Raw genomic sequence first — 203,567 nt, 5'->3', positions numbered from 1 at the left:
CAAAGATTAAGAGGAAACCCTTATTTACCTTTTCTGTAATTGCCATTATATGTTGTTTCTTTTCTTTTTGGAATTCATCAGTAGATTGGATTAAGGACAAAACTAAGATTCAGCTTGTAATGGACAATCAACTATTACTCTTCGGTGTTACTGACACTAGACTTAGATGCCTTAATTTTAGTCTCTTAGTTTCTAGATTTCAAATGAAAATGAACGGTAAACGCCCCTCAGTAAATGTTTTGAAGAAAGATATTCAGAGGCATTATACGTGTGAAAAATACTTGAATGTTGTCAATGGTACTTTTTGGAAATGTTAGTTGTAATAGGAAAATTACTCCGCACTTTGTCCAGTTTAACTCATACTGGCAATAACTACTGGCAATTTGGCACAAAAAGAAGGTGTTGTTAGACATTAGTATATCTTTGTTATTGACTTTGAGTTCATATGAGAGAAACAAAAGATATCTCTGGAAAAAATACTTTATCCTAAAAATACTTAAGAGGACTTGAAGGGTTTGGCTTCATTCATGAAAGGAAAACGTTATTTTTGCTGTTGTCTGGAAACGTTTTATATTCTTTGCATTCAATTTTTAGTTTGATCGAGTTCACACAACCCCCCCCCAAATATCAACATACAACATCATATTTTCCACAGGCCAGACTCAAAAGCGGATAATCTTTTCTGTTCAAGTGGATAATTTTCAGACCATTAAAATGAGTTGCCGACATACACCAACGAATTGCGAAGATTCTTTCAAGGTTACGCCGTACTGCACCACCAGTGACCGGCAGCATACCTTGCCTTTATATGACAGAGAGGCGGAATAACTTTGATCATGGTGTTGTTGACTTTTTTCTCACCTCTCTTAGTGTGCCAGTGGTACATAAAGCGCATTTCTTTCTGCATATTCCCACTAAATGGCGCCTTGTTTCCCCAGCCGTGAAAATTACATCCACTGTATGAACAGAGGCGTCTGTACTGGGCAGGGCCGTTGTTACTGTAACACTGTGACAGTCCATTTCAGTGTTCGGTATTTGGCGCTTTTAAAAGCACGACAGATTCAGTTATGACTGTTTAGAGGGGTTGAAATTTCTTAGTCGTTACTCAGCGATGTAACACTGAGTTAAATAGAGGGCACTATCGGGGTTGCAAAATAAAAGACTTGATAAGCTCACTCTTTCAACGATCTTGGGTCTGGTATCTTTGTCACAGATGAGTCCTGTTTACCTTCATCGTCAATCCTCGAATAAGAAGGTCAGAAAACTCACATCTGTCTAATCTGATTTGCCTTGGACGTTATAAATTTGAGTACTGTTCCACATTAACCGCAGCATCACTGCTCTTTTGGCTGCAACGCGTGATACGCTCTCCGTCATTGAGCGCGGCTCTGCATCGATCGTAGTTTCCCTACTCCACGTTCCCTGGTTGGTACTTTTTTGATGGCTGACTGGCAGGTGCTTATTTCCTAACCCTGGGTGTTCCCGCTGGCTAGACGTAAGCATAACAGTAACACTCTTCATTCACCGCTGGCCTCCTCTCTCAGCAGCACCACCCAGACAGCACACTATACGGTACGGCTTACAGCCGACTGCGAGGCATCTAACTGCTCACTTGCACAATAATGTTTTTTTCAAAAGAGTCTTTTTTGGAGAACTCGCCTCAATGTAAAGCCTCTGTGCAGATGTTCTGAGGTATACTGCATGGGTATTGCTACTAGCAGGAGTGTCCATGTGCATCTACACAGCCTTCATCAGCTGGAATTGCTAACATTATGCGAAGTCACAAAACACAAACCGTTTCATAAGCGGATCAAGCGAATGCTCAGTTTGCGCTATTGATTTTACTGTCTAATATTCACACCAAGTAATGTACTGGGACGGTTTCAGACTGTGCCGAAGTGGCAGGTATGCCCCCTCGGTATGGTCACGTCAGTATTTTTCCCGTGATGTCGTGCCTGGTGCTCCCGTTTGATGTCTGTGTCTGACGCAAGTCCATTGTGTCCTGGTCTAATACAAGACATTACTACTGTCCCTTTTGCCAGTTTTCTCGTGCGATATGTGCACTGTCCTTGTTTCTTATGCTAAATTTCTGTTCTGGACATTACGGGAAACCGTCGAAACAAATCCTTAAATTGCGGGTAATTAAATTTGTTAAAATTAAATCTGGCCTTTGTTTCTTCACACCATAACCGAGATAGAGGCGTTGGTGCTGGGAAAAGTTCAACTTGAGGGTGCTTTAAAATGATGTCATCGTTACATTTTCTAAACCAGTTTAATTCGATAAGACAATACGTGTCCACTCAAAATGCAGACAGAAATCAGAGTTTGTTTCAATCAAGGGAAATATGGGGGGGGGGAGAAGCAACTGTCTGACTCTTGAAGGCAAAACAAAGAGGGTGTTCCGTCCCCTCCAACCCACTACAGTGATTTACCAGCCTCTCTCGCAGTCCCTGTTCCCATGGGTGATTAATCCCCTTCAAATATGGCCAATTCTTTCTTCAGAAAGAGGCAGGCCAGAGGCTTTGACGGATACGCCCTATTACATTTCTGTATATGTCGAACCCCGGTTCTATAATATCTGCAACATGGCCGGCTTGCTGTGAATATTGGAAATGTGGCCGGTGATCCAAAAACCCTAGTTGACAGTAGCGGAACTAAGCATAGACTGCCGTATGATGTGTGCGCACTGCGCGGGCCAGCCCCAAGCTATGAGTTGAGCTGTCGGAAATGGAGTCATTCCTCTTAAGACCGCCCGAAGACAATTTTTATGTGGATTTTCATCGCCTTTAAAGTTTTCTTTAAGAAGTGAGGTGCACATGCAATGCTTGACTTCACAACAAAAGACAGAAAAGTGGAAGTGTCCAGATCTACTAGTCTCCTGAACCTGAGCACCAATGTGCTCTTTATGTCTAAAAACTGCACACTTTTTACTTGCCCAGGCCGAAGACAGCACCACACCTGTGATTGGTGCAGGAGATAGGAATCAAAAGTACTACAGTTAAGTGTTTTAGCATAAGTACTCTAAAACCTGAACTTCAGCACAAGTGCCGTGAATTCTCCTAGATACAAAACCACGAGTTAGAGGTTACATTAATGAGCATGATGGGAAGTCGTCCTTTTGCAATTGAACCTAGCGAACATTTACATATGTAAAAAGTATGAATTTTGCACATACATGTATATGGATACACTTGCAGGCACTGGTGTCACCATAGGGGGCCTATGTCCAATTATCGAAACGTTGTTATACAAGTATTAGGTTATATAGAATATTTCTTTAACATGCTGTCTTTTCAGAACACAACAACACTTATCTCATGGTCTTCGAGAATTTGAGGCTGTCGGGCACATGCATGTACATGCATCGCCTGTCCCCTATTTGTAACAGAAAAAAATCGCCAGGAGGAATCGAGACACAGTCTGGCCATTTCGCAAGAAAGATCTAGCCCTAACAATCGAGAAATCTGACGCTAATGGAATAATTGGCCAATATCTCTAATGTCAGGGACATTCTTGGCTCCCTGGGAGACAAGTCGCATTCGGTTTGCAAGTCGGTTCCGTGAAGACTTCGACAAGCGCCATCATGTCATCGGACTTGCTACAGAAGGGGGCAGAACTTTCATTGCCACTTTTTTTTCGTATTTTCCCAAAGTTTCACTCCTGCCGTGCGTTTGAAAAAACACACAAGAGTTCGTCGCTCAAAGTCTTCTTGGAAGGCCTGGTAAAGTCTCTGGAAAGAAGGCGAAAGTGACTCATTTTGTACTGTAATCTGTCGAGGAACACGGTTTTGCTATGGAAGAGATTGGTCAGGTATACATCTATACGTGAGATCTTTTAAGTCTACATCTAATCCCCCATTTTACCGTGGACATCGCGTAATAGATATGTCTCCACATTACCAATGCTTCAGAAGTGGTGCAGGTTATCGTCAGGATCGCCTTTAGACAGAGGGCGAGCAACCTCTTTCTAGGAGCGCCCACTTTGTCGCACTGAACCAATGCACTTGCCACCTCAACCAAAACCGGATATCTGAAAGGCAAAGGCTTTACATCTAATAAACATTTTAGTAGGAAACAAGAGGAGAAAAAAGGCAGGATTCTCGTGAATTTACATGCAAACTATGTATGAAAATATTTTGTTGCATCCATTGTCAAATTATCTTCATTTACAACCACTTTCAATCAACTTTGTTCTATAATTGCAAAATCAAATATTTTTTTGACTTACGGTTTTGCAAGTCATCTCCTGAAAAATGAAAGTGTGAAACAAAAAAGAAAAATACACAGCTGTATGATGTCTGGTAAATGAATGCAGACACTGGTGTCTAGATTTCTGGGTCGCCGAGCGCTACCAGCGCGGCTGGGTACCGTCGGTCGATCCTGAAAGTTCATTTGCAATGCCTGGCTTTCTTCTTGGACTTGAAGAAAAGTTCAAGAGAAGCAGAGCAAGAAACAGCCAGCTATGATTTTGTAAAAAGAAGAATATGCATGAAAAAAATCTTAAACCTATTAAGGGAAATATTGTTCTTAGTCTACACACTGCAGTATGTAATACGTACCCGGTAGTACTTTGAGTGATGTGACACCGGGGAAGTTTCGAGGCGACCCCCTGCAAGGCTTTTTTTTAAATAACAAAATTAAGATGTGTCGGAATAGAGGCAAGCATTAAATTTAGACTTCCCTCAATATCCTGCAATAACTGTTTGTAATTTCCTGCTTTTTGCAAAAATGTCAAAAGAAAGTGTAAATCATGAATTAAATGTTGACTCTGGTTCATGTCAATGGATATTCAAAACGAATCAGATATTTTACAGAATCTAACGTTGAAAACACAAATGAGGGCGTCTTTATCTCACTGTCCTGTGTATCTTTATTTCAGTAACACGGTTTTCCCTTTGTAGAATAATTCCACTCATGCTTTTGACCTACTGAAGCCATAGAGACCAGACAATTTAGTATAAAGTTTTTTCAAATGTCAGGATGAAAGAGTTTTGCAAAAGAAAAACCACTAGAGTGGAAAACGGCTCTCTGCACGACTTTCGCTCTGTAAAGTCTTGTCTCTCGTTTCCAAGGATGGAGAGCATTTCCACTCTGGAAATAAAATAATCTAAACTCATTTGTTTCATCTTATGCTGATAACAAGTTATGTTCTCTTAATGAAATTGGTATATTAAATCAAGAGTTGTTCATGGAGAAAGCTTCTCGTTTTGAAGGAGAACTCACAGACAGCCACTGCTGGCTGGATTGCGATGGGCAAGAAAACCCTGAATGTATTCCGACCGTACAAAGACTGTGAATACTAATAGGCACAAACATATTTACATCCGAACACTGATACGACGCTAACTAGATAAGACGTTAGGATAACGATTGCATAACGATGATTTGTCCGTTTTTGTCACTTGTGGTTTGGGGCCTCTCATTGGAATGAACTTTTTGCGAATGGTATACTCATAGATATCGGTCCTACTTTGAACTTCTTAGTGGGTCTTCTAAACGGACAGTCACTTGTGTTGTTCATGAAGCGGAAGGTTAAAAAGTTCGGTAGCCTTTAAATTTGAAGTTTAAATCGAAGATCAACATGCCCTAGCTCCGCAGTTCTCGTTGTTTTCAATATTGCGGAACATCTTAGTTTTTCATTTGGAATTCTAAATTTTAGCAATCTATCATTTGATGCAACTGCTTCCTTATTTTGTGAGGGGTATGTATATATCTTCAGTGACATGACCGGGCCTGAGGGGTCACAACCCAGCCCCAGGTCATAACTGGCCGGAGGCCAGCCTGTCTTTACCGCCACGACCTCAGCTATGTACCCCAGGCCAACTCACCGTTTGTAGTCGCCACTCGATACAAATTACCGCGCCAACACAAGACACAGGTGGTAACGAGAGGTGTTACGTTGTGGCCGCGCACCCGCGAGGGCAACTGCTTCCGAACGACCCTCTACCGAGTCAGAACATGATCCATCATAGAATTCAGCACCTATTTGAGGAGTCTAGTCGGGAAAAAAGTTGACCGTATCTGGTTACTTGAGGGGCCCTCTGCGTGTGTCACGAGCTTTTAACTTCGAGTTGTTTCGGATGTTCAGCAAATTGCAGCAAAAAGGACACCGATTCTCCTTGCTCTGGCGCATGATTCAGCGCCCAGCCTGGGCGGCGGTAAATTTGCAGGTGGGGCTGTTTGTCGGGAACTGCTTCATGGAATACATCCCCGCTGGGAATTTGTTCGAAAATTGCCAAACGCCCATTCTTCGTGGATGCAAAGCATGACATCATGACAAACATTCGGGTTCAGGCAGGGTTGATGGCCTGAGAACAAATCGGTATCGCAACTTTAGTTCACGATGGACACGCAAAAGGCTGCCTAGTCCAGCTTTTGCGAGTTAAATTTGAAAAAAATCTGGTACACTGAGTTCTTTAAATCACATGACCACAACAATGTGAATCCTCCATACTAAAGACAATGTTTCTATACGTCGAGATTCGGGGCAAGCTTTTGCCTAACCATATAAGAGATGCCTTCCACCAATACACTGTTTACAATGGATAAAACAGGGCACAAAGGAACCAGTCCATTCCAGGGATGGTGATCGCTATGCAAAAGCTTGCCTGGAATCACGACGTATAGCAACAGTGTCTTTATAGTCTGGAGAATATTTCCAAACAGGTCACTTGGGAGACATTTCAATGTCTCTCTAATGCTCCAAATACCAAAAGGAGGAAAAATTTTTGTCCACATTTTAAGAGATGATAGATTAGGGTCTGAAAGGAAAATATGCAAAGTTTGGTTAAGATCGGATCAGGGAATATTGAATTATGGGAGGGTAAAGTTTGAAAAATTTTGTGCACGTTCCTATGGGAATGTCTCCCAAGTGACCCATTTTCGGTAATAAGAATTCAAATTAATATGTTTATATGATATCAGATAACTCATTGTATACCAGATTTTATTCAAATTTACCTCACGAAAGGTTCAGTCCTCCGTTTTGTCCTTGAACGACTTCGCATCGTGTTGTGAGACGTTTATCTTCAAGTTTGCATTCAAAACAAAATCTCTCGTTGGTAATTTTTGCAGAACCACCTGTTTCTGCTCAGGTTTGAAAGTCAACAGGCCTGTACTAAGACCTTTCATTTGCAGAAAAGAGGAGAGACTGAAATTGGCTGCAATTCGTTGATCGGTACGTTTCGTTAGGGAACTTATTCTCAAGCGCAGCATTAACCGATAAAAGCTCACCATACCGGCCACAGTTTATCTCCGGTTTATTTAAAATCAGAAAAACGTTGTCTTTTTCCCAAATTCTCTTTTGCAAGCATGCGCTCTACAGCTGCTGCCGGTACTCCTTTTTGAATGGGATGAAACAAAAAAGGGAAAGTGGCGTACTTAAAGACATGACATTATTAACAGAGTACCAAAATTGGGTTGCACCGATTGGCTTCACAGTGAAGCAGGCCGCAGCACTCAACTAGAAACAAAACAGACAGCTGACACACGCTTATTTCGGAAGTCACATTCCAGATGTCGGCAGCAATTCGGAACAGCGATTTGTCTTACTTTCAAACCCTGACTGTTTATTCCCGCAAAAGAAGTTTGTTCTTATGACACACCACAATCAATCATGCGTGACTATAATTACTTCAAAACATTTCCAATTTAAAACAATGGTGTCTACAGCCTTTGAGTGCCTCTATGAATCATGGCCTGCCGGTTCCATGTACCATTCTCAGCAGCCGAACCAGCTAGGACGGCTTTGGGTGACATCCCGCCATTTTTTACACTAATCGGTCATGTACAGCTCTCGGCGTCAATTTGTTCATTTCCTGCATAATGTGAAACACGGTGCCGAGCTAGCCCGGGGTCTTTTTATTTGGGGCTGGCTGCTTGCTCTTGGCGCGGATCATTGTGGAACAAAGGTTGGATATGGGCAAACGTGAAGCCTAAACTTTAAAGGGAAAAGAACCCCCCTCCTATTTTTTACCACACTTCCCCCTGAGCCTGCTTCCATTTTTGGCCTCACCTGATAAGAAAAAGGCCACTGAGAAACACAAAAGAGACGACGCTTCAGTAATGTTAAAGGCTGCGGCGACTGATGATACAGTTACGACACACTGCCCCGAATGGCTGTTTGCCCAGTTTAGGAGTGGTTTTGTGGATTCAACAGCGAACTAAACCCGATGATTATTAACGACTGCGTTAAGGGTGCAGACAACTAATTCAAGGGAGAATTTCTGACCAGCTCATTAGCATTAAAAGTGTCCCCCACAGTATCTTTTGAAAAAGGAGATTGTTTGGCTCCCAAAATGGTGAGATTGTGTAAATCGTTGCCAGGATCAACTCCCTGGGTCTTCATATGAGAGCAGAAGGGCTAAAAAGTACGGTTGAAAAATGGTCCTAAGTGCCCGAGAAAGTTGAGGGTTGCCACTTGAAAAATGGCTGCAATCAGACTTCGGAAAAATCACGTTTTGGGGGGTGATTTTATTTTGTGCGAAAAATTAAAAATGTAAGTGGTTAACCCACAAAAAATTGAAAAGAAATTGAAAGATAAGTGACCAGATAAGAATTTCATTTGTGTTTCAGAAATCTCAGGGATGTTGGCGTGCATGCTATAGGGCCCTGAACGGTACTGATTTTACACTGTTTTCAGTGGGACTTGAATTAGTGGACTGTACCCTTAACATCAAGGTAAATCCTAGATTCCGTGCAGTGCTGGATAAGAGGCCACCATACGCTTGTTGGCCTAAGTGGAAAACATACTCACGAAAGCGAAACGAACCCTGTATCATGGAAATAGTCTTGCTTCTGGCATCACGGGGAATATTTATTTTACGTTATGAAAGATGACCTAGTTAAGGTGCTTGCTTAGTCGTATGAATTGAGGAGAACAAAAACCCGCTACTTCAGGAAGATCTGGTTTTCAAAGAAATAATACCTTACGAAATTATAAATAGAAATTCTGATTTCCGAGAGTCCAATCTGTTCAACTGTGAGCAGTTCCGAGGGGTGCACCCCTAAGAATACATTCCCGTATACACAAATGATAAATCCTTATACTTCAAACTTATTTTGAAAATACTCACAACTCTCACAATTGTTCAGGCTGGACAGAAAAATGATGTTTGACATGTCCTCTTTCATTTTACTTTCAATTTTTAGTGGGTTGGCCGATAAATTTTTGAGAAATTTTCACCCAATGCAGACCATCCCTAAAATGAAGGAAATATACTGACCAGAAAAGTAGCCATTTTGAAAATGCATCCCTCTGCAAAAACGGCTAAATATCGCCATTTTCGGACCTGATTGCATCCAAATTACTCAGTATTGGAAGCCAGGGGTTCAGTGCCATATTTCTTCAATTCCCCAATTCCATGGCTCTCAGGATTCTCTAACATAAAATATTTTGAGTGTATAAATTTATTAATGAGCTTGGCAGACATATTTCTAGCCCATTTACGTGGGTGTACTCCGAGCGTTGAATCTTCAGCACAGTGTTACCAACATCGGATGAAACACACACCCGCCATTACACCCAAGTGAACAGAACACACAAAAGCGCATCCCGAGTACAGTCCGTGAAACGTTTCCGAGGTGAGCGAACCACATAGGTGTCAAAAGACGGTCCAGATTTAATTAAGGATTACCCCATCGCGCCGGCAGCTTGAAAGGGCCGCGGTCGGGCCCTGTTTTGTTGCGCCTAATTGAGAAATTCTTGCCGGTTTAGCTGGCTTATTCAGTTCCCCCTTTTGGGACGTATTATACCCAGAGTAAACTTGTTATTGCTGTCTGTGCAAAAAGCAGAACCATAACGGGAGCAACAGGTCGGCAAGTTGATCGGCGTATAGATCGTCACTGTTCCATTCACAGAGCTGGGAAAGTTAAGCCCGCCAATTTCGTAAAACCGGAACTGATGTCGTCTTGTTTGATAATCTCAATCTTAGGCGAGGAATGCCCTGAAGGTTGATGACTTGCGGTACAAGGGAGGAAAGAGATGGAAGGGGTCATGTTCGTCCATGGAACTTTCTTTCAAGAAACGTGCGACAAAATCAGCGATTGGGTCTACGTTATCGCGATTCAAAAATAATTGGTAAATGAAAACACAAACTGTCGAACGCATGAGTCTGTGAATACAGTGGCTCTAATATGACATTACAATTAAATATAAGGCCTACGTATACGTAACGATGATTACCAATGATAAAATAAATAAAACATAGAAACAAAGAAAAAATTCTGACACAACTTAATTTCATTACAACTCAGTTTTGCTTGTGTGTAGTTGGCCATTGCAGGGTTTCCCAGACGTTTATCATTTTCGAAAAAGAAAATCTAAATTTTCCCACATTTCCACTTACACATGTAATTAAGAGGCAATGCAGTTGTGCATCTGTTGGCAAAAAGTAGGAAAGTTCTCTAACTCTAAAGTCCTGCGGACCAAGTATAATGAGCTTTCTTCACATATTTTAACAGAAATAAAAAAGACACCCTGCTCTTGTCTTACACAATAGTCAGCAAATTAGACTACTAAATAAAAACGTCCACTGAAAATAACTATACATTTTTATTATTTACTGAGTACTGAGTGCTCGGATATAACAGAGCCTAGATTCTACCTCGATACGCTGTTGTCAGTAGGCCTACTTCATTGATCAGATATTCGATTTATCCTCAAGTTTCTTCCATTGAAGCGATTCTTGGTGTTGATACTTGTGCCACGAGGCCTCATACTTGCATTCTTTAGCGGTAACCGATTATTCAGACCACTCAGGGTAAAGTCTTCCAAAAATACCGTTAACTGATTTTTGTTTGGGGCCCTATATGAATTTTCTTTGACAGATCGGTAATAATTAAGCAGGCGTCATTCTGCACCCCCAGCGAAGATTTCGGAAATATATTTGTTATGACGTCGATTGCAAGAAAATATGAATGATAGCTGTCTACAACCTCGTAACCAACTAGAATCTTGGTTCCCTTGAAGTTACATCAATTCACAAACGCACTTTAACGATTTGTTGGTAAAACAACGGCAGCTAATCTTTATTTGTTCTTGTCACATACACTGCACCTTTACAAATGGCGAAACACAAATTGTTTATAAGTACCGTTTCCAGTCCAGACGACATAAACCGGCCAAAGGACATATAAATGGCCCTATAGAACTAATTATCCTGGGGATGCCCAGCGCCTCTTGAAACAATATCCCCGTAGGTCATACAGTTTGGACAGGTAAACCAATAATAATTATGCAAACAAAAGCTTTCAGGTTGCGCTGTCGGCACCTCAGAGCGGCCGAACAAAGCCCGGTGAATTCCGACATTACCCGGCCAAACACGGGGTGAAAAATAGGGGGAGTATTACAAAGGAGGCCCAGCACGAGGGCAAACGGTGATCGCGCCTCGGAGCAAACGGCGCGCCGAGTCGGGATACCTTTTTGAAGAGGCATGCCGGGGTTTAGGGAAACCGCACACAACCAGCCAATCACGGGGAGTGTTTGGACAACTCACTGCCTGCTGAGATAGCCCCAGCTTTTCTAATCACTAGGCGGACAAGACCAACAAAAAAATCTCAGTGCTCGTAAATTAGCCACCGGCATTCGATCAAGCAACGTTGCGCTGGAAAGCCAGTCGCCAGTTACAGTGTCAAAGGCAAGCATACACCGCCGGTAGTCTCCAAGCAACTTTGCCCTCAGAAGTCAACCGAATGGAACTATAAACCTACGGGTAGCCATGAAATATTTTACAGCGATAGTTGTTCTCTTTCTCACGCAGTCGGTGCTACTCAGAGGCCCAAACGTCATGTGAGTAGTGAATATGTTCTGTTTAGTAAAAATGGTTAACGATAACTCGAGACACTCGATTTTGAATTCGACAATTAGGTGTTGAAAACTAAGGTATATGCGTAGCCTGATGAACGCAAAATGAAGGCAATTTATCACGTGGAAAATGCATACCCTGACTCTTTCTTTGCACGAACTGGTCGAATACTATAAACCGACAATAAACGTACACAAAAAGTTCTAAAAACTAACTAATGCGGTTTCGCAAGCAGCTCACAAGCACAGTAGAAGCTGGTTTAGGCCAAGGTTAATCCCTTGGACTTTACAGTCAAATCTGTGAAGTGTAGCTGGCGGTGAATTGAGCATGCGGCTTCAGCTTTGACTGTTTGTTTGACTTGTTACTGAAACATTCGCTCTAAAACCAGTGATTGTACGAGCAGCATCGTTTCTTATGCAACATACCGTAATCCTCCATGATCGTATCTAACGAATTTGCTTTACAAGCGGCCTCTCACAGCTGCGGTGTCCAGCTTCAAATGCATGTGTCCAAATGGATGAGATTTCACCGATCATTTTTAAGCATCGATAGATCGCTTAATTTAATTTCGTGCCGAGTTAAAACGTACGATTTCATAGGATCTAGTTTACCAGACAAAGATTAGCATACAGAAAATGGCTTCCGTTTATCAGTGCAGAGAAGTTTAATGAACAAACAAATTTAAGGCAGGTGTGACAGGAGATTATCGATAATTGATTGTGGTTCCCCGTTAAATCGTTGTGATCGAGCATTGATTCAGCTCCAATTGTTTTAAGAGCAGAGGTGGATTGTCTACCGAGCTTCAACTGTTTCTTCAAGAGTTTCTGAATTGCATCAGAAGAAGTAGACGTTGGTTCCGGATATCTTCTCCCCCCCCCCGTTCGAAGGGAAACACTGTTGAGAAGTATTCACTGGTAATCTTTATGTCCTTCCCACCCTAAATCCTTTTACAGGGCCTTGTCCTCCGTGGTCGCCCTGGGAGCCAACGTCATCTGCAGTAAGATCCCGGGCCTGAGCCCCCGCCAGCGCTCCATTTGCCAGAACCGGCCCGATGCTATCGTGGCCATCGCCGAGGGAGCCCACATGGGACTCTGCGAGTGCCGCCACCAGTTCAGGTACCGGCGGTGGAACTGCACCTCGGACGGCAGCGGGGAGACGTTGTTCGGCCAGCCCATGCCGTCAGGTAAATATGCCTAATTCTAGGCCCAATAATTGTTGCACAATGTGAACTACGATCGGGTGTTCGAGAAACGAAACCAAAGTTGGCAGGATTAACGGACATCTAAAAGGACAGCACCTCGTCGGTCATTCTGACAAGATGACATTTTCTTCCTTCTTGTCAGAACGAGTGAATCCCTGCTTTTATAACGTTGTACAAATCTTTTTCGGCAGACCCAGGTACTGGGGCTGACAGTCTTAAGTCAAGGCTTAGTAAATATGTTGGGTGTAACATCTAAGGAGGGGGGTCTTAGGAAGGAATCCCAATTTTCAATCAAGGGAAATGTCGAGAAAATGACTCCCAAAATCGCGTCTAGACAAATCACTGTGAAACTCTGCCCCCGACAGTCCTACCCAAATGTCTGTTACTCTTAGAAGTTTTTTTTAAAGGAAATCGAATCGGAGGCATTGTACCAATAAAATGTTCATTTGGAAATGTGCACTCAAGTATCTTGGAGTCTGTAGGGGTTGGGGTAAGCCGAGGCCTGCAGGTACTGCTATCAAAAAAACATCATCAATTGAAAGTATATGCTTGCGAAAGCATGGAATGGAGGAATTTCACTTCGAGGTTTTTTTCTTCAATGGTTCCTTTGCCATGTTAAAGGAACTACATGTATTACCAAGTACCAACTGCAAAAAAAAGAACTGATAACAGCTCTGAATTTTCCATATAACTACCTTAGAATCACTCACACAAAGCTTGGTAACAAACCGGCGAAGTTACATGACTCCCAGCTTGAGGGCTCAGCGCAATCTGTGCTCAAGGTGGACGGTTGAGCCATCCACTGCTCTGTGGTCAACGTTAAGTGCATTGACCCCCCCCCAAAAAAAAAAAACAACTCCACACACACACATACACTGGCGGCTCATGGGCAGATATAGGGAAGCAGGCAGCGCTAGAGAGGAATATCAAAATAACATGGATGGAGGCCGGATGGCGTTAATCGGTTGGGGACGGGGAGGGGGATAATATAAGAATTGGTCCTTCACCTTTTTTAAAAACTGAAATGAAAATGTATACCTTGCAAAGGCATTGGTTAAAAAACTGGCTAAAGTAGCCAGAAATTGTCTCAGATAACACGACAGAGCATCTATACTCCAAAATTCCCCGGGGCCCTTGAGCGGGCCCCGGACCCCACACTGCTCAGGGCTTTGCGCTTCGGGCTCGCATTTGTTCTGATCAGGGCTGTGTCCCCCCCACACTTTTCAAAATGGATTGACACCCTTGACGTGGGGCCTAAGTTGGGAAAGTAAAAATGCCGTGCATATTGCTGAATAGTTACGTGCTTACTTTGAAAAAGATAAGTAAACAGCGAATTGATAATTAACTTTGCCCAAACAATACAGCAAACAGAAACAGCGAGCCTTCGTTGCCAAACGGTACAACAGAAAAATAAAGACTAACAAGATCACCAGATGTTTAGAACAGAAGGATAGGCCTACATTTTGAAGTCTGAAATGCGAACTGAACCGCACTAGCGTACCTTGCATGTCGCCTTAAAAAAGATTGCATTTCTCGACGATCTGCACGCCGCCGCTTTCCCCTAGAAATACACACCAGTATCAAGGAGGCTTATACCGAGCCGACACATACTTCTCGGGCATGCAAAGACCGATCAGTTTTCAAAGTCACTCTGAAAACACTTGTTGGTTTCTCTACGTCCATATTTAAAATCATTCTATATTCTCCACAGACCTACGTTTCCCCTACCCCCGTAAACAATTGCTGACATTGTTTCGCAGGGCAATCAAGTGGCGGGGACAGGTGACTCGATCGGCCCGTGTCGGTTACCAGTGTGTTTTCCCCTGAGCTCATAGCGCAGGGTTGTCGGTGTTGAACCGGTGCTTGGCAACCCTTGCAGTCTTGTCGTCAAAAATAACTGAAGGTAGTCTTTAAAGCAAACTCTTGTTGGTGTGAGTAATACAAACCATCGGTTTCCAATTCTCTTCTAAAAGGGGAACATGCAAATTCTACGCTACGTCTTTGAAAATTGCAAAATAAGAGACCATAGCTATAAAGGCCTAGATCTACAAAGTGTTCAAAAATTTCCATAATAGTTGTTTTATTTTATGATAACATAAACTCATTTGGGGCAAATTTTCAACATAAGCGAGGATACATCCAAAAACCACTGGCAGAGAAATTGGTTTATATGCGACAGTAAGGTGGGGAAACGGTTTTTAACAACATTGTAAGCTTTGGACAATAGTAAACGGCAAAGTTCAACTTCGACGTGTAAGTAAGTCAAATCAGTCAAGGAATACAATTTTCCATTCAAACCCCGGGAACTGCTTCCCGAGTTCAGTTGACGTTTAAGCCCGGCACGAACTTCTTGCGCGCGCACAATCTGGAAGCCCGCGGGTGAGGAGCTTGGGAGTATATAATGGAGCGGGCTGAGGGCTCGTCAAGAGCATACAAGATGAAGGCTGACAGGTACGATTGATTGGGTTCAGAGGGGAGGTGTGTGAGTCTGATGGACAGGGGAAAAGGCGCGCCCCCAAGTCAAGCTTTTCCACCTCTTTTCTTATGTGACGATCCCACTGAAGCGTATAAAGGCTACTGAACAGTGGAGAAAATAACCAGGAACGTCAGCAGTTGCAAAGAATCAAGCTGTTTCTGAGCCCAGAAATAATCGATAAGAACATTTTTTCAACTTTACACCCGTGCTTACCAAATTTGGTCTTAGACAATATCTAGATTAGCTTTTAATCCATCCCCCGGGGAAAATTCAGGTCGGTGTTTCTAGAAGTAATATCTATGTTACGAGTATGCTTGCTGTTGGCTGACTTCTTTCCCTGTAAACGTTTGTTTGCTCAACGAAAAAGGGCACAAGTCTGGAAAGAAATTAAAAATGTTTGAAATGCATTATGAATAATGCCTGGTTTGCACTAGAAATAAATTTGCACGGAAATGTCAAGAAAAAGATTGCCTTGCCGTACAGGCATCAGTTCAAAGAAAGCAATAAATGTGGCCACGTCTGAGCAGTTTGACATCCGTAATACCACCATTTTGGGGGTTATAAAACACCTGACCTGCGTTTAAATGGTTCAGCACTCCTTAACGAACAGAAACTTTTTTTATGAGCCGGGATGACACTCGACCCATAGCACACCATAAAGTCGGGAAGCCGATTTGGGCTCGTTCACTTCAACTGCATGGGTTCAAACAGAGACTGATTATTAACTCGCACAAAGATGGTAAAATCTTCTGGTTAATTCTCCATAGTACTTCAAACGGACCGATCGAAATCTAATGCAATATAAATGTGCCATTTATGGGATATTCTTGTCGAATTAACTACGTTTACGAGTGCAAAAACCGGAGTGGGAGTTGCTCAGATACGAATAAGTGTGCAAGCACCATATACATGTACATGGAAGTAGGCCATAAGAAGTTTCTGAACGAGTGTAAATCTGAAACAAGTAAGGCAGTGCGATATATCTTTGTGAAAATTATTTTCGCGAAAAACAAGTATGACTGCATAGGCTTTTTTTTGGGGGGGGGAGAAAGCGGATGTAAGGGATCACCTTTCTTCGAGATATATTCAATCAGACAATTCTGCAAAATAAACTTCTTAAAATGTACATTAATTCATTGTGAGCCACAGCGCAACTGTTGTAAATAATTCATATTGCAACTTCAACTACTGCGTACGGAGCGAGCTTCGTCGCAGATGCAACGCCGTCCATCATGGAAATGGCGTAAACGGAAAGTACCACATACCATACGTACATGTACTAACGTATTTTGCTGCCACATTCTGCTGCATTGCAGTTTTCACTGATTCGATTCTCACTTAGACCACGCAGGAAGGAAAACACCGACTCTCAAGGTGATATTCTTCAAGCCATGTCCTGTCCGGCATCAGGCCACAGCCCACCGAAGGGGAAAAAACCCAAAAAGAAAAGCCCTGTCCGTGTGTAACCGGTGTTTACCTTTTGCCGAAAGGCAACTCGGTAATAGGCACTTCACACCTCCGATTGTAACCTCTTTCCCCCCACAATGAATGCCAACATATAATAAGTCTATATACTCCATCCCGGTAATGAATACATGACACGTTTTTTCGCCCTTCTCTGTCGGCGCGGGAATGGCGGGCCGTCTGGCCGCCTGATCGCGTGAGCAAACATTGTCGCCATAACTCGAACCACTATGGCGGTCTTGGGCAAATTGAGATTAGCAAAGAGTGCGTGTTGTAAAGTGGGGGATTTCTAAAATTTGTGTCAATAAAAAAAAGAGTCTAAAACTACAGCTTGGGCCAGATAAGTATTTGTGTCGAAGGCCGATTGCTTGTTCGTTTGTGGTCGTTAACATGGTCTCAATTCGTCAAAGGTTGCTTCAATGGGTTGCACCTCGGCATCCTACATTTCATATTATACTTCAAACCCACAGATCTGTATAAAATCAATAGAAATTTACAGAAACTATATAAATATAAGAATAAAGTACAGGTCTAGACTTACACCTTTCTATAAAAGGAGAAACGTGTTGTTTTTCAAACCCAGCTTCTTTTTAAAGTTTTCTTACAATTATTAACTTGTCTGGTGTTGGGGTTGCGAAAACATGAGACTATTTTCAATATATACAGGACCTGGTCTCAATTTCGTGCATAGGTCAATTTCAACTCGAGCACAAATTATCGGGATGGTAACATATGAGTGTATTGGTTGAAAAATATCGTGTTCATGTATTTACCTTCTGTGTGTATCTATGGCGCTTTGAATCTCGTTCCCAGACAGTAACATAAAGTAGGTTACAAGACTATTTTCAATTTCTGGGTGTAGATGTTAAACCTCCTTAACACTCACAACTTTTATTTTATAACTAATGAGGGTAATCCCAACGTCATGTTAAGGCATGAATACGCAACGCTTAAATTAGGGAAACATTTTTATATCTTTTTATTCTTACTCTCCAATGTTACATTATTTCGAAATTTGTATAACCTCCGTGACGCGGATTTTACAACAAAAATTCACAACTTTTATGAGGTGTTAAGTAAGTGCACAACGCTTTCGAATATTTTAGAGTTGGCACTCTAATGAAGTAATAAATTGTATGTGAGCATTAATTGCTGATTCGCTTTTGATATACAGGCTCTGTGAGAGGTTGGGGTATCTGATGAAAGGAAGGTATAAAATCATTAGCTGATGTGAGACTGGTAACCTAGGAGGCAAGCAGAATTTTGGAACCTCGGGCCGTGTCCGAAATGGGCTTCCAGAGCTACGGCTAGGTCTATTGTCTACGCGTCTCCACTCATTTCTAACGGAGTGAAGACCTAAACCTAGCTCTAGACAAGAGATTCGGATGCAGCCTGAGTTAGCCGCTTACAAACGAAACTATCGATATGCAGAATTTCAATTACAGAATTTTTCTACTTTCACCTGCACGCTTCTAAATGCACGTGAGCAACCAGCAAGCACAACATGGATTTCCATCAACTTTTTTTGTCGATTAATGATTTTCGATACTAATAGCAACTACTGGACTGCTCCTGGTATCATCTACCTTGGTTTCTCTCTACTTATATCCTTGTAGACTTCCACGTTCCAATTCAGATATCAATCATTGCTGCTCGTGCAAGCGTCTGCTGATGACCAATACAAAGTTAGCAGTACCACCCAGGGTGATCCTTCTATTCGAATGGTAAAAAAAAAAGATTTCTGGAGTCCCGGAAAGAAGTGTTCCGCAGTCACATGGTATTCAGTTACGTGCCAACAGCAATCTAAAAAAAAAAAAGTTCGGATCTCGTGGAGTGCTTGACGATCGTTTGATGGAATTGGTGCAAGGCGGACCAAGAAGATTTAATTGCACGCCAAATCACTGGTCGGTGTTTAACATTTCAACGGTGACAGGTCGTTTAACTTTTCATAATCAGCTACAGTGAATCCAGAACCAATATAGGTTTTTACAGCAAATATCTTTGGGGATGTTGAGACATTCAACCAGCCAGTTCGATTAGATGCGGACTGTACTGCCAGAGCTCTCGTGCCCGAAACAGTCAGGTCTGTTTTTGGATTGCGCAGCCAGGTGTTGCGCGGTCGGTCTCCCAATCGCCCCCTCCCCAAATGAGATATTTGCTTATGTGAATGTTTACTGTCCATGACAATGGCGTATTCTCCCCCTCCCCTCGACCGATATTCTAAAAATTAAGAATACGTCTTCATAGATGAGAAAGTAGTTGAGTTGGTGTTTTTTTGTTTCTTTTTTCAAATATTAGCGCCAACATCCTAAGAAAATTACACCATGAAATTAACGCAATTGGCTGTTGGGACTGTAAGGCATTTTTTCTCTCCCAACATCATTGAATGAGCCCAAAGCCGCATTCGCTTTTGAATTTGCCCCCCCCCACCAAAAGCCGAATACGCTGCTGGTCCATTATCAATCTATACCGTCATATTGTCTGTGGGAGAATTTTTTTTTGGGGGGGGGGGATAACTCGTTCTTCGTGCGATCTCGATGGTCTGACCTAGGTGTGAGGGTTACATAAACATTGGGGGCGTTTTACGCACTTTGAGGAGGAAAGGAATTGACATACTCATACACTCAAAACGGCGTCATTCCCTCTTCGTATAAAAAGTTATCTCTTTTTGGGAGGGCCTAGGAGCCCAGATGCATAAATATATCTTGATCAAAATATAGTCTGAACGCTAACTGATTTCCATTTTTCTTGGGGTTATATTTTCGAGCATATTGTGCAAAAAAAAAAAAAAAAACTCGAGGGTTGTAGCACTTTTTGAACAGGTACATGAATACTCAAGAAGGGGGACCGTTTCACGACAGCTGGCCCGAGTGCCGATCAGGACAGCTCGCGTCACGACCGATCCCGAGGCTCCAGTGGTGTTGTTATTAGTACTTATTTCGCCAATTGTATTCAAAATCTGGCCAATTTAACAACCACTTATCATGCTGCTCATGAACAGCGGGAAGCTCCGACTCCCTCCGAATGTTTTGACTACAGTTTTTATACAAATACATCTAAATATTTACGTGATGGATAACAGCCACACATTTATGGTATATACCCTTGGGCAATGTTCTTTCGATTCAACCATGGACGAATAATTAGGTATTATTATGCATGCACTGCGTTTGACAGAATTAACCGAAGCTGAATGCTCAGTGCTGTTTTAGATCTTATGAATAAAGATGTTAAGCTTGCTGGTAGAAGTCTTGTGTGGTACGCAAACACCGATCCCCTGACAATAGTAATAATTCGTCTTTCCTTGCGGTATCTCCAGATAAGCTATCTTTCTCTCTCCGCTTTTCCTCTTTGGCATCTGGTAACACTCTTCGGAACTTTCACCGAGAACTGACTTGGTCCAATGATAGACGGTGGCGTGGTCTGGGATCCAAACCCAACGAGGGACCTCCACGCTTGCTTCTCAGGACATGTACATGTACATATGAAATCCCGTATTGCGGAGAAAAATCCATGTAAACAGGCAGACCAAGACCAAAACTAAAACGCTGATAAAAGACACTAGTGCCTTCATAGTGATTACCACAATTGATGCTGTTGAGGTTTGGTCTCTCCATCTCCTCTTTAATCCTCCTCACCAACTGTCTTTTTCGTTCTCTCCGACCAGGCTACCGCGAGGCCTCCTTCAAGCACGCCATCAATGCGGCCGGCACCACGCACGCCATCACCCAGGCCTGTAGCCGCGGCAACCTGACCAACTGCAGCTGCGACCGGAGTAAGGAGACGGGGCTTACGGAGGAAGGCTGGCGGTGGGGCGGCTGCAGCGCCGACATCGAGTACGGCCTCCGCTTTTCCAGGATCTTCGTGGACGCCGGGGAGACGGTCAACGACGCACGATCGCTGATGAACCTGCACAACAACGAGGTCGGAAGACAGGTGAGTTCTAGAGCTGGATGCGGTTCTCTTTGACTCCCGAACAGATCGTTATGGCTTAGAAGGCAGATGATCTATTACGAACCTTTGTCTTGTATCCATCGTCAGAAGGTTACCACGAAGAGCTGTCACTTTTCATCAGACCATTTGATATATTTTGGGTCCATATCGTCTAGGCTCCTGCCTAAATAGGTTGCATCCTGTCACAGATTTAAAACATCGAGATCTCTTCCGAAGACGAAGTCAAAGGTTAATTTTCTTTTGATATTAAAACAGTTTTATGCTCGTATGTCACGATCTTTGGTGACAAAAACGGTGTGCATCAAGCCTCGGGACAGTGGCATAAATTTATGCCTGAAATTAGGGAGAGGGGGCGGGGAAAGACTTACCCAGCTATGGACATTTGAAAAGCGGGGGGGGAGGGGGCTGACACCATAATTATGATACTATAAGAGCAATGTTCACGATACAGTTGCGAAGCTGTAATATGTATTACATACATGTAGAATCTTACATCTTTTTTTTTTAATGTTCTCCTTTTTTGAGTGATACTAAATGCATTTTGGTTGCTGGGCTGTCCTTTACTCCAACACGAAACCACGTGTGAAATCGAAAAGCCACTTTTTGACCGTGTTACTTACCATGTAATTCAACGAAACAAATTTTAATTGCTTTTGTCCCGTAACCAACACCAGTCAGATTTTCTTGCATTCAAACGCTCGATAAATTCCCGATTGCGTCTTTCAATCTCTGTTATATTTATGTGATCTATTCTTCGATGTATATCAGCTTACTCGAGGGTATAATATCTCACGAATTAAACATAGACTTATTACACAAAGGTTGTCCTTGGTCGACACGTTCACTGAGAGATATGATATACAAAATACGGCCTATGACCTTAAGACTATATAGTATATTCTTTCTCTTTCTACCGCGAATTAAGTTAAATGCGTTTTATATTCAGATATATTTGGAAAAGTCCTTTAAGACTTGACAAAAAATGTGGCTTTATTTGTGTGAAACCTCCGAATGTTCTTTGGCGTTGCACTTTGTCAAAGCAGGCTCAATATACAGCAGTCTTCTGTCTCCCCATAGTAAACTGAGAGCTTATTAAAGTAAGTGCTCGTGATTAGTTTCAGCAAGGCAACTCAAATTGCTTGTGACCTTGCTCTTCTCAGCAACTTGGAAGATACATCTTTTCAATCCAAGTCTCAGAGGAAAACTTAAAAACAAAATCTTCAGTCACTTCCGAGCATCAGCGAGCAATCCTCCAAGATACGAAAAGGACAATCTGCCCCCCTCGCCACATGACGTTATTTGTCTACCGGTATAGATTGCCTTGAATTACTTTCGCTGAAACTACGCAACCTCCAGCCCGTCCCGATACATATACTGTGTGGCTGTCACCTCTCCTCTCAGCCCCCCTCTGCATTCTCCGTCGCCGTGGCATCCGCCGACCTATTCTTTAGTGGCTAATTAAATTGAGGATGCTGCTCCTGATCATCCCCCGAAAAGGATCAAAGCCCGGTACAAATACCACCGACACCAGGCCCACAAAAGCTGCAATTATGGTCCAATTTGAGTCTCTGAGTGGGCTTCGTTTTGTTGTGCTTGCAATTTGTTGTCAGACCGCATTGGTTCCCAATAAGTTGATGTGCAGCAAACAAGACAGCCCTCCAGCGACTGACACGAACGGCCACTTGTCCCCAGACTGCAAAACGGAAACAAGAAACTCTCCCTGTCGAGAGGACTCTTCGTTTTGCATACAAATTATTTTAAACTGCCTCTGGAAAAAAGACATTGAAAGTTGACAAAAGACCTTCACTTTCCGTCAAATAATTTAATCTTATGCACTGTGACAAAATTTTGAAACAAAATTTATTCATCAATATTATATTGAATTGTTTTGGCACTCGACATATCCCTTGATGACATCATTCTAGGTGTCTCCTGGTTTCAGCCCCTATGGGGGATTGTATGACTTACCTGCATTTTCAACCAACTTGTCGAATTACAAACCGTTGGTACTTCTACTCGCTAAAAAGGAAGTGATGAATCCCAGTTACATCAGTTGGGTCAGTGACAACACTTTGAAAGTTTTTAATCCAGCATCTTAATAGCCAAGCCCAAGTACCCAACGTTAATTCAAACCTTTTCAAAATTTGTCCGTGACATGGTTGAATCTGCATTTTAAGCGTTCACTCTTAAAACAACCTAGTCAAAATTGTGACTGATTTTCCTAGTTGTTCAAAATTGATTACGGATTCATTCAAACACACACGCTTACGTTGGCAAATCATGCTTTCTGACAAGATTCCTATTCAACGCACTTTTGAAATACCAATGAACTGACTGAAAAAAATATAGTCAGGTTGACTAATTTCAAGTTGCACCCAGCTGATCCTGATGAGCTAGTCAAATTTTACCGCATTCTAGTCTAATTTGACTGATCCAATAGAGTGTTGAATGAACGACTTAAAACCTAGATTTCAAGTTTAAAATAATTGGTTTTCAGCAGCTCATTCAGCAGCTATTTCAAAATCTACATTCTGTGCAGGTGGTGCAAGACAACATGGCGATCGATTGCAAATGTCACGGCGTCTCGGGATCGTGCACGACCAGGACGTGCTGGACGACGCTGCCCCCGTTCCGTCAGGTCGGCAACATCCTCAAGGACAAGTACGAGAGGTCGGTCCAGGTAGAGCCGGTCCGGGCGCGGCGGACCCGCCGGCCGGCCTTCCTCAAGATCAAGGACGCCAAGAACTTCAAGAAGCCCCGCCGCACGGACATGGTGTACCTCCAGCGCTCGCCCAACTACTGCGACCGCGACCCCCGGGTGGGCTCACTGGGCACGGTGGGCCGGCAGTGCAACCGAACCTCGCTGGGCACGGACAGCTGCGACCTGATGTGCTGTGGCCGGGGATACAACACCCACCAGTACACCCGGATCTGGCAGTGCAACTGTAAGTTCCACTGGTGCTGTTACGTCAGGTGCAACCAGTGCAGCGAGCAGACGGAAGAGTACACATGTAAATAGGACCCTCTTTTCAAAATAGTGAAGATAAGGAACTGAAGAGAACTTGAAAGCGTCGCCCTGATGTAGCTGGCATTACCTAAGGAAAACCCAGGATTGCTGAAGAAAAGACAGCGGTAGCATCTTATACTTAAGGCTCCTCCGTGAACGGTAGGCTACGTAGACATCGCACGATGACGCAGACAGCGCGGGAGACTACATCGTAGTTGTCTGACCTTACACCGGATAAGTGGATTGGATCTTCCCAAAATAAATGAAAGAGAAGACACACCACACTTACGCGAATAGGTATACATTATGATATATACTTTGTAAAAAATCCACTGACAGTGTAATTGAGTACTTTAGTACTCGCAATCTTCGAAGTGACCCAACTTGCCGCGTATGGTGGAAGAGACTCGGCGCAAAGGCAATGCTGATTGACATTTTGTACTTGGGTGTTATTATGTGGGACGTGAGCCCAAGCTTTACAAAATGGAGCGAGACCGCGAGAAATGGAAAGGAATCAATGTTTGATTCTGTTATGAAGAACATGACATGTATCAGTCTTGTAGTCAGGACCATCACAAGACCAGACACAGGACAAGACACAAGACCAGACACAAGACAAGTCACGAGTAACAGCTAGGCCAAGGCCTTGTACATGTATTTCATTTAAATAGCTAGTGGCTTGAATTCAGACGGGAAGTCTTGTGCTGTTTTTTGTGGTCTTATGAATGCCTTAAGTGGTCTCGACTACAACTCTGACGTGTATTTTATTTATAAATCATAATTGTACAACTTTAATACGTCAACATTTCCTTTTTCCCCACAGCTACATCATGTTGGCAAGGGCTTTTTAGTACAACTTTGAGTTATAAATATTATGAATTTATGTTTTAAAATGTCTGTGTATAAATCTGACAGAAGGCCTAAACAATGCGAGTGCCCGTGTACATAAAGCTAAGAGTTTAACATAATTGGAGATGCTTATTTATTTATCTTTAGAAAGGCGCTGCGTAGTTAAATATTAATGCAGAAAATTCAGGCTGCTCTCAGCCACGTTTGCACAACGACTGCAAACGCGTGTTTACAACTTGCCGTGTATTCTCCAACAACGTGTTGAAACTACAATCGCAAACAATGGATTTGAATGATCGGCTGAAATAATGTTTGCCTTTATCAGGAACTTAAAAGGGTGTCAGATCAGATGAGAGATGTCTTTAGGTGTGCACAAGATAAGAGTTGGAGTGTTGAGATAATAATTTGGGCGGGAATGACTGATAAGGAGGAGGGCGTTTACCCGGCCAGACGCGCTTTGTGCGCCCACGAGTGTGTTTACAGATCGTGGTGGGGATGAGGCCTGTGGTCGTCTCTCTTCAAGACTAGACGGGTTCTCTCTTCTAGACTAGACGGGTCTATTGGACCAAAGAGAAATATTCTCCTTGTTCTATGACTGAACACACAACGGGCAGATTACATCCAATTTCCTGAACAGCAATCAATGAGTTGCATAGCTATATCAGAATCAAAAGAGCTTCTGGGATGTTCACTGATTTCGGTTCGTTGCAGACTCGGAGCCATTCTGTAGAGAGGATGTAATATCGTGTAGCGATGCTATGTATATAAATACATGTATTACATATGCGACTGTTTTCCTTCAAAGAAACACTTAACTGGGGTTTCGTTGATGTTTCTCAACAGATCGCAATGGTAATTGCCATAGATCCTTTTGCGCTCTGTCACATCTTCCAGAATCCCTTGCAGTCCGCCATCTTTAACATCCGGCTGTGTGCTTTAACTACATGTTGTAGCTACGGAAGATGTTTGTGAGAAATGAATGATATCGGTGGAAACGGTCGATCAGTTACCCTTGTTAATTACCGTGAGTGTAATTTGATTGATACTTAAACGGCAATTCATTGGATGTGGAAAACAGGCCCGAAATGTACCAGAGAGATTCAGTAAACGGTATACTGATATCGTTCATTTCATTCACACATATCAGTTTGTCCAAAATGGTGGAACCTGTGAGCCAACTGTGTTATTCCCTCCTTTTATAGCGTATGCCGTTGAAAAAAAAAAGGAAAAAAAGAAAAAAAAGGAAAAAGAAAGAAAAAAAAAGACCGACTTCCATTCTGAAAAGTACAGCGGTGCGACCGTGCAATACTTTGTGTGGTTGTACCAAATCGTGTAGCCGGCGGTGTTCCATTGTGACGACACGTCCGTTGTAGCTACCAGAGAAATATCGCTGGTAAAGTTTAAAAGCCACGGTGTCCATTTACCAATTATGAACGTAAGTCAATACAAGGAGAGGGTTTGGAGGGCAACGGAGTTCTGAGGTTTGAAAAGATTCAAGGGGGTACAGATTATAGCACAAACAGCGAGGTTTTGTTAAATGTATCAAAAAATTCGATAGGTTTCGCAAGAAGGCAAAAATCGTGCCTGCCACAGAAGTCTGTAACCACGTTTGCAAAAAAAAAAGAAGACATTTGCGCGTTCTAGGCTACCTTTGACAAAAGTGAAAGAATGTTCACCTTTTCACACGTTCAAATGGCGCACGCATGAAGGTTTAAGGAAAAAAGGTATCAACTTCCTAAAAACTATCCACACAACTCTATATATTTGTAGACAATTAGGAAACTTTAAAACTGGCTGCCGATCCCACAAAATCAGACTTCATATAGGCCCTATTCTTTTTTCCTTTTTTTAATATCTTATCCGATTTGATAGTGAATACAGACATCATGCAGGGGAAAACGTGGAAGTTCTTCTGATTTCTACATGGTTCACGATTTGTTCAAATGTCTGCTGTACTCAAAAGTACCTGCGGGGGTTTGTGACTCATTTGGTTGGGTACGACATGCGAGACACAAGGCACGATAGCCGTTTCGACATAATACGTGATACACGGTATCAAAGGTGTGCTCCACGCACTGTTAGATCTATAGGTAGTTTTCAATGCTGCCACTAGCTCATTTACCTATAGTCCATATTAAGTTTCTGGTTTTAGTGGGACAAATAAAACAGCCGTTGTCGGACGTCCCGTGTTTACAGAAAGCGATAGACTTCCACTTTCGTTTTCAAGTATGGCAACAAAAGCGACCGACAATAATCCCATTATGAAGGGCAAAGACCATCACCACTCATATTCTTTGAGGGGATTATTGATTCACAAGCTGAAGTACTATATTGTAGTTGCAAAATGAATTCATATTTTGTAACGCCACTAGTGAAGTGTAACCAATTGTGAATCGTGAATTTCAAAAGCGCTGCTTGTAAATAAATGTAAACATGTATAAACAATATTTTTGAAACCATGATGGCATAAGCACGTGTTTTGACTCTTTTTTTATACTTTTACGACAATAAGCATTACCATGTTAAGCCTGGTTTCCAAATCGACGTTAAGAGGCGCAAAGAGATCAGTCACCGACGATGTGCTATGATACGGACACACTTAATCCTGACTAACTAAAACATGCACGTAGACAGTCGGGAGAGTTGGATCAGGGTCAACTTTGTCGAACGTCTGCGACGAGTCGCCAGGGTAGGCTCACTAGCACACACGTTGGCATGAACAACGTCTCTCTCGCTTAGTACCTCTCATATTGCCCACTTTCTGCAGCCCCAACTTTCGACAAAATAGCTGACCATAAACAAAACACATCAAGCTGAAGTATCAGTTTTGCTTCAAGAGACAGTACTGGCACCTAAAAATGGCATTTTATGCGAATTATTTTCGAGCTTTGGATGCTACTCTATTTCATTTTTTTGGGGGGGGGGTGTGGCATGACGTCATCCATCAGCGTCTCTGTTTGTGTCTTATTAATGTCTTACGTGCTATCCGCGTTCGTTACGACCACGGAAACCAGGCTTTACTTTAACCGTTCAAAGCATCAGTAGAACGAATGACTGAAACCCGGTAGTTGCCTGGTACTTATTAATACAATACTGTATTCTGCCAAGACGAGCTATCCCATAGTACACTTGCGGTCTCCCAGTATTTGTCAAAGTCTCCGCTCAAGACACACGAGATTGGCAATTTCCCATAATCACCGCAAGTCAAAGCCTATTAGCCGCAAAAGCGTGGCCGTCAGACTTTGACAGTTCGTAGTATATCAACCAAACTCCGCTCAAAAATTTCGTAATTCGCTGTATATCGGGGGAGGGAAATAATATGTCATACTTAAAATGATACACGAGCCCTCTCTTGGGGGAAACGGCGCTTCCTGGCAGGGCTTAGCGGCCGTGACGTTGAGAGTGGAGGCCAGGTCCAAATCAGTCAATGCAGGAAAAGATGGATCATACCTGCAGGCCGGGGTTTGCGAATACGAAAGAAAAAAGGAGGAGGCTGCCCGATATCGAACAGGGGATATGGGTGTCCTGTCAATCACCCGACCGCTGGAGGGAGTGCAGTCCCACTCAGATGCAAGCATCACAATGCAAACACACTTTACAAAAATGGGGTTGCTACGAGTTAATTCTGTTCCGCGTTATTTTCATACGGCAAGTGTATCAATTGGGTTGACTTGAAGGCTTGCTGCTATACTTCGCGTGAAACACGCCCCCTTCGGAGCTGCAGAACTTGAACAAATTATGTCACTTCTGCCTTTGGAAATAATGTAGGCATCTCGAGGAGGAATTCTGTGTTTCACACAGACAGATCTACTACCATACAGACAGACAACCATACGTAGGAACGACAAGATTTTAAAAAGAAAAGAATACTAACATAACATTATTTTTTTCTGGTCTTGGAAGGTTTGTGCGAACAGCGGCTCTGCTCTATAACCATTCTGTCTGAGCCAAACTTGAAGTTTTTGCGATCTCTTGAGCTCTGAGGAAGAAAAAGAACTCGGGAAAAATAGTTTCCGCCATTAGGCACAGAATAGTTCAAAGCAATCGTTTACTTTGCGGTCACGCCCACACAAGGACCAACACACAGTGGTACTCTAACCTATTATCTAACTTGTACAAAAAAGTCATTTATGTACATGCAAGACTAGACCATGTTGCTAAACGCCACTTTAAGTATTCAACCATTGCCTAGGATAAAAAAGAAGAATTATACACAAAGGAATCTATGGACTCTGGTGAGGTGTGAAATTTGGACTCGTGAAATATAGATTCACTGATTGTACTGCACATACCTCTTTAAAGAGAAGAAAAAGGGATCGTCAGGGATATTGTCCATATAAGGCAAAAGATACAAAATTTCATTATGTACGCGACACTGGCTCCTGCCTCGCAGTATGTTACAACTCACTCTCTAGGAATTCAGCATAGTTTGGGGGCAACTCGCAACGTCCCAAAGCGGGGAATGTTGGCATATTGGGTTATTCGATGGAAATGAAGCGACTGTAACGTCACTTATCAATCAAATTTGTTGACTTCCCAAAAATGTCCCCGCAAACGGCTGGCCACACACGAACTGTCAGCGAGCGCGCGTGCTACCTACTGTCAACCTGGACCACATTCAAATCCCACATGCACCCATCATGATGTCGCAACAACAACGTACAAAATTATTAAAGTGCATGTTAAGTTCTTGCATATAGTCTCAAGGCCCTGACATGTTAGCTTCCATGAGGTAACAACCCTCGCAGTGCGTCATTCCTAGCGCAATGGTGCGGGGGACACATAATTTGATTTTTTACTGGAGCGGCATGAATCCCCCTTTTCTCACGGCCCAATTTCTCCTCTCTGGATGCACGTCGAAGTTCATTAGGCTTTCCACGGCTCACCCAGCGTCGCACCCCGAGCCTCTGACCGCGCGCGGGCTCGGGTAGCCGGGTTGAAACGGCTACAGTAACCGCCAGAGTTCTCGCCGCGGCTACGGGCGGACAAAATCTAAATGCCACGATCATGTCAAGTCGAGACGGGTGGATTCTTTCTGCAGCCTCTTAAGAGTGGGTGAGTTTCACTCAAGTTATGCTGTTTTTATTTTTTGGCTTTGATTGCGCGAGGAAATAGCCGAGGGCATCACAAACAAACCCCGCAGTGCGTAGCCGGCCTTACGTGCTTTGGCAGCGTTTAACCTTGTTGTCACATTAAAATGTCACGGGACAGTGGAAGGGATGCATGTTGCGATTCCAGGGAGGGGTGGATTACAAAACGCTGGGTAAACCGTCCAGACATTTCGGGTGAAGGTTCCCTGACTGCACTTGGCTGGAAGTTGACTCGAGATGCTCTTGGCAGTTACAGTTAAGGGCAAGGGTAGTGATAATGGTGATGGGTAGAGTTGGGGGCGGTGGTGATGGGTAGAGTTGGGGGCGGTGGTGGTGCTGGTAAAGGGGTGATGAAACGTCTGTCGCGTTGACAGTGGTGAGAGTAATGATGCCACTCTTCCTCTAATGGTTTCGATGCCCTTGTCGGGAAACTACATCCAAAGCATCGAGATGATGGAGATAACGAAGATTTCTGGAGGTGGTGACAATAATATTTGTCCGTATTTCGCATCTTCTAATGCTGACATCAACTCTCAAGAAAAAGGCAAAGTAGTTGTTAAAAAGTGTGCTGTACACTGATAAGAAAATCCGAACAAGGAATCAGGTAAATCACACTGACGCATTCAACGGCCAGGATTCGTTCTCTTTAATTATCTGATCGATGCCTGGTATTACAAGCGATGCTACCGAAATTCCAATACATAGACACAATACATTTACTGACATACATTATACATTATACATATAAATACATTTACTGAAGTCGTAAGTTCTACAAGAACACTGGAACATTGCACAGAATCATGGTGTTAACGGCTGGTGGGTTGTGCATTTGGGAAAAAAATAAGTTGATATGTCTAGGGAGAAAATGGAGTCTTGTAATGGGCAAGTGTTGAAATTAGGGCATGTGGTACATAGGAGACAGGCAGGAGGTTGGGAACTGGAGTTAGGTTGAGAACGAGGATCAACTAAGGACAGGAACTGATTTTGAGAGAATAGCGACAGGTTAGTTATACCTACAGGTTTGAGGTAGGGGAACACGGTTTGGCTTGAGCTTGGAACCAATTAAAAATGGGGAACTGGGTTTACCAAGGTTTGAAAGAGTTTGGTTTGACAAAGGGAAAGTTGTATTTGGGAATGAGGACACCTTGCTGGTAGGAACAGGGGTAAGGTCTGGACAAATTGGAAATGGAGAAGTGGGCTAACAAAAACTGGGTGGACCTTGGGAAGTAGAGTTGGAATTGGAAAGTGGTTGATAGGCGAAGCGCTGGGGTTTGGTTATGCATGATAACAGGTTCGAGACACGGGAAACTGGAGTTGGGTTTACAAACATGGGTGTATAGATTACCGAGGTGTGACGTTATTTTGAACTAGAAAGTGTGGTGCAAACAAATGGAGTACGTGTTGTGTCGGTTCATGCACCGGTTCTTGCACTAATGTGTTTACACATAATTCTGCACGTGATGTATTCACTTTGGTACTCTATTGCAAAAAACTGTTTTCTAATTTAACTTGCATTATTAACAATTTATATATAGCCATTTGTTTATCTTTTGTAAACATTGGTGCAAATTTCATGGAATGAATCCTATGGGTGCAATGATTTTCAATCAATAAACCAAATAAAAGGAAGAAGGCTGATTGGAAGTACACAATGAGGTCTTGGAAAACGTGGGGACAAGGAGGTTTCAGAAGGAGGGGGGAATCTTGGCTTTGAAACAGGTCAAGGTACTAGAGAACTTGGTCTAAGTTGGGGTGAGGTGGAAAAGTAGGAAATTACCGTGATGATAGATCAGTGCATTTTCAAACACACACAGCTGGAAAGCTACATAGCTTGGATAAGCTTTGCTGTTGAGGGTGTAATAAGGGCTACTCACTGAGGCAAGATTTAGCTGAATGATATTTTCAAAGAATGAAGCTTGCATGTTCATGCATTTATAGAGCTCACTCAAGTCTTATCATGAACTACACTGACCTGCGGGATGTCTAGGGATGCTTTTTAGACGTTGGGAGTTTTTGTTGGTGACAATCTTTTCTATTTCTATTAGTCTTCCAATGTCCTGATTTTTTTGTTACCCAATCTACACTTTTTGGAGGAACTTGTTCTGCAGTCTTTTTTCTGTTGCTCATTCCATTGGGTGTTTGGTCGTATGCTATTTGTTTAGTTGCACTGATCGTTGCTTTTGTACCAATTTTTGTGTCAATTGCTGTTTGAATTTGCTTGAATCTTTGCACATATTTGCTTTTTTTTCCATTTTTTTAAAAGATATTATCTTCTAAAGATGGAATACTCTTATCTCTTACACTTGAGTTTAGGGGCTTGAATTGACACATCTTTTGATGGCAGTTTTATACTTTTATTTATCTTTCACAAGCCCTGTTTATTGTGTATTTTATTATTTCTAAATATATACAAGAAATAAATAAATACATCAATTTGCCGTGACTCTGCTCGGCAAAGTGGGTGAGGCATGCATTGACCATCAGATAAGTGTTGACAGTTGGGAGATATCACTCACTTGACCCCTTCACTTCTTCTTCGTTGATCGATAGTACATCCTGCCCTCCCGCCATTCGGCCTGAAACCCGTACTTTTCCAGCTGCTCGTTGTTGACCACACCCTGGTTGGACATCTCAGCAATGACCGCTTGGTTCTCGAGGTTGCCGTCGCAGAGGTTTCGGAGGGCAAAGATGGCCCACTGGCTGATGACTAAGGAACCAGCGGAGAGATGAAAGTCAAGGGAAAGAATTAATTAAGGCTGTGCATTGGAACCAGGTACTCAAATCCCCATCTGCTGATGTTGTGAACCGGTTCCAAATTATGGTGCTGGGCACTTGTCACCAACTTTCCCAAAACTTTTCAGGCAGAGGGAAAGAAAAGATTCAAAAGGTTCCTGTGGTGAAATTTTTGAACAAACACTCGGCTACATGAATGCTAGAACAAATTTCGTATTCATGTTGAGAGATTGTTGATGAACATTTCGCTGATACAGAGCTGGCCATTTTAATGCAGTTTTCACACATGCGTTTTCCCCTTTCCTTTTGAATGTTGGGGTACAGTATCTTTACAGTTAGCCTGGTACCTGAGCTTTACTTCAATAGCAGTGTTGTATTTGATATTTCTTACAACCCCACAAGACCATGATACAACAAACACACGAACTCCAGTTTAGTTGGCATTGTTAACCCTGTTACTTGTGACTGTTCTTGAGCATGGCCTATTCAATAGGGTACCTGGTGGTTAAACACCACTAGACAGCATTAAGCAAGCATCCGAAGAAGTACTTAAAAAATCACTGCAATCAATCTTTTTTAGTACAAACCTTCAAAATCCAGTATATATCTCTGCCACTTTTTGAGGTGGGGGATGGGCTATTGAATCATCCCCCCTTATTTTTGTGGTGAGTAAAAAATCAAACCAGATTGTGACAAATTTTTTAGATTTTCAATGACTAAAATGCATTCAATATCACTCAAAAAAAGGCAAATAATCAAAATTCGTGAATATACAATTGTGAATGCATAATACAGATTTACATCAATACCCCCGTCACTTTTCAAATTGGGATGGTCGGGAAGTCATCCCCCTACCTTTCCCCATCCCCCATTCCCCATCCCCCCCAAAGTTCTGCACAGATTTACGCCACTGAGCAAAACCAAAGTCTAAGCCGAATCCACTTGTTGAAAACGCTCTGCTATGTCTTCCCTAGATGACATCAGAACAACAGTGCCCTCAGCTGTCCAGGAAAGCACAGATAATTTTAACTGTTTAAAAACAGTGTCCTTTTCAGTGTATTTAACCAAATGGGGTGTAAAAGAGTATTCATACATTAAAGAAGAGTACAAAGTCGCAGAGGAATTGTGTCTTAGACATATCCATTGGAGTTACCCTTTAATGAAAGTAGCAGTTTCACTCGAGAGGGAAAAACAACTTCCATTCTTTCTTGGGAGGAAGGAGACTGAGTAGCAGGCAATACTTCTCCAGTTTTTCTGGATAAATCGTATCACAGCACAGGGGTGTCAGTTGTCCAGTGTGTTATTTTGAAAAGTTGCCCAAATTGGAATCAGCTCTTTTCCAACAAATCATCTCCAGGATAGACTGTGATAACCATCTCCAAATGTTCATTATTGAGTTCCCCTCCCCTGTGACAACCGTTTGACTGCATGAAAAGAATGGCAGAGTCACTTTTCTGGAGAGTTAACAAACACTCGGTGAAGAGTAAGAATAAGTCAACTTAGTACGCTGCTTTGTCTTTCTATTCTGAGAACTGTAAGACAATGAAATCAATTTCAAGCATTGCTCTTCTGCAAAGGATACAGGGGTTGCTGTCATCAATGCTACAATGCTCCAGTAGGACTGGGATACCATGTAGTTCACGGATCTGCAACAATAAAAAGAGTATTTGATGGCTGGAATTCCTGATGAATACCCATGACCAATACTGAGTTCGTACATGTCAATGTTGTTGACTTGAATCACTGAGTAAGACTCACATGAGCTTGGAATAAATTTTTTTGTAAAGGAAACTTGTTGGGAACCCAAAAAAATTGGCTTGACTTGACATGGGAGAAAATGACTCGGGATTCAACTTGAACAAATTTGACTCGATGACATTTCTCAACTCGAGCAAATCTGACTCGATGACATTTCTCAACTTGAACAAATCTGACTCAATGACATTTCTCAACTTGAACAAATCTGACAGGAAGACACTGGTAACTTTTATTAAAATGAAAAACAAGAATAAGAAACGTATCTACAACTTTTTATGTGGAAAAGCAAGACTGTCAGTTTTCATTATGCTTATGTTTTATCATTAAAAATAACAGCACATTATAATCGGAAAAAAAGGCACATGGGTCAGATTTATGTTACAAAATATCCCAGCACATCATCAATACAGGTCACAGAGGTGTACAAGTACCATGTAAATAATTATATCACAGGCTAGAAACAAACACTTGGGATTTGACTTAGTAAAAACTGACTTATGACTTGACCTGTAGAGAAATGATTTGGTTACAACACCGCTACAAAGTCTTAGCAATTACTGCCCAAACCATAATTGTCTGTGAGCTTTCTCAGACAGGAATAATAGGTTTCTCTTGTCTGGATTACTGAAACAAACAAGGGAATTGTTCCAAGTCAGCATGGCTGATATTGGGGGACATGTTTGTGATCAGTTCCTTCCGGCAAGGCAACATTGCTCTTCCTGTTGGACGGATGCCAATCACAAGTCTTCCTCCCTCACGCTTGGCTGAAATTTCCTTTGGAATATTCCCATGACGGATTCTTAGCCAAAGGGAAAAATATCATTTCATTTTTCCAAGAATACTTGTCATAAAAAATGATAAATGATGGAAAGACTGCTATACACACGTGCATCTTGTCTTCACTCAGTCGAATTGAGACCAAGTATGCTTGGTGTCTTTAAAAATTCAGTTTCAGTCGCGTCCAAGACATTAGTCATTCTAACGACGGTAAAGAAAGTTGTGGCATGTTGAATTTTGTCCAAAAACAGCACACATGTGGCATTTACTTCAGAGCATCCGTTGGACATTTCACCACCAGAAAACAGCCCACCAGAGAGAGCTGATGGGAAATGAGACCTGATCTGTTCAGACTATTTAACTGGCAGTAAACTTGAACTTCAAAGGGAATCAAAAGAGTCCTCTTGTGATAAATCTGAGTTAAGCAATTAAACTCCGAATTCCTGGGGTGAGACTGGGACTGAGTCCAAAGAAACAAAAACAATAAGACAAAGTGAAGCTCTGAGCCTGTGACATTGATTGCAGAATTCTGCAGTGCTAAATATGGATGATGAGTCCAGACAACAGGTGCCAAATACCAGTAAATGTTCTAAACTACCACACTTCAATTACGGTACCCAGATTGCAAGCAGAAACTTATGACTCTGGTATTTTTAAGAGAACAATCCACATACTTGGGGGTCGACACAGTAAAATTGCAAACTTGAACTGCACAAAGGGTCCTGGAGATCACTTGAAAAGTCTGGTATTTGTTGGACCAAGTTTAACTACCCACCATAAATTTTTACTGTCCCTCTTGAAACAGTTTTTACTGGTGGCTCTAGATCTGTCAAGAGGTATAGCCTCAGCATCTAACCCTTCAGGCCCATTTTGTGGGTTCTGTTCTTGGTCGAGAAGTTCAAATTTGAATGGGTCCTTGAGAGTACCTATCAAAGTATCCCATGGCCGCATTCGGAAGTCACTGACAGTGGGAGGTCAGTATGCAACTGCTTCTGGGGGTGTTTACAATTTCAGAAAAGGATTTTATTACGGTGTGTATGCAAGGTAGCGCATTCTTGAAGCAGGTTTGCTGTGACAGCACCAGACCCTTCGTGGGGGGGGGGAGAAAGGGAGACATGAAAACATCTTTGGATGTTAATCAAATATCTGATCTTTCCCTCAAGTGTATCAAATACTCCAGTTGCAAGAATGATTGAGATGTACATCAATAGTAAAATAAACTTTTTCCAAGTGTAATTTGACCCCCCCCAAAATAAATAAATAAAAACTAAAAAAATAAGCATGAGTCAACAGCATATGCAAAAAAATGGTCATACTCCGTACAGTGTGAATTCACATGTAGTACACCAGCCCTAACAGTCCTCAATAGGGGGATCCCAATATGACGCTTTTAGCGTCGATCTGCACACTTCGGCATTTGAAAAAGGGGCTGTATGTGCCAGCTTCAATTCTTAATACAATCCGACGATTGAAAGTAAGGAGTCAAGACACAAAATACATAAAGGTATGTTAAATTCAGACTTTTCAGGCAGCATATTTTTGTGGAATAGTCTTTCAGGATGACAAAAGAAAAAATAATGGCAATTTACCACGAACTAATGTACCTGCGATGGTCATGTATCTGCATGTACAGTGGGCGTGCTTTAAACTTAAAAGTGGCATCACATTTACGAACCGGATACTGCATGTACTGTGTCGACTCAGAGGGCGTGTGTGACGAAGTTCAACACAGAGAGCCTAGGTTTCAATGTGGATATGCACAGATGGCGCTAATGTAAAATCCCTATATCCTCCAAGTTTAATATGATTTTAAATACACACAAATACTAATGAGAGAAAAACTTGGCTTCAGGAGTGCAGCTTCACATTTGTTCCAAATCACCAACCCTGCACATAAAAATCATGGTCGTGGCTAAATTTGAAGTTTAAAACTTGGGGTCAATCACATGGCCCCCAACTGTCAGCCAGTTTTAATTCAAAAGCATACATGAGAGTGTGGAACCAGTCAGTCAAATCTATTCTCAGGAGGGCACAAGGTGATTGGCAAGCAATGTTGTATTGTGGGTAAATTTGTCAAAATATGTGTTCGGTTACGTGGCCAAACAATGAGGGGACAAAAGGTGGCTCAAATAGGGCAGTCTAAGCTGCCTCCCAGTCAACTTGGGCCTAATTGCCTGCTACTTATCAAAGAAAACTCCAAAGACTTCTTGTCCCTTGGCCCAAGGGGGAAAAACAGAAAGTCTCCAATTCTCAGGCAACCTGTAACAGTAACAATTCAACACTAGGAATGTTAACCTAACCTTAGCTTCCAATACTCTGTTACAATTGTTAATTACCGCCAAGCAGTCTTGTTTGTGGTAGATTATTTTTCAACGAAGTGCTTAGTGGGACCACAATGTTGTCTTTGAGAGTGTAAGTACTTGCTGTTGAGACAAGCTTAATTCTCCCTCAAACAGGTCTTGGCAAAGTTTTTGTTTCTGCCATTGGCTCGTTAAAAACAGCTCAAGTTTGTGGCAAATATTTGTCTGTTTTGTTAGGTGTAAATTGAAACCAGTTTTCCGTTTTCTTGGTGGACGTAATTAGTGACTTTCTGCTTTCAGGTCTCCATGTGCAGTGAAAGATGATACCCAGCCTTATGTGTGGCCCTTCTGAAATGAAGAACTCTCCAACTGTGCTTTCTTACACAGGTCTTGTGAGTTCATGCATGTTAGTCAGCAAAGCATAATGCCGTAGTAACAAATTGATTGCTAAGTACCTGTATTGCAGTATGTGGGCCGTGGGCAATTCTTTTAGCTGCTGATTCAGAGGCAGCTCTTGCATGAATAACTGTGATCGACAAATTTCACAATTTCATATATTATGTTTTTTACAGTTTATATATTTATACACTGTATGTTATTAATATATTGGGCAGAACAAACCAGAACGGCACGTGCATAGGGTTGCTGTGAACAAGTCATGCAATGATGCTTAACTAAATACTGTACTTACAAATGATACAATGTTCGTGATTCACAGCCTATCAAAACTGCAGCATAAGAAGCCATTTGTTTCATTTCAAGACGTGAAGTGTCATTTTCACCACTGAAATCATGTTACCTCACCTTGCCTATAAATTGACTAAGGAAAACCTGAAAAAATATCAGTTAAGTATGTGTCAATTCCCAAGAAACATGAAATTGTGGCGGTACCTGAACTAGCCATCTTGAGAAGAGCTAGGACGTTCACATGCAAGAGAAAGATAATATATATAGTTCTTCTAAAGCCTGATACCACACGGGGCACCTGTTCTGTGACTTGCCATATCGGCATAATTCATTGTGACTCAGAACAGAAACAGCCATGGTCTGTATCAGTAACAACAGCACGCCCTGCTTGATTGCTGATTAAAACGAGTTAAAGTTGCAACAAAGTTCACGTACATTCTCCTGTCTCATGTACTGGCAAAATGCAGCCCCCTAAACCCAAGACAAGTCAGGAGTACATGTGATTTTTCTCAGACATCAAGCGCGGTAATTTTGCAGTAAATTTGATTTGAAATGAGGGTGACTTGTTGTTGAACCTCAGGTGTGGAAGCTATTAAGCATCGGCCCCAAAACTTGATGAGGGGGGGGGCCCATACAGGAAACCAGAGCTGAATCCTAAATTGATTGGGAAAGTGGAAATTAACTATTGGGTCCCTGGGATGAGGACAGCTGTAATGGCAGTTGACATGCAGGAATTACCGGCTGGGGCCTATGGGATGGGATCCAAAGGGGGAAAATTTGAATGGGGCAGGGATTATGCTACAATGTAAATTGAAACAAATGTCATGGGTTTTGGAGGCAAAACATCATCTATGCACGTTCTGCGGATGTTCATATTTGGTATAATGGCAGCTGACTCAATGTGAAGTTAAAGACTGTATAATAAAGAATCAATCTGACTCAATAGCAATCATGACACAAGGAAATTCAGAAAAGGTTTGGTATTTCTTTAGTAAGTAAAAGAGGGGTAAACATATCCTTCCTTACTTATTGTCATAGTAGTACATTCTGATCCAATTCTCTGAAGTAAAGATTTGCCAAACAAAATTCAGTATCCTACATGTGTAACTCAATGTTGAAAAACAAAATTTTCCAGAGAGGGTCTATCAGAAACACTACGGTTGAACATGGACACCCGCTCTGAGAACATAATGGCTGTAACTCACTAACACACAAAACAAGAATGACTGTTTTTGTAAAGTTCCCCTTGCATTTAACTCATTATTTCTACATTGCTATGTTCACTGATCACCCTTTTACCAATCCAATCAACATGAGATTAATGATGGCAATGTGCATAGCTACATATGGGTAAACTTACTCAATTTGTTTAACTCAAAAAGAGCTGGTACTGGCCCCCGAGATCTTAACCACATTCTTAAATAAGGACAATAAATGAGGAATTCATAAAGTGTAAATAAAACAAAAACATAAATATGAACGTGTTTGCCCTTGTATCAGTTTCATGACAAAAATGGACATCACTTCTTATTTTCAGTATGAAACATTTCTAGCGACTCTAAAGTATTGTTCTAGCAACTCAATCTCATTTTGTTAAGTTGAATTTATCAGTGATTTTCTACTATTCCTTATAAGAGGGAAGTGGACTGGGGGCATCCTGCCAGCTACATGCACATACACGTACATTTATGTACATCAATGAGAAACCTACTGGGTGGGCCATGAACCCTACAGGAATGTGCAGACAAGCATATAACTGTCCAAAGACAGGAACCCAACAAGTGCATGGAAAGAATTAATCCTGTCAACTCTTGCCTCCCCCTTCTTTCTTGTTCTCCTTTTGTTCTCCTTAAATCCATCATGTCATCTGGGTACAGACAATGGGATGATTTCTGGCATGGGAAGCACCAAACTGTTTGCTCATGATTTTTTCTTTCTTTTCATCTCTGTTTACCTTGTTTTTGTCAACCTTCTGGCACATACTTCCCAGCATGACAAAGCTTGTTTGCATGCACAACAGAGGGCCCACTTGAAATACTCAGGTAGGTGGATCTTAGGGTCCACGAGATGGGATAAAGACTCAAGTACCATGAAGGTGTCTTGTATTGTGTGCAAAGTCATTGTTCAACATGTTTCATTCTTTAAAGTGGGAAAGTCTTGACAGAAGAGGGTCTCTAACAGCCTAGGTTGGACCTTAGTTTTCAACTGTCAATGTGGATTTGAAGCCTTAGGGAATTTTATCATGAACCACTGTTCATTCACCCCACAGTAGTTCTTGTTAATTCTCATAAGAAAATCAAAGATATGCACCTGTTTAACAAGGTCATAGAAAGGGACCAAGGCACACTTGCCAATACACGAATAGTGAATTTGAAGGACTTACGACTGACTGCATGGCCACTTTTGCATCATTCTCCAGGATTACTAAAGAAAAGGACTTCACACACATGTGAAGTTCTTGATATGAGAGATGTACATATGTACACAAAATTTCCAGTGCATCGTCTCTCATATGAGTACATGTATATGTTGCATTTTGGTAGATTGTGTATCAAAGTTTAGAACTGCAAACAAAATTTGGCCTTCCCTTGCTTCCATATAATAGTCCACATACCAAGGTACATGTAGCCATGAGGGAAGCACTAATGTCGGATTTGTTATAAATACATGTCCACACAACATAGGCTTAGCTGGAAACAAGCACCACGGCATGTACGGCCCACAATCCATTTCACACGTTTGATATTTAAAGTGCATGTTCAACATAAACTGTTGGGAAAAAAAGACCAAAAATAAATCCTCTGATGATAATTCACTGCCACTTTGGCTTTCTTCTTGACAAGTCAGTTTGTTCCTCTCAGTGACCTATACGTACGTGCACATGCAGCTGATCCATATCAGCATGTTACCCCACACCTGCTATATATGCATAAGCCCACAAATGAATGTTCTGATGGAGTTGGAGGGTCAAGGAAGTTTGCTGCTGGTAAGAATGGTAAAGTTACAGTCTACATGGAACTTAATGAACTAGGACTATTGCAGGTACAAGGAAAATGGTGGGAATAAAAACGAGGACCACTGGGTGAGGCAAGCATTCAGAGTGGGCATTACACGCATGTTTTGGGAGAGGTCCCTAAAATGTCTATGCATTCCCTTCTCCCTGAGACTTATGAGTATTCCTTTACTGGAAAAACCTAACATTTATTTTCCTGAAATAAATTCAATTATTCATGTAGTTTACTAAACCTCAGTTCATTGCTAGAGGCTTTTGCTTCGCTTTTGTGTGTTGATTTTAACACCTTAGACAACTCATGGAAATAATCTGGACAGTAAAACCTCAGCCACCCCCTTGAGAAATCCTGGGTGTAATCCTGGGCAGTCAGGAAGTGAAAACTACCGGTAAGTGATACTCAGTTTGTGCACAGAGTTTTGGAGCTAGAAGGGAATGCCATTAAGATACATACTGAATTACTTGAATTTTTTTGGGGGGGATGGATGGGAACAGGAACATGAGAGGAGTTTTTCATTAAAGCATTCCTACGTGTATGCAGACATCCATCTGAAATAAAGTTGTACTCTGTCAAAACCATTCAATTATAAAGAATCAGTAGCACTTTAATGACTAACTATTAAAGTATAACTTTCGTTTTAAGCTTTCATAGCTACAGTTACTTCATCAAGTGCTACTGATTCTTTATATTTGTATTCTACCTGACTGGCACAGCTACCCACCACTATAACCATTCAAGTGACTGTTTCTAACAGGTCAGAGTCGCCCTGCCTATATCAGACAAAATGGACTGGCTATAATACAGCTATGCTTTGACATTAACTGATGAGCCATCTTGGTCTACCAGTGGCCTGATTTTGTCTTTTGATGCGATTGGACTGGTAACAGAACTAACCTGAATTGTGATCTGACTATTGGTGGCTAGCCTGAAGCAAGGGAAAGTGAATTGAATTCTTGACCGTCTGTGAGTGTTATATGAAGGAGGGAAAAGCGTCCCTTTACATTTAAGAAAAATGAGCTCTGAAGAACAGGCACTGTGGTATTATCAAAGGGGGTGGGGTGGGGGAGTTGATGCATATGGTGGAGGAAGTTGCATGGGTCAAGGAAGGTGGTAAAGTCATTTATTGGTCACTTTCTCTGTCCCTGCTTTAAAACCAGGAACACGTATTTGTGAGTAAAGTTCTATTTTCTGAGTTTCTAGACACATATAAAGAAACTCCCAAAGGAATCTGTTATGAATGCCTCCAATGAATCAGAACTTTTACAGCTACAATTTCCACAAGGGCAGAAAACTAACTGGGACCCAACCCGCCTTGACAGACAGCAGTCTGGCATCTTGACACCACACGAGGGCAGCGTCCTCCGGGATGTGGCCACTGTTTGTTTACACATGGTAACAGATGCCACAATAACCCTGTAAGTGTTAACACAGAGTCCGGCTTATGGATGGGGGCTAAACGTTGCTCACATGTAGGTAAGGGACACTGATGGGTGTGACAAAATACTGGCACTGGGCCCAGGTGAACTTGAGTAACCCCAATCTATAGCTTATATGTAACTTACATGTCAAAAGTGCAGAGTCCATGCAATTTCAAGAATTTGGATAGATGTGTTTACTATGAATGGTTTGCCACAAAAAATTCACGCATAAATGTGACCCACTCCATGAAAATTAGTCGCAAGTCATTGGAGCCACTTTTGAGTTTTTACTTTGTATTAGATGGAGGAAACTGAGCTCTATGTTTTGATGTATCAGTTAGTTTGGTCTGATGAAAATGGATATTGTATAGATTTAAAAATATTGACAATACCTATTGCTTAAACACTGTGCAAGATTCTTTCGAGGCCTTTAACTCAAAAGCGGCTCCGGCGAAATGCGACTCATTTCTGCAGAGTGGTTCACAATTAAACATTTCTGTGTCACCTTGATTTCCTGTAACAATCATAAATGTGCATGTATGTCATTTCCAAACTTCAGACAATCATGCCCATAAAACAGGTCTGCCCTTTATGGCCCATTGTCTAGATATGTAAATTCTGACCACCGCACAAATTATCCTCAGCACGTGATTTCTGGACATCACGAACAGTTACATGTATCTGAAACTTGCCCTTTAAGTACATCAAATCCACTTCTACAAGTTTCGCATCTGTAAGTGGAACAACAGGTCCACGTTTGATGCTTTGATTTGTTTAAAACTTGACTATAAAAAGCTGCCTCAGCACAGCGCAGCAAAATCCTAATTTCCCTTTTGTCCTACTCCTTCACATTCTGCAGATGTCTGTAACATGGCTAACCCATCATAATCTGGATTCACTTTACTGCCTTCTCAAGTCCAGCTACATGTACATACCCCTGCTGAGCACACTTTTGTCAGCAGCAAAGCTGTCAGGATTATCTCAAAAGAGTCAAGTAGTCAAATTGGCCACTGAAGCTTTCTTCATCAACAGGAAATCAAACTTCATTATGTACCTGTTTCTACTGAGTAAAACAATTCAAACTTAAAGCTTGAATTGAGCTTTTCAAACTTGAAGTGTAACTTTTAGCTCTGTTATGTCCCAACACAGTTTTCGCAAGGATAATCCATTAAATAAAACATTGTTTATGTACAATACATGTAATAAGGACAGCATTAGGTTCATGCCTATGGTTGACTCACCAGATCTCTGTGACCATTTCTGAAAATTTGGGGGGAAAAAGAGAAGAAAATAACCAGTTACCTTGTTCTGGTTCGCAGTGTAGTTGTGGCACATGTTACCGATCAAACGAACCAAGTCTCTCTTGAAACCAAAGAGTGGATTCATTTGAGCACTGGCACCCTCCAGAGTCTGTGTGGCGGTGAAGTGGTTATTGCCTTTTTTGCCTGCATTATTTGCTCGCTCAAGAAGATCTACGAATGTAAACAAGAGTGGGTAACGGTACAAATACATGGGTAATTCCAAAAATTAGGGGTTCTTTTATTTTCGCGTCCTTGTAACATCTGACCTGTGATTTTGTAAGTTCAGAACACATTTTCTAATTTCCAGGAGTGACGAATTAATGCAAATTACCTGCCAAACAAATAGTAACAGTTTGAAATGGATTCCGATGATATTTCCATGTCTAATAAGAAAGGTCAGATGCAGGCGTATTTAGTAATTTCAACACAGCATTTATGAAATTCGGGGTACAAGGCACTTTTAAGCAACATTTGAGCTGTCTTCGCCCGGTAAAAATGTGAGAAAATCCGTTGAAAAAATTTCACATTGTAGGAGGACTTTTATACCCTGGACGTCAGTTGCAATGCAATGTAGACGACGTCCAACCTAAGCTAATGTACAGTATGCTAGACTTTGCGTTTGTATCTGAGGTTTCCAACCAATGCACACTACACACACATGCTGCATGACAAAAGCATCAGATTGACTTGACAGTGAGTTTAAGTTAGCTGCAAGTTCATGTATTTAGGGACTATGCAGTGCAATGCACATGGATACAAGTTTAAGAATCTCTGGACTCCAAATTTCCACATAAAAAATGATTTTCTACATTAGTACAATAATAACAGTATCTGTCTTTTCCAGCAGAAATTAAGCTTCAGTATGCGACAAGATTCCATAACAAAACTTTGAAAATTACATGTATTGTACAGCAAGAAGAATGGTCAGTCTTCGGTTTTAATAGGCCAAAAGTGTCAAAACGTGGCGACGCTCACTCGGCCATTCCAAGAAAATTTATTCATAAATCTGGCCATAAATGGTACACATGCAAGTATCTATCACATTAACAATTCAATTCCTGCAGCGTTTTAGTTTGCTAAAGATCTGAGGTGCTGGACACAAAACATCATTTGAGTTGTCATTCCGACCAATGAAAAAGACGGTATTACAAGACCAGCAAGTACCAACTGTATAATTTCATGGCATGTTGACCGTGAGGCCTGAGATTTTCTGAATCTGTCAGCGATAATGAAGAAATAAATGAATGAAATGTGGAAGTGATGACCATTTTGAATGACTCTAGGTCGATAGTTCTTTATGGTGTCTTATAACTTTGCACGGTGTGAATGGCAAATTGGAACGATTGGCTACATTAAACAGTAGATCTACATAAGGTACATGAAAATATGTATAACCAAATTTTATTATAAATATGTGTATACCTCACTGCCTGACTGCTAATAACAAAGTGAAAAACATACTAAATCCTGAATAATTTTGTGCTTCGAATATTTGAAACAAACTTTAGATGTAGAATGCGCTGTTTTTTCTTTTATAGCATTAAAGATTGAACAGTAGAGGAAGCCTAGCTAATATTTCCTGGTCAAGCCTTAAAGTGCTTCTGACAGGTGCAATTTTCAAATCATTGGCCTGGCAATGGTCACACCCTGGAAAATTCCATCTTGCAAGCTGGGTGATGACAGACAGTTACCACATAGTAGACATCCTTGGGAAGGTGCCAAGCCAGGTTGGATAGCTAAACAATAAACTGTATTTAACTAGCTTAAGGTACCTTAGGAGGAACAAACAAAAGCAGTTTTTCCTGTTGGCAACTTCTCCTTTTTTTTAGTTTTTCATTTATTACTTGGTAACTTTAACACCATACCTACAGTTTTGTAGTCTAGACCATCACAAGACCAGACAGAAGGCGACGCACAAGACAAGACACAAGACCAGTCACAAGTAACAGTGTGAACAATGACAAAAGAGTGCTTCTGTTGCGGTTCATTTGAATAGCTTGTGACTTGAATTCAGACTGGAGGTCTTGTGTTGGTCTTGTGCTAGCCTCGCATGGTCTTGTGAAGGTCTTAAGTGGTCTCGACTATAACACTGATACTTGGACTTTAATTTGTTTCTACCAAAATGTTTACATGTAGCAACAAATGCAAGTTTCAAAACTGTCAGATGGGGAGAAAAATCCTACATGCACACTTCTGGCTGTGAGTTTGTACTGTGCATGGAAAAGAGATATTTTTGTCAAACACAATCACACTTTGATGAAAATCTATGGTACGACTTTGAAACTGCAACCGTGGAGGTAGAGTGACTCCCCGATGGTGACAACGTACACACATGCCCCATCACTGGATTCAAAACGCCAGCCTCGTGGTCAGAAGTTACTGGTACTTAACCACTTAACCTTAACCACTGTGCTACACATCACTAGTGTTCACTATTATCCACATCACACAATCCCTGCATGCATGTACAGTGCAGCAGCTACAAATTCATATCTTGGGACTCGAATACGTGAAAATTATAGACACGTACCAAGGCTACACGCCAGTAGAGACACTCTCTCCTGTAGGTTTCTTCTGGCTTCAGGATGAGCTGTTCCCTCACACAGTGCATTGAGTAGTCTCATTACAAGCTGGGGTTTCTACAAAGTATCAAATAAAATGTTCAGTCAGAGCACTGTGAAGCTGCCTTACAGTACCATTTTCTAAATGGCAACAGGCAGGGCAGACGGAAATTCTTTTGTGGACAGTCCATAAAAAGCAGGCATAATATCTAAATCTGAAGGAAAATTCCGTGCAAACACCCAAATGTATGACTACAGTATACTGTTGAAAATGAAGGACATATGAAGAAATGAATGAAGACAGATCTGAAATTTTAAGGAATTAAGAAAATATTAGGATTGAAAAAATGGGCAAATTTCCTTGCAGGCAAAGTCATAGTCCATACAAACTACAGGTACAATGTATATGCAAGTAGGCACGCTGTCGCTGATAAAAACGGACAAAGTTTGGGAATTAGAAAAAAATTTCATGCTCAAGTCACATGTACCGGTACTGAAAGCTCAGTACAACCTACACTGAATGTACATGTATCACTGGTGTCCTGCACACGGCATAAAAAACTGCCAACAGAGATTTGGTTCATCAAGGTCTGTGTAATGACCAGACCGTGCAGTAAATTGAGTGGAAGGACTGTTACCCAGCAAAGTGCTGACTCATGACACCGGCAGGGTGTTGGAGTGCCTAGTTTAAATGGCATTTGCAACCAATCCATTTCACTTAATGTGCCCATTTCCTGCAAACAGGTCATTGTTTCCTGTGGGTTCAAAAAAACCTTGATTTTTAATTTCTCTAATAACTCCCATAAAAAAGGTGATTGAAGCAAGACAATGCTGCACCTCATTTGATAAAACACTGTATCACAGGTCATATTCCAGTCATGATGTGGGAAGCATACCAATATGTGACCCATTACATTGAGAAGTGTTAAGGTTTTTTTAATATGTCTTGAGCAGAAGCACCCCCTTATCCACTAAACAGAGTGATGTTGGTGGGACTGTTCATTTTCTTGATAGCGACGTGTGCATTTCATAATTGCTTGTGAACCTGATGAGTGCAGTTCCCACCAAAGGAGCCGTCGTTACTAGGAACATTGCGCCCTCTCTTGGTCTAACTTGGGGCTCAAAGATTGAATTGATAAGTGACAGTATGTTTTCAAATGCATTGTAAATGTGGTACACATATTTATTTCCTACACAGACTACATCTATTTCCAGCCTGTTTTGGTTAAAATTCTGTAATGAATCTGTTATGCAATGTTCATGCAGGGCACTGTCCGCTGTTGCATGGTTTATGTTGTTGGGAGGTAAAACTGGAAAGATGTCAACGACCTCAAGGCTGTCTGAAATCCATGGGCAATGTCATGACAAAAGAAAGGTGTGGGAACGGTATTTTCAACTTCCAAGTTTTCTTCTTATTTTGACAAACTGTGGGGTAGCAAGTGGTAACCTTCCCCTGGTATGATCCTTGAAGTCATGTTTACTTAGAAAAATGTTTTATTCCTACTGGAAACCACACCAAAGAAACACCTTTTCTGTCATGCCATGCTATGCTGTTGGGAAAATTTCTACAGTCAGGAAAAAATTTGACCACATTGTGGGAATGTTGCATTTCCACCTCTCCGCAAAGTTTTACTGGTTCACACGATAACTGTCACGCAACAAAGATTCCGGCCTGACAACTCTGTAACAAGTATTTTGTCAATGTATGTTGGTAGTATATACTACTAAAAAATAATGCTGAAAGCAAAAACCTTGAAACTGCATTTGCAAGGTGGCATGCAGCTAGGCCTGTGCCGGGTACCCGGGTACCGGGTACCCGCCCGTCGATTTCAAAACCCGGTTCCATTTTTCCGGGCCGGGTACCCGTAAAAAAGTAAATAAATTAGGAACAAACATTCATGCACAAAATGTCTGTGAAATTTCTTACTGAAGGACAGACTTCATGGAAAACCACCGTGCCGATGAAAATCCGGTCCCGCGGTCATACATGAAACTTGAATTCGGAGATCGACAGCTAATTTTTTTACCCACTCCGCCCATTGCACCGCAAGTCGTTTTCCTAGTTCCGGAATTTCCTAGTTCACAAGAGCGAAAAAAAAAAAAAAATTCACGGGCGATAGGTCACTCGCTACGTGTGATTTTAAATATTTCTTTAAATTGAATAGTCATATAAACCTTTGCATCTAATGTCCGCTTAATCAAAATGACTTTTTTAGAGTTTCCGTTTTTGTTAATTTAGCGAAAACTGCAAGCTTTTCCCCACTCTCGGATCGCGCGGCGTTACCACGCAAAGTCGTTGCGAACTCAACTACACGGGCGCAGCAGAAATGTATGTGACGTAATGGGTTCGTCAACTGTGCGGCGCGGGGAGGATAACGTTGATAGCTCACTGTACAGTTTAAAAGTCGAGTCAAACTGTACGCAATTTCTACCTTTTTAATTCATTAGAATTCTTATTTTTCATCTAATTTTCTCAAAATTAAAAGATTTTCTATTAGAAAAGCAACTTTTTACAATGGTTTTGGCTGAAAATGGATTTTTCGTGTGGTTACTTAATATTTGTGAAGACGTTTTTGTCTCGATCCTAAACCGATCCAGAACTAGGAAGGTGTCATTACTTTCGTCGATCGATCCTGTGAATCCAAATATAAAAGCTTAGATTTCGAAAAAAAAAATGAAGTATATCCAAAACACAAAGTTGACTTCTGACCATATTTCACTCGAATTTGAGGATTTTTTAGCTGCAGTCTTACTGAATAATTTTCGCGATCCGGAACTAGGAAAATGACTGTACCAAACCTATATGAACAAGAGACCGAAGGAGTTTTGTCTTATGAGGGGGGGAGCGCTGTTGATGTACACTTGCATGACTGTATTTGTAACTATCAAACCCTGTCGGCCTAAATGACTTTTGTGCAGAATAAGTAGTGCTTACTGTTTGAATTAAGAGTATTTTTGTCAAATAAAACAATATGAATGAAAGTTACTTTATGTCGGGATTGACGACGAAGTGAGAGCGGATTGTGTAATATTCCTGCGGTACTGGGACTCCACACGGCGTGCGGTAAGTAGCGATCACGCACAAATTGTGCGGTTGATCGGCCTCTTTTATAATCAAAGCACTAAATGTGCGCTACAAACCCAAAGAGTCAGAGAACCAGTTTAGTTAAGTTTTATACCAAGAAATATTCCGTTTCAAAATTATTTTTAAATTAAAGCAACTTGAATTTCCTCAGTGATTCAGCGGAACTGTGGATGAGGAATTGACCAAAAAAGCAGGAATGATTTTTTCTGTATGTACTAAAGCATTTCAAATCCAAGTATTTTTTCATTCGAAAAAAAAGGAAATGTTGACAGGTGCAAGTCATAATACAGTCGGCCAATCAAATATCACTTGTCGAAGTACTTATGCATTAAAATCTCGACAATTTGAACCTCAGGGGAATGGAGTTATCCTGAAAAAGTATTTATAAAACTAAACCACTTCATCGTGGTACGTACCTTCGTGTGGCAAAACTTTCGTATCGCTTAGTCATTTAACAACGTGGAGCGCTGCTATTTTTTTCACTTGGGCTTCCTTATGTGTGGTCACATGACCTTTCTTTTTACGGTCACATGGCTGCTGCAGTGTCAGCGATTGGACTGCCTGAAGGGGACTACAATTGGGCCCGCGTTGCAATCAGGTTAGTTTCAGCGTCTTGAAAGCCAGGATTACACAGTTGCAGCTACGTTGATTTATGCAACGTGCTGGTCCTCGTCAGAAAAGAAATGAACTTGCGATGACTCCTGACCCTATCTAGACTTCCGATTCTTTCAACGCCGTTTGAAGCATTTTGGTGGCAGTTTTTTGAATCAGAAACTTCAAAATAAGTGGATGTAATGGTGTGGGCATTGTTCGACTTACGGTGGTATTTTTGTACATAAAACTTTGAGCCTTTTAACCCGTGACGTACATAGCACTGATCTGGTCCGCACGTGACACGACCAGCGCTCACCATTCGTGCACGCCACATGCGTTCCGCGTGTCCGTGGTCATGCAGCATCCGGGACATTTCCTTTGAGCGTTTGCAGGTGCGTATATCATGTACGTGGTTTGCAGCTCTGTTCTTTTTTCTGACGTTTCCCGTGAAGATTTGTTTTTCTGTTTCATACACCCACACAAAATTTGAAAACTGAAGGTAACAATTTCGTTTGATAAAAAGGTAGGAGAGATTATCTCCAATGTTTAGAACAATGTTCTGCTTGCTTCCTAGGTACCAAAAAGAACCGTGTTTCGGGCACATGATCCACCGGGTTGCGCGCAATGCCATTATCAGGCGATCTCTTTTCCGGGTACCCGGGTACCCGATGTTAACAAAAAACGGGTACCCGGTTCTAAAAATACCCGCAAATGCACACCCCTACATGCAACCTTGTTATCTGTTACTATTTGCCGTGAATATTTTTATATTCCAGGTCTAGAACGGCTGTTTCAAATTTTCTTTCAGTGCAAATGTGATCATCAGTTGCAGTGCGTCAAAAAATGCAACATGTGACAGGCATATATTACGTCCGGTAGTTGAATGTGCGTTTCGCCTCATGGTACGGTTTTACTGCCATGGTTTCTGGAAGGAAAGCATGACATAATCAAAGGGCACACTTCAGTTGGGCGGGGAGTCAACTCCACTAGTTAATGTACTGCTTTCATTGATACATGTAACTGTGCAGCATTACTGCACCACTTTTGGTCCAAAAGTTTTGTACCCTGCCCTGCAGTGCTCGCAATAGGGTACAGTGATTGGTGGCGGCTAGAAGTAGATGTACATGCAGGATAACAGATGAATAAGTTAACACCATAAAAACTGTCCTTTCAGCTTTTCACATGGAGCTCATACTACAAGTATATGGCCTTATGCAGTCCAGCCCAATCCTTCACAAGTCCCTGTAAGTTCTTCAACAAGTCATTCCTTCCTAAGTGAATCCTTAAGGTATTCAAATATCCCTTTGTTACTGTTCACCCTGTTACTTGCAACTGTCAGTCACCACATGGCAAATATTTACAAAGTTTGGCTACAAGACAGAGCAACTGGTAAGGAAAAAATAGTACTGAGCAATATGTACAAAAAACATTTGGCTGCAACAAGAAATCTGTGTTCTGTTCAATTTTGGGCTATCATTTAAAATTTGCCAGTTAGAACCCTGACTTGTGGTGGACTTGACAACAACACTGGCCTTATGCCACTAAATGTACTAAATTTGCTATACTTTTTTTTCACGTTACTCTAACCTTGTCTTTTTCAATGTTACTCCACTCCTCTTCCGACACCAGACCAAAGATGGAGCCAGCCTCTTGCTCAAAGACCTGTGCCACAAACTCCACAGCAGGGAGGCTTGGGGATTCCTTCTGCCCGTCTGCATTGCCAGAGGCTGCCTCAGGAGCAAAGGGCCCATCAGCATGGCCCTGGGAGAGGAAAGCTGCCACGATGTCCAGGAGGATGATCTTGGAGGGTGGGGTGAGGTGGTCGAAGATGGACGGGATGAAATCGGGGAGGACAATCAATGTCTGCAACAGCTGCAAGCTAGGGATTGGATAGGGAAAAATCACAATAAAAATACAACATCAAAGAAGGGAATCCAGATAGATCTTTAATCGCTTGCCGATGGCATTATCCTATGTTGCTCTTGTCCCAGGCGCGGTATTATTTTTTTGGCCAAAAATACCGCCTTTTACAAGCAACAAGATCCCACAAACACGGCCCTATAAAAAGTTGAACTTTAAAAACGCTGATCCTTGGTGGTCATTTGTTCAAGATTTATGCGACATTTGTGTCTGCACTGTAGCTTCTTTAAAACTCTGAGACTGTCACAAAAGGATATTTGCTAAAATGACTAGCTGTGGCAAACAATCACTAGAGGGTTCCACACAAGCTCAACCTCTGGGAACGAGTTCCAGCCTCTGTATGTGTACACACTCGGTTGGAATTACTCAAGCCTGGGGATAAATTAGATATCCCACAGTACTGTATGCAGAATTTACTGGAATGTGTTTATATGCCCAGTACTGGGATTGGGAAATCCCTGCGTGTTTAGGCATCATCGAGAATGAAGTGGTTAAACAGACTGAAAAACTGACAGACAATTTAGCCTCACCACACGCTTTCAATTGGAGATTTTTTTGGTCATACTGGAGAATACTGTGTAGCCTTAACCAAGTCATTGGGTTCTTGAACAATTCCTGTTTTGGAGGTTCGGTGCAATAATATTAACTCCTAGGTGTGCTTTTTATCTGAATCGAGGTCCATGTGGGTACACTGTAACCTTAGCCTTGGTCCTGTGCATACAGTTCAGCTGTGGCCACATAGTCTTTGTGAACTGTTCAACTGTCCTTTTTTGGCTCTTGTGGCCAGAACACAATGCACCCTCTGTGGACATGACAGTAGTAAAAGTCATGTTCCATCCACTGATAGTACTAGACTTCACATTAAGTCCCTGTTAGGTGTTGTCTGTGGCATGTTAAGCCCACTACAACACAATATACTGCTTCTTGCATTAGTAGGACTTTGATCTCAAGTCCACTGATTTACCTGAAATCTGGCTCTGACTCTGTTTCACACATAGCGATAACAGTTTCCACCAATTGGTACCCATCCTCACTGGTCCACAACTGCTGTGCACATTCTGATGGTGAAAAACTTTGGATGCACATGTTGATGAACATGCAGAGATACTGCGAAGCCTTTGGGTCAGCACACTGGAATACGGAGCTGAACAAATTCAACACATCAAAAAGGCCATACTGCAAATTCCATTAAATAGATAAGATAATAATTTTGATACCATATCACTCAAGACATATCTTAGAACTAAGAATGCTCAGAAGTTACTGTGATCACAATACTGTGATGAACCATGGCGTAGTGGCCAAGAGCTCCAACTCAACATCTGTAGGTAACACTTTAGAAAGTTGGTTAGAATCAAGCCCGTAAGCTACGAATACTTGTGTCCTTGGGCTAGATGCTTCTCCCTCCCACCCTGGAGTAAATGGGTACCTGCACTTGTGAGGACACCGATGATTACTTTTGTTGACTCAGCCATCTCTTATCAAGATGTATTTTTTTGTATCTCTGCCAAATGACAGCACTGGGCTCTCGGAACAGACAGGGAACACTACACTTGTTCCTCAGGAAAATTCCCACAAAGGACACTCTGTGAGTGAAAACATGAATGCACCAAGTTTGGGAATGTTCCCCGGACATTCAGTTTTGTCAAAAATGAAAAGCATGCACTGCATAGGAGAAGGCTAGTCACTATAAGTTGCCTCTTGTGTGTGACCAGCAGTCCAAAGCAAGTCCAACACAAGCGCCCTCCCACATGAAGTAAGGCTAGTTACATTGTTTGTTATTGATTGCAAAGCATACTGGCATGACCATGTAGAGTACAGTGCACCAGGACACCTAGACCAGGACAGAAAAGGATTTGATTTGGCAGCAGCATGCAGACACAGGGTAAGTATAGAGTCCATGTGCATATGTGTATGGCAGCGTTCAAATCTTGTGTCAAGAGCTACAGGTCTACCATTCAGGTCTGAATTGTTGGGACTCGTATCAATAGCCATACCCTTTCCAGGTCCCCCACTGCCCCGGTCAATGTAGTCATCTCGAGCTGGAGCGCAGACCGCACAGTGAAGCCCAACATTGAGGGGAGGCCTGGGGTTGGGGCCAACGAGATTTGGCTAGGACTGTAGGTCTTTGCCAGTCACTATACGCAGGTACTGGTAGATGCCAACAATGGGCCAGTTTAATCTTTCCAGGAAGGCAAAGTCATGCTAGAACAAAGCACACAAGCTCGGTCACCTTGACAGGGCTGACCATGCATGCACGTATTGAGGCTCTGCATGGTAGCCATCTTGCAAGGCAGTTCATTTGTTGCACAGGGAAACTTCCTTTGTGCATATCCTGCAAAACAAAAGCTTCGGCCTGCAAGATGGCAGCCATGCAAACCTTCTATTGCTGTTCTTGAATGAACTCCAATGCAACTCATTTTGACATGCGCTGTTGGAATAGTGAAAAGGATCATAGACACAGCTAACAGTGCTGTGCATCAGACTAGGTTGAAACATTATACATGTAGATTTAAACCGAATACGACCCGAAGCCCATCTGAAAATCTCCTAAGACCTGAAACCAAACTGACCCAGAAAAATTGAAGTTCTGGCTTGGATAAATCATCCTCTACATGTAACTTGTCTGCTGTTTGTGCCTGTAGTTATCAATGTTGCAATAGTTCTTTGGAAAAATCATTGTGAGAACTCAAAACTGTTGCAAAGTATCTTTTTTACAGTCCCGGTTGGACAACTGTGCATCTTGATCATACCAGATACTGTGATTCTGGAGCAATAATGCACTATGTGAAAGTACAGACTGTTTTGACGTTTGGGAGGGGGGGGGTTATTTTTGGGTTCTTACAAAAAGGGATTCACTGAAATGACCTTGCCCAAAAATCACAAACACAAAAACCGAACTGGCCTGAATGAAATGGTACAAAACTAGCCCTCAAGAAGTCTTTTTTAGGTCAGGTCAGTTTTGGGTAGGGTTTGCACAATATTTATTGTCACATATCTGAAAACCCATTCCCGACACAGTCTATGTTATTGTCCAAAGTTACATGCAGTTTTCAACAGTTCTGGGCCAGCAGTTGCTCCAATTACTTAACCTAAAGATGTCATCAAACTTACAGTAAAGTACGAGGGAAAACCTCTTTCCATGCCGGGGCCTGGAGTTTGACCTGACCGCTGATGAGATTACCCAGGAGCTGGACGGCACACCTCAGGCAGGCCGCTAGCTCCTCCTGCAAAGGTGGTGGTGCTGAGGAGATAAGCTGGATGAGCTGTTTCAGTGAATCTAGTGCTCCTGCATTCCTGTAACATTTGACAGCAAATGAAAACCAGCTGATAAACCGATTGGCTTACCTTTTTTTAAAATTCTGCAACCACTCAAGACAAATGTCTTGCATTATATGCAAGTGGTTGCATGGTCTGCAGTATAGAATTGACAGTGGGAACTGTGCAGAATGGCACCTCTGCTAAATATTAATCCTAACCCCCTATAGTTTTGGTGTATGTAAAATCATATTGAAATTGGAGGACTGATGACTGTTAGGCGTAGTGTCACAAACATTTTGGGTTTGCCACACTTCTTTTGGTTTCACATCAGCCACATCCTAAATTCTGCTGGCTTCTGTTTGCTTTCCAATGTCCCCGAGACAGACAGGCCGAGTTCGGGCGGCTTGTTGTGGTACATGTATGTTCACGAACAGCTCGATTTGTTGTTTGTGGGTTGGCCGCTCGAAGCTGGCAGTCAGTGGCAAACAACATGCAACATGGTGGCGGCCATGTACATTATTTGAGAGTTAATGTTTGGATGGGCTGAATTCTTTTCTATTTAAACAGGAATATTCATTTCTGTATTATGGAAAATAATTAATGTTAATTTTGCAAAACTTCCCATTGTCTGTGACTTTGGAAGCAGCTGTTCAAACAATCAAAATCTCGGGAGTTTTCCGTGTGTTCCTGTAAAACCCTGACGAGGAGGTGATGTGTGATCCTGTTATGAGAAAAGTGTTCTTGAGTCGTGTTCCAGCCATTCGAATGTGAGACCAAGAAACCCGTGCCAAGAACAGGCCGCACGAACTCAACCACAGAGGTAGATAAAGTAGAATATTTGTTATGTCCCAGCTAAAGTATTGGTCCCAACTGTAATTGAGATGACCCTCTCTACAGATGGGACAATACCAACTAGGCCTACACTGTATATGTCTAGCACTGCAGTAAGGGTATCCTCTGCAAGTACATTCACGTGGAGGGTGTAAAAATTGCACGTAGACCCAGCAAATACATGTACATGGGTAATTCCAGAAATTATGGGTCCAAACGTGTAATATTTTGGTGTCCCTGTTACATCTGTGTCCCTGTTAGATCTTTGTTATTTGACATGAAAATATCACTAGAATTGATTTCAAACTATTACTATTTGTTTGGCAGGTGATTTGCATTAATTCATCCCTCTTGGCAATTAGAAAATGTGTTCTGAACTTACAAAATCATGTGTCAGATGTGAAAGGGACTTGAAAAAAACATGAATTCCTAATTTCTGGAATTACCCGTATGTCAGTAACATCCGGTCACTGTCTATCAAGGATAAAATAGCAAATTTACATCCATGTATTTTCTAGGCAGTACATAGTTGACCATGAACAGGTACTAACTTTCATACTGGCACAGCAATTGCACATGTGCAGTGTCTTAAAGAATAGGGAATCTTTGGGCCTGTTTGTTTCAAATGAATCCGGATCGCAATTAGTGATCCGACGTTGGTTCACTGACACCAGAATCTGCCTAACGGATAGTGCGAACCGGCTTTGAGATCACAGATTGCCATTCAGATTCATACATGTATGTTACAAACAGGCCCTTTATCATGAGAATTCTACATCTGGTTTTACATGTATGCATACACTGTCATCCTGAACTTGTATTCACAAGATTGAATTATGACTTACTTGTAATTTTGTATTTTCAGACTTTTTTGCGTACTAAAAATCCTCCAGAGACAGTGATCACGAAAATGAATTCAGAGAAAAAGCCTGCAATTTGAGATACGATTTGATTTAAAACAGTTGGAGACTTTGAGAAGTGTGATGGACACAGGGAAGTGATTGAATGTGCTGTGAGTTGATGTGGACGACATCGGTTGTAGGTTACTTTCCCTGGCTAAAATGTACATGTACATGTAGCATTACAGGTGAAATCATCATTCCAATTAGAGGTGGAACCAATCATATATCATAGGTTAATTACACACAACATAATACAACACAACCCACTCCTTCATTCACCATACAAGCTGCTGGTTTGGTGGCGACTGCACACAAGCATTCCTGAGACATCTCAAGCTCCAGGTACACATTTCCAGGACCGAAGGATTGTCGATGAGCGGAGCATCGTCACCCATGTCGGTAGGAGCCACGCACCCTTGGATGATGCTGCACATCGTCCTCAGAGTTGTCGCCGGCAACTTGGATCTACAAATTGACATGGTATTTCACAGTACATTAAAACTGTTCAGTGAGAGCCCACAAGATAGGGCAAAGTGTAACACACTCCAACTTTTCCCAACGCCATATTTGAATACATTGTATGTGCAGGGAGTGTTTTGGGGGTATTTTAGCGCAGCAAATTTTCATCAGGTTCCATGCTTACACTGCCACTTTAAGTTTGTATTAGATGTAACTTGACGAGATAAATCTCAGAACCAGAGCAATATTAAAATTTTTCCCTTCACCAAAAAGAAAAGGGAAATGTCCTGCAATTGAACATGGGATTCGATTTAAGGCATGACATGAAAATATTTGCCATTTTTTTTGAGTGGGGAAGAAAAACATCTGCAATTCAATGATCTGACCTAGAGATTGAACCGCTATCGCATGCTTGATCCTGGCCACTTAATGTAACTCACTATGTCACACAGTCAACCCTTCGAAAGAAGGAATTGAACAATCATATATGTGTGGTATCAGTTCAGTATTGGTGTTTAAATAGTGAAGTGCAACCATATGACAAAACATACTTAGTACTAGGTACTTACATGTATGATGTGCATATTTTGCTGTTACCAAGTCACACATTACCTTGTTCAACAGCTAGCACTAAACCATTGCCATATGATTGCTCAACTCCCCCTTTGCATCAGGTGAACTTACAGTGTAGTTGGTCTTGAAGGCACACAATTGTGGGATCAAATCCTAGCCGGGCCACGCCGGTGAATTGCAATTGTTTTCCCTCCCTTAGAAGTCAAAATAACTTAATATTAACTTAATATTTTAAATTGAATCTCAAGTTAAATGATTCTATATTATTTCCAATTTTCTTTTGACGATTTGCAGCTCGGAAGAATTTTAGAGGCAAAAGGCCAGCATTTGCACAAGGCCCTAGGCCTGAATTCCATTTAGCCGTCACGACAAACTCACAATGACAATTTGTGAAAATTTGTCACAGTGATATGGCTACATGTAAGCCCCCAAACCACTCACTATACAGTTGCTATTTCGGCCAAAAAGCAACCTGCTAATGTGTGATGGGTGCAATTATTACTGCACGATTTATTGATAATTCTGCTATCACAATCAGCAACTTGCCTTTTTTTCTACTGGCAATTCACATATTGTTAACAAAAAGGGAAGTGAAGTTGAAGATTTCATACAACATCAATCTTGTGCGAAGAGATCAGGTGATCATGCAGATTGGGCGATCATATCCAACAAGCAAACAAGCCTTTTGGAGTTAAAATTGAATAAAATCTGGTACTTGAACATATCAATTTGAGTTCTCCATACAAACTGACAGCTACAGTACATTGTAACATTCAGGCCCTAACCAGGGTCATACTATTTAGTGCCAACAAGCGTCAATAAGCATCAACCACACAAGTAGCGTCAACAACTTGAAAATACCCTCCACTGATTTAAAAATGGTTTTATTATATTTTAGATACTAACAATTGCCACTGTATAAGAGAAACACCAAATTTGCTTCCAGATTCTCGCAGGGAAAGGAAAATTTTTTGCAATGTATGGTGGCCACCATCTTTATTTCCTCTGCTGTCCACACGAAAACAAGATGGCGGCCGGTCGGATTGCACAAACACTAACACTTTAACAGGCCCGACTTTGTCACTCAAATTTCAACACTCAAATATCAATTCAGATAGATATAATACATTGAATTTGATACGTAGGAACGTAACTAACATTTTATGTAAAAAATTTTAGCATAGGCCTAAATATGCTTGAATACCTTGTAGACGCTTTGTTGACACAGTATTAGTACAATATGTCAGGTGGCACATAATTTTGAAACAAACAAGTCGTTTCACAACCAACTGCCTGAAGATCCCAGGCTTGCCTAAACTTCACAAATAAAAATCGTAGTATAGAGGCTTAGCTGTTTAAATCACATGCATGGGAGTCAAGAGTAAGCAGGTACTACGTGTGCGCCCACCAACCTGATTACTTCACTCTGTTTTACCATGTCGGAAATTTTTTTCAAAACGATCACAATCGTAGACATTCTTTCTTCACACAGTAAATCCTGCTCTCGATCAAATCTTCCCAAAGGGTCAGTTATTTCATCCATCGTATCTTTTTGACATCCTTCTGCCATGTTTAGCCTGGATCAATGGATAGTGATTTTTTCAGAGATTTATAAAAAGAGTTTGAGATGCAATTTTTATGGCTGCATACATGTACATGTACATGTACATATGCAGATACACATGTATGTGGCGACTTTGTTGTAGTACGGTACCCCTACACGTTGATAATATCTTAGTGCCTTACGAAGTCAGGGAGTGAGACAGTCGAAGATATAGTCGGGTCACATCAAATAAATCGTTACATCATGAGAATTACACAGAAGACGTCTAGACTAGAACAATACTTATTTAGCCCCGTGGCACACACCCATACGGCTCACAAGTGGTCACTTCGGCATGTTCGCGACCAGGGCCCGGTAAAGATCTTAAGTAAAATTATGTACAGCGCTGCGTACCGGTAGCTAGCGCCCTGCATTGTAATCTGTGCATTGAAGTTCATCTAGGCCCTAGACACATTCTGCACGTGTTGTAGCTTCTTGACATAAAATCCCGCCTTCAAGTAAGTAATTAATATGATTGAAAAGTACAGGAAAGTAAGGAAAAGACAACATAGCCAGAGAGCAGACCCATGATATATAACCATGACCAAACATGCTCTATTTTGTCTGGTTTGCCAAGTCGTTTACTTAGAGTTAGAAAACACAATTTTTCCGATCAGTCTCATAGGGTTCTTGCACAGGGTGTCAAGTAGCGTCTGTATATGGGACTCTTGCCATAACGTGTCCAAAAAAATGAAATGTACATGTAGCTGAGAAAATTCTGAAGCATTTACCTCAAAAAGACTTTTTTCAGACAGGTCTCATAGGTTTGTGCACGGGGGATCAAGTGTTGTCCACATAATGGAACTCCTTCCTTAATGGCCTTGTTTAACACTTGGACATGGTCAGGGGATAGTAGAAGCTGAGAACCCTTCATAGACCTTCCCTACCATTAACCCTAACCCCTAGGCTCCTGCACTAGAAAGCATACTGAACCTCACAAAATCCAACAGCTTCATGTAATTGTCTATGTACTTGTACATGCTGGTTACTGTGCCAAACCTGATAAACTCCAACAGAATGAGCCCGTTGGAGTTTGAGTGATATGGTATGGATGGGTCTATGCAGTATGGGATGACTTGCACCGAACGGTACCAAACATGATAAAATCAAGCATAGTCCAACAATTGGTACAGCAAGCCAAACACTGCGCACAGTGACCCCTGTGTGTCCCAACTCACACAGAATCCAGCACCATCTCCCTGGGCCTTTCATCCCAAGTCTCACAAAATTCAACAAGTTCCTCGGGTACGGTACCAAACCTGCCAAAACCTCACAAAACCTGCTTTTGGAGTATGGCAGGTTTTGGGCAGTGAGGGTTAATCAGTGTTACTCAACATGGCTTTTACCCCAAAGCAAAATCCTCAGATTTCACCCCCTCCCCAAAACAGTCCTGAAACTGTCTAATATGTCCAGTTTGAGTACTGTGGTGGTCATATATACCCAGCTCCTTCCAGATCGGCAGATCATGTCGCAAGATCAAACTAAGGTACAATAATGAACCATTAGAGTAGCCATCGTTTTTTTTATTTTGGATTTATTGGCAGGAAAAACATCACAAGTATGAATGTCATCCCGAGATGTCTGCATACTGTACGAAGACTGTCCGGGTTATGTCCGGCTGTAGTCCTGTCTGCTTCAGCTCATCGTCCTGTCAGGTTTTTCCCTGCACGGTGCCACAGCTGGAAGCTTACATGTAGAAGCATCCCTAAGCCCAGGCCTACTCATCCCACTGGAGTGAGGTGTATGTCTTCCACTGTACAAATCCCATCAGATTTGCTCTTCCGACAGGTACGGAGCCTCTGCCGTGCCAGGAAATTAATCTTTGGTGACCTTTCCCCCAGAGATGTGGATGAAAGTCACCATTCGTTAGTGGCCGACCATTCCCTCAGAAGGCAATTCCTGTAATTGATTTGTTTGCAGCTCTGGCCTTTTGTGAACATTTCGAGAAGTGGCAGGTGCAAAATAAACAGGGAATTGACCCATGACACTTGTTTAAGCATTTGCGCTGATAAATATAAAAGCAACGGTGCTACTGGTTTGGAGTAAAAGGTTAAAAGCACCTAACTAAGTGCCTCTCAAACGAATGGCAGTGACACTATGTAGGTTTTGGTCATTGGTTTTTTTTTTAGTCAGAGAATCACTTTTGACGTGTAATGCGAAAACTTTCTTTCTTCGTTTCAGCTCTTTGACTACCAGTCCTACACCTACACGTACCTGCTAGCAGACCGACAAACCAAGGAGGCCATCTTAATTGATCCTGTCCTGGAGCTGGTCAACCGAGATGCTCACCTCCTAGAGGACCTGCAGCTGAGTCTCAAATTTGCAGGTAAGGAGCGATGGCGTTTAGCGCCTTGACTGAACTTATTTCAAGTGTTTGCACACCTAGCCTCAACGAAGTTTCTTGCTGCCCTCATAAGCTTTTTATTTTATTTTATTTCCAGCCAAACTGTATCCCGGACTAGGCATGTCACTTGCATAGGCTCTGTCCGAATTACTTTCTGTAGCTGAGGTAGCATGAACGTCAGTGGGGAAACATTTAAGCCACTAGCCTGAGGCTTCTGTTAGTGCACATATGTTTTGTAGTAATAGCCAAGTAGTTTGGACTTGGCAACAGTAACATGTACTAGTACTTGTAGGGGGCTGCAATTGCTATCACCAATTTTGTTCCGTGGACTCGGTGCAGGCCCCTTCATTGTAGAGGATGACATTTGTTCAGAGACTGGATGCTTAACAAGTGATTTTCTTTAAAAAAAAAGTTATGATAAAAAAAACCATCACTTCAGCTCGAAGAATAGCCCTAAATGTAAGGTTGTCCAACATACTATATGTAGAAAAGGCTTCCAGGCACGCTTTTCCCAAATCTTTACCACCTGATAAAAGTTAAGACCCTTTCAGTTTTTTTCCAACTTTTTTTTTTCTCTGTTGTAGTGAACACTCACTGCCATGCGGACCACATCACAGGCACTGGTGAGTTGAAGAAACGTTTCCCGGGTTGCAGGAGTGTCATAAGTGAGCAGAGTGGTGCCAAGGCTGATGTTTACATCACTGAAGGGGACAAGGTGGCCTTTGGCAGTAAGGTCAGTACATGTTGTATAGGGCCCACTGTAAACAAACCTCCTCCCCCTCCCCGGTAGAGGAAGACTGCATGAAGTACAAAACTTTCCTCACTGTGTTGGACTCTTCTTTTTGTGTGTTGGTTCTCAACACCCTAAATGGCATTCCACAGCCATACATGCATTTGCAACTGGCAGATTAAAACTAGATTCACACATTCCCAATTTTTAAGCCGAATTGGCACTGAAAGCAATCCTTGAGGAAAATCAGGGAGTGGTTCTCAGCTGCTTCAGGATGATTCTGGTAGTTTGGTGAAAGACCGTCAAAGATCGGGAAGAACCGCGGCAAATATTTGGACACGTTCAAAATTGTTTGGGTGGATTGACAAAAAATTGCAAGCAAGCCAAGGTTCAACTGGCAAAACTTTTCCCACCCTTGTTTGCACCCGTGGGCTCTTACATGCAAAAACACAAAGGTCTTGGAGAGGGCTTCCCTCATTGGCTGTTTATGAACAAGCACAAGATTCAACTGGCAAAACTTTTCCCACCCTTGTTTGCACCAGTGGGTTTACCAGCCCTTGTTTGTGCTAGCAGGTTCTCAAATAAAAAAAAAGAAGTCTTAGTGAAGGGTTACCTCATTGGCTGTTCATGAGCAAAGTCAATTTGCAGGGCAAACATATCAACTGATATGTTTCTGTATTAATGGGCTCACCTCTCAGTCCACTGGTGTCCTGAAGGGACTGTATAATAATGACACCTGGGTTTACCTGGTAGATAGTGGTGCTTATGGTTACACAGCTGATGTAAATAATCAGTTTAATCGAAGGCAGGTCCTGTTAGCTTAATCAGCCTTTCCACATTGATTATTCTGGAAGTTATCAACTTTCTGCTTCCCTGCTGCTTTCTGCTTCCCTAGATAGAAGATAATCGCATGGGCCTTAAAATCAGCACAGTGCTTGCAGCACAACTTATATGTAGCTAGTGCCATGTTCGTTTACTCCTGGGGATGTGGGCTTTTGCACAATGTGTGGTCGAAGAAGGGAGAAAGGATGTACACTGTGCATGTCATCTCTTCCAAACTCTGTGGTACTTAAGGACCCGGAAATTTCAAGAGTTGTTCATTACCAAGAAGTGGAAGAGGGGTTCAAAGAGACAATCCCTCCTATGCATATGACTTGCGCATCGTATCCAGATGACCTGTCTTCAAGTATTGTCAGATTGTACTGCACATGACCTGTCTTCAAGCATTGTCAATTGTACTGTACATACATGTACATGTACGTAACAATAATTTGTGATTATAATATACTGCTATTATGACCTTGGCCACAACTGTGATACAACAAACTATATTAAGTCAGTGCCATATGGCAAAATGGGACTTTTTCCACCAGTAAAAGAAGCCTCACCCCTTAACTCCCTCCCCCCCGTGGTAGTACCATTTTGAAAATGTAAGTACATTCGATTCCTTTAAAGGGCAACATGTCTCCAGGGGCAACTTGTTTGCCCCTCCCCTTCTGTCTCCTCCTCCCCTGGGATATGCCACTGCATTTTTATCTGTATAGCCACTGATCCAACTAAGATCTGGTCCCTAAGTGGTTTAGGTGCAGTCTCTTATTGTATTCAAATTTGAGAAAACCTTGTGTATGGTACATGTACATGTACATTGTATATGTGTACATGCTACTGTACTATGTGTACCTGTACTGCACATGAATGAACTGTTTGCACACCAGTCCTGAATTGAATTTCGAAGATAAACAAGCAAAGTTACCTTTAATGATATTATGCCTACAGGTACATGTACATATTTGTGAACACATGGCAAAGTGCACTCAACTTGACATGTGTGTGTTGAAGGTCACAGGTTATCTCTTTTAATACTGTAGGAGGTATTGAGATGCACATGTAGGCCTCGCCCACATTTTATGTTGACACAGCTCAGTCATACTGGAAATGCATCCTGTTGCTTGCTATGGAATCTATGTAGGTAACATTGCAATTTGTGCACATGTAACCTGGAAAAATGGAACACTAGAAGAAGACAACTCTGGGGGGAAATCGCTTGCACAAAATACTACCTAACTAGGGATCAACTAAGGACAAATCGCGAGGTCTTTCTAAAAAAAAAGACAGGACAGAAAAAGTGTTTGATCTCCAAAAAAAAGGTCAAAAGAAAAAAAACATTTTATTCAACAACCAAGAACCAATGTAGAAAAACAAAAATTTACAATCTATTAAGTAACTTCTTAGCCGACAAAAAAAAGGTAACAAAAATGAAAAGTCAAAGAAAAGCAAAAACAAAAACAAAATTAGTGAAAATACCTCATACCGTAAACTTGAGAACTGGAAATTCAATTTCTTCAGACCAGTGAACCTTAACCTTTTAGTAAAAGACTCTCAATGAATATCAGCAGTACAAAAAAAGGAACCAGGTACTAAGAAAATAACGACCCCAAAAAGACCAAACCAAACCAAACGCAAAACTCAAAACCAAACACGGTATCAAGAACAGGCACAAATCAATTACAATCATAATTCAACAACCAAGTCCACTGCAGGTCCTACACATCTTCAGAGGAGACTTTATGTACATGTGCACTCCTTGGCTGCTGACCTGCTTACTGAACATAGACCCTAAGCATGCCTCCTAAATAAACACTTTACACAGGGGTACACACAATGCAGGTTTTTGCTGGGTAAACTGGGGGTACCACTCCTATATAGCTACGTGGACTAACAAAAAAAAAGAAAGATTAAATTCACCTCTACTACACACACTTCCTTTTCATGTACTTGTACTTTGGGATTTGCGTCAAGATTTTTTTTTGGCATTGTGTGGGACAAGAAAGTTCAGGCCACATAATAAAAATAGTTGGGACCACCCACCCCTAAGAAATTCACGCGCCCCAAATTTAAAAAAAAAATTTTATTTATCTAAAAACCGGAAAAAACAGCCTTGTGGATGATCCTTTATTCAAATTTCGCAACCTTCTGTTACGCGCTTCGGAAATGATACTTCTGAAAATCGCTGATTACTCCCGAACAGCTACATGTACGAGTCAGATTCACCCAACCTCGACTCCGTGGCGTTGCAAGATCGAGCTCATGGAAACGAGGTTGAGATTCACCAAACCTTTAGCATCCGAATTATTGACTGTGGTTGCGGCCGCATACATAAACTTGTGGAAAATGAAACAGCAGGCAAGGCGGCAACCACAATACATGTAGCTTTGTATAATGCGGTCGCAGCCACAGGGTGTACTTCGGATACAGCCTCGACTTCTGCTGCATGTTGGGTCAGTATTCAATAGCGGCTGCCATTCCCAGATTCTGATTCCACTTCACAGAGCTACAGCACTGAGATCCTCTCTGAGAAAACCCTCCTGTTGTCCTAGCTGTACAATTCCGTATCCTTTTGTGATGGACCTGCCTGTGTAAAACCCTGTTGTAAAGAAGATAAATAAAACTCATTTCATTGAGGAAACTGCTCTTTATTTAATATTTTCCAATCCAGCAAAGATGTATGTGGAACTGAACAAAAAAAATGCCCTCCCACCCAAAGATTTTAAAAAAAAGGACGCTCACCAATTCTTATTTTTATGTGGTCTAACGAGAGAATGTACATGTACCTTTCAGATATTTGGTATTAAAATTCTCTGTCCCACTTGAACAAAAGTGTTGAGGTTTATGCAATACATTGTGCTCAATGATGGCACCCTGTGATGCACATGTACACATAGGCAGTGAACAAGTACTTATTTTGTGTTATACATATAACTGCAGTTTCAGCATGCTTCTCGTGCTTGCTAGAGTGATTTGTTAAAAAAATTAAATAGTAAGACTGTAAAATCATGCAAACTGTAACAACCAAACCCACCACAACGCAAGAACTCACACTGAACCCAATACAAAAAATGTACAGAAAACCACACACGATCACTAACCTCATTCATCCAAAATGAAAGATCCAAAGATACTAGCTTTGGAGAAGGGAGCTGGTTGTGGGGAATTATGCTTGGCATAACGGTGCCCTTAGTGGTATACACCATGTAGACCATCGTTATGTACATGTACATTAATTGTACATAATGATTAATTAATTAAAGTGCATCTCTTGCAGCTCTCTAAGACTCATTGAGTTTGTGCTCGTTGTACAGTGTATGTATTGTTGAAAATTTTGTCAATACAAAACGCACACCCAAACAAGTGTGCCAAATCTTCTCTTCTGGTTTGAAAGATTGCACACATCTTAATGTGCGAAAGCAACAATGGGGACCAACAATGGTCAGTAACACATCAAATGCAAATTTCCTTAAAAATAATTCCATCTTGCTCACAGTGGTCTGGGTAGGTCACACAGGGATACGTGCAGTTCTAGGGTTAGTATATACATGTACACGTACTTTGAAAGGCAGATCTTTTCAACCTTACCCATTACCTCTTCAATGTACAAGTATGACATGTTTGTGATACTTCATTTACACTTTATTCCACGCATTCCTACATGTTGACCTTGTGGTTAAAACATAATTTGCCTATAGCAATGCAATTTGTGAAGGCAGATCTTTCAGAGGCTCCAGTGTACCCCATCTACCTGATTTTCAATTTTTTGGGGCGCTATTTTGGTGCCTTCTTATTTTGAAGCTAGTTACAAATTTGCAGGTCTACAAGAAGAAGCATGTCATCCAGGGCAGAAATCTTGTGCCACAACAATTTCTGCAGTGAAATTTGCCAGAATTTGTGCAATTATGCTATTGTAGATTCTGCTTGCCTAATGATCGTCTGTTGCTTCAGCTCATGACATTACGCTAGTGAGGAGCAAAGTTTTCTCACAAATGTGTCAATGAGCAAATCTAGTTTTGAGAATTCAAACAGTGCCCCTGGTAATGATCTTGTCCACAACACCCTCGTTTGTTAGGACATTTCGACCAGAGTGTCCAAAAAAGAAAAAAAAAGTGATGCTGTCTTTATACTGTGCCTTCATGCAGTGGTACATGAAGTAATTCAAGGCCGAAATTCTAGTGCTGTTTCTTTATGGATTTTGCAAGATCATGCAAAACTCTTGCCATGGTAACAGGCTGACTCCTTTGCAGCTTCCCTATTTGGGTATAATGTTGAATAAAAACTCACTGGAATTGGCAAATAAAAAAAGCAATCATACAGGTGTATGTGAAATATACCAGATTGGGCCTTGCTATCTGTTAATGTTGGTCGTTTTCCGACATCACTGCCTTGGCAACTGTACCCCTGATAATTTTCTAAAAAACACAAAATTTGAAAACCAGGACAGCAGTTGCAAGGAATTGCCCAGAAGTGGAATAGAATTTGACAACTGTTGGTTGGTCTTGGTTCTCTGTGTTCACAGGTGCTGGAAGTTCTGTCTACTCCAGGTCACACCAATGGCTGCCTAACCTTTGTGTTACATCACAACGAGAGGCCAGTCTTGGTATTCACGGGAGATGCTCTGCTCATCAGGGGGTGTGGCAGAACTGACTTCCAAGAAGGTGGGATTCGCTGCTAAAAAAATTGTTGAGTTTCAGTCCAAGATTTACAGCTCTAGGGTTATGGTGGCTGGCCCTGTGTAGACCATATTGCCAGTTTTAAACCTACATGTAAAAGACCGTGGGGGGGCAGATTCCACCTCCTCAGTAATTTTTCTGATTTCACAGAGTTGCATATTTCATGATTCAAGCCTCAGGGATTATTTTGGAAACTCTCTGCAGTACTTTTGACACCAATTTTGTGAAACTGAACATACTGTCCCTGTGGAGCAGCTATTTTTTTCGAGACAAGTCAGCCGAAAATGTCCACTTTTCCATTACCAGTTCTGTCTATGAGGGTTGGCATGCATATGGCCTTGAACTTCAAATGACCATATCAACAAAACCATACTGTATGTCAGATTTAGTTGGAACTACACATTTGTACTGATAAGGAGTGTCTTTATATGCCTGCAAAGATTTGTAAACGTTGGGCACAGAACAGCCAAGTTCTTGGGGTGGAATCTGCACACCTGCTGGCTGTCAGATGGCCCAGAATGACTTGATTCTTTAAGGAACAATCATGATTCAGCTCTTGTAGAACTTGCCCATTTTCTCCCATTTTAGATCAAGGTAAACAAAGTGCATCAAGAGATTTTGATGAATTTTTTTTTAGCAAAGAGTATCATGTCAAGTCTACCCAGTGGAACTCAACAGGGTTTTGAAATTTTCTTTTTGAATGAAAAGCAATTCATGTAATGCAAACAGAGAAGATTTAACATTAGGCCCTACTACAAATTATAACCTGCACATAGAGCCTTGCTGACAAGAGGTCACACCAAGCAATTTAGTTAAAAATGTGTCTTGGAAGTTTTTAATTTGTACTGTGAATAATAAACAAAGCATACATTCTGGAGATTCAGGAATTAAACTTCACAGAATGGTACCAGTTCAGAACAGATTGCCATCAGGTAAATCAAGAAACATTAGCTTGGGTACCAACTTTTTTCTGTTTACAGGTAGTAGTGCTACTTTATACGAATCAGTACACAGAAAGATCCTGTCTATGCCACTAGATACACCTTTATATCCAGCACATGATTACACAGGTAAGAAGCCTTCCATGTACATGTACGTTTCTGTGGTAATTTTGTCCCATCATACAAATTTCATCATTATTATTAAGCATGTCTACTACTGAAATGAAGGAATCCTCAAAGCACCCGAGGTGTTTTACATGTTGCTTTAAAGCCTGAAGAAACCTGTAGAAAGAAGAGTATGTCACGCAGTTAAAGTTTTAGAGTTGGGAAATCCCCAGAAGATATTGTTGGAAAACCAACAGACTCAAGCTCGACAGGAAACCCAATCCATGTGGGAGCCAAACCGGGAATCGAACCCAGGCCACAGAGGCGGAAGATGAGGAGAGAACCACTAGCCAACCAGACTCCCTGAAATGGAGCTCAATATCATTTAAACCCCAAATGCAAAATCATTTCAATGTTAAGATTCCATGGGAAGGATTACATATGGTATGTGTACATGTAACTTGGAATCCTTCCTTTTAATCAGAGGTAAAGGCATTCCGAGAGCAGCCCAACTCTATAGGATGATTGCTTTCCATGACCAATTATTGTTTTATATTTTTGACAGAATACATTCTATTGTCTGTGTAATATTTAGTTAAATTCTTGCTCAGAATATTCCTTCTGTGCATATTTCATGTCCCAGTTATTTTTGTCTCCAAATTGAATCGGCAGGCCAGACATCGACGACTGTTGGTGAGGAGAAGATGTACAATGCCAGACTGACCAAAACCAAAGAGGAATTCATCGACATCATGGAGAAGCTGAATCTGCCCTACCCCAAGGCAATAGGTTTGTGACCCATTTTCTCTCTACAGCTCTCATTTGACAGTGCAAGGCTCCATGTCTTGCTTAAAATGTGTCACTGTAAATTGTATTCAGATAGATGTACGCCGTAACATTTGCTAAAATATTTTTGGGAAGGGAAATATTCTGTGCAGTGTCATCTGTACATATATTTTCCTCATAGGAATGGCTATTACTGAACGTGTGTTCTCTCTTGACAAGAAATTTCTAGTCCTTGAACCTTTTTCCAAGCATACCATTTCTATAGTTGGTAAATGAAAAACCAATTTTAATTCAAGTTGTAGGCAAGATAAACATCTGTACTTCCATCAGACAGATCCTAGAGGCAATCTAGCGTAGCTGACCTATATGTGCATGTAAAAGATACGTCACGTGAAGATACATGTAACTGCTCAAAATGTGTAGAGTCTCAAATTCCAAGACAAACCTCCCCCAGCTTCAAGTGATGTACTTGTGTCAACATTGGAAATTTGCTGAGAAAGCTTGAATGCCCCAAAAGAGAGAAAGAGAGAGAGAGAGACACTGATGAAACTCAGGTTACAATAACCCCCCCCCCTAAAAAATTGGTCTTTTTCAGCTATGTGCGACTACATGCACACAGCGTACAGGCACATGTACTCACACAGCAGTTGTTGAATTGGCTTCAGCCTAACATGACCATCTGTTAGTACATTTGCGATTGTCTCTCTTTCTCCTTTTTAGCCACTAATTCTTTAACCTTGCAATAGACCGTATTTGTGACGCCCCGAATTTCAGTCATATTCCTGAACGTACCGTATAAATTTGAAACCCGTAAATGGATGGTACCAGGTGATTTCGGAGGTTGGAATGAAATAGTAGAATATTGTTTGGTTCATTGAATGTAACGTTTATAAATAAATTTATTTTAAACTGACTGTGAATGCACATGTTTTCAGCCGTGCTTTGCAGTATTTTTGGTGAATTCAAGTAACTTGTTTTGATTTCAAACAGCATTTCAGATTCAGTGCATGCATCACACGTAAACTGATTGCTTTGGATAGAAAATTACACTCCAGTGTAATTATAGAAATAAAGAAATCTGATTTAAATTTTAAAAATCTGATTAAAATTTCTTTGCCAACCTTTTTAATGTCTCTGTTTAATTGTCGGGTTCAGAGGTCTGAGATTTTTCTGTGTCAGGGTTTCTGCACTTGGACAGCGTAAGAGTGTAACAGAGGGCATTTTGATATTTGAAGAGGGCCTTTTATTGTGGGCTGATCGATAATGCTTCATCTTAAGCATGTCAGATTTGCTGCCAAGGAACCCTGGATTGAGAATGTTCTCTGTGCACAAACACTGCACGCAGCGTGTCTTCAATTTCATTGTGTTGACTCAAGGAACATGCACAACAGGTCATGTTGCGTGGGTGATGTAGTTGAAGTCTGGCCCTTTTGTCGGGGAACCTTGGCAACTGTGGCCTCATAACCTGTCTCTGGGCTTGTACATTTATCTGTGTGTGTTCCGTAGGCAGTTGAGTCACCATTTAATTAAACTGCTTTATTGTGCTGCATGTACAGGTCCAGCTTGCTTGTGCTTGTTTTGCCTAACGGGTCTGGCGTTAATAATGTTTCATTTTTCAAACTGACTGTAATCTTTATGCACTGTCACTGCTAATCCTAGGCTAATATGCTGACCCTGAAACTTTAAATATTAGGTTTGTGAATTGGAGAACTCTAAGATGTCCAATATTTTATTTCTTCAAAATTAGATTGGCTTCACTACATGAGTACTGTGATTTGGAAGTCATTACTACACTGCTCACTTACTTTCAGAAAGTACTGTTTCTGTGTGAAATCCCTCTTTTCTAAGTCGATTGACTACCGATAGCTTTGAAGGGACACATACTTGTATTCGGAAAAAGTATATGTCCACATCTATTTACACGTAGAAAAGGGGAAAAACAATGGGGGTGAAAGGAATCACAGCCTGCAGTTTTTCCCCGTGATGTTTTGGGTTACATTGCCAGGGAAAGACAATGTTCGTAACTTTTCTTTGCTAATTGTAAACGCAATCAACTCATGATCAACCTCACTCACACTGTCCAGTCGGGTGTTCAAAGTTTCATTGAAGTTTAAAGAATTGGACCAGATCAAGACAAATTGCACTTGGCTAAGTCTGATGTCCATGTACATACCCATTGCCTTATGATTCTAAGGACCTTTGCAAGGCATGTGAGGGAGTGGTTAGGGTTTGCCACCCGTAATTGCAAAGTCAGGGGTCGAATCCAGGAACTGGTTACATGCTGTGTCCTATGGTACAGGTCACTCTTACATTCACTTGCCTCTTTCTGTTCAAGGGTATGAATTAATACCTGTGGAGGAAACGGAAGCAGCCACATGTGGATTGATGTCACCTGCCAGTTTGGTCTTGTGTCCTGATGAACGGTGGTGATAATTAGACCTGTAACATCATGATATCATACTTTGCTTACATGTGCGCTGTCCTGTGACAGTGAAATGGGATGCAATCCGTTGAGTCCCCACAGGAAAGCGCACAAATAAGAAAGCATGACGTCATTATCTTTCAAGTCTGTTGCTACTGCTTCTTGAACAGCTACACAGATAGATATGTGTGCTTTATAAATATTCATTATTGCTTTTCCAGATGTTTAGTACTTTATTGTTGTTATTCCTTTACAGAGACTAAATGCAAACTCTTAATAGTTTCCAACTTTGTGGTAAAGTGATCAGATAAGTAAGCAGTAATTTTTGCAATCGAATGAAGTTCCTTCTTTTTTTATATGCAGATAAGTCTCTGCCTGCAAATATGGTCTGTGGAGTGTTGGAGGACTTGCCCAACAAGTAAGCTATTGGATGCAGAGGGTGTGGCTAGATCTTGATGGAGGGTAGCAACAGGAGGGACAATATGGTCTGTGGAGTGTTGGAGGACTTGCCCAACAAGTAAGCCACTGGATACAAGAGGTGTGGCCAGATCTTGATGGAGGGTGGCGACCAGAGCGACAGTATTCAGGGTGAAGGCAATTGAGGAAATGTGGGCTCTGCATCCATTCAAATAGTTTCAAATTCAAGATGTATGTGAAAATCGTTGGTTTGGAGAACATTAGTCTAGCTTTAGGTTGTAAAATGTGTAGGGAGGAAAGTGGTTTGTGTAAACAAGCTACAAACTCTGCTCTGTCAAATTGAGCAGTTCCATTGTATCTCAGCCTTCAGTCCCAATCTCACTGGGAAACTACATTTAAATTGTGAGAAATCCAGTGTCCTAATTGAGAATTCACCGTCCTTTTTGCTGAGGGTGTTATACAGACCACAGGTAGTCTGATAAATGTACTGGTATATATGATCCAGCCTAACAAACGTAGACACAAGTTGGCAGAGCCACATCAGAGTACAGCATAATTTTGCATTGGGTAAATCAATATGGAACCTCAGTGATTATTTTACAGCCATATGGTGTCCATGCCCATCAGGATGTTGAAAGAACGAGCTTTTTCAGCTCTTTCTAATGCAAGCTCAAACAAAAATGGCCTTATTAGACCCATTTCATGGGACACATGATCCATTTATCATCAATTCTTAACTGGATACCATCTACACAGGACTGGAACTAAATATGTGTCATTTTTTACTGCAGGCGAGATTTCGGAAATGAGGGGAGAAGATTGTTGATGAATTTGGGAAAACCACTGATGCAGGAAAATTCATAGTTGATCCTCAAGAGTCTGTATGAGATAAATATGAGATGTGAAAGTTTTTATGCAAAGTTGTAAACATTTTTATTCACTGTGTTTACGGAGATAGGGAGATCATAATTTTTTCGTATTTTTTGGACACCTCAGTCCAAAATCATTTTAGAAACATTAATCCAGCGAAAAATGTAGAAGAACATACACAAAAACCAGTCATCAGACATCTGTGCAAGTTTTTAATTCATGAATTACATGTGTTTATTCAGCTTACTTTACCATTGAAACACTTGACTGCAAAAGTTAAGTGAGGTACACATATACCAGTAGTGTTGATCACAATCTTACACCTTATTTAACCAAGATGCTTTGCAAACAGCTTATGAAACAATGTGGAGCTTGGCAATTTTCTTTTAGGATTTTTTTTATGTAAGTGTGGACCTTTAAGATGGCATGGAGCAACATATTGTTCTGCTGTATATGTTCAAATAGACATTTTAAACCACCAGTAGTGATTCTTAGAAGGAGATCAGCGAAATGTGCTTTGAGGAAAGACCACTTGGTTTTAGAGCAAATATTGTAATGCACATGCTGTGATTCTATGCACTTCAGTTTTCATTGCCAATTTCTAGGCTCCACCGTACGTTATTTAAACACATGGCAGTCCTGTCATCCCTTGACATGGGAACAGGGAGAGGTGCTTAGTCCTTCCAAAAGAGTCATTTGTTAAAAACATTGACAGGAAACGGGGGGGGGGGTTGGGTTATTTCATGTTTTATCTCCTAAAGTGTATGAAAAAAGAACCAACGTTTTCCTCAATCCTCAGAAAGGCCATTAAGGTAACATAAAAAATATCAAATCTTCCCCCTCCCCCAGACAGCATTTGCCGCCCCCCAAAAAAGTTTGGTTCTTGGTGGTGCCTTCAAAGACAACCAAAATCGGAAATCAGTGCACTTAAAGTTTGTTATGCACATGCAATTATTTTCGAATTGCAGTGAAATGAACGTGACATAATAATAAATTATTCCTCGCGCTGAATACAGGTCCTTTTTTTTTTTTTTTTTATTGTTTGGATTGGAATTCTTCACATAAACAGCTTGAATTCAAAAATTCCTGAATTGTACAATACATTTTGTAAAATGTGATGCCTAAGTATCATTTATTTTTTATCAAGTTTTAATAGACGCAGAGATAAATCAAGTTTTTCAAATAGACAGAACAGCTATGGAGGGTATCCCTGTGTTTTATTTAAAGGGTCTATCTGCAGTGCAGTTTTTGAAAAGCAAAAAACCTCCAAAGTACATCTTAATGTTTCAGTTGGCTCGTTTTTCAAATTTTGTTACAGTTTTTGAAGGTGTTTTTTGCTGCCGTTTTGTGAGAACTTTCATGTTCATGAGAAAAACTGTGATGTTATCTCAGAAGGAAAACCTCACCGTTGTAACTTTGTGCACAGAAAAAGCTGGATCTTTTTAGATTTAGCTCGAGTGAATTTCTCTTTTTGGTTTTTCATTTTTTCAGCAAGTAAGCAACCTTTTCCTCAGAAGTACTTTCAGTAAGGAAATTCTGGGGTCACGAGTGAAACAGCTAAGCCGATGTATTGGGCCATTTCCCTGCTGGATGACGTCGCAGCAACAGCGCCCTCAGTTTCCAGGAAAGCAGGGACAATTTTGAATATTAAAAAAGTGCACTGTTCAATACATTTAAACTAAAGGGGAAGTCCAGTAGTTTAGATACATTGAAAAAGAGTCGCAACGTTCCAAAAGTGTGTGCCTATTAAAAACTGATCGCTGCTACCCTTTTGTGATGTTAAAAAAAACCCAAAACAAAAACCGCGATGGTTTTGCACATAACTCCCTCCGTTCATTGATTCACTACAATTACCGGATGCCTTCCACTGCTTGGCTACATGTACTGTAGAGTTGCAATCTACAGGCGTGGATAGTCTTGATGCAGCAGGCATCTCTCTGCTGGTGTAACTCGGCGCCGAAAGACAGCGCAATCAATCGGTTCGGGTACAAAAGCGCTGTTCTTTGTCGATGAGTTACGATCCATAATGAACAGTGGCGTCTGGCACCACGCATCACGACTATCCCTGGAGAGCCATGCGACTTAGGAGGAGCCCACACACTGTACAAGATGGTAACCGGCTTCCTCTTCGTTTAACAGGAAAGAACGGTCTCTCCATTAAAATGGCATTTCTAACGAGTATTATCTTTTTTTTTCTAAACTTTTTTTTTTACTTTTTATACTGAACTTCTCAATGCAGAGGCACTCTTCTTTTTCTGAAGCCATAGTAATCTTGACCTGTCATTTTCCACTTTTTTACTGAACGATAGAATTTATAAACGGTAATTAATATTTTACATCTTTATCTGAATTCCTTGAGAATTGTATCGTGATGAAAGCAATGTCAAACGCGCGAACTCAAAATGAGATCTTTTAGACGGCACAGTGCCAAAGACCACTTGGTTTTAATTTCATGATTTAGCTGTGTGACATTAAGCCTGGTTATTTTCATTAAAAAAATTAAAACATGAATGAAACGCTGCCAGATGTCCATAGTAGGCGTGTTTATCCGATCATGGCTCATCTCCAGTGTCGTCAACTGGAGAACTTTGATATCAAACCGCGAATTCATCACCAATTACACTAGCCTGGCCTTTCAGGTCGATCACAGAAAACAAGCCACAACTCAATTTTCCCCGAAATTGTATCTTGTCAAATTTACACGCAGCGGCACCTCTGTTATCATTGAGGTCGTCGTGGTCTTCGGCTGCAATGATTATTGGATATCGTTCCGCCCGTCTCCGAAATTGCATTCACCGTTCTCCTTCAGTAGGGCTATCGCTGATTCAATGACTCCGTAGACCGCAGCAGAGCACGCGAATAAAGGCCTGCTTAAAGAGGCGATTGCAGACGGCGTAGCAGAACGGGTTGGCTGCACTGCTCAGGTGAACCAGCCAGGACATAGTCTGGATGAAGATCAAAATAATGAAAACATAACTAGAGTTAGCCAAATTGATAATTTTTGTGAACTACACAATAAATTATTGGTGATGGGCGTCGTTGCCGCGGGTCGAAGGCGGGGCGCTTGCCCTCACCTCGGGGGAAAAAACGAAAAATAAAAAGAGCGGAGGAAGGAATAAGAGAAAGGAATGAATAAAAGAGATGAAGGGGTGTGGTTTTCCAATTTGCAAGGGAAAAAAATGATCGAAATTGCCCTTCTTAATGCCACTTTTCATGGTTTATTAGTTCGTTGTTGGTTAAGTTCTCCCTGCTCTGGGAACTCCCCCCCCCGAAAATAGTGCACTGCCCCTCCCCGAAAAAATCTCTAAACTGCCCGTTGTTGCTATATCCAGCAAGAAATGAGATCGAGGGTTACCCCCCTTGTCCAATCGCTATACACACTCTAGACTATTGTTACCTAACACATCCTCCTAGATGTCTGAAAAAAATTCCTCAGATTCTAGTGAGACAATGACGAACACAAAGCGGGGGGGGGTCTCTCCATCTCATATCTTGCTTCATAATTTGATTGTTGGAGGCAATCCGATGTCATCACAAGTCGATCACTGTGTGCAGCAAAAGAGCACAACGTGTTCGCTTCCAAACCGCTACAGTCGCTGGCTTCGGCAGCAGAATGTGGATTTCTACAAAGATGTTCGAAGTCACATCGTGGCTCCCCACGTCAGCTGAGAGCAAATCACTACAAACTCCACATACCCAAAAGGGCCATAAATATGGAATTGTACCTTTTGGCCTTACAATGAGTATGGAAGCATAAAATTCTAAGAAACTTCACATGAGGTGTCGTAACACTCTCCTCAACCATACACTAGAAGACACTAGAAGAGTTTGGGCCAAAATCACTCCTTTGCGTTCACCCTAATTACCGGGGCATAAATATGGAATTTTACCTTGTTGGCCTTAAAATGAGTATGGAGCCATAAAATTCACCGAAACCTCACGCGAAGGAGATCCTCAACCATATACCAGAAGACATAAGACCGAACAGCAGATTTCCAAATTTTATGGGCGATAATCGCTCTTTTGCGTTCACCCTCTCTTCAGAGCATTAATATGGAAGTTTACTTTCTTGACCTTAAATAGTATAGAAACGTAAAAATTCCACGGAACTTCACGTGAGATTTCGTAACACCATCCTTAACCATATACCAGAAGACGAAAGACCTAACAGCAGATTTCCAAATTTTATTGGGCCCAAATAACCATTTTGGGTTGTTTACCCTATTACCAGGGCGTAAATATGGAATTTTACCTTTCTGGCCTTAAGGTCTTAAAATGAGTATGAAAATCAGTATGTCCCATGCAAGTGCCCCCCCATAGAATGAACCTCAGGTACGCCTTTGACCACATCCACGTTATCACTGACGTCTTCCAATTTAAATGACTACCAAAGACCATTCAATCGGACACTTTAATCTAGTGAGTGTGGCTTTAAAATCAATGCTGCACAGTAGTTTTAGATTGGTTGTGCCACTCCGTATAATTGGTAATAAACCCTTTAATTAAGATCGAGGAATCCCACGGTTTGGACTGTAACGCCATTATCCATTGCACGGTCGTTAAATCCTGAGGCCATGTCTCTTTAATCGACAACAGAATCTAATTCCAGTGGTATATAACCCCTCCAGATCGTCTACAAACCAATTGTACCACTCATTTACATTGGAAAAATATATTTTTGCACATCTGCCCCTTCATGGCGATCCGTTCGTTGACGAGTTTGACGCTGTTCCGAATCTTTTATTCTCAGCTGTATTTTACTAACACTGACTAGCTTACTAACTAACTAACACGTGGGCGTGTTACTCTGGCAGATGTTGGACTTTCATTGTGACCAGCAGGGAGAACAAAGGACAATAACAAACAAAACTGTATACATTCACATTTCTCAACCTGCTGAAAGTTACACCGATTCAAAATCACAGTAGACGAGTTCAGCTAACTGACTTGACTGGGGCCATTTGTCCTGCCGTGTCCTGCGATGATGTCATGTCCTGCCCCGCCTTGCCCTGTCCTCTCTTCTCCTCGATGGCGTAACTAGGGTTAGGAAGATAGGCACCCCCCGAGGACCGAGCCCCCCTGTGCCCCTCGCTCAGAAATTAGAGTCGGAAATCTGCCGTAGTCTGCCTTCGTCAGTTTTTAACCATTATCGAGTCCAAATTAAGTGCCACATCCAGAAAATGAGGCTCCTAAGTGCTCCCTTCAAAATGTACCTCAGTTACGCCAGTGGCGTTTTTAAAAACTAAGGAGTGTCTGTATCAGTGGGCTATCACCCCAACTGTGTGTCGGAATTGAACAGTTTCAGCGACAGCAATTTCGGGGTGATGGCATAGGCCTAAACCATGGCCCCTTTCACCAGATTTTGTTGTGCAAAACTAAATTTTCGTGAACCTTTTTGGAACTTCCATGTGAAAAATGCAGACAAAACTAAATGTTTTTACAACTTCGAACCATTATCTCAATGATACATCATGATATATTTAATGTGTGCTAGTTGTTAACGTGTGGTACTGGCAACGGATCATATAATTATTAGCATGGGACAAAGCCATGAATTGTTGTATCTCTACATGAATGTGGGAGAAGGTAATGAATTTACATGCTCAAGTGTCGCTTGGATCCCAACCCAATAGCAACAGGAGCTGTCGAACGGTATAGAGTTTGCAATTTGTAACCCGAATGTTTGTTAAGTGATGATGTTACGTGCATGCAGCTGAAGTCTGTGTAGACGGGAAATGCAGCAAGGATGCAGTAATGAAGACGTCTTGCAAAATGAAGAGGTACTGGTTGGCACTTGCGGGCACATATACGGTCTCCTGAGCCGCTGGGAAGATGGTAGATGCTGTCCAAATTTCAGAATATTGTTATTTGCGCAATAGTCCACCCAGGAGACCTCCAGGATTAGGGGTGTTTAATTTTCGCTCCAATCTCCGAATCCCTTGAAGGAATGCAAGGGTATATTTTTAATTAATGTACTAGTCAACCCCGAGTAGATGTAAAATAGTACACAATTGGATCATAATAGATGCTCGCAGAAAATATACCTAGGAGTGGGTTCAACGATTACTGGAAGGTATGACACCATCTCTTTGTAACCTGAATGTTGTCACCATGCAATCCGCGCACCGTGCTTTGGGATTCGGTGAGTCGATCTGTCATTGAAAAACGCGTGTATCCACGCACAGAGCAAGTAACCAAATACTCATCAATTTAAAGATTTTGGAAGTTATTTGATCTTTCGACAACCATTTCTTCGTTGAGACTACGATGTTCGTAACGACGTATGGTCGGCCGACAGCCATTGACTAATCACAGCTGTGATATTGTACAGACGCCATCTCAGAAATGAGTTGGGCAACTTTAAGGCGACTATTTTTTCCCGTAGTCTGTTTTCCAGTGGTCGGTTCCTTCCAGCATTTTAGAGGTATTCATGTTCAGACAAGTAGGTTGCAGGATTACACACGTTGCATACAGATAAGCAGTATACACATGGCTACCATGAAAGATATTTATTGTAGACAATAAATAAAAATATTTTCGCACTAATTACTTATACCCACCGCCTGCATTAAACGTGACATTTACCATGACATTTACAAATTAAGAAAGGCTCGTTATAGGTATTTTGTTTGTTACCCAGAATTCGTAGACCTTTTTATTTCATAGATTGCATACATCTTAGGACCTTTACCGAATATAAGTCTTCAGAATTTTCTATACATGTATATAAACGGAGATTAGTTGGTTTGGTGTGACTTACTCTGAATTCACGTATATCAAGGGCGTTATCTGGATTCACACCTGCCGTGAAAGCAAAGACAGACCAAGGTAGAGCAGACACTACCATGACCACCAGGATACAGGTCAGAGTACGTGTTGCTCGGAGGTTTGCGAGATGCCTGCGATACCGTGAAGAGAAAACAGAGTTCTGGTGAGACGAAGGCGTGTCATGGTTGGCGTAGGATACTCCAGTTTCCGGGGTTTGAACGCCTCCTTGGATTCGAGTTTCATTCTCTCGCTCGTCGGGCGGATATCCTCCGTTCACGATTCCGTTAACATCGCTCGACGAGACCCTGGATGCTTCTGTACTCGTTCGTCTCTGTCTCGACGTGCCGCACGAGCCGTGCGAATCGTCGAGATCTTTCTCAGACCTGGCCTCGTTTTCCCTAACGCCGCCACTCCCCAGCCTGCTGACTACTCCCAGCGGTCTCTCTGTAGCGCAGATGACGGAAAGTTGGTGGACAGCCCGTGCCTCGCGATTGTCCTTTTGGCGACCTCGGATGACTGCTTGGAACACAAAAATGTAAAGGATGGTGGTGGTCAACATGGGGATCCAGGACAAGACGGCAATGGCAAATACGAGCAGTGGGAAATGGTAGCCGTACGACCCGAAACAGTCGGGGGGCAGGACGCGCCTCGTAACACCGCTGTACGGCAAAATGATTATCAATGGTGTCCAGATAAAGAACGGCACTACATAGCTGAAAGACATCATCAAGAGTGCGTGCTTGAGGGTTTTCTCTCTCAGGTGGACCAGTGGCCTCTTCAGAGCCCTATACCTGTCCACACATATCATCAACGTCATCAGGAAAGTCGCATGGAGGAATAGGTGGTTGAAGTATACATTGATTGTGCAAGCCGTCTCGCCAAACGGCCAAGCCTCCAGGAACCACGACACATTTTCAAGGATGGGCGTAATGCCGCCACTGACCAAGTCAGCCACGGCTAGCCCAACAAGATAGTAATTGGTGTATGTCCGAAGCTTTGGCGTCGTGGCGAAGACATAGAGAACTAGCAGGTTGCCGAGTAATGTAACGAGTAAAACGAACGTACCGACAATGGCCCTGATGTAGAATCCCGGCGTGTGCAGGGGTGGTCCGACCTTGGTCGGTCCGGTGGTGGAGTTGATGATCCATCCATCAGCAGTGAAATTGAAACCGAATGGAAAGTCGTCACCACGCTGCATGATGATGGATGTGCGAATCTCAATCAGTAATTAGGCGACCAGGTTGCATCCCCTCACCTTAGTCTCAGGATATCAAGTTCAGAATAAGTAAATACCACAACTATTATCCCGCCAACAAGCGCTCAATAGGGCTCAACCTTGCCGTGTCCTGACACCAGCTGCCCGTTTGTCAGTTTCTCTATGTGCCGACTCGAGTCTTCGAAAGGGCCTCGTCTACGAACCGTCATGTGCGTGAAATACGGCGATCCTCCTGCAAAGTGAAAGGAGGACGCACTTGGCTAACTAGTGCAGCGGCTTCAGTCACCGATATGACTGGTACGTGTCGATGTCGTTTACCCGTTCCCTCCCAAGCTTCCCGCGTCATGTGGCATCACTGACCAAATCGAGCACTCACCCCTGGTCTCATTTAGTAGTGGAGTCGTGTGTTGACACTGTGCTTAATTGCCCAAACGGCAAACATTTGAATAAGTGGAAGACACACGGATCAGCAAAGGAAAAGAAAAAATGAGGGATGTAAAGTGGATACGAAGATTGTGAACTTATCCCATTCTGTCTCCACAAATGATCACAGGCAGGAGGTGGTTTCGTCACTGAAGATCCAGAGGTATTAAGGACAACAGTTCATTTGTTACTAGCATGTGAGTTTAATTAAACTTACCAAATTATGCCCGCCCTTCCCATCGGTTAATAAAAAGGGGTCTTGAGTGAAATTCTGTTTGGCATCCGAGCCAAATGCAAATGTGTTCAAGTTTCGTTTTAATTGTGCTAGTTAAGATCCCCTGAGGTGGAACCTTTTGTTTTACATTATATGTTAGTAACATCACCACATTTTACGACGGAGGCATTGTCGACATCCTGTAAATACTAATTGTTTATGGGTCAGTAAAATCTTAATTTTAGGGGCATGGCTTTCAAGACGATCGTCGTGTTTTTCAGGCTCGTTGATTCGTTTTGTAATTTGTTTTTTATTTCCTTTCATAAAAGTAAAGGGTCATGTAGCACAATACGTGATTGGATAATAAAATTTTAATGGGGAAGGGGTGCCACCATAAAATATGGCATCCTCCATTTAAAATGGTTAAGCGACAGTCTTGGAATCCCTCTACTTAACGCTACGGGCCAGATTTCTCCTGACTGGTTTTCCGAGGGCGGTCCATCTTTTCGGGGCAGGGTATTTTGGGGATTTGAAGAAGGAAAAAGAAAAGAACCAAATCAAATCGAGCCCAACCCAACCAAACCAGCCCTAAGGCTGCTTCATACTTAGCGAGAAGGTGAAAATGAATGTGTGACGTCAGATCAATATTCGTGCTTACGAATTCGCAAAAGTTGAACACATTTCAACTCTAGCGAAATTTCGCTGCAAATTGTCGTGACGTAAAATTCGCTTCGCTTTCGCATTCGCCTGAAGTATGAACCGGCCTTAACAAAGTAAGAAAAAGGCGCCTTCAACTCATCACTTCCTACAAATTGCTCCCGTTTTTTTTTTCTGAGGGGGGATCCCCTTGCCCCCATCCACTAGTGACTTCAGGCCTTGTGAATGATTGGTCAATTAGATGTTGACTGTTCCCTGCTTTCCATGTTAACAACAATGATCCATATTGGCATGAAAACCCCGACAAAGGATAAAAACAAAATCCTAATTAATCATCGGTTAATTGTTAACTCAGTATTTTTAGTATCAGTGTCAAGGTACGAGCATACCCAGCCACTGCGCTAGTTGAACAAACACTCTTTTGGAATGATTGAGCGGTGCTTGGCTCCCTGTGTACATGGACGAGTGTGGACATAGCAAACACTCTGAATATGGAACCGCATCTTGCCATCAATCGATTGCATCAGAATAATATGTCATGATTTATCCTAAATAGGCTACCATTTTTATTATTTCTTTCAGGAAACTTTGAGTTTGAACCGTTTGATTTCCGTACCGGTATTTAGCCTTGGTCATGACATGAAACAAGTAGTCCGGTTCCATGATGCATTGACAACTCTGGCGCATGGCAACGTAAACGTCTTGTAGCTCCCTCATTTAAAACCGAGCCCGGTCTAGCTCCCTCGAGAAAAGTGCATGTTTTTATTCAGTCGCAATTACGGCCGACTTTCTGGCTGTGTTGTAAGAATTTGTTGAGTCTGGTTATCCGCTGATATTGAGGATATATATTTTAAATTTAAATCAAAAGGCGAAGGCAAAGTTTAATAAGCAAGAGAACCTCTTTAATGCAATTTTTTTCATATACGTTTAATTGTCGTGCTCTCGCGAGCTCACACGCGCCAGGTCTCTTTCATATATTGAAAAGTCGCCTTTGTCCAAGCAGGCATGTATCTATGCCTCTGCCAAGGACAAAGTATCCAACAATATTTTGCGCCTGGCACATTTATTGATTAATGTCCTAGATTAATAAAATCCGTCTCCATTTGGGAGTAAAATCCTTAGGCTTCCTACAGAAATGAAGGTCCTTCTTTTCTTAAAATAATACATACATTGGACTGATTAATTCTCGCGCAAGCAACCATGAAATACATAATGAAAAAAGTAGGTCAAAATAATAGGTTGTTAACGCACGGCGCAATCTTGACGGGCTTCTTCGAAATTCCAGTCGATATGGCTTGATTAAATTTTGAACTAGGCCAACTGTCAGTCTGCCAATAAAAAGCTCTGCATTATTTTCAAAGAGACTAATTGAAAACATTGTAAATATATCTAAAATAACGAACAATAGATCTGAAGTTGAATGACATGATCAGTCTTATCACTGGGCGTTTCGGTTTGAAACTACTGCCTCAAACTTAGACCTAAGACTCTTCTTCCTATTCTTCTGAAACTATTTTACGTAAAGCGAAATTTGCTAGTCTCCGAACGAGGGACTAGCTGCAGTCTTTCATGTAGTAGGCCAATCTGTATAACAATTATAGCACACAGTGTTCTCTTTATGGGTAATTCATAACACAGTTCCCCTCAAAAGGAACCTAGAAACAACAAACAAAATTTAACAAGAAAACAAAATACATAAATTACATATAAAATTGCAGCATACTTTATACCACAAAATTCTTTAAAAACTCTGGGAAACCTTTAAAACCCTTCCTAAAATCCAAAACTAAATATAAATCCAATCCTGCTTGAAGACGATGATAAGAACTCAATCATTTGAAGGTAATTCCACACTCATTCCCATGAAGACAGCATAAGAACTTAAAACAAAGAGATTATCTGGTGATGGCGTCATTATGAAGATTAGTTTAATAGCTCTGCTTGTGAAAAGCGAAGCACATCGATTTGTGCGTGCGACCAATGGTCTCCACGGAGCTCCGGAAGTGCCATCCTTCTTGTTAAGATTCTGACGCATGAATTCTTGGGATGACAACATCATACACCCAAGATGTCGACATCCTGAGATAAATTATCATGGGATGACGACATCGTAACATTTGGATGACGACATCTTGAGGGTAATTTATTACGTGATGACGACATCCAGCAAGGGTGGTGTCTACTTCATTTCCTTTACCAGTGTACTTTTCCCGTTGTAGGCCTACACATGGTAAGTTACGGAGGCCTACGCACCAGTAGTGTGGTCTGATGTTTCTTTTATCACACGCCAAAACGGGCGATTCACAATAGTGCATCTCCGGCTCCAAGAGTTTGCAACGCGTTGGCCAATCACAACACGCGAAATTTGTCGACCCTTTCCAAACGCGCTTTGGGTCGACAAATTTTGCACATTGTGATTGGCTAACACGTTCCAAACTCTTGGAGGCGCCCTATTGTGAAACGCCCGTATTGATAAGCAATGTCATTATTCTACTTCTCAGGATGTCGATATCTTGCCTGTATGATGTCGTCATCCCAAGAAAATATATCAGGATCTCAAAGAAGTCGGATGGCACTTCCAGAGCACCGTAAGTTTGAGTCTTCTTTGGATTATGACTGTCCATTAAACAGATGTAGAGAGGATGACCAGCATCTCTCCAGCTATCTGTAGTTTATCACACAGCTGTTGACTATAGACTGTTTCTGCTGATAGCAGACAATCGCTAACGATTTTACTAGCCCGTTCGATGGAATGGTGAGCTTAATTTTTCACTTTTTATTGGTATTTCCAACCCAGTATAACAAAAAGTAGGTCCAAAAAAAAAAAAAAAAATTAAAAAATGAAATAAGTCAAGTTAATTTTCTTCCTCACATTGATTGAATTCAATTTCCTCAGGCAGTACATTCTCGAGTTCAGTCTAACTTATCTTCAAACACAACCCCAAGATACTTACTTTTAGAACGGTCAGCTTCACATCCCATATTTATTTAGTTTACAGTATGCTGCAAGCCAGCTTCTTGGACCCAGGTAGGTAGACCCGTCATCATTCTTTAAGACCAACGAGAACTGTATCATATTTCACCAAAGGACAACTTTCGTCGGTGGACCGAAAAACACAGTAAACAATCTGTGGGGGATTTGTGGGGGATACTTGACCAGTCGTGGAAATTTCTAAAAGGGGTGGGCATTCAATAGCCCACAACCCCACAAAAGTGGGGGATGAATACCCCCCATCCCTCTGGGATTTAAGCCAATGTCAGAACGGATTGAATCACTGAGACGAACAAATTGTGAACGGAAAGTGAGATAATTCAAAATGAACAGTGCGAGGAGCAACTGAAATTTCGAGAATCTGCCTAGCCCATTATGATTTTGCATTGTATTAAAACTGTCAGAAAAAGACTAGTTTCCCTTGAAGCAGCCTATGTAAAATATCAGGAAGTCCATACTGAATGTGTTCGCTTAGCGTCACAAGTTGATAGGAAAGGCTACCAAAGTATGAACAAGACTTCGAGGAGATTGAAGAACTCACGAAGGATGCCTGTCACCACTCGCCAGTATAGTGAATTCACTGTCGGGACAAAACATGTCATCCTGATGACGGCACCTCTCTGCGTGGCACTAGCGTTACCTGTCATCGAGCAAAGGCTGCCTTTGGAAGGCCAATGCTCTATGTTAAGGCAAAACTCCTGAAACGAAAGCAGGAAAAGGAACTTGAGCAACTGAGGCAAATGATGAACAGTTGCTGAAACAGAAAGATGCCATGGAACCCCTGCAAGTGGAAAGAGAACTTGAGGTGGCACAGGCGGAGCAAGAAACTTGAGCCATATTTATGAGCCCTCCTCTACAAAAATCATGAAGCGGAGTACTGGGCGGTGACTGGTGATCATGCAGTATTTGGCTGTGGTGAAGCACAAGATCAACAGCACTCAACAATTAATGCTCCAGCAGAGCTGCCTGCCTGATAAATGTTCAACATTCCAAGCTTAACCGTAATGCGGAGGCTTGGCCCACTCCTTGAAAGGAACCCACAGGTGCCTTCTTAACCTTGCAGTGACAGATGTTAGATTTTGTGAATCTTCCAAAGACCAATCAGATGTCCTTGGACGGTGACCTTATGAGCTATTGGACATGCAAGAACTCTTTCGACAGTTGTGTTGGAAATTCCTCTATCAGTGGTGGAGCCAAATTGAACAGACTGTTCGAGTAATCTAAAGGAAAGACAGCTCATCTCTCCTTTAAGAGAGTCCTCAATGATGAAACCCTCAGAGGGTTTTGCAAAGGCATATACACTCCTGAAGGAGAGATTCGGCAGGGAGTTCCCATTCTCCAGGCCTGGAGTTTACAAGGTATGCGAGGACCAAATGCTGAATCCCGAAGATTTTGCTGACGTCCAGGGCTGTGTGGAGACATTGAAAGAATTGAACAAACTGAACGAGATTGACTTCCGTGTCAGGATGGTGAAAATCGTGGAATGGCTGCCATTCTTCTTGCATTCCAGATGGTGTATACAAGCCATGAAGATAGTTGAAGAGACTGTTCACTTCCCAAACATGAAAAGTCTTGCCAAATGCCTGCATGTGACTGCTAGAGAGGCCAATGAACCCATCGTTGGATCCTTGAACATCAAGAACAAGGACTAAAAATCATCGAGCAGATCCAGCAGTACAAAGCGATGGAGAGACGTCATTCAGTGTTCGTGGCCAAAATAGCCCCGGTGTTTCAGCTGTCAGAGTCAAATAAGGAAGTCGGGGCATCAAACAAAGATGGACAGCTAAAGCCATGGCACTTCCGCAGCGGAAATCATCGTCTTGATGCTGGTGGTGCTTTCAGGCAAATATTACCCAAGGTGAGACTGGAAGTGGTAAAAAAATAAAAGGCTCTGTTACAACTGGCTTGATGGCTAGTTACTGTGTAGCCCGATGGTGCAAAAAGACAAGTGGTTGTCGGAGAGTCATTGAATCTACCCCAATAGATGAAAGGTGAGATGAGTGCAAGAGTTGTAGCTCTGGGCAACAGATCACTTCCTGTAGAGAGAGCACTTAGTGTGCACTGGGACACACATACAGATGTTCTTGGCATCAAAATACAGCTTAAGGAAAAGAGCTGCACAAGGAGTATTCTTCTGAGTCATTTGAGTTCTGTGTATGACCCCTTTGGATAAAATGAAGTGAAACTTCGCTCGAACTGAAATGTGTTGGGTTTTTGAGATTTCGCAGCGCGAATATTGATCTGACCTTACAAATTCGCCTTTGCGTTCGCTCTCAGGTGAAGTATGCACCGGCCTCTACGCTTTTGGCCCAGGGGGAGGGGGTCTTACTAAAATGAAAAAAAAGTTTCCCTTGGATTCGAACGCACGCAAGTTCAACTACTAAACACCAACTTTTTCCTTATGATCCCGGAATGTCCTCGATTTTTGCTTGAACTTAAGCTTTAAAAAGTTATCCAAAATCACATATAAAATATGTGTTCAGGCATGTGTATTGTTGCAATCTTGCAGAAAATGAATTTGCGAGCTGCTAACTTTGAATAACATCCCATAATCCCCCTTTATTTTTTTTCTCCATGGAGCATTCTTTTCATCCGTACATGGGCTTGATCGCTTTGACTTGTCTTGACAGCTCTGTTTTATTTTGTTACATTCAGTTTCTCTTATGTCTGATGGCTAGAAGCTTGAAGTCTGTTGGTTCACTAGCTGACTCACACCAGGTTTAGATCAAGGGGTAATTGTCTAACTAGTTTCTTTGTATGGATGAGTTGGGTTATATTTTTTTCTTTCTTTTCAAGGGAGCCTTTTAGCTCTTTTGTGCAATGTCCTATGGCTTATTATCTTTTTCCTATATTTGTGATATTTGGTGTTATTATCTCAAGGGTGCACCTCCGGCGGTTTACTTGTTTAAGTACTCTGGTAGTTTAGTCTGTACTGTGATCTACTTGTGTTTACTTAGTCATGCTATAAGAAAGCTTCTCGATAAGGATTTAGTTCAATTTTCACCAATCCAGCAGGGGCATTGAGTTTATGTCCTCTTTTTGTGTCCTAAGAATAATTCCAATATCATTTTACTCATTGTAATCTTTTAATTACTTGCAAAATAATAAATAAAATGACTAGACTCATAACAAATTGATTAAAACAGCCCGGCTTAATTATTTCACTCCACAGAACCATCAAGCTCATAGCTCTTCCCCGAACCATACACTGGCACCTATCAGCTTCTGGAATCGGATTCCTTGAAAGGTAGACTCCAGGCGCCATTAAAGAGACGCACTGTAAACGTGACCAGTGCAACCACTCCACCCCCCGCAGTCACCACGCGGCCAAAGTTAAGAGTTCATAATGCACTCTGGCGACCCACCGTGAAGCACCTCCACTGATCACAACAGTGCCATTCTCAGACATTTCCACTTCTGCCGTGAGCAAGCCTTTTTTCAGCATAGGTGGAGTTTAGGTCGTTTATACACTTACTGGGCTGCGGAGGATCATACTCTGCCTGAACGCAACGGTTATGATAAAGATGTTGCCGTCACCAACACCAGTGATTCTTGGACTGGTTGTGGTATCGCATATGCTGTCGGGGATACAGTCTGCCTTTGCCTCAGAAGATTGGATCGTAGAAGCTTCAAGAAACTCCAAGCAAAAGGAGGTGTGTTACCGTTCACGACTAAGAGTAATACTGTTAGTAAACCCAAAGATCTAATTGTTTAAAATGTATTTTCGACCCCCAAGTTGGTTTCCTCTGTGTAGTTTGTCAAATGCATTAACACTTTCGGTCGTAAGAATGGGGAATCCTTCACTAATTCTCCATTTCCAATCAGTGAAGTTTCACTGAATCACGTACTCTCAATGGATACTAGGTGAAAGTTCTAAACTGTTTGTAGGCAGAGAGTTTGGAAAAGACATCACTGGGATGGAAACTCTGTCTACTCGACTGAATGAACTGCACACAAAACCGACCAAATGAAAATTCGCACAAAAATGCCAGCACATCAGTATTTACTTCCAGGGTCATAGTATGTCATGTTTTGGTTTCTGAGAACGATCATGATTTTTGTTTCTACCACTAGGAACTGGCGAAAAATATCCGTTAAAGAACATCAAACTTTATCCAAGCGTGTCTGTGATACACATCACATCAACTTGACGCGGACTTTATGGCATGAAGTAATAAATCACTGTATTTCGTGCGGCTGTTCTCCAAAAAAATATCATTGCAGGTGGTTTTAAGTAATTTCCAGCGTGACTGAGCATCGAGAAGTGACGCAATTGATTGATTTCACATCAGTTTCAACTGCCCAGCGAAGGCCAGTACATGTTGGTTAATGTTGGCTTGGAAACAGAACAGCCCCGTGCAATCAAATGATTTATTCCTTATTGGTACTGAGGCTAGACTTGTTTACACGTCAGCGATTGATAGCCACACTGATTGGCTGTACCTTTTGGTAATTTGTATTCAGAAATCACTATTAGGTCTATTATGATCAAACAAATTATGGTGAATAAACTTGTTCTCTCCTGGATATTTCAGTTTCAGATTAGCTACATTCACTCAAATTCTGAGAGTAAATAGGCCTGTTTTGTTTAACTCGATGCTTTTTCTTCTTCCAATTGTAGGCCTATTAAAATACGATTTGAAATCGTCACCAATTTCAAAGCAGCTCACTGTTATGTGTTTGTGCCGTTTGTTAATATTAAATAATTACTGGCCAGGGGATGACATGTAAAATAGTTCAATATAGCCAATTATCGCTAATAAGACACCTATGAGTCCATAAGAGCTTTGTTTTTGGATTATTGCAAGTAGATAGTGGGTCTAAAATCTTATTGGATGTATTGCTGTGATTCAAAAGACATTTCTGAAAACGTTAATTTATTTGAACACTCAAAAATTGTCCAGTTTGGTAATTTGAGTTAACAGTATTAAACTATTGCATTGTTATCAGATCGTTTTTGCCAGTGTTCCAAATGGTTTCGCAATTATTTTCTCATATGTGCTTATTTTCGAAAACGTATCAACCACTCTAAGTTCCCAGAAAGGGCATTTGGTGGCCTTCTGTCAGCGAAAGCACGCAGTGAATTCAAGGTGCTTTTGCAAAAGAAGAATTGTATATAACAGTCTCCATTTGTTTGTTTTTCGAAAGCTCCCCTGAACAACTTTGCCCTTGGACCTTCTGCAGCTAACAATGCGTGCATCAGAGTTCGTGCCAGTCAATAGATTTCGTTCAAAGCAACTCCCCATCACGCTATCTGGAGTAGCACCCACGACAATATCTTGGCTAAAGAACTGTTTAAAGTGCCACTGTTGTGTTTGTGTGTGCCTGTGTCACATAGCCAAAGTGGAAATATTTTTGTTGGCTTTCCGGGTGCCCCGTGGATACGCAAGGTTGCAGCACATTATGCGGAATAGAAGCACTTCGAAAGGGATAACTGCTTCTTTTACCAGGAAAGCAAACATGGAGGGGTTTGTATACAGAGAAAAATCATGGTTAGAATCTTTCACGATGGCTATGGCAGTCGCAATTAGGACGGAATAAAGGGCTCCTGACTTTCATGCGAAAATTATGGACGGAAAATTATGGCAAATATACGTAGCTTTTTGAAGGTCGTGAAAGGTTAAGACGAACAGTGATTTCACGCTTTTCTCCGTGCACTGGCAGCATCACCGTTGAATTTGCACTGCCGAAATTCGTGCAACATTACAAGAGACTCAAAATGCCGTAAATATGATAATATCCTCCATCTACGGGGCTTCCAGCTAATCCTGGCACACTTTATTTATTGAAAAAGTGTACCCAACAATTTAAAAAACAGGGCAATGTTATCAGTTGGGCAATCTAGACAAAAGTAGGTTTTCTCATAAGGACTCCCGAAAATAGGAACCTAGGCTCGTGTCATCCCAATCGCACTGAGCATATCTCTGTCAGAAATGTTTCTTATCACAGTAAAAAAAGGCTTGCGTTTACCCCTACACGTGAGCCAGTGTCAGCCACAGGGCGTATTAAGAGAAACGTTAATGTACCGTTAAATGTATAGACCTGCAGTAAAACGTTATTTCTGAGAAGGAGGGTTTGGTGAAGAGGCACCAAGCATTGATCCCAAAGTAGGATTCAAATTCACACACTCGTGGATTTTTCTTGAACTGAAGACTGCAGTGCACCATAACACCACTGCCTCCTTTTCCGTTTTTCTTGTACCTATTCATCGTTACAGATCTTTTTGTAGACACGCTGAGGAAACTGCTTGCCATAAAAATGAAATGTCTTTCCTTGCCATTAATCAGCGAGTGAACAAAATAACGTCACATGGCCATACACTCACTTTTTCACGACCGAAAATAAACGATACAGCGGGGGACGCACGCCGATTTCCGTGGCAAACCTTGGTAATTAAGATACCCCGAAATACGGAACTGTAGACTCAGTTCACTTCCTCCGTCAAGACGAGTCGCAAGCACGTTATGCAGGTATGCAGAAGTCCACAGATGTAAGGCTCAAGCTTCATAGTCCTGCAGCGCAATTGTCTTTGCATTTACTTAGAGTTTTCCTATCATTCAAACTTACATAAGTTCTGTAAACAAATGTCAGAAAAACAGGAGAAGAAACTTCCTAACATCCCTGAAGCCCGCTTCTCGTCGGTCAAACACTGGCTACGAACAGATTCTCAGGTCCACTTTGTGCATATTTAGTGCATAAAACATTGCAGCTAATTCCAGACCTCACTTTTTCTTATTCCGAAACACAGATGCCGAGCAATCACGCACGCGTCAAAAGGCAATCAATATTCGTGAGTATCTTGCTTTTCGCAATAATTGAGTAATGTTTCAAAGCTTTGAATAAAACTCAAACTCTAATGAATCTCAACCATGCATTGAAATTTCCTTCGACCACAAACAACAAATTTAACGAATGACATTTGTGACAGTCGTACAAACAAGGTTTACAATAAATACAGTATTATTGAGCGATCGATAATATTACGTTTCTGTAATTTCTTGTGATCGATAGAACAGGAACGAAATTGAACAATTCCAAGTGGAGAGTAAGATAGCTGTGCGGTTCGCCAGCACCACCATCACCAGCCGCATCCGAAACCGTGCGTCGTCTTACCAATCGCTCAACTTCGTCTTGCAATTGCCACTGAACGCGTTCATCGCAAACTTCTCACTGTAAGTAACCCTCTGACTTTTAAATAGTTCAGAAGGTCACGTCCGCTCTTGAAAGCTTGGTTCTAATTTAAAGTGTATCTGCAATCTGTTTGTTTTAGTATAAATCTTCAAAATGCACCATTGTGTCCAATGCAGTTAACCTTATTTTCAACTTTTGTTTTACCGTTTCAAAGGATATTTCATTGCTTTATTTGTTTTTTATGCTAATGGTATTTCAATATTTATGAACAAAACTGTGATGTCATCCCAGGAGGCCTTAGTGTTTCATTGTTTTTTTTGCACAATAAAGTGCTGTTGATTTTGCTCGACTAAAGTTTTTCTGTTTTGCCGATTCATTGTTGCTTATGTACTTTCTCGGAAATGTTTCAGTGTGTAAATTATCTGTTCACAAATTTACTAAAAAAAAAACTTTTCACAGAACTATGTCTTTTCCTGGATGACGTCACAACAACAGCGCCCTCAGTTGTCCAGAAAAGCACGGAGGATTTTTAGTGTTCAAAGATTGTCTTTTTGAATGCATTTAATCAAATCAGAGTGCAAAAGGGTTGGCATGTGTTGAAGGAGAGTACAGAACTGCAAAAAATGTGTCTTAGAAAAAAATAATTGCAGCCACACTTTAAAAACTCAAACTCAGAAATAACAAGCGAACAGCGGGGGAAAATGAAATACGGCCAATTTACGGATTTTGTAATTATGTGATTTATTCCATGACGGCTTGTCTGTCACTTAAGAAAATACTTTTTTGACAGTAAAGTTTAGTTTCACAGTATTGCTTATAAAATCCGAAACTACAGGGAAGTTAATGGGGTGACATACTATGGCAGAGTTAGGGATAAGTGCGATGGAGAAGAGAACACCTTGGATTCGTCTGGCAGCCTTTCCACCGGACGAATCACTGCTCTGTGAGTATTGTCTATATAGGCTTCTAGAGCCCCCCCGGTTTAAAGCTGTTTTAATTTTAAGAGTCGTATCAAATTCAGTCTATGAAACTGATTTTTTACAGCCTCAAATCTGCAAAATTGAGCAACATTGCTAAGATTTTAACTTATACTTTGTTTTGTGTCAAATGGAGTTCGAGTAAAAAAAGCTATAGTTTATGTAGTAATGTAGCATTTTATACCTATGTTAAAAATGTGCCCTTTGCTTTTTTACAGCGATCCAAATAGAAACACATTCATGGTGTCTGTCAGCGTGGCGCCAAGAGACACGATCAGCGTTATGTTGAACTACCAGGAGCTCCTTGAGAGGGTCCAAGGCTGGTATACGCAGAAAATAAGTCTCAATCCACAACAGGTACAAAAAGGGATATCGGAACCATATATCACAAAACAAAAGGCATATTGAGTTGAATTAAACTAGTAAAATCTCGGAAGATCATATTTCTGCTAGCACAAAGGTTCTCATCTCTTTGTCAACAAATAAACACCCCAAAAATTATCGTTTAGTTCATAAACAGCAGGTCTGACGAGACCGTGGACATTTCCATCCTTTGTTATAATGAGGACTGAGTCTGTGGCATAATGAATGCGAGGAGGTTGCCCTGACTTGATTTACTGCTAAATTCGTCCAGTTTCAATTGTGTTGTTTGAAACCTTTGAGTATATCTCGGAAAAAGTTCATTCAATGTTGGCCTCTTCGGGTTAAGAGATGTTTTATCCTTTTATTGTGTCAATTGTTTGGAAGATTGTGAGAGACTTCAGCATCAAAGCCTACATCACAGAGCCTCAAGGCATTACGAAAGTCGAGTCGGGCATCCTGCTGACTGCCGGGGGTGGATCTGGTGTCAGCGGTGGGATTTTGAGCGGAACGAGTTCCTACACTTCCTTGGATGATTACATCAGGAGGATTGGACAGACGCGTGTCATCCTAGAGTTCCTCCCCACGTCGCAGCAGCAGCAGACCATCGCTAGTGGTTCGTCATCTGGAATCAATGGGGATTTCATTATACGATACGATATTCAACACGACTTCGGTGTAGGCCAGGTTCAGGTAATTTATTATGTATTCCATGCTTGTTATAAATTGGTAACAATACAGCTTACTCGGAGGCTTTATTTGAATATTTACACCAGGAAGCAGATTTTGTTCCTTTTTTGTAAAATATATCAGTATTACCCAGTGCAGTGTAGTTCGTCACCAAGGGTTACTTCCCATATTTTACGTTTTCTGACAGACGTCCAATGATGTCTTCGTTCATCATTTCTCCCCTGGAGGTCTTGGCCCCATCCGCAAGTCAGTGGCGTTTGTTATCGACGTCAGCGCCTCAATGTTCGGCCGAAAACTGAATCAAACCAAGGAGGCCTTGCTGGTCATCCTGGATCAGATGCGATCCGACGATCGCTTCAATATCATTACCTTTTCCGATGAGGTGAGGTTAAAGGACCACTGACCACTCATGGAAGAAATCTTCCGCGATTACACAGTGGGGTATCTTAGGCAATACGTGCATGTGTGTTTTTACTAAAAGTGTCTGTGCTCCGACAGCCAACACAATGTAAGCTCTCGAAATTACATCAAAATTCGGGAGATTAACTCAAATGCAAGTACTCATGCATAAACAAGGGCGTATCTACAGATGCACAAAAAGTCATTCATGGAGAAGAGGGCTCAAGAACTTAAATATCTCTCTGGCTTAAAATCTAAAAAAATGGAGTTACTTTGGACCATGGCGCAGTGAAGGGCGGATACCACCTCTCCAAGAACTCACCTGTCCAATGCCAGATATTTTTAAAACTGGGCTTTCATATTATGACACTCATCAATGGCACAAATGTGAACTTTCAACTCAAGGCGACTAATGGCTTCATTGTTTACGGCCGGGTCAGTTGAAGTTGAAGGCCACACGCGTGCCAGCCCACACATATCAGTAAAAAAAGGTAGGCTTACTTTTTGCCGACCTGTGAGGCTCGGATGGTCACAAATGGTCACTGTGTGAGAAGTGTGTGTCCCATTTTCACCAACAATAACTGTCAGATGTGAGTGAAAAAAGTCCCGAGGGTTTGGCTCGCGAAAAAACAAAATGCTCTGCGGCAGTATCAGAAAAAAATTCGCCCCTTGCTCTTGGAGGGTTAAAAAGAAAGAAGTCACGACACCTAATTAAAAACTTATAGACATACCCTTGTCGATGAATTATTTTGCTGGCTTTAAAAGGTGAAGGATGCTCAGAATTCTTTCTCACTGAATAATGCTTGTGACCGTGTGAGTAAATGTTGAAGACGCCGGGCTAAAATCTGGCAGAGTTCTGTCCATTGCCTGAAGTGATTTGACTCTGGCAGAGTTAGTTACATGTCTATTGCCTTCAGTGATTTCAATCTGGCAGAGTTACATGTCTATTGCCTACAGTGATTTGACTCTGGCAGAGTTACATGTCTATTGCCTACAGTGATTTGATTATTTCCCAGGTTTATTATTGGCGTGAAGATCAGATGGTCTCAGCATCCGCGTGGAATATCAACCTGGCAAAAGACCACGTTCGATCCTTGACGGATTTAAAGGGTAAGAATAACCCACTGGAAACCACAAAATGACGGCTTTTACACTACCGACATAAATTTGCAAGATAGCGGATGATATTACATTACTTTTATATGATCAAGAGGAAATCTACTTCCTTGACGATGTCTTGGGCTCTTGAAAGCAGCCGCTGTGAAAGCAAAGAATGTTGAGTTGATAAAGATGCTTTAGTCGTGTGATCCAGTTGAAAAAATATGCAAACACATTTTCTGAAGGGGCTCTTGATTCGCGTTACTTCTTTGCTCGATATGATGACAACTCTGAAAGATTGATAGGCCTATGGCTTGATCCAAAATGGTTGGCATAATTCTCCGTAAGCCTCTTTAGTTGTCGAGATTCAATCTTAGTGCATAGATCGTGGTCCAAAGACGGACACGGCAATATCCACAATATCTGAATATTGAATAGTTCCCTTCACCCGACATGTATTCCAGGTACCAATTTGAACGACGCCATGATCGAGGGGCTGAACGAGCTCCGCTTGGCCGGCGCTATGGAACCGGTCTCGGCCGACAACCCAGGTGTCTGCATCCTCTTCGTGCTGACGGACGGAGTGCCGTCCAGGGGCGTGACAGACCTGCGCACCATTGAGCGGAACGTCCGGCAGAGCAACCAGGGACGATGCTCCGTGGTGACGCTGGGGTTCGGGACCGAGGTGAAGTTCGACTTTCTCGCTCGCCTGGCCCTAGAAAACAGTGGCGTGGCCCGAAAGATCTTCCAGAATTCAGCCGTGTCGCGGCAACTCATCGGTAAGTAGATTATGGTCGGAATTATGAGGCAAAGGTTACTAACTGAAAGAATTAATGTATGATAAGAATCGTCTTGTCTTGAAGTCTGAAGTCCTCGTTTTCAGATTTAATCGGCAGACTTCAATTCTGTTAATCTTCGTGGTGTTATTTTGAGAAGTGCCGTAGTGAGCTTTTGAGTGCCAGTGTCTAATCTGCTTATTTCGTAGGGGTTTACGACGAAGTTGCCACACCCTTGCTAGTAAATGTCGCCATCGAGTACCTCGGCAACATTGTCGACCGTGAGTCGCTGACGAGGACCTTCTTCCAGAACTATTTCGACGGGTCCGAGTTTGCAATCAGCGGTCGTCTGGCCGACCTCCTAGCCTCCAATCTGCCCATCAGAGTCACGGCCATCAGCTCCACGGGAGAGAGAACCATTGAGGAGTATGTGCCGATCACAAACGTAAGTTGAAAGTGCTCGAAGAAACTGGAAACTTGAAACCGGAAGTTTTCTCTTTTAAGCCAATGGAAACATAAACTAGTTAGGAAAAATACAGTTAAAGTTTGAAGTCAAGGATAATATCGTTCTGGGTGGAATGAACACAGGTAATATTCTGCACTTTATATGACCACAGCAAAGTTAAAGTCACATCTTATGCCCATTAGGTGAGAATCGAACTCGACAGATTCATAGGTTAGAAAAGATTCAATGTCTTGCGTCCCAGTACTTTATTTTGATACGGTTTTGAGAGGGATTTATTTGAATGAAGGTCTACAAACGCTATAAATGCTTCAAATTCCACTTTATATTCGAATACTACAGAAAACTTTATTTCAAATAATTGAAAAATAATAAATATAATTTAAGATTGCTTTCTCTTAAGTCCAATCCCTTTTTGTTTAGAGACAACTCTCAAGAGAACAAAAACAAAGCAATGTAACCAACGCATGGACCAGACATTGGCATTGTCTGGTGCATGATTAGTCCTTCTTGCGATTCGTTACGTCATTGTTATATCATGCAGTCGTTTTACAAGAGGGTTGATTCACCCAGAAATTTGGGCATTAAAGCTCAGTTTCATTGCATTGTTTCAATATGGTGAATTTTACAGTGCGTTGGATTTTTAAACGATCTTTCTCGTGAACATCACTCAGTTTCAGTGTGATTTGGGGTAATTTCATTGAAATAATCAACTAACTTCAATCGGGGTCTCGCTTGCTTCTAGAGGGATTATTTCGCCAACTCTGCCTACGTCCCACCAGAATCTGCCGAACGCACGGCCGCATTCATCACCCTTGCCCAGCTCTTCAACCAGTACACGGTATCTGACGATCCCGACGAGCAGCGGCGGATCATCGATAGGACGCTGGAGCTGTCGGAAAAGTACAACCTCCTGACGCCGCTGATGTCCATGACGTTCGTGGATACACCGCCCACAACGGGCGGCAACCGGCGGGGCGGCACTGCCGCGGTACCGCTGAGCCTTCAATGGGGCATTAGGGGTACTGCCTACGAAGAGCCGAGCCAGGGACGCACGTACGGTATCGGAGGCAGGATATGTACTTACGTGAGTGTGCAAATTGGCCAGTACCGTAAGTTATGAGGAGTTTATGTGTACATGCACAAGCCTGCATGTGTTGGGTCGTTGTCATTATTTTGTCAGGGAATTGAAGAGGTCTGTAGCCTGAAATGCATTGTTCATTACCGTATGGGCGGAACCTCCCCTTTCAAGATCAAATTGAGGAATGACTTTATGCACATTTTTCATTGTTTCTTGTTTACACATAAATGGCCAATCGTAAAACTCCTTCTCTGACATACGGTATGCCCTCCCTATCTCAGACCTTAACGCTCAAGTAATCTCATGCAACTACTTTTGCAGAGTGATAAAACGGGCGAAAAATCATTGGTCGTAGCTGGGCCTGTTGATCGAGTTATCTCCCATTCCCATCGGTAATTGTTTCGTTTCTTTTACTCCTCAGGAGCCTGATATTGTGTTCGATCTCAAGCGTTTGCACATCAACTCCTTCATCACTGACCGGTATGCCAGGACCACTCTGAACGGTGCGGTAACCAACCGTGCAACCGACCGGCAAGACGTGCCCTTCACGCTCCACATTCCGCCTGGGGCTTTCATCTCGGGCTTCTCCCTGTAAGTCGCAGGAAAGATCAGTTTAGGACTCCTAACAGCTTCATGCATACAGAAGATCACCGTGTGTACTTTTGGATGACTGACACGTTACTCTAGGAAAAAATCATATGGATTTGTTTATCTTCTCTCGCACAAGATGCATGACGCTGTCCTTGAAATGCTTGTTTATGAATCGAGTAAAATTTTTACCAAGGTTTTAAGGAAAATGTAAGTCAAATTGGATGGAATGATGGGGTGATACAACTTAATTGATGAGTTCACATAACTTTTCAGATTTTTCTCCATGGAATATATGGACTTATCACAGGTGTAAGATTTAGTTGAGTTGTGTGAATTGAATGTACAGGACTGTAGATGGGCGGACCTATACTGGTCGAGTTGGTGACATCCGTAGCACGGAATGGCAGCGGCTATTTCCCTCGAGTGGCCAACAAATAGCACTGGTTACTAGACGGTAAGTTATAATCCAGACTCCGATATATTTTTAGAGAGAAAAAAATGTTCCGAAGTAGGGCCTAAATCATCCTTTTGTTTTTCAGCAAAGCACCAATGCAACGACGTACCGGTCGTCCAGGCACGTCCAGTTGAATTGTTCATTAAATCAGTGTGAAACGTGAATTTGGTATTCACAACAGCTTGAACATCGTTAGCCATCGATCGAAAATGTCTACAGAGTCTCTTAGCCGTTACCTTGCGATATTAAAACATCACTTAGAGAAACCCAAGGTATAGTGTACTAACGAGAGCAAATCTATTTACAACGAATAACTTACTTTTGCCTGTATTAACCATACCCACTTGGCAGGGATTCCACCAAAGATACCTTTACCATGCAAGTCCTGGGTGTGGCCCCTCAGTCCACCGTGACCTTTGAGCTAACCTATGATGAGCTTCTGGAGAGGAGGCGTGGTCTCTTTCAACATCGTATCAATCTTTGGCCAGGCCAGGTGAGCGCAGTGTCAATTGGTCAGTCCATCTATCAATTTGACAATAACCTTTCGCAACATCATTTACCTGAAATTAAATTCATGCAACTTGCCAATACACTCTTGTCAATTTACCCTTTTGATAATGAATATCGGTGGCAAAATTGCCATTATCTTACAAATAAGAATTGACATGAAATTAAAGAGCACCTGTAAGGAAAACATGTTTTCTCTGGTTTATCTGTTCAATAAATATGGAAGCATCCAATTCGAACGCAGTGTCATTTGTCTTCAGAGCTCAAGTGTAACGAGCTAAAATGGGCTTTTTCCTGTTCATACCAAGATGTGAATTCTGAACGTAGATTGCGTCATTGAGGAGAAAACGAGGGGAACCCTCGCCCTGTGTTCGTAGTGGATAAACCTTGTGCATGCCAAACAGTGGCTACATGCATTGTTTGGCATGCACAAAGGATTAAAATAAGAGAAAATATGTTTTCCTTAGAGGTGCTCTTCAACACAACCTTCTGGTGTAATAGACATTATTGGAATCTTCAAATGATCTCAGAAAGGAGAGGACTGTGCAATGCAATTACGCACCACCTTCAAAAAAAAGTAGATTTGAAGTAGTTTATGGGGAAATAAACATCTTTCCTGCTTTGATTTTCATTAGGTTGTGGATGACTTCCAAGTTGACATCTATGTCACCGAACCTCAAGGAATCGGTGATATTTCTCTCAAATACGACCCGCGTACGTCAGAGGGTCAGGAACAGACCCTTCGGGTAAAACTACCTATTGTATCATCTCTGAATTCCTTCTCCTTCGTTATCATTAAGGAGTCATTTACATAGGGATTACATTCCGGAGTGTTCTGCAAAAGAACTTGGCGAAAAATAATCATAAAAAGGCCGATAATTGAGAAGTCTTCAGCCGTCGAACTCGGGAAACACGGGAGCCAGTCCCCTTGCACCGTGGAATTGTTGTGGGATCTCTGGGTGTTTGTTGCGGGACCACACCTCTAAATGCAAAAAAGAGAAGAACTCACTCTTTTTGAGAGTGAGTTCTTCTCTTTTTTGCTCTTTTTTCCTTTAAAAAACCACTCCTATGGAGTGAAAACCACTCTAAAAAGAGTAAAAGCTGCTCTGAGGAAGGGTGTAAACCACTCCAAAAGAGTAAGATTTCCACTTTGCCGAGGAGCCATATAAAGCACATTGGAAAAGAGTTTTCCTTTATATGGTTTCTCTTTTAGAGTGATTTTCATCCTTTCAGAGTTGTTTTTTTCCATTCTGTTGGGGTAGTTTTCACTTTTTTCGATTCTATGTATGAGGGACCCACTCTTTTAGAGAGTGAGTTTTTCATTCTTTTGTTCTTAGAGGACCTTCCCGTTTTCACAATCCTAAGTGAGTGATAGAGTGATTTTCATCTTTTTAGAGTTGTTTTTTTTATTCTGTTTGGGTAGTTTTCACTCTTTTTGATTCTATGTATGAGGGACTCACTCTTTTTGAGAGTGAGTTTTTCATTCTTTTGTTCTTAGAGGACCTTCCCGTCTTCACAATCCTAAAAAGGAGTAAAATTGTCGGCTTCAGTATCATTTCAATGAGTGCAAATTCAACTAAAAAATACGTACCAGGTGATATCTGTTCCTCTCTCAATGTAATGTTCACCTATATTGCTCCTTGTGTTTTGTGCATAAGACCTTGATAATTTAATGACGGCTGCATTAAATTCCTTTTACCTGGTTTTTGTAAAACAATATTAGGATTTTGGAAACAGGTACATTTCTTTTTGGACTGAGCCAATAGGTATTTAAGAAAATACCAAGGAAAGCCTTGAAAGGTTTAATGCCGAGTATACTGTTTTTAAATGTTTGGAAATGTTTTGAAACTTTTTTAATAAAAAAATATTATTATGAGGAAATAGAGAGATCGTCAGTTAACTATACACACATTGTGCTTTTTCTTGAGACAGGCGTTCAGTCTTTGATTATGTTAAATAATTTTGTCGCGAGTTATCACTGTTTTTGAAATTCGTGGTGATACGCAGGTTCGTCGAAGCAGTGACTACCGAGCCCACATGCGATATGCACCCTCTGCTGACGAGCAGGTGACCTACTCGCCTGATGGCCTGGCCGGTGACGTTGTGTTAGAGTACGATGTGATTCATACCAGAGACGGAAGCTACACAGAGGTGACTAGGACAGAAAGGACAGACTGACCAAAAGACTTAGGATGTATTTGGTGTAGGACTCATCAGTTTGTGCTGACACTGTTCAAAAACTAGTTTAAACTTCATGGTATCGTCATGAAACAAATGTTCTCTAGACGGACTAATGGCAGTGACAACAGTGCACTACTCCTGTGACACAACACTGGAAAATTTTATGAGTCACAACAGTAATCGAAGGAAAAACCAATATAGGGAAGCGAAACCCTAAAAAAGGTTTGGTCCATAAGTAGGCCCACAGTTCCGAAACAAGACACTCATCCGCAGCTGTATTTCCCCCGTATTAAGGCTCTGCATGGTGGCCATCTTACAAGACAGTTGGTACGCACAAAGGATGTTTCCCTGTGGGACAAAGGAACCGCCCTGCAAGATGTCTACCACGCAAAGCCTGTGCATATTTGTAGCATTTAGGTTCGGTGGTTGTTGTAGAGATAGCTTTAAGCTTCTGAAGAATCTTACATCAAAGTTAAAAATGTCTTTTGTCAGTGTTTGCCTGAATTTCCCAGACAGGTTACAATGCTCTCAGGGAGGGCGTTCCACAATCTAGTGCAAAACTCTAGACAGCCGGTCTCGATTTCACCTGCTGTATAATTGTGTAGGGATGGTTTCTGATGGAACTACATACCTGTATAACAATCACGTTGTCTGAATGAACGGTGATGTCTTCCGCAGGTGCAAGACGGCTACTTTGTCCACTTCTTTTCGCCGATTAGCTACCAGCACGCGGCCAAACATGTCGTCTTCGTCATCGACATCAGCACCTCCATGGTCGGCACCAAGCTCCGCCAGGTCAAGGAGGCCCTCAAGATCATCCTGGACGACCTGGGCCCCAGGGATCGCTTCAACATTCTGGTCTTCTCTGATGGCGTGCAGTACTGGAGGCGCAACGCGCTGGTGCCGGCTACGCGGAGGAACATCGACGCAGCCAAGAGATTTGTGGATGATTTGATCGTACAGGGAGGCAAGTTTGAAAATCAGTCAACTGATTGGTTTGTGAATAATTTCGGGATGCGTGGGTAGATATGGAGCAATCTTGGGAAATCCCCCCCCAAGAAATAAAGTCTACCGTAACTCTCTCCTATATGAAGAAGGAAGAATCCGCATAGTCATTCAAAACTGGATCGGTGGACTTACATCCTTACGAGCACCTGACAGCAGTGATGGCTACAGATCAGTTTATTTAGGTAGAGAGCTTCATATCAGAGAGCTCAGTGGTGCAGGAAAAATCGTCTATGTTGGTCTCAAATTATACACTGTTTTACCCGTGCAGTCGCCAACAATTCCATGAAATATCTTTGTTTCCATAATAGAAACCAATCTGGCTGAGGCAATCTTACAAGCCGACGCACTATTGGACCTGCAGTCTGAATTCCTAGCCGAAGACGAAAACATTCTCTCCATGATGTACGTCTTATCCGATGGCCAGCCGACCATCGGGATCACGGACCGGGAGGAGCTCATCAGCACTGTCAACGCGGCCATCAACGGGGAGCACGCCTTGTTCTGCCTGGGCTTCGGCCGCAACGTCTCATTCGACCTCCTCGTCCAGCTTGGGCTCCAGAACCGCGGCAACGCCCGGCGGATTCACGAGACAGCCGACGCCAGCGAGCAGCTGCAGAGCTTCTACTTCGAGGTGTCCCGGCCTGTCATCTTCAACGTGGAGATGGATTACGAGCCCGGGGTACTTAACCCAGAGGACTTGTCTGTACAAAGCTTCCCGTTTTACTTTGAGGGATCAGAGTTGTCCGTTGCCGGTAAATTTTTTGAGAATCCAAGCTCCAACATCCTGGAAGGTAACGTGCGTGGAACCACTGCAACGGGACAGCCGTATCGAGGAGATTCTCGGCATGATATCAGGGTAGGGCATCAACTAGAACTTTAAATACCGAGTAGCCCACGAGCTTTTGATAGACCAAAAACTTCCTAAAATTGCACAGATTTCCACAATGAAACAAAACCGAGATTGTCATTTGTGAAAACAAGGGGAAAATACCAAAACTACCGGTAGGCAATAACTCAAGGTTTGCCACAAGGTGTTAAGAGATTTAAAAGAATCTTATAGGGTGCCTCAGGCTGAAAGCTCGGGTTACATTGCAGGTTGTCAAGTTATCGTAAAAATACATTTGACCGATCAAAGCTTGCAGTACAGCCTCTCGTCATACAAGGCCTCTTATGCAAGGCCCCATTTATGTATTGAGAAAGATATTTTAATGGGCTAGTCTAGTCCTCCATTTAGAAGTTGTCTCATAGTCAACCCTAATAACAACATCTGGGGATGAAGACCACCAATAATAAGAGATGAAAACCAACTTAGAGGACTTTGAAGCTAAAATCTCATTTCAGATCACGGCACCGGAGCTTAGAAGTGAAAACACAGTACCGGACGTAGTCCAGCGAATCTGGGCCATGAAAACCTTTCAAGATCTGATTAACCAGTTTGCCATCACGAAGGATCCTGTCACCCGGCGGGCACTGGCTGACAGAATCGCGTCTCTTGCTGTCAGGTAGTGAAATAAATGATTACTTCCTTCATTATAAACATAAAGGCGTTTGTTTTCGCCAAAGCATCAGCTCATAGAAAATTTCATCTTGTGTAAGCTTGCTTGCACATTTAGAGGGAGTCTAAAATCATTTGTCCTTGATATTTGCTGCCTATTTAGTGTTTAAAAAAAAACTAAGAACAGGGCCGGTCTTTAGGATTTATAATAAAGAGTTGACAAGTAAACCTATATAAGATCATGAACCTTCGGAAGTGCATCGAAAGGTCTGTTGTTGTAAGTACCAGAGAAGTGTAGAGCAACAACAGAGGGCCAACATTTCATCATTCAAAGGTGTATTCCAGTCCATCACCAAAAGGACATACAATAGACTAAATGACCTATGATAGACTTGTCATCGACTCGTGCCCCACCCAGATCCAGTTATGCCCCCACCTCCTCACAAAAATGGTTCTAGATCTGCCCTTGCTTCCTGCAAGAAGTCATGGGTCTGTCATTGCCCCTCTAGGTTGAGACATAAATGAACAAGTCCTCGACCGTACTTATTCGAATAGCAATGTGACAGTCACCTCGCTTTGTATTAGGTACAATTTTGTCACACCACTCACCCCGATGTCTTTGTCGAGACGGGATCAGCCGACGGGCAACGTGCCGCCACCCTCCGTCATACACACAGGCACTACCATGGATATACTACGAAGCTTACTGGAAGATCTTCCAGGTGGGTGTACGGTAACAGCTAGAACGAAAATACTGAAAGAAGACAGTGACTATAACATACTAATCATGTGCAGAGTAGAATTCCTTGGTATAAAAATCTTCATTCCATTGTGGAAATTTTTGACTCAGAAGCAAACCAAACTGAAGGCCGGTTCATGCTTGGCGCACACTTAACGAACACAAACGCGAAATTGTGACGTCAGATCAAATATTCGCACTACAAATTCGCAAGAGTTCAACACATTTCGACTCGAGCGAAATTTTGCTGCAATTTTTTTGTGACATCAAATTGGCTTTGCTTTCACATTCGCCTGTAGTACGAACCGACCTTTACACCGCACCCCCAACTGGCAGATGACATTTGGTGCCACTGTCGGCCTAGCTAAGGCATATCCTCAATTTAAAATTTCTACAGTTAATGCTTATAAAATGGGTAACTGCATACCTGTTTTATTGCGCAGTGAAACCACTAGTCACCGGGGATCCATTTAATGTTGCTACGGAAAGCTCTGTAAGTAGCCACACCCATTTTGTGCGTATGATACAAGTACATTGAAAAGACTAAAGTCGTATGAAATTGTGACACCTTTTGCTATCTTTAGTGACCCACACCAGTCATCTAGGTCAAGTACTCCATGAGCTCCATCTAATTAGCAATAACTTTCAGCACAGTGATCAATAAAATATAGTGATTTACGAATTGATAACAATAAATCTAAGAGGAACCACTTACTCTAGTTTTTTGTTAACTCATATTTAATCGTTTATTGCCTTTGCTTAATTTGTCGAGGACATTGTAAGGGATGTGTTGTGTTTCTGAAGTCGATTGGAGACTGATGTTACGAAAATGTCGACAAAAACGTCCGTTCATTTTATCTTCAGGACTATATCGACACTAAGAGCTTGACTATCAACTCCCAGATCGTGCTACGATTTGCCACAACTACCGTGAGTTCCACCATGGAGAACACGGGTAGCAATGCAGGATGGGCCGTGTTCAAACAGAAGGTTCCCCTGCAGGCATTCATCACAGACTTTACCCTGTATGTATATGCAATACATAATGGTAGTGTCCAGTGTTATAAATGGTTATAGATATCATGCATAGATTGCACTACGGATAACAGGGTTTCATAAAATGGGTGGAAAAAACAAAGTCGTGGTACATGTAGTGGGGGGTCGTCTGGATATTTATTCACACGCTGTCAGAAGACGAGATTCCATGAAATTCAAGGGATGCACTTCCGTTTATAATTTACTAAAATCAACCAGAGTGTAACTATTTTGAATGGCGTTCAAATACAGGACGCAAATAGATGACGTGCAAACCCGTCGACATTTAGCGATAATTTCAAAGACGCTATGTATGATTAAACGCATGCACGTGCATGCAGTCCATAATCTATATCTATTAGGCCAGTGTGAGCCTTTGGAGAATTGAGGGATGTTTACAAAGAGAGCCCAAGAAATAGACCATCAGTTTGTTCATCTCAAGTGATCCCCACTCTATGCTTCAACAATGTCTGGTTTCCTCCACAAGGGTCGTGGACGGCAAAACGTTCCACGGCGTCACAGATCAGAAGAGCCGCAACGTCACCTTGCAAAGCGGTAACCTGGAACTGTCCCTCGGCGGGGGCTTTATCAGTGAGCTGTAAGTCATCTGATGAGTAGGATTGTCCGGCAAGGTGGGGAGTAGATAAAGTCTTCTTTGGACGGGGACTGTCTCCTCTCGTGGAACGAGCGGATCTCAGGAGTTGTCTGAAGGACTTACCAGTTTGGTTCAGAATGTAATGGTTTCCTATTCATCAAAATGGTGTCATAATTAAACCACGTGTTGATACCATTTGGGGCAGCGTATATTCTGTAGTTTCTTCAGAACTCCACGAGTGTTGAGCCCAAATATGAGAATCCAAGCGTGCAAAATCTTCCTATACGTTTGTCCTTTTCATTACATTGTGACTGTCAAATTAATTTTTGCATATACAGGTGTATCGTTTTTTTGTTCGATGTCCTAAGTCTTATATCTTTAAAATCATTTCCTTGAGTTGATTTTTCTACAAGGACTAAAGGAAAGCACCTTTGAAATGTTTGGTTTACCTGGGTGGATAAAACGTGATTAGGAAGCACTATCTGGGATGTTCTCTGTATCCATCTCAATATTTCAGGCAAATAAATAATTAAATTTCCGTTTTAAATGCCATTAAAGTCAACAGGCATTGTAACATTTTCTACAACCGTGGATTAGCATGGCGATGTTTTTTGTCAATTTACATCCTATGATTTCTCACAGGGACCCGGAGAGCAAAGTGTTTCTTGTGTCGGTGAAGGTTGAACCCGGTGCTTTGGCGGAGTTCTCACTCACCTACCAGATGCTTTTGCCCAGGCGACGGGGAATGTTCAAGCATGTTGTGGGCCTCTTCCCCGGGCAGGTGCTCCAAGCCTCTTAAATGACTACATCTTAATTCTTTTATTTCAAAGTTGTTAAGGCCGTGACAAGAATGGACACTCTATGTACAGTTGTCATGTTATTCTACTGTATATGGACCATTTGGAAAGGCAGAGGATAGTGGATGAGGAAATGTTGACCTAGAATGCATACGTTTTTAAAGTGGATTCCTCTCTGCAATGAAATTTGGCGTTTACGACATATTTACGACACTCGACATGCTAACGATTTGCATTGATAATTTGATTTGATTTCCGTTCATCACTATAATGGAAAAAAAATAAATATCATAAATGGTACACAGGGTGATGCATGGAGAATACCTGGTAGAAGCAAAACTGTACGAGGTCATTTTCCCTTCACACAAAATACTTACTCTTACCTTCTAAATAAATATAATAAATAATTTGGTCAGTGAAAAGAAGTTTCCGAAGGGAATGTCATGTAACAGGCAAAACACCGATTAATACATAAATACAGATACACTATTGGAACATTAAACAGAAATATACTCTTTCCAGAAGGTTATAACTTTTCTTAAGTATTTTAAACATTTCTGAAATTTAAACTTTTTAACTTTTGTGATGTTAAAAAGTGCACCAAAACCTCAGTCGAAAAAAGGTTAAATTCTACTAAGGGATGGTTTTCAAAACAGACCAGCAGCTGTGTATTTCATCCTCTGTCGTAGGTTGTGGACGATTTGAGGGTAGATGTCAACATCATTGAGCCTCAGGGCGTGAATATCGCTGACGCCTACGTTACGGACCGCTCCCTGGGTGACAGTCTGGCCCGCCTCCCACAGCTCATGACACGCCTTAGTAACAGCAACTGGAGGGTGAGATACCAGCCGACCAGGCAACAACAGCAGCTACTGAGTTCGGACGGCATCATGGGAGATTTCACAGTAGAGTATGATGTCATCCACAACAACGATGCTGGTGACATTCAGGTTAGCTCTTACATCCACGATGACTGTAGTGTCGGACATGGGGGTAAAACCCTTGGGGGATGGGGGTATCTATCCGCCCCACTGTTTGAGGTGGGGAGTGGGCTATTGAATGATCCCCTTCCCACTTTTTTGTAGTGAGCAAAAAGTTAAAGCGGACTGTGAAGAATTTTTCAGACTTCCAATGACTAAAATGCATTCAATATCACCCAAACAAGGAAAACGTTTTTAAATAGTCATTCTAAATACATGTACATATTACAGATGTACATCAATATCATGAACACTGACCTCTATATAGAGTCATGTGGTGTCAATAGCGCCCCTTGCTTTTCAAATTATTTTCAAGACATCCCCCCACCTTTCCCCATCCCCATTCCCCCAAATTTACGCCACTGTGTCTGGTGTTGGTTACTATTAGGTTGAACGAAACAGACCGTTAGATGGGCCCATTATTTCGAGCAATCTTCCGCGGCCAATGCTGCATTTAGTTACTGCACCCAAGGTTTCCTGCTTTAGTATTTAAGAAAACTTGAAGAGAACTTGGTGTTATCGAGTTGGCAAACCATTTTCATTTCTGCATATCATTGCAGTTTAATCATGCCCATGTTACGACTGTCATACAGTGAAGATTACAAAACATCCATGTCGTAAAATATTTGTTAGCATTTGACATTTCCGGCGTGGGAAGAAAGAGAGTATTCAGGCGTGTAACTATCCGCCTCGAGCAGAAGCACCCCTTCATCGGTCGAAAAGAACCCCGTTGGAGGTTTATAATATTCATTTTGTTGATAGCTATGCGATTGCAAAGATTGCGTTTCCAGGTCGTTCGTGAACCAGCGATGAGCGGTTAGTACGAAAGAGCCTCCGTTTCTAAGGAAAAAACGCCTTTTCCTGGTTCAGCTCGACACCCATTATAAAAGAAACATAGATTCATTTTTTAAACTGTTCTAATTAAAAGCTTAATTTGCTGCTGGCGTTTGGATCGTTGATTTCTATTTAATTGGGTATGCTTTGTTTCATCCTTGTAGGTCCTCAATGACTACTTTGTTCAGTTCTTCTCTCCGAGCGGCCTATCTGTGCTCCGCAAGCACGTAATCTTTGTCATCGACATCAGCAGCTCCATGGAGGGCGTCAAGCTGGCGCAGGTAAAGGCGGCCCTCAAGACAATCCTGGACGAGATCTCCCCGGGAGACAAGTTCAACATCCTGCCCTTCTCCAACCAGGTGGAGTTTCTGGACCGCTACCGGATGGTGGAGGCCTCCGAGGCCAACCTGGAGTACACCAAGTCGTACGTGGACAAACTTCAAGTGTTTGACGGTACAGTGCATTGATGCTGGTCATTGATTCCAATCGTTTATCGATGGGTTTAATAGTTGGAAGCGTTAAGCCTAGCTGTGTATCGTACATCCTTGGCATTTCCAAACTTTGTTGGTGAAAGCGGCATCTGTCTGTGACATCTGCTAGGGTTCAGTTATTTTGTTAATCCTGTTTCAAGTACTTTAGAGCCCGAGTTTCCTTACCTCTTCAGGTTTGAATATTTGGTCTTACCTTTCGTCAACGAACGCAGATGTGTATTTACCTGTTATGAGGGATGTCTTATATATCTTTCGTGTGGACTTGACCTTTTTTTCGACAGGTTGTCCAATCGGACACCAAACTCAATCAGGGACATATCATCCTCTATTGTCCAGTACAATGTGAATGTATTACACGATATTGAAGCTTTATTCACGAAGGCAGTTAAAGCATGGTAAAGGAGACGTTTATTTCTTTCCTATTCAGCCACGAACCTCAATGATGCAATACTTGAAGGGGTCAACATGCTCAGACGGGAGGGCGAAAAGGTGCGCGGGGAAAAAGTCATCTCTATGTTGGTGGTGTTGACGGACGGCGAGCCGACCTTCGGCGAGGTCGATAAGGGCGAGATTGAGCGCAATGTCGAAGACGCTATCAACGGCGACTACTCGCTCTTCTGCATCGCCTTTGGCGAGGACGCCGACTTTGCGTTCCTCAATCGGCTGGCTCTCAACAACTACGGCGTGGCCCGCCGGGTACCGGAGAGGGCGGACGCCAGCATCCTCCTGCAGGGCTTCTATGATGAGGTGGCCACGCCCCTGCTCTACGACCTCCAATTCTACTACTCGGAGGGCGTGGTGCCCAACACGCTGAGCAACAGGTTCTTTGCCAACTACTTCAACGGGTCGGAGATCGTGATTGTGGGGAAGTTGGACGAGAATCGGCTGGCCAATCACGTCTTGAGATCGTTCATGTACGGTAAAACAGCAGACAGCGAAGTATCGTTGGCAGCGGATAGCAACACAGTTGTAAGTATCAATTTTTAACCCTTTCCCGCTTTCGAGTTCCAAAACTGCTGTTACCACATTCCTAGCTCATTCATGACTTAGCAAATGTAAACTCATGTCACAATTCAAAACATTGTACTCGGAAACTGGTAGACAGAGGGGATAGTCTACGATGGGCCGAACAATATAGACTAAAAGATAAATCAGTTGATTTGCAATCTGGCTTTTTTCTTCTATGTTGCGGTAGGTGCCAGCTCGAGTCTTACTGGACCGGTCCATCCCACCCGATCTCATCGAGCGCATCTGGGCCTACGTCATGATCGAGTCGCTGGAGCGCAGACGGGACACCTTGAAGAGCCCCAACCCCGTCATCCAGTTCATCCAGCAAGACATCACCGACACGTCCCTCCGGTACGCCTTCCTGAACCCCTACACGAGGATGACAGTCAGTGAGCGGCGACCAGGGACGCCTGGTGGGGGCGGCACGGTCGGCCTGAGCGTCTGGGAGCGCCAGCTGCCTGTCGACGTCAGAGACAGTCTCAGTAAGGCTCTGACGGTCGTGCCAGACGTTGTTCCCATCCCCAATGGTACGTTTAGCCACACAACACTATTATTTAAATAAGCAATAAGCAATGAGCAAAGTAAACAACACGGGCGTCAAATACAAAAATATCCCCAAATTTAGAGCAAATCCAGAATCAACATAAGTTCTTTTTGTTCAGAATAAAAAACTCGTTCACGTTTAAGCCAAACATCCTCACATAGTAAGTGGCTTGGGGGATCAGAACAAAAGTATTTCACTTCTCTGGTAGAAGTTACAAAATGTCATACGATTGATTGCAGGCTATCTTGCTCACATCATGCTGCCATTCCGAAACACTCGAGATCAAATCACTGTGTTTCGATTCTGTCTCTAATTTCAATTATTTCTGATGTTTTATGCATGGTAGGTGGAACAGGGAGCTTTCGAGTTCATGTGTCTCTGTGCTTCGACATCAACGGTGGTGCTGGTGACGTCATCAGTTTAGTGAAAGATCGAGTTAAAGGTACCCCAGTCTGTTTTAACACTAAGTCACCTTGCTTTGAACTCTCTAGTTACAAGGAAACGATGAAAAAGTTCAGCCACGGCAGACTTTAATCACAAGGAAGCCATTGCTATCATGTTTCCTGATCTCTTTTATAATCTGCCAAATGGGGTGGTGCCAGACTACTTTTGGTTCCACGCCTCACTTTTTTTAATGTTGCTTTAAACATGACAATACATGTTTAATAAATTACAAATTTCAAATTATTCATTATTGTACATTAAATTAATCTGTAATGAACTTTACGTCATTGCTTTCATTCTATTCTTATGTTCCCAAACTTAAACTGTTTACCTCGCTTCAATATTTCAATATCGCCTACTTGTGAATAACGTCATTTGCTGTAAAGGCTGCGATCATAATATTATATGGTTTAGTGTTTCAAATGTCTTGTTGCAAACAGAAGTATGAACGGTTGCCTGAATCAGCGAGTAAGGACACTCTAAGCCCGAATCACGGGTACCTCTTAAAGCTTCCGTGCATTTATTGTGTTGTATGATATACAAGTTTTTGAATCTTTCTTCCTTTTCATTTGCCAGAGCCATTGTTGGCAAGAGTTGTTTATGATACTAAAACTACATTTACCCACAGAGTTCAAACTTTTCAGCCTAAATTACATGTGCCCCTTTAGCATAGTCTACATCGGATAGATCGTGATTAAACGATGTCACTGTCCCTCTTACAAGTGACGTCAGAGTGGCATCATAGTATTTTTTTCTCTTACTTGACGAAAGTGAGTGAAAAAAATCACCAAGATTTGGTTCTCTGCAGAGCTCCACATTTGGGTATCGGTCGTTATTCAGAACGGCATTCTTGTGTCGATGTATGACTATGTTTCCTTACAATTGAAGATAACTTTTTTCTTTTGCAGGTGTGTACATAAACGGCAAATTAATCACCAATCTCGTCCAGGAGAGCGGTGTGCAGAAGCAGGAAACTTACATCGGCGAGATCGGGGCTGTGTTCACCGGGCAGCGGCGCGGCAGCGCCCGGTACACTGTCAAGGTTAGGTTTACGCCCGCCCGCATTGTCGTCAACGCCAACCACACCATGCTGTGGGACGCCAAGAGCACCCTCCGCCTCGGGGAGGTCGGGGTCAAAGTGGACCGGCGAGCGGCCACTGTCTCGCTCAGGAAGGACGTGGAGTTCACGGTCGCGCGGTACACGGCCAATCGGGACAGGCCCGGCTTCCTGGGCTTCTACCTGAACGGCGGGGCGGAACTGTCGACCGGCGCAAAAGGACTCATTGGTAAATACACCGCCAATGACATTAATGTACTCTCAGTGCCATTAACTTATTACTGGTGTGGTCAGGTAAAGATCAGTAGAGTTGCTTTGCCGCTGAGTGGATGGAACTCAAACTTGGATCATCTCATTTGAGCAGGGATGTGGTTCTACAGACTTTCTTTCGGTAATAAAATCATGACTCTATCAGAGTTAAAGATATTTGATCTCGGAACTCTAAAGAGACCTGCGGATTTATGCATTTTCACAGATTGCAAGAAGCCTTAGATAGGGGAAAACTTCCAGTGCATGGACTAAATAAACCATACGGCACTCGTACCAGGCGGGACGTGAACCAGAGTGACAAATGAGGACAGCAAAATGCCCCAGAGGCCGAACTGGGTGTGACGTTGAATATCCTGACTCCCTCTGAAATAGTTACATTATTATAGTCTCAGAATCGTCACAAAACTCTCCGTATTTTCCTCCTTTATGACCCTTTGCAGTTTAATAAGTCGTTGCTTACTTTTTTATATCTCCAGGTCAGTTCCGACGAAGTGACTCGCAAATTTCCATAACCCACAACCGACCCGTCAGTGCTGACTCTCAGTCTTGCAGCGGGCAGGCAGAGCCAGCAACTGGAGGGCAGCCGGTCTTCAGTGAAGCCGGGAAGAAGAAGGTGCATTGTTGGGTAGCCGCGCAGATTGAAGCCGAGGAGGGCTTCATCGAAGGCCAGTACGGCCAGTATCTGACGTCGGATGTGTTTGGGGCGTTTTAGGCCCTCGACGCATTTGTGCACACAATAATTAATTTTCCTAAAGTTGGGCTTCTTCTCTCCAATTTTATCTCCACCAGTCTTTTGAGCAAGAATTAAAGGACTTGAATCATGACAGTATAGAGCCAGAGACGTAAGACAAAATAGTCAAGGTTTGAAGAAAAAAGTGCCAGAAACTGCAGACAATTATACGCCAGTGTAAAATATATACCTTGGCCTTTTGCCATGAAACGCAGGAAGGGTGTATGTTTTCCACTAATAGCTACATGTACATGTTTTGTCGAACAAAGCTGTCCTACATTATTAAGAGCCAACATGCAGTAGACCAGAAGTAACTTTTAAAATGCCGTTCAATCAAAATTCTGTTGACTGCAGATTGAAAGGAGAATTGCAGATCAACCACAACTATTCTTGTTTCAGTCTAGTTTGGGGATACTCAAGTGACAACAAAACTTTCGTAGCCCACATGGGATATACTGAAATAACTGGCCCTGTTTATAATGCATTTAGTGTCAACGTCACATTTCTTTTGCCAGTTTAGCCGGAATGAAACAACATAGACTAGTCTGATGACCAGAATTGGAAGCCACCAACTATGTGGAGGCTCAACGCTCATGGTCAGGTCGTACGCGCGCGTTACTTGCCTCTTCGACCAACTGGTTGCAGTGATTTGCCAAATGCGCACGCGCCACAAGTTAATCCACCGTAGTGATGGCGTCCCCTTAGATCAGTCTAGGGCATTCGGCAAAAATTGACCAGCGGTTGACAAAATAGTCTCCACTCGAACCTGCCCCTATATGTGACATAACCACGATTTGCGCCAGGCATTTTTAATGTAATACATCGTCTTGATGTGTTCCCTGTGGTGTGTTTTTATTTCCTGTCATTCCAAATTTTAGATGGTGTTTTCGTTTATACCATACATGTATTACAAGTCAGTATGTCGTTTTGTATGCCTAACTAAAGCAAGTTCTACCAGCGTTAGGTTGATATTTCGAGTTAAAGATTTTTTTGGCTTCATTTCTCTAGTGGTGAAGTGCCTTTTATTGGACTACATTCAGTTATCATTTCATGGATTTTTATCGTTCTGTGTTCAACTTTGCACAAAGTAGAGTTTCCTTAAAAATTGATGAATGGAATGCATCATGCATTTTATCACAGCGACAATAAAGCCTAGAGACCTCTGCCAGCCAGATACATGTAACAAGAATTAAAGAAGTCTCACCTTTTAGTACGGAATGAGAATACAGAAATGAATCGCTTGTTGTGAAATTATTGTTCACTGGCGTACTTTTTTATTTCCAAAACTCCAACCATTTTTTTTGGAGTTCAGCGGTGGTTCAGAGCAGTCCATGTGGAAAATAGAGTTCTTGGCAATAGAGCGTTTCTAACTATTGACACAACTCTGGGAAACTTTTCAAAGAAACCACATAGGGGAGAGTCGTCAGCTTACTTTGTTCGTTAATACGGTAACAACTTGAATACCTTGACAAAGAGAATCATTTCAGTTTTCTGAAATGATCTGTTGACACCACCGGGTCACGGTTACACTTGACTGGTGATTGATGAGATTTCACCTGCGGTCACAGCGCGGGAAAACAAAAAGCCCACCCCACATCTAAAGCCACAAAGACACTCCTCTGGGGGACCAGCGAAGGCTGAACAATGGTCTCACGGCTGAACCTGTTGTTGGCCATTCATTTTCCCTACATGGTTGGCCGACTACCGGGTATTTCAGGTGTTAGGTGGACGATCAATTAATGGCAGTTGCTCCCTCTACATTCAACTGCGCAAGCGCTCATTTCTGATTCAGAAACAATGAAGTAGTTTGAACGCTAACAGCATCAGCGGCAGAACTTTTATTGTTCTATTTTGTATCATAAAATAAAACCTGGTCGCCGATTCCATAAAAGAGTTCTTCAGCGGCAGCAGAAACTCCAGAGGGAGTGAAAACGCTTCCTGCAAAAGCCATTTTCACTTGAATTGGTCTTTGATGACACGCCGTTTCGTGCATTATGCACTTCGTGAAATGTAGCATTTTTGAGGTGTGAAATTGTCAAGACCTGTCATACCCGTGCAGAAATTGCACATTCTTTTAGCAGTAATCCATGAGGTCAGGAAGGGGACGGAATTACTTTATCGTCGCCCTCGTCGGCCGCTGTGACATATTGCGGATCCTGCCCAGCGAACGAGAAGGCGCTTATAACGCATTCAGATACTGTTTTGTTTGGCTTAAGAAGCTTAATCCCCATACGGTGAGTGGAGTCTTGCGTGTGTATAAACAGTGCACGCATGACAGGATTCAGTAACCCAGCTTAGGTTATTCTTCACTGTGAATGGACCGAGTCACAAGTACCGTAGAGCATTGACGTTTTGCTGCATCTCGATTACTGTGCCCCCCCCCATCGCTATACTGTAAAGAAACAGACAAAACGATCGTCTTCGCACACTTCCTTGGAGCGGTTTCACCTACAGTTCTTTGCCATCTTGATCGAGCCAGGACTGGGGGCCGTTAAGATGAGACGACTCGAGGATGCATCTGCCTTTGGAATAGTGGGAGTGTTCCTCCTCGTCCTAGCGCACGCAGTCCAGTTTGGTCTGTCTGCACCGTCGGGTAATAAGGAATGGACGGTCACTGCTAACCAGCACTCCAAGAAGTATCAGGTTGGTTGATGTCCATAATTCCTATACAGTCCTTGTAGCGGTAACAAATTTCAAGGTCTTTCGACAGTGGACACAATGGATACATGTTGGGGAGGGATATGGATGGGAAAGGGTAGTAAGGCAACAGTATAACGTGGCCTATTTTCTTGTGAAGATATGCAGACGCACAGAGTTAGGTTGTTCATGTAAATTTCATAATTAAGCCATACCACGGACGAACTGAGGAATAGGCCCCACCAACACCTGCCTGTCTCAAAGACACTTGTCAAGCGAACCAGTCTGTATTCTTCGAAACCGTTGTCGTCCGTTCCGTAAAATGGTAAAATTAACATACGACAATATAAATGAAAATCAAAAATCGCGTCTATGCAAGCTTTTGAAGTCTTGTTTAACCATCAAGAGTTGTTGTGTAGTGACCGAAGATCTTCACAGAAAAACAGGAAGGGTCTGTTGTCAGACCAATTTTCCTTCCATCTTTTGAAGAAGGGATCGATTGAGGTTTAATCTTCTCTCTCAAAAATCCTGCAAAAGTTTTAGAAAGTACACAGCGTGGCTATAGAAGATTTAAAATAGCAAACTGTGCATTGTTGCTTAATGATGAGCCTGTACCACATTTCAATTCGCGGCACAAGGTTCCCTTTGGCACTTTCAGACGAAGGGACAGTTGCCTTCCATCGCATAGAGTAGGCCTATATATACACAGTGGGGATTGTCATTTAGTGTCTAGCAATAACACGTTTGCATCAAGGGGACAAAATGCCCCTGGAGTTTGACCAATGGGCGAGTAATACAGTATAAAACCTCGTGTATGGAATCAGATTAAGAAAATACTTCTGGAATATATGGACATTTGTGCTCGCAACTTAGTCACAAGAAGTTTAAGTTCTTTTACACGAATATCAGACAAGGGGTTTGTACATTGTCGAGCACTTGCACCTTCGGCATTTATAAATGTGTAAAAAATGGATGTACGGTGCACTGATTCTAACAGCTTATTGTTGCCATTCATTGCCAAAATATCAGTTTTAATGTTAGGAATGAAATAAGGATGACTTCTGTGACCTTCAGAAATATCGTACTGAATTTGCAAACTGGTAGAAGAAATATATTGGAATGTAAAAAAAAACCACCCGTTTTGCTATAGACATTAGAACTCCCGTAAGATAATACGATTGAACTTCAGATTAAGTTACAAATCTCTAGAAAGACTGGTCTGCAAATCATGAGAGCATGCTCTGAGTTTGATTAACGACTTAAACGAAATCTGTAAGTCTAAGAATTTCAACAGGGCCTCATGTTGGCTTTTGTGACAACGACAACATTATCTACGGGGTTGAACACGGGGAGAAATCAGAAATGCTTTGTGGATGCGATAAAGGCCCTGAATTACATGTAAAGCGCCCCGGGATGTTTGTTCAGTTTATGTTCCCGTGAGTCACACGACAACTGCACAAAGACCATTAGTCCTTTATGGATGACTCGTGTGCAGTGTGACTGAGTGGCCATGACTAGATTTCACCCCCTACCACTCCTTCAGATTCTAAGAACTTTAAAGTTGTGGGCTAGTCTATGCATGTAATGTTCTATTATCAGAGATGGCGAATGGACTTCCGGGCGTATTTGCGGAATCGAACAGTGGTTTTTTTTGTTGTTTTTTTTGCATAAATATTGACAGAGCAAATATTTAAAAAGCAACCTTTACCGCACCAAGATTTTTTTAAACGTGTGCCCAACGGCAGTATTGCATGTATTTTCAACCCAGCTGAGTGGAGCAAGTTTCAATGCCTGATGCCGTACGGTATCAAACCTTCTTTTGTTTTGCAAATGGGAAAACCAAGCCTTATAAACTTCACGGCACATTCCACCGCGTTATTATCATCAAGATCAACGAAATACCGGGCTTTAGTAAAATCAGTGTCATGGTGACTGGTTGAATGGCCGGGGATTATGAAAGTTTGGCCTTGGTGAATAAATTACTTTGTCACTCTGTCGAACGAAAGGGGGGGTGCCATTCTTGCTGACATCTACATCAATCACAATTCATTGTCAGCTTCTGACACTTGACTGAGTGGTTTGGCGTATGTAGTGTACAATGTACATGTACATGCGGCATTATGCGTTTATGCCATTATGGGTGCCACAGTTACCATGCAAGCGGGGCAAACATTTTGTCATTTCAAGGGAATTTTGGACATAAAAACGGTTACCTCGCAGCTGACTGTGATTTCATAAAGCAATGGTGTGGTTGACGGGATGCCACACTTTCCAAAATTCTTTTAAATTTTTACCTAAAATAACCGGCCGAAAGGACATTTGGCCTTTATACATTTGTCGCAGTATTCCGAACCGCTTAATCTGAATTGTTTGCATAGCAATCAGGAAACATCAGTCCCTTTCTCAGATATGAATTCAGTAAGTAGATTTTACGTTCTTAATTTAAGCTAAGGTAAACTCTTCCAAAATAAAATCATAACATCGATTAATTGAAATCCTTTTGAAGAATGCATGTGCTGGAATCTATTGCTTGGTGAGCTGTTTGGTTCTTTCCAGAATACCGGTAGCGAACCAAATAATTCTGACACAGCACCCCGTTACGTAAATGATATGCCATTTGTTTTACCAGCTTGCTACATCGTTGTATACTCTTCCACAGAAATTAACCTTTTTAGGCCACGATAAGTCAATTTGATATTTATATGTGAATTTTCTAGTTATTGTAATTATAACCAACTTCATACAAATCGAAGGGCTGTAATGTTACTCATGTACACCTGTTGTTTTTGATAGGTGCTGCACTCGATTCGCGAGAGACGGCAGTCCGCGGTAAGATATACATAAGTGATATTGTGAAGAATAATTTTCAATTCCCAGACTCCATAATCGTCTCAATTAAGCTTCAGTTTCAAATAGCATTATGTTTAGAACTTATTGGTGAAAAAACTTTGGTAAAATGAATAAACAACACTTGCTAGTGGCTACGCCGTGATTTTGTTTAAACTTTGAAAGGTTTACATAAGAATTATGTTTCTTGGTTAAATTCTTGAGGTTTCCTTAGAATTGCAGATTTGCTCGGTAAAGTTTGGCAACAGCGTGCGAGGAGCCAATAACTTTCCAAACATGTGCCACTATCATGCCCTCACACAAATAATATTCTCTGAAAAGGGAGGAAGAGGGGTCGATGTACAGTTGTTCCAGGTGGAGACCAAGATAGCTGTCCGCTTCGCCAGCACCACCATTACCAGCCGTATCAACAACAAGGCTAGCGACTCCCAGCCGTTTGACTTCGTGATGCAGCTGCCGACCCGCGCTTACATCGCCAACTTCTCCATGTAAGATAGCGGAAAGAATGCAGTGACTCAGGGTAGTCCTAAATCTATTTTTTTGGAAGGGGGAGGGAACTCCAGTCTCAGTTTTTGTTAAGCTGGTGGGTTTATTAAAGCTGATGAAACTTTGCCAGGGGAGATGTAAATTTCAGTATCTGATTTTTATCACAGTTTGTGATACCTGGCTGCCTGGGCAATAGTGAATTCCAACCGGCCGGTTTAGTCAGGCAAGCCTGGTCGTCAAGTTAAGGTGTCGACACTAGCATGGAATTGGTCAGAAAGATATTCTTCTGAGTCACGCTTTGTTCAGGTCCCACCAGACCAAGCCTGTGATTTTCTCAAAAGCCGTGCTTTGGATAATGTTGGCGACCTGCAACAACCAAACAGCAAAAACAATTTGCTTTGACTTCGGAAATTTTGGGAGCTTCAAAATGCATGGTTGATTGACGCTTTTTGAGGTAGAAGGTTTTACTCAAATCTTTCCTTTTTAAACGGTACTTTATTTATGGTGCTACTCTGAGAAGGAACCACTTTGCTAGATTTTTTTTCCTTGTATTTTTTCTCAGGGAGGTGGACGGTGTGACATTCTACGGCAAAGTTAGAGATCAGTGTGAAGGAGAGGACGAGAACACGTTTGATGCGTCTGGCAGCCTGTCCACCGGTCGAATAACTGCGCTGTTAGTACCTCGAGTGTTACTTTCGCATATGCTTTATTATGATCTTTTTTAGACATTGATACAGGTTTTAAAAACAATAATAAGAATAATAATAATAACAACAACAAACACTTGTTAAGCGCCATCTATCTAGTAAACTATTCCAAGGTGCTGTATTATCATTATCCCTGCACACTGGGTTCACATCATCTAAACATTCCAGAAACCATCTCAGCTCCCTGGGGAGTATACAAGCCTGATGCTGCCATTTCGGCACAAACGACTAAACGTTACCGTGTCTGCCCAATTTTATCGAATTGGCAAACTTATCTTCCGAATCTATGGGACAAAGTAATTTCTAGTGTTATTTGTAAGCGATGGAGACATTTGAAAGAAAGCCAACGGTAAGTAAACAGATAAAAAGCCGACCATAAACATGAATGGAAACAATGTCAAAAGACACAGCATGACTTTGAAGACTATTTCCTTCTGATGCAGGGATCCTACCAGAAACACGTTCATAGTGACGATCAACGTGGCATCCGGGGACAGGGTGGGTGTCGTGGTGAACTACCAGGAACTACTGGAGAGGAGTCAGGGATGGTACACCCAGAAGATAAGCGTGAATCCCCAACAGGTAAGGACGGGTTAGGCATTATGAAACTCTGACCGTAGTACTAAACTAGTTGATTCGAAATCGGCGCTTTTTACCTCGTGTGTCATCCCAGGTTTGAAATGCGAAACAGGAGGAAAGTGGAATATATACAATATATGACTAATTGAAAAAAACATGCTGCAGACTAAAGGCGCATTTCCATATGAACGTTTTTGGGATGCGTTGCGAACGCGATACGTTTCACTTTCACGAACGCAAAAATCGACTCTATCAACTTAACACACATGTGCGATGTGTTCGGCCGTCAAAATTGTCCCAGGCGCGATTTTGGCGGACGCTTGGCGCAAGTGTTGATGCGCATATGGAAAGGCACCTTAATACTAGCATTTAAATGAACTGTCTTATTTTTAAAGTGACTTTTAGTCGAACGTAATCACTAGTTCAATCTCCATGCTATACATCATACATGGGAAATGAAGAATGATGGTATGAAAGTAATCCACACTGATAACTTGCACACACAAAAGAACCTCAATTTGGTTTAGGAGTTAATATAGATTAATCATTACATTACTCTTATCTCCTTTGCCTAATTGTGTAACTTAACCCAAGTGGGGAATAAATTCAATTTTACAACAGGCCAACAAAACACTCGCTATATGCACGTGACAAGTTACAACACTGTTATAAAAATATGCAAGTATATAAGTAGTTTAGTAACATTGTGAGACTACCTGCGAAGAAGACTGCATTCATATGTCGCATGATATTTCGATTACAGACGGTGAGAGATTTCAGCATCAAGGCCTACATCACCGAACCACAAGGGATCAGTAGATCAGAAGCCGGCATCATGCAGGTAACTGGAGGGGGCTCGGGCTCTGGCGGAGGACTGGGTACTCTGGCCGGCGCCGACACCACCTACCTCTCGCTGAACGAGTACCTCAGCAAGAGCGGCAAGTCGCAGGTCGGCCTGGAGTTCACGCCCAGTAGGCGGGAGCAGCAGAACTTCGCCGGCCAGCCCTCGGGACTAAACGGGGACTTCATCCTGAAATACGACGTGAGACACGAATTGGACGTTGGAGACGTGCAGGTAATTTGATTAAAAACAACAACAAAAACTAAAGTTGAACGAAAGTAAAAGACTAACGTAACAAATTATGATCACTGCATGATTATGATTTTTACGAATTTTAAGTTTTGAATTTTGAGTCATTTATGTGGAAGAAAATGACAATTTAGAGCAATGTTGACAAAATTGATATGCCATCTAAAACACATTTGGGAAGAACATTCTCAATTGTTCCTTTCTTGGTGGAGTTTCCTTAGTTCAAGAAGCCTCACGCAAATCCTTGAAAGAATGTTTTAGTCCAAGTGGCAGCAAAGGGGTGGTTCAAGAATCACATTTCTGAGAGGCACAACTTGTTGAGAGGGGGTAAAAATAATTTAAAATTTATTTAAGTACCGGAACCCTTAATGATCGTTCCGAGGGGACATATTGTAGCTTTTTATACGCTTTTGGAGTGAACGAAATAGACACCCCCATCACGTTTTCAATGTTTATTTAATCAGGCTCCTTTTGGGGGATTGCTCCGATTGGCCCCCCCAGATTCAAACTTGAGTGACAGAATTTCTCTTTGTTCTGTGCAATTTCATTCCGTTTATCTCGTAGTTTAAACTTGTAGTATAGTGTCCATTTGCTGGTTCCAATAATCATGGATACTCATGAAGAAACTGTGGAGTTATTCTTTATAGATGTGGAATGGTTCATTGTTATGACTTGGATATCGGAGGCAGCTCTTGAGAAGTACCTAATGATCTATCACACCTTCCCCTTAGACTCATTAACTGCTCCACTACATTGAAGGCATTCCCACAGAACCCGGCACAGAGCTATTTATAGAGGGAGTGGCGATATAAGTGTCTCAGTTGTTGGAACCAAAATGGTGGATTATGCACCACTGCACGTGGACGATTAGCAAACTATAGCTGTATGCTAGAGTGCACACACAATGAACAGCCAATTAGGTTCCAAAGTCTGAAAGTGGCTCTACTCTCTCTATCTACAGCTCTGACCCGGCATGTCATGGGCGATTGATCTCCAGGTGCGACCTCATTGTTTTGAATGTGATAAATTTACAAAATGAGGAAACCAATGTCACACAATTTACAGGAAGTCAAACTTCGATGACGAGACCCTGAAATATGTAACACGCTCCCCTCGATTTTCTATAATTGTAGACTTTTGGAGATGTCTTCGTCCATCACTTCTCCCCCGGCGGCCTCAGTCCCATTCGTAAGACCGTGGCATTCGTCATCGACGTCAGCGGGTCTATGTACGGTCTCAAGCTGAGACAAACCAAGGAGGGTCTGGCGACCATCATGGACCAGATGAGACCCAGCGATCGGTTCAATATTATCCCATTTTCAGATGAGGTCAGTCAAGCCAGTCCCTTTTTTGGTCTCAGTACATGTATATCGTTATGTAACCGTCATGTAAAACATTGCCTCAAGTTAACTGTTTGGTACTTAACTTTTGGCTTGTTAAATAGGGGCAGATCATTTTATACATTAGGCTTTGCATAATGGGTACGCCGATCGACTTGTAAAGAAAACGTTGATGTGTGTATGAAATAAGCGATGAGTCAGAATGGCAAATCCACATGAATAGGTTTCTCTGAAAGTTAGTTCATCAGTTTCAGGTTTATTAATTAATACATGTAGGCCCATTGCCATTTTTAAAATGCTGATTCCTGTCTACAAAAATATGACCCGATTACCTTGTAACCAAAATCTTTTCAATGTCCGCATGAAAAAAAGGCTACAAATCAACTTAAACGGGTCTGCATATCACTGAATATGTCTTTTGTTTTTTCTTCACAAAGGTTTATTTCTGGAGGGAGGACGAAATGGTTGAGGCATCGTCCACAAATATCAACAAAGCCAAGGCTTACATCAGCGGTCTCGAATCGAAAACTGGTGAGAAGATCTGCCCATCCATCTTTAATTATTCAGCACAATGAATTGCGCTGACCTTAAATAAAACCTCCGAAATTTCAAGCCTGTAGGCTTATGAGGGACCATATTTACAGACCATTGGTTTGTGATGGTCGAGCCCTGATTTCCTGAATGTTAAGGTTTTTCTTCTACAGTTGCATTTCAAAAGCATGTTTTGTCCTGTTTACATGCATGCAAGTCAAAGGGAACACCAGGGCACTGTTCAAAATCGGAACGGCAAAATGGATTATAAATGGAGAACTGTGGGATGGTTGAATATATCATAAAAACAAAATCACAAGAGTGTAAACTGGACGGTTACAGGTATTGGGTACTCGACACAACTATATTCCCAAATCGATTGTGACCTTACCGATGTTTCATATTGCTTAAGTTTGTTGGTTAGAAACTCTAAGCCATTGCATTCTACCACTCTGCACTCACGGTTACGCTACCAGTGTTAAACCCTTCCACCAAACTCGAAACTCGCAATAAATACCAAAGATCTAAACATGACAGGCCTACATGTTTTGAGAGTCAAGTCTATCAAATCCCTGCTGGCCAATCACAAGTCATTCAGTTTTAAGCCAAGTCGTCAGAAGCCATTTAATTAAACTGCAAGTGTTTCTTCGTTTTTGGTTTTGTTTTTTTTTGGTTTTTTTTCGCGGGACTTGTGACATCCTGCGAAAAAATTGTGATGAACTCGACTGCAACACTGCTGAAACTCTAATTATTCGCGTCCTCTTGGGACAAAGGTACGAACCTGAACGACGCCATGATGGACGGACTGAACCAGCTCCGTGTGGCCGGCGCCATGGACCCTATCTCGGCCAACAACCCGGGTATCTGCATCCTCTTTGTGCTGACAGACGGTGTACCGTCCAAGGGCGTGACCAACCCCCGCACCATCGAGCAGAACGTCCAGAGTAGCAACCAGGGCAAGTGCTCGGTGGTGACCCTGGGCTTCGGCGCCGATGTGGACGACAATTTCCTGGCCCGTCTGGCTCTTGGGAACTCCGGCGTAAACCGGAAAATTGTTGAAGATTCCGACGCTTCTGAGCAGCTCATTGGTAAACCATTCAAAAAATGCCGTAGCTATCCATTACAGAGCAGAATTTGGAAAAAAACATATTTATATCGTGAGTAAACTCTCCAAATAAACTCCAAATACTGCTCGATCATAATGACCCAGAATTTTGATTTGGATTTGCTTGACACTCTTTGGGATGAAAAAGAACCCATTTAATTGTAAATGAGCTGGAAATGTCATTTTTGTCCTGGAGAAGAACTCCCCTTGACCTAGAAAATGACATAGTAAGTCCGGATTCTTGATCAATCTAATCCGGCTGTTACTAAGTTTACTGGTGTAACACTTCAACCACAGCGATTGGCCTTCCTGGTGTATAACACGATTTTCCCCAGATTTGACAGTATAGTAAAGGGAATGATGAAGAGAACATCCATCGTGCCCATTTAGATGATGACACAAGTGATCACCAGAACATCTTAGCCGATCCGGGTTTTCTTGTGGTTTGCCACAGGCGTGTACGATGAGGTTGCCACGCCTCTCCTGGCCAACGTCGCCATTGAGTACATGGGCAATGTCGTCAGCGAGGAGTCGCTGACCCAGACCTTCTTCCAAAACTACTTCGAGGGCTCGGAGTTTGCCGTCAGCGGCCGCCTGGCCAACCTCCTGGCGGCAAACTTGCCCATCAGAATCACTGCTATCAGTGCCACCGGGGAGTTAACCATTGAGGAGTATGTGCCGATAGGTGACGTAAGTTTTTCATTGCTGCCTATTTATGTTTATACATGATTTGTTTGTGTATGTGGTTTCATGAGTACAATTATTTTATTAACAGTAGTTACATTTATTGAGAGCATCATACGGGTAGGCCATCAGATTTAGTGACAAGTCATCTGCGACTCTATTCATCTCGAGTCGAAAGCCATTTAAATAACCTGTAACAAGGTATTCAGTGTTCACCAAAGGTCATGTGATGTTGACATTCGATGTTCACCTGACACATAGTTTGACTGATATGATATTGACTAGTTTACAACTCTATAAAGAGGTGTATACATCGTTCAGAATGCTGTGCCACCAGATGAGCTATAGAAAGTTAACATTCATTCATTTTCTCTCGTGCAAACATTTTTAAATACAACCCAACTATTATTGCATTATTTTATCTATGGCTTCTCCTCAAAGAATGAGAACCATAAATATGCTAGTTAACATGGTTAACCAAATAGTTGTTGTCGCAGGACATCAATCAAGTTTATTAAGAAGGCCTGGCCTAGTGATGCTGATACGGCCTTCAAAGTAACTGGAGTACATATGCTGACGATGCTGTTTGCAACGTGCGGTCTGACAGCCAGTATACCTTTTATATATAAGATTATGTCATGCAAAAGCCTGCAACATTAAAACTTGTAAAAACTCCCTTCACAGGGTACATCATTAATGTGCTTGCTCTTGTAGCATGCGTAGATGTTTTGCCTGAAAAGATTAGAACTAGAAGGTCGTTGCTTTGTTTATGAAACAAATGGCTCCTATTTTGGTTTGAAATGTGCTGGTAAATATTGATAGATCGATATCAGAATTACTTTTGTTAGACATTCCAACGCAACAACGCAACATTCCAACAGCATCCCAGAAACCACATAGTAGTGTCAATGTTTCGCCATAGAGCATGCCGCACTAAAGTTGTAACATTAAGTAGACTGTGGACTGTAATTTTGATGGATGCTTACGATTCCCCTTAACTTCTTTAAAGACAAAACCAGCGGTCCTGATTAACTCTGAGAACGTACCGGAGGGCTTTGCCGAGCGCACGGCCGCCTTCATTTCCCTGGCCCAGCTCTTCAACCAGTACACGGTGTCCAACGATGCCAACGAGCAGCGAGTGATCATAGCCAAGGCGCTGGAGTTGTCCCAACGGTACAACCTGCTGACTCCGCTCATGACCATGACATTCGTGGACTCGCCCCCAGCGGCAACGGGCGAGGACAGCGGCGGCAGCGGTGGCAACACCGTGGCCGTTCCACCGGGGCTGCAGTGGGGCATCCAAGGACCTGTGTACGGGCAGCGAGGCAAGAGCGACAGCACTTTTGGGATTGGTGGCAGCGCGTGTATTGATCCAAACACAGGCACAACTCCTGAGGTAAGTTTCTGGTCTTTGCGAAATCTCTTTGATAAAATAACTGAAACAAACCGGCGCAGCATTTACTCATTTCATATTTACAAAATAGAGGCAACACCTTTTAAAGATTAACTGTGAAAGATCTGAGGTGCAGATTCCGCGGCCTCTATCTACATTCTTTTCCAACGTCCTCGCAATTGACATTTTCCCTAAGCCGAGCTTCAAGGAGTTTTTCCAGTAAAGTTTTACACTTCATCGATGCCTTCATAATAAAAAAACCTGCAGGATACAGGATAAGTTTTAAAAGTTCAGGCATGGGAATGTTAAGGTCTTGCCGTGGGATGGAATCGGCTCTGAGATGATAAAAAATTAAAACGGAAACCATTCTTTAAAAGGAAGTCTTGTTGAAGAAGTTCCTCCAACCCTCTGCTAGATCATTTTTTACTTGTCCACCCCTATGACCCTAAATAAGGGCGGAGCCTGTGACCTATAACTGGAATGACTTGAATCTTCCTCTTTTCCCAACATTTGTTTTACAAAAGATTTTAATAAACATCGGGAGACTACACATCAACTCTTTCATCACCGACCGGTATGCCAGGACCACTCTGAACGGTGCGGTAACCAACCGTGCAACCGATCGGCAAGACGTGCCCTTCACGCTCCACATTCCACCCGGTGCTTTCATTTCGGAATTCTCCCTGTAAGTAAAGTAGGGTCGATATCAATGTCCATGGAGTCTGCTGAGGAACTTTCTCTTTAGTAGTCACCTGAACCTCAGTACATGTACAATGTACTTGTCAACTACATTGTAGGGCTGCCAACTCTCACACACTAACTGCGGGACACATTTCAGGTTCATTCCCACACTGTCACTCCCATGGGGATTCTCACACTGAAAAAACTCCGAAAACAATGAAAAACAATTCTCTCGGCACTTCGATTTGCCGTACATGCCTGTAAGCTTCCCTGTGGTGATTGAACACTGGATCAACCGTTAGAGGCGATCGGATATTTGCTTTGTGCGCGTACAGGAAATGTGCGACGGTGTCTCAAACTAAGATCCCAGGCGCCGGGACTAAAAGGTAACACTTAGACTTAACTTGCACTCAGTCTTGGCAGCCCTAAAATATTGTGGGATTTTTCACCGTAAACTCTGACTCAATCAGCACCGTAAGCGCCAGTCACAGTGACCCACACACTTCAGTAACGATGAACAACAGACCAGACTTCCACACATCGTCAGAGTAATCAGTAACATTAATCTTTGTATTCACTTATTCTTTTCATTTTTAGAGAGCTGAATGGGAAGACTTACACCGGCAAAGTGGACGACATTCGGAACACAGATTGGCAATTGGCGTTTGCGTCCAACACAGACGGGCGACAGGTTGCGCTGGTGACTAAGCGGTAAATATAAAACAAACACAGTATTACACAACTCCTGAATAGATTTCCATGATATGTTGGTTGTTGAATTATTATTCATTTGTCACTGAATTATTCAGTACCACCGTATACCTTGATATAACGGAGTTTTCCATTTTCACTTTCAATTATGCGAAGTATGTTTGATTTGTTGACTGTGCATGTACAGCTTACTTGTCCAAGATGTTTTTTATGCACAAAACTTCCTGCTCAGAATCTTCAATGCAAAAATGTACCGGTAACTACTCTCTTATGAAGTAACTTTGAAACCTTTCTGTCCTACTTGCACATTTTTCGGATGGGATTTGATGTACTTGTTTTCAAAGTGATTTGTAGATTGGATTGTACGAAAATACCTTGTCCCAGCTTTAGTTTCTAAATCGTATATGAACACATCAGTTTACTTTCTGTTCGATTTTAGGCTATATTGTTTGACTGTCTCTATTTGTATTATGCGCGCAATAACATGACAACAGTAAATACCATTTTCGTGAAGTGACATTGATTCCACGGTGAATATATTATATTCCCAGAGACCCTACTAAGGACACCTTCACCATGCGTGTCTTGGGCGTGGCTCCCCAGACTACTGTGACCTTCATCCTGACTTATGACGAGCTGCTGGAGAGGAGGCGGGGCGTCTTCGAGCACCGGCTCAATCTCTGGCCGGGCCAGGCCGTGGAGGATCTCCAGTTGGACATCTACATCACCGAGCCCCAGGGAATCAGCGACATGGACCTCAAGTACGTCCCACGTGCGTCCGAAACCGACGAGGAAAATCTGCAGGTAAAACGGAGATAGTTCAGGTGAAAGGTGCTCTTCTTTAAACGTTGTAGAAAATTACGCACGAATGCAAATCATCAGTTTGGAAGATATTTTGTCATAAAAACAGGAACCATGCATTTCGCCTGACTTCGAAAAAAGGCCTCAGAACAAAGGACTTGAAAGGCAAAGTGATACCTTTCAATCTCTTAAGATTTAAGGGTGGTACTGAAATGGAAAAGAATTGAAAAGCAAAATATATCAAGGAGTCAAACGTTGGATGAAGGTACGACATACGCACTGCCGTGTTGCACTGTCCTAAAATGTGCCGGTTCCAAAATGTTAATGATGTCTGTCTGCTTCGTAAAGAATTCTGTAAATAACGGAATTTTTGTTTTAAGTGAAGAATATGCAACTTAAGTGTTCATATGCTGTTATCAGAGCTGTTAGTCCCAAATTTCCATCAATACGTTAGCACTGTTTATATTGACGCAGAGCTTGATTCGGCGTAGCAGTGACTACAGGGCCCACGCACACTTCGCCCCGTCGGTTGAGGATCAGGTAACATACACGCCTGACGGAATGGCCGGTGATGTGGTGTTGGAATATGACGTCATCCACACCAGAGAAGGAAGTTATATAGAGGTAGGCCTACGTACATCACACCCAAAGCATGCGAATTGAGTATTTTTTTATTGCAATGCCCTAGGAAAATCAGGTATTCCAAATAATCGATATTGCTTCAATTTCTGTTGATCAAATTTATATACGTCTGAGCGCCTATTAATTTTGAATAAACCAGAAAGTGAAATCCTGCAAGAACTTCACAGCAATTGTCTAACAAATTCATTTTGAGGCAACACGGACACATAATCCTTTAAATAACTACAACATGCAAATTTAAAAACAAGTTGTAGATATTTATTCTTTAAATTAAATTTCCGTTTTTAGGATGAATCAAAAATCTGTGAAATTCATCTTTACGTGTAGGCCTATGCATGTAATTTGCTTTTATGAAATACTCGTGGAAAACTCAGAAGTTATTTAAGGCCAAAATGGAATGTTATGTTGCGTGATTGGTTGCATGTAGGTCCAAGACGGCTACTTCACCCATTTCTTCTCACCGACGACCCTCCAACATGCTGCAAAGCACGTCGTCTTCGTCATCGACGTGAGCGGTTCCATGGTCGGCACCAAGCTCCGCCAGGTCAAGGAGGCCCTCAAGATCATCCTGGACGATCTCGGCCCCAGGGATCGCTTCAACATCTTGGTCTTCTCTGATGCTGTGCAGTACTGGAGGCGCAACGTGCTGGTCCAGGCCACGCGGAGGAACATCAACGATGCCAAACTGTTTGTGGATGATCTGATAGACCAAGGAGGTAATTTAACACCAATTTTTCTTTATTCCGCTTTTGTTGTTTTCAAATGTATAAAAAAATCTATACCTCCATGAAAACTGCACTAAAAATGCTACCAAAAATGAGTAAACCAGGTACCTTCAGGTTCTCTCCACTTGCATGCTTGTAAAGTATGTGAAAGGTGTAATGATGTTAGTTAGTATTACACTGTAATGGTAAAAATTGGCTTGAAAGTTACGGCACAATATTTCTGTAGTTACAATTGTGTTGCGTTGCATTTTAGTTACTCTTACAAAATAAACCTTATCCAATATTCAAGTAATTTCCTCATTAGTTTGTACTCAGTGATTTCCAAAATGTAACGTAATCCTTATAGTATTAGATTTGAATTGGCCTCAGCTAGAGAAAAGGATTTGAAAGAGTCATAGGTCTTGATGTCTCAAAATGAATACATGTACTAGGTTGTTTCAATGTGTGTATATTATGTTAAACATTTTCACCATTACCTTATAGAAACCAACCTTGGTGAGGCCATCATTCAAGCTGACAACCTCTTGGACCTGCAGTCAGGCTCCTTCGGCGAGGACCAAAATTATCTCTCCATGATGTATGTGTTGACTGATGGCCAGCCGACCATCGGTATCACGGATCCAGACAAGCTCGTCCGTGCTGTCAACGCGGCCCTGAACAGGGAGCACGCCCTGTTCTGCCTGGGCTTTGGCCGCAACGTCTCCTTCGACCTCCTGGTCCAGCTGGGGCTCCAGAACCGCGGCAACACCCGGCGGATCCACGAGACAGCCGACGCCAGCGAGCAGCTGCAGCGGTTTTATTTCGAGGTGTCCCGGCCTGTCATCTTCGACGTGGAGATGATGTACGAGTCTGGGGTGTCCAACCCGGACGACCTGACAATGTGGCGGTTCCCGTACTACTTTGACGGATCGGAGGTGTCCGTGTCTGGGAAACTCTACGAGAATCCGAGCTCAACTACACTTGAAGGCAATGTGCATGGACAGACTGCGACGGGAGAGTTGTATCGCAATACTAGAAAGGACATAAGGGTAAGATTGGATGAAAAGGTTAATAGCGACTCAGATTGACTAACACCACATGGGACTATATTCAGACCCAATTTTGTCATTTTATCGTGTCCCTTCGGTGCCCTGAATTCGGTTTCTTTATAGCATTTTTTGTGTTTCTTCAAGATGTTTAAAGTCTGAAGTCAATCACTTATGGTCTCCATATTGTTTTGTGAGCAATACTGTGAAACTATCAATAACCATTTCGCATCCAGAGTTTTCAAAACTCTGTGTTGTCCAAATAATTTGTCTCCTTTGCAGTTTAGCCTTCTTGGCCCGATTCCTGCTATTTTAATTCTCTTGTCATGCAGCTACCGAGCTTTTGCTCAACGCCCTTTTTTTGAAAACGTTCAATGCCTGGTTTTGATGGCATATTTTTTGCAGTCATTATGCTCCAATATTTATGAAAATGGCTCAGCAGAACTAAACTTTCTGGTTCTTATAACTGTAAGTAATACAGGGACTACTAATTTTTTGTTATAGATCACAGCCCCGGAACTCAGCCAGGACCATACCGTACCAAAGGTCGTGGAGCGCATCTGGGTGATGAAGACCATCCAGGACTTGATCAACCAGTACGCCATCACGGAGAACCCCGCCGCACGCCGGGCGCTGGCTGACAGAATCGCGCTTCTCGCTACAAGGTTTGAAGAAAGGCCGACAATATTTTCAACAACACTGATTTCTGTAGACGCCGCAACAATGATAGCTCTTTTAATACATGTATTGGCAAATTTCAAAATAATCCAGGCTTTACCTTACTTTTTATCTGAGTACTTTTAAAAGTTTAGGGCTAAATAAGCACAATATCTTCAAAAACGATAATGTTCAATTACCTTCACAAATTTTGTTTTAACACCACACAAGTGTGTATAGCCACATACGATTTTGTTGTCACGAGACTATACTAAAGACTAACATCGTTTGCCATAACTCTGTATATGAAAAACCACCTATTCCACAGAACATAATCATAGGCTGTAAAAAGCTTTCATTTTTACCAAAAAAGCGTTGGACTGAATTTAGCAAGGATATTTAGAAGCTCTGAACCAGCTGTGTCTGTGTGCTCTTTGTAGGTACAATTTTGTGACTCCACTCACTCCGATGTTATTGACGGACCCTGACGATGACCGGCCCATCACGGATAACAGCCTCCCCCCACCGTCCATCCTGCATACCGGCACCACAATGGATATCCTCCGCAGTCTGCTGGAAGATCTACCCGGTAGGCCGATTTTAAGAACACTAAATTTTCAAGTGGATTCATTGCACTTGCTTTGAACAACTTTCTCTTTAAAACAGACATGGATGAAAACTGATTGTGCTGTGCTTTGTGTTTAGACTTAGGCCTACTATTATTGTTTTGCCCACGGTAGTATTGCATGTCAAAGAAATGAGGCTTTTTAAAGAAGGTGTCGAGATGTTCTTCTTTTACTTGTTTTTACAGGAAAGCAAACAATTCCGGGTGTTGACCCACGACCAGATAAATTCAGCATTGCCACCGAAAGTTCTGTAAGTATAAAGATATGAATCAACAACGTATTTTGATTTTGTTGCATGACAACAATGTAGCTTTTGTAATTGAAGTAACTGAAAGCCCGTCTCCCACTCATGACATCACAGACGGACTGTCAACGTCTGACTCCTCGTTTTTGCTACAGCATTTTCATTGCTCAATAGCAACTTTGTGTGAAAACATATCACGTCTAGTATCGAATCCCTTCAAACTACTAGTGATCTCGATCATCATGACACAAGTTTTCATCGGTGGAATGGAAAAAAATGAACGGTATGATGCTACCGGTGATTGTAACATCGAATGGTCACATAAACTGAGGAAGTATGTGTGTTGTCCTGTCCCTTCTAGGATGACATTGACACCAAGAGCTTGACTGTCAACTCCCAGATCGTGCTGCGATTTGCCACAACCACCGTCAGTTCCACCATGGAGAACACGGGTAGCAAGGCAGGATGGGCCGTGTTCAAACAGAAGATTCCACATCAGGCATTCATCACCAACTTCACATTGTATGCATGTATCAACTGAAATACAGACAGAAGAGCAAATACTATACTGTGGTCTTCATTGACCAAGATGTAAAGACAGAGGTTTCCATGGTACATTATTTTCATCCATGTCATGGCTTCTTTTAATTGATGATAGACGTTCCCATCTCTATTGACACTTTGAAACAGGACTTCGAATGGTAGAAGTTATCAAGGAGTTGCTGATGAAAAGAGCCAGAATGTGACACTTCAGCAACGAGGTGATCTGGAATTTGCCCGCGGAGGTGGTTTTATTACCGAGCTGTAAGTGCAGTCAACATGATTATGAGAAAATGTTTTAACTTCCAACTTCATACACAAACAGATAACTCCACAACTAAATATTTTTACTGGGGAGATTACCAGAATTGTGATCAGTTCCTTTCTGAGTCCGACGGAAGACCGAAATAGAACATATGTCTAAAGGATTTGGAATTGCTTGCACAGCATTTGAACACAGATGTGAAAAATGCCCTAAATACTCAAGTATATGCATGTTCTAAATCCAAGACTGAATCTCCAACTACAAAGCATATAGTCCTTTTATTTGACATTTGAACTTTATTCAGATTACATAACAGAATTACAACAAAGTACGAGGCGTTGACATTTGACCCAATTTTTTTAATTTAACAATATAGTATAGTCGCCCCGGATTTCCCAAGGAGTTAGAGATACAATGTACATGCTTATAATATCCGAACCTTGTCCATTGCATATGCATGAAGACCTGGGTACCCTTTGTGGTCATAAGAGTTTCCCAGGCAACAATACATCGAAAGAAAACACCACTAAATCCTGCAATGCTCGATTGGAGGGAAAAAAAGAAAAAACGATCCATTCATTTCAGGACATTGTAAAGTCAGTGAAGCAAGAGACTTGACCCGGGCACTGTCCCCGCTTTTGTATATCCCAAACAGTAGCAACACGCTTTAACTTTGGTGTTTTCTTGTGTTTCAGAGACCCAGAGAGTAAAGTCTTCGTCACATCAGTTAACCTTCAGCCTAGCATTACGGCGGAGTTTTCACTCACTTATCAAATTCTGTTACCACGACGACGGGGCATGTACAAGCAGCAACTTGGCTTGTATCCTGGACAGGTATTTCTCGTCAGATTTCACAGAAAGTGGAAAGAAGTCTTCAGAAATGGAACTCTCTTCACAAGTTCTCTGTGATCGTTTTGTTCTCATATTGGTAGCTTTTTTACGGGTTTTATGGCTACTTCAGGAGTTTTCCAATCGTGAGATCCAGATATCCTCACTGCAGCATTTTATAGGCTTTACGAAGAGAAGTTTGGTTTCCGAAGTGAGGTTAAAGCCCCTCTACAAACGTTCTTGGGGAATAACACGGATATTAAATGCCAAAACTATCCCTCAACAGGCTTTTAGCATGCGTTTGGAAACAGGGAAGCTGGAATCTTTGGTACTGTGTTTACAATTGTACTTACAGTGTATTTACAGTTGGCAGGGTTCAAAAACAGATTGATTTGAGAATAAGAATACTTGGAAAGCCCCCAGTGACATTGCGTATTAAGCACTTTATTAGTGTTGAACAGAATCTGGTCCTTGATTTTTCTTCTGGGTAGTTGGTGACATGATACTTCTGCCATCTCTAGGAGGGGGACTCTTGTGATCTTTTGTGTCTGATTCCCCTGTGCAGGTTGTTGACAACTTACAAGTGGACGTCAGCATCACCGAGCCCCAGGGCGTGCACGCCGCCAACGCCTACCTGAAGGACCGATCATTGGCGGACGGCCGCGCTCAACATTTACTGCAGCCCATGACACGGGTCGGCGACAGCAAGCAGCGGGTTGCGTACCGGCCGTCACGGCAGGACCAGCAGAAACTGAGCGAAGATGGCATCATGGGAGATTTTGTGGTTGAGTATGATGTCAATCACTCCAACAACGCTGGGGACATTAAGGTTGGTAGATGATTAAGATAAAATCTTTCATTTCATTCACAAGGGAAGTCTTGATTTTACTGTCTTTTTACAACCACATTCATCTGTTGCAGAGCATATAAACAAAATCAATAAGTCATAACTGAACAATAGAATATAAAAGATTATGAATGTAGAATTAAATATAGAACTTCCTGTAATGCAATTTATTAATTTATAATTTTATCTCACAAAATGAACTAAGTAATATTTGGACTTGAGAAAGACATACAGCTTGTTTTAACAGATCTAAAAGCAAGAAAAGTGTTTTGTTACTTTAATATGTGAGATTGCCTTTGTATATCCCTCTTCTTGCAAAGATGTCATGTAGTTTTAAAATCATCATGGATTCCATTTCCAAATCATCTTTAGAATGAGTGAACGACACAGTTACTATAAATAATAAGTAAAACATGTAGCGACTAAGTAGTCTTCAAACTGACAGTCACACCTAGTCACGATTTTTTCCTTGCCCTAGGTCCTGAATGACTACTTTGTTCAGTTTTTCTCCCCGAGCGGCCTGTCCGTGCTCCGCAAGCACGTCATCTTCGTCATCGACACCAGCAGCTCCATGGAGGGCGTCAAGCTGGCGCAGGTCAAGGCGGCCCTCAAGACAATCCTGGACGAGATCTCCCCGGGAGACAAGTTCAACATCCTACCCTTCTCCAACCAGGTGGAGTTCCTGGACCGCTACCGGATGGTGGAGGCCTCCAAGGCCAACGTGGAGTACTCCAAGTCGTACGTCGATGACCTGCAAGAGGTGGATGGTAAGATCATCTCTTACCCTCGTAGATTTCTTGAATATCCTACAGGAGGCTGTAGAAGGTTTTGCCTAGATTGAAGTTTAAAGCATTTTGCCATCTGTGTCAGTACAGTGGAGGATATGGGAAGATTGAGAAAGATTTCCAGGAAAAAGTCTGTTTAGAATTCAGGGCGAACCGATATTCAGAAAAATCAAAATAACTTGTAACGACTGCTGGTATTGCAAATTGTTATCTCTGGACTTTTGTTGGGAGCACAGTCACATTTCATGAATTTCTAAATTGCAGTCTTCGTTGCCAGCTTCATTGTTCGCACAGTTGTGCCAGGTGAATTTAGAAGGAGTAATGAAATAGAGATAGTCAAGAGTTAATTGCTTATATTTTTATATACCGACATTAATTTAGACATTTTTACAAAGTTGTAAATGTGAGTTCAAACTGATGTAAATTTTGTGCATGCGCTCTGTCTCTACACTAAACAATTGTTTGGAAACTACGGGCCCCAGATGTTATAACAGGCTGGCTAATTCTTGTTAAAACAGCAAATATTAATGCAGGTATATGAAGACAGACCAGATATGTACTTGTGATGGAGTTTTTTTTAATTAATCGGTATTTGCTTTCGTAATCACCCGAGGTGTGAACCAGCTTTTAAAGTATTTTATGTTTTTGTGTACTCATTACATATAGCCACCAACTTGAACCGAGCCATCCTAGAAGGTGTCAACATGCTAAGACGGGAGGGTGAGAAGCTACGTGGGGAGGAGAAAGTCATCTCCATGCTGATCGTGCTGACGGACGGTGAGCCCACCTACGGCGAGACGGACACCCAGGAGATCGAACGCAACGTCCAGGACGCCATCAACGGCGACTACTCGCTATTCTGCCTGGCCTTTGGCGAGGATGCCGACTTCGCGTTCCTGAACCGGCTGGCCCTCAACAACCACGGCGTGGCCCGCCGGATACCGGAGAGGGCGGATACCAGCATCCTCCTTCAGGGCTTCTACGACGAGGTGGCCACGCCCCTCCTATATGATGTCCAGTTCTACTACTCGGAGGGTGTGGTCCCGAACACGCTTAGTGAGCGGTTCTTCCCTAACTACTTCAACGGGTCAGAGATTGTTGTGGTGGGAAAATTGGACGAAACACGGCTGTCCAGTCACGTCCTTCGGTCTTTTGTTTACGGGAAGACAGCAAGCGAGGAAATCTCTCTCGCTTCAGATACGAACACGATTGTGAGTAAAATCTAATGCCTCTGAATTGTATCCATTTCCTATAATTTAACACCTGAAAAACACCTTAAATCACTTGATCATTTTTCAGAATTACCAAATTTGTAAATAGATAAAAACAGAACGAGCAAACAACAAAAGCAACAATCGAGGGCATCTGTTTCTTCTTCAAGCTTGCAAGGGGGACGTAGTACCCAGGGCAAAACAACTGCAAATGCGAAGTCCGTAACGACGTGGGGTCCACGCTCCTTGAATCGTGATTTTTTGGGGGATGTGCTGTGGTGTAATCCGAGGCGATTTTGGACCACTTTACCCATGTTTTTAGCATTTTCAGACATCGTTTTAATGTTATAAGCATTTAATTAGCTGTTATGAGGTGTAGACTGAAATGTAAGCCTGCAGGGTCTATTTGGTAAAAAACAAGTGGGAGGGGGCTACCGATTGACGCCCAAGTCAATGATGTTAAATTTCCATGTTTTTTTTTTAAATGAGCACAGTGGTGCACGTCGGTGCATTAAAATACCGGAGTACAGAACCCTGCTTGCTCCATACTATTTCTGAATTGTAATGAATTTAGATCGCCCATTAATGAACACAGTATTTCATGGAAGAAGGTGTTGACCAATTTCGTCTTTGCAAACAAAGATTTAACACAGTAACTAACATTTGACAAAATATACAACATATGGAATATTTTGTACAGGTGGACATAGTTTGATTTAGAGCGACAAACTACTGGGCATTTTATCAGAGATTGCAAGTGGTACGATAAAAGCTGAGGGTATTTTGTTTCAACTCAATAGGTCCCCTCGCGCGTTCTGTTGGACCCATCCATCCCCAGGGATCTGATCGAGCGCATCTGGGCCTACATCATGATTCAGACCCTCCAGCGCAAGCGCGCTCTCACCGAGACCCCCAGCCCGGGCATCCAGCGCGACCTGACCGACACGTCCCTCCGCTACGCCTTTCTCAACCCGTACACACGGATGACCGTCGGGGAGGTGCAAGGAGCTGCCCGGGGCCCGCCGGCCATGCGGGTCTGGGACCGGTCGCTGCCGTCTGAGGTCCAAGACAAGCTGAGCGTGGAGCTGAGCCCGCTGCCCAAGCCCGTCGAGCCGGAGCAGCCTACCACTCCCAAGGGAACTGGCGACGGAGGAAACGGTACAACAGGTGTTGGTGCGTATTCAGTTTGATTTGTATGAGCAACAACTTTAACATTTGGACAGATACGTATTCTCTTTGTAGCCTGCTTCCTATGTTAACATCAATTAAGTCATATAGGTTTGTTTCTCCAAAGAATTAGATAAGTGAAAAATTCAGCCACCGTCCATTCACCCGCTTATTTTTAATAGTCTTAACTGTGTTTCATCGTCCAAATCATAACTACGAATGTCATACACGTACACTTATTTGCCAGTGAGTTGGGACTGTACTAGACCCACTGAGCTCCTACAGGACGCATGCAAGCAGAGTTACACGTCATTATACTGTGGGTCCATAACATTTGCTGATACAATGCCCATGCTTGAAAACATTACTACAATGGGGTCAGCGACACACTTTCAAGGAACGCCAAGCCGATCCTTTGATATACATACGATGCTCTATAGTTCACTCCACTTCGAGACCTTGCTGATAAGGTGTGGTATCCACAACAGCACTGTGTGTGTGTGGAAAGATGTATCTGGCTGATTGGTCCTAAAATGACTAATACAATTCACCTTGGAAGATGAAAAATATTAAATCAACTTGGGCTTTTACAAAGCCGCCTCTACTGTTTCATCACATTTCAATATTGGAAAGTCTGCCATTACTTTCTTCTTCCACAGATGGAGACCCCCACTTTGTTATTAACGTCCCAAAAAGCAACCTATCGTTATGCTTTGACATCAACGGTGAGGCCGGTGATGTATTCAGCTTAATCAAGGACAAAAGGAGAGGTATAAATGTAACACATTTTAACCTGTTAATTTTTTCACTGTTATATTACATAATTATTTACTGTTTTGCTAGTACACGGATATAATGATACAATTTGAATGGAGATGGAAGAAGCGACTCGTTTAGGTGAAATGCTATTTTTTAAGTACAATTATGAAATATGTCTTTGGTGAAGTTGCGTTCTTTTACGGACTTTAAATTGCTTGGCACAGGACAGAAAAAGTTTGTAGGTTAAGTGAAGCAATCATAGAAACAGTGGTCAATACTATATGAGCCCGATTCCAATTTTTGTTACAGGAATGCATTTTTAGTGTATGGGAATATTCTCACCCCGCCAAAGAGGAAAACACACTTCATACTCATCATAGTCTTTAAACCAATTTCATTTTTCCTGCGTAGGTTTGTTCATCAATGGTAGAATTATTGCTAAGCCCCCTCCAAACAAAGGAAAGCAGCAACAGCAGAAAAAACTAAAGACACGAACCTACATCGGCGAGATAGGCGGCGTCTACTCGCCACCGCAGGGAGGTAGCGAGTACGAGATGTGGTTCAACCCCACCGCTATCACCGTCAACGCAAACCACACGCTGCCGTGGGGCAGCAAGCGCACCCTGCAGCTGGGCCCGCTCCGCGTCAGGCTGAACGGCCGGCTGGCCGTCGTCGCGCTGAGGAAGGGGATCGAGTTCACCGTGGTCCGGCACAAGATGCCACCAACCAACACAGAGAAGCCCAGCTTCATGGGCTTCTTCCTGAACGACGGCCGTGGGTTGTCGGACGGAGCTCAGGGACTCATCGGTAAGGGTAAAGATTGGGTTTAGATCAAAGCAAGCAAAAGCTATCCAAAGGAAACTAAGATAAATTCCTCGAATGGATTACTGAGTCCCTTGAATGGCACATCATAATTTTATGAATATCAAATGAAACACTGCCACCTTTTCTCTTCTCAAATGATCAGTTTGATCTATTAGGCATGTACAGTAGGTTTTATATTTGTTCCTGGAAAACCCGCTTTTCACCAAAGTGCCCCTCGTATTAAATGCTGACCCTACTTACCCTCACTCAATAGAAAAAAATCAACGGAAAAATATGAGGTTGAGAAAGAAGTAAAATTTCACAAGAACACCCACAAGTGCATGTTGAGGGATAATGATTACCAGCCAACCAGTCATTACTCTCAGACCAACTATAGTCAACCAGGCAATTCCCTTAGAATCACTATCGTCAGCATTCAACTCTCGGTACTTTTTGTCTACTCAGGACAGTTTCAACACGCCAAAGTACATTTATCAGCAACCGACAGCGGCCGGGGTAGCAGCGGGAGTAGGAGGGGACAGCCGGCGGGCCGGCAGGGTGAGATCACGATCCGCGGGCGGCGCATCAGCGTTCACGCTGGGTCGCGGAACAACGACGTCCGCAAGCGGCGCGTGGACTGCTGGATGGCGGCACACGACAGTGCCGAGGGCATCATCAAAGGCCACTACACAGATTACCTCATGTCTGATCTGTTTGGGACGATGTAAGGCCACCTTTTCGTACGCACCTGTTTGGTCCGTTCCGTATCTGCATTCGTTTGCAGCATTTCACTATCCCCCCATGTAATTTCAGTGAACTTTGTCTGCAACTTGTTCACACAGACAGGAGGTACACTGAAAATGCATAAAATTGAAAATGTGCCTTAAGCTGGCAGACTTGATGCTGTTCTAAGTGGGCAGAATACAAGAGGGTTCCAGTTTCTTTGTTTTTGAAAACGAAAGATACAGAACCCCACATACACATGTACACCCAATCGCTTGTGGAGCTGGGCTTGAGTACATGTATCATGAATTATTAAGTGGGTGGGTGGGTGGATTCCGGTCCTATACCCCATGACAAAGCCTGGGTGCGCCACAGATGTCAGACGTCCTTGTGCTGTAAGCTGTACTGAACTTATTTTTAATTGAACTGTGACCAAGTAATGTAATTCTTGTTAAATATGTATACCTACATGCTTTTATTTTTATGAACTTCTTTGATCTGGATATTTACGCAATACCTTACCAATCAAGTTTAAATGTGGATCATTCTATAAATTTGGGGTGCTTTTATTTCACATATGTCCCGGTGCTTATCCCAACCCATCAGAGAGTACATCTGCGTAGAAAACCGTGTATCTTGCATGTATAATACAGTTAGCAGATCTTTCACGTCAACATCTGGTAGTTTAATGCACATGTACACTGAACATTTTTTTATACAAACAAATGTAAATTTTTATATATTTTTGTACTGGTGATGATTTTTACATTTAGAGTTTTAAGCGACCAAACTTTCTGCAACATCTTTCATTCTAACTTTTCTTATACGCTATTACTCCTGTACAGAGAACAATGTACATACGATCATAAGCCCGAGTGACATTGGTGATTGGTGACGAAAAAATCACAGAATCTCCCGAACTAACCATGTTAAATTTGAAAATTTAAAACTGCATACTTTCAAGATATACATGTAAGATGTCAAACTCCAAAGTAGTATTTGTTAAATGCAAATAGCATACTCTTGTGACCTTATACGCTCGCAGACATTAAGGACTCCATGTTACTATCAGGTTAAGGTCGGAAAAAGACCAATAAAATGTTGCACAATGGACGAAAAAATTGTCTCAGTGTTACTTTATTACTACATACACATGGGAAAATGTGTATAGTTTTAATATATTTTACTTATAAAAAAAAGATGTAGATATAAAGAATCCATTTGATAAATTCAACATTGATTCTATTTTGGAAGCAGTGCACAAACACTTGTTCTTTTACCACAATGAAATATTTGTACAGTGTACAAGTAGTCGGAATTGACATTTGAATCTCCTGATCAAGGGACAAAATGTTGTAGCTAGTCCCCGCTGGTCTTGTCCAATCTTTCGCGATATTCAAATGAAATACACAGGGAATATTTTGGTACATTTACACAGACTGCAATTTGCCTCGAGCAGAAGCACCCCTTCATCGACTGAAGAGCCATGTTGGTTGGGTGTGCGCTGCCAACAAAAAAAAGCACTCGAGTGCTCATTTGTTTGGCACTGATGCGACCGTAAGGCATGCATTTCATAATCATTTGTGAACCTGCAAAGTTCAGTTTCGACCACAGGAGCCTCCATTGCTAAGAAAATTGCGCCCTCTCTTGGTCCAGCCCCCCCAACTCACAGCTGCCAAAGACTGTATGTGGTGTGTAATAAATACATAGTGTGCTGCATTGAATCTAAACCGCAGCATGGCATTACGGTTCCGGTCAGGCAAATTTTAAATGGCCTAAAGTTCAGCTAAATGCATATTCTGGGGGGCCACAGAGGCAATGTGGCCCGGTGCTTACGGTTCATGATTCATGATGAGAGGGCACGAGGTTCAACTCCACCTGCTGGCCTTTACTGTGTGGCCATGGGCAAGCCACTTCACCCCTACTTGCCCCCCTCTACTCATTTATGCCAGAATGTATAGTCCTACGTGTGAGTGCCAAGCGCATGCAAGAGCTAAGCTGAAAAACTTCCCACCAGCTTGTTTCTCTTTTGGCTGGTAAAGGTGCATTTCAACTCGAGGCAGACAGAGAGGAAACCGGAGACATAAAGCATACGCCTGTTGAACCACAGAGGCTCAGAACTGACTGAGAGTTACTCACTAACCGACTTAGGATCATAGTCCACAATTTAAAACATATGTATTCACTATTTAGTGACAATGGCAACAGACAGCGGAAACATTGCTGTGCAATGCCAAGTCATGCATTCACAACAGTTTTTAATGAGAAAAAAACAGAAATTATACAGCATTGATAGAAACTGAATTACAAGTACTCTTGGCTCAAGTGATTAGGACTTTTGAATTGACAACAGCAGTAAATGCTCTTCTTGATTACAAGTGCAACATCCCAGTTAATGGGAGATCTAATAACCTGCTCTTGGTTTGGACTGTGTTGATTCCGTAAACTACTTATACCTTCAGATACTAACTGAAGTACTCCAGGCTGAGTTTTGCTTTTTCCATCTCATGTAGGAAGGAGTAAAACTGCGGCAAGGAAAGCTCTGGAAAGACAAAAAAGGAAACAAGAATTCATGTTTCATGACAATTTGTATGACTTTGCTGAATCTTGGCATCCGTTTATTTTCCTGGAGCTGATAAGCTAGCGCATCCACGTAATATGAAATAGGCCAGTTAGAGAGTAGTACATACCATTAACAGTTTTGAACACTTTTGTGTTTTAGTAGGAACTAAGTGAATTTGTGGTGGTCACGTAGATTTGGATTAAATTTAAAAAGTGTTTAATTACACGTTTCAAGACTTTTATATATTCCAGGCAACCATTCTGTCTCTATAACTGATCAATCAAGCCATCTACGGTGCTGTAGTGCTTTCTTCTAAGAATCTTGCATTGTAGAATTCTCAACATTTTCATCAAATAAATTGCCTGTTTTCATCAAAATAACCAACTTGATGATACATCAGAAACAGTTCATATTGTTCTTTCTAATGCCAATTTTAAACAGTGGTCGTCAGACTCGTTTTGTGGGATCCAGTCACCAGTATGTCATCTCCACTGCTCAAGACACAGACTTTAACGTTGACAGGTTGTGCTTGCTTTTCTACAAAACCTGAGATGACTTTGTGCTTACCCATATATACATTTTCTGTCTTATTTCCCTTGTTGACAACCAGCTTCATCTGGAGAGGTAAAATAATAGTACAAAGATATCAGCTTTACAGCAGGACTTGGCATCGCCGTGTAATGCTGCCTGTGCTAAAAGCAAAACATCATTTGCCAATGACTACAGGTGTTCACGTTTCACAGCTTGCAAAGTACATGTCTACATAGTTGAATTTTATACCTTTGTTTTTGTTTCTGTAATAGTCAACACAATTTGGAGTTCTGCCACTTACACTGGAACTGGAGTTTAAAAAAAAAGACTAGGAAGCGGTCCTTTGGGGCTGATGAGCATGTTCAGTATTGCAACAGAGCATGCTCAGAATGAAACCTGTCATTGGTCAATTCAAGAATATCACTGTGCGCAGGTCAGCCCCATCAACGTCCATGTACGCTGGCTCACACACATTGAACATGGCCAAACTGGCCTTGGCATCAGGTGCGTTGTTCTTTGATGACGTTGCTTGTTTGACAAATAGATTTGGCTAATTCTGTGACAGCATTTATAATGAAGTCCAAAATCATTTATCCGAAGTCCACTCCCAGTTCAATGTTCTAAAATGTGCCCAGGGAGGGGAATATTGCAGGAGAGAAGGAACGGTTCTGGACATTAAGACTGACCTGGAGGAAAGTACTGCCAACTTGCTGGAGCTCACTACTAGCTGCTGTCACTGTCAATGAATCAATACAGAAATCAACTGTAGAACCACACTTGCATTCACTACTGCAAGACACAGTCAGAAAAGAGTTCCATATACGAATGCCACTTAACATCCGTGCACAAACCCTATGAGACTGGACTTAAATATTCTAAGTGTTTTCTAAGTAAACAACTTGTTTTTTCCCCTCCTAAAGTAAACTTTTCTGGACATGGTTTTGCTTTTTAAAGGCTAATAGGTCATTGCAGGGAATAAGTACTGGCGTCCATACGTGCAACTCTTCCCCACGTTCATCAACTATCCAAACAGTGTGCAGAACTATATTTCATCAGGGTTCAACATGTTCAACCAAAAATATTGCCTTTCCTGAGTGAAGTCAGCATCACACAATCATAACATATAGGCCTATTTTTAACCCAATTTCTGTATAGACCAATTGTGTCCGCTAATGTTATGTGACCTATAGTGGGTGATACATATCAACAAACACGGCGTCCACCAAAAGGAAGTGTTTCATAAGTTTCATTTCCCAAAAATAAAGCAAACGGTAAGCACTATACTTCAAAGTGCTGGGCACTATACTTTAACCACTTCATGCCAGGGCATTTTTCAATGTTGATGATGCTGGGCAGGCATGATTATCATTTTTTCCGTTTTCAAAATCCTTCAAAAATTCATCATTAAATTTAACGGTCACTTATATCTGCACAAAGTAATCTTTAGGCACTACTCTAAGTTGACAGGTGACCTTCATTAATGCCCGAGTATTTCAGCCAGGCCTGCAGCCTTGTAAAAAGAGCCCAGATCGTGCGGTGCTAAGTAACTTTCTTTTGTTCACGAACCTGGCTCAGTGCACTGCTGACCTCTTTCAATAGGGGCCAGATTAGTGTGCAGCGGTGCTGTGTGGCTCATTGCTGCGGTGGTGGAGAGCTTTTGTCCCCAGTGGTAATCCGCTCGCTCTCAATGCCCCAAACACTGGTATACGGTTTCAAAACAAGGCTGGATTATCACCACTTTTGAGAGTGAAAAATGTTGGTAATGCCCAGCAGCCTGGTCTTTTGTTTGGAGTACGGTCTTTTGTTACAGGGCCCTGTTTCTTTGTCCGAGTTCGGAGACCCCGGCCACACATATAAATCATACGTCTCCGATTCCGGAGTCCCCGGCAGGAAGTGGTTAACTTGGCTGTATTGTTTGTAAACAACACTCAAAAACGTACATTGCAATGGGATTGATACTCACTGTAGGTCATGTTATTTAGCGGGCACAATCAGTCTATTTCAGGATATTAAGAAAAGACAGATCTCATCACTGCTACTTACATCCCATTTGGAAATAAAGGCTAAATGAAAAATTCTTCAAACATTTCAGAGTGCCATAAACTTAACTCCACGATTGAAAGTACAAAGGCATTCAGCAACAATACATGGGTATATACATGTATACATGCACAACGCACATTTTCTGATCCACGTTAGGCACTGCACGGCCCCTGCTTGCTGTAAACACTATGCTGCTTTTGTAAACTTGGCTGCCCTCCATGTGCCTGCCTCACACATTCCTCTGGCTGACATGATCCCCAAAAAGTGCGCACAGTGGAGCATTTTTTGTGAGAATTTGAGTAGTTTGATGTTCCCCGCAGGGAATGAGTGATTTACTGTTTCAAGACTTAAAAGGCCAATGATGCTGAGAAGTCACAAGCTATTGAACAGGCTGGTCAAAGAGAGAGCTCTACAAGGGCAATAAATTATAACCAATGCTAAGCCTGTGCCGGGGACAAGGGCACCCACCCGTCGAGACCAAAACTTCGTTTCTTTTTGGGGGCCCAGGTACCCGTAAACAATACCACGTATAAAATGTATGTGAACTTTAAACAGTGAAGGGCAGAATTGCTGAAAAATCATTGATCCAATGGAAAACCCAGTCCCACAGTCATAACTCCAATTCAGAGATTGACGGGGCTACTGTACTTTTGTTACAAACTGAAGCTAACAGTTTCGTTTAATAAAACAGTGGGGGAGATTCCTACCATTTAGAACTGTTACTCCCTATGCACAAAAAAAGAGCCCAGTTTCAGGCGCATGGTCCACTGGAATTGCACACATTGCCATCCGTTTAAAGTTTTCTTTACATTTTAAGGGTACATGGGTACCCGGTATTGACATAAAACGGGTACCCAGTTCCAAGATTACCCGCAAACGCACATCCCTGATCAATGCACCATATTTACCTCCAAATTTCCACTCCATGTCCACTAGCTGGTTGATCATCAGTGTCTGCCCCACTGCTGTCCTTGACAGACCAATCAGATTCGACTTCCACTGTATCAAGTAAAAAATAAATAATCATAATTAAAATATATATGTAAATAAGAATAGCTGTAATGAATAATCAGTAGAATAATACATTTAACAGATGGAATGGGTCACCACCACTATTGCTACATTATATCAAATCACATTTTCTTCATAGCTGTGTCATATATACCGATATATGTCATCCAAACCCACTCACATGTCATCAAGTTTGTGGCTGAAATTAGTGCATTAAATCACAATCATATTTATTGACAGTAACTAATGAGAGATGATGCTCAAAGAAAATTCTGCAAATTTGATCAAAACGAGATTGAATTTTCCATATTACATGTATATCAATTATGCAACCATCCTGATGTTTCTTTACGTGGCACACTATACGCAGATACAGGAGCCATCCTAAAGGGGCATGCTTCTGAAACTTGAAAATCAAGATTTCTACTACGTGTGTACATGTAGGCCACGCATACATTGTACAGGGCAAGTTTAGCTATTCCTCAAGAGGGTTTTGAACACAGATTTTCCCAGTAACTACTGTTCAAGTTCTCAGTGAAATTATCAAGGCGTTATTGTCAGTTGTGGTGAATTAGGCACAGTGCGCACACTGTGGCCTAAATATGAATGACCTATTTAGTATTTTGTACCTGATTTGCGAGATGAGTTGCTCTCTCTTCAGACAGGCCTGCACAGGTATTAAAAGAATTAACATCACCATGAGTTATGTGCCAAGACAGATACTGCTAGGAACACGATGAGTGATGAAAGAACTGGACAGAATGTGGGAATCAAAGAAGCCTATCCCACAATGCATATCAACTTCCTATTTACATAACCTGCCTGACACCAGGTCAAATGACTTGATGAATAAGACCGTCGTCTCTGTATGGCATATTTTGTGTACAGCATAAGGACACTCCAAGACGTGGTTCCATGCAACTGTTTACACTCATTACTACAATCTACAGTGAAGTACACATACAGGGCTCTCCAAAGGTCATGGAAAATCCTGGAAAAAAATCCTGGGAGAAAAAAAGATGTCCTGGAATGTCACAGAAATTTCATGAAAAAATTGGGGAAAAAATCGGGTGTTCTACAATGGTTCTGTCAGAAGAAAAATATTGACAGTGTCATTAAATCCAGATCGGGGCATTGTATTTTTGATGGGAAAATGATGAATTTATAAGCTATATCCTTGTCAGTCTAAAGTCGTGGTGGCAGTTTTCCAGTCATAATTACGAACAACTTTTCTCGGTAAAATGATGTTAAAATCTTTATTGTTACATTCAAACTTTAGTGAGGGAGGGTTGAGGATTGAGTTTAGTTTGACTTTTAAAGCTCTTCAGAGGACTTGCCTCTATGAACCATCAAGCTACAACATCAACACCTGGCCTACATATTCATAAATATTTCTTGGCCACAACACAAATCTAACAGTTCTCCACTTACCCAGACTGACTAGATCTTCTTCCAGCTGCGTTGGGGTCATGTTTCTTCTTACTGCATCTGAACAGAGATACACGACGGTTCACCTTACACGCTGATTCAAAAATGTGTCAAATAGTTAAGTTTTTGTGCTTTGAAACCTAGTGTTTTTTTTGGGGGGGGGAGACCAACGATACAAAAACATGTAGCTTGAGAGGCTCCCAAAAAAACTAGCATCCTTGACAGCACTTTCCTCTCCAGTGTATAGCATGGATGAAGTGCCAAGCATATACCAAAGCATAAAAATGAACTCCGAATTGTACAATGTAGTTGCCTAAAGCCTTCTGGGACCAACAAAAGTAATCCACTGAACAGGAAACAAATGACATATTCACTTTTGATCTTCCTGTTCAAGACACAAGGATCAAGGAATGCTACTTTGGAGATATTGTCTCAAGACTGAGTATCATGTGAGTAAGCTCTGTTCTGTTCTGTTTTGCTGCTGCTTTGCACCATGGTGATGAGTTGGGCTGGGTAGTGTTGGGTAACGTGGGTTCTGCTTTGATTGGTTTGGTTTTGTTTGTTGTTTCAGGGTACGGGGTTGTTCTGTTCAGAAAGAAAATTCCATAAGCCTTAGTTATGCCTGTTATTGCAAAGGTATGCCATATCACCAGTATTTTTTGCAAGGTGACTTTGGGTGTGATCCCCTGCTTTCAATGCATTTCTTTCCTTCTATCCGGACATCCCCAAACAAAGACAAAGATCAATTGGCAGATAGCTGAACAGCCAGTCATCAGCACGGTGCCATTCTGCTTGAATTCTAGTGGTACAAAGTGCACTTTGGTCCATTTTCCTTTTCTACGTGCCAGTCACTCTGAGTGACCTACTCACTATTGAGGATTGTGATGAGGCTTCGCACGATGTTCCTCAGTGGGGCGACGCTGACCCCCTGGTCCCTGGCAAAATCATCTAGCTGGCTGATCAACTGGTTGGACTAGAAAAATAAGATCGGACAAACAGGACAATGAATAACAGCAGCACTGGGCTCTAAAGACAACCTCCCACAGGTTGGAAGTTACATGTATAAATTAAACATGGATTGACATGAGATTCTCTGTGTCAATTTTAACTTGCACTCCATGTGAGATTTGTTCCCACTCCCACACACAAGAACACCCCAAAAGCACCAAGTAGGATATTCACATGTTGCTTTTAAAATGTTTCAAATAACAATTGAAATTATCCCCTCACAAAGTGAAAAAACCACCATTTGAAGAGATCAATCCACTATTGGCTGCATTAAGCTAGTACCAGATTCATACATCATTCAAGCATTTCAAAATAACTATCAGCAGTTTTCAACAATGACTCCAGGGTCCAGTATCTTGACTTGTCTTCTCTGAAAATTACTCTAGACCTACTAATGTATGAATCTCAACTTTCTCGGTTCCCTTACGGGTAGGCATTTAAGTCTTTACAGTTCTTTTTTGTCTTTTTATTTTTGTTTTTTTTCTAATACATGCAGTTATTCATATTTTATTGGTGTAATTTTGTAAAATGTTATATTTTTCATAACAGCAACAGTCTGGAAAATTGTTACAGCACAATTATTGTTTTCTTAAACAAGATGAGATCAACTAACTGATCCAAACTGGTCCAGTAACTGACATTAATGAACAAGTATGTGTATAGGATATATGAAAAATAACTTAAGGCCTCTTCACATGACAGCCTCTCAACCCAGGTTGAACTCAACCATGAACCAATGACCATCTAGGTTGAAAATTTGATTTTTCAACACTTGTTTTGTGCAAACTGAGATTATCAGGGTGAATTCAACCTGGAGACAAATACGGACAATTTCAAACCCTGGTTTAAAAATCTCAACCCTGCTCTGCAGCAGGGTTTAATTCAACCCGGGTTAAAGTCAATCTCAGAGTTAGCGCAAAGTTGAAAATTTTCAGGTGTGAATCATTGCCAGTTGTCAACCCTGTATCAACCCCAGGTTTGTCAAGTGTGAAAAAGCTTATGTAATACGCAAGGCAATCCTTACCTTGTCAGGTTCCAAGAGGAAGGCAATAACAATGGAAACTATCTCACTAAATTGCTGTGAATAAACAACACAACAGTAAGTGATACTGTGCAAAGCAATGTTCAGGACAAATTGCCCACAAGAAGATCACTGACACAAGTTTTTCATACAGTTGAGATTTCTTTTTTGAAAGTCTGAATTTCTCTGTTTACATCTGTGGTGAAGCATAATACCATGGGAGGGCCACATGGACAACTTAACCTACCAGGAAATTTCATTTTCTGATGACTGATACACCTCTTCAGCATGTTCAGGTAAAAATTAATGATTACAGGCCATGTGGAAGTCTTGCCTAGGCAGATATGGGTACAAGATATTCAGCAGTCATACATGTTATGAAAGTCCTCTTTGAAAACTAACTTGAGACCTCCAACTTGGCTGAATACTTCAAGTAAAACTTGAGAAGTTATTAAACTTCCGAAGTCTCTCAACACTTCAAATTTATGTTGGCTTAGGACAACTACATGCCTCCCCCAAAATAGGGTCGGTAGGTCTGAAAATGTTTCTTTGGGGGATCAATTTTTTTGTGCTGATTGAATGTCATGAATGGGGATGAAAGCTATCAAAAATTACTGAAAAAGGGATAAAAACTTGCCTAAATCTATGTAAAAATGTCTACAGTCAACAATTTTTAAGAATTACCGACAATTTACACCACTATACACAACACTTGTCAGGTAATGAGGGTGGCAAACTGGCCAATAATGTCTGTGTATCGCTCGGTATGCATCCTTGATGCATTTAGACGGGTGGGCAATAAACCTTGTGCTGCGGCAGGAAATTTTGCAGAAGTACATGTATGCTTGCTTCAAGTATGAGCAAAACAAACTCAAATTTAACTCGTCAACTTAGAAAATGCACACACACAGACAACAGACTAAGTTCTGTGAATTAATGTGCAGAAATCGTCTTGCAACATCGAAGTTTTTTGACAAACAGCTGTAGGGTTGCATGCGTGTATGGCCGGAGTAGTGTAACGACACCATTAGTATAGACTGGTTGCCACATTTCCATCCGGCATTCTTTACATGGGTGTGGTGCGGCAGGAACCAGGGCAGCATTGCTTTAATGAATTGAGCTTTGCACACGTTTTCTCACCACTGCGACAGGGAAACACGAAGGGAACTCCTGAAAGTAACAGAAGTTTCTTTTCAAAATTGCAAATGTAAGTAGGAAAACATATAAATAAAAACGTTTTAATGTGAAAAAAGGGTTATTTAGAGGTGATTTGCAATAAACAGGATTTATTTACTAATTTAATTATTATTTATCAAATTTATTTTTCCAACTTGCCAATAAAAATTTTATTTTTTTATTTATAAAATTTCTTGGGTCGCCAAGAAATTTGGGTCGGTCAGGAAACCGAAAACAGAATTTTTTTTTTGGCCTAGCCTAGGCCGAAATAGTGTGAGTAAAGTTGGCATAATTTTTTTGTCTGCACTCGCTATGTGCCTCCTTACATTATACATAAATACATGTAGGCTCGTCTTCACGTCCCATCATCATGAGCATGCCATGGTCAACCACGGACTTCTAACCTACATGATTTATAGTAATAATACTTATAGTAATAGGCTAAAGTAACGGGCCTACACACTTCCACAAATGATAGAGGCTTCCACTGACTTCAGTATATTATTATTATTAACTTAAGTAGGGTGAGTATGAGTGTCGTGAGGCTACACCGACCGCGACATGACCGATTTTGTTATTTTGACTCTCTACGCTGGTAACATTCCATCCAACCTAGAGGAGAACATTCACTAGTTTGGTACATTCCCTTTCCATCTTACCTCTTCGTTAAACTTATTCAACGTTTGGATCTCAGAAAACATAGAATCAGGAGGCGTTTCCGCCGCAAAATGAAATGTTGCTGCCATTTTGCAGAGACTGACTGGACTTAGGCCTAGGTGTCTTTTTACTAAACGACGACGGGGTACCCGTCTGTGGGTACCGGGTGCAGACCACTAATTCAAGTGAGAATTTCTGACCAACTCATTAACATTAAAAGTGCCCCCGCAGTATCTTTTGAAAAAGGAGATTGTTTGGCCCCTAAAATGGTGAGATTGTGTAAATCGTCGCCAGGATCAACTCCCTGGGTCTTTGAGCTTTCATATGAGGGCAGAAGGGCTGAAAACTACGGTTGAAAAATGGTCCTGAGTGCCCGAGAAAGTTGAGGGCTGCCACTTGAAAAATCACTTTTTGGGGGGTGATTTTGTTTTGTGGGAATAATTAAAAATGTAATTGGTTAACCCACAAAAAATTGAAAAGAAATTGAAAGATAAGTGACCAGACAAGAATTTTATTTGTGTTTCAGAAATCTCAGGGATGTTGGCGTGCATGCTATTGGGCCCTGAACGGTGCTGATTTTACACTGTTTTCAATGGGGCTTGAATTAGTGGACTGGACCCTACCGCGCAATAAAAAAGTAATTGTCTGAATAGCGCCCTCCTTTGACGAAAAGTTGTTATGAATTCCTGACTATTCTGGATATTCAACGTACAAGGCTTTTATTTAATCATGGAGGAATAAGAACACATGGTTTAATATTCATTGGAATCATTGTAGACAGGTCTGCATCTGCTGTGAAGTAAAAATAAGCTACTCTTGGTTGCATGCAGTATGTAACGTTCATTTACCCAGAGCATCCAAGTCAATGCCTAAGGGATGGGCGTACCTTTTCGTTTATTTGTTGTAATCTGTGACAATTATGGTCCTTTCAGCTAAAGGCGCCCTCACATCAAAATTGCAAAAATGAATTTAAGTATTATTAGAAAAGTACAGAATACACACAGAAATAAAAATCAAACGCTAAACATAGCAACACAGATCTTACATTGCACAACCAATAACACCACAGTGTATAAATACCCCTCAGAAGCCATGGTCCCTTAAAACTACAACCGCTGGGGATGTTAACGTTGGGCGCAAACAGTCGGCCATGTCATCCATAATTTCCTTTAGCAAGCAATTTAGCAAATTTATATTGTCTTTCCAAAATGCCACCCCATTTTTTTTCTTACAAGGGAATTTGCGGAAAAAGATGAACCCAGTTATTCCCCGGTTTTATTTTCCCCGAAGGATTCTTCCATCATTTTACTCCGACAGTATGTTCTCCTGACACCCCTATGAATAGTTTCAGTATGGGGGGGGGAAATCCTGCTCCCCTGTATAATTATAGGCATCTGTAAAATTGCACTAAACGGCATTTCCATTTGTAACCTTCGCGATGAAGAGATTATTTAAGTATTGCGCAGAAAGCACCAGAATAATCGTCAAAGAAGCACTGTTAAACAGCAACGTATCCAGCTTTTGGTGTGGGGGTGGGGTAAGCGAATGCGGCTTCGGGACCATTCACTGATGTCGGGAGATAAAAAAAAAATCAAAAGCCTCATTCGCGGTTCTGACATCCTTGATTTTTTTCAGGGTGTTGTTTTCTTTGGTGCTAATATTTGATACAGAAATATACCGATCACTTTCGTACTTATGAAGTATTCTTTGTACACTAAAAAAAAAGAAAAAAAAAGATCCGTCCGCCCTGGATACGCCACTGCTGCTAAACCCCTTTTAAGTTTTAAGGAGAAAAGTACTCGGAAAGTACTCAGCCGAGTACTTTCTCCTGAAAAGTTAATTTTAATCAAATAATGATGGTCTGAAGTCATTATGTTGCTTTGTAATCTTACCTTTATGTATGCACCATCAAATGCCAATGTACTCCAGCTTTGTTCCCTCCTAACTAGGTAAATATTTGGCACAGAACTTGGTTCTCAAAAAGTACTCGACTACATCACCGGAACAATGTAAGTGCTTTTTAAATAAGTTTGTGCTTAAATACCATTGACTGAAACGTACCAAAAGTCCAAGGAATATTGAAACTTTCGTTTACTGAAATCATTATTGCTCCCATGTCCCTAAAAAGCGGTTGTTCTGTGTCCTGAACGCGAAAGCGTGCATGTGTACGGTTTCAGTATTGTATGTTCAGGAAAAATATTATTTTACCTCTAAACTCCTTCCCCATTGAACAGAATTATTCCTTTTGTTATCCTAGATTGTCAGGCCTGGCGAGTGAAATTCTTCAGAGGATATAAATTTCACAGGCTGATGGTCGATCAGGCAGTATCGATTTTCGAATTTTTAATCAATAAACCAATTGCAGCTTGCGGCATAAACAACTCCGTCTATTCTTTTGTGTTGAGCGAATCCGATTATTTTCTTTTCCATTCATGGGGAGTTCGTACAGGTTATTTCTTCACCTGTAGCCTTTGGTGCTCCCAGCCACCAACGGTGCGTGCGGACTCTTACGAGATCGGGGACCTTCCCAAGCTAGGTTGACCCGGCACGTTTTGCCGTTGGCAACCCCTTGGTTACAAGACGCGGTGTCGGGCTGACAAAAACGGGCCATGTACCCACTCCCCTGGCGAGCGCGGCAGTTTAAGTTTGATCGCTCGGACTTCGATTTCAAGCTGGCATTGTTTGACTTGTCAAACTGAGACACAGGTATCACACAGTACACCGGTCCGATACTACAGTTCCAAGTGACAGCAGAGCGTCAATTTAAACTAGGTGCCAATCAAGCCAGAAGTGATTTTCATATATTCTTGTCATAAATCGCGCTTGAGCTCTGGAAAAATTAATGATTAATCACCATACTCTGTGTTACCAACAAGTATATGGCACAGCTCCGTGTGGTTGTTGACTTTTCCATTGCGAAGAGAGGGATACACAACTACGCGAAAAATAATGCTTCGGGTAATGTCTGATACCTGTACACCTTTTTCAAGACAAGTTATTTGCTCTGTCAGGTTTATTAATTATAAAACCAACATGTCGAACATTATAACCGGTGTAATCATTTTGCAACCAATAGGAAATAAACGATGCAAATTAGTTCATACAAAATGACTATTGAAAAAGAGTTAATAAACATTTTTATAAAGAACCACAGAATTTAAACGATTTGTTTCTTTCTGATACAAAGACCGAACGCCGAATTTCTTAGTTGACCTTTTTCCATTCCCCGGCATAACAACCACTTCTTATAAAAGAAATCTTGTCACTGATCTGTTCCGGAAAATGTCGATTCCATAAATCTTTAACGCGCTGTCTCTTGGGCAGTTCAACTCTTAACTACCGATGAATAATGCATATTTCCAATCACGCCGATTCATATAAGAAGAGCCACAATCTGGAAAACAGGAACCGGTAATTTTTTTCCAACCAAAATTCAGCCATATTAGGGGTAAGACTTCAGAGAGTAGTACAACAGGTGCAGGGGTTAATCCTCTCCCCGTTTGCCCCCCCCCTCCCCAACCCACAACACACAGACTCCGGAGATATCCTAAACGACTCTCGGCTTCTGTGCAACGAGGTCACGTGGCAAGACAACAACATACTGTGCAGATCGAAAGCAGGTATATTACGGGCAAACGGTCGATCGGATGCATTGCGGTATAGAATCAACAAACCGCTTCGGGTCAGACATCACTAACGGATCGAATTTTCAGTGGCCCCGGTGTCTGCGCGGATGGAGAACAGAAGCATTTAACTGGTTATTTGGTAAACAAGCTGATTAGCGAATATGAGTAGCGGGATAAATGCTTATGAAGGGATGGTGAATTATACAGACGCACAGGGCTTCAGTGGTTCACCTGGACTCAACCTATTTTACCACGGTAAGTTCAACTTTCTGTTCAGTCGAGGATGAACCCGATGACGCTGTTGTTCACAGGCTAAGTGACTTTAACTGAACTCGAAAACCAAGCAACAAAGACTGGGATTTACTTGTCTTTGACAGAACAAATTCAGAATTACCCTTCTCATCTTCTGAGTGACTGAAAAAGCAGGAAGGGCCACGGTGATCAGTTATCACTGGAAGTGTACAAATGCAACGCAGGGACAGTATAATCAGCATGCGTGGTTAGAGATTTTGTACTCTGAAGTTGATCGCTAGTCTTCGGCAACTTTGGGCCCATGTGAACCCTGGAGGTTTTCACTGGCGAAGCGTGTGGTCAGTGTTGGCAAGTCGGCAACCACAGTTGCCCCGCCTTCAGAATGGATTGGAGGTGTCTTATTGGAAACCGGACGACATTTTGAATTTCGAAAAGATAGAACTCAATATGATCGCAAGAAAAAAGAAATAAAACCCAGGAAAAAAAGTCATGCCGAGCAACTCGCCGACCGTCTTCCCGCCGCTACGGCGGACTTCACCCCAGCAGCGCGCCAGGACGGCCCACACCGAGTCCTCCTTGCCCCTGGCCGGGAGCGCCCGCGTCTCCACTCACCCCTTGCTGCCTCCTCACCACATGATGAGACGGCATCCCCATCACCACAGGCAACACCACATGCACCCCCATCACCACTTCTCACCACAGACGCATCGCCGTCACATCTCGGATACCTCGCGGGCCGCTTGCTCTTCGGCCACAGATCACATCGTGGAGCTCTGTGACGCCCCGGAATTGCCCGAAATCTCAGGTAGGAATTTTATTTGGCTAAGTCTTGTATTGATGTCACGATTAGGTCAATACGATAGATCGTATTTGTAAAAGTCACTCCATGTCCAGTAATTTCTGAGCCTCCAGTAATTTCTCCAACCTCCCCTTAGATCTTGGCTGTCCCGTGCCCGAATTTTGAAACTTCGGATACATGTTCTGTATAAGAACATCAGTGAAGCTTGAAGTTAATCTGAAGTAGGGTTTTGCTGTCATGGTAACTTATAGTTCGTGCCCTCACGAGCGTCGACCACGTGCATTGAGCACATCAGTGAGAAAGTTGACATCTTTGGCTGATCTGTTTCGAAAAAAAAAGACATTTTGCAAGAAAAATACACCCAGTTTCAAACAATTAATACCATAATTATGGTATGATTGAAGGTTTGGCTGGAAAAATGCACCACTCAATGTAGGAGGTAAAGTGGGGTGGATTCTACTTGCCGGGTTTGAATAAACAAAACTGTTTTATCAATTAATACAGAGCTACTAAGGCAGGGTGCTGCGAGTCGCGCAACCATCGTGCAGATGATCGAGCAAGGAATATGTCGTACATCCTTCACCGATGTACAGAGGTTTCCCGCCATCCACCCTTCCATTATGGTAAGACCATATTAATTTACCCATATTATCTACAAACTAAACAGCTTTATTTCCTATTCGTCGAAGCCAACATAATTTTGTAAACACTTTTGTCTTAACGATCTTATATAGCACTTCGGCTTGGCGAACCATTCCATGAAATAGTTTGCAAACCATTTTTTTAAAGTTCAGTTTCATGGACACTATGAAAACAATGATTTTGAAAAGGAAATACGTACCACGACACTTCAATTGGGAATAAAACAATCTTTGATGACAAAAAGAAGTTGAAAGAAAACTTTTATAAGAAAGAAAACTTGAATGAAGGATCGTATGTGCGTGAAGATTAATAGAGCATGATGCTGATAAATGGAGTAGGGTATTTTCCCAACACTTTTTAATAAGTTGAAGCGTCAGACGTAAATTCACTCCTTTTGGAAAAGTACAGCATTTCTAAAATTTCTGCAATTTGTGTGACAGAAAGTGTACATCACTGGCAACATATAACTGAATAAGAAACCATTTTAAAGTACTAATCTATCCGCCGCGTCTCACCCAAAGGAAATATTTATTGTTCGAGGAAAGGCAGGTGCTGCCTGCTGGTTTTGTAATTTTAGGTTTTCTTTAAAAAAAAAATCGGTTGCGTGTGTTGCACGGTGTTCTTCAATGGTCATATCTTTGTATCTTTTTATCTCAGATTGTAATTAATCACATATGTTTCTTTCACTAAAATTAGCACTTGACATTTTATTACCTTCATGAAAAATGAAATGATACATCGGTTTTTATGTTTTCTCCGGAGCTAATCCGAGCTCAGTCGGCCGAGTGGCAGCATGCGGTCTATTCCAGGGAGTGTTTACCGAGTCGCGCTCTCCACCGTTACCCGGGCCTACATCTCTCGGCCGCGTCAAGAACGCGGGAGGCCCGCTATAACACTTGAACTTGATACGCTATCGAACATTATGTCCGTTAAATCGTGGATCGTAAAGTTTGCTTGTTACGATGCCCACAAAAGAGCATTTAAGTTGGTTTGTTTGGCAACTGATATGGCGTTATCGCCCCGGTATTGTTGTCAGCTTCAGGTTCATTCAAACAAAGAAGTGTGTGTTGTGATACGGAACCCTTTGAAGGCATTCTTCTGGGCAGATTTCGATGGGTAAAGTAGATTTCCGTAGCAACTGTAAAGAAAAGTAAAGGGTCTAATGTTTCGGCATGGAAAAGAAATATTAAATTGTGGGCCCTTAAACTCAGACGCAGTATTGCAGAATTAAAATTCAACGATAGGAATAATTCGCACTTGAGCATTTTGATTTACCTCAGTTCAAGAGGTTGTTCAAAGTTGAAAAAATGTACAGAACAAATTAGTGGCATAGCAACACGTGCACACTTCTAACTAATGCCGCACTTGGTCCAAATCTAATGATGCTTCCTTAGGCCTTAAAAACTTTGACACAGTGTGATATTACACTTTGTTTAAGTATGCCAAAGAATCCATAGCTTCAAAGGTGAAAAGTAAAAATGAAATAAAACAAAATGTTTATTTCATATTTGTTGTTAACAAACTAATTAGAGAATTATAAAGAGAGGGAGAAATTGTCATGCAGTCTAATCCAAACAGCGGTTTTCTCTGATTCGACTGGTCTGCATGCGTCTTTGATTGTTAAAGCTTTAGCAACAGAATATTTGAGTAAACAGAAATTTAAACATTGCCACGGTCGATGCTACATTTGGCGTCACGAGTAACCATCTAAAGTATAACTTTACAGTATTGTTTTATCATAATTTCACAAACTCTGCTGACCTCACTCAACCTTCATGTTGGGACAATATTATATCTAATCCAAAGACTAACAACACTGGAAGTTAGAGAAAGAATTTGAAATATTAAAATTAAGTTAATTGTTCACAATTCAGTAAATAACATACGTGTTAACTGCTTCATATTTATATTCTCATTTACAAAATATAGAAACAAATGACTTGAGCTGAAGATTGTTTAAGTATATCAGCCTCCTGCGTATCTAGCGAATAAAGTATTTGTCTCAGGAAGGTTAGAAAATATTCTGTCTTCATCAAGCACATAATCTGGAACATTTACCCATCACAAACACATTAGTTAAAGTTATCCACTCCAAAGTCAATTCACAAGCTACCCGAAATACATTGATTTTGTCTTCATTTACTGTTACATGTGATTAGGCCTGCAGTCTGACATGCGGGTGGACTTGAAATGAATCCGATCACTAATATCGTGATTTGTTGATTTATGTGTTTGCTTTGGTTTTGTTTGCCTGATTTGAACAAATCGTTTGTTTCACCACAACCACTGAATTCCCTTGAAACCTTTCAGAGTGCCCGCATGGAAAAAATCGTTCGATATATCACCTTCGTGACAGCACCGCCAATTGAGAGGCGAGCGCCGAAAGACCGGCCGAAGTCATGGGACAGAAAGGCCTACAAGGTAACTGTACGCGTGTGTCAGTAAAGTGGTTGATTTTTTTTGTTTAACACCAAGAAACATTCTTCTTAGATGGCAATCACTGTGGTCAGCAAGCGGCATGTTGCAGTTTTTGTATCTGAAAATTTTAGTTACCTTTTTTGTTTTCTGGTAGACTGCAACAAGCCAAACGGCATTTAAAGTTCCAACCTGAACCTATTCCTTGTTCATCCAAGTGAGAAAGTATATGAATAATAAAAACCAAGAAAACAATTCCCCAAATTGAAAAACAAATAACACCAAAGGTAAATAAAGAAAGGAACACTGAAGAGCAGGGTCAAAATGTTTTCTTTGGGTGACTTTTCTTGATTAAAAAAGTTGTTAAAACAAGTTTTATAAAACGGCGTTGAAGTTATTTCATTTGCTGAGAAAACAAAGAAAGATTCACGTTAACACTCGTCTCATGTCTACCCATTATTTTTTTTGTTTTGATGCACATTTTTTGAAACGAGGAATGTTTTAGATATTTTCAGAATGAATCGGCTCCGTTTACGGTTTCTAGGGAAACGAGGTTATCATAGACACGCCATTGAATGTTTTTCTAATTTGTGATATAAGTTAGATAACGGTCCATTATCGATTCGATTATGCAAAACCCAAAGAAGCACCAACCTTGTCTGGAAAGATTTTAATAAGTTTAATTTTGTTCTCTTGCACCCAACGAGGACGTTCCTTCCATCCACAACAACGATTGACGGATGCACATTGAAATCTAACGACTTGTGTTTAACAAAGCTTTCGATCGTTCTCGGCAAGGCCGTACAAAAGCATTATCTAAAAAAAAAAAAGATTTCAAATTTTCCACAAATGAAATAACCCTGTAAATTTGTGCCTTCTTTGCACAGCCACTAGGCCCCGAGGAATGCTTTCGCTGTCAGCTTCAAACTGAACACGCCGTTTGCGAGCGAGTAAGTAGACAAATCGAAACACAATTATTGAATAAGAATTGGAAGTATTATGTCTTTTGCAAACCATATTTTGATGGTACAATAGGAAAAAGAGCAGTGTTTGGGTGTCTGCCAGCGGTCGACTGGGGGCAGTCAACCCTGGAGGGCTTTTATCGACTTGAATCGTATCTGAATAATAAAGACTTTCTTTCTCGGCCTAACACCTTCACAAAAGAAGATGTTGATTCCTGGAGTCCTTAAATTCGTGACCTTGCCGGTACTGTGAGACCCCCCCTGCGTGGATGTATCCGCGGAAAGTGGGTCTTAATGCTCAATCGAATATCGATTTAATGGGTCCATGACTGTAATGAGACATTAAAAAAGAGTGAACAATGAAAAATACATTTTCAAACTAAGCACTTTTTATTAAGCGAAAGTCCACTGTGTCAAACTCTGGAGATTTATAAAACAAAGTCCCACAATTAATAAACGTGTTATTGCATTTACTCTATAAGCCCACGTGGACACCTCTAGTCAACTACAAAAATGCATGCCCTGTCCACAGTACACATTGAAATATTGTGCGTTTCAAAATAATTCCAAAATATTCAAGGCTGTTTAAAGTTATATAAAAGAAAATTCATGCACACCGACGAACTTACCGTCCGTTCCATTTCAGCACAAATATCTTCGAGTTGGCGGCGGTTTTCGCCACAGTTACTGGTACATCAAGCAGACGATGGACATCGTTGAAGCGGTAAAAAAAAACTATCAAGGAGAATGGACCTTTCCCATGAAATATGCAAATTGGACGGGCGCACACGCGCTACTACCACTGGTTGGCAAGTGCAGCCGTCAACATTGTCGGTAGCGTAGCCAAGCTGCTAGTAGTAACCATAACCTCGAGCGTTGACGGTTAGTCAAAACTATATTACTGCCTAAGCTTGATACTTGAGCACGCTTTTCTCTAAACTAAGTGAAGTTTTCAGTGTCCTGAGGTTGGAAAGTAACAGTTCATTGTCTTGGCACTCATGTCAAACTATACTAGCACAGAAACGGCGATAGTGATGCGCGCATGGAGATTTGAATTGTTACGTCAAAGATTTAAGCAACTTTGCCAACCAGTGGTACTAATGCACCTGCGCCTGCCTTATTTGCATATTTCATGGGAAAGGTCCATTGAAACAATCAAATCGAAGAAGGGGTTGGATTAGAATTGAAGCAGTCATTAATTTCTCGTACACAGAATTGCCGCGTCCGAAAACATGAAGGCCGAACTTGCAAAAGAAAAACTTACTTCGCGCTGTTAGTTGTGTCACATAGGCCCAGAGGGATTACACTTCATTTTTTCTGTGATTCCTTGCCTTGTCAAAGGAACAGTCACCGGGTGCAAGTTGCAAGCTATGACGTAAGAATTCATGGGGCGGCAGACAGAAGTTGTCATTTTGAGCGTCATCATGCACCGGGCCAAAATATGAAAATCTTGCTTATGCTCAACACGGTACAGTTGTCAAATCATTCACGTCGGACTAGAAGTCTGGTCACCAGTGACACAAAGGAAAATAGCGGTTTGAATAGCTTGATAAATGACTGGATCATTGGATGATCACCGCCCAAATGCTGATGCAGCGTAGCATGACCTCAAACAATACCTCACCATCCAATCCCTACAGGAAAATAAGCTGCACAATTGAAAATCCATGAAAAGGATATTGGTAACGTTTTCATTCTATAATGGACGTTTTGTCTTTGCTAAACGTCAAACGGGTGCACACATATCTCTCCCTCTGGTACTTGTGAAACCCACTGGAAGATTGCAATCTGTATTTCCTTATTTGAATACTCTGTGCTTCAAAACGATGACATAGTTGAAATAATTCGTTTAATTTGTGCCAAATACATTTATTAGGAACATCGCAAGGTTGCTGAGGAGGTCCGCGAGAGGTACATGGCAGAGTTAGCATCGAAGGCGAGACAAGGTGAGGAAATAATGTCGATTATGGAAGCACGTCCCGGCTGGGACTGAGACTGTAATTGGGAAACTAACACAAAGCTTGGAACTGAGGTTAAGACTAAATATTCGAGATAACTCTTCATTAGGAGCAACCCCGAGATTGATTAAGGTTGAGTTTCAAAGGTTGACATCTTGGCCGTGGTCAAGACTGTGGTTGAGGAAGAAGTGGAATTGGTAGTTAGGTTTTTACAGGAAAACACAGATCCTTTGTTTGAGGTTAGAAATGAAATGTGCTCATGATTTAGCTTGAAAGAGAAAACTTACGGGTTGGAGTGGAGTTTGAAATGGGAGGTCTGGGTTAAGCTGGGTGAGATGGAGAAGAACATAGATAGTGAGTTGGAAATAAGTTTGGGTTTCTGAATAGGAAGGGATAGTTATGATTTTACATAGGAGTGGAAATCGCTGTCAGTGAAATGGAACGTAAAACCGAAATCCGAACACTGTGTTTCAGAAATTGAATCATGAATGATTGACGTCAGGACTGAAATAATAATGAGGATTAAATTGAAATTAAGACGGAAAGTGACATTGGGGTTGGGAGTACGAGTAAATGTTATGGCCATGGTTGTAATGGAGACTGGAAATGAGAAAGCAGATTAGACTGAGTACTACATTCATGTATAAGCTGTCGTTTTTATGCTATGCTATCCAGCTCAGACAAGGCGTAGGATCAAGACGTACGTGCGAGGGGCAGACGGCAAGGTGGTCAGCCGGTACTGCTTCGTGACAGAGGAAGAATACCAAGAGATGAAGAAGGACCTCAAGCTGGCCAAGAAGATCCTGGGCGTGGCTGAGGATGAAGAACTGGAGGACTGGGTCAGCTCCAAGCGGAAATACGTCATGGACGAAAAGGGCGAAATCGTCAAAGGTAAAGTTGGGAAACCGATTCTCATGGTGCAGGCGACTGTTTATATTTTAAGCGGCCTAAAAGGTTCGATTTTTGAAATGACAATGTGTACTGGTATCATACCACTCATACCAATCTCTTCTGACCGCCATCTCTGATGTCACACCGCGACCAAATTGAGGCATTTTATTTACTACCACGGCTAGGCTGTATTCACTTAGTCGCACAAAATGTCAGAGTCGCAGCAATCAATGACAGAAGTCACACACAATAAAATATAAAGAATTACGGAGCGCAAAGGAATGCTCTAGATGTCAAGAATGCAAAGAATACCAAAGATGAGCGAGCCCATAAAATTGAATTACAAGTTGCCAGAGCCACTTGACAGGTACAGGCTATAAAAGAATCTAGCGAAATGGAAATGGAATGCTTATTATTTCGTCAGAATACAAGGGTGGATATAAACAAAGAGCTCCGCTTGCTATTTCTATAAAGCAAACTGAAACGTAAAAACTCAAACGGTTGCATTTGGTCACATCGTAATTCCTTCTGAATAAACTTTAAGCAAAGACGGTGTCAAGGCGGGTAACAGTGTTTACTTCTTCAGGGTAGAGAAGAGATGCATCTTTGTCGTCTTCGTTTAATTGTATGGCATTAAAATGTCATCGGAAACAAATCATAACTATTCTTGTCAGCAGAAAACAATTTCTGTTAGTTATACTAAAAAATATTGAGGAAAGAGTTTCATACACCAACAACACTTATATTTTCCTTAAATTGTTATAATATCCGTGAGAAAGTTATAATATGTCCTAAAAAGTGGAATTTAGTGAAGAAAATTCCGAAGCATTTGCTTAGAAAACACTTGTTTTCAGACAAGTGTCATAGGTTTGTGCACAGGGTCCGATACAGGGAACTCTTACCTATATTGACAAGACTTTGAAGACTCAAATTTTGCTCGCATACAAGATTGTTATATACACTGAGACGGTCGATGTGTGATGGCAAAAAACTACCGTAGCTCATCTCCTGCCATATTGACAAGATGTTGGCGGAATCCCTTCAACGGCTCAGTTGTAACCAGCGATGCCCTCTGCCGTATCGATTTGAACCAACTCTACCCGGCCGGACAAGCTCGGTGGTCGAGCCTTAAGATTAGTGGTTCGCATCTCATCGGGGCGAACGTCAGATTACTTTTTCACCAGTACTGAATACTTGTCCCTTTGACATGCGAACCCTCTGTCATTCTTGACACTCGGGCGACACAAACTTTATCTGGTCAACATGACAAGCCTTTTGCTGTAGGTGTTGCATAGCAATTTAATAACGGTTCCCTTCCATTCGTTACCGTGCAGTTTCTAGGCGTAAAATTGGAGACAGTGCGTACGAGGAGAGTATTGAGAGCGCGGACGTTAACAACAACTACTACTATGGGGTGGATGGCCGAAGAAGGGGGTAAGATGAGACAAACTTCCGAATTCAGTGGTTTCTTCAAAATCAAGATGACAGATTTTCAGGTTACAGATACTTCAACGGGTGCTCTTCTCTTAAACTGACTGCGGCTCTTTCAAAGTTTTTAAACTCCTAAAACAATCGGAGAAGCATCCTCTCTGAGATTATTTTTGTCAGTACCACTGATACCCACTTTTATGTTAGTGTCGATCCAAAAAGGGATTGCTGACGTATTCTGCAAAACTCGGTATCGCGATCTTGCGAAATGTTAGAAAACAAACTTGAAATAGATTGTGCATGTAAATAATAATTACACATCTCAGGAGTAGAAGAAATCCTTTTTCTTGCTCTAAGGTCACACGTTGCGATACATGAATTGGCCATTTTCTTTTACAGTCTCATGGATAACTGAAAAACATTTTGCTAGAGCTTCATAGAGCAGGATTTTTTCCGATGTTCGCTTTTCGAATCACAGGCGGCGAGGGCGCCACCACCGTCGGTACAGCGACAGCGACAGTTTCGAGAGCGGCATGGGAAACAGCATCCTGGAGGAAGGCGAAGGAGGGCATCGGCGGAGGAGGCGGTACCACAGAGGGCGCCACGGCTCCAGCGGCCGCTACTCCTCCGTGGAATCGGTCGAGTCCTACGTCAGCGCAGGCGGCACCCGAAGAGAGCGTGTAGTGCGGCGACGCAGGCGGCGACGTAGTTCGGATTCCTACGAGAGTTCGTATTATGAAGGTGAGTAGGCCTATGTAGACTAAGCGTGCTTGACACCACAAATTCTTAGGCGCAGTTAATCCTTTAAAGCGTGTGAAATTACCCACCTTGATTTTAATTCGTTGGCCGTCTTTTGTGCCCAACTCTGCAGTGGACTGCTTAAGTTGCCCAGTGTTCACTTGCTCAAATTGGAAATGGTACAGCATCAAGCTTAATGCATTAGTTTCCCAAAATGAAAGAGAACTGCTCAAAGCAAACCGTGTAACAATCAAGAATTAAGACATGTGTTCTGTTATATTTATGCCATTTTGATTTAAATTGTCAATTTGCCGAGTTAAATGTGATGATACTAGTGAAAATAGCATATTGATAGTATTTAAAACATGAATTACTATGAGTGATTCAAACACACAAGATAATGACTTTAGCTTCTTTTGTAACCATAACCAGTATGACCGAAAAAAAGAACTTTGTATGCTTTACAAAACTCTCTTTAGACAAAGACGGTAAAATGCACAGGCGCCGGAGACGGCATCGTCGCCGCTCGTACAGCGGTAGCGACTCGGGCACCGGGCTGGATAGCGACGACAGCCGGTACCGCGATGGCAGGCGGCGGGGAGGTCGACACGGCCACCACCGCGGCCACGGACGACATCATCGTGGACGGCACCACGACGACTACAGCGACGAGTACATCAGTGGGTCGAGCTACGACAGCCGGGACGGCAGCGGGGGCAGGCGGAGAGGGAGACGGCACCGAGGAGGCAGAAGAAGGCGATACGACAGCAGCTACTCCGATGACAGCGACGAGGATTCGCATTCCAGGAGGAGGCGAGGAGGCAGGAGACATCGGCGGAGACACAGGTATAACCGTTCAGTCAGTTGCCCTGCCGGCGTTCATCATTGAGGCCCCCTTTTTGTACCAAATCATCCCACTGCTTGAAGTGATTACACCGAGAAAAAAACCCAAACAAACAAATATCTGCGCGGTAGCATTAATTACAGTGGTATCCTAGTTTCCTTTCACCTCAATCTTGATGAAATATACTGAAGAGTAAAAATCCTGTACACACCCACATCTTTGTTTTTGGAGTGGACTTTGTAGCGAGTAATTTTTATGTAGGATCAATGGCTCTGTATCATACCCATAGTATGTTTGATAACTCTTCATCCACAGATTCTGTATCTTGATTGGTCTAAAGTGTGTCATGTGACGTTTTACTAGATTTACTATACACATTACTAATATACATCCATAGCAACGAAACCATGAATAGTACCCAGGCGTGTATCTTGGCTCATAGCATAATCCTTTATCCGTCAATCTGCGAACGAAGATGCAAATAGTCATGGGCTGGCGTGTCGCGTAGTATCCCTGCACATTCTAACGTCACACACGAATTACAAAACGGTGTTCTTTGGTGTTTAATTATTGATGTTTAGCATAGATTGTGCAGTATCTGTGGGTGAGGTATATAAAACAAATCTTGACTGCTTTAGCTCTTAATAGAACAAAACTAGTTTCCCTCGGGGATCCATGAAGCATTCTTCGCCTCGAGAAAATAGAATGTTTCATGGATCACCTTGAGGGCCACTCGAAGCACTCAGTACTGTGTACTATTAACAGACCATTTTTTTGCAAACAATGTACGTATCCTGAGGGTTGTCATTTTTTAGCTCTTTAAGATTGTCATGAATACGTTTGGCTGAGCTGTGACGAAAACCGTTCAATAGTTTTCATCGAGGCGAACTTCAGAACTGGTTATATGTCTGCTTTTTTGTTCTTTACTTATCTTGACTCCAGGCAGATTTTAATTTAGGTATTGAAACAATTAGCTTAATTATGCTTTTGTGAAGCGTGGCGATATTCAAATTAAATTTTCATAATTCTAAACCTCTTTATACAGGTCATACTCAGATGAAAGCGATCTGAGTTGCGAGGATGCAGATGGCAGGAGGCGGTCTAGACGACGAAGAGGGCGCCATCACAGGTCGAGGCATCGCAGCGGACATTCTTCAGATTCGTCTGACTACACGGGTAGCAGTGATTCACGTAAGAAATCCTCAGATACCTTTCTTCAATAATGCCCTACTAATTCGTGTTTTCAAACTTCTTTCTCTCCCAGATGTTTACATTGACAGTGTTAGAGTTATATTCATACCTAATTGCTGTTAAATTTCCATCGTCGTGAGTGTCATCTCATTTTACGTGTGAAGATCTAGTTCAAATGCGATCGCTTGTGTGCCATTTTAAGTCGTTCATTACTGTGAAGTAATACGAGTGAATATCGAAGACAAAAGCACGTACAAATAATTGTCTTGGATAACAAGAGGTGAAATACAAACAAGAAATGAATACCCCGGCCAAAAAAAGAAATAACCCTCTGAAAATTAAAAATATAATCAAAAGGGTGAATTTTGAGCTGGAAGAGCCACAACTGACGTAAACCGAACTAGATCTTCTGATTGTTGCCATTTTACATTTCACATGTTCGAACTTCCAATACATAATTAACATTATTAACATGCGGCTAATTACGAACTGAATATGGACTTCGGCACCAAAATACCCTCGTCCTCACGACCGCAAACGGTGATCGTTGGCCAACTGCCAAACGGGAAAATGTGCGTTATCGGAGTGAACCACGTGACCTTTCCCCCCGCCCGATTTCCCACTCAAAGGAGTAGGGGACAGACGCCAACACCGACGGCGTCACCATCGCCGTGGCCGTGGTAGCCCCGATGACGGAAGCTGGTCGGACGAGTCCTCGGGCGGTGGCGAGGGCGGGCGGGGTCGCCGTAGGGGGCGCCGTCGCCGCCGCCGACGCGACAGCGACGACAGCGGGACATCGCTGGATGACGATGATTACGACGGGGAGGGCGGAGCCCGAGGGCGCCGGAGGCGGAGAAGGAGACACCAGCGATCCGGCAGTTATTCAGACAGTTATTCGGGTTCGGATGTAAGTGAAACTTCACGAAAGGATGAAAAAAAGGGTGTGATTTCGGCTCTTTTAGTGACTTTTTGGCCGTTGTTCCATGGACACGTTTTAGACAGATGGACAGAAAAAACCAGTTGAAATCAAATTTAATTGTTAGTCAGTTAAACGCAATTTACCATTCATTCATGAGTGCTGGAATTGGAATAAAAAATTATGTTTAGCTGCATGGTTTCATTGATTGCTTATTATACAATGATTCAACCGGGCTACAACCCCACTTTCCTAGGTTTCTCGGTGCGTGTTGCGTGCAGAGATAAGCATTATGAAATTAATTCTTTCGTAAACAGTCCTTAATTTCTCTTTTTCTTTCCCCTTCGTAACAAGGATGGGTCTGGAGATAGGAAGGGGCGTGGCCGCAGGCAGAGGCACAGAAGACACCGCTACTCAGATGACAGTGACGCAAGCTACTACAGTGATGACGACGACAGCGCCGACAGGCGAGGTCGAAGGAGGAGGGGCAGGAAGGGCGGGGGCAAAAAAAGTGGCAGAGGTGGACGTAGACGACACCGAGGTGGTGGCAGCAACAGCGGAGGCTACGACTCCAGGGACTACTCCAGCAGCGAAGGTAGCACCAACAGCGACCCTGATACCCGCGCCTCGCGCGCTAGACGTAGACACGCACGCGACTCCCAGAGCAAGAACCGGGGCTGGCCATGGCGCCGCGGCTCAGCCGGCGGCCCATCCCGCAGTGCTGGCTCCTCCTATGACACATCATCCTCCGTACGCTCCAAATCGAGACAAGGAACACGGGGCCGGAGAAAGGGGGCCTCCGGAACCAGAGACGGCAGCGGTAGGCAATGTCCCGAGAGACAACCTGCACTGCATGCCGTCCAACCCCCCTCTCCGCCACTTCCACGCCTGGTTTTCCGTACCCTATTGACAGACTCAAAAATCACACTTTGTCGATTGTCAATTCATCATTTGTCCTACACAGTCTTGTCCCATCGTTTTGTGTTTGCACATTCGCACATACACATCATCGGATCACATACCAGCGTTGCACCTCATTCGTGTAATAACAAAGATATGAAAGGGAATCCATAACATTGACACTATGATGGTGAAAGGTAAATTAAAGCATCACTTAACTCAGTTTCATTGTGTTGAAAACTGCAAATCACATCCCATTTACTTTGTTGCAGGTTGTCACCTAAAACCTCTTTCTCAAATAAAAACCTGATCTTTACATAGTCTCTACTAGTTATATTAATGTTCATTCTCTTATATACTCTGGCAAACGATGAAACAACCGATACGTGACGTGTTTACAGCAACGTTCAGCATTAGTAGTTGCACCGAACTGACCAGGAAACGCTTAATACGAAGTAACGAAACAGCAAATGATGAGCTAAAGAACTAAATCACAATGACGTTAAATGAAGCTGGCTGCTTCTACCTGAATGCCAACTTCGTCAGTGTTTTCCTTTAACCTTTCATAAAACATCTATACACAAATTAAATTCGACATATTTTACAGAGTCACAGTCTTAAGTAACAAACAGTCTTGCAGTTCTGCTCCTTATGGATGGCTAAACTTATGCTTTGTTGACTGTCCAAAAGTCCTAATTTGTATTGCTTGTGGTAAACACAAAACATTCAAAATAGTGTTGTACGTTAGATTATTTCGTAAAACATCATCAGTGCAGGTTTATCAAATGAATCTCCTTTTTATATCTTGCAGGATCATACTCATCGGGCAGTTCCTATTACAGGTGAGTTTGATATTCTTAAATGTCGATAAACGACCATCTTGCCTTTGCTAATTAAACAATAAAATTGGTATTAATTAGATAAAATTGCTTATAATTGCTATTAATTTAATGATCATGATTTGATGATCCTCATGCTTTCACTGATGTTCACCCTTTCATTAAATAATTGAGAAGAAAATAATATCTTCTGATAACGAATCAAAATAAAATTTCATAATTCCTCTCGACAATCGTTGGATTATTCCAATTACACCCGAAACAATTTGTCATTTATAGATGTGAGTGGGCAAAACAGCACTATGTGTACGTTGCCCGACTGCTCTGTTGAGTTCTTGCAGAATTCTAAAACACATAACAAACTACAAACAGGAGCAATACTTTGTTTTTAATTATTTCACCAGCTCCGACGACTTTTCCTCCTCTGAGTCGCTGCCGGTCAGCTCGGAGGTCAGCGACGCTAGCGACCCCAGCAGCGTGCACTCCAGCGACATCTCCGACATCGACAGCGCTCTGGACGAGGAAGAGCGGCAGCGCGTCAAGGCACAGAAGAAGGCGCGCAAGCTGGAGGAGAAGCGGGCGGCTAAGCAGCAGCAGAAGGTGGAAGCCCGGAAGGCCGCTCGGGAGGTCAAGAGAGAACAGATTAGGCAGGAGAAGAAGGAGCAGAGGCGGGAGAGGAGGAGAGAGAGACGGGGAGACGACGGCGAAGGTCGAAGCAGGGGAAGGGGCAGGGATAGACGGGACAAGAAAAGGTAACTTGGGGATGCCGAATATCGTGAGGTCCATTTATCGACGAGCACATTGGTTATACAAAGACATCTGAATGCCGAATATCGAAGAGTCCATCTATCGACGAACACATTGGTTGCACAAAGACATTAGAATGTCGAACATCGAACATCAAACTACATAAAGTGCATTAGGTTTATTTGACTTTTGAACTTGAAATTAACTACATCATCATTCGTTGCCAGGCGTCATCACACGCCGACCAGTCGCTCGGTGAGCGCCTGCAGTAGCGTCTCTAGTGTTCACAGTGACGAGATCTCGGATGTAGACAGCGCTCTCGTCGGCGAGGAAAGAGAACGCGCTATCGAGGCCAAGAAAACCAAGAAGAAGGCGGAGAAAAGGGCGGTTAAGCAGAAGGAGAAGGTGGAGAAGGTCCAGGAGGAACACAGACAGAAAAGGCGAGAAAAGGAACAAAAAAGGTAAACCAACGATCTTTGTCATAAAGCTTGACTTACACCAAGATCTTCTGAATTAGTTTTTTGTTTCAATTGGCATGATCAGATATGGGTTCTAAATTACATAGAATGGTGCACCGGTGCTTTTTACATACTGTCTTGTAAGGAATGCTATTTTCACCTTCACATTGGTTAACTCTCGCGCAGGATGAAACGCGAGATTGAGCGAGAGATGGAGCGGATGAGCACGCCGAGCGACATCAGCAGCGTACGAAGCAGCGAAGTGTCGAGCCTGAGCGATGCCGAAGAGCTGACGGAGGAGCAGCGGGCCCTAAAGAAGGAGGAGAAGAAGCAGAAGAAGAAGGAAGAAAAGAAGAAAGAGAGGAAGATGTTAAAGGCTGTACAAAAGGTCATGGCTAAAAGGTAAAGAAAGTGCTGCCTATTGACTGTCTCATAAACACCGTGTCTGTCGAACAAAGCTTCCTGTGTTTTTGAGGTAAACGGTGCCTTTCCCCATATACGTTTTATGGGTGCGTTGCGTACTTGATGCGCTCATGCGTTTCACTTTTACGGACACAAAAATCGACTCCATGAACATAACACACTTGTGGGTTCCGTTCGGCCGTCAAATCACCCCAGGAGCGATTTTGACAGACACGCATTGCTTGGCCCAAGTGCTGACGCGCATATGGAAAGGCCCCTTTATATGTGAAGTCTGGCTTTCTTTGTAAGGATCAGGTTTTCTCGTATTGTGTCTGAATGCATCTATTGGTCGACAGAGTTTCAAATTTTGACAAATTTCCTGTCTGTTTAAATACCAATCAGTGATACAAAAATGAACAGGCCTACAATAATAGGTCCAAGGGGTGCCAGTATTCAACGCAGTGCCTCCTCCAAAAATGTTATTGCGACATAAACCTGTATTACTGTATTTTAAAAACATTTTTGGGGCAAACGGTGATAATTCTATCAAAAATAGAGATTTTATAAATTTCAGGCACAGTTGTGCTGAAGTGATTTATTTTCCCTACACTAACAAGATTGAAATTAGCATTTATCAAGTCAACCTTCAGACAAAAATCCAACATTATGATTTCACTTTTTGTGATGAATACCGTACTTCAACCACACTTAAACTATCATCAAAAACCTGCACGGAGCCTTTCCAGTTACATATATTCTTTTTAGAAGTAGGAGTTTTATACTTAAAAGGATAGGTTTCTCTTAACTGAACTTCCAATACACCTTTCTCAGGAGAAATCGCAGGGGATCTGGCTCTTCCGACGATTCCTATGCTAGAGGGAAGCAGGATTTCTACGACCTCCCACCGGAAGTGCAAAAAACAATGGTGAAATACTCAAAGGGCAGTAAACGCCGTTTCTTGGAGGAAGAAGGGATGCAGTGGCTAGAGTAAGTCAAACACACGAAATATGAGTGGATTGTAAACCTTTTTATAATTTACTTCTGGCATCACGTTAAAATAACCTGACCCTTCACTAAGAACCATGGAGGAATGGTTGAACGTTCTTGACGCTTACCAAGCAGGACAGCACAGTTATTCTGAATCCTTTTTTTTGCGGTGAGACAAAAGCCTAATTCTTTGAGATATTAAAAGTGTGTCCAGGGTTCTTTGTGATGTATTGAGCATCTGATTTTTTTCAGCGACTGGAAAAATAAAAAGGAACGTGAAAAAAGAAAACGGGAAAGAAAGAAAAACAAGAAGGAAAAGGAAGAATTTACAGGTACGTCGAAAAGACGAGAGTGCTGTAATACCTAGTACTTCAGTTATTGTAGATATTGAACGATGTCCAGGGAAATTCGTACCGATGGTCGAAATAACTTCAAATTTCGTGCCGTTAAAGAATTATTTTATCGCCATCACTATCGTAAAAGCGGTAGCGTCTCTAGTGGGTAGGCTTCCCTCTGGAGACTTGACCATTTGAAACGGTTTTACGACTCTGTTTGGGATTATAGAAATGGAGAGTAAATATAGAATAAATGCACCCATTCTGCATTTAACTCAAAGTATATAATTAAAGTTTCAATGATAATGAACTACTGCACGAGCTCGATAATCATATCAGATGAAGGGTTCAGTTTATCTTGCTGGGCTTCAGTCAGCGTAATCCAATCGCAACCGTAACAGGCGAGACGGTAGAATTGCGGGCACCCGACGGCCGGGTCATACGTGTGCCCAAGACCAGCATGTACGACGTGTGGAAGCAGGCCCGGAAAATCCGGCTAAAGAAGGACGGCACGGTGGCCCGCGACAGCGACTCGGACGCTGAGTCCATCGAGCTGGACTCAGAGGGCAACATGGTCAACCAGCCCAAGACTGTAGAGCTGAAGGACCCCAGCTACTATGTCAAGTGGGAGGGGTTCGCCGAGACTCCCGAACCGCCTGCCACGCCCACACAGGGCGGCAAGATCAAGTGTAAGTACTGAAGAGATTTAGATAATTGCTGCAATCTTAACTGCCATAGAACCACCTCCTGTGGTCAAACCTGACCTATCCTTAGCGGTCCAAGCTTAACATTCACAAACCTGATAATCTATTCCATCCAATACAGGCTAACCCTTTAGTAACAGCCTACTAACCAGCCAAACGGACGTAACATGTAACCCAAATCAAACCTCACTCAACCAAGCCCAATAACACCCCAGCCCAGCCAAGCCCAGCCAAGCGTAAACAAGCCCAATCCAACTCAGCCCAACCAAGCCCAGCCAAGCCCAACCCAGCTCAGGCAAACTCAATCTATAGCCAATCCCCGCCCAACCCCAACCAAACCAGCCCAACCGAAGCCAACCCTGTACGGCCTAGCCCATTTCAAACCAATCCCAGCCTAACCCAATCAAAGCAACCTAACCTTGCCAAATCTTACAATACCAACAGTTCATACTTGAAACGATAATCAACCGGTAAAGCAGTTGATTGTTTTGCAAAGGGCAACATGATGAATGCAATTCTTGGGATGGTCACTGAAATTTGGAACCAGAACTTGAAAGCAGTGGTTCGCCAAAGTGATTCCAGCTGAGCATTGTTTAAAATTTATTTTTTGAATTTTTTTTCATAACAATGTGCCCTCTGTATCCAGTCCAAGGCGTGCGTAAGGTACAACATGCTTTTCGTAAGGACAAGGGTTTCTTGGCTGATCATCTGCGAAAGGTCCTGGACACTGCCTCGGAGCTAAGTGACCCTAAGCCGGGAGAACGTGGAGATGCTATCGGTGGCCGTGACAGGGGTAACATGTTAAAATGGGGGATCCGTGATATAAGTCCAGGTTTTTTTCTCTGTAGAAAGAGGTCAGGGACTCATAGAAGGGACTCAAAACATTTCTATCGAGTCACATACTTTAATTAGACTACATCTGCGGTGTATTAGGTTTCAGACTTTGCCATGCGGTGAAATTAAATCAAACAAGGGGTTATGTGGTAAACCTTACGTTCGACAAACTGGCAGAGACGACTATAGCCAAGGACGCTTACTGTATTATAATACTCCAAAATCTCAAGTACGCTAGTTTTTGAAATTAATCACTTCATACTAAATAGCCGTGAAGAGTTTTCGAATTTGATTCCTGGCCTATTATTCTGTCTGGACATTGTTGACAACGGACCTGATTTTCGAAAGAGTACATTATCTTGACGATATCTACTTGGCAGGTGCTTGGGAGTCTGTTGATTTTATCAGCCATTTCCGACTGGTGGAGAGTTACAAGTTGGATCCACTAGGCAGGGCGTTTGTGGTTGAAGACGAGGACTACGACTGCTCCCTGAATGGCCAGGTCGGTTAACAGCAAAGTTGACATTTTGATATCAACCTTGGATACCTTTGATTTTTTCTTAAGCCGCCAAAAATGGCTATTGTTCTCGTCTTTAATACACTTTTCACTTCACTATTCTGGTTCATAGTTTGAAACTGCATGATTGATGATCTCTATTTTGTGAGGCATCATTCACGAGATTGTCTTCCTAGATCGTGTCCCTCCAATCTATTTTATTGTTACTTGGAATGTTTCAAACGTTTTTCAGTTACCGGGGTTCATCTTAATTTAAACATATGTTTATTGCATCTTCAATCTGAGATCTGTTAAAAGATTTAAAGTCATTGCTATGCTTTTGAATCAATATAGCTAGATTATCAATAAGATTTCTCCTTGTCATTTTTTCACAGGAGATGCGTTCTGCTATAGAGGGCGTACCTTTTCTTTCATCAATCAAGCCAAAGCAACTGGAATACGTACTCAAAGTAATATAAAAACCTATCTGTTCTTTTTTTAGCAGCCTTCAAAAGCATTCTGAATTAAGTAACGATCAGTATAATATACAACTTCCATTCCCTTAGCTTTTCCCACATTTCGTGTCACATAAGAAGGAATTTTAAGGATGTTTGTTTCGGTTATTGAACCATTTGCCATTTGCGTCTTCAGGTACTGAACATCGATGACCATAGCGCTGTTAGCTTCAAGATGTTTGCTGTTGTGGCAGGGGTGTGCGAGAGAATGTGCAACATGGAGTAAGTATGGAAACCAAAGTATTTGCTTTTTGTTGTATTCTTATTAAAAATGTTAGTGTTTGAAGATGCTTTAATTAAGAAGATTGAAAGGATTGTTTGTCGGATCTTTCATCCAGCTCCTTCGGCAAGTACATTTTGGACAAAACTGACCTGCTGGATATTGCCCGCAAGATGGCGCTGTACAAGGTAAGCATACTTCAGTCGAGCAGTTAATTATGTTTTTCATCAGCCATGGTACTTTTCGTTGAATTATTTGAAATATATGAAAGATAATCGAATATTTTCTGATCCTAAGAGACAAGACCTGGAAGTTTTGATATGAATGGAACAAGCTGGTTGTAATTTAATTATCTTCCTAATGATAACATTAATTCAGATTACACGATACAGACACTTGGCCCCAATTTAGTCCAAACCAGGAAGAAGGCTGCACGGGAAAAGAAAGTATGGAAGAGTGTGGTGCGCGTAATTAATGTGGCATACCAGTTACCTATATTTTTAGACTTTGTGCTTGTTTCATTTAAAAGTAATCATACCTTTAGGCCTATATTAAATCTCCTACCCCATGGAGATAAACCCTCAAGTTTTAGGGTTCTTGAAACTTACACATTTATCCATCATTTTAAAGTGAACATTACAAAGACTCTTTGTGATCTGTCTTTGGTAGTCTATTTTCTATTGCAACGTGAACTCTGAGCGAAGCGAGAACCACATCACCGCGGAGTCCCTGCGGATCGAGCTGATGGCAGGTGGGCTGAACAGGGAACAAGAACGGTACATCATGTCCAAGATGAATCCTAATGAATATGGAGAGGTGCGTGCCAAGAGAAAACTAATGGGATACTGAGGAATAAAGCTGAAAACAGGGCTACTACGGACTCACTCTCCGCTCATGTCTGCATGCTACATGCGTAAACTTTGCTCAGTGGGAGTCTACTTCTAATATATATTTATATTATTTTTTATTATTATTTATATAAAAAGAATTTTAATTCCTTGAATGGTATAATATCGAACACTATGACGGATTTTTAGTTCAAATCAAAGCAGAGGATTGGGTTACCTTTCTCCGTACGCAGGTTAATTTTCTGCACTCTGGTTGGTCAGAGCACTAGACTTTGTAGTATGGATAAGACCATAAGTCCACGTGGCTGGGACGGCTTTAAGCTTATATTTTTAAAGTAGGTTTCTTGAATACCAGCATAGAAAAAAATCACCTACATGTTGAACTGATCTGATCTACCAAACTGCGCAACCATCGTATCGGACATGTGTAAACCAAGCTTGTTAACATCATGCCAGGTTCACTTAGAAAGTCGATATTTTGACCCGCGCTGTTGAGAATATCAACTGGCTACATCCAGGCAAATTATTTTCAAAACATCTGAGTCCAAGTTAAATCTATACAAATGAGTCTGAAAGTATTGCGTTTGTGCCTAAATTAGCTGGGACGGAATTCTTACATTTTCCCCTGTATCGTCGATGTGTATTTTGTTTTAAACTGCTCCCAATTTTCACAAGAAACAGCGACATACCGTTCTTGCAGAATTGGCCATTTTTCCAAAATGTGAACTTTTGTTCTTCGCACATGAGCTCACTTCACGGGCCGACACTCTCAAGGTGCCTGTACAGGATTTAAAATTTAAAAAAAGACTTGTAAAAAAGCCCGATTCAAAAAGTCTTGTTTAGACAAATTCAGTCCATTCGGGGTGAAAGGTGCAGTTAAAAGTGTTGTAGTTATCGTTTCTTACTCCTGGCTTCAGATTTCCTTCTTTGACTACATGGCCTACATCCCACTCTTCCTCTCCATGCACGAGAACATTATCAACAACCCGCTAGACCGGCAAGAGAAGTACACCAGGCTGGACCGGGCCGAGGTCCAGCGGGACATGAACCCACTGGGCCTGCCATTGCAGCGCACGTACCTTAACGCCCCGAAGGAGATCTTCCCATCTGGCATCCCGGTGATGCGGATGGGCGAGGACAGGGCACCAGCCCCGGTAAGGGAATTCATCGAGAGGGGAGAACTGCTGGACGGTGCCCCGGTGGGAGGGAAGACCGGAAGGTATAGTTAATGTAATCTGGCACTTAACATTTTTCAGTCGTTTCAGTGAATGACATATCGATTTTTAATTGAAGAAAGCTTTTCGTTGTAAAAATATTGCACCTTGAAAAAGAATATGGATATACTCCCCAAATTTTATTTCAGAACAAATATTATACATCATAGTTTAGCTAACAGGAAACTACATATTTTTGAAGAAATTTCACTGATATTTATTGGAATAATGCTTTTGTAAATTGTCTTTCCCAAACGCACTTTCTGTGATGGTTCAAAAAGTTTAAAATTTATAAAATTAAATAAATTGAAAAGAAAATTTGTCTTTCTCTATTTTTCCAGACTGCCAAGCATCATTCAGAAGTCTTCGAGTCCAATGAGCGCCAAGAGGGGTGGACGGGGCAAAAACGTCTCCATGTCCCTACCCTGACGTTCCCACAGAAACCAAAACACGGTCTTTGAAACCATACTGAAATTCTAACCTCGTAGATCTCTTCAACAGCTGCAGACACTGACAGAAGACAGATTTGAATGAACTTGAAGGGGACGGGTGGTCTTAACTCTTAAAATGACGAGGTTGAAAAGATGAATTTTCCATAATTGAAATTTAAGAAATCGGTGGTCAACAACAGGCTTGTTTAATACATGACTACAGATCCGCTGGGGAAGTACCAATCCGGAATCTTCTAAGATCTTCACGTCAAGGTTTATGGTTACTTTTCTTTGCAAACGTTGCCGTGGAATCGAAAAGCAAAACCCTAAAAACGATGACAAATCGCTCCAATTATGCCAGAATAAGAAAGCGTTGCTATTTAGATTTAGTTTAAAGATACGTTCTGGGCCTTGAAATTGACGAAAGCTACGCATCTAGTCTACGCAGTTGTGTTAAACAAGAACTCTTTTTCAAAACCTTGGCACTTCGTTTTTTATTGAGTAGATTTTGAATAGCACGTATCGAAAAGGTCTTGAACCCAATATTTCCTGTTTGCGTGGTCACTTTCCATTGAGTACTATGTCAAATCAATTTCCAAATCGTCATTTTGTTATCTGGATAATGCCGATCAATACATCTCAGTTAAAAAGGTAATGTGGTTTTTAAGGCTTTTAACATTTTGAAGAAAAACATTTGAGGTGCAACGTTTTACTTTTTGTGCAATAGCCTTCAATACAAATGCGTGTCTTGCTCGATTGAACCAAGTGCAGTGTTACATTGTGTGCCGTTAAAGAAACGTTTTTAACTTTGATTTTGTTCCAGTGTAAACGGAGATAATTGTAGCCCGTTTGGTATTTCTCAAAGATTAAAAATGAGACAAACGGGGATTAGCTTGCTATGTAAAAAGTAAGGACCGTTTCGAATGATTTCGTAATAAAAGACAAAAATACGTGCAGTCGTAAAATCTAAGAAATGCCTCTTTGTTGAATGGTCTCATGTTTATCGATGGTTAACTGCACTAAAGCTCCGCGATTTTCGCAAACTGCGCAAATTTAATGCCCCCCTAATCTTTTAGCATTACGAGCTTTCTAGCGAGACGTGCCAAGGAATATCTTTACGGGAAGTTATAAGATTTAGGCTTTGCAATTGAAGACTCGCTCCCTTCAGTAATTTTCCATTTATCTACGCATTATTGGTCCCGATGCCGTGCAAAGATGGCTTCATATATTACAGCATAACAGACCTGAAAATTGTCCAGATCTTGCAATCCTGGTGGCATCTGATAGGGCGAATGTTCCACTATCCATTGATGTTAGTTTCATATCAATATTTGTTATAGTTAGGAAAACATCTAAGAAAGAAGGTCAATTTCTTGTCCTACTGCTTCTGTAATTTTCCATATATTTACGCATTATCGGTCCTGTTCCCGTGCAAAGATGGCTTCATATATTATATCATAAAAGACCTGCAAATTGTCCAAATCTTGCATTCCTGGTTTCATCTGACAGAACAGATGTTCCCCTATCCATTGATATAAGTTGCATTTCTTTATTGTTTTCAGTTAGGAAAACATCTTTGGTGCAAAGGTGGCTTCATATATTACCGCACAAAAGACCTAGAAATTGTCCATATTTTGCAATACTGGTGGCATCAGAAAGGGCGAATATCCCTCTATCAACTTTTACAAGTTTCATATCCATATTTGTTTTAGTTAGGAAAATATCTTAAATATGACCCGAAAATTGTTCAAATCTGGCAGTCTCGGTGGCAGCTGATATAAGTTTCATATTCATATTTGCTTTAGTTGGGGATATTGGTCAAAGAAGGCGAAAATTTTAGTCCGGCAATTTTACATTCATTCAGCGTTTATTAGTCCTGTTTGCGCCCAAAAACGTTTACAAAATATTGGATCAATAATGACAAGAAAATTGTTCAAACCTGGCAATCTCGGTGGCATCTGATGTAAGTTTCATATTCATACTTGCTTTAGTTCTACATTCATTCACCGTTTATCGGTCCTGCTCCCGCTCAAAAATGTCCGCATATATTGGATCATAAATGACAAGAAAATTGTTTAAATCTGGCAATCCAAATGGAAGGATTTTTAAAATTATAGATCGGCTATTTTAGTTTGTTCTTGAGAATTGCAGTGTTTTATGAACATATTACTGATGAATGGGTGGCATATAGCTTGACGCTTCGCAGTGTCTAGCATTTCTTGATTTTTGTGCGAGCTGAAGCAAGTGAGAGTCTATGCAATATCGATTTCCGTCCTCAAATGTTTAAGTTGTTCCTTGCCTGTCCATAGGTGTTAAATTGTGTCATTGAGTGCTTGTTTGCTTCCACTGGGAATCCCAGCAATATTTAAATAGTCTAATAGGGCATTAATGCTTAGAAACCTATGAATTCAATTGGCGTAATGGTTGGGCTGCATTAATGGAATGATGGGACAACCAGAGTAAGAAGTGAAGAGAATGATGGGCAGGGGTGGAGTAGGAGATGGATTGGATGGTGCGGAGGGGCGGAGTAGGAGATGGTAGGATGATGGGGAGCGGGCAGAGTATAGGAGATGGATATGATGATGGGAATGGACGGATGAGGGATGGAGTCAAAGTAGACATGGTAGATATGGGATGATGGGATATGGATGATGGGGGTAGAATTGTAGGTCGTTGGTGGTCCGTTGATTTACTTTAAACGACTGGCGCCTTACAACACACAGTCTGCACACAGCACTAACAGGATTTTTCTCCTAGAGTACAATGAATTTTCTTGTTAAGGTCGATAAAACAGCTTGTATATCTGTATTGCAGTCATATGTCAACCAATCTTGTAAAAAAATGAAGCTTGGTCAGTATTTGGTTAGTTCAATTTAGTTACCATGTTTGTATAACTTGGATGTCTCTTAGTGGATATCATCCTATCCATCTCAAATTCATAACAAGCAGCGAGCCATGGCGGCTTTGCCGTTCTAGTTAGAGTCCAATAGCTTGAAAACAAAATCATACCAGCATAATTGGAACCTGGCTTGAAACCCAAAAATCTTTATGCATGACCGAAAAAGATTGTTTTATGAAACAGAGAAAATGGACAAAAATAAGTATAATGTTTGTGACAGCGTTTGAGCTGTCTGGCAACAGAAAAAGGAATACCAAGGGATAATTAATTCCCTAATCCTTAAAGGAGTGGCGTCGTTATGTAGGTATAGCGTGGTTCTTGATGAGTTTATTACGCTTGCTGTATATAGTCATGCAGTGCTACAGTGTAATTCGACAAATATATTAAGAAGGCATTACTTCAGGGGCACAACGGTGGTGGAGAAGTGAGAAGTGTACCTGTCATTCCTAGGGCGATTTTGACGGCCAAACGCAACGCACACGTGTGTTGCGTTAATGTTTGTGTACGTAAAAGTACAACGCATAAACACATCGGGTGCGCACTCACAAAATGTACATATGGAAGGGTGCCTTTGCATTCCTCTTCCACCAATAGAGTGTTGTGATTTGCCTAGTGCACGAACATGCCAAGCTGAAGAATATGCGTGTGACTGCCTTGCTGCCACATTTCCGCCGTCTAATCAGATTAGTCAAAACTATGATAACATTTTCTCTGTTTACTCTTTTTAGATTTTTTTATATCAAAAAGATATCGATGCTTTACGGTGGTGGCAATGAACTACACAAGGAGATAAATTTAGCAATGTACAGAGTGTACGTGGGTGTTGCCATTGGTTGTTTTCCAGCGTTGAAATAATTTATCTCAGAGAGAGTTAAAATCTCGGAATGTACTAATTGAGATGGTCGTCAAGAATAGACCATTCGATACACAGTCAATAACACACCAGAGGAAAATGAAAGTGTGTGCTAATAACGTTCACGAGGCAAAGAACTGATCGGCTGTAGTTAGAGTAATATCAAGTTATTCATATAAATATGGTTGAGTACAAAAGTGTATTTGCTTTGTTGTTTTGCTGTCATTTTTGCCATCCTTAGAAGTATGTTACAGGCTCAGTAATTTTAGTTTATGCTTCATTAAAAATCCCCCTCTCAACAGCCCAGATGCGAAAGTAAATCAATAATTGCAAGTGTCAACATCAAAGTGTTGTTTTGTTTTCTTTTGTTTTACATTTGTATTTTTTTCCCGGCTGGTTTTTCCTTTCTTTTCTTGTCCCCTGTGCTGCTCCGTTCCTTTCTTCGTCAAGTGAAAGGTTATATGTTTTGAATTGGGAGCAACTTCAAGTCTCAAAACGAGTTTATCATTTCATATACCGAATGCAAGATGGAATTAAATTAAGATTCACCATAAAGGGTTCACTGCCTTAGGTTTTAGCTGGGCTCCCACCAATAACCTTGTAAGATTTTGGCAGATGCAAATATCTGAGTTATAGACCTACAAATCGAATATCAAAGCGTAATGATGATTCTATTTGTTGATACGGGCTATTCACAATAGTACGCCACCAAGATTTTGCAACACGTTGGCTAATCATAACGCGCAAAATTTGTCGACCTTTTCTAAACGCACATTGGGTCGACAAATTTTGCGCACTGTTATTGACCAACGCGTTGCAAACTCTTGGTGGCGCACTATTGTGAAACGGCCGTATTGTGAAAGGTCATAATATCGGGTATACAAGTCATCATATTTTTAGCCCTCTACAAGTAGAAAAAATCTGTGTTACATCTCTCACTGTGTGAAAACATCACTTCTTTTATAAAACGGATCATTATCAAAAATTTTCCCCCACGGTGCTGCTGCTGTGAGGTCATATAAGGAAGATAGAATTCGATTTGCGTGGGGCTTTACTGTTGAATGCCATGAAGTCCGCAGTCTGTTGTCATGTACAATAGCCACATTTTGCCAGTAGACCGATTGCGCCCGCTATGTCATTTGACCTATCGGGGGTATAACATGTCAGTAAACATAGCGTCCTCCGTGAGTCTTATAAATCAAAATTAAGGTTACAGTCGGTTCTTTTCTCAGACTGTTGATATGCTGAGGGCCATAAAGAAAATCAGCATATTTTGGTAAACAGCTTGAACCGCAAACAGCTTCAACAACTCCATTGTTCATTGAAGACGATCTCTTGCATTGCTGCTTAAGGGTGGATATCTTATCCAGTGTGAAGTTAAGGTAATTCTCCTATGCTACTTTTCCGGCCGTAACACGCATTGAATCAGGTCTGAACTGAATTGCACATCCCTGTGTAAATGGTCCGTGGTTATGTTAAGGAGATTCACGTCCTCGCCCATTCATATTAAGGAATCTCAACATTTTTGTCATTTCTCTGTCTGAACATGTCTCTCCCTTCACTACTTTCCATTGTACAAGAGAACAAAAGCTTTCTTTTTATGCTTGGAGGCGTTAGACAAAGTTGATCCATTGTCCAGTGCTGGTTAGCTATGCACACCTAGTCTATGTGCATAAACGTTGCATTCCAAGCACAAGCCTTATTTGTGCAACTCTTCGGCTGAGTTCACAACTATTTTTATTTTTCATCCCAATGTACGATGCATGCATATCAAGTCACACACAGATACATACAGGCGGCACACTGAGCAGGGTGGAGGGTGCTTGCTTCATTACATCGGTAAGCTAAATGGACTAATATGTAAAGGTGAGTAGCGGAAATATACCAGCTTCAAGGAATTCTATCGATTTGACCTCACGGTACCTGAAAATTGTCCAAATCTGGCAGTTGGGTATCACCTACAAGGACAAATCCATCCATCACAAGTTGACCTATCCACTTCATATTCTCCATATTGGAATGAGTTACATATGCAGACGCTATTTGACACCTGTGCACAGTCACAAGCCCCACCAGACTGTTTTGTAAGCGTTCAAGTGTATTCTAAGTAACGAATTGGTTTTTCCCTCCTAAATTGAACTTTTTTGAACATGTTTTTGTTTTTTGACTGCTAATAGGTCACTGTACGGAATAATTACAAGCGTCCATATTTGGAACTTCCCCCAATTCGTACAATTTTCCAAATCCGGCAATCGTGGTGTCATAGAAAAGAGCACGCATTTCTTTAAACATTTAGGTTCATATGAACAACTGCTGTTGTTGAAAGGAATCCACTAAAGAATTCGAGACCCGTTTTCCCTACTCCTTCGTATTTTATGCTACCGTTTCTTGTCCACACCTAAAGGGGCGTAATTGTGCTGTATTCGAACGTGAAAGGTAACAGGTTAAGTAGCATGGCATTTGTAGTGACATAGGACAAGAAACCTGGTCCGCTATCCGCATAACGTTTGGAAATGCTTCTTGTTGTACTGCGTGAATGTCATTGTAAATCTCCCCTTTTCCACACTTGACTGGTCCTATTCCGAACCAAAGATTCATTCATATAATCTAAAATGAAAATTATCCAAAATGGAAATGCTTGTGACATTCAAAATGGCAAATGTTCCTCTATCAACTGATCCACTGATGCAAGTTTCATAGCCATATTTCTTTCAGGTAAGGGAAATAGAAGCAAAAGAAGACAGGAGTTTTTGTGCTGCCGCTTGCTACTTTGGTGCAATTCTATATGCGTCCATACTTTTAATACCGATTCTGTTCCCGCGCAGAGTGTTTGTATATATTGGGTCATAAAAGACCTGCAAATTATCCTAATCTGGCAATCCTGGTCAGTTTTAAAAGGGCACAACGTCCTTTATCCAATGATGTTGGTTTGCTATTTACATTTGCTGTAAGGAAATTTGGTTTGGAAGGGAAGATTTATTATCTTTTCCATGCTATATTTGTGCAATTCTAAATTTATCCACACTTGGCAACTTTGTCCACATATGGCAATTGTGGTGGCATCTGAAAAGCTCACATGTTTCTGTATCCAATGATGTACGTTTCATTTTGAGGGAAATATCTGCCACAGAAGGATAGAATTCTTGCCCGACTGATTGATATTTTTATGCAATTCTGCATTTATTAACTTTGGGCTGGTCCTGTTTCCGCAGAAAGATGTCTGCAAAGATTGGATATCAAATGACACGGAGTTTTGTTCAAATCTTGGAATCGTGGTGATGTCTGAAAGGAACCGTTTTCTTCGGCCCAATCATGTAAATTTCATATTCATGCTTGCTTTCGTTAGGGAATATACGCCAAAGAGGTCCAAAGTCTTGCGCGACGGCTTGCAAGTTGCATGCAATTCTGCAGTTCCCCACATTTTACCTTTCCTGTTTCCACGCAGAGATGTCTACATCTATTGGATTTTAAATGACCTTAATGTTCAAATACGGCAATTATACATTCATCCAAATTTTACCGGTCCTGTTTCCACCCGAAAATGTCTCAATATATTGGATCATAAATGACAATTGCTCTAAGTTTTATATTCATGTTTACTTTAGTCGGGGATATATCAGTCAAAAAAGGCAAGAATTCCAGCTCGGGTGCGTGCTGTTTTATATAAATCTACATCGTCCACCCTTTACCAGTCCTGATTCCGCCCAAAATGACTGCATATATTGCCCCGAAATTGTTCAAATTTGGCAATCTTTGTGACATCTGAAAGGGCACATGTTACTCAATCCAATGATGGAAGTTTCATTGTTATATTTTATTTAGTTTGAGAAATATCCGCAAAAGAAGGTACGAGCTCTTGGCCGTGTGCTTGTCATTTTGAAAGCATTCTGAATTTCTTTACATTGAACAGGTCCTTTCCCAGCCCAAAACTGTCTTCATGTATTGGTTCATAAATGACCCAGGAATTGCTCAAATCTGGCAGTCTCGGTGGCATCTAAAAGGGCACATGTTACTCGATCCAGTGATGTAAGTTTCATATTGATGTTTACTTTAATTTGAGAAATATCTGCAAAAGAAAGGGAGAATTCTCGGCCGTGTGCTTGCCATTTTGACGGAATTTGTTATTAGTTACGTTGAACAGGCCGTTTCCAAGTCCAAAGATGTCTGCATATATTGGATTATAAAAGACCTGACAATTGTTCAAATCTGGCAATATCGGTGGCACCTGAAAGGGCATATGTTACTCAACCCAATCATGCAAGTTTCATAGTTTTGTTTTCTTGAGTAAGAGAAATCTCCGCAAAAAAAAAAAAGATTTCTTGGAAGGGTGCTTGTCATTTTGACGGAATTTTGTATTCTGTAAGTTTCATATTTATATTTTCTTTAGTTAGAGAAATATCCGCAAAAGACGTTAAGGGTTCCAGGTCGTGTGCTTGTTATATTGACGGAATCCAATATTTCTTTACGTTGACCAGGTATTTTTTCCCAGACCAAAGCTGTCTGAATATATTGGATCTTAAATGACCTGAAAATTCTTCACATCTGGCAATCCCGGTGGCATCTTAAAGGGCACATGTTACTCAATCCAATGATAAGTTTCATATTCATATTTGCTTTAGTTTGGGATATATTCGTCAAAGAAGGCAAAAATTCTGGACCGGCATTTTTACATTCTTCCACCTTTTACCAGTCTGTTCCCGTCCCAAAATGTCTGCATATATTGGATTACAAAACCTGAAAATTGCTCAAATTTGGGAATCTTGGTGGCATCCGAAAGGGCACATGTTACTCAATTTAAGGATATAAGTTTCACATTTGTGTTTTCCTTAGTTAGAGAAATTTCCGCAAAAGCAAGGAAGAATTCTTGGAAGTGTGCTTGTCATTTTGACGGAATTCTCTATTCTGCAAGTTTCATATTTATATTTTATTTAGTAAGAGAAATATCTGCAAAAGAAAGGAATAGTTCTTGGAACTGTTTGCTATTTTGACGGAACCCTATATTTCTTAACGTTGAACAGGTCCTTTCCCAGCCCCAAAATATATGCATATATTAGATCATAACAGACCTCAAAATTGTTCAAATCTGGCAATCTTTGTGGCATTTGGAAGGGCACATGTTACTCAATCCAATGATGTAAGTTTCATATCCATATTTGCTTTAGTTAGGGGTATATACGTCTAAGAAGGCGACGATTCTGGACTGGCATTTCTTCACTCAAACACCCTTTATCGGTTCTGTTCCCGCCCCAAAATGTCTGCATATATTGGATTATAAAACCCCTGATAATTGTTCAATCCTGGCAATCTTAGTGGCATCTGAAAGGGCAACTATTACTCAATCCAATGATGTAAGTTTCATATTCATATTTGCTTTATTTAGGGAAATATTTAAGAAAGAAATCGACAATTCTTGTACTACTGCTTCGTCTTTTTACGCTAATCATCATTTATCAACCTTCCACAGGTCCTGTTGCGGCCGAAACATGTGTGCATATTTTGGATCATAAATTACCTGAAAATTGTCCAAATGATTCAAACATCGTTTCATTGTGAAGGGGACATGTAACTCTATCGAATGAAGTAAGTTTCAAAATCATATTTGCTTTACTTTGGGAAAGAACCGTAAAGGGAGGCGGGAGAAGTTGTTGGACTGCTTGGTATTTTTTCGCCTTTCTCCATTTGTCTCACTTCAGCCGTCTATTTCCAACCAAATACGTCTGCATATATTGGATCATAAAATACCTCAGAATTGTCCAAATGTGGCAGTCTTAGTTTCATCTTAAAGGGGACATGTAATTCTATCAAATGATGTAAGTTTCATATTCGTATTTGCTTTACTTAGGGAAAGAACCCTAAAAGGAAAAAGGGGATCCCGTTGGACTGCTTGGTATTTTTCGCCTTTCTCCAATTGTCAAAACTTCATCTGTCTATTTCCCGCCCAACATGTCTGCATATATTGGATCATAAAAGACCTCAGAATTGTCGAAATCTGGATTTCTTGGTGCCATCGGAAAGGAGACGTGTAACGCTCTTCAATGATGTAAGTATCATATTCATATTTGCTTTACTTAGTCAAAGAAACCTAAAAGGAGGCGGGAGTTTATGTTGGACTGCTCTCTATTTTTTCGCCTTTCTCAATTTGTCAACACTTCAGCCGTCTATTTCCTGCCCAACATGTCTGCATATTTTGGATCATAAAAGAACTCAGTATTGTCCAAATGTGGCAGTCTTGATGCCAACAAAAAGGGGACATGTAACTCTTCTCAGTGATGTAATATTTACATTCATATTTGCTTTACTTAGGGAAAGAAACTTAAATGGAGGCGGGAGTTTCTGTTGGACTGCTTGCTTGCTAAAAAAGCCTTTCTCCATTTGTTAACCTTGAGCTGTCCATTTCCCGCCTAACATGTCTGCATATATTGGATCATAAAAGACCTCAGAGTTATAGAAATCTGGCAGTTTTGGTGCCATCTGAAAGGGGACATGTAACTCTCTTCATTGATGTAAGTTTCATATTCATATTGGCAGTCTTGGGACTTAGGAAATATTTAAGAAAGAAAGCGACAATTTTTGTACTACTGCTTCCTCTTTTTACGCTAATCATCATTTATCAACCTTCCACAGTTCCTATTGCTGCCGAACCATGTGTGCATATATTGGATCACAAATGACCTCGAAATTGTCCAAATGATTTAAACATCGTTTCATTATGAAGGGGACATGTGACTCTATCAAATGAAGTAAGTTTCAAAATCAAATTTGCTTTCCTTAGGGAAGGAAACCTAAAGGGAGGTGGGAGTTCCTGATGGACTGCTTGCTATTTTTTCGCCTTTCTCCATTTGTCAACACTTCAGCCGTCTATTTCCCGCCCAACATGTCTGCATATATTGGATAATAAAAGACCTCAGAAATGTCCAAATCTGCCAGTCTTGGTGCCATCTAAAAGGGGACCTGTAAATCTTCTCAATGATGTAAGATTCCTATTCATATTTGCTTTACTTGGGGAATGAAGCGGCAGTTCATGTTTGACTGCTTGCTATTTTTTCACCTTTCTCCATTTGTGAACACTTCAGCAGTGTCACACTAGGGGTCCGACTTTCCCCTCAGTGGACCAAAAAAATATAACTAACCAGTATGGTAGTAGGTACACAAGTTTTTTGGAGGTCAAACAATCATACTTCAAAATCGATCAACCGTTTTTTTTTCATTAGACAAGGAATATTTATTCTACCAACCCCCCTACCAAAAAAAAAAACACTTGTACCCAAAACCAGTTTCTAATCGAATTAGTAAAATGTGTAAATACCTAATTGTATCCCCCCTACGGCCGTTTCGTGAAAATAAATAAACAAATCTTTACCACTAATTAGTTAATTATTCAAGCCCCACCAGGCCACCTTCATAACAGTCAACAGTTTGCATGGGTGGAAGAATGCCCACGCCCCTGTACCATGCAGTTCTCTGCAATATGTCTGCCAGCTCCTTGGAGTAAAGCTGTCTCCAGGTGGGTGCACGGATGAACATCAGCGCCTCGGCTGATCTTCCAGGAAGGTCGAAGGATGGTTCTCCCTGCTGGCCTGATGGTCGGCCTCAAACCTCTCTGTACTGTTTCACCTCGAGCTGGGTGGGGTGGCTAGTTCACTAAGAACTGTGGAGCGATACTGGAGCTCGTTCATTCATAAAGATGTTTGTTCACTCAGAACAAATATAATGATCCCTTCGGAATGACGGTTGTTCACTCAAAACAAATGATTCCCTCAGAATGAAGGTGGTTCACTCCGAACAAATGGTTCACTCAGAACCAGCAAGGTTTTAAGTTCCCCTCAGGGAAAACCAGTTTGATTTCCAAACTGGCTTTTCTTCAGGGCCACGCCCTATGTACAGTACATGCAGGACATGTACCTCACCACACAGGTGGACTACCCTTCCATACACCACAAAGGCTGCATTGGTAGTGCCTAACAGCACACACACAGGGGAGTGCCTTGGACTAAAGTTACTCAAGCATGATTAATTTGCATAACATTCCTTGCCACTATGTATTCTCTGACAAATTTGGTTTTGAATAGCCATCTACACTCTGCAGTGGGTGTGTGGGGACAAACTCAAATCTGAAAGTAACTCTTAGCCCAAAGTTTTCTTTCTACCAATATTTATATAACCACGGATTTCACACATTTCCCAACTTGTGATGTTAATGTAATATAAACATGATTTATAAATTTCTCACATTGTGACAAGCAGTCTATTTCCGGCCCAACATGTCTGCATATATTGGATCATAAAAGACCTCAAAATTGTCCAAACCTGGCATTCTTGGTGCCATCTGAAAAGAGAAATGTAACCCTCTTTAATGATGTAATTTTCATATTCATATTTGCTTTCCTTAGGGATACAACCCTAAAAGGATTCGGGGGGTTTGTGCTGGACTGCTTACTATTTTTCGGCTTTCTCCATTTGTCAACCTTTAAACCGTGTATTTCCCACCCGACATGTCTGCATATAATGGATCATAACGGACCTCAGCATTGTCGAAATCTGGCATCCGTGGTGCCATCTGAGACATGTAACCCTCTCTAATGATGTAAGTTTCATATTCACATTTGCTTTACTTAGGGAAAGAATCCGAAAAGGATGCTGGAGTTAATGTTGGACTGCTTGCTATTTTTTCACCTTTCTCCATTTGTCAACACTTCAGCCGTCTATTTCCCGCCCAACATGTCTGCATATATTGGATGATAAAAGACCTCAGAATTATCAAAATCTTGCAGTCTTGGTGCCATCTGAAAGAGGACCTGTAACTTTTCTCAATGATGTAAGATTCCTATTCATATTTGCTTTAATTAGGGAATGAAACCTAAAAAGAAGCGGCAGTTCATTTTGGACTGCTTGCTATTTGTTCGCCTTTCTCCCTTTTTCTACATTTCAGCAGTCTACTTCCCGCCCAACATGTCTGCATATATTGGATCATAAAAGACCTCAAAATTGTCCAAATCTGGCATTCGTGGTGCCGTCTGAAAGGAAACATATAACCCTCTTTAATGATGTAATTTTCAAATTCACATTTGCTTTACTTAGGGAAAGAAACCTAAAAGGAGGCTGGAGTTCATGTTAGACTGCTCACTATTTTTTCGCCTTTCTCCATTTGTCAACACTTCAGCCGTCTATTTCCCGCCCAACATGTGTTCATATATTGGATCATAAAGGGCCTCGGAATTGTCCAAATCTGGCATTCTTGGTGCCATCTGAAAGGAAACATGTAACCTTCTTTAATGATGTAAGTTTCAAATTCACATTTGCTTTACTTAGGGAAAGAAACCTAAAAGGAGGCTGGAGTTCATGTTAGACTGCTCACTATTTTTTCGCCTTTCTCCATTTGTCAACACTTCAGCCGTCTATTTCCCGTCCAAGCTGTCTGCATATATTGGATAATAAAGGACTTCAGAATTGTCCAAATCTGGCATTTTTGGTGCCATCTGAAAGGGGACATGTAACTCTCTTCAATGATGCGAGGTTCGTATTAATATTGGCTTAAAAGACCTGAAAATTGTCCAAATTTTAACATCTTGGTTGCATCTGAAAGGTCGAATTTTCTTCTTTCCATTGATGTAAGTTTCATATCCACATTCTTTTTAGTTAGATAGATATCTTTGAGATATCTTTGAAAGAGGGTTCTGGTGCTTGCTAGTTTTCTAGAATTCCTGCTTCTACTACACATTGGTCTAGTTTCCACCAAAATTGGCTCCCTCTATCGGATCTTAAAAGACATGAAAATTGTCCAAATCTTGCCATCTTGGTTGTATCTGAAAGGTCTAATGTTCTTTGTTCCATTGATGTAAGTTTCATATACACATTCGTTTTAGTTAGGGAGATATATGCGAAAGAAGGTTCTAGTGCTCGCTTTTTTTCTGGAGTTCCTGCTTCGACTACACATTATTGGTCTAGTTTCTGCCAAAGTACTATCCATATATGGGATCTTAAAAGACCTGACAATTGTCCAAATCTGGCCATCTTTGTGGCATCTTAAAGGGCAGATGTTCCTCTCCTAATTAATATATGTTCGATAACAATATTCGTTTCAGTTAGGAAAGTAACAGCGAAAGAAGACAGAAGTTCTGACCGTATTAATTGCTACTCTCCTTAATTTTCCATTCGTCTGCACTTTACAGGTCTTGTTCCTGCACAACGATGGCTCCATATAATGGAACATAAAAGACCTCAAAATTCTCTAAATCAGGTATTCTTGGATGCATCTTGAAGGTCGAATGATCCTCTTTCCATTGTTTTTAATTTTTGTATTCATAGTCGTTTTGGATAGGGAAATATCTTTGAAAGAATGTTCTGGTGCTTGCTATTTTTCCGGAATTCCTGCTTCTACTACACATTATTGGTCTAGTTTTCGCCAAACTTGCCTCCCTATATCCGATCTTAAAAGACCTAAAAATGGTCCAAACCTGGTTGTCTTGGTTGCATTTGAAAGGTCGAATATTCTTCTTTTCATTGATATAAGTTTCATATCCATATTCGTTTTGGTTAGGGAGATATCTTTGAAAGAAGGTTCTGGTGCTTGCTATTTTTGTGGAATTCCCGCTTCTACTACACATTATTGGTCTAGTTTTCGCCAAACTTGCCTCCCTATATCCGATCTTAAAAGACTTGACAATTGTCCAAATCTGGCCATCTTTGTGGCATCTTAAAGGGCAGATGTTCCCCTACTAATTAATATATATTTGACAACAATATTCGTTTGGGTTAGGAAAGTAACAGCGAAAGAAGGGAGAAGTTCTGTCCGTGTTAATTGCTACTCTCCTTAATTTTTCATTTGTCTGCACTTTACAGGTCTTGTTCCTGCACAACGATGGCTCCATATAATGCATCATAAAAGACCTGAAAATTCTCCAAATCAGGCATTCTTGGATGCATCTTGAAGGTCGAATGATCCTCTTTCCATTGATGTAAGTTTTATATTCATAGTCGTTTTGGTTATGGAGATATCTTTGAAAGAAGGTGCTGGTGCTTGCTATTTTTCCTGAATTCCCGCTTCTACTACACATTATTGTTCTAGTTTTCGCCAAAATTGCCTCCCTATATCCGATCTTAAAAGACCTGAAAATGGTCCAAATCTGGCCATCTTGGTTGCATCTGAGACGTCGAATGTTCTTGTTTCCATTGATATAATTTTCATATCCATATTCGTTTTGGCTAGGGAGACATCTTTAAATGAAGGTTCTGGTGCTGGCTATTTTTGTGGAATTCCCGCTTCCAGTGTACCTTATTTGTCTAGTTTTTGCCAAATGTGTCTCTCTATATCAGATCTTAAGAGAACTTTAAATTGTCAAAATCTGGCCATCTTGGTTGCATCTAAAAGGTCAAGTGTTCCTCTTTCCATTGATATAAGTTTCATATCCATATTCGTTTTGGTTAGGGAGATATCTTTGAAAGAAGGTTCTGGTGCTTGCTATTTTTCTGGAATTCCCGCTTCTACTACACATTATTGGTCTAGTTTTCGCCAAACTTGTCTCCCTATATCGGATCTTAAAAGACCTGACAATTGTCCAAATCTGGCCATCTTTGTGGCATCTTAAAGGGCAGATGTTCCCCTACTAATTAATATATATTTGACAACAATATTCGTTTGGGTTAGGAAAGTAACAGCGAAAGAAGGGAGAAGTTGTGTCCGTATTAATTGCTATTCTCCTTAATTTTCCATTTGTCTGCACTTTACAGGTCTTGTTCCTGCACAACGATGGCTCCATATAATGCATCATAAAAGACCTGAAAATTCTCCAAATCAGACATTCTTGGATGCATCTTGAAGGTCGAATGATCCTCTTTCCATTGATGTAAGTTTTATATTCATAGTCGTTTTGGTTATGGAGATATCTTTGAAAGAAGGTTCTTGTGCTTGCTATTTTTCTTGAATTCCCGCTTCCACTACACCTTATTGTTCTAGTTTTTGCCAAACATGCCTCCCTATATCCGATCTTAAAAGACCTGAAAATGGTCCAAATCTGGCCATCCTGGTTGCATCTGAGAGGTCGAATGTTCTTGTTTCCATTGATATAATTTTCATATCCATATTCGTTTTTGCTAGGGAGATATCTTTAAATTAAGGTTCTGTTGCTGGCTATTTTTGTGGAATTCCAGCTTCCAGTGCACCTTATTTGTCTAGTTTTTGCCAAACTTGTCTCTCTATATCGGATCTTAAGAGAACTGTAAATTGTCCACATCTGGCCATCTTGGTTGTATTGGAAAGGTCCAGTGTCCCTCCTTTCATTGATGTAAGTTTCATATCCATATTCGTTTTGGATAGGGAAATATCTTTGAAAGGAGGTTCTGGTGCTTGCTATTTTTCTGGAATTCCTGCTTCCACTTCACCTTATTGGTCTAGTTTTTGCCAAACGTGCCTCCCTACATCCGATTTTAAAAGACCTGAAAATGGTCCAAATCTTGTCGTCTTGGTTGCATTTGAAAGGTCGAATATTCCTCTTTCCATTGATATATGTTTGATATACATGTTCGTTTTGGTTAGGGAGATATCTTTGAAAGAAGGTTCTGGTGCTTGCTATTTTTCCGGAATTCCCGCTTCTACTACACATTATTGGTCTAGTTTTCGCCAAACTTGCCTCCCTATATCCGATCTTAGAAGACCTGAAAATTGTCCAAAGCTGGCCATCTTGGTTGCATCTTAAAGGGCAGATGTTCCCCTACTAATTAATATATATTTGACGACAATATTCGTTTTAGTTAGGAAAGTAACAGCGAAAGAAGAGAGAAGTTCTGACCGTATTAATTGCTACTCTCCTTTATTTTCCATTTGTCTGCACTTTACAGGTCTTGTTCCTGCACAACGATGGCTCCATATAATGGAACATAAAAGACCTGAAAATTCTCTAAATCAGGTATTCTTGGATGCATCTTGAAGGTCGAATGATCCTCTCTCCATTGTTTTTAATTTTTGTATTCATAGTCGTTTTGGATAGGGAAATATCTTTGAAAGAATGTTCTGGTGCTTGCTATTTTTCCGGAATTTCTGCTTCTACTACACATTATTGGTCTAGTTTTCGCCAAACTTGCCTCCCTATATCCGATCTTAAAAGACCTGAAAATGGTCCAAATCTGGCCATCCTGGTTGCATCTGAGAGGTCGAATGTTCTTGTTTCCATTGATATAATTTTCATATCCATATTCGTTTTTGCTAGGGAGATATCTTTAAATTAAGGTTCTGTTGCTGGCTATTTTTGTGGAATTCCAGCTTCCAGTGCACCTTATTTGTCTAGTTTTTGCCAAACTTGCCTCCCTATATCCGATCTTAAAAGACTTGACAATTGTCCAAATCTGGCCATCTTTGTGGCATCTTAAAGGGCAGATGTTCCCCTACTAATTAATATATATTTGACAACAATATTCGTTTGGGTTAGGAAAGTAACAGCGAAAGAAGGGAGAAGTTGTGTCCGTATTAATTGCTATTCTCCTTAATTTTCCATTTGTCTGCACTTTACAGGTCTTGTTCCTGCACAACGATGGCTCCATATAATGCATCATAAAAGACCTGAAAATTCTCCAAATCAGACATTCTTGGATGCATCTTGAAGGTCGAATGATCCTCTTTCCATTGATGTAAGTTTTATATTCATAGTCGTTTTGGTTATGGAGATATCTTTGAAAGAAGGTTCTTGTGCTTGCTATTTTTCTTGAATTCCCGCTTCCACTACACCTTATTGTTCTAGTTTTTGCCAAACATGCCTCCCTATATCCGATCTTAAAAGACCTGAAAATGGTCCAAATCTGGCCATCCTGGTTGCATCTGAGACGTCGAATGTTCTTGTTTTCATTGATATAATTTTCATATCCATATTCGTTTTGGCTAGGGAGACATCTTTAAATGAAGGTTCTGGTGCTGGCTATTTTTCTGGAATTCCCCCTTCTACTACACCTTATTGGTCTAGTTTTCGCCAAACTTGCCTCCCTATATCCGATCTTAAGAGAACTGTAAATTGTCCACATCTGGCCATCTTGGTTGTATCGGAAAGTTCCAGTGTCCCTCCTTTCATTGATGTAAGTTTCATATCCATATTCGTTTTGGATAGGGAAATATCTTTGAAAGGAGGTTCTGGTGCTTGCTATTTTTCTGGAATTCCTGCTTCCACTTCACCTTATTGGTCTAGTTTTTGCCAAACGTGCCTCCCTACATCCGATTTTAAAAGACCTGAAAATGGTCCAAATCTTGTCGTCTTGGTTGCATTTGAAAGGTCGAATATTCCTCTTTCCATTGATATAAGTTTGATATACATGTTCGTTTTGGTTAGGGAGATATCTTTGAAAGAAGGTTCTGGTGCTTGCTATTTTTCCGGAATTCCCGCTTCTACTACACCTTATTGGTCTAGTTTTCGCCAAACTTGCCTCGCTATATCCGATCTTAAAAGACCTGAAAATTGTCGAAATCTTGTCGTCTTGGTTGCATCTTAAAGGGCAGATGTTCCCCCTACTAATTAATATATATTTGACGACAATATTCGTTTTAGTTAGGAAAGTAACAGCGAAAGAAGAGAGAAGTTCTGACCGTATTAATTGCTACTCTCCTTTATTTTCCATTTGTCTGCACTTTACAGGTCTTGTTCCTGCACAACGATGGCTCCATATAATGGAACATAAAAGACCTGAAAATTCTCTAAATCAGGTATTCTTGGATGCATCTTGAAGGTCGAATGATCCTCTCTCCATTGTTTTTAATTTTTGTATTCATATTTGTTTTGGTTAGGGAGATATCTTTGAAAGAACTTTCTGGTGCTGGCTATTTTTCCTGAATTCCCGCTTCTACTACACATTATTGGTCTAGTTTTCGCCAAAATTGCCTCCCTATATCCGATCTTAAAAGACCTGAAAATGGTCCAAATCTGGCCATCTTGGTTGCATCTGAGACGTCGAATGTTCTTGTTTCCATTGATATAATTTTCATATCCATATTCGTTTTGGCTAGGGAGATATCTTTAAATTAAGGTTCTGTTGCTGGCTATTTTTGTGGAATTCCAGCTTCCAGTGCACCTTATTTGTCTAGTTTTTGCCAAACTTGTCTCTCTATATCGGATCTTAAGAGAACTGTAAATTGTCCACATCTGGCCGTCTTGGTTGTATTGGAAAGGTCCAGTGTCCCTCCTTTCATTGATATAAGTTTCATATCCATATTCGTTTTGGATAGGGAAATATCTTTGAAAGGAGGTTCTGGTGCTTGCAATTTTTCTGGAATTCCTGCTTCCACTACACCTTATTGGTCTAGTTTTCGCCAAACGTGCCTCCCTATATCCGATCTTAAAAGACCTGAAAATTGTCGAAATCTTGTCGTCTTGGTTGTATTTGAAAGGTCAAATGTTCCTGTGTTTATTGATATAAGTTTCATATACATGTTCGTTTTGGTTAGGGAGATATCTTTGAAAGAAACTTCTGGTTTTTGCTATTTTTCTGGAATTCCCGCTTTTACTACACCTTATTGGTGTAGGTTTTGCCGAAATTGGGTCCCTTTATCGGATCTTAAAAGACCTGAAAATTGTACAAATCTGGCCATCTTTGTTGCACCGGAAAGGTCGAATGTTCCTCTTTCCATTGATGTAAGTTTCATATACATATTAGTTTTTGTTACGGAGACATCATTGAAAAAAGGTTCTGGTGCTTGCTATTTTTCTGGAATTCCCACTTCTAGTACACAATATTGGACTAGTTTTCGCCTATTTTGCCTCCCTTTATCCGATCTTAAAAGACCTGAAAATGGTCCAAATCTGGTCGTCTTGGTTGCATTTAAAAGTTCGAATGTTATTCTTTTGATTGATATAAGTTTCATATCCATATTCGTTTTGGTTAGGGAGATATCTTTGAAAGGATCTTCTGGCGCTTGCTAGTTTTCTGGAATTCCCGCTTCCACTTCACGTTATTGGTCTAGTTTTCGCGAAACTTGCCTCCCTATATCCGATCTTAAAAGACCTGAAAATGGTCCAAATATTGTCGTCTTGGTTGCATTTGAAAGGTCGAATATTCCTCTTTCCATTGATATAAGGTTTTTTTGTGGAATTCCCGCTTCCACTACACCTTATTGGTCTAGTTTTCGCCAAACTTGCGTCTCTATATCTGATCTTAAAAGACCTGAAAATTGTCACAATCTGGTTGTCTTGGTTGCATCGGAAAGGTCGAATGTTCTTCTTTCCAATGGCGTAAGTTCTATATTCATATTTGTTTTGGTTAGGGAGATATCTTTGAAAGAACTTTCTGGTGCTGGCTATTTTTCTGGAATTCCCCCTTCTACTACACCTTTTTGGTCTAGTTTTTGCCAAACTTGCCTCTCTATATCTGATCTTAAAAGACCTGAAAATGGTCCAAATCTGGCCATCTTGGTTGCATCTGAGACGTCGAATGTTGTTGTTTCCATTGATATAATTTTCATATCCATATTCGTTTTGGCTAGGGAGATATCTTTAAATGAAGGTTCTGGTGCTTGCTATTTTTGTGGAATTCCCGCTTCCAGTGCACCTTATTTGTCTAGTTTTTGCCAAACTTGTCTCTCTATATCGGATCTTAAGAGAATGCTAAATTGTCCAAATCTGGCCATATGGTTGTATCTAAAAGGTCCAGTGTTCCTCTTTCCATTGATGTAAGTTTCATATCCATATTTGTTTTGGATAGGGAAATATCTTTGAAAGGAGGTTCTGGTGCTTGCTATTCTTCCGGAATTCCCGCTTTTACTACACCTTATTGGTCTAGTTTTCGCCAAACTTGCCTCCCTATATCCGATCTTAAAAGACCTGAAAATTGTCGAAATCTTGTCGTCTTGGTTGTATTTGAAAGGTCAAATGTTCCTGTGTTTATTGATATAAGTTTCATATACATGTGCGTTTTGGTTGGTATAAGTTTTTATTGGTATAAGTTTCATATCCGTATTCGTTTTGGTTAGGGAGATGAAAATGGTCCAAATCTAGTCGTCTTGGTTGCATTTGAAAGGTCGAATGTTCCTCTTTTCACCGCTATAAGTTTCATATCCATATTCGTTTTGGTTAGGGAGATATCTTTGAAAGAAGGTTCTTGTGCTTGCTATTTTTCTGGAATTCCCGCTTCCAGTACACCTTATTGGTCTAGTTTTTGCGAAACTTGCCTCCCTATATCCGATCTTAAAAGACCTGAAAATGGTCCAAATCTGGCCGTCTATGTTGCATTTGAAAGGTCAAATGTTCCTTGTCTCACCGATATAAGTTTCATATACGTGTTCGTTTCGGTTAGGGAGATATCTTTGAAAGAAACTTCTGGTTTTTGCTATTTTTCTGGAATTCCCGCTTCTACTACATCTTATTGGTCTAGTTTTCGCCAAACTTGCCTCCCTATATCCGATCTTAAAAGACCTGAAAATGGTCCAAATCTGGTCCTCTTGGTTGCATTTGATAGGTCGAATGTTTCTCTTTTCGTTGATATAAGTTTCATTTACATGTTCGTTTTGGTTAGGGAGATATCGTTGAAAGAAACTTCTGGTTTTTGCTATTTTTCTGGAATTCCCGCTTTTACTACACCTTATTGGTCTAGGTTTTGCCGAAATTGGGTCCCTTTATCGGATCTTAAAAGACCTGAAAATTGTGCAAATCTGGCCATCTTGTTGCATCTGAAAGGTCGAATGTTCCTCTTTCCATTGATGTAAGTTTCATACACATATTCGTTTTTGTTAGGGAGACATCATTGGAAAAAGGTTCTGGTGCTTGCTATTTTTCTGGAATTCCCGATACTACTACACCTCATTCGTCTAGTTTTCGCCAAACTTGCCTCCCTATATCCGATCTTAAAAGACCTGAAAATTGTCCAAATCTGGCCATCTTGGTTGCATCTTCAAGGGCAGATGTTCCCCTACTAATTAATATATATTTGACAACAATATTCGTTTTAGTTAGGAAAGTAACAGCTACAGAAGACTGAAGTTCTGACCGTATTAATTGCTACTATCCTTAATTTTCCATTTGTCTGCACTTAATAGGTCTTATTCCTGCACAACGATGGCTCCATATAATGCATCATAAAAGACCTGAAAATTCTCCAAATCAGGCATTCTTGGATGCATCTTGAAGGTCGAATAATCCTCTTTTTATTGATGTAAGTTTTATATTGATAGTCGTTTTGGTTATGGAGATATCTTTGAAAAAAGGTTCTGATGCTTGCTATTTTTCCTGAATTCCCGATACTACTACATCTCATTTGTCTAGTTTTCGCCAAAATTGCCTCCCTATATCCGATCTTAAAAGATCTGAAAATGGTCCAAATCCGGTCGTCTCGGTTGCATTTGATAGGTCGAATGTTTTTCTTTTTACCGCTATAAGTTTCATATCCATATTCGTTTTGGTTAGGGAGATATCTTTGAGAGAAGGTTCTTGTGCTGGGTATTTTCCTGGAATTACTGCTTTTACTACACCTTATTGGTCTAGTTTTCGCCAAACTTGCCTCCCTATATCCGATCTTAAAAGACCTGAAAATGGTCCAAATCTGGCCATCTTGGTTGCATCTTAAAGGGGAGATGTTCCCCTACTAATTAATATATATTTGACAACAATATCCGTTTTAGTTAGGAAAGTAACAGCTAAAGAAGACTGAAGTTCTGACCGTATTAATTGCTACTCTCCTTAATTTTCCATTTGTCTGCACTTTACAGGTCTTATTCCTGCACAACGATGGCTCCATATAATGCATCATAAAAGACCTGAAAATTCTCCAAATCAGGCATTCTTGGATGCATCTTAAAGGTCGAATGATCCTCTTTTCATTGATGTAAGTTTCATATTCATAGTCGTTTTGGTTATGGAGATATCTTTGAGAGAAGGTTCTTGTGCCGGTTATTTGTCTGGAATTACCGCTTTTACTACACCTTATTGGTCTAGGTTTTTGCCAAACTTGCCTCCCTTTATCGGATCTTAAAAGACCTGAAAATGGTCCAAATCCGGTCGTGTTGGTTACATTTGAAAGGTCCAATGTTCCTCTTTTTATTGATATAAGTTTCATATCCATATTCGTTTTGGTAAGGGAGATATCTTTGAAAGAAACTTCTGGTGCTGGTATTTTTCTGGAATTCCCGCTTCTAGTACATCTTATTGGTCCAGTTTTCGCCAAACGTGCCTCCCTATATCCGATCTTAAAAGACCTGAAAATGGTCCAAATCCGGTCGTCTTGGTTGCATTTGAAAGGTCGAATGTTCCTCTTTTTATTGGTATAAGTTTCATATCCGTATTCGTTTTGGTTAGGGAGATATCTTTGAGAGAAGTATCTTGTGCTGGCTTTCTTGAAATTACCGCTTCTTCTACACCTTATTGGTCTAGTTTTTGCGAAACTTGCCTCGCTATATCCGATCTTAAAAGACCTGAAAATTGTCGAAATCTTGTCGTCTTGGTTGTATTTGAAAGGTCGAATGTTCCTCTTTCCAATGGCGTAAGTTCTATATTCATATTTGTTTTGGTTAGGGAGATATCTTTGAAAGAACTTTCTGGTGCTGGCTATTTTTCTGGAATTCCCCCTTCTACTACACCTTATTGGTCTAGTTTTCGCCAAACTTGCCTCCCTATATCCGATCTTAAGAGAACTGTAAATTGTC

At 41.6% G+C, this 203,567-nt stretch overlaps 9 protein-coding genes and 1 long non-coding RNA gene across 15 annotated transcripts in view; 6 read left to right on the top strand and 4 right to left on the bottom strand.

Annotated features, from left to right (window-relative positions):
* The first annotated feature begins 11,550 nt into the window (after positions 1 to 11,550).
* Positions 11,551 to 27,213, top strand: LOC110988535 (protein Wnt-7b-like). The gene is made up of 4 exons (XM_087135505.1): positions 11,551 to 11,787; positions 12,757 to 12,986; positions 20,612 to 20,880; positions 23,438 to 27,213. The coding sequence occupies exons 1-4, from the start codon at positions 11,717 to 11,719 to the stop codon at positions 23,915 to 23,917; spliced, it is 1,050 nt and encodes a 349-aa protein (XP_086991631.1). The 5' UTR covers positions 11,551 to 11,716; the 3' UTR covers positions 23,918 to 27,213.
* A 3,253-nt stretch (positions 27,214 to 30,466) lies between these two features.
* atxn10 (ataxin 10) lies at positions 30,467 to 59,702 on the bottom strand. Of its 3 annotated transcripts, none has more exons than XM_022252124.2 (9): positions 59,431 to 59,702; positions 57,266 to 57,451; positions 55,107 to 55,289; positions 52,957 to 53,136; positions 51,660 to 51,951; positions 46,363 to 46,471; positions 43,834 to 44,003; positions 34,163 to 34,226; positions 30,467 to 32,554 (listed from the first exon to the last, which is right to left on the bottom strand). In XM_022252124.2, the coding sequence occupies exons 1-9, from the start codon at positions 59,586 to 59,588 to the stop codon at positions 32,373 to 32,375; spliced, it is 1,524 nt and encodes a 507-aa protein (XP_022107816.2). In that variant the 5' UTR covers positions 59,589 to 59,702; the 3' UTR covers positions 30,467 to 32,372. The 3 variants fall into 3 exon arrangements, with proteins under 3 accessions (XP_022107816.2, XP_022107817.2, XP_022107818.2); XM_022252125.2 differs by lacking the exon at positions 59,431 to 59,702 and adding an exon at positions 59,223 to 59,415; XM_022252126.2 differs by lacking the exon at positions 59,431 to 59,702 and adding an exon at positions 58,130 to 59,187.
* Positions 59,703 to 59,807: 105 nt separating this feature from the next.
* Positions 59,808 to 74,929, top strand: ethe1 (ETHE1 persulfide dioxygenase). Of its 2 annotated transcripts, none has more exons than XM_087135506.1 (8): positions 59,808 to 59,936; positions 61,166 to 61,409; positions 61,803 to 61,947; positions 62,550 to 62,698; positions 68,043 to 68,181; positions 69,177 to 69,266; positions 69,915 to 70,031; positions 72,814 to 74,929. In XM_087135506.1, exons 1-8 carry the CDS (start codon positions 59,917 to 59,919, stop codon positions 72,870 to 72,872), a joined length of 963 nt encoding a protein of 320 aa, XP_086991632.1. In that variant the 5' UTR covers positions 59,808 to 59,916; the 3' UTR covers positions 72,873 to 74,929. The 2 variants fall into 2 exon arrangements, with proteins under 2 accessions (XP_086991632.1, XP_022107822.1); XM_022252130.2 differs by having other exon boundaries at positions 59,844 to 60,079.
* Positions 74,930 to 76,108: 1,179 nt separating this feature from the next.
* Positions 76,109 to 82,367, bottom strand: LOC110988539 (muscarinic acetylcholine receptor M2-like). The gene is made up of 2 exons (XM_022252158.2): positions 80,498 to 82,367; positions 76,109 to 76,682 (listed from the first exon to the last, which is right to left on the bottom strand). The coding sequence occupies exons 1-2, from the start codon at positions 81,701 to 81,703 to the stop codon at positions 76,563 to 76,565; spliced, it is 1,326 nt and encodes a 441-aa protein (XP_022107850.1). The 5' UTR covers positions 81,704 to 82,367; the 3' UTR covers positions 76,109 to 76,562.
* Positions 82,368 to 89,270: 6,903 nt separating this feature from the next.
* Positions 89,271 to 115,978, top strand: LOC110988530 (uncharacterized). The gene is made up of 31 exons (XM_022252138.2): positions 89,271 to 89,660; positions 92,756 to 92,797; positions 93,019 to 93,179; positions 93,974 to 94,081; positions 94,334 to 94,472; positions 94,863 to 95,168; positions 95,353 to 95,547; positions 96,581 to 96,674; positions 97,127 to 97,441; positions 97,648 to 97,883; positions 98,647 to 98,988; positions 99,404 to 99,573; positions 99,920 to 100,027; positions 100,379 to 100,520; positions 101,170 to 101,280; positions 102,542 to 102,685; positions 103,394 to 103,682; positions 104,032 to 104,579; positions 105,065 to 105,225; positions 105,804 to 105,940; positions 106,401 to 106,450; positions 106,822 to 106,982; positions 107,480 to 107,590; positions 108,230 to 108,368; positions 109,074 to 109,334; positions 110,363 to 110,651; positions 111,117 to 111,658; positions 111,885 to 112,224; positions 112,588 to 112,683; positions 113,594 to 113,971; positions 114,489 to 115,978. Exons 1-31 carry the CDS (start codon positions 89,523 to 89,525, stop codon positions 114,722 to 114,724), a joined length of 6,489 nt encoding a protein of 2,162 aa, XP_022107830.2. The 5' UTR covers positions 89,271 to 89,522; the 3' UTR covers positions 114,725 to 115,978.
* A 769-nt stretch (positions 115,979 to 116,747) lies between these two features.
* LOC110988527 (uncharacterized) lies at positions 116,748 to 142,486 on the top strand. The gene is made up of 30 exons (XM_022252133.2): positions 116,748 to 117,385; positions 120,173 to 120,208; positions 120,548 to 120,714; positions 121,275 to 121,385; positions 121,863 to 122,001; positions 122,762 to 123,073; positions 124,222 to 124,416; positions 124,866 to 124,959; positions 125,733 to 126,047; positions 126,519 to 126,754; positions 127,758 to 128,144; positions 128,666 to 128,826; positions 129,420 to 129,533; positions 130,085 to 130,337; positions 130,809 to 130,958; positions 131,404 to 131,692; positions 132,185 to 132,729; positions 133,231 to 133,391; positions 133,824 to 133,972; positions 134,195 to 134,259; positions 134,615 to 134,775; positions 134,944 to 135,057; positions 135,754 to 135,892; positions 136,452 to 136,715; positions 137,212 to 137,500; positions 138,185 to 138,729; positions 139,530 to 139,902; positions 140,556 to 140,666; positions 141,067 to 141,462; positions 141,925 to 142,486. Exons 1-30 carry the CDS (start codon positions 117,239 to 117,241, stop codon positions 142,185 to 142,187), a joined length of 6,681 nt encoding a protein of 2,226 aa, XP_022107825.2. The 5' UTR covers positions 116,748 to 117,238; the 3' UTR covers positions 142,188 to 142,486.
* An 815-nt stretch (positions 142,487 to 143,301) lies between these two features.
* On the bottom strand, positions 143,302 to 153,758 carry commd7 (COMM domain containing 7). Its single transcript, XM_022252134.2, has 9 exons — positions 153,623 to 153,758; positions 151,791 to 151,844; positions 150,629 to 150,731; positions 149,762 to 149,818; positions 148,960 to 148,997; positions 148,228 to 148,318; positions 145,963 to 146,012; positions 145,313 to 145,361; positions 143,302 to 144,724 (listed from the first exon to the last, which is right to left on the bottom strand). The coding sequence occupies exons 1-9, from the start codon at positions 153,707 to 153,709 to the stop codon at positions 144,648 to 144,650; spliced, it is 606 nt and encodes a 201-aa protein (XP_022107826.1). The 5' UTR covers positions 153,710 to 153,758; the 3' UTR covers positions 143,302 to 144,647.
* A 3,488-nt stretch (positions 153,759 to 157,246) lies between these two features.
* On the top strand, positions 157,247 to 181,186 carry LOC110988534 (uncharacterized). 2 transcript variants are annotated; one of them, XM_022252152.2, is made up of 28 exons: positions 157,247 to 158,303; positions 158,802 to 158,920; positions 161,250 to 161,360; positions 162,242 to 162,304; positions 162,963 to 163,040; positions 164,193 to 164,262; positions 164,950 to 165,165; positions 166,500 to 166,599; positions 167,072 to 167,334; positions 167,811 to 168,177; positions 169,221 to 169,366; positions 169,996 to 170,273; positions 170,637 to 170,877; positions 171,994 to 172,024; positions 172,426 to 172,773; positions 172,996 to 173,229; positions 173,413 to 173,628; positions 174,460 to 174,615; positions 174,868 to 174,947; positions 175,352 to 175,639; positions 176,301 to 176,447; positions 176,869 to 176,990; positions 177,380 to 177,454; positions 177,636 to 177,721; positions 177,838 to 177,907; positions 178,389 to 178,535; positions 179,485 to 179,786; positions 180,123 to 181,186. In XM_022252152.2, exons 1-28 carry the CDS (start codon positions 157,988 to 157,990, stop codon positions 180,208 to 180,210), a joined length of 4,758 nt encoding a protein of 1,585 aa, XP_022107844.2. In that variant the 5' UTR covers positions 157,247 to 157,987; the 3' UTR covers positions 180,211 to 181,186. The 2 variants fall into 2 exon arrangements, with proteins under 2 accessions (XP_022107844.2, XP_086992202.1); XM_087136076.1 differs by lacking the exons at positions 169,996 to 170,273; positions 170,637 to 170,877 and having other exon boundaries at positions 157,248 to 158,303.
* Positions 181,187 to 185,705: 4,519 nt separating this feature from the next.
* Positions 185,706 to 189,998, top strand: LOC147799403 (uncharacterized). Of its 2 annotated transcripts, none has more exons than XR_015425072.1 (3): positions 185,706 to 185,830; positions 187,875 to 189,544; positions 189,807 to 189,998. It is a non-coding gene; the product is annotated as an uncharacterized LOC147799403 (long non-coding RNA). The 2 variants fall into 2 exon arrangements; XR_015425073.1 differs by lacking the exon at positions 185,706 to 185,830 and adding an exon at positions 187,182 to 187,278.
* A 13,059-nt stretch (positions 189,999 to 203,057) lies between these two features.
* Positions 203,058 to 203,567, bottom strand: part of LOC110988538 (peroxisomal acyl-coenzyme A oxidase 1-like) — a 16,716-nt gene continuing 16,206 nt past the window's right edge. Inside the window, exon 7 of the mRNA XM_087135531.1 lies at positions 203,058 to 203,099. Within this exon, the coding sequence (XP_086991657.1) occupies positions 203,058 to 203,099 (42 nt within the window). The remainder of the gene's footprint in view (positions 203,100 to 203,567) is intronic.

Source organism: Acanthaster planci, linkage group LG04 (genome assembly GCF_054643075.1).
Source record: "Acanthaster planci isolate LZ-2023a linkage group LG04, COTS_SCS, whole genome shotgun sequence".
Classification (NCBI taxonomy): domain Eukaryota; kingdom Metazoa; phylum Echinodermata; class Asteroidea; order Valvatida; family Acanthasteridae; genus Acanthaster; species Acanthaster planci.
The sequence above is the reverse complement of the archived record's forward strand: the minus strand, read 5'-3'. Positions and strand labels throughout refer to the sequence as shown.

Bases quoted from the DNA above. Each gene is read 5' to 3' on its own strand.
- LOC110988535 (XM_087135505.1), top strand. From the start codon at position 11,717: ATGAAATATTTTACAGCGATAGTTGTTCTCTTTCTCACGCAGTCGGTG. The intron at 12,987-20,611 runs GTAAATATGCCT...CTCTCCGACCAG, and splicing joins CGGCCAGCCCATGCCGTCAG to GCTACCGCGAGGCCTCCTTC. The intron at 20,881-23,437 runs GTGAGTTCTAGA...CATTCTGTGCAG, and splicing joins ACAACGAGGTCGGAAGACAG to GTGGTGCAAGACAACATGGC.
- atxn10 (XM_022252124.2), bottom strand. From the start codon at position 59,588: ATGGCAGAAGGATGTCAAAAAGATACGATGGATGAAATAACTGACCCT. The intron at 57,452-59,430 runs GTTGGTGGGCGC...GTCAATTTGTAG, and splicing joins AAACAGAGTGAAGTAATCAG to ATCCAAGTTGCCGGCGACAA. The intron at 34,227-43,833 runs GTAACTGGTTAT...TTATTGTTGCAG, and splicing joins ACACTGCGAACCAGAACAAG to ATCCGTGAACTACATGGTAT.
- ethe1 (XM_087135506.1), top strand. From the start codon at position 59,917: ATGTTCGCGACCAGGGCCCG. The intron at 61,410-61,802 runs GTACGGAGCCTC...TCTTCGTTTCAG, and splicing joins CAGATTTGCTCTTCCGACAG to CTCTTTGACTACCAGTCCTA. The intron at 61,948-62,549 runs GTAAGGAGCGAT...TCTCTGTTGTAG, and splicing joins GCTGAGTCTCAAATTTGCAG to TGAACACTCACTGCCATGCG.
- LOC110988539 (XM_022252158.2), bottom strand. From the start codon at position 81,703: ATGCAGCGTGGTGACGACTTTCCATTCGGTTTCAATTTCACTGCTGAT. The intron at 76,683-80,497 runs GTAAGTCACACC...ATCTTCATCCAG, and splicing joins TTGATATACGTGAATTCAGA to ACTATGTCCTGGCTGGTTCA.
- LOC110988530 (XM_022252138.2), top strand. From the start codon at position 89,523: ATGATAAAGATGTTGCCGTCACCAACACCAGTGATTCTTGGACTGGTT. The intron at 95,548-96,580 runs GTGAGGTTAAAG...ATTATTTCCCAG, and splicing joins TCATTACCTTTTCCGATGAG to GTTTATTATTGGCGTGAAGA. The intron at 105,226-105,803 runs GTAGTGAAATAA...GCTTTGTATTAG, and splicing joins ATCGCGTCTCTTGCTGTCAG to GTACAATTTTGTCACACCAC.
- LOC110988527 (XM_022252133.2), top strand. From the start codon at position 117,239: ATGAGACGACTCGAGGATGCATCTGCCTTTGGAATAGTGGGAGTGTTC. The intron at 123,074-124,221 runs GTAATTTGATTA...CTATAATTGTAG, and splicing joins TGGACGTTGGAGACGTGCAG to ACTTTTGGAGATGTCTTCGT. The intron at 136,716-137,211 runs GTTGGTAGATGA...TCCTTGCCCTAG, and splicing joins ACAACGCTGGGGACATTAAG to GTCCTGAATGACTACTTTGT.
- commd7 (XM_022252134.2), bottom strand. From the start codon at position 153,709: ATGGCAGCAACATTTCATTTTGCGGCGGAAACGCCTCCTGATTCTATG. The intron at 150,732-151,790 runs GTAAGGATTGCC...TTATTTTTCTAG, and splicing joins TCCTCTTGGAACCTGACAAG to TCCAACCAGTTGATCAGCCA. The intron at 148,998-149,761 runs GTAAGTGGAGAA...ATACCTGTGCAG, and splicing joins AGAAGATCTAGTCAGTCTGG to GCCTGTCTGAAGAGAGAGCA.
- LOC110988534 (XM_022252152.2), top strand. From the start codon at position 157,988: ATGCCGAGCAACTCGCCGACCGTCTTCCCGCCGCTACGGCGGACTTCA. The intron at 163,041-164,192 runs GTAAAAAAAAAC...TACATTTATTAG, and splicing joins CGATGGACATCGTTGAAGCG to GAACATCGCAAGGTTGCTGA. The intron at 173,230-173,412 runs GTAAACCAACGA...ACTCTCGCGCAG, and splicing joins CGAGAAAAGGAACAAAAAAG to GATGAAACGCGAGATTGAGC.